Source organism: Chlorocebus sabaeus, chromosome 13, assembly GCF_047675955.1.
Source record: "Chlorocebus sabaeus isolate Y175 chromosome 13, mChlSab1.0.hap1, whole genome shotgun sequence".
Taxonomy (NCBI): Eukaryota; Metazoa; Chordata; class Mammalia; order Primates; family Cercopithecidae; genus Chlorocebus; species Chlorocebus sabaeus.
Window position 1 is genome coordinate 56,550,261 of NC_132916.1, and position 277,470 is coordinate 56,827,730.

General features: G+C 37.0%; 1 protein-coding gene across 3 annotated transcripts; it reads right to left on the reverse strand.

Moving 5' to 3' along the window:
- Positions 1-100,499: 100,499 nt before the first annotated feature.
- Positions 100,500-224,756, reverse strand: MOXD1 (monooxygenase DBH like 1). 3 transcript variants are annotated; one of them, XM_073022479.1, is made up of 12 exons: positions 224,380-224,756; positions 198,824-198,970; positions 197,027-197,194; positions 196,805-196,888; positions 153,812-153,991; positions 153,428-153,530; positions 149,369-149,535; positions 148,116-148,307; positions 146,072-146,131; positions 141,059-141,201; positions 102,392-102,527; positions 100,500-101,361 (listed from the first exon to the last, which is right to left on the reverse strand). In XM_073022479.1, the coding sequence occupies exons 1-12, from the start codon at positions 224,641-224,643 to the stop codon at positions 101,251-101,253; spliced, it is 1,755 nt and encodes a 584-aa protein (XP_072878580.1). In that variant the 5' UTR covers positions 224,644-224,756; the 3' UTR covers positions 100,500-101,250. The 3 variants fall into 3 exon arrangements, with proteins under 3 accessions (XP_072878580.1, XP_008005213.3, XP_008005210.2); XM_008007019.3 differs by lacking the exons at positions 100,500-101,361; positions 102,392-102,527 and adding exons at positions 121,609-122,867; positions 123,337-123,505 and having other exon boundaries at positions 224,380-224,749; XM_008007022.3 differs by lacking the exon at positions 102,392-102,527 and having other exon boundaries at positions 100,526-101,361; positions 224,380-224,752.
- Positions 224,757-277,470: the final 52,714 nt, after the last annotated feature.

Here is a 277,470-nt window from a genome sequence, read left to right on the forward strand (position 1 = left end):
ATTTCAGTCCTGTCTGTTATAGCTTATCCCCTACAGATTCATCATCAGGAAGGACTTACTATGCTCCCTTTCTCTTGCCCAGCATTTGATATCAGGTCCCAGAGAGTCTTGTCATGTTTCCAAACCTGGCCTGCAGGACTCTTGTCTTTTCTCTTCCTGAAAGCCACACCTAAGTCAGCATCCCAACTCTTAAGGACTGTGAAGGACCTGACATGTTCTCTAACTGCAAGATAACAAGTTAGTCTGCCACAGCTTTATGGATTTAAAAAATGGCATGAAACTCCTAAGTCAAAGACAAACGACTTTATTACAGCCTGGTAAGCAGCATGAACGTCAGCCTATTTTTGCGGGTTCTCTTTGCTCCCAAGCCCTGTGAAGGTGACGCAGATGGGCCAAGGTATAGCCCACATATATAGTGGTTTATACTCCAGGAGAGGAACCCCCTACATAGGGAATATTTTATAATGAGCAGTAGGTGTCTCTGTCCTTTGATCCAGAGGGAGACACGAAAATTTTTTATACCAAACAGCAAGCATTCCTGCTCTTTGTTCTAAGGAGAGACACTATTTCTATCACCCAAGGTTATTCATTACACAAACATCGTTTAAAAGACAATCCAGAAGAAATGACAGTCAGTGCATCTTTTCTCAACATGTGTCAAAATGTGAGAGACCTGTGAAGAACTGTTTCTGACATTCTGTGGTATGAATGTACTTACATTCCCCTACCAAATACTAAATCCCCTACCATTGGTGGGTATTCTTTTATTAAAAACCAGTACTAGCTGATGGAATAATCCAAATGTGGTATTTATTTCTATTGGATAATTTATCAGGCTGGATTATTAGGTAGAAGTAGACATGTTTAATTTTAACATAGTTTGCAAGTTTTCTCTACCAAGAACCTATTAAGAACATTTCAAAGAAGTATGTCCAAGAGTGACTTACTTCCTATTGTGGAAAAAAATAACTGATAAGTCTTGTATTTTTTATCCTAATCATTCCTAGGAAAGTAACTGAAGGTAGATACTATAGAACTTAATTAGAAGTTTAATAAAACACATTAAATATAATAGTGAGACAACTGATGCAGCTGCTTTGAAAAGACAATGTTCTTATATAGCCATTACATCTTATCAGATGGATAAGGCAAAGGTTGGAAAATAGTTTAATGCTTGTTTCCATAAAATTTAAGAAAAATCTGCATTTAGCCTGTATCTTCTCATCATGAAATTTAAGTTTTTGTCTAATTTAATTCAAAAAGGGCAGAGTTTTTTGTGTTAGTAGAAGACTCCAAGGACTTTTTGCTTGTAAATCCCAAATTTATGACTTTTAAAAATCAGAAACCACACTTGGTTTTTTTTTTTTTTTTTTTTTTTGTAAAACACTATATATACTCTTGTTTTTAATTATGTTTCAGGTATGAGATTGAGGTGACCCACCAGTCATGTAATAATTAACTTACTCTAGGACTTCACTGATTTGCTCTGCAGCTTCCCTGGTAATAGCTTGAATTTACTTAGAAGCATGAAAAACACACTAAGAACCTCTGTTAAACATTCTACTCCTATGTAATCTGGTTTATATTATATGCTGTTTTATACTATATAATCACAATAAACCTCATGATTTAACATATTCAGTTTTAACAATCAATAACTGTTCAAGTTTTTCTCCTTTAGCAAACCGTGTCAGCACTGGACATTACTGCTTGGAAATTTCTAGTCATTTCTACTGAATGAGAAAGAGTATTGTGGTACTAATACTCTCTGGAGGAAATTCAGGTCCTTGGTGTTTTTACTTATTTATGTCAGTCGAATATAAACTCTGATCAAAGATTACAGCAAAAGGAAATAGGCCATCATTGGTGAGATTCAATAAAATCAACAAGTAATAGATGTGAATCTCAAGGACTATAGATATTGAAATTATTAGATGTAGGACATATGTATCAAATATTTTAAAAACAGAAGATAAAAATATTTTAAACTACCAGACAGATTTAAATAAAATACAACTTTAAAAAATGAAAATATAATCTTTAAAATTAAAAATTTAGTGGGTGATCAGATTAACATGAAGTCAGGAAGTAAACTGAAAGTTTCATCAGAAGGAAAATTAGAAATGCAACACAAAGACAAAAAAATAAAATTACTAAAGAGTGGTTAATAGATAAGGAAGATAGAAAATGAGAATCTAAACTTTGTCTTATCAGAGTGTATTTGTCAATTCTCACACTGCTGTAAAGACATGCCTGAGACTAGGTAATTTACAGAGAAAAATGGTTTAATTGACTCACAGTTCTGCAGCCTATACAGGAGGCATGGCTGAGCAGGCCTTAGGAAACTTATCATCATGACAGAATGCAAAGGGGAAGCAAGCACATCTTGACATGGTGGAGCAGGAGAGAGATGGGGAAGGGGGAAGTGCTACACACTTTGAAACAACCGGATCTCATGATGAGAACTCACTCACTACCATGAGAACAGCAAGGATGAAATCTACCCCCATGATCTAATCAGCTCCCACCAGGTCCCTCCCCTCAAAATTGGGAATTACAATTCGATGTGAGATTTAGGTGAAGACACAGAGCCAAACCATATCAGTCCACCCCTGGCCATTTCCAAATCTCATGTCCTTCTCACATTTCAAAACATAATCATGCCTTCTCAACAGTTCCCTAAAGCCTTAACTCATCCCAGAATTAACTCACAACTACAAGTCCAAAGTCTCATCTGAGACAAGGCAAGTCCCTTCCACCTATGAGTCTGTAAAATCAAAAACAAGATAGTTACTTCCAAGATACAATGGAGTTACAGGCATTGAATAAATATCCCCATTCCAAGAGGGATAAATTTGCCAAAACAAAGGGGCTACAGGCCCCATGCAAGTGTGAAACCCAGTGGGGCAGTAATTAAAACTTAAAGCTCCAAAATAATCTGTAACTCCATGTCTCACATCCAGGCCACACTGATGCAAGGGGTGGACTCCTAAGGCCTTGGGCAACTCTGTCCTGTGGCTCTGCAGGGTAGAGCCCCTGCAGCTGTCTTCACAGGCTTGCATTGAGTCTCTGCAGCTTTTCCAGCTGCACATTGCAAGCTGTTGCTAGATCTACCATTCTGAGGTGTGGAGGATGGTAGCCCTCTTCTCACAGCTCCTCTATGCAGTGCCCCAGTGGGGGCATTTTTGGGGGCTCCAACTCCACCTTTCCCCTTTGCATTGTCCTAGCAGAAGTTCTCTATGAGGGCTCTGGAACTGCAGCAGACTTTTGCCTGGACATTCAGACATTTCCATACACCTTCTAAAATCTAGACTGAGGCTCCCAAACCTCAAGTCTTCCCCTCTGCGCACCCACAGGCCCAACACCATGTGGAAGCCACCAAAGTTTGGGACTTGCACCCTCCGAAGTAATGGCTCAAGCTGTACCTTGGCCCCATTTAGCCACAGCTAGAGCTGGAGTGGCTAGGATGCAGGGTGCCAGGTCCTAAGGCTTCACAGAGCAGCAGGGCCCTGGACCTGGCCCAGAAAACCATTTTTTACTCCTAGGCCTCCAGGCCTGTAAGGGAAGGGACTACCATGAAAGTCTCTGAAATGCCCTGGAGGCACTTTTCCCATTATCTGGGCTGTAAACATTCAGCTCTTTAATTATGCAAATTTCTGCAGTCTTGAATTCCTCTCCAGAAAATGGATTTTTCTTTAATACCACATGGTCAGGCTGCAAATTTTCCAAACTTTCATGCTCTGCTTCCCTTTTAAGCATAAGTTCCAATTTCAGGACATCTCTATGTGAACACATATGACTGTACTCTTTTAGAAACCACCAGGTCGTATCTTGAATACTGTACTACTTAGAAACTTCTTCCACCAGATACCCTAAATCATCTCTCTTAAGTTCAAAGTTCCACGGATCTCTAGGGCGGGGGCAAAATGCCACCATCTCTTTGCTAAAATGTAGCAAGAGTGACCTTTTCTCCAGTTTTCAATAAGTTATTCATCTTCATCTGAGACCACCTCAGTCAGGACTTCACTATTCACATCACTATCAGCATTTTGGTCAGAACCATTCAACAAATCTCTAGGAAGTTCCAAGCTTTGCCTCATCTTCCTATCTTCTTCTGATCTCTCCAAACTGTTTGAACCTCTGCCCATTACCCAGTTCCAAAGTCACTTCCACATTTTCAGGTATCTTTACAGCAATGCCCTACTTCTCTGGTATCAATTTTCTATACTAATTTGTTCTCACACACTATAAAGACACACCTGCGACTGGGTAATTTATGGAGAAAAGAGGTTTAACTGACTCACAGTTCTGCAGGCTGTACAAGAGGCGTAGCTGGGGAGGCATCAGGAAATTCACAATCACAGTAGAAAGCAAAGGGGAAGCGGGCATAATCATCACATGGAAGAGCAGAGAGAGACAGAGAGAGAGAGAAAGAGAGCAAAGGGGAAACTGCTACACACTTCTTTTTTCATTTCTTTTTTTTTTTTTTTTTTTTTTTAGACAGTCTCTCTCTGTTGCCAGGATGGAGTTCAGTAGCGTGATCTTGGCTTACTGTAACCTCTGACTCCCTGGTTGAAGCAATTCTTCTGCCTCAGCCTCCCGAGTACCTGGGATTACAGGCACGTGCCACCACATTCAGCTAATTTTTGTATTTTTAGCAGAAATGGGGTTTCACCATGTTGGCCAGGATGGTCTTGATCTCCTGACCTTATGATCCACTCACCTCGACCTCCCAAAGTGCTGGGATTACAGGCGTGAGCCCCCGCGCCCAGCCATGCTACACACTTTTAAACAACCAGATCTCATGAGAACTCACTCACTATCACAGGAACAGCAAGGGAGAAATTCACTTGCTGTGATCCAATCACCTCACATCAGATCTTTCTCCCAACATTAAGAATTATAATTCGACATGAGCTTTGGGTAGGGACACAGAGTCAAACCATATGACAGAGTTTGAGAGGAGAATAAAAACTATGGAGCACAGCCAACTTTTGAAAGGTAATGACAAAGAATTTTCCGGAAATTAAGAAAGATAATCTATATATAGAAGAAGCACAATGCACACCAAATTGAATAAATGAAAATGAATTTATAACCCTGTACCTTCCACTAAAGCTCTAGAACTCCAAAGCAAAACTCTTAAAAGTAGACTAAGAAAACAAACAAATCACCCAAAAAGAAGCAATTGAATTTAACAGCAGGTGTCTCAACAGCAGCAATCGAAGCCAGGACACAGTGAAATGATAAAATTGTTGACCTAGAGTTGTGTAACCAGTCAAATTCTCTTTCAATTATAAGGGCACAATAAAGATGTGAACATAAATAAGAACTTGGAGCTTTCATCACCAGCACAACTTCAGTAAAGTACCTTCTAAGGTATGTTCTTCAGCATAAAATAAAGTGACTCTAAAAAAACAAAGATACACAAAAGCAGAAAAATTGGAAAAAATTATGTTCAAAATAGACAAACTACTGGTTAACCAGTCAAAACAAATAAAAGGTAGATAGAGTCCAATAAATAGTATTAGGAATAGAAAAGAGAACATAACTAAAGATAAGGCAGAAATTAAAGAGGATCAGAATATGACAAAACTTTTCATTTGGATGTAGGAAAATTAGAAATTCCTGAACAAAAGTATCATAAGAAAAGAAGTGTCTTACAATAGTAAGATTAACTTTATAATATTAAGAATAATCTTATAGCAATTTAAAATTTAACCAGAGTTTTTGTTAAAAAATATTTTACACCCATCAATTCGTCATTTACATCAGGTATAACTCCCAATGCAATCCCTCCTCCCTGCCCCCTCCCCATGATAGGCCCCTGTGTGTGATGTTCCCCTTCCTGAGTCCAAGTGATCTCATTGTTCAGTACCAACATGGCACAAGTATACATATGTAACAAACCTGCACGCTATGCACATGTACCCTAGAACTTAAAGTATAATAATAATAATATATATATATATATATATTTTACAAAGCCAACAGCGGGCCAAATAATTCAAAGAAAAAGATTTACTAGTTTTTTAAATATATCATTCCAGCCTTGTACAGATTCTTCCAGAAAATGGAAGTAGAAGGTAAAGAACCCCATTTCATTTTATAAGCCAAGTATGATCTTAATAACAAAAACAAGTATATTAATCACCTATTGCTGCTGTAACAATTTACCACAAACTTAACTGCTTAAAACAATACACATTTATCATCTTATATATATACCTCTAGAAGCCAGAAGTCTCCTGATCTCACCAGACTAAGATTACGGTGTCAGCAGAGCTATCTTCCTTCCTGGAGCATAGGATAGAATTGTTTTTTAGAGGCTGCCCACATTCCTCAGCTCATAGCCTTCTTCTTTCATCTTCAAAGTTAGCAGCAGTGGGCTGAGTTTTCATATTCTCCGGTTCTCCACAGCTGGGAGACTGGTATGTCAATTAGGTGTGCTAATTCCCACCAGAGCCAGAAGAGTTATATATATACATGTTATAGTTGTATATAATTATATGTTATAATTATACTTATTGTAATAATATATATTAATTATATAATATATAATTTCATAATTTTAATTATAATACATAATTATATGTTGACATATAATTATACGTATTTTACATCTTTTAAAATATATATATGAATGCTTGAGTGCATAATTTATTGTGAGGCCTTACATGTCATCAGTCATGTAATTTATATACAACCTAAAGCTAGTAATAAAACATGGGAGGTAATGAACCACAGTGATGACTATGGAGCCTATTCTAGTGGGTCTGGAGTCCTTAGGAAACTGGTCAGTGGGGCGTCACTGCCTCTCTAAGGCAAAGCCTCAAGCGGCAGCCACCTAAAGTTGAGAGAAGTCCTCAGAGTTCTCACAGGCCTCCAAAGGCATCTCGAACAAGGCTTTGTCCTGGCTTCTTTTATGATCCTTCAGAGATGAGTCTATTTTCAACATCTTGCTATCTTCCTCTTTCTACTGGTTCATTTCAGGTCTCAAGTGATATCATGCAACAGCAGGATTTATCACCCCACTCCATTACATATATATTTATTACTTGGGAAGAGGGGGACAACTTTACTGTGGGCTCAATGCTACTTGATATGAGTGACTACATTTTGAGACATTAGGATCACACGTTATTATGATATATCAGAAATGTTCTCTGTTTTTAAGAACAGGTGTGATTAGAATGGATCAACCTGGATAATCCAGGATAAACTTCCAATCTCAAAATACGTAGCTCATTAATCACATCCACAGAGACCCCTCTTGCCAGTAATATGGCATGTTCCCAGTTTCCAAAGATTAGAATGTGGCCAACTTTTGTGGGGCCATTATTCTGCTGACTGCATTTAACAAGCAAATATGAGAAAGGAAAACAAAGGACATGAACATATATACAAATATTCTAAACAATATTCTGATAAAAGAATATTTTTAGAATCTTAATCTATGATCATATGATCAAGAAATTCAATATTGTTAAATATCTCAGAAAAATCTATAAATCTAATAACTGTTTAGAGAAAAAGACAATACACAATAATCTCAGCAGATACAGAAAATAATAGCTAAAATTCAAGAATTATTTGTAATCTTAAAATTACTTTTAGTAAACTAGAAATAAAAGAGCATTTCCATAATCTGATAAAAATCCTCAACAGAAAATCTACATCAAACATCAACCTTTGAGGCAAATAGTAAAAGTGCTCCATTTAAAATCGGAAACAAGGAGAGGAAAAAAAAATGGCGGATAGGAAGCAGGACTAACTTGCAGCTCCCGCATTGATTGACAGAGCAGCGTGTAGAGAATCACATAGTGAACTTTTGCTCCAACAACTACCACAAGAACATACCAGGAAAGCTGAGACAATTCACAGATTCTTTGAAGGAAGCGGAGTGTGCTGCAGGTCCTTGGAGACAGCTGAAAAACCGAGTGCCCGAAGTGTGAAAGTGGGATCACTGGCCCCCGAACACACACCCTCACTGGGCAGCCTGAAGGTCCAGATCATGGGAGAAGGATTTGACCTTACCTGAAGCTGAGACAAATTTAGAGAGATGAGCAAAACACAGGGTTATAAACAGCAGCAAGAAGAGCACTGTGAGCTCTCCCGGTCACTAGGAAGCCATTTCTGACTTTGCCTCACAGGGGTCCTTGGGGAGGGTTGCCAGAGGACTTAGAAAAAGACCATAGGAAGAATAAAACTTCCAACTGAACTTTGTAAACATTTTGACCGAAGGCAAATTTTCCTGGACAGAACCTGGGGGAGGGGGTGAATCGGAAGTGCAGACACAACACAGAGGCCATAGCAGGCAGAGAGGCAAGACTTGAAACCCTGCTTGCTTTCTCAGCTGGGGGGTAGCCTGGGGCAAGTTCTCAGTTTTGCTCACCTGCTGCCTGGAAATAAACTTGGTGCTGTTGACGGGGCAAGGTGGGAGGCAGACGAGCCTTTTGGGCTGTGTGGGAACTGGGTGAGGTCTGTGACTTCCTGCTTTTCCCCATTTGCCTGGCAACCTGCATGATGCAGCAGAGGCAGCCATAATCCCTGTAGAAACAACTCCATTGGCCTGGGAACCACACTCCCATCCTTCACAGCAGCCAGAGGAACCCTGCCCAAGGAGAGTCTGAACTCTTTGACACACCTAACCTTCCCCTCACCTGATGGTTTTTCTCTACCCACCCTGGTAGCACCGAAGACAAAGGACATAATCTCTTGGGAGTTCTGTGGTCTCAGCCACTGCCTGATCCTTTGTATACTACTGCAGCTGATGCTGTCCTGAAAGCACCACCTCCTGGCTGGAGGCCAATGAACACAAAACTAGTGAAATAAACAAAACTGCAACCAAGGACCCTCAGAGAGTCCACTTCACTCCCCCGCCACCTCCCCTGGAGTAGGTGCTTGTACCAATGGCTGAGAGACCTGAAGATGGTTCACATCACAGGACTCTGAGCAGGCACTCACTAGTTGTAGCCTGGAGCCCAGTAGCTTCTCTGGGTTGCTATGTCCAGAAGAGAAGTAGCAATCACTGCAGTTTGGCTCTCAGAAAGCCACATCCCTAGGGGAAGGAGGAGGGTACCACATCAAGGGAGCACCCTGTGGGACAAAAGAATCTGAAGAGCAGCCCTTGAGCCCCAGATTTGTCTACCCAAAAAAGAAGGAGCCAGAAAAACAATTCTGGTAGTATGACAAAACAAGTTCTTTAACACCCCCAAAAGATCACACTAGGTCACAGCAATGGATCAAAACCAAGAAGAAATCTCTGAATTGCCAGAAAAAGAATTCAGGAGGTTGATTATTAAGTTAATCAAACAGGCACCAGAGAAAGGTGAAGTCCAGCTTAATGAAATCAAAAAAATGATACAAGATAAATAGCATAAAGAAAAAACAGGCCAGTCACAGTGGCTCTTGCCCATAATCCCAGCACTTTGGGAGGCCAAGGCAGGTGGATCACCTGAGGTCAGGAGTTCGAGACCAGCCTGGCCAACATGGTCAAACCTCATATCTACTAAAAATACAAAATTAGCTGGGCATGGTGGCACATGCCTGTAATCCCAGCTGCTTGGGAGGCTGAGGCAGGAGAATTGCTTGAATCCTTGAGGCAGAGCGTGCAGTTAGTCAAGATCATGCCATTGCACTTTAGCCTGGGCAACAAGAGCAAAACACCATCTCCAAAAAAAAAAAAAAAAAAAAGCAAAGGAAAACAATCACAATTTCTGGAAATGAAGAACACGTTTAGAGAAATGCAAAATACACTGGAAACTCTCAGCAATAGAATTGAATAAGTAGAAGAAAGAACTTTAGAGTTCGAGGACAAAGCTTTCAAATTAATTCAATCTAACAAAGACAAATAAAAAAGGATTTAAAAAATGAACAAAGCCTCCAAGGAGTTTGGGATTATGTTAAATGACCAAAGCTAAGAATAATTGGTGTTTCTGAGGAAGAAGAGAAATATAAAAGTCTGGAAAACATATTTGAAAAATAATTGAAGAAAAACTTCCCCAGCCTTGCTAGAGACCTAGTCATTCAAATACAAGAAGTTCAAAGAACACTGATAAATTTATTGCAAAAAGATCATTACCTAGGCACATACTCATCAGGTTATCTAACGTCAAGATGAAGGAAAGAATCTTAGGATCTATGAGGGAAAAGCATCAGGTAACCTATAAAGGAAAACCTATCAGTTTAACAGAAGTTTTCTCAGCAGAAACCCTACAAGCTGGAAGGAACTGGGGCCATATCTTTAGCCTTCTTAAACAAAATAATGATCAGCCAAGAATTTTGCATCCAGTGAAACTAAGCTTCATAAATGAAAGAAAGATATCATCTTTTTCAAACAAACAAATGCTGAGAGTTTGCCACTACCAAGCCAGCACTACAAGAACTGCTAAAAGGAGCTCTAAATATTGAAACAAATCCTTGAAATACACAAAAATAGAACCTCCTTAAAGCATGAATTTCACAGGACCTATAAAACAAAAACATAATGGTGGAAAAAAGGGATCCAGGCAACAGATAGCATGATAAATAGTATAGTACCACCATCTCAATACTAACATTGAATACAAATGGCCTAAATGCTCCACTTAAAATAAACAGAATGGTAGAAAGAATAAGAGTTCACCAACCAAGTATCTGCTGTCTTCAGGAGACTCACCTAACACATAATGACTCACATAAACTTAAGGTAAAGGGGTGGAAAAAGATATTCCATGCAGATGGACTCCAAAAGTGAGCAGGAGTAGCTACTCTTATATCAGACAAAATGAACTTTAAAGCAACAGCAGTTAAAAAGGATAAAGAGGGACATTATATAATGATAAAAGGACTAGTCTAGTAGGAAAAATATCACATTCATAAATATATATGCATCTAACATTGGAGCTCCCAAATTTATAAGACAATTACTACTAAACCTAAGAAATGAGATAGACAGCAACACAATAATACTAGAACACTTTAATACTCCACTAACAGCATTAGACAGGTCATCAAGACAGAAAATCAACAAAGAATGGATTTAAACTAAACCTTAGAACAAACGGACTTAACAGATATTTACAAAACATTCTACCCAACAATTGCAGAATATACATTCTATTCATCTGCATATGTAACATTCTCTGAGACAGACCATATGATAGGCCACAAAACAAGTCTCAATAAATTTATGAAGATTGAAATTATATCAAGTACTCTCTCAGACCACAGTGAAATAAAATTGGAAATCAACTCCAAAAGGAACCTTCAAAACTATGCAAATACATGTAAATTAAATAGCCTGCTCCTGAATGTTCATCGGGTCAACCATGAAATCAGGATGGAAATTTAAAAATTCTTTGAACTGAACAATAGTAACACAACTTACCAAAACCTCTGGGCTACAGCAAAGGTGGTGCTAAGAGGAAAGTTCATAGCTTTAAATGCCTACATGAAAAAAATCTGAGAATACAAATAGATAACCTAAGCTCATACCTCAAGGAACTGGAGAAGCAAGAACAAAGCAAACCCCAACTCAGCATATGAAAAGAAATAACCAAGATCAGAGCAGAACTAAATGAAATAGAAACAAAACAAAAACAAACAAAAGATAAATGAAACAAAAAATTGGTTCTTTAAAAGGATAAATACAACTGATAGACAATTAGCGAGGTAACCAAGAAAAAAGAAGAGAAGATCCACCCAAGCTCAATAGAAACAAAACAGGAGACACTACAATCAATATCACAGAAATGCAAAAGATCACTCAAGGCTGCTGTGAACACCTTTATGCACATAAACTAGAAAACCTAGAGGAGATGGATAAATTCCTGGAAATATACAACTCTCTTAGATTCAACCAGGAAGAAATAGAAACTCTGAACAGAAAAACAAGCAGCAAGATTGATACAGTAATAAAAAAAAACTGTCAACAAAGAAAAGTTCAGGACCAGATGGATTCACAGATGAATTCTACCAGACATTCTAAGAAGAATTGGTACCAATCCTATTGACACTATTTCACAAGACAGAGAAAGACAGAAAGAGAGAATACCCCCCTAAGTCATGCTATGAAGGGAGTATCACCCTAATACAAAAACTAGGAAAGGTCATAACAAAAAAAGAAAAACAGATCAATATCCCTGTTGAACATACATGCAAAAATCCTTAACAAAACACTAGCTAACCGAATCCAACCACGCATCAAAAAGATAATCAGATAATCCACCATGATCAAGAGTGTTTCATACCAGGGATTCAGAGATGGTTTAACATATGTAATTCTATAAATATGATACACCACATAAACAGAATTTAAAACAAAAATCACATGATCGTCTCAATAGACTCAGAAAAAGCATTTGACAAAATCCGGCATCCCACTGTAATTGAAACCTTCAGCAAAATTGGCATAGAAGGGACATACCTTAACGTAATAAAAGCCATCTATGACAAACCCACAGCCAACACTACACTGAATGGTAAAAAGTTGAAAGCATTCTCCCTGAGAACTGGAACAAGACAAGGATGCCCATTTTCATCACTTCTGATCAACATAGTACTGGAAGTCCTAGTCAGAGCAATCAGATAAAAGAAAGAAAGATCCTTTCCTTACTCCTTATACGAAAATTAATTCAAGATGGATTAGAGACTTAAATGTTAGACCTAATACCATAAAAATCCTAGAGGAAAACCTAGGTAGTACCATTCAGGACATAGGCATGGGCAAAGACTTCATGTCTAAAACACCAAAAGCAACGGCAGCAAAAGCCAAAATTGACAAATGGGATCTCATCAAACTAAAGAGCTTCTGCACAGCAAAAGAAACTACCATCAGAGTGAACAGGCAACCTACAGAATGGGAGAAAATTTTTGCAATCTACTCATCTGACAAAGGGCTAATATCCAGAACCTACAAAGAACTCAAACAAATTTACAAGAAAAAAACAAACAACCCCATCCAAAAGTGGGCAAAGGATATGAACAGACATTTCTCAAAAGAAGACATTCATACAGCCAACAGACACATGAAAAAATGCTCATCATCACTGGTCATCAGAGAAATGCAAATCAAAACCACAATGAGATACCATCTCACACCAGTTAGAATGGCGATCATTAAAAAGTCAGGAAACAACAGGTGCTGGAGAGGATGTGGAGAAATAGGAACACTTTTACGCTGTTGGTGGGATTGTAAACTAGTTCAACCATTATGGAAAACAGTATGGCGATTCCTCAAGGATCTAGAACTAGATGTACCATATGACCCAGCCATCCCATTACTGGGTATATACCCAAAGGATTATAAATTATGCTGCTATAAGGACACATGCACACGTATGTTTATTGCAGCACTATTCACAATAGCAAAGACTTGGAATCAACCCAAATGTCCATCAGTGACAGATTGGATTAAGAAAATGTGGCACATATACACCATGGAATACTATGCAGCCATAAAAAAGGATGAGTTTGTGTCCTTTGTAGGGACATGGATGCAGCTGGAAACCATCATTCTTAGCAAACTATCACAAGAACAGAAAACCAAACACCACATGTTCTCACTCGTAGGTGGGAACTGAACAATGAGATCACTTGGACTCGGGAAGGGGAACATCACACACCGGGGCCTATCATGGGGAGGGGGGAGGGGGGAGGGATTGCATTGGGAGTTATACCTGATGTAAATGACGAGTTGATGGGTGCAGCACACCAACATGGCACAAGTATACATATGTAGCAAACCTGCACGTTGTGCACATGTACCCTACAACTTGAAGTTTAATAATAATAAATAAATTAAAAAAAAAAAAAAAAGAAAGAAATGCATCCAAATCAGTGAAAAGGAAGTCAAACAGTGGCTGTTTGCTGATGATATGATCATATAGCTAGAAAACCCTAAAGATGACTCCAAAAAGCTCCTAGAACTGATCAATGAATTCAGCAGTTTCAGGATACAAAATTAATATACACAAATCAGTAGCTCTGCTATACACCAACAGTGACCAAGCTGAGAAAAAAATCCAGAACTCAACTTTTTTATAATAGCTGCAAAACAAACAAACAAACAAACAAACTTAGGAATATACCTAACCAAGGAGTGAAAGACTGCTACAAGTAAAACTACAAAGAGAAATAGTTGGGACTTAATTAAACTAAAAAGCTTCTGCACAGCAATGGAAACAATCAGTAGAGTAAACAGACAACAGAGTGGGAGAAAATTTTCACAATCTATACATCTGACAAAAGATTAATACCCAGAACCTACAAGGAACTCAAACAAATCAGCAAGAGAAAACAAACAATCTCATGAAAAAGTGGGCTAAGGACATGAATAGACAATTCTCAAAAGAAGATATGCAAATGGCTAAAAAAGTATGAAAAAATGATCAACATTACTAATGATCAGAGAAATGCAAATCAAATCGACAGTGCAATACCACCTTACTCCTGCAAGACTGGCCATAATCAAAAAATTATAAAACAATAGATGTTGCCATGAATGTGGTAAAAAGGGAACATTTTTACACTGCTGGCAGAAATGTAAACTAGTACAACCACTGTGGAAAACAGTGTGGAGATTCTTTAAATAATTAAAAGTTGAACTCATTTGATCCAGCAATGCCATGACTGGATATCTACCTAGAGGAAAAGAAGCCATTACACCAAAAAGATACTTGCACATGCATGTTTACAGCAGAACAATTCACAACTGCAAAAATATGAAACCAGCCCAAATGCCCCATCAATCAGTGAGTGGATAAACAAATTGTGATATATATTTTATATATATATATATCTCATATATATACACACACACACACACACATATATATATATTCAGGGAGAGGGTGGGAGTGAGTGACAGATAAATACACCTTGGATACTGTGTACACTGCCTGGGTGATGGGTGCACCCAAATCTCAGAAATCACCACTAAATTACCTATTCATGTAACCAAACACCACCTATTCCCCAAAAACCTTTTGAAATAGACAAAAAATAGAACTGGGGAAAAAAAATCAGAAACAAGAAGACCACTCCCATTCAATATGGAATTCTAAGACAGTCAAGTAAGACAAAAGGAAATAAAAATTCTGAGGTTTGGGAAAATAACTAAAATCTTTTTAATTCACAGATAGAAAAACTCAAAGGAATCCATAGAATTAGTAAGACAATATAGCCAAGTGCTGAAAAAAAGTAATATACAGAAAGCTGTATACTTGGAATAAAGAGTTGGAAATAGAATTTTAAAATAAACACCATTTATTATATTAACACAAAATATAAGATGTGTAAAAACATATGTAACAAAAATATATAAAGAGTTCATGGAGGAAACTTTTCAATATTATTGAGACATTAAAAGAGACATAAATAAGTTTAAAACTTTGCCACTTTCAAGGAAGACTTGCTATTAAAAGGAAGTGAATATCCCCAAATTGCATACATGCAATTTTAATTTGAATATCATATAATTCTTTAAAGAAACTTGAGAATCTGATTCTGATATTGATGAAGGAAAAGAAAAGCCCAAGATTAGTTAAGAGATCCCTGAGTTAAAAATAGTGTGAGATTTCCCCAGGAGACAGCAAGACTTTTTTTTTTTTTTTAATTTTAAGTTCTAGGGTACATGTGCACAATGTGCAGGTTTGTTACATATGTATACATGTGCCATGTTGGCGTGCTGCATACATTAACTTATCATTTACATTACATGGTGGGTGGAGGGGGGAGGGATAGCATTAGGACAGTAAGACTTTTTAAAAAGCCATGGCAATACCAGTGTGGTATTGGTTTGCAAACAAAAAGGATACTGATGGTAGAAATGAGAAAGTAGAAATAGAGCCATGCATGTATGGAAATGCTGTGATTGAGAAGGCAGATCAATGAGAAAGTTGGGACTACTCAATATATGATGCTGGTTAAGTGGATCATTCATTTTAAAGAATATGAAACTAGAATCGTGTCATACACAATTTCGCAAATCAATTTCAGATTGATTAAATTCTTAAATTTGGAAAGGTATATTACCCAATTTTAGAAGAAAATAAGGAGAGTTTATTTATAGTCATGGGGCTAGGAAAAGATTTCTTCAACAAGGCACAAAAAGTACCAACTAAAAAATACAAATTTGGTAACTTTGACTCATTAAAATGAAGAATTACCATTAATTATAAGAAACTACAACAAGTAAAATACAAGCCATAAATTAGAAAAATACATCAGTCAAACATTAACAAAAGATAAAAAACCCAAATATCTCCTAATATATTCTAATAAAACTCTTAATGGCTATAAGAATAGACACACAACCTAACAGAAAAGTATCAAAAGGCATTTTTTTTTTTTCCCAGAGGAAAAAGACTAGATGACCAAAGGTATATGGAAGATGTTTTAATCATTAACAATGCAGTAATGCAATTTAGCAGTATAATGGGAGACTGTTTTATATCCACTAGATGGGCAAAACAAATATGACAATGACTGCCATTAACAAGGATGTGAGCTATAGAAATTCTTACCCACTGGTGTTAGGAGAGTAATTGGAAAACACTTTAACCTTGCAATATAAAAGTAATAAGCACACAATACATGCCCCAGCTGTTCCATGGCAAGTTGTCATCTAGAGAAATCTTTTCACATGTATCTTGTGTCTTGACACAGGCACGGTGATTTACATAATGGTATTCATAGCATAAAAAATACTTGAACGCAAATGACCATGAACAGAAAATATAACTAATTATTAGTTAATATTAATTATATATGTAATAGTTATATTTTCTGTTCATGGTCATTTGCGTTCAAGTATAGTCACATAATGTAGTATTATACAGGAGTGAAAGTGATGAAGCTTTGAAAAACATGCAGGGAAAAAAGTGACAAAAGGTTACACTGATATCATTCAATGTTACGAGGTTCCAAAACAAAAACAATTAAACTATACTGTTAAGGAATGTATTTTGGAAGACAAACAAAACAAAAGAAATATAAACTCAGATTTCTGGAGAGTGCTTACCTCTTGGGACAGGAAAATGAAATACAAAGAAGTAAAGAAGTATACACAAGTACTTCCAAAATTGTTGACAGTATTCCAGTTCATGAATCTGGAAATGGTTTGTTCTTATTTATTTCACTATTATGCTTCATAATTTATATATATGTTGCATATAGTTTATATGTGTTAACTATATACAAAGAAAACTTTAAGGCCAGGCACGTGGCTCATGCCTGTAATCCTAGCACTTTGGGAGGCCGAGGCAGTTGAATCACCTGAGGTCACGAGTTTGAGACCAGCCTGGCCAACATGGTGAAACCCCATCTCTACTAAAAATACAAAAAAAAAAAAAAAAAAAAAAAGTTAGCTGGGTGTGGTGGCAGGTGCCTATAATCCCAGCTACTCAGGAGGCTAAGACAGGAAAATCACTTGAACCCAGGAGGCGGAGGTGGCAGTGAGCTGAGATCACACCACTGCACTCCAGCCTGGGAGACAGAGCAAGACTCCATCTCAAAAAAAAAGAGAGGAAACTTTAAAAGTTATGTGTTACAAATAAGAGGAATTATATGACACTAAAACAAAACACAGAAACTATAATGTTCTCACTATCAGTGATAACAATGGTTAATATTTTGGCATGTTTCAGTTTAGGACACACACACACATTTCCTTTGTCTTATTTTTCTAAATAGAATCGCATTGTTTAAACTATTAGGCATTTTCTCTTTTTGCCAGTACTATCATGTGAACATTTCTTTCCATTTTAAAATAGTACCTTAAGACATAATGTCTAAGGGCTACATTATTTTCTAGTATCTGAATCACCATAACTTAAATTTTTCCAGCATATCTGTTTTGACGTTGCATTCTATTATTCTTGCATTGTTGTGACTGTGATGAACATTCAAACCTAATCCTTGGTACATATAACCTTGACTATTCCCTTAATATAGACTTCTAGAAATGGAATTGCTGAATCAAAGTATACACATTTAGGAGGTCAAATTGAGCCTCATTTTAGACTGCATCCATAAGTATGAGTCACAACTTCCTCTCTCCCACATACTGTGGTTTTCAATACCACAATGCAGATTTTGGGAGGAATAATGAATCTATTAAATGGAGAAATCAACATTGTTTCCTCATGTTTCTTCCTCCTTCTCTCATGTTCTTCTTTCATATGCACAAACTTATGTATACATATATCATCAAGTATTGGGAGAAAATCATCAAAAATAAAGAAGGAAACTGACTGGGCATGGTGGTTCACACCTGTAATCCCAACATTTTGGGAGGCCAAGGTGGGCGGATCACTTGTGGTCAGAAGTTCGAGACCAGCCTGGTCAACATGGCAAAACTTGGTCTCTACTAAAAATATATACAAAAATTAGCCCAGTGTGGTGGCACATGCCTGTAGTCTCAGCTACTCGGGATGCTGAAGCAGAAGAATCACTTGAACCTGGGAGGCAGAGGTTGCAGTAAGCCAAGATAACACCACTGCACTCCAGCCTCGGCAACAAAGTGAGAGTTTGTCTCAAAAAAAAAGAAAGAAAAAAAGGGAAACCAATACCATAGGGGAGGAAAGGATTATTTTGATGAAAGGAGAATTTAAAACAATCATCATCCTCAACATGATCCAGAGAATATTTTATCAATAAATCAAAAATATGCTGCTATGGAAAAAGAACAATCAGAAAGCCAAAAGATATCTTAGAATTTAAAACTATGCTTCTATAAATAAAATATTTTAAAACCACGACTATGAAAATAAAATTATTCATAAAGGGGCCGAGAATAAAATAGTCCTGGTATTATACCTGGTTAGTGATCTGGAAAATAAAGACACATCAAGGAAAATCTCCCAGAATGAGGAGCAAAAACACAAAGAAATGAAAACTAATGATGTACTGAAAATGTTTTGGATGTTAAACTACTCAGGTCTTATTAATAATAAATAAGCTGTAAGGTAGCGTGAGTAATAGGTAGTGGAATATAATATCTAAATATTTGAATAAAAAATAGAGCAAATATATTCATCTTACACATAAATATGTTAGTATATCCATGTGTACATGTCCAATTGAAGGGTTAAGTTGAGCAATATCACTAAATCTCTATCAAAAGACAGACTTCATTATAGAATTATTTCTCAGCATTGTGGAAATCATATTGGTTCCTAGAAGTCACCAGATGGAATTTTATGTAGGCTGGAAGTGTGGTGAACATGGAGTTCATGCATGCTCTAACACTTCTGCGATTATAGAAGAACAAGGCTGTTTTGGGTAGGTATATGCAAGAGATAGAAAGGTCATTTGGGGTGATGAGTCCGTTTTTCCAACTTCCTGCAGGGTTGACTTTAGATTTACAAGGATTCCACATAGTTTTCATCTCAGAACAACATTCCTTTTTAATGGCTTTAAAATCAAATAGCACAGAGAATTTCATTTGCATGTAAAATCCTTGTAATGCATTTTTTGTTAATATGCAATTACAGTGTCTGCACATGGATTTTTCTTAAGAACAAGTGCTCCATAAAATATTTAAATGTTCACTTTTTGGTCCCAAACTCCTAAAACAGAATCCCAAACGCCACTGAAACCTGACAGCAATGCCAAGAGGTCAACTAATATCTGTGCTTTTAAACCACAGAGACACGTGATTCAGTGGAAAATGCACCTTGGCCTCCTCTCACTCTTAGCAACAAGAAGTTAGGTTGGTAGCACACACCATTTCTGACAAAATGAGGATAACTAAACCACTGACTGAAGTTGTCAACTCCTGAAATGGGGATTAGGTTATGGAGAAAATACAAATATTAGATGAAGTGACCCTGATAAATATTGACTTTCTGGCAACTTTGGATCTCTTCATGCTAAATAAAAATATGAGGTTTCCTAAGTGACACTTGACCTATGAAGTCATCTTCAATAACGTTATAATACATTGGACAAGAAATGCAAAACAAATGAACCCTCTAACAGAGCCAAATTATTACAACAGCCTTTGACTAACTCTCTCCGTATTATGCTTTCCTTTTGCCAATTACCACCCACTTCCTCAGTGTGGTTTTCATGGTTTGTAGGAATTTCAAGCTGTCAATGTCATAAACCTACAGAATAATAATGACCACAAACAAAGTGTAAACAAAATACAAACATAATGCAACATCTTAATTTGGGGACTAGAGGTTTAAAATAGCATAAAATACAAACAATAGACAAATTTTCTTCGATTGGGTTAGGTGTATTGAATTATATACTGAGAATTCTGATTAGTATATTCCAACTCATTTCTGACTTATTGCAAGCAAAAGTCAAAGTCTAAGGCTCCTCTGCATGTTTTTTCTCCTGTTTTAAACTGGGCTTAGTTCACTTTATCATCACATTCTTCTACAGGAGATGTGAATACAATAATCCTAGGCTCTGCAGAAGTAGATCTCTAAGAAAATAATATAACAAACAATACAAATTTTGATTGTGTATATAGAGCACTATGGCTTAATACAACTGTGGTATATGGAAGAGAGAATGTGAATCAGAAAAACAACGCATAGTCCCTATACTCAAAGGAACTTACCATCCAGTAAAGGAAAAAGACGTGTTCAAAAAAAGTTCCGTGATCTTGGGTGTCAACACAGGTGAAAATAGAGAGAGGAGAGGGAAGGCTAGCTGTATACTGATCACAGAATATGTTTTAAAGTTCAAATGTGATTTTGGTATGAACTTTCTACTATCATGATAGAATATTCTTTCATGTCTGGAAGAACAGGTCTCTTTTAAATACTGAGCCATGGTACAGTTGACAGAGGATGCTATTCTGGGTTAGATTTCAGGAAAGGCAACTATGCAGGAAGTCATGATGTATTGATAATTTATAGTTCCAACCAACTGATGTAATACATAGCTCAAGAAAATGTCATCACTTCATTTACATCAAAAGTTCTGACTTTATCTAATATTCACAAACCAATTGTTAGAATTTATCAAAGAAAAATAATCCAGTACACTTTTCTTTTGATACCATGGAGACTGTGTGGTTAACTGATTGAACTCACCTTTCAATGAATTGCAGTTTTACAGAAACATGATGCTGACTTCATAGCCCTTCTTTCTTTTCCAATTCAATTTATGATTCATTTATGAGAAGGAGTAAACTAGTCCCATGTATCAATGGCTTAACAATCATTTCTTTTCTGATAATCAATGAATAAACTGAATAGACAGCTGATAGGACTGGAGGAAAGGATGCAAAAATGCAAAATAGAAACAGAATACGGCCTGTGTTCTTTTCTGTTGTATTACCCTGGGCAAGTCACTTCATATGCTAAGAGGGACACCTCTTGAATGTAAGATAGTCAACATTCCTCTGGCACCTCCATATATTAAAGATAAATTAGCACAGGATGGAAGAAAGAGCCTTTTTGTTTCTGTGCCTGTTTTTTAATCTGGAGGGCAGAAAAACCTGTGTCCTAGGTTTGGTTCTGTCTCTAGGTAACTGTATGCTACTAAATATGTCTCTCTCTCTATTTTAAATATGTACCTCTATATTATTTGTAAAATAGTTGTTGGACTAGATGATCTCTCTAGTACGTCCTAGCTCAAAATTTTATTACTGAAAAAAAAAAAAAAAAAAAGAGTGCCTCTAGGCTTCTAATTTAAATGCCAGGTTTCCACCTGATGTAAATTCAACTGTCTGGGTTATAAGCCAACTACAAAATAAGGTTTATAATGGAAACAGCTAGTGACCCTTGGCAGCATCAATGCTAACAGTTCCCGCTATAATATTCAGTTACCGCTCATATCCCTGGGCAGCGACTGACGCGTTATGTAACAGTGACTATTGCAGGATTACCCAATCCTTTCACATAACCCTAATTGCACAGTCTGCTTGTGGCTCCTGTAATACCTAGTTCTCTTCAATGACACCCTCCAGGGTAGATGTGGCTGCCACCACCAAACCCAGGTCTTGATGGTTTAAAATAACAGTTATGTGCAACTTGCAAATACCACCCTTTTTAGAGTTCATTATTTTTGCTTTTCCTTCTGCTTCTTTCTAACTGGCAATGACTTCCTGCCCAAAATGACCTAGCACTAGGAAAAATTCTAACAAATAATAAAATGCTCCAGTACAGGTACAGTACATACCGTACTCTGACTTACAGCACAGACCGAGTGAGAAGCTTCAACTGGAAAGATCCAGAGGAAAGGAAGAGGGAGATGATCCACGTCAAACACAACAAATTCGAAATTAAATAGTATCGGCCCTTTATTTTTGGCCTTTGCATTTAAACTGTACTTTCTTTATTAAATATAAATGTGTTAACTCTCAGCAAAAAAGGGCAAATTTAGAAAATAAAGCATTTTTATAAGAGAATTAATATGGAAAATAGGTAAATATCAGATCTGATACATAATAGACATTTCAAGATGTGCATATCATCTGAAAGGTTAGTGATTAGAAACAATCTAACCACATGTTCCTCAAAATATAACAATCCAAGAATGTATTTCTCATAATATAATTTAATTTTTACTGCTTCTAATATGTTTATATTTCCATATTATTAAGCACAGATAAGACCAGGTGCCATGGCTCACACCTGTAATCCCAGCACTTTGCGGGGCCAAGGCAGGCAGATCATGAGGTCGAGAGATTGAGACCATCCTGGCCAACATGGTGAAATCCAGTCTCTACCAAAAATAAAAAAAAGAAACATTAGCGGGGTGTGGTGGTAGGTGCTTATAGTCCTAGCTACTTGGGAGGCTGAGGCAGGAGGATCACTCGAACCTGGGAGGTGGAGGTTGCAGTGAGCCAAGATTGCACCACTGCACTCCAGCCTGGCAACAGAGCAAGACACTGTCTCAAAAAACAAACAAGCAAACAAAAACAAGCAAAAAAACAAAAAAAGAAAACAGTGATAAATGGAACAACAAAATACAAATCACAATAGTAACAATATATCAAATAATCTGTTTTTTCAATGTATGTTTACATTAACATAACAAAAGTCATATTGTATTTATAAATGTTACACTGTTTTTATCAATGATTGTCATAAATATTTGTTAAGACCATTGTGAATATTTTAAATTGTATGTATTTTATTAATCATAATACATTCATGCATTTTCTCCTTGTTTGAATTTTATTTTGTATCCAAATTTTGTCAGTGTGAAAAATGATGCAAACAAAAATATTATTTTGTAAATGTTTTGTCTGTATGTCTGGTTATCTTATTTCTTAAACTACTAATAAAGCTTAAGCTACATTCCTGAAGCTATTTATATAGATTACCAACTATATCTGAAAAATAGAGCTAAAGTTTAAAATTTAGAATGATTTTCTATACATTTGATCTTAGCCAAAAGGCCTATACATAAATGGAAATTCCAATGCCCAATTAATGGTTCACTGTGAAGCCAGAAACTATGCAAGTTAGGAATAAAAATGAAACTGTTGTTGTGATGCAAAATATTTGTATACCTGGCTACTTTATATTTCAAAGCAATGTTTTAAGTATGCTAAATTCTAAACAAAAAAAACTATGTAGAGAGAGAAAAATCATTTAGTTATATGAATTGTGTTGAATAAAAACAATAGCATATAGTAAGATCTATGAGTGACAATCGTTATATAAAACAAAAACTGTTACTGAAACAGGAGAGTTCCCTGACGCCCCTTTGCAGTGTGTGAGATGGAGGTGTGGCTTGTCTGTCTGGTGGCTGCCGCTGCTCCAACCTCTTGTGGAAGTGGGGAGCATGCAACTGGACAGGTGCAGGAGCCCAAGTGGACATGTGTTACAATGTGTCCATTTTGCCTTGCCTTAAGTATTAGCCAGCTCAGTGGACCCTCTGCCTTTCAGCAAGGGCAGATGGCAAGTGTGACAGCTTTCTGTATCCCAAGCTCTTGTCCAACATCCTGAAGAATCAGGTCTCACACAGACTTGGAGGATGAATGCAGGGCTTTTAGTGAGTAGTCAAAGAGGCTCTCAGTGGGATGGATGGGGAGCTAGAAGGGGGATGGAGTGGGAAGATGATCTTCCCCTGGAGTTTGACCAGTGGTCAGACTCCTCTAAGTGCTCAGATGCTCCTTCTCTTCTCTCTTTTTCTGCTATGCTATTCTGCCATTTGTCTGCTTGTCTCCTCATCTTCTGATTCTGAAGCCTGGGGTTCAGGGTTTATATGGTTACAGGATAGGGGGTGTGATGGGCCAAAAGGCAACGTTTTGGGCATGAAAACAGGAATGCCTGTTCTCAGTTAGGGCTATGGGTATCCATGCTTAAGGGTGGGGCCTTTACTGGGGAACCACCCCCTTCTACCCAGTATTTCCCTATCTCCTGTCCATATCATTAGAAAAATAGGAACTTCCCACTACCAAAATCACATATGCAGCTATTCACAAACCAGCCTATTGTCTTTTTAAACATTCTTTCAGCTTTACAACGAAAGAGATGCTTCTCACCCATCTGAAGCTAATTTCTCCATTTATTTTTTGAATTCCAGCTCCTCCTTGCCTTCAGGAATTTTGCTGTATTGATTGTTTGCCTGTGTGCTGTATCTAAAGTTCCTGTCACTCTGTACGGGAGCTTTTCCCATTAACATTTTAATTGTGTACAAGCCTCTTCCATTTTTAAGATTTTTCTCAATCTCTGGTTATTACCTTATCTCTTTCCTCCCTTTTGACAGACAAATAGGTTTTTAAAAATTAAATTCATACATTCTGACACTTGCTATTGTCTAATAAAATCTCAATTCACTATCATATGCCTTCTACTTCCATTGTTCAACTTCCCTTGTTATCTCCTTGGTTTTCCTATCCTTTCTTATCTCTGACCAATCTTTTTCTATCTTTTTGGGTTTCCCTTCCTCATTTTACCTGCGCATAATGATGTTTCTCAGGGTTTTGCCTTTTAAGTCTTTTCTGATTCTACTCACCATCCCTGGGTGTGCTGATTCACTCCCATAACTTCGAGTATATTTTATAGGCTGATGAATCCCACAGCTTTATCTCCAGCATAGATCTATCTCTTCAGATCCAGAACTGTATATCTCTCTATCTATTGTTCCAATCCACCTGAAGGTTTCTCAAATACTTCAAGGAACATCTTCAAAACTGAATGCATGACCTTCTTCTGTTTTTTAAATTTTTTGGAGAGATGGAGGTCTTGCTGTTTCCCAGGCTGTTCTTGAATTCCTGGCCTCAAGTGATCTTCTCACCTTGGTCCTCCAAAGTGTTGGGATTGTAGACATAAGCCACTGCACCTGGCCTGATCTTCCTCTCAATCTTACTTTTCCTCCTGGATTTATTTCCCCTCAGTGAATAGCACCATCATCCTTCTGGTCCCTCAAGGCAGAAAGAGAAACTTTGACATCATTCTGCACTTGTTTCTCCTTTATACTCAGTTCTAGGTGATTTTGGCCTGTATGTAATTATCTGCAGGTAGCCCCCACCCTGCAAGATCACACAGGTTGTCCTATAACCCCAAAATATTATTATCTTTCCCCTATCATAGCCTGTATAATACTGTTAAATTTGCCAGTGTGCATATCTTCTCCATACATCTTCTCCAAAACCATAAACTTTATGTCTGTAATTTTCTCTCTTGTATCCTCTGCAACTAGCAACGTTTATCATATAATAAGCATATAATAAATATTTATCAAATGAGTAAAAAAAATATTATGTTTTAGTTGTTGAGAAGAGCAGTAGTGATAATTTTTATTTTGAATAACAAATGTTTATTGCAAAATTTCTAAATGTAACAAAGAATAAAAGATTTTATTCTTAAGTACATGATGATGGCCTTTGTGGGTATCTACATAATAAAACATTTTTCTATTTTTCTTATGCCATATAGCCCATACGCCTACGTAGTTTGCAATTCACAATACATTCTTCTAAAAAGCTTTGGAAGTCTAGCCATAGCTCTGTACCTTCAAAGAGTGGTTTCTTAGTTATAATCTACTGGGTTTTGACCCATGTGACACTGTCTTACAGGGCCCAGTTGAATCAACTCAACATGGAGATCTCACCCAAAGTGGCTATCTGTAAACTTTCCAGAGGCTAAAGAGATGGCCAGATACTGAAACTCTGTCCATTGAAATACTCAAATCCATTTTTTTTGTGGGGGGAAGAGACATACAATCAGTTATCAGTGGAAGTATTAGCAGATCCAGACTGTCTACCCTGAGAGCCAGAGGGAACTGTTAGATTTTCAGTGGCCACAGATCACTAAAACATTCATATTATTCTTAATGAAAATGAATGAAAGTCCAGGCTATGGGGCTGCTGAGGTTATGTCCTTTCCTGTGTGTCAGCAGGACTGGTCAAAGACTGTCCTACATCAGCTAAGCTAATCTTAGTTTGAAACTTGCTAGTTTTTACTACAATGCTTCATTAGTGTCATAGTTTATTACTTTCTGTCTTTGAATTTTGAATACTGCATTTGTTAATTAGACATTATCAACTTTGTAAATATATACTAGTAAACTTTTTTATCATCCTTAAGTATACTTCAATTTTTGTTCACAATTTTATATTCCTGTATGTACCATAGTTTTACTTTTGTTTAAGCCTGCTGCTGGAGCTGGAAGATCTCCATTTACATCTGTCTCAAAAAATCTAGTAATTTATGAATAGCATCTTGAAAAAGTGAAATTTACTTTTATGTTAAAAGATCATGTCTATCAATTTGCTAGGGAAAAAAATATTGATCTTGAAAAGCAAATAAACGATCCTACAAAGGCATCAAAATATATTTCCATTATCAGTAGAAATGAAGGAAGACCCTGAGATGCTTAGATGCCCAAGCCATTCTTGTCAGAGGTACCCAGTACTGGCACTTAAGAAGATGGCCTTTTCTGCATGCCTCAGGTTTGACTCAGAAACTGACATTTGCTGGCCAGGCACTGGCACACCAAAGTGTTCACTGAAAAAAAGTTTCCAGACTGACAGCCTGTAGCTAGGATCCCCTTATCACAGCAGCTCTGGAGAAGAGCAGATGGTATTTATAGGGCCCATGCCCTGCCTGTTCTTTATATATCCTAAGATATTGCACTTTAGTTTCAGTGAAATTGTATTTTTATTAAGTTTAAAATAGATGTGGAAAGATATTGCCTGTTTCCTCCTAATGGGCTGGACTTGATCAATGAAATTGGCTGATCACAACACATTTGGGCTTTCTAATGGAATTTTTTATGGATATGGTTTTAAAAGAAGGTTTGTTGGCTTTAAAAGAAGGTTTGTTTTGTGTGTGTGTGTGTGTGTGTTTGTGTGTGTGTGTGTGTGTGTAGAACTCCTTGATTTTGATGAATTGTATGGGAATGAGGAGGAGAAGAACTGGTATCTGGTAGTGAATTGTTAAATAGCTAGGGTACCCGGTGACAGAACCAACTGGAACATCCCTATATCATGATTCTGAACATCTTTGTCTATTGTTTTATTATATGTGTTTTAATTTTTAATATATTAACTTTTGCAAATTCATGTAAAAATCTGCTCAAAAGTAACACTCAAAACCAGTAAAATATATAGAAAAAATTGTGCTGTTGACTAAAATGAAATTGTTACTTGGACTTGTAAAATAAAAAATAGACACACTCCAGTTAAGGATAAAATCCCCTGTGGGAAGCAGAGCCCAAACACTAACATTCACGCTAAAACAGCTAGAGTTGGTAAACTTTTGCCCTTTTTTGGCACTGATCACATGTTCCCAAAAGTTGTACAGCCTCACGGTGGAAATCAGAAGCAAACTAGCCTTAGACATTGGGTGATTTTCAATTATTTATCCAAGTGGAAAAGCACATTTTTAGGGCATGACAGACTGAAATGTAAGAGCATACAGTACAAACTGTACACTAATAAAACTTTGTGTTGAGTGTGGGTTGGAGTCATTAATTCTCATGGCTAGCCTAAGTTATAATCATATTCTTGGGGTTTTTATTTTTTCCCTTTTTAATAGTTAAAGGATAACCTTCTATTTTGTAGGTTCAATCTTAAAAACTTTAGATTCTAGGAAACAAAAGTTGAAATAGTAATCGTAATACAATAAAAACATCTGAATAAACCTTTGGCAAATGGAAGGCCATTTTCCAAATGATGACCCAGAAGTCTGTCATAATTTGGACTAGATTTCTGCCTTAGACAGTGGTCAAAACAAAATAAAAACCACCACCAACAAAAAGACACCAAAAAATGATAATGTATGCTCACTATCTAGCACTGTTTAGATTTATCTTTGCGTAGGATTAAGTATGTCTATCACTCAAAGTGAAATTTTAAAGAAAGCTCTACAACAAAAGCCAGGATGACATCAGTGATAAAAACTCTTCCTTCAATCATATCAGGGCTCATAGCTTAGAGTAATATCATGTGAGTGTAGCAGCTGACTCAAATAACCAATAACCCCACTGTAGTTCAGCTGCTCTGACTTTGTTTCAAGACAGTAAGATGAAGAAGGAAAAAAATGACTTCCCTCATATCTCATGAGCCAAGTAACCCCTAAACATGTTAGGGTCAATTTCTACACAGAGAGTAGGCTGCTAATCTCACCATAGAAGTTAGCTTCTCGAGGACTAACTATTTCCTTTGCTTTACCCCAATCAAAGGGCAGAATATCTTTCATACTGAATTTCTAAACAAAAGTTTATTCAATTAATGTATTAGTCTGTTCTCACACTCCTGTAAAGAACTACCTGAGACTGGGTAAGTTAGGAAGGAAAGTGGTTTAATTGGCTTAGTTCCACAGTCTCAACAGGAAGCATGACTGGGAGGCCTCAGGAAAGTTAACAATCATGGTGGAAGGTGAAAGGGAAGGAAGCACGTCTTACCATGGCAGAGCCGAAGAGAGAGAGTGAGGGGGCATGTGCCACACACTTTCAAACAACCAGATTTCATGAGAACTCACTAACATGAGATCAGCAAGTGGGGGTGTCGACTCCCATGATTCAATCACCTCCCACCAGGCTCCTCTGCCAACACGTGGGGATTGTGATTCGAGATGAGATTTGGGTGGGGACACAGAGCCAAAACATATCGATTAACTTGCTGAGAATTTTGGACGTTAGGATAAAGTAGACCTTAAAATAACTCTAGAAGAGATTTTAGAAGACCTCTGTAATAGGGTATATGATGGATTCAGAATGAAAGGATCACTTAAATCAAGAAATGGTGGGGACATAAATAATACATTACATAGGCTGAGTTTATTCTTTGAGCCCTGTTCTTCCTCTACTTCTTAAGGTATAGTGAATCCTACTTCTCAGAGGCCTAATGAAGGCAAATGAAACTCTTTAGATTCAAGTATAAAATGTCAAATATTGTTGGTTAATAAATTGTGACTTCATTGAGATGCTATTATATATATCTACTATACCATGTTCTAGGGATGAAAGGGTCAATAAGATAGACACAATTCCGGCCTTCATGGAAATTTTAGCTTAGTGTTCAGTAAATTTTTCTAATTTTTTATTATGGAAATTTTCAAATATAACACAAATGTTGAAAGACTAGTTTAAGGAAGCCAGTGAGCCTATTACTCACTCTCAATAATTATCAAAATGTTGACAGTTTTGTTTTATCTATACCCCATCCTCTCTATACCCCATGCCAGTCAGATTATTTTGAAGTAGATTTCAGCCATCTATCATTTTGTGTGTAAATATTATAGTTTGTATGTCTTAAAGATAAGAACTCCCTTAAAAAGCTATAATACCATTATTATACCAAAAAACTTTTAATATTACTATAGTTGAAAATTCCATATTGTATACTTGAAATCTGCTAAGCAAATAGATTTTCAGTGTTCTCACCACACACACACACACACACACACACACACACACACACAATGGTAACTAAGTGAGGTGATAGATGTGTTGATTGTGGTAATCATTTGACAATATATACATACATCAAATAATCATGTAGTATATCTTAAACTTATACAAATTTATTTGCCAGTTATACCTTGAAAAGCTGAAATAATTTTTTAAAAAACAATAATTTTTAACAATAGTTACTTAATACCATCAAAAATAAATTATTGCTTATATTTACCTGTTTGTTTCATACATACACACCCCTCTACACAGTTTTATAGTTAAGATTGACATTAGATTGGTAGGTCTGTTACATTTCTTTTCATTTAAATCTTCCCTCTTCATAACTATGTTTGTGTGTGGAAGAAACACAACTCCTTATCCAGTAGAGTTTCCACTGTCTGAATTTTGCTGATTGCAACCTAATGATGTGATCTGACATATTTTTCTTTCCCTTAAATTTATAATAAATTATTAATAAGATCTAGAGTCTTGGTCACATTCAAGTTTGATTTTTTTTCTTCTTTTTGTCAAAATCTGTTCATGAGTAGTGTTTATATACATATGTTTAAATATGCAAATATATACATTTATATATTATTTAAATATATACATTTATGTGTGTATATGTGTATGCTTATATTTAAATAATATTTTTAGATTTTTATAAAAATCAAGTAACTTTAGAACTCAAATATTAAAGGTAAAGATAAGGCTAAATGATACTTATACGATCATGACGTGTGGTCCTGCCTGGCCACAGTTCCTTATCAATATTAAAAACTCCTCCAAATCTAAAAGTTCAGGACTATAAGATCAGTGATCTCAGTCTGAGATGACCACATGCCAAAGCCATTTACTAAGATACTTTCATTGCCCAAAGTCAGTTAGAATGGAAGCCTGACTTTGATACACAATCAGGTCCATTCTCAGTAGGCTGGAAACATCTCAGATAGTTGAAGCACCTGCATTGTTCCCTTTGTCTTTGTATATTCTAGAACATTATCTTGCTCTAGCTCTTGTCCCATTTCCTAAAATCTCACTTGCTCAATTCTCCAAATAAGTCTTGCTAAGAAAATTCCTTTTTAATAAGGTGAGGTCCTTCAAATAACAAATTTGAAGTCAGACTAGTTATTTTAGTACATTAGAAAGAAAGTCAGCATCAGCTTCATTATTGCATTAATTTTAAACAATCTTAATCCAATTCTCAGTTTGTGAATAGGCCTTTGATAAAATGCACCCATTTAAGCCATTTAGTAATTTGGAACTTTAAAATATGTATTTATCCCTACTGAAAAATATTAGCTTTCCAAAATGCCTTAGTTTTAGAGTTTCTCATTTTCATGAAAATAGTAAAAATTAGCAAATATCTATAGATATAAAATACAATCCAATCTCCCACAACTTCCAGATATTGCAGCCATCACTTTCTAAGGGCTGCATAAGGAAGCAAATCCACTGAATTTACTTTAGACCAGTCTTTGCATACAGTGTCTTCAGGGCAACATTACTTCATAGGTCAGGGGTTTGCTGTCAGGGAACACACAGTGGACATCCCACAGGATAGAGTAGCCGGCAGGAATGCTTGCAAACATCTGTTCAATATGGGGGTAGCTTACAGGCTTGTTTATATTAAGAGCTCTTGCTTCTAGACAGCAGAAGTAACTCCTTTAGAATCTGTTCCCATAATAGTCCCTAAGGCAATGACGCACAGCTGTGGAGAGGAAATAGGCTCTTTAATTTGTTAACCATGCCCAGAAAAGAAGAAAACAAAATGCTCAAATGAGACTATAAAGAGGACTTTTAAGAATCTTCCAGAAACACTAAAAAAGCTATACAAACTTCCCCCCAAATCACATAAGATGTATATATGTGGCTTCTTTATTTCTTAACATATGTCTAAACTTACATTTGAATTCTGTGAAATTTTTCTCTTCTTCTGACTTTTCAGTTTAACCTTCTCTTAATGATCATACTGTCTAAAGATTCTGATCCCATAAAACCCCTGTATCCTTATTGCTGAAAAGCATACCGCTGAAAGATTCCATTTGGAAAAATTCATATGGTCAGGGAAAATGGGCCTAAACTAGCCAGAAGACTGATGTTAAGAAAAGGACATCATTTCCTTAAATAAGGGTCCCAGAGATTTGGAGCAGCAAATTGGATCTTTTAATCCAACTCCACCCTATATAAAACACTTTCCCAAACCCATTTTTAAAAAGATGGTTTCTGGTTTCTTGTGTTTTTAATGTCCTTACTTCGATTATCAAGAAATATTTTAGGCCAGGTGCAGTGCCTCATGCCTGTAATCCCAGCACTTCGGGAGGCCGAGATAGGCAGATTGCCTGAGGTTTGGAGTTTGAGACAAGCCTGGCCAACATGGTGACACCCCATCTCTACTAAAAATACAAAAATTAGCCCACCATGATGGTGCATGCCTGTAATGCCAGGTGCTCGGGAGGCTGAGGCAGGAGAATCACTTGAAGCTGGGAAGCGGAGATTGCAGTGAGCTGAAATCACACCGCAGCACTCTAGCCTGGGCAAGAGTGAAACTTGGTCTCAATTAAAAAAAAAGAAAAAGAAAAAGAAAAAAGAAAAGAAATATTTCAAATATGTGAAAATTCAGTATCTGGAACCGAGACCCAGCTACCCAGCTCTATCAAGTTCTACCAGTTTGCCATACTTGCTTCGACATTTAGGGTTTTCTTTAAAGCAATACTTACTACAAATATGATTGGGGTTCCCTCTCTACCTCTCTCATGTCTTATGTTTTCCTTCCTCCCTCTCTAACTTCCTCAAGATAATCACCAGCCTGAATCTGATAATTTATTTTTCTCTTGCATGTTTACATGATTATAAAATTATTAAAGCACAAACAAGGTCTAACACTGCTTGGCATGTTTTCATATTTTACATAAATGGTATCATATTAAATGTATATCTTGGTAATGTATTTTCTTAATATTGAGTTGAGATTTAATTAAATTTTCTTTTCAACTTTTATTTTAAATTCAGGGAGGATATGTGCAGATTAGCTACCTGATATATATTGTGTGATGATGAGGTTTGAGGTACAAATGACCCCATTACCCAGGTACTGAACATATTACCCAATAGTTAGTTTTTCACTGCTTGCCCCCACCTCAGTAGTCCCCAGTTTCTATTGTTGCCATCTTTATGTTCACAAGTACCCAATACTTAGGTCCCACTTATAACTGAGAAGAGGCAGTATTTGGTATTCTATTCCTGCATCAATTCACTTGGGATAATGACCTCCAGCTGCATCCACGTTGCCACAAAGGACATGATTTTATTCTTTTTTATGGCTGCATAGTATTCCGTGGTGTATATGTACCATATTTTCTTTACCCCACCCACCACTTACGGGCACTTAGGTTGATTCCAGGTCTTTGCTATTGTGAATAGTGTTGCAATCAACATACAAGTGCATCTGTCTTTTTGGTAGAATGATTTATTTTCTTGTGGACATATATATCCAGTAACGGGATTGCTGGGTCATATGGTAATTCTGTTTTAATTTATTTGAGAAATCTCTAAACTGCGTTACACAGTTGCTGGACTAATTTACGTTTCTGCCAACAGTGTATAAGTGTTCCTTTTCTCTGCAGCCTTGCCAGCATCTCTTGTTTTTTCAGGCTTTTTATTAACAGCCATTCTGACTGGTATCAGATAGTATCCACTGTGGTTTTCATTTGCATTTGTCTGATGATTAGTGATCTGAAACATTTTTTCATATGTTTGATGGTCACTGTATGTCTTCTTTTGAGAAATGTCTATGTCTTTTAATCATTTTTATGGGGTTATTTATTTCTTGCTTATTCAACTGTTTAAGTTTCTTACAGATTCTGGATGTTAGATCTTCACTGGAAGCATAGTTTGAGAATATTTTCTCCCATTCTGTAAGTTGTATATTTACTCTATTGATGATTACTTTCGCTGTGCAGAAGCTCTTTAGCCTAATTAGGTTTCACTTGTTAATTTTCGGTTTTGTGTAATTGCTCTGGAGGACTTAATCATACATTCTTTCCCAAGGTCAATGCCCAGACTGGTGTTTCTTAGATTTTCCTCTAGGATTCTTATAGTTTGAGGTCTTACAATGAAATGTTTAATTCGTTTTGAGCAGCTTTTTGTATATGGTAAAAGGTAGGAGTCCAGTTTCATTCTTCTGCATATGATTAGTCAGCTATCCCAGCACCATTGATTGAATAGGGAGTCCTTTGCAATTGTTTTTGTTTTCGTTTTTGTTTATTTTGCCAAAGATTGGATGGCTGCAGGTGTGTGGCGTTATTTCTAGGTTCTCTTTTCGGTTCCATTGATCTGTGTGTCTGTTACTGGAGCCTTATAGTATAGTTTGAAATCAGGTATTGTGATGCCTCTGGCTTTGTTCTTTTTGCTTAAGGTTGCTTTGGCTATTTGGGCTTTTTTTTTTTTTGGCTCCATATAAATTTTAGAATAGTTTTTTTTTCTAGTTCTATGAAAGATGACATTGGTAGTTTGATAGGAATAGCATTGAACCTATAGATTGCTTTGGGCAGAATAACCATTTACATTATGTTGATTCTTTCAATCCATGAACATGGAATATTTTTCCATTTATTTGTCATATGTTATTTCTTTTAGCAGTGCTTTGTTCTTCTTGGTGTAAAGATCTTTCATCTCCTTGGTGAGATGTACACCTAGGTTTTTGGGGTTTTTTTTTTGTTTTTTTTTTTGGCTACCGTAAATGGGATTTTATTTTTGATTTGGCTTTGAATTTCATACATTGATTTTGTATCCTGAAACTTTACTGAAGTTGTATATCAGTTCCAGAAACATTTTGGTGGAATCTCTAGGGCTTACTAGGTGTAGAATCAGGTCATCCATAAAGAGAGATTGCTTGACTTCTTTCCCTATTTGGGTGCCTTTTATTTGTTTCTCTTGCCTAATTGCTCTGGTTAGCATTACAGTATTACATTGAATGGGAGTAGTGAAAGTAGGCATCTTTGTCTCGTTCTATTTCCCAAAGGGAATGCTTCCACTTTTTGCCTGTTCAGCATGATGTCAGCTGTGGGTTTCTCATAAATGGCTCTTGTCATATTGAGGTATGTTCCTTTGATACCTAGTTTCTTAGGGGTTTTTATCATGAAAGGATGTTGCATTTTATTGAAAGCTTTTTCCACATCTATTGAAATGATCTTTTGATTTTTGTTTTTAATTCTGTTTATGTAGTGAACTGCATTTACTGATTTATGTATGTTGAATGAAACTTGCAGCCCAGGAATAAAGCCTACTTGATCATGGTGAACTAATTTTTTGATATGTTGTTGAATTCACTTTGCTAGTATTTTGTTGAGAATTTTTACATCTATGTTTATCAGGGATGTTGGCCTGTAGTTTCTTTATTCATTGTATCTTTGCCAGGTGTTGGTATCCGTTGATGCTGGCTTTATAAAATGAGTTGGAGAGGAGTCCTTCCTCCTCGATATTTTGGGGATAGTTTCAGTAGAGTGGGTACCACCAGCTCTTCTTTGTATGTCTGGTAGAATTTTGCTGTAAAAATCTCTCTGGTCTGGGTTTTTTTTTGCTGGTAGGTGTATTATTACTGATTCAACTTTGGAACTTGATATTCATCTTTTCAGTGTTTCAATTTCTTCCTGATTCAATCTTGGGAGAATGTGGGTTTTTAGGAACTTATCCATTTCCTGTAGATTTTCTAGTTTGTGTAATAGAGGTGCTCAAATAGGCTTTGAGGATCTTTGTATTTCTGTGGGGATCAACTGTAATGTCATCTTTGTAATTTCTGATTGTGCTTATTTGGGTTTTCTCTCTTTTTTTTTCTTTGTTTAATCTATTTAGTGGTCTATCAATCTTATTTACCCTTTGAAAGAACCAACTTTTGGATTCGTTGTTCTTTTTTGTATGGATTTTGGGGTCTCAAATTCATTTATTTCTGATTTAATTTTAGTTATTTCTTTTCATATGCTAGCTTTGGAGTTAGTTTGTTCTTATTTTCCTAGTTCCTGCAGGTGTGATGTTAGATCTTTATTTTGAGATCTTTCTAGCTTTTTAAGGTAGGCATTTAGCACTATAAACTTTCCTCTTTACACTGCTTTTGCTGCATCCAAGAGATTTTGGTATGTCATGTTTCTGTTTTCAATTACTTCAAATAATTTTTTTATTTCTGCCTTAATATCATTGGTTACCCAGAAGTCATTCAGAAGCAAATTGTTTAATTTCCATGTAATTGTGTGGTTTTTAGAGATCTTCTTAGTATTGATTTCTATTTTTATTCCATTGTGGTCTGAAAGTGTGATTGGTATGATTTCAAATTTCTTTTAATTTATTGAGATGTACCTTATAACTGAGCATGTAATCAATCTTGGAAAACGTTCTGTGTGCAGATGAGAAGAATATATATTCTGTGGTTGTTAGGTGGAGTATTCTGTAGATGTCTATTAGGTCCAATTGGTCAAGCATCAAGTTTAAGTCCAGAATCTCTCTGTTATTTTTCTGTTTTGATGATCTAATGCTGTCAGTGGGGTGTTAAATTTCTCCATTATTATTGTGTGGCTAAGTCTTTCCATAGGTCTATAAATACTTGTTTCATGAGTCTGGGTGCTCTGATGTTGGGTACACATATATTTAGTATAGTTAAGTTTTGTTGAATTGAATCCTTTATTATTATGTAATGCCCTTCTTTGGTTTTTGTTGTTGTTGTTGTTATTTTACTGTTGTTGGTTTAAAGTCTGTTTCATCAGATACAAAAATAGTGACCCCTGCTCTTTTTCATTTTCCATGTGCATGATAGCTCTCTCTCTAATCCTTTATTTTGAGCCTATGCATGTCATTACATGTGAGATGGGTCTCTTGAAGACAGCAAATGCGTGGGTCCTGTATTTTAACCCAAATTGCCACTGTGTACCTTTCAATTGGAGAGTTTAGACCAGTTAAATTCAAGGTTAATATTGTTTTGTAAGGTTTTCACGCTATCATAACATTGTTAGCTGGTTGCTTTGCAGTTTCTATTGTGTGGTTGCTTTACAAAGTCTAAGGGCTATGTACTTAAATGTGTTTTTGTTGTAGCAGGTATTGTTCTTTCATTTCCATGTTTAGAACTCCCTTCAGTATTTCTTGTAATGTTGGTCTAGTGGTAATGAGTTCTTAGCTCTTGATTTTCTGGAAAAACTTTTATTTCTCCTATGAAGCTTAGTCTGGTGAGATATGAAATTATTTATTGAAATTTATTTTCTTTTAGAATGCTGAAGATAGCCCCCCAATCTCTCCTGGCTTGTAAGGTTTCTGCTGAGAAGTCAGCTCTTAGCCTGATGGGGTTCCCTTCTTGTGTGATCTAATCTTTTTCTCTAGCACCCTTTAAGAGTTTTTTCTTTAGCATTGACCTTGGACAGTTTGGTGATTATATGCCTTGGTGATGTTCATTTTGTTTATTATCTCACAGGTATTTTCTGAATTTCTTGTGTCTGGATGTCTACCTCTCCAGCAAGATTAGGAAACTTTTCTTGAATTATTCCCTCAAATATGTTTTCCAGATTGTTTATTTTTTCTTCTCTCTCAGGTATGCCAATAATTCATGGATTTGGTCATTTGCATAATCCCATATTTCTTGGAAACTTTGCTCACTTAAAAAACTCTTTTAAAAAAATTTTTATCTGACTGTGTTAGTTTGAAAAACCAGTACTCAAGCTCTGAAATGATTTCTTCTGCTTATTCCAGTCTATTGATAAAAGTTTCCATTGTATTTTGAAATTTCTTAAGTGTTCAATTCTGGAAGCTTTGACTGATTTTTTTAAATAAAATATTTATCTCTCCCTTCACTTCCTGGATTGCTTTAGATGTTTCTTTGTATTCATTTTAAGCCCATCTTGGATGTCATTGAGCTTCCTTGCAATTGATACTTCAAATTCTTTTTCTGTCATTTCTGAGTTTCCATTTTCATTAGGGACCATTGCTGGAGAGCCAGTACGATCCCTTGGTGGTGTCACTACATTCAGATTTTTCATGGTGCCAGTATTCTTGTGCTGGTTCTTTCTCATTGAGAGACACAGGCACTTCTAATTTTTGTAATTATTTTCATGCGAGTAGGACTTTTTCTTTTTTCTTTGTCTTCCTGTAATATTATGTTTTTTCTTTCTCTTTCCCTTTCCCCCACTCCTTGGGGATGCAACTATAGAGAATGCAGGGTAGGACCTTTTGGCTTTGCTTCTATTGTGCTTCTTTTATTAGTTTTTATATTGGCCTGTGCAGTTTCACCTATAAGCCAGTTAATGGTCCTTATAGGTAAAAGCTAGCTACAGCCAACATAGTTAGGAATATACTTGATCCCTATTTACCATGAGAAGCTCTCTGTTGCCTCAGGCTATGGGATGATTCATAGGATGCACAGTGGTGTGATCTCCCTGCTCAGCCCCAGGGTATGGGAACCATAAAGCCTGGGCAGTTCCACTTACAGGTCCCCTGTGGCAGACACATGCACTGGCACCACAGGAGAGTCAAGTGCATGGTCACCAAATGCCTAGAGGTGTGCTGAGGCATGGAACTGGAAAACCTCCCTGTCTCCAAGTTATCCACACAGGAATGTGGAATGTCCTAAACTACTAATCCAGGAGAGTGTGTGCTCCAGATGCCTGGAGATCTGCCTGGGTGTGGAGCAGAGAGAGGGCACCCCCTTCATTAAAATCTCTGCATGGAGGGGTGGGACAACTCAGGATCATGGCCCAGGCAAGCAGGTGCTCTGCATGTCTAGAAATCTGCTTGAGTGTGTAGCAGAGACAGACCCCCTGCACCAGAATCTCCACACCAGTAGGGTGGGGTGGCACAAGCTGCTGATCCAGGCCATCTGGTGCTCCAAATGCCTGGAGATCTACCTGTGTGTAGAGCAGAAAGAGCCCCACTACACCATAATCTATACCCAGAAAGGGTGGGATGACTCAGGCTGGTGAAGCAGAAGAACAGTTGCCTCTAAATTCCTGAAGATTTCCCTGGTCCTGAAGCAGAAGGGCTTCCCCACACCAGAATCTCTGCACAGGAAGTGTGGGGCACCTCACCTAGACTGCTGATCTAGGTGAGTGCATGCTGCAAATCCCTGGAGATCTGCATGGACATGGAGTGGAGAGGTCCTCACTGCACCATAATCTATGGCCAGGAAAGATGGTGCAGCTAAATCTGCTGAACCAGGCAAATTAGTTCTTTGAATGCCTGGAAATCTGCCTGGGCATAGAATGGAGAGGGCCCTGCTTCACTATGATCTCAGGGGAGCAGCCTGGGACACCCAGAAATTGTACATACAGATCAGTTCCAGGTCCCCAAGCTGGCCTTGGCTGAAAGTCTTGCTGCCTGGGAGAAATTGCAGCTGTAGCAGCTCTCCTCCTGCCCCAGGTTTGTGATAGGAAAGAACACAATTCAAAAACCTACTGCTTGGGCATTTTCCACAGTTCTGGTTGTAGAAGCTCCTATGCTGCTCCATAGCAGGTGCTCCAATCTCTGGCCTGAGATTAAAATGCCTGCATGATCATGCCACTGAGTCAGCTAAGAGTGGCTGAATTTGTATGTTCCCAAATTAAAAATGGCATGCCCTCAGTCCCAGGTCTGGGAAAAGGCCATGTCTTTCCCTCACAGCATCTCCAAGCCTCTCCCCAAGGTAGCTGCAGGGCCTGGGAGAAACAAAGTGCTTTTTCTCGGCCTGGGTTGCTCAGATCTCTGGGGGAAGGGTGAGTCGCAGAGGGAGGCTCTCTTCCTCTCTCACATACTGGGGCTTCACTGACTTTTATCAGCCAGACACCATCACAGAGGCTGTTTGCTAGCATTCTCCTCCCCGTGATCTGGAGTGTCCTTCATGATTCTGATGGATCTCTGTTTTCCTTCTTGAATTAAAGCTCAATAAAGTTGATTTTTATCTACTATATTGCAATTTCCAAGGGGCTGAGGCATGCTGAAAGCCTCTAATCTGCCATCTTGGGAAAAAACCCAATCAAGTTGATATATGCAGCTGTAGTTCATTCATTTTCACTTCTGTGTCATATCTATTACAATACTTTTTCCGCAATTTATATGTGTAATGTTTTCCTCTTTTTTTTGCTATTACTCAATGATGCTATAAACATTTTCATAAATATCTCTTTGAATACATAAATAAGAGATTATTTAGTTTTCATCTCTGTTTAATATAACCGAACTACTCTTCAAAATGGATATGGCAATTTACATTTCCACTAGGCTTCAGATCTTATCCAACACTGGGTATTGTCAACAATAGATATACTTTTGTTAATCTGATGTGTATTTTTTAAATTTTAATTTTTTTACTAGCATCTTTTTTCATAGTACTCATTGGATTTTAGCTATTGGATTCTATTCCAATCCATCACTTGGTTCTGCTATATTTGTAGAACTTATTCCTTATTTCTGCAGAGTAATCCTTTGTTGGATATCACAGTTGTAAATGCATACTCCAAATTGTTGATATTTCAAAACTCTGTTCATAGTGTGTTTTTATTTCTGGCTGAATAGAGGTTCTTAAAATTTGTATACTCCAATTTATCTATGGTGAAATCCTCTTCAATCATGAGATCATGAGGATATTCTTTTAAATTTTCTTTCAACAATATTAAGTTCATTATACAACTGTCTTCTTTTAACTTATTAATATATCCTTAATAAATGTTATATTTAATTTCCTAATACTTTATGTAAATTTTCCTCTCTGGGTTCACAACAAGATTTGTCCATGTAGTTGACTTTTCTTGTACTATCTTTTTTAGCTTTGATAATAAGAATAAATTAATCTAATAGAACCAGTTGGATAATTTTCATTTCTTTCACAATCTATACATAGTAGAGGTTATTTGTTCCTTTAAAGTTTTATAAAGCTCACTTATTAAATTTTTTAGCCGTGATTTGGGGAAAGGGGTCGGAACACTCTAGAATACTGAAATAATTGCTTTAATTGTGCCAAGGTTTAACAGTTATTATTTTTTTAAGTTTTCTGTTCCTTTCCAACATAATTTTTGGTAATTCTTCTATAAATCATGCATTTTATCTAAATATCAAAATGTATTGGACAAAAGTTATTAATAACATTCATAAATGATTTCAAAAGTTGCCATTGGATCTATAATCATGTCCTATTATAATTTTATTTGTTATTTATTTATATCATCTTTCCACTTTATCAGTCTTGTAAAATGAACCAGATTTTAGTTTCTGATACTATTTTTCCTTTGTTTTCAATTTATGAATTTTTGCTTTTACACATGTAACATCCTTTCTTCTTTCCATTTATTCCACTCTTTTTCTATTTGCTTGAATTAAATCTATATTCATCTAATTTCCAATCACTTTTATTTTCCAATAAACTCATTTAGAAATCTATCTTTCCCTTTACATATTACTTATTAACAGTTTTATTTTCAGTCTCACTATAGAGGGAGGATCTTGTTTTCTTTCTCCCTTTACCACTCTGTCACCATCTCTTCTTATGTGATAGTTTGCCACTTCCTCCACTAAAGTCAGGACCTATCTTATTCAATGTCGGTCTGAGGCTCCTGCTCCAAGGTGCGATTAGGAATTGGCAGATACAGACATGAAGACAGAAGGTGGCTCTGTTCGTTACCTGGTCTCAAGAGACCACAGTTTTCTAAAGAGCCACAGTCCCTGGCAGGAGGCTAACAAGAGGGGACACATGTTTTTCTTTTCTTTTTCTTCTTATTTATTATTATTATTATTTTTTTTTTGGTGTGGTTTTCCAGAGAGTAAAGATAGTTCCATTCCAGGAACAAGCAAGAATACAGTAAAATCTGAAATCACTTATATTTACCTTTCTGATAAATTATTGGTAATAATACTCAAAAGGTTAAGAAAACTACTTATTCCTTCTTATGAAAAACTGATACACAAAACCCGTCACATAAAAGAGAAAAAACTTGAGGGGAAATAACCCGTATGAGATGGTAAAATGTTTGCCTTAATGATTCCTGTTATGCTTCTCCAATATTCTGTAGATATCTGTTGATCATTAACCACTTGAGCGCCATGGCAGAGCATAAAAAAGGAGAGCTAGAGCTCAAATCCACTGGCAATTGAAAATAACCACTGACTTTGAGTGCCTGTGATTGAAACATTTTTTTAAAGTGATTTCTCATAGTAAGGGACACATCATTTACTTGGTAAGCTAAAGTATCCTTTAAACCACAATGTACGTGAATGAGGAAATAAAATATTTTCTTTAAAAAAAAAAAAAGCATTGAAATATAACTCTTTAGGTTATGGCTATGCAAAGGATGCCTACAGAAATATAGAAAATAAGGACCAGTATAATTGTGAAAGCTGGGGTGTGAAAAGGACATCTGTGTTTAAAAAAAAAAAAAAAGACAATTACTGCATATTCTCACTTATATGAGGAATCTAGAACAACTAAATTCTTTTAAACAGAGAGTAGAATGGTGGTTCCTAAAGACTGAGTAGGAGGGGAAGAGGAGGATGTTGATTAAAAGATACCCAGTTTCATTTTAGGCAGTAAGAATAAGGTTTTTTGGTGATCTATTGTGCAACGTGGTGGCTATAGTTATTAATAATGTACTATGTATTTCAAAATCACTGAGTAAATTTCAAATATTCTCCCACAAAAATGATAAATATTTGAGGTGATGGATATGTTAATTACCTTAATTTAATCATTTTGCATTTTATACATGTACCATAATATCACATTGTACTCCATAGTACTTAGTATAGTAAAAATACAGTATTATAATCTTCTGGTACCACTGTCATATATGTCATTGGTTGTTGGTCAAAATGTTATTATAGGGTACATGACTGTATATTATGGCCCATCACTCAGGTAACTCCTACAAGATAATGTTACAACTGCAAGATCTGCCTTTCCTGTCATTTAATTTTTCTTCGATATGTTCATTCTCTTTATCTTTTGTGGTATGTTCAGTAAGAATCCCTTGGCTTAATTTTCTACCATATTGATTTTTCTATTTAGCTTTTTAAATATATGGTTTTAGTCTTTTATCTATGAAAATTTCAGAGATGTTAAAATATAAAGAAATATTATAGTAAAACCCATGTACTTATCATTACATTATCTTCAACAGTTATGAACAAGTGACCAATTTTGTTTCATCTACCAGCACTGACTTGATTTAGCTTTAATGTTTATGATCTTTGTTTAATTATTTTTTATGGGTTAGATATTCACTTGTAGCATTCTGAGTTTTTCAGATATGCATAATGTGTTTACTGTACTTAAATGTGTCTGCCCCCTTTTACTGTATTCTTAAATGTTTGATGATTCTTGATTGTGTTCTTCATTTTATGGCTGAAATTTCTGATTAGATTGTCTGCTGCATATTTGCATAACCTAGGTAAGGGTTAAGGATTGTAATGAACTGCTGAAATTTGTGCAGCAGTGTGTTTAAGAGATGTTCTTGGGGGTGCAGAATGTGCTACTGAACCAAGTGCATCAGCAGCAGGTCTCCTGGGTGTGAGTACACTGCACTTCTCTGGCCAACCACTTGGAATTCTGCCAACCACTTGGAATTCTGCCTTATTTCTCAGACCCAAACACCCACATGCTAGTGCCTCCAGGATGCAGATATCCTGGCTGTCCAGGAAGTAAATCTGTTTTCCTAGATGCTCTTGCTATGATACCCAATTAATCACCCTAAGGGTGACCACTGCCTCTGTCTCCTCTGCATCCACCTCCTCTCCAGTGTCTGCTCCCATTATCTGCTGAATGCTGCTCTGCTTCTATTTGCTTTCTATATTTCAGGCATTCCCTGTAGATTCTAGTCAGTGAGATGTCCCTTTCTGTTGTTCTAATGTAGTAATGAACTTTAACGATTGACTTTTGTAGATGCCATATCAAAGTGAATAAGAGTCTGGTCTCTGGCCCGGCATGGTGGCTCACACCTGTAATCCTTTGGGAGGCCGAGGCAGGTGGATCACTTGAGGTCAGGAGTTCAAGACCAGCCTGGCCACCATGGTGAAACCCTATCTCTACAAAAAATACAAAATTAATCGGGCGTGGTGGCGTACACCTGTAGTCCCAGCTACCCAGGAGGCTGAGGCACGAGAATAGCTTGAAACTCGGAGGTGGAGGTTGCAGTGAACCAAGATCACGCCATTGCATGATAGCATGGGTGACAGAGCGAGACCCTGTCTCAAAAAATAAAAAAGTCTGGTCTCTGGACTCAGGCTCCCTGAGTTGAATCTCGGCTCTGCTATTTCCTAATAAAGCTTCTTGGTGCTCCATCCTTCATGCTCATCAGCTGGAACACTGAGCTTGACAATAGTAAATGCTCAATAAAAGTTACTTTTTATTATTATTTGGAGTGGACACTGCAATATGTGCTCTTTATGTGACCACTGTGCTACTTACCATTACTTATCTGACCTTAGGCAAGTGACTCAACATCTTTTATCCTCATATTTTAATTAGCAGATGGAGATAACAATACTTGTCTTACTAGGTTAGATTACCGTGAAGACTAGAAATAACATGTTTAATTGAGCAAGCGTCTCCACAATTTTTCAGTAAATTATAATTCATATATTAAAAGAGATCCTATTCTGGCTCAGATGACTAATCTGTTGGAAAACACAACTGTCCCTGAATTGACCTATGACCAGTCATGATCATCAGATGGGAAGATTATTCTGTTAGATGAGCACATTATCATTTAATGCTCCATGTATCAGTTTATTTGCCCAACTGGAACAGCTTGCCTATCATTATTGTGGGGTATTTAAGACTGGCACAATTTCCACCACTGTCAGATAGGATATTACTCTGCTTTAGCTGTGTCAGCTCAAAGTAGTGGGACTCAGGCTGCTACAGTGAAATTAAATGGTAGCCTGGAACTATGGCCTATAAATTAATGTAATTTGGGCATAAACAAAAACTTAATGGTAGGAGGTACAGCTTTAAGGCAATAAATTTCTAGGTCTTTAATTTCATTTGTATGCTTCCTTCACGTAATTTGTGTGAGGACCCAAGAAACCCTGATGGAACTGAAGCCAATATCTTCCCTCCTTTTCTTCACTATTACCCCTCTCTTTGTGATTGTCCACTTTTCTTTTTCTTTTCTTTTTTTTTTTGTTTTAAACAAAAGTACGTCTAAGGGTATATACTTCTAAGAAGTTAAATGGACAGTTGGAAACAATGGTGCCTCTGGGCAACATCATCTTGCCAATAAGGTAGTTTAAATACTCAACTTTCAACAAAATTGAAGAAGAACCTAATCAACCCATTATCTAGTGAATCATTGCAATTCTATCAATGACAAATAACTATATGATATTTGCATCTAAGGAGCATTTGAAAGAGTCATGATTATTTATATGATTAACATGTTGTAGTGTTTACATCTATGAAAATAAAAAAAGTTGAAATAGAAATGATACTGAGCTCTATCCAGCAATAAACAATATTCACCCATAGATAGGTGACTTAATGAAAACATGAAAAGCTCCATTCATCTCATTAAAAACTGCATTTCTGACAACACTTTACTTTTGTCTTAACAATTATCAACATTTTAATATACTTTATACTATTTAAAAGGTTTGTGTTAATAATAATTGTCATGATAATGCAATCTAGGATGAAACATTTAAAACATAGAGCCTCTTCATCATACAAAAATTGAAAACTTTTAAATTTCATCTTCATTCATTAAAAAAATTTTTAGCCAGTGTCTGCTCTGAACTGAACCTTGTTTCAAATGATAAGAATCTAACAGCAACCAAACAGAAAAACAAATTTCTGTCTGTATGGAGTCTGTGTTCTGGTAGGTAAAGACAGGCAAAAGTCAAATAACAAATGCATATATAGCTTAATGGCAGAGATACATAATTTTGTACCAGAAAAATATTATAGAGTGTTTAATAAGACTTTCAAGCATAAACTATGTTACATTAGGATAATATTCTGTGAAGAAAAATAGAATGAAAAACATAAGTCCAAGGGATAAAATAGAAACACTAAAATGAAAATCTTGATCATGCATTTTAAAAATAGATGATGCTAAAGATCATATGGTTATATGATCATATATATATATCATATGGCTTTATATTTATATTATATGATATTTGCTTTATACTTATATTTATCATATTATATATAAATATATATATCATATGGCTTTAGATTTCATTGGAATATTAAAAACAGTGATAGAACTGTGTCCTAAAATTATTTTATTTCATTTTTTATATTACACAGGAAATCTTACTCTTAAAAAAACAGTGAAAAAACTGGCTATCTTCTTTAAGATACATAAAAGAGAACATGTGAGCAAATATGAGGACCACTGGACAGAATGCACAAATCCTTGTCTTGTTAAGATGTTAACATCTTACCTTAGGATGATGCTAAGGTATAAAGTAATGTGTAGACTCTAGATTTTATTAATCTCTCTTAGGTGATAAACATTACCTAAGCAATAGGGTATGAATTTACGTTAGTTTTTTCTAAATGTTTACTTTATACTTTATGTCAAAGCAAATAACTTGCATGAAAGTTGAACACCAAATGTCTCCTTAAGAACTCAGTAAAAGAGCAACTCTTTTTAATGTTTCAAAAAAAATTTAAAAAATGCAAGAAACAAAACCTGTGAATTTTGAATGTACTGATAATTTATTGAGAAAAAATCACTTTTATAATGTCATTATTATTTAGCTTGGAAATGACTCTCAGTGATAATAGAAAATGCTTTCTATGAACACAGGATACATTCCTCAGATTGAATAGCTTCTGAGACTTATGATGCTGACAGTAATAAAACCTTCTAATAATATAACTGTTATAATTCTGAACATCCAGTACTATAATAAGCTGACTCTTTTGTTGCAGGTTTCTACTCAACCATGAGAAAACTATCACGAGTGAAGCGAGGAGGACTTGTCTCCATCTAGTGGTCAGTATAATAATAGTAAATATTACTATTATTCTAAAACCAAAATATGTACATGTTTTTTCTTAATTGTAGTGAAAAATGATACTAACCATGATAGTACTGTTATTTTCTAATCACGTATATCGAACTTGACAAGCAAATAATCCGGTAGAAGATACATAATCTTGAAGTAGACATATTGAAATACATAGTTTGAGTACACTGTCAAAAGTCCGTGAAGCCACTTCTCTGCTACAATAAAAAAAAAAAAAAAAAAAAAAAAAAAAGAAAGAAAAAGAAAAAAGATGAGAACACAGAGAGTAAGGATGGCCTCAAAATTTTATATTCTGACATATTTAAACTTTTTAAAAAATCACCCAATATAAAAATGTTTGGCCTATCAGGTGAGAAGTTCTTCTATAAACTATGGACTTAATGTGCGAGCAACTCAGAACTGGGGTCCACCCAGAACAGGAAGAAAAAAAAAGTCTTTGTTTTTGATTAGGCCATTTATGGCACAATCAAAATTGTATAGTTTTTCAACTGAACTCGTGGAGATAGAATAGAAGGATGGTTACCAGAAGAAGGGTAGTCAGGGGCTGGGGAGGAAGTTTGAAAGGTTAACGGGTACAAAAAATAGTTAGAAAGAATGAATAAGACCTAGTATTTGCTAGCATAACTGGATGAATATAGTAATTTAATCGTACATTTTAAAATAACTAAAAGAGTATAATTGGATTGTTTGTACATAGAGGATAAATGCTAGAGATGGTGGATACCCCATTTACCCTGATGTGATTATGATGCATTGCATGCCTGTATAAAAATATCTCATGTAAATCATAAATATATACAACTACTATGTACCCACAAAAATTAAAAATTAAAATTTTATAAAACTGTATATAGATTTGTTTTACAGCCTAGAAGTTGTTTGTTTCAAGGGCCTAAAATGTATGGCAAAAGGGATTTTTTGTATCTACTTAAAAATTTCAAAATATTGAAAATGAAGGCAACACCATCCCTTTACTTTCATTAGCAATAAAAATAGGTTGATCTCATGTTAATTTTTCCAGATTAGGGTTTTTTTTAATATCATGGTATATGAAATGTCATTCTATTAGCCTCCTCAGATCTTTGGCCAGTTTTCCCTTAGCACCAATCACCAGGAGGAAAAGACAGGAGAATAGTCAACAGAATAAATTAATGAGATTAGAGGCTTGCCTTAAATTAAGAAAAGGACTTTATATTATGCAAAATGGTAACATGGTGTGGAGTGATGATAGAGACCATTTAACATTAGCTCATTACATTAGTAATGGTGTCATATACAGACTGTATGAGGCTTTTCATGTCATAAGAGTGTTTATTTTATAAGTTAAACTTGGCTTGAATAATTAAAATATTTCTCACAACTACGAAAAGGTTCCAATGCCAAGAGATCACGGCCAATGACTTCCATGATTTCTTCCTCTCTCTGGGAAACTGGAAGCTGTTGCAACTTTTTTAAGAGAAAAACGTCTAGGCATATTTGGGAAAACCTTACAAAGAGCAACTCCCGAAGACAAGTATAATTTATACTGATAAAGAGAAAAGGAGACAAATATCACGTATTTAACTGCCACAGAACATTCTATTGTGAACATTGTTCTAGTCACGTCCTTGTGTATCCATATCCTTGAATCTGGGCTTTCTCTATGACTCTCTTGAAACCACTGAAATACTGAGGAAGTCATGCTGTGTGATATCTGAGCCTTGGTCAGAGAAGGTCTGACAGATTCCATCTTCATCTCAGAGTGCTCTCTCTGAGCCTTGAGCCACTATGAAAGAAAGAATTCTCCAGTTGAGCATTAGGGCTTAGAACACAACCCACTGTATAAAAATCACGTGGAGCACCAGCATCTCCCAGTCAAGCCCTGTGCAAATTCCTAACCCATGAAACTGTAAAATATGGTAAAATGATTGCTCTGTGTCACTATGTTTGAGGGTTGTTATACTAAAGCAGTTAACCATAACACTTAGTTTCCATTTATTCACTTTCTAGATCTCAATACAGATTTCATACCTTATGAGAAGTCTTTTCTGATCCTGTAGTTTGGGTTAGATATCCCTCTGGGTACTGCCTTATCCTAGCAGTTTACATATGGTGCTATAATTGTCTGCTTATTTTTGTTTGGGCTTAGGGAAACAAAGATCTTGTCTGAATTGATTATCACTCTACTCTCACATGCAACAATGCCTGGTAAATACAGTAGGCAATAAATAGACATGAACCATTGAATTACAGAAAGTGTTTCTTATATAAGTAAACACTGATCTCTGTCTTCACTAGGAAGAAGCCCCTCGCCTGTTATACCATTTGACAATCACCTTCCAATACAGGCAGCCACACAAAATATATCTCACCAAATATATACCTCAGCAGGGTGCCCTGAATAAGCCACTTGGCCACCTACATTATTAAAATACATGAAGGATTGAGAAATAGATCTGGGCAGTGAGAAGTTCTTTTCCAAATATTTAATCCCATTGTTCTGGGTTTTGACTAATCAAAGTTTAAATAGATTTGGATCAGTGCTATGCTCATAGCTTTTATGGATAAGAAGAATATTAAGACTATGAAGACTCATGATCCATTTTCTAAATGAAGACAAATGCCCTCTCTTATCCTATAAATAAGACATCTGTGAACTGGCAAATGCTAGCACAAACAAGTTCATTTTGTAACAGTAAAACTGTCAAGAACACGTTTAAACTGAAAATATACAACTAGGAAAATTTTACAAGATGCAGATGTCGTGTAAGGCAATGAGTCAAGCCAAATGACCCAAAAGATGTAATGGGCAGAGATTTTTACAAAATGAATAAAAGATCAGAGCAAATGAAATACACACACATGCACACACACACACACAGAAAATAAAATGGCCCTCACTCTTATGTCACTTTAAGTTACCAGAATCACCTGAAAAGTGAAAGAAGCTTGGATAAGCATCTGCCCTGATTAAAGAGTCTCCAAGAAAAAGTCTAAAGGTACCCAGGTGCCGACTCTGTCCTTCTCAGGTAGGAGCTTCAGCTGGTCTTCTAAACTCTTGGCGATTCCTTATAATTTCTCATAAGTCCTACCTCAGTGGTCTTCTATCACTTGGAGTGTTAGTAGCCACTCTGGGATAAATGATATAGTTTCCGAGTTAAATGCATAAATGGTATCAGAGTAGCTCCCAAACATTGCTTTCTTTGTTGCATTCTTTAGGGAATGAAATTGCAATTTACTGTCAACCCATTTCAAGATTTATTTTTCCTACAACATATTCCTGTAGTCTCATGCATGTAGTCAAAACTGCTTAGTTTAAAGCCAAGGCCTAGAAAGTTTAACTGCATCACTCAAAAGCTAGTGTCAGCAGGAATTACTCGCTATTTTTTTTTTCTTTTTTTCTGAGACGGAGCTCGCTGTCACCCAGGCTGGAGTACAGTGGCATAATCTCGGCTCACTGCAACCCCCACCTTCCGGGTTCAAGAATTCTCCTGCCTCAGCCTCCTGAGTAGCTGGAATTACAGGCCCATGCCACTACACCCAGCTAACTTTTGTAGAGACAAGGCTTTGCCATGTTGACCAGGCTGGTCTCGAGCTCCTGACCTCAGGTGATCCATCTGCCTCAGCCTCCCAAAGTGTTGGGATTACAGGCATGAGCCATCTGCTATTGTTTCTTATGTATCTATTGGCATTTTACTTATTTCACAATGAGACCCAGATACTCAAACTCCTGAACCACATAGAAAGTAAAATTCCCTTGAAGAGGAGGCATAATGCTTTATAAATCCTGTGTCCCAAATCACTATATATATGTTCATAGAGATAGACAAACATTCCAAAAGATTTGATTTGTATTTTAAGTAACACAAAAAGAAATAGAAAGTATTCCGAAATAACCACAGCCAAGAATGGCCTTATTTTTCCCAATATACATATTTCTCCAAATCAAATACAGTGTTCTTACTTCCACAAAAGGGAAAAAAGTTAACCTGGAATAAAATGATTCAAAAGAAAACAGAGTTAGGAGGGAGTTGCTCATTTTCTTCTTCCACTTAAAAAAAATAGGAGAGAGAGGTCAATCTTTTGGATAAGAAGAAAAATATGGAGGGAAAGGGCCACAGTTGGAAGAGACAAGAAAAAGAATAAGGTGAAAACCTTTTAATGAAACCAGATACGTAATTATTTGAATACAGTTGTGCTGAAGAAGGGCTCCAGCATAGTTTCACTTAGTATATCTCTGAGCTTGCCTTTGCTTTCCCAAATTTGTCTCCAGCATAGTTACACATATGGAAATATAGCTACATGTATGAAGTATACCTACATATATGGAGATAAGCTTACAAATGTATTGCAAACATATCTACACAGAAGTTACATATATGTAAGTAATTTCATACATTTCTATCTTGAAGATAATTTTAGGGTGTCCCTAGACAACAGTAAGTAAAAGTGGTATGAGAAAGGATATATATTAAAGATACTTTGCCACCTACATGCCAGGAACTTTACTTCATGCTTTAGTCTTTATTTTTATTTAGTCTTTGCAACATCCTATAATACATGTATTTTATTTTCTCAATTTACAGATAAAGAGTTTGAGGCTCAGAGAACTAAAAAATGAACAGTTTTTTAAAGAGATTTGGAGGAGAGACTTTTGGTTTTTTAAATTTTCCTTGAGCAGAATTTTCACTGAATCACTCACAAATCTCTTCATAAGTTTTCCTTTCCTTTATGCAACAATTATACTATCACTTACTTTATTGATTTACTCAACAATTATTCATGCATTACTTTCTATGTGCCAAGTACTTTTTGAAGCACTGGAGAAATAGGAGTAAACTAAACATGGAGCTTAATTCCAGTAAAAAAAAGACAAATTAAGAAAAATAAATAAAATATATAGTGTGACAGATGGTATTGAATACTATGCAGAACAAAAATGGGAAAGGTAAATATGGAGCGTCAGAGTGCAAGGAAAATGCAATAGATTCGTCAAGGAAGGCCTCATCAATAGAGTGAATTTAAGAAAAGGTGACTGGGTTTTTTAAGGTTTTATTTTATTTTTACTTAAAAATAATGGTATATTTTTATGGGTTACAGTGTGATGTTTTGATACATGTGTACATTAGGGAGTGATCAAAGCAGACTAATGAGCATTTCCATAACCTAAATATTTATCATTTCTTTGTGGTGAGAGCACTTAAAATTCTTTTAGCAATTTTAAAATGTAAAATACGTTACTATTAAATATAGTCATCATGCTATGCAATAGAACACCAGAACTTATTCCTCTTACCTAATTGAAACTTTGCACCCATTAACCAACATCTTCCCTTTCCCCATCCCTCCCTGCCCAGCCTCTGGTAACCACTATTCTATTTTCTACTTCTATAAGTTAGACTCTTTTAGATTCCAAGATGACTTTGAAAAGGTGCCAGCATTACTGATATCTGCGAGAAGAGATTTTCAGTTAAAGAGAACAACTAGAATAAAAGGCCATACCAGGAAAATGCCTGGTGTGTTTGAGGAACAGCAAGAATACTAGGGTCACTCGAATGAGGGAAGTGTGGGGAGAGCTGCAGAGAGGCTATGATGATCTGATCATACAGGGTCTTGTAAACTTTTGTAAGACCTTTAGATTTGGATTCAGTGAGAAGGGAAGCCACTGGTGAATTCTGAATGGGGATATAACACTATCTGGATTGTTTTCAATGGATTCCTCTGGATGCTACATTAAGATTAGCCTATAGGGAAACAGGTGGATGTTGGGTGACCAGACTAATGGATTAGTTTACCTGCTATATTGAGATTACATTATTGGGCACTGATATGGCTTGGCTGTGTCCCCAACTGAATCTCATCTTGAATTATAGTTCCCATAATCCCTACATGTGGTAGAAGGGACCTGGTGGGAGGTAATTGAATCATGGGGTCAGTTACCCCCATGCTGCTGTTCTCATGATAGTGATTTCTCATGAGATCTGATGGTTTTGTAAGGGGTTTTACCTCCTTTTGCTCAGCACTTCTACTTCTTGTCATCATGTGAAGGATGTGGTTGCTTCCCCTTCTGCCATGATCGTAAGTTTCCTGAGGCCTTCCAGCCATGTGGAACTGTGAGTCAATTAAACCCCTTTCCTTTATAAACTTCCCAGTCTTAGGCAGTCCTCTAATACAGTAAATTGGTACCACAGACAGTGGGAGTGCTGCTATAAAAATACCCAAAACTGTGGGGAAGTGGCTTTGGAACTGGGTAATGGGCAGAGGTTAGAACAGTTTGGAGGACTCAGAAGAAGACAGGAAGATGTGGGAAAGTTTTGAACTTCCCAGAGATTTGTTGAATGGCTTTGACCAAATTGCTGATAGTGATATGGACAATGAAGTACAGGTTGAGGCAGTCTCAGATGGAGATGAGGAACTTGTTAGGAACTGGAATAAAGGTGACCCTTGCTATGTTTTAGCAAAGAGACTGGCGGCATTTTGCCCCTGCCCTAGAGATGTGTAGAACTTTAAACTTGAGAGAGATTATTTAGAGTATCTGACGGAGGAAATTTCTAAGCAGCAAAGAGTTAAGAGGCAACTTGGGTGCTGTTAAAAGCATTCAGTTTTATGTATTCACAAAGATATGGTTTGGAATTGGAACTTACATTTAAAAGGGAAGTAGAACATAAAGTTCAGAAAATTTACAGCCTGATGATGCGATAGAAAAGAAAATCCCATTTTTATGAGAAGAAATTCAAGGCAGCTGCAGAAATTTGCATAAGTAATAAGGAGTCAAATGTTAACCACCAAGACTATCAGGAAAATGTCTCCAGGGAATGTCAGGGGTCTTCATGGCAGCCCCTCCTGTCACAGGCCCTGCCTGGAGGCCTAGAAGGAAAAAAATGGTTTCATGGGCTGGGTCCAGGGCCTTGCATGCAGTCTTGGGACTTGATGCCCTGTGTCCCAGCGATGGCTAAAAGGGGCCAAGGTACAGCTTGGGCCACGGATTCAGAGGGTGCAAGCCCCAAGCCCTGGCAGTTTCTAGGTGGTGTTGAGCCTGTGGGTTCACAGAAGTCAATAATTGAGGTTTGGGAATCTCTGCCTAGATTTCAGAGGATGTAAGAAAATGCCTGGATGTCCAGGCGGAAGTGTGCCTTAGGGACAGAGCCCTCATGGAGAATCTCTGCTAGGGCAGTGTAGAAGGGAAATGTGGAGTGGGAGCCCCACACAGAGTCCCTACTAGGACACTGCCTAGTGGAGCTGTGAAAATAGGTCCACAATCCTCCAGACCCCAGAATGGTAGATCCACTGACAGCTTGCACTGTGTGCCTGGAAAAGCCACAGACACTCAATGCCAGTCTGTGAAAGCAGCCAGGAGGGAGGCTGTACCCTACAAAATCACAGGGGGCTGAGCTGCCCAAGGACATGAGAGCCCACCTCTTGCATCAGCATGACTTGGATGTGAGACATAGAGTCAAAGGAGATCATTTTAAGATTTGACTGCCCTGCTAGATATTGAACTGCATGGGGCCTGTAGCCCCTTCTTCTTGGCCAATTTCTCCTATTTGAAACAGGTATATTTACTCATTGCCTGCAACTCCATTGTATCTAGGAAGTAAGTAACTTGTTTTTGATTTTACAGGTTCATAGGAGGAAGGGACTTGCCTTGTCTCAGATGAGACTTTGGACATGGTCTTTTGGGTTAATGCTGGAATGAGTTAAGACTGTGGGGGACTTTGGGGAAGGCATGATTGTGTTTTGAAATGTGAGGACATGAGATTTGGGAGGGTCCAGGGGTGGAATGATAAGGTTTGGCTGTGTCCCTACCCAAATTTCAAATTGAATTGTAGTTCCCATAATTCTCATGTATCTTGGGAGTGACCCACTAGGAGGTAATTAAATCATGGGGGTGGTTACCCCCATGCTGCTGTTCTCATAATATCATGATAGCAAGTGAGTTCTTACAAGATCTGATGGTTTTATAAGGGGCTTTTCCATCTTTCACTCAGCACTTCTCCTTCCTGCCATCATGTGAGGAAGGAGATGTTTTCTTCCCCTTCTGCTATGGTTGCAAGCTTCCTAAGGATATGCTTCCCAGCCATGCTGAACTGTGAGTCAATTAAACCATTTTCCTTTATAAATTACCCAGCCTCTGGCAGTCATTTACAGCAGCATGAGAATGGACTAATACAGGCGCCAAGTTGGAAATAGAGAGCCAGTGTGACTTTTGTGATTCCTAGTCATCTCAGCCTTCCCAGCTCCTAAGACATAGTCTCAAATAGATTCCATCAAAGCTCCTTCCAGCAGTTCATGCAGCCCTTTCTCATAAGCAGGAGATTTTTATTTTAAAACTATCATGTGTACTACTTGCTATGGAAAAGCATGCTCTATCAGCTTTTGCTGAATTCTGCAATTACTCATTTCCTTATATCTTCACTTACTCTTATCTGACCTTCATTATTTTGATAGCCTTTTCTCCTTTTTTGTGCCTTGTAGTTTCAAGGTGTCTCAGAGCTACATTAAAGATGGAGAGTGGTTTCTGTTTACCATTTTTCTTATTAATTGTGAGTGATCTCCTTTCAGTGGCTCTTTATTTCTTTCTAACAATCTGGGCTTCCATAAGTGATCATTTTCCCTTCTATTTGAAAAACTTCTAGCATTTGTTGTAGTTCAGATTTGCTGAAAATAAATTCTCTCAGCTTTGATTTTTTTTGGTCTTAGTTTAATTTTCGTTCCTTTAAAGTTATTCTGTATTTTGGGCTCTATTTTTCTAATGTGAACTTGATCTTCATTCGTTTGATATTTTCTTGAGTGTTATACATTCAAACATGACTTTATCATTCATGTTCAGTAGTTTGACTATGGTGTACTTAGTTTGGGTTTCTACTATATTTTTCTTGCTTGGAGTTCACTAAATATGAATCTGCTGAGAAACACAAATATCATACACTGATCAGCTTTTTGGCTCATTTCTTCTTTTCTTTGTTTTTTCTTTTGCATTTCTTTCTTTGTGCTTCAGTGTGGATAAATTCTATTCACTTGTCTTTAAGTTCACTGACCCTTTGTTCAGCTGTGTTCAGTCTACTATTAAGCCCTTGAAATAAAATCTTTATTTCTGGTATTGTAGGTTTTAATCTTCTGATGAATTATCTCATTTGCTCATGCATCTTGTTTACTTTTTCCCACAAAACTCTTTAACGTTTTCGTCATAATTATCTTTTAAAGGCCTTCTCAGGTAATCCAACATCTATGATACCTGTGAGTCCACTTTTATCGATTGATTCTTTTTTTGATTTTGGATCACATTACCCAGTTTATTTGTATGCCTCATAATTTTTCTTGAGACATTCTGTGTTATCGTCTATTTAGGCTATACTTTCATTTGACCCACAGATTTAGTTTCTTTATTCACTCCCAGAGCCTTTCTGCTCTTGGTATTTTCATTTGTTAGCATGTCTTCCCTTGCTTTTTTATCACATGCATATTTCTTGAATGCCTCTTGGAAATAGTGAGCTAGTTCATTGTGAGATAACCAAGGCCCTGGCTCACAAAGCACTTACAATCTAATTGGAGTCTTAAGAAAAACAAATGATTCAATTCTTCTATGTTTAAGAAATCTGGCTCACAACAGGGAAAGTTGAGATTAGATGTGTAACAGTAGTCAGAGAAGTTATTATAAAGGACACAGGACTTGAAAAATGAGTTAGATATTAACCAATAGAGAGGCAAGTGAAAGCACTTCTGGCAGAAAGGACAAAAAACAGAATAGATAAATATAAATTAATATGATATCTGCAGGTGTGTAAGGAGATGAATAGGATAAGAACAGAGGTCATATGAGGCCAGAGAAAATTATGATGAAAGAAATTTATTTTTAAAATTATCTTTTCCTTCCTTTTAATCTTTTCCCTTTATAATTAAATATAGGAATAATATTGTCTTCTCTATACTATTCCAGTACTCCTATGCAAAAAGCTGTCAATGATATTTCCTGCCCTACTATCTTTATATTTGAGCTCTATGCTCAATACCTAATCAAAATATAATCAGGACACTTTCCATTTAGGTTTGACTTTTCCTCATGACCAAAGATTAAATCTTACCTCCATTTTGTTAAAAAATGACAGAAGAGTGGGGGAAAAGTCTACCAAATGACTGTTTCATCTCTGAGGAATTAAATACCAGTAGGAATAAATTTTCAGAGAATTGATTTATTTACCAGATCTACCAGTCAATACAGCTGAAATGATTGAAGTAGCTATGCAAATAGCTGTAAACCATGAGACCTAAACTCATGATTCTTTTTTCATTTTGTCAACTGTCAAGATAAAAATTATTTTCTCTTCCGTAAGTATGACCTTTAAATTCTCAGCACTGTTGGGCTTCTAACACATCAAAAACTTCATCAGTATTCTACAAAGAACAAATAATAATCACGAAAAGTGTCTGTTCTGTGGTAAGAGAAATTCCTGACAGGTTCCTCCCTAAATAAAAATAAATGGATGGACTCCCATAAAATTTATGTGGTTAACACAGAAATAGTTGGACTACATTAATACCTCAAAAATGTCTGGTTAAAAACCCAAGAACCACACTGGGATAAACTTCTTATTGATGAGATTTCTCAGATCATGGAATCCCCATCGAAGAAAGTAATGGGAGGCTTATCACTGGAAGCTTTGAAGAACAAATGAGACAAAACAGTATACAGTAAAAATAACAGTTACATATAACATGGAGGCCCAGAGAAAAACTCAATTCATCTCCCAATACTGAAAGTCTCAGAAATTCATGTGATACTTATATTTTTGCTTGCGATCTGAAGCTTTCTTCAGTTCTACATTACCTAGGCATATATGGCATCTGTGGTTTTGGTTCAATATTTCTGACCCATTTGATGAGTGATAATTATTGAAATGAAAACAAAATGCTCTTTTGTAGAACTCACTGATTCTAAGTCCTAGAGCATTCCAGTGGTGTGCAGCATTAGAAATGGAACTCTGCCCCATTTCCTATCTGTCCAATCTACTGCAGGGAGAAGGGCCTAGACTTATGGAGGGCTGCCTCAGACAAGGCTGCTTTCTGTGACCTTGCAAAGGTAACTAGATTGCCCAAGGATTGAACTCATAACCTATTCTTCATTAACTTCATGCTATTCATGCAATAATACATAGAACTAAATTGCTAGTTCAAGTATAAAATAGTAGTGGTTAAGACATCTAGGTTGTATTTAAAATAATTGTCATAACTAAGTTTAATCATCAAATGAATGAAATAAAAATATATGGTGGAAGTAAAAAATGACTTTGAAGATGCAAATAATAGTAATAATGTGCTATAAAAGTTCTATATTTGACTAGTGATCTCATACTTAAAAGTAGAAGGTAATGTTTTATGCTCTTGGAGTTATTTAACCTATGGACTTCTACTCTGCCTGGATGCTTCCACTAAATAGACTATAGATACTACTTTCATAAGAAATATAACTTAGACATACCTCTAATATAAGCATTTAAAAATGTTATTTGTGTCATCTTCAATCTCTTCTTCTAGACTTTGGAAAAGTACCATTTCTTTATATATCCATCCCAGATTCCCACTCAATTCTTTTGTATCCTTTAAGGACCATTTAAATTTGCAATGCCTAAGTAACTGAGAATTCAGTGTCTGATTTGTTTGCTTTCTCTTTTTGCCATATATTTAAAAAATAGCATATGGAAATGAAGCTAAAGTAAATAGGATGAAAGAAATGCATTATCATACAGATATGCTAATGAATATGAAATAACTTGGTTATTTCATATAGAACTAGCTAGTTAAGCCTATCTAGTACCTTCCCCAAGCCACTAACACTTCATTGGCCACAATTTGCATAATCAGGAATCTCTAAATATATAAATGCTATAAAAGATTTCTGCAAAATAGTATGATAGATCCGATTTAATTGATCATAAGGTTTCATGGCTTCATTCCTATGAACGGAATGATTGGCAGAATTTTACTCCTTATCAATTGCATTAGTCAACCTACATCGTGTGGTTCTAGTGTTTTGCATGTCTTTTCTATGGTTGGCATATGATTCTCTCAACAGCTGTTCACCATAGCTATGGGTCACTGATGTGGTTCTCGTGTTGTTCACAAGACATTTATAAAATTGGGCTGTGATTCATGTATCACTGATGTGGTCTACACATGTCTTAAAGAATTTTTTTTCTTTTCTTTTTTTTTCAAGAAGGGACTCATTTGGAATTCCTTACTCTACAAAGTTTGGGGTTTTCTGAAGGTTTGCAACATTGAAGAGAATAACCCTGTCATATTAGCAGAGGAGAAACTACAGTCTTTGATGGCAGGTTGACAAGGGTACTCTGTGCCTGGAGTGATTTTATTATCTGACTACTGTATTCTGCCAAAGACACTGAGACCACCTACCTGCACATTGAAAAACACAGCTGAGATCTGTCTTTGTGACCCAGACAGATGCCCTCTCAACTTCTCTCTGTTCTGAGGGAAAACATTGCAGCCCAGGCCAGATGAAAACAAGCACTTTTCCCCCTATTTTTTCTGTGGGAAAGATGAGTTGAAACCAAAGTTAATATATTTGAAAAATCTGGGGGAAAAACAGAACAGATTTTTTAAAAGCTGTTTCTTTACCCATCGGTATGCTATTTGCAGGAGTCTTACAAAGGAAACTTCTGTTGGAGTGGAAAACACTGAGAGAAACCCATGTTATGTGAGACTTTAATTCCCTGGAGCTGGGAAAATGAAAGAATCAGGTCCCTATATTCTTGGACTGTTGTCATTAGTTACCAAGAATGTTTATTCAATTGGTTTTAACCATTTCATTAGGAATTCCTTTCATCTGCTAGATATAGTTAACACAAGACAGGTGAAGCTAATTTTATAAAGCAGTATTGTTACATTATACACAACAGATTTCTGAGTACAGATAGGAAGAAGAATTGATTTTTATCTGCTCATTTTTTAAAAAGATTTTTTTTTTCACCAACCGTGCATCTGTACTATTATTACAACAATGCTATCTGGCTACTATCTCAGTGAATCAATGTGCTTTATGTCATAATGCCTTCCTCTTGGAAGGGTACATTTGGCACAAGATAACTGATTTTAAGCAATAAACTTACAGACTCTGGGCCAATCTTGTGAAACCATTGGCTAGTACAAAGCTAAATCACTTAATATAATTCCCACCTAGAGCTTCATTCATTTTTTTAAATCACTAAACTACTGGTAAATTCATTTTAACAAGATCAAAATAAAAACTGCTAGGATATTCGGTATTTTGCATGATGGACCTCTCCTTTCCACCAAGAGAACAGGTTAGTTTCTATCAGATTAAACAAAATGGTTTAAAAGAGTAAACTTTTAATCAGTGTTTTTCTAGCTTGTGGCATATGACTCACGTTAAGAAACATATTTTACATCAGATTCCACATATGTAATCTGAAACAAATTTTTTCAGGAAATAATACATATGTTTATAATTATGTTGTACTCTTGAATATGTTCTAGTCTATTCTACTGTATTAATGTAAATTATTTCATAATTATTACTACCTATTTTTGTATCATGACTAGTTTGAAATATACGGCTTTAGATAACATTCACTCTGGAGATGAAAGCCTGGCACAAAATAAAATTGTGCCTAAACTGATTAGTAATAAGTCAATTCCTATTGAGTACAAAGCCAAACACTTTTTAAATGTATTCATTAGCCTACAAATCTCCATAACAACCATACAAGTATTTTATAAATGAAGGGCATAGTAGAGCAAATATCATGGCAAAGCTTTCATAAATAGTGGCAGAGCTTGATAGGCACCCAGAACTACTCGTGCTTGAACCACAAAATTAACACCTAGGCAGAAGCCTGAGTCTTGGGTCATCTTCTAGACCTGGGAATATTTAATTGACCTTAGACTCTCCAGGTTACAGAGGATATTTAGAAACTCTTACTTGGTTCTGAGAAAATTTCCATATCTCTAGAATATTTGTGGCCTCCTGAATCCTCCTTCAAATTGCTTATGTCCTTCAATGGGCAAAGAGCTAGACCCCCAGTCCACCGGGTGGAGTCTGCACATCAAGGGAGGGCGTGGGAGAATTCTTTCCCTGAGACTGGCCTTTGCATAAAAGTTAGCTCGTTTTAAGGTCTAGGGGACTAAGTCTAGAATTATTAGAAGGGAAAATCCGAATGTGATAGAGACATATGACCAAACCTGGGGTCAAGGATGTGTGTGATATCACAGCTTGGAGTCTTTTTTTTTCAGTGACTGGAGTGATCCTGGCACCAAACTAGCTCCAGATACATAAAGAGAGATTCACAGATGCAGTTATCCTATGTAAAGGGGCTCAAGTTTGTTCAACCACTGGCCTCTGTAATGGATTTGGAACTGTTAATACCAATTCTTCAACAATAGTCTTTTTACACCTATTAACAGATGAGGCAGCAATAAATAACTCAAATTTGTTAAGGAGCAACGTTATTATGATGTCCCAGAGTTCAGTAAAGCAAGACCGTATTCTCATAGACTGCCTGACTAATGTGTTCTGAACACGACAAACTAATTGATGAGCAAGAAATTCATTGGTTCACGCAGTGGTCAAAATGATTAGGTAATTTAACAGAAATAACTAATAAATTGCTTGATTATTTGACATGATTCTGAGTTGTCAACCAAAACAGCAAAGCCTTTTTTGTTGTTTGTTTTAGGGACTGAATCTTGCCCTGTCATCCAGGCTGGAGTGCAGTGGCATAGTCATAGCTCACTGCAGCCTTCAACTCCTGGGCTCAAGTAATCCTCCCACCTCGGCCTCCTGAGTAGGTATGACTACAGGTATGCACACGACCACATCCGATTAATTTTTAAATTTTTCATAGAGATGGAGTCTCACTATGTTTCCCAGGCTGGTCCCAAACTTCTGATCTAAAGCAATCCTCCCACATCCATCTCCTGAAGCACTAAAAGCAGCAAATCTAAATAAAGACCATAGACACTGATAAAAGGACAAATAAGAGCACAGTGCAGGCCTAGCTGTGGGGCCAGAAACTGAGATGTGGAGCTCTGATAGGCAGGCAGTTACTACAGTTTCTTTCATTCATTTCTTATTTGGAACTGGGAAAATAAAACAAAATAATAAAACTTTGATCTTAAGATTTTTTTTCAAAATCGTGTTCTTTGGAGTGCCTAAAAAGAATTTTAAATAATTTAATATCATGACTGTTCTGTGTTTGTCTTTGGAAAAAAGTAAGTATTCAAACTGCTAAATTTCAGGACCATGGTTTTGTGATAGAACTATGCTCACATATGGTCTGTGCTCTCGCCTTCCTAGAATGCAAAGTCTATGAGGAAAGGACTTTTGTCTGTCTTTTCTTGATGCCATATCCTCAGCGACAGGGCAGTTTCCTAGGAGGATTTACCAGCTACTTGTAAATTCCAAATGGCTACTGTTTTCGTAAAGTTTTTAAAATCATTGAAAAGTTTTACAAGTCTGTTAAAGTTTTTGAATCATACCTTTTAAAAAACACATAATTCTCTTAGGTGATATTTATTTTCTTTGCTTGCTTAACAAATACCTGAGCTAATATCTACAAATGAGCTGAATACATATGCTGCATTATACTCTTTTAAATATTTAAAGAAGTTAAGATAATCAAACTCTGTACTTAAAGATGCTTAAATATTCTTTGCAACTTTAGAAACTAGGGGTCTGTTTTTTGAGAAAGTCTTATAATGAATTTGTATTTTTGGGGTAATTAGCAAAAGTTATTATTGAACAGTAATTCTTGCAGTGGTTGTAAATCATTTTAAAAATAGCTAGTGATGAATTAATATAAGGTACCCAATCCAAGTGACTAAACTATTCCCTGAAGGAAAAATGCTCATCTCTGAGAGATATTTTCCTAAATTGGACCTTGGTAACAGCGCTGGTCTTATACACAGGATTTTTAATTACTGAAGTCATTGATCAAGTAGAAACAAGTCTGTGTATTTATTGTGGAGATGGAATATTTTTTACCTACCCAGGAAAACAACATCCTATACCAGAATTATTCTTAGAGATGTAAACTGACCATGTCATTTGTTTGCATTTAAAGTTGTAAAGCAGATCCCTAGAAAAATCCTAACAAAAGCCTGTTTATACTAACCACATAACTACAATAAAAGATTCTTATGAAGGCCTATGAAACAATTTCTCTTCTAATTGATATATATCTGCATATCCTACATACACTTGATCTGGAGGTCTTATAGATCTTAATAGATGCACACAGACTTTTAGATTCTGTTCAACTCATTTGCAAAATAAGTTAGAGATTTCTTCTGACCCCTGAAACCATTGCTAACTTATGAAAACATTTGCTTTAATAGCAAATTCTCTAACAAAAATGTCTTTAAGGTGTGTTTAAGTCAACACTGACTTACATTTCAAAAAGTGTGTATGTGTGCTATAAATAGATTTATAGGCTATTTATGTGTGTATATATGAATGTGTAAGCTACAGTTTTATGTTAATTTATATATGTATGTGCATATAGGTACATATGCTATAAATAAATATATGCTATTTATATGTATGTATGTGTATTTGTGTGCATACTGTAAAATTAGCTCTGGCTTTAGTAAATTATATATCTTTTCATTTCAGCAAAAGTGATGAATACAATCTTTGAGTGAACTAATGGAATACATCAGAGATGAGTTGAAAATCTGTCGGGTCAGGTGGTTAATATGCTGATTTGTATATATAATTATGTGTGTGTGGCATAATTTTATAAATACATTTACATGACAGGGCAATCATTGCTTTTCCTTATACACTATGCTATGCTGTTGAACAAACTTTAGCCAAGACATTTTGTTCTGTAAATTTGGTTTTGCTGTTCCTATTGTGATATCACCAGTAAGTTGCAAAACACTTTTCTCCTATCTCCTAACTACCGCTAAGGGACTTAATATAGGAAAATCTGAAAAACACACTTAGGATATTGGGGGCTAAATGCTACAAAATACTGCAATTGAAAAAGTCATATCATGTGTATTCCCTGTTGTGTCAGTGTTTCTAAACCTACATTTCTTTCTACCAGGCACTGTATTTTAACTTAGAAAACAGATCTGATAATTGACACAGTACCGCTTAGAGACCAGAAGATCCAATTATTTACTAAAGGGTGTGTGGTCTGGAAAATCCGCAGATTCCTTTCCCTGTTATGTCATTCAGTAAAATGGTCAGTAATAGCTCTTTAATGTCAACTCATAAGAGGTTCTTTGTGCTGATGACCACACTAAATAGAGCAAAACCAAAAGATTTCTCTTTATAATCATAATCAAACTCCAATCTCATCTTTTTTGTGAGGTTTTCCCTCAATTGCCCTTGATCTACCTCTTCACCCAGATCTGCTGTTGATATGTGCTATGCAGTTTTGGTACTCTGCTATGCAATTATGTTCCCCAGTTCACAAAAGGCATGCACTATCTTCATGTCTGCCAGTTCTCAGTGAGCAATAACTGCCTTTCATTTTTCTCATGTCCTTCAAGATACCAAGTTTAAGTCTTAGAACACACCAGGCCATAAAAGAAATATTTGCTTTTGGCTTTTAGCTTGAAAACATGACCTCAAAAGATAGGATCATATGGTTATAATAATGGCACTTATATTGCTGATACTTAATAATGTACTTTTCTTTCTCTCAATTTAAAGTATCTTCTCATTGGTCTCACAATAAGCATCCATCAATAATGAATTTCTCACTGTAAGTTTTGACAGGTCACTTGGACCTATTGCGCTTTCAAAGAACTGTTTTTAAAAGGATTCAGGAATGGCAAGCAAATTTATGGAAATATTCAAGAAATTTCACATAGTTAGCATTTTTTGAGCGGTTACGAATCATTGGGTCACAAGCAAGGTATGTTTTGTATATACAAAGAGGAGTTGGGTTGATTAAACTCTAAGATCTTTCCCAGCTTGTAACATTATGCCACCTTCTCTTATTGAACAGCAAGGACAAATCTCAGACGCCACTAATGAGTAACTTTTGGTTAAATATATTTGTATGTATATGTAGGTCTATAAAAGTCGTGCTTAACAGCAAGGTGACATTTTAAATGCCAACTTTCCATTTTTTTCCTGAGCCAGTCAACAACAGCACAGGCAGAGGAAGGGTCCAGGCTGTCCTCATTTTTTCATTGATGAAGGACTGTCTGAAAAACAGTGTTTACAAAAACATTCCTATGCTGATTGTCTGCATCCCCCGCAGGGTTCAAGTGAGGGGTCTAAGAATTTGGGGAGGGCAAAGGCAGTGATAGGTGAATAAATCCTTTCTCACCATTCTAGAGCTCATCCTCAGTAAGGCCACTCTTCCGTGGGAGGTAGAAAGGAATCTGATGGTGCCTGTTTGTTTTGGCAGCCTGTTTCCTGAAGATGCACACATCCAGAGAATGACAGAGAGCCGTTTTTCCAGGCCAATGCTAACTTCTGTTTCCATAACACTGTGGGAAGCTGAAAATGCAAGCCACACAGGCTTGTCCCCAATCTGTGAATAAACAGCATCCTGCTTCCAGAGATATCGTCCCTAAATCACCTTTCATTCATTGAAGATTCATTTTAAAAATTAGGAAAATAAAATGCCAAAGAAATCAGTCTTGAAAAAAACTCCCAATGATCCAGGTTATCAAGGAGATAAGGATTTTCTTAGTCTTTGTTATCATCAACATTCACAAAAGCAGAGGCAGCAGATGACAACAGAGCATGCAGACAACTTCAGTCTCTCTATTAGACAGTTTGCAACCTTCAGAGTATTGATTATCTCTATCCCTGATATTTATGAACTTGCTGCTCTGAAAGCCCAAGTTCAAATGCCCCCCCAAATTAGTTATCTACCCATCAATGAGCATAGTTATGTTTTAGTGACAAAATCTCATGGTTTAAAATTCTTTACAAATTACTTGCGCAAATCCCTCGTTTCTCAGAGCATAAGGGATAACAATAGTCTAAATTCAGAAAAGGCATGAAGCAAAGAAGTTAAGGATGTCTACATCACAGTGTATATGAGTATTAGCAAAGTCCTTTATATGAAATGTACAGCTGCCTACAAATCATAAGCACAATAGCTCATGAAACAACAGTTCTAGAAAACAATATTAACAATCCAGCATTAATTGCTTCCACCTATTTCTTTATTTCATTTTTTCTTGGAATACTCTGATTTTTTTTCTTTTATCATTGCTATTGCTACTTGATTAGGAATACACATTACTTGTGTTCACTGTCTTCTTACTTAAACCATTGATAGAAATTTCTGGCATTTTATTAGCAAAGTCTCTTTCAAACTTTTTGCAGACTGCTGTTAGTTTCAGATTAGTAAGCAGGTACAGGTCTTTGAGTAGGGCTTTCTAACCTTTCACAGAGAGTGTATTAGCCACAGAAGTCTTTTTGTTCTCAATAGAGTATAGAAATAAAAATGATAATAGCCAGGCTTTTGTCAGCATTAAATGCCATGCCAAGCACTATACTATTTTATGTACATTTGATAATTTAACCTGCAAAACATACTTATAAAACAGGTACCAGAATTATTCTCAGTTTAAATTAGGTATAAGGGTTAAGTGACTTACCCCTGCATAAAAGGAATACATATAAGAGATGAGATATATTGATATATAGGTATAGAAAGATTAGTGAAAAATTATACTTATTCGTGATGTCACATTTAACATTTTCCATTAAAAAAAAATGAAACACAAGTATTGATTATGGCAGTATGGTGGACCAGACTTTCTGATCAACTTCCTGCTGTAAAAAATTATTAACAAAATGTTGGGTAAGATAAATGTATCAGTAATTTGGTTATAAATTAAAGGATAATTAGAGGTCAAAACATAGATAAAATATAAACTAGAGGAGTAAGCTGAATGCTGCTTTTATCTTGAAGGTATTCACTAAAAATCTGGTGGTTTTGAACTTAAATTTATGGCTTCATGTGGGCAGAGGAGAGGAGATAAAACCCAGGTCTTATTCAAATTAAAGACCAGAATATACTCTCCCACTCTACATAAAAATAGAATCCCAAAGCTTATGTCGTCAGTGGAAGGCTGAACTAGAAATAAGACCATTTAAATTTACTCTGGGGACTGCACAGAAAAACACCTGCCCAAACTTTCGTGCTAGGTAGGGAGACAGAACATTTTCCCTGAAAGTTTGTTGTCACAAGTTGCAGTTTACACAGTTTTGCAAACCACTTTTATACCAACTAGGCAGTTTGGGGAATCCTCAAGTTAAAGCTATAAAATGGGACCAGGTTGGCAATGTCACTAGGCACCCAGCAAAAGAAAATCCAAACTTTCTCTGGATGAACTCTTGAAACTCAGACTCCAATTAATTCCTTCACCTAATACTCCAAGAAATATGAATAAAAAATAATAAAATACAGAAAGACACAAACCGTAATGTGTGTGAACCAGCCACAGTGATAGACAGCAGACCCATGCTGGTAAAAATTACAGACTATAATACAAAATAATGTGCTTCATGTTCCAAAAGTGATTTTTAAAAAAAGTAATGCAAAATATGATCCAAGACCCAAGATAGTATAAAATAACTGTGAGGCACAATTTCCAAAAATAAAAATTAAACTTCTAGAAAAACACCAAAAATGGACATTAAACACTCAATATACAGTTTTAACATTGGTTTAGTGGATTTTAAGAGAGACTTGAAAAAAATTCTGGAAACAAAGTACAGAAGGAAGAAGCAGAATATTAGAAAGAAAGTTTAAGACTCATGGAAGATAAAGTGAGAAGGTCTAACACATACTAAATTCGAGTAATAGAATTAGTGGTGGAGGAGAAATATTTGATGGAATAATGGCTGATAATTTTTCAGAAATAAAGAATAACTCTGACCTGCAGTTAAAGAATTCAATTAGTCAAATGAATTCCAACAGGATAAACAAAAAGAAAACCTCATCTAAATATATCAGAGTAAAATTATGAAAAAAACAAAAGCAATGAAAAGATTTTGATTCTAGTTAGAGACAATTGTGTGCATACACTTGCTGAATTGTAAGGTATGTAAATTATACCTCAATGAAACTTATTTTAAAAATCTAGCTAGAGATAAAAGAAACTATATAAATGAATGTCGGTTAGATTGGAGCCAGCTTTAAAAATAGCAAAATTAAAAGTCAGAGTGTAACAAAATCCCCAATGTGCTGAGAAAAAAATAAATATTAGCAGAAAGTTACAAAAACTTCACAAATAATTCAAGGATAAAGACGAAAAAGATAAATTTTTAGACAAGCAAAATCTAAGACAACTTCCCACTAACAGAATATCTCCTTCACATTCAAAAGTCATAAGATGTAATTAAGGAAGAAAGACAATGATCCCAGATGTAAATATATAAGGAAAAATAGTGATTAAAATGCAAGCAAATATATATGTAAATCTAAAAATACTGATTTACCATAGAAAATGATAATAATAAATCTTTCTGGAGTTTAGAAAACATGATAAAAAACAGAAATATAATAAATTCAGGGCAAATATAAAATACAAAATAAGAAAGTGGAAATGAATCCAAACATATAAATAATAATAAAAACTACATGTTAAGTAAATGCTCCAATATAAATATTTTCAGATTGCATTAGAAACTAAATCCAGCTATATATAATAACCACAATGATAATATAAAGATAAAATATTAAAATTTATAAATATGGAAAACATATACTAGGAAAAACTAATTACAATAAAGCTGATAAAGCTGCATCAACATCAAGCAATATGGACCTTGTGAATATTTACTGAATAAGGATAAAAGAATTCATTAATAAAGAAGAGATATTAATGCTAAACTTAATTTCACCTAATAATATAAACCAAAAAATGACAGAAGTACGAGGAGAAATAGATAAGATTTCCAAAATACCAGATTTTAATACACTCCTGTCAGCAATTGATAGTAAGAAATAAATCAGAAAGGATATATTTGAAGAACTCTATTAACATAAATGGTGTCATGAAATAATACAAAATACTTCACAGAACAAATAGAGGATACTTATACTTTCAAAGTAAAATTTCTGAAAATTGACCCATATTGGGCTTTAAATCAAATTTTATAAACATCATAGGATTGAGCTCAAAGTTATAGATAATATCTATACCCTAGACAACTCTTGTATTTGTGCATCACCACCATGAAACACATACAAGAATGCGCTGTTTTTAATACCAAAGACACTGAAAATAATCTTCAGTATTAACCAATCAATAACTTTGGTTTCATGAAATGAGCGATTACTGTGTAGCTGTGAAAATAAATAAATTTAGTTACATATCAATATACATATCTCAAGAATATAACTGTGAATGAAAAAACATTTCAGATGAATAGCTCAAGTATGATGCTATTCATATAAAATTCAAAAGCATGCAAAACTTAGCCATATATTAGAAAAGGAGAAAATCCATACAGTAAGGTAGAACATTCGTTATCTGTTGTTGCATGACAAATTACCCCAAAACAGAGGAGTTAAGACAGAAATTACCACTCATTATCTCTCACAATTTCTGTGGGTCATGAATTTGCAGGAGGAAAGGAAGGACACTGTTCTATGATGTCAGGGGCCTCAACTGGAAGATGGGCTGTGATGTGGAGTCATATGGAGGCTCCTTCACTCCCAGGTCTGGTGCTTCCTACTGGTCTCAGCCAGTAGGTTAGCAGAAGATTTCAGCCTGCACATGGCCTCTGCCTGTGGCCTGGCTTTTTCACAAATGAAGCCTGGGTTCCCAAGGCAAGCATCCTGAGAGAAAGAGTCAAGCAGAAGCTACCTCCTTTTCATGACCTAGCCTCAGTAGCCACATAGCGTCATTTCCCCATACTACACTGATTGGGGCTACCACAAACCCCTGCCCAGATTTAAGTAACAGCAGTCATAAATGCAGCTCAGTAGTGAACTTCTGCTTGAAGAGGAAAGGACATAGCATTCTGGAAGGGCTCTCAAAAGTCTTCTTAGGTAATGGATAATGTTCTATTTATTAACTGGGAGACAGAAATCCTGTGAGTGTCCTCCCTGCATTTCTTCTCAAACCTTTCAAAACTCATCTTACCATCTCCATTCCCTGCCCAAACTCTCCAAGGAAGCACCATTGCTGTACAATTAAAGCTCATCAATCTTATCTTTCACTTTCTATCTTACATCTGAGTCCTATTACTGTATATGAAAATTGCAAATTGTAAAAAAAAAAAGTAAGCTCATATCAATTATGATTAGATGTTGATGACCCCAGAGTTGTTCCATTTCATATTGATTTACATAAATCCTTGGCCTTTTGTGCCTGCAACCTATATTTGTGTATTGGCTTTGTTCTTGTCATTGTGGCTGCTCTGCTTCATGGTGCTTCTCTGTCTATTCCTTGAGAGTGGGGCCATAAGAATAGTCCCTGCAATGATGTTGATTTTTCAGGCCTTTTCTGCTTTGCACATTTGAAAAGCTGTAAACAACTGTTCAGGCTCTGGGTTTATTCAAAACACTAACCTTTTTTTTTTTTTTTTTTTTTTTTTTGAGACGGAGTCTCGCTCTGTTGCCAGGCCAGAGTGCGATGGTGTGATCTCCACTCACTGCAATCTCTGCCTCCTGGGTTCAAGTGATTCTCCTGCCTCAGCCTCCCAAGTAGCTGGGACTACGGGCACTCACCACTGCGCCCAACTAACTTCTGTATTTTTAGTAGAGACAGGGTTGCACCATGTTGGCCAGGACGATCTTAATCTCTTGACCTCGTGATCTGCCCACCTTGACCTCCCAAAGTGCTGGGATTACAGGCATGAGCCTGTACCTGACCAACATTGACTTCTAATTTGTAAAATTCTTCAAATGGTGTTGGACATAGAAGCTTCTACTAACATTTTTTAAGGTGTTTACTTCTCTGAATTATGTATGTGTTTTTCATCATTTCCCTGAAGAGCACTTTTTCTGGTTAGCACTGCTTGTGCTTGGCATTCCCCTTGGCTAAGAATATATTTCTGAACTGATTTTTCTGCCAAAACATATTCCTTATGTTCCAGTCTATCAACAAGTGTATGTTGTGCAATTTCTACATGCCAGGCACTGTGCTAGGCCCTTGGTATTCTGCAGTAAACAAGATTTCCATTCTTTCTACCACTATGAAGTGTATAGTCTAGTGATTATATAGGAAGCTTTGGTTCTGTCATATTAAAAGTTTTGAAGATTGTTTGGTTATTGTCTTGAAAATGTGTAAGAGGATTAATTCCCTTTACAACTTTCTACTTACATTTTTTAATGATAGTTTGGTTATCTGATCCATTTACAAATATGGAACAGAGCTTAATGAAAAAAGCACAGAAAGTAAAAGAAAAGTAACAAATAATAACACTAAGAAGTTAATAAATAGGTCAACATGGTTATGGATTACCAGTTAGGCAACCATTTCTCCCCTGGCTGAACATTGCAGTCCCTGAGATGACTAAGTCAAACGGCAGTCATGCACTTCATGATTCTTGAATGTTGTCCATTTCAAATTGGAAGTTTTGGCTTTCTTTGTTTTTTAGAAAATTTTATTTTCTACCAACAAAGAGTAAATATGATATTTGATAAGAATTTGTCACAGTTGATAACGTATTGATTGATACCTTTTGATGCCAAAAAGCTATAAGGTGAGCTGGCCATGAAATGTCTGGAGATATTCACTGCCACAAAGATGATAGAGTCCATGTTGCAATTTTTTGCAGGAAGCACACAACATATGCACATCATTTGTACAAACAAGTAAAATAACTTAAATAATTCTCACTTACTTGTGAATCTTCACTTCTCAGCTTCAAATAATGCTTGTCCTCTTACTTCTAAATACTTTTCCAAACAATGGAGAGAAACAATGATATTCAATAAGACTGATTTGTTGCAACAATCACATATATTACCTCTTTATTTCTTTTCTGGGATTGCTGCACAACAAGTGAAGTCTAGTAAATTTTGTCAAGAGAGAATGTCAGGCAAAAATAACAGTAAAACAAAATATGAAAATCTTATAAATCATTACTTGACTGGTTTTTCTCTCCTAGAAAAACTAAACTCACAGAAAATTGATCTGAATTCAATATTTAAGCCATTTTTCTTATATAGATACTTTCCAAGTAACCTTGAAGCAATTTGGAAGATAATTCTCCCTCAGTTTTCCAAAGAGTTTTGTAGAAATGTTAGCCTTCTTAAACTGAGGTACATGCCAGGTTTTTCTAATTATCTATTTATTTTTACATGCTATGTGTGTTTTGTGTGTGTGTGAATGTACAATATTTATTTATACATTCACAAGGCAGATCTGAGAGAGGAACATGGAGAGTTGATTTTGCTTTTTCTACTCCTAAATCCTACCAAAACATCCTCCCTGTGCCCTATTCAAACACTGACAAATTACTTAATAACAAGAGCATATATTTGGGGTGTGGTTTTATAGTTACCACATCAGTGTCAGGAATAAGAAATATTATCAGGCGTGTGCCTTCCAAAAATACCACATTATCAAAAAAACATTGTACCAAGTAGGTCAACCATTCATTAAAATCTGGGGTAACAGCAGTCACGAACTAATGTCAAGAAGAAGTGAGTCTGGCATAGCATGGAGAAAAACACAGTCTATAATAGGTCAAACACTGAAGTTTGGAGGAAGACGAAATGACTTCCTCTTCACATTTTTGTTTTTTTTAGACAGAGTCTAACTCTGTCACCAGGCTGGAGTGCCGTGGCACAATCTCGGCTCACTGCAAACTTCACCTCCTGTGTTCAAGTGATTCTCCTGCCTCAGCCTCCCGAGTAGCTGGGATTGCAGATGCCCACCACCAAGCCCAGCTAATTTTTGTATTTTTAGTAGAGACGGGGTTTCACCATGTTGGCCAGGATGTTCTCCATCTCCTGACCTCATGATCCACCCCTCTTGGCCTCCCAAAAGTGCTGGGATTACAGGCATGAGCCACCGCGCCCAACCCAAGTTTTGTTTGTTTGTTTGTTTTGTTTTGTTTTGTTTTAATCTTTAAGCATTCTTTCATTTAACAAATGTTTATTAAGTGTCTACTACATTAAAGACACTGTTCTGGGCATTAGGAATGTAAGAGTAACAAACAAGCCACTGTCTACATGGATCTTCCTTCCTAGTAAGAGAGACAGAAAATAGAGAGACAACAGAACATCAGTTAGTGTTATGCTGCAATTACACATGACCCATCTGAAGTTTAAAGTCTATCCACATCATTGTCACACACATCAACATTAGCATTGGCATGACCACCTTCAAATGGTGTTTACTCAACACTCATAGGAATAACTACTAGGCCACATGACATATAAAACAAGTTAAAAGATAGTATCTCTGTATTCTTGAGGCTACCTCATGCAGAGGTCATTGGCTTAAGTCAACAAAGGAACATCTCATTTTTACATAAAGTTAATTTACAGTCAACAATAGGTCTTATAGAATATGGGGCTATAATTATTAAAGAGTTAGAAAGTGATACATAGATTTCTTGTTGCAGTCCATGAGTCATAAGCTGACTTATTTGAATTTTCATTAACAAAGGAACAGACTTATTCAACTCAGGAAGTTGTCATAGATGTTTCTCCCTTATTCAATTACTCTGAGAACTCTTAGTTAATCCAGTGGTTGACATGAACAAGACAGATTCCTTGCTGGAATTAACACATAATCCCCAGCAGACACTTGTTCTCATCTATGCTGTCTTGCTTGAGAGGAAAGTTCCAGGACAGGGGCAGGGTACGATGATAGCCTACAGCAGAAAACAGCATAGTTGGGTCTCATGTGCCCTGAACCTGGGAACTGGAACCTAAACCTTCTACTCTTAGTGTTTCACATTATGACCTCTCAATTCAGATGATAACAATTGATAGACTTCTTATTTAAGATCCCTGAGAAATAATAAAATTAGCACACAATATGTCTCCATTTGGGCAGAGTCTTTTGCATCAGATGATTTTATAGGGTGATGGTCAGACTATAGATTACTCTTCTTTTGGTCAGGCATCAATGTATGAGCCAATCAAATTTAGCAGTGTGTCTTGCAGTTCAGGCTGCTTCCACTAAATGCTCTGAGTTGGGGAGATTCTCAGGATGAGGTAGTGAGCAGGAGAGGAAATGAAAATCATGAGTATCCCTATTAAATGGAATATGTTACTTGGAATCAATCACAGAATAATCTGCTGCATTATCAGATTAATTAAATATATTACATTGGAACACAGGATCCCAAGGCTTTGGGAAGGAGAGCAGGTGAGATTAGTTGAAGGGAAAGAGAGTAGAGGAGACAGGGGTATCCAGACAGTGCATGTTTGGGTGCCATGGAAATGAGTGAAAGAGAGTAAAAGAGACAGGGGTACCCAGGCAACGCATGTTTGGGTGCTACGGAAATGAGTGACTCTGGGCATATGAAGATAACAGTAAGAAGACTCAGGCTCCTGTAAGAGGAGGGAGGGGCCTGATGTGGTGGAGTATAGTTATCAAAGTGGGATGACATTTCAAAATGACATTTTCCTCTTAATTTTGCTAGAGGCCAGCCCTCTTTTTCTAACACAGAATGGCAAATTTTGTTTTCATCTGAATGCTTAACAGTATAGATGCAGTCTTAATGTTCATGAATAATCTAGAAAGAAAAAGATGAAAGCACAAAATGCAGCCAGCAGAATCCTGAGGCTGAAGGAGTAAACAAACGCTAATAGGAATGAACGAGCACATTTCCCCAAGCCACACAGTCCTTCCTGGTATACTCAAACTTGTCTTGAGTATGTCTACTGCTTGCCTCCCACAGGAAAGGGGTACAATGCCTGCCAGCAAAACTACTTACCCTGCACTCTGCAAGACCCCTCTTCCTTCCCCGAGGGTCCAGCTCAGTGCTCAAAAGCACAAGGAAAACCAAATGGTTTGGAAAGAAAAGTTGTTGATGTCTCTTTCCCCCAAAGGTCCTTCAAGCAGTACATGAACACACACAATCTGAGTTTATTTTCTTTTAAATATATTTTCGAAAATATTCTGTGATCCAAAATATGTGTTTTCAATCTTACTTGCCTTTCCCTGGCCATGAGTGATGTATTTTATCCATATTCATAAGCATGCACAAATTTTCTATTCATAGCTCACTCTGCAGTATCAATTGAGGCGGCAGGGGGGATTTCCTTGTGCGGCCCGCATACGGTGATGCCTTACCAGAGGCCTGGCTCTACATCAATGTTTGCATTCCTTCAATGGTTCAGGTTAAATGTAAAGGAATGAGGTGCTTGGGTCTTCCTGCAAAAAATTAACTGCATTTACATGTCAGGGGAGGATAGGACAGTGTGTTCTTAAACTCTTGCTAGCTTCAGGAATGTCTAACCTGATTTCCTGTCATAAATATTTCATTACAAAAAAGACTTTAGAAATATGCCAGTTCAAACTCGGCACAGACCCTTCCCACCAGCTCTCTGCGGCAGCGGGAAACCAGCTCCACGGTGCCCGGTGCCGGGAGGTCACGGGCATCCCTACTGCCTTCCTCTTCGTTCTCAGTGTGAGGAAAAGCCATGCCACCTGGGGGTTTCTTCTGGGTGGTAGAGGTGGAATTGTGGGTGGCAGCCCAGTGTGTGTGCAGAGCTTGGAGAAGAGGCATGTTTTCTAAAGGGCGACTTCAAAGCTGCCTCACGGAGGAAGTCTCTGTCCCCATGTCCACCCCTGCTCCATAGAACAGGCCTTTGATTTCAGGTAGGAATCTTGGTTGGATTTCCCTCCTTTGAATGACTGCTGCCAGCCCCTTTTCTTTGCACTTTGATGAGGTGAAACTGGCTAATCACAGGTTCCTCCTGGAGCCCAAGTTTGAGGGATACCAGGCAGTGTGTGCCTGCGGGCTGATATCTGAGATGATATGGCCTTCGAAAGTGAGTGAAGCTACCTCCTAGGTTGAAGTAGCGAGGCCAAGCCTTGTCACATTTCAGAGTTCTTCACTGAGTCACATCTTCCCACTTGGCATGGGTTCCCAGGACTGCTAAGTGAATTGAAACTGAGAAGCTATGAAAATATACACAGGAGAGAGAGAGTGTGAGGAAGGGCATGTGCTGTTTCTCTGGGGTCCAAAGTCGTAACTCTCCCTGGTCTCTTGTTTGTGCTTTTCCTCATTCGGTCATCCTGCCTCACATAAGATATGCTCCTGCTTCCTTTGATTTGCTGTTCCTGGGAAAGCAGTGTAAACTTTGGGGGAGGAAGCAAAGAGATGTGTTTAAATCCACTGGGAAGCAGCTACAGAGCACTCCTTCTTTCTGACAGTTGATATTCTTCTGACAGGAAATAGCAAAATGTGGGTGTTTTTATCGTATACTTCTCAGATGCAGTTCTCAGATTTCCCACAAGAGGAACTCAGGAAGATCCTGTTTTTACTATTAAACTTGGGTTCATTCATGTAGAGGTGTTGCAATGGCTGTTTTGAGTACTTTTAAGCTGACTGGCATAAAATTAATAACATTGACCAAGGCCAGCTGTGTCAACAGAGCTCAAGAAATTATTGAATGGCTAATTCCTTGATGATATTTTATACTTCTTGTGTAATGATGGGTCAGTAATGATCATAATCAACAGGTAAGTGAAATGCTGATCTACATTTTGTATATACTGAAGACAACTTCATCAAAAGCCCTTATATTACTAACTTGAGTATGTGTCTCTTTCCAGAACAGGCTTATATTTTGCAACAGTCATCAGTGTGTACTCAATCATGCATCTATGAAAGGATCAATGTGCAGCTACATTTTTCTGGGAACTGTGTGATACACAGAGGATACAAGGAGGGAAGGCATGACTTTCTCCCTTAGCAGATAGTATGGATGCGGAAACCAACAGCTATGACACAATTCTATAAATCTAATTCTGGAAATGTGTTTACGGTGCAATAAGAGTAAGAGGTATATATCTAAGTAAGATTGGGAAGTGGATGTCAGGAGTAATTTCTTTTTAGAATAGAATGGTAGTAGAGTCCTGAATGATGAAAAAGATTTATCAGGCCTGGATGGAGTAGAGAATGTGGTGGGCTGTTCACACTCACCACCATGGGATATGCAAAAGCATGAATGTAGGAGTGGGAATTTGAAGAATCCATAGTTTGCTAAGATTGGAATATTGTACATACTTTGGGGATACCAGGAGGTAAGTGGAAGAATTAGGTTAGGGGAGTTGTTCATGAAATTTTGATGCCACTCTGTAGAATTTGTGATCCATGAATTTGTGTCACCTTCTTGGGGAAGCCAACCCAACATTTTATCAAGAGAATGATGCACAGTTTTTATTTTAGAAAGATCATTTGGGCAGCAACATTGAGGACCATTAAGAAGAGAAGAATATGAGCGAGAGGACCTCAGGGATGCTATTAAGTAGCTACAGAAATTGGGTTTCAAAAAAAAGAGGAACTCTAAAGCTCTGATGTGAAAATAAAAAGTTCTGTGTCTAGTTTGAGAAAGGCATAGGTACATGAGTGAGGGAAATGTTAAGAACTATAGTTAGTCTATACTCTACCTGCAGATTAACAATTCAGCCTTCTACAGTTTTATGGATGCTGACAGCAGACACAAGTCTCCTGGATCAGAGACAAAATATAATTTATTACTCATAGCAATAGCAGCAGCCTGAGTATCTGCATTTTTGTGCCAGTTTCTTAAGGCTCCATGTCCACAGGGCATTACAAAAAAAGAAAGAAAGAAAAAAAAAAGCTGGACGACACTTACTCACACAGTAGATTTTATTACAGAAAAAGAACCCTGAGTTTAGGAGACTCAAAACTTTCATCATGAACATTAAATATGCCTGCCCTCTTTCTCTAGAGGGATTTACTCTCTCTATCTTCCAAGACTGTAAGGAAATTTCCACTTTGCTACAGAGAAAGATACCACCTCCATCATCAAGGCTCTTCATTCTACAGATATCCTTGTAAAGATAATTTAAAACAATGTGTCTTGCTTGCAAGACTTGCAGAAATTGGAGATACCCATGAAAAACTGTCTCCCAGCAAGAAACTAGAATGACTCCCAGTTCTGTAGCATAAACAATTGTGGCAGTACAGTAGGAACAAGAGGAGAGGGTTTGGTTTCATGTACGTATCAAAGCTGAAATGGTAAAGAACTGACATAATTCTTGTGATACTGAAGATTCAGGTAGAAATACTGAATTATATATGACAATGATTAACCTCTATGTTTATACAGAGTTTAGGGTTTTGTTCTCTATACTTCAGTAATGAAACTCCCTAACCTGTACAGCCTTTTCTGGAAGAAATTCAGAACTGTTGCCAGTTTTGAACTGATGTCCAGGATGAATAGCCTGATATGATACTGGTCGGTGAGACTAGGAGAAATCATTGCAAGAGCAGAATTAGCAGGTAGCAGGAAATGCATAATCAATCTTGAAACACATTATGGAAGATGTTTCTCAAATTTTCCCAGACCAAGGATCATAACAGTTAACAGTCTAAAGATTTTCTTAACCACTTGATATCCTCTACGCTAAAAGAAAGAATACTGATTTATAATAGATTGGACTATGTTTTGGGAAACCGTAATATACCCATTCTCAGTCCTACTGTAGCACTGATTTCTCTGAATTATAACTCTGAATACAATAGTTCATCGCTTCCAATAAACCAAACATTTCTTAAAGCTAGGGAATATCTTATTCATTTTTAATTTTTTTCCCATGCTTATCATTGTTGTGATTATGTTATACGGATTATAGAGAAGTCAATTTATTTTAAATGCAACTTTTGGAGTTTAACTTTTGCATTTTTAAAGCTCTTCTGTCCTGCATAGCATGCATCTTGAATACCATCCAATGAATCAAATTATCTTCAAAAAATTAAGTTAAATGGCTCAAGTTGTTTCCACTAGCAAGATTTAGAAAATCTTATTTATGTGCCATTAATATTTTATTCTCAGATGAACAGAATTTTCCCATATGAAAATACTGAATCACTCTAATCCGTATGTTCCTTCTTAAAGTCATTAACGGATTTGGCTACTTTGATGGAATAATAGGTTGTTTTGTAAAGAAAACAGTGACATCATTATTATAATCTGCAGATTAAGTACAAAATTTTAGTTGCTCTGAAATTTAACAACCCAATTAGCATTTGTTTTGCTGTTAGCCTTTTTAAAGATACAATCTGTTTACATGTGTTAATGTTTTGCAGTTGCTATAGTTTGCCTAGGTTCCAAGGCTTATGTCACTAAGACCAGTACAGCTAAGTAAAGTGATTTTGGTAGTACACAGAGAACAATCAGTGGCTTTGTATACCACTAGGACTTATATCTGAAAATCCAAGGCCTAGAGTTTTGCCATAGGGTGGGATGGTAACCACAAAATTTGACAGCAAAACAGGACACAGTTTTTAAATGCTGGATTAGAATGATTTGGAACAGGGTTATGGAGACTTATTAGGATTTTCTTAAATAAGTAGTTCCTTTCTAGATCATTCACCTATTATATTGGTTTGATAAGGCTATTGTAACCAAGTACTGCACATGGTACTCTGAATGGCTTAAACAAAAGAAATGTCTTGTCTCACAGTTCTGGAGTCTAAAAGTCCAACCCCAAGGTCCCAGTTGGACTACCTCCTTCTCTGGCTGTAAGGAAGAATCTGTTCCATGCCTGTGTCTGCTTCTGGTGGTTTTGCCGAAACCTTTGTAATTCTTTGTCTTGCAGACACATCACGCCTCTCTCTGCCTTGATGTTCACGTGGCATTCTCCCTGTGTTTGTGTCAGAATTTTCTCTTCTAATAAGGGCACTAGTCCCATTGGATTAGGGCCCACCATAATGACCTCATTTTGAATTAATTGCTTCTATAAAGACCCTCTCTCCAAATAAGGTCACAATCTAATACTGAGGATTAGAAATTTAACATCAGAATTTGGGGGGACACGATTCAACTCATAACAGACATTAATACCAAAATCCCCACTTCACAGCTAAACCTCTTTGAGCACATTGATTCTCTTCTCTAAAACCCTCCATCTCTTTTGATGACATACATTAGCTAATGAGGAACAAATAATACTCCAATGAACTTGGCTAATTGAAAAATAATTTGCTCCTCAAGTTTTATATCTCAGACATTCAGGCATGAGGGTTTTTGGGTTTTGAGTTTTTTTGTTTACTTGTTTTTAACACAAGCAAGTACAATTCCAATTAAAGTGAAATCACAGTTTTGATAGCAGCAGGAGGCAGACAAATGCCTAGGCAGGTAGGGGCAGGTCCCCAGTGAAACCCCACCTCTAAGCCAAAGACAGTTTAAAGCCTGAAAGCCAAGTTACAAGTCAAACTTCCTGTTTGGCACGCTTTCCTGTGATTGATCCCCAACCTTCACCTATTTCACATATACCTACCCTTCCCTAATTGGTTTTTAAACTGTCATACTCACTTTTGAGTGGTGCCTTATCTTTTTTTGCATACTCACAAGCCAATCAGCATATATTCCCCTATTCTGAATCCATTAAGGCCCTGGACCCAGTCACACTGTGGGAGAGACCATCCCCACACCCCCTCTCTGCTGAGAACTGTGCCATCACTCAAAAATTCTTCTCTGCCCTCCTCTATCTTCAATTGTCATCATATCCTCATTCTTCTTGGATGTGGGACAAGAGCTTAGGAACCACTGAACATGAGTACATGCTATAACACAGCAGGCTGGGGCATGCCCAGTCAGCCCCGAGCTGAGCCAGTGTGTAAGCCAGACTTGGCCCTGGCAGACGGTGTACATGGGGCACTTCTTGTGGCAAGTAGTGTGACTGAGGGAGGCCCAGGCAGGGGTGTCCCTGGCTGGAGTCCCCTGGCTAGCAAAGTGACCAAGAAAAATCCTGCATCCTTTCAGTGCATTACCATGTCAACTTCCATCTAGAATATCAAACATCAAGTAAAAGATAATAAATTATTTGCTTAGTTTGTGTCAGAGTGCCCAGGACTTTTCTGAGCACATACCACCTCCTTGGTCAATATCAGTTAACTATTTAAATGTAGCAGTTATAAGTCCTAGGCTCTAGAAATAATCTGTTTCTTTACTATGTACAAATCATGCTAATTCCCTTACAAAGTCTCCATCCATTGGGTCAGAAGAAAATTCCATCTCAATGAGATTCTAATGTTCTTGTACAGAGACATCTTGCTGAACCACCCCACTGGATCTGTCCAGGGAGATCTCTTTCTAGTTCAGAAAGAAATTCTTCCTTACTTCATTATTCTCCAAATCACTCCTTATGACTAAAGTCTTATTTTGAACAGTAGAACTTATACCACAATATACTCGGGGCCTGACTCATGAGCAATTACAAAACTTTTTTCCTTTCTTTTAGGACAAAATGATTTTAACATTCAAATGTTCCAAAAAAGTGAAAGATATATTTATATTTTAGATTTCTAGTAAATTAAAGAAAGGGAAGAAGACAAGAGAATTAACTTCTATGAGGACAGACGGCAAATCTGGGGAATCTACCTCTCAATGAACAGTGAGTTGCTGAATGAATGAAAACAAGTAGTACTTTATGAAGACTGACATAGGAAAAGCCCTCATGTATCTTGAGGAAAAATGGGAGTGGGGGAAATAGGCAATATATTTTAGTTCAAAGGGCCTACGATTTGAAGTGACAAGATCCGTATTCAAATTCCTGCCCTGCAGTTAATTGCTTCTTTACCCATTATGAGCCTTATTTTATGCAATAGTAAAATTAGAGAATATCTTGGCATTCCTTCTATTCCACTGTGCCAGCAGACAGCTGCTCTTAATTAGCTAATGTATGTCATCAAAAGAGATGGAGGGTTTAAGAGAAGACAGCCAAATATGCTCAAAGAGGTTTAGCTGTGAAGTGGGGATGTTGGTATTAACGTCTGTTATGGATTGAGTTATTTTGCACAAAATTCTTATGTTAGATTCCTAATCCTCAGTATTGTGACCTTATTTGGTGAGAGGGTCTTTATAGAAGTAATTAATTCAAAATGAGGTCAGAAACCTTTTAGCATTCTTGTGAAATGTAGAGATAATTTATCTCAACATATCTTGGCACCTACAAGTACTTCCCACATTGGTAGTTGTGTTATTGTTTTGTTATTGCAATTATTGTTTTATATTCTCAACAAGTAATATAAAGCTTGGCACAGAGTTGCTGCTCAATGAAAGTTTAACTATGGGAAGCTTCTACTTTCTTATGGTTTCTATCAGGTAGTATTGGTCTGCTGAACACTATATTTTAATATTTCATTATAAGACACTGACATAGACAAAACAATGCCTCCCCCCAAAGATTTCCATGTCATAATCCCCAGAACTTGTGAATACGCTACTTTATATGGCAAAAAAAAAAAAAAAAACTTTATAAATATGATTAAGTTAAGGATCTTGAGCAGGAGATTATCCTGGTGGATCCATTGTAATCACAAGAATTAACATAAGAGGGAGATGTGAGAGTCAAAGTCAGAGAGAGGAGAATGGCAGAGGCAGAGGTTGGAGTAATGTGCTTGAAAGTGGAGCAAGGAGGCATGAGGCAAGGAATGCAGGAGGCTTCTGGAAGGTGGAAAAGGCAAGGAAATAGAGTGTCCTCTAGAGCTTCCAGAAGGAACCAAGCTCTGCCAACACCTTAGTTTTAGCCCAGAAGACTTATTTCAGGCTTTTGAGCTCCAGAACTTTAAGATAGGAAACCTGTATTGTTTTAGGCCATGAAAGTTGGTGGTAATTTGTTACAGCAACAATAGGAAACTAGTCCAACCCCTTAACTGACTTCAAAGATGTCTGTCTAAAAGCAATTAACTAGAAGCTGTCTGGGTGCCAAGAAATGTTTTTCCATGAAACTCTGCATCTTAACCTCCAAATCCAGAGACCACTGGGAGTGCTAAGTTACATAATGCAGCAAATAAAAAAGAGATTTGCTGCCTGGTATATAATAGATGTCTAAAAGTAGTCCTTTTAGTTATCATCATAAATCTGCTAATATCCCAGTAAGTGACTTCATTGTGGAAGATATAAATCAGCCAAAATTGTGGCTAATTTTTGAGATGGTCTAGCTACAGTCCACCGCTAGTTTCTCAGGCCTATTGGTCCAGTTTGAAAAGCCTACCCCATGGGAAATTAATGGTTCTGCATCTGCACTCCATGCACATCTTCATCCTCTAATCATTCTGCTTTTTGTAATTCCACCTGATATGGCTTGGTTTGGCATGAGGGAAGACCACAGGTAACGTTGAAAGAAGAGAGATGCTGTTCCAGAGCACAGAGGACAACAGACAAGACAATTCATGGATGGTACCAGTGATGGCAGAGTAGCCAATGAGAGGGAAGAAAGCCATACGTAGGCAGTTCCGTAGGGAAATTCTGAAGGGACCAGGAGAATCTGTTCAAAATCCATAGTGATTATTTTGGTAGACCCTTATAAAATCAGCTATCAGTAACGTTTTGTCACCAGCTTGTTGAATAAAGAGACTCAGACCCAGCTAACAAACAGTGGAGTGGGAAGAATACCAAGAAAGTGTGGCGTCCTGGAACGCACGTGAAGTAGGTGTGAAAGAGACGCTCCGCCATGTCAGATGCCGGTGATAGGTCGCATGAGCAGCCCACGTGGCAGCCGGAGATTTATAGCTGCTACACTGGAGTAAACCCAATTCTTATTTCACGTTAAGTACCGATTTCATATCCAGACAGTGCTAGGTATTTGGGTATTATTCTAGCACGTAAGTTATTCTCTTTTTCATCATATTTTCTCTCTCCTAATTGTGAGGGGGGTGGCAATGTACCAAACTTTTTCTTTCACCTGTAGTATTAATTCATCCCCACTCTATTACTCCTCACATCCATGATACACTCTATACCCAAGTTCCTATGTACACTTTGCTTTTTCCAAGTAATACCCCTACGTACTTTTCAACGTCGTGACCCCTTTCTGCCTAGCCAGTATTTAACCAACCTCAGGTGTCTCTCCCCTGCCAGATTAGCCCTCTTTCTTCTTCATTTTTGGCTAGCATTTATCAAGGACAACTGTCTGCTGGCACTGGACTACTATTTTCCACACATGACCTCATGTAATCCTCAAAACAGCCCAAGTAGGAAAGTCCTGCTATTATTCCCATTTTACAGAAAAGGCACAAAGAAGATAAATAATTTGCTCAAGGCTCACTAATAAGTAGTAGAGCTTGGCTTGCAGTGCAGGTCTGTTGAATGATTCCAGAGCTAGGAATCTTAACACTATACTACCCTTCCCAACCATTGCTCCATCCTTTCCCCTCTTTCCCTCTCCACTGCCTGCCCAGAGGGTAACAGGCTTCCCTCTGTGCGCCTGCACCCCTTCCTTCCTGGCACTATTGTGCCTCTATAGCACTTTCCATGTTGTTTGTTAAACAGTTTTATGTCTGCCTCCTTGTTAGAATCGGAGTTGCTTGAGATCCATTTCTTCTCTTTTCCTCAATAGTATATTCTCTATGCATGGTATAGGGATGGATACATACTAGGTTCTTAGTGTTTGTTGACATGGATCTCGTCTCCAGAGCAAAAAGGCTTACTATGTATTCTAGGCATAATATTCAGCTTAATAGTAAGGTGGTCTCATCATACATAAACGAATATAGTAATAAGCAGTTCCTGCTCATTCTCGTTTTACCATGGAAGCTCCCTGGGGTGACATCATTTAACTGTTGTTTTTAAAGCTGGATAAAGTTATTATGAAAAAAAGCAGGATAAAACTGATTTTAGCTGTTTTGATGCAATTGATGCTATCAGTAAAGAAGTGCTAATTTTACAAAACTGAGAGTACAGCCTAATTATGTGAGATAAGGCAGGATGCTTAGAGGATGTCTTCCACATTTTGATTCCTATGCAACAGCAGATAAACTACTAAAATCAACAGTTCTATTGAATAGAGGGCTGTTTTTAAAGTAAAAAAAAAAGAGGGCTGTTTTTAAGATAAAGAAGGAAAAGGTGCCCATTTATTTTTTTTTGTCTCAGGCAAGGACTTCTGGTCCATTATTTAAAGAGTCAACATTTTAGTTAAAACTTTATCAGGTGTTAGTGAGATACCTCTGGACCCCTAGCCCTTAACTGAAAAATAATTTGTGCACCTTTATTTGCTAATATGTGAACCATATTCAATTTTTTACATCTATTATGGTAAAATAGGCTACGTGAAAGTTCTGTAGACAGAGAAAACAATTTCCATTGGTCCTGTTTCCAGACTGGGTGTTGTAAGCCACACTCCCACTGAAGGGCCCCTTCCTGCTCACCGCCCCACTCTGTGTGATGGTACTGTGTGCCCAACAGGCATCGACTCTACCCATGCGAGGCCAGCGCACTCAGCGTTTTTGTTTCAGGAGTCACAATATCTTACAAAACAACTTCAACTGTTTGGACACTTCAAAGAATGTTGCTATGGATAGATGAGTTTTGGTTCTAAGAGGGTGTTTTCTCCCCAAAGTACTACTTATTGGTTTCAAAATGATTAGCTAATTTGAACAGAGATCTTTCCATACAACATTTTATGCTTTCTTTTTCTTGAACCAATAATCAAATGTGGTTTGATATTTTTTTCATGACTTATTGTCACCAGCATGAACATTTCTTAATGAACTCTGGTCCAAGGCTATGTTTTTCCTAGGTTTCATTAACATTGATAAGGATTTGCATTAAGTGACCCAATGTAAACTCATTCCCTGCTGTATAGATGTCCCTGAATACAGATGTCAATGAAAGCAGATCTGAATTTCCTTGGATTTGGAAACCACTTTTGTCTACAGTAACAACAGATAAATTGTGTGATACAATAATAACAGGTACATGCAGTGTACATGCTAATTAATGGCAAATACAGTTGAGCTAAGGGCCAGCTATACCCTCCCAAGAATACTGTACCTGTTCTTTGGTGCTTTGATTTGGTGTGTATTTTATCCGCTCACATGCTGTTTTTCCCCCACCTGGTTTATAACTGTATTTCAAATACATAAGATTGCCAAACAGATGAGTTCCTTAGTAGATTAGGTGCTGATGCAATGAGTTTGTTTATATTATACCTTACAATTATATTTATCTACAGCATTCAAATGAGAGCTTGTATCATGCAGTGGATAAGAGACCAGGCCTAGCTGTTTGCAAATCCTGACTCAGTCACTTAGCAGCTGTGTGCCTTTTAGGCAAGTCGTTTAACCCTTGTATGCCATGGTAGTCTTATCTGTAAAATAAAGATAATAGTAGCACCTAACTCATGGGGTTTCTGTGAAGATTAAATATGTAGAGTCCATACAATGATGCCTAGCACATACTAAAGACTCAGCTAATGTTGGTTTTCATTAACATTGCTTATTGCAAACAGGATTGTGAATCTCAGTATTAAACTGAGTCACGACAGGTGCTCAATATTCATGTCCCATCTATAATTCTGCTTCCTGCAAAGACCTTTCCTAAACGTAATGAACCCTCTCTTTAAAATACCAAGGGAACTTTGATTTACTTTTCTTTTGGTGCTTATGTTGCTGTACCTACCACATAAGCAGTCATGAGGATACTGGCTCATTTTTCCAGTAGGAAAAAAAACTCAGGAGGGGGCTATAGTATCCATTACCAGCTCCTAAAGCACTGGCATTTAAGATCAATCAGAAACTAGTATCGAACTGAGAATAAATGAATATTTATATATTAGGCAGCTCTTTCACTCAAAAGTGATATACAAATTGCTTCTTGAGGAATGCCCCTGTAATGACAATCTTACAGAGGAGAACTTGCCCTGGGCATGAATAATGTTTACCATGAAAATAAAGTTTTCTAAGTGCCTTTTTGGACTGGCTTACTCTCAGATCTGCAAACCAGTAGAAAAACCAACCATTCCAAAGAATGTGACTTTCAGTAAGAACAGCAGGGCTTTCCTTTCATGCCCAAACTTTTCTCTGGGAAAAGCAAAATCAGTACCCTGCAGGGGATTTTCCAGGTTTGTTTTCTCCAATTTTGCCCTGCTTGGGCAACACATGTTGACAGCCCAGATGGAAAATGTTGAAACACTCAACAAGGATGCTCTTCCAACTACATCAAGCTAAAGCCTGTGGGATATCCTTTTGATATAACTATACTTTTTCATACTTTTCCAATTCTCTCAAGTTAAGGAGAGAGAAATGTGAATTAAAGTTATAATACTTATCAGTGATAGGCAGTCTGTATGAATCATTGCTTATAGATTTTAGTCCTCGAACAGTTCACATTCTGTAAAAATATTCATGAATTCTTAATTCAAAAATGTTTTATGGCTAAAGAAGAAAAGTTGCACGCTGTAGGGTGTATGTATTGTGTGGTTACTTCTAAAAACAAAAGTCATCTTTCAGGACACTTTAGAAAAACAAAAAAGGGATTCATATCAGTTAAAGAGGAAGAGATGCCACAAGGAGCATTGTTGTCTTGAAGAAAGGGAGGAACTCAGCCTCTGAAGAACATACTACAGGTCCATCCCAATTCCTTAACTTACAAACACCTCCTACTCCCAGCTCCCACTTCCACTGTGCCACTTCTCTGCTTTACTTCCTTTGAGGCTGCACTTTACCCTTCTAATCTCCATTATTCCCTCCTTGCTACGAAAAAACCAGGCTAAACTAGACTCTTCACACCACCTTGTGGCAACATCTAAAAACTTGGGATTTTTGTTTGTTTCTTTTACTCAGAAGTACTTCCAAAAGTCTTCGTGATACAGTTTGGCTATATCCCCACCCAAAATCTCATTTTGAATTGTAATCCCCATTGGTAGTTCCTGTTGAGTTCATTCTCTTTCCTGTTACCTTGTGAAGAAGTGGCCTTGCTTCTCCTTTGCCTTCCACCGTGATTGTAAGTTTCCTGAGGCCTCCCTAGCCATGCTGAATTGCGAGTCAATTAAACCTCTTTCCTTTATAAATTACCCAGTCTCAGGCAGTTCTTTATATTAGTGTGAAAGTGGACTAATATACTTCCTTTTGTAATTAAACAAGTTTTTTTAAAAAAATGATAAATAACTAAAATTTTCCTCAACCCATTAAATGGTTGAATATATATTATTTTGTACTTCAGTAGTATGGGTTCTTGTTAAGGATGCCTTATCATCATTGATATTTATGTTCTTAGTTTTGTCCTGCCAATTAACAATGAACTTTTATAACACAAACTTCTTTTTCACTTCAAAAAACTTAAAACAGATTTACCATTGAATCAATGAAACAATGATAGTTTAAAATATAGAAAATAATAATAATAGGAAGCACAAGGAAATTAGCTGCGCTTCTGCTTTTGTACACAAAGACCTCTTCAAATAGTCTGTAACAATCACAGGTCTGCTCTTATTCCTCTCCCTTCCAATAAAAATCCTACACACATTTGATATCTCCTAGACCCTGCTTTGTTTCCAAAGATTCAGTAACTTGAAAAATATATGGTGTGTCCTAGTTGAACACTAAAGTCTTTGTACAAGAGCATGGGTGTTTGAAGACTTATTACAGCATTTGAATCAGGTTCAAGATAAAAGGGACGTGAACAAATAGCTAAAGGCATGAAGGTGTCCATGGATGAAAAGAAATGTAAGCTTCAGAGAAAATAATTTCTAGATTTATAGATTTGGAAGAAAATTTCCAAACTCTCATTTATTAGTGGAGGAGATGAAGAAACATAACAGATTATACATGGCTTATTGGTAGCGGTGTGGGATGAGTCAAGATCCTCTGATCTCCAGTTTATTGGACCTTCTTCCAACATGGAAAGAGATTCTTGGCATGAAACCATACCAATGACAGGAAATAAGACAGTGACAGTAATGGTCCCCTCCTAAATCTAGACTTACCTTTCTGCATTGTTCTAGGTTGTAATACACATATCTCTGTATAGAAGAAGATCTTGGAGACACAGCAGTTCTAATTACAATGGTAAATACACCAAATCACTTTGTCCAGCACTTCTAGATGACTCAACGCATGAAACAACAAGGGCTACTTTTGGCTTTCTTGCAAGTCACATGAGCATATTTCAGCAGATCATCAGACTACACATTAGTTATGAATGAGTCTTCCGAACCTATTTTATTCTTGTGCTTGTAAAAACTTCAGGGTCAGTCCTTCAATCTGTATCAGAAACAACTGGAGCAGGCTCAGAATGAGGGTCTTGATGGATAACATCCTCTCAGCACATCTCAGTTCCAGTTCCAGCAAAGTCATCTTCCCTGTGACTCTTACCTGTTCTACTCTCTCTTGGTCATGGATGTCAATGAAAACTCTACTTAATGTAAAGTAAAACATCACATCTGATTTTTATAATATTCAGCTAAGAAGAATTTCCCTCTTATAAGTAAAAATTCTCTCTCATTTGAAGTATGACACATTGACCTTTTCTTTTTGTCTTTCTCTCTCTCTCTTTTTTTTTTTTTACAGTCCTACATTTCTGTCCTCTCCTGCTGTCTCTTGTTCATCTATTCTTTTTTTTTTTTTTTTTTTTTTTTTTGAGATGGAGTCTCTCTCTGTCCCCCAGACTGGAGTGAAGTGGTGTGATCTCGGCTCACTGCAGCCTCTGCCCCCTGGGTTCAAGCAATTCTCCTGCCTCAGCCTCCCCAGTAGCTGGGATTACAGGCATATGCTACCACGCCCAGCTAATTTTTGTATTTTTAGTAGAGATGGGGTTTCAGCATGTTGGCCAAGCTGGTCTAGAACTCGCGACCTCAAGTGATCCACCCACCTCAGCCACACTGACCATTTCTTATATGACTATTGTATCTGTACGTGAGGGGTAAATGTTGGGAAAGACGCAGGTTCCTTTGGAATCCGGCATGCCTCCGAAGCATGTGGTGTTACATGATCCACATCACTGTTGAGCACAACAGAGACAGACATGTTGGGACAGCTGTCATTGTGTGATGTCAAAGAAGGGGTTTGCTGCAGGCTTTGGCTTGACATGCTTTGAAATATTTCTCAGCTTTTTGGAAGCATTACTATATTTTCCATGTCTAACAGATCCATTTTTTTTATTCTGAGAAAATATGTTATATGAGAGAGACAACGTGGAAAGCTGCCTATGCCTACAGGATTCTAGCTTTTATGAATTTCTACGATCAAGTTAGGACCCGAGCTCCATCCAGAGAACAATCACCACTAACACATTATATCATTGAGCTACTAATCTTTATGTAATATAATGTGTCTAGGCATTCAGACAACAAAAGCTGAGGTAGTACCAAATAGTGGCCAAGAGACTGGCCTCAGGGTCACATCATAAAAGTTTTCCAATGTGTAAAATTGAAAGATATGCCTTTAGGTTTGTTGCAAATATTAAATTGTATAATGCAAGTAAAGTACTCACATTTACTGACGCAGATGGAGTGTTCTCAAAATATTACCTACAGGCAGCATTACATGACGCCAACACCCAGGATTAAAAGTGGGAACAAGACAATAATCCAGATTTTGTTAAAACGATAAGGGATATTAAAGTATTTGAAATAATTTGATTAATTGATTTTTTTTTTTAACTTGGAAGAACACAGACTTATCCTTAAGTTACCCTCTCGAAACACTTTATTTCACATAAGGTGCCTAGCAAAGAGCTTTGCATATAGTTTGGAACAATTAATGTTTGTAAAATGAATGAATGAATGCATGATGTGTTGCTATCCATCACACAGCATATGATTTCTTCTCTCAAACCCCATGCAAAAATTACAAAGACATGTATATTTAGCTTCCATTTTCCTGAGGACATATGAGAACCATAGGAAGATGTATTTGTATATAACTGAATAAATTTTCTTATTTTCTTGGCCCTCATTTACATGAATGTGGTCATTCCTGGTGATAATTATGTTAGTCATAATGCTAATACTTTTGTAGAGAATCTCACAGTTTTCAAAGAACTTTTTTCTCAAAGCATTTTCTTCCACACATATAAATGAATATTTCATTTAGACTTCAAGGGTGAAGTACAGATAGGAATCATTGTCATTACTTTATAGGAAACAAAAAGTATTCAAGCAGATTTTGACTTGTCTAAGGTCATACGATCAGTAAATAAAAGGAAGAGAAGGGTGTCCACATATGACTGGTGCTTAAGACATGCTGAATGTTTGCATGGATGGATGGATAGATGGATGGATTGGTGGATGGATAGATTAATGAACCTGCTATAAATATTCTAAGTCTACTGCTTTTTCTACTGCACCAAAACAAAGAGATTAAAGTATTGTCTTAGTACTTGTGTCTATTTCTAGTTTTTACATCTTTTCTATGTGTTTATGGTAAAATTTATTTACCATATTTGATTAGCAAGTTAATCTGTACACATATAATTATTGACACCCTACTATTCACTAGGCACTGGTGAGTAAACAGCTGTGAGTGAGAAAGAGCCTCTTCAAGGTATTCATATTCTGTTTGGTGACTGGAGAGCACAGACAAGAAATACTATAAGAGACAGTGACCCATGGCCTAATGTCTGCTGTGGATTTTAGACAGAGGAACAAGCTGCAGACAAGGGACCCTTGTCTATCCAGTCCATTAATTTAGTGGTCAACTGTAAGAATGGTATTTGTGATTTCCAATGACACACACAAAATCATACTTACATTGAGGAGAGGAGAATTAAACTATGTTATTTCTATGTTCAGTAGTAAACAAGGTAAATAAAGGTATGTAGAAAATATACAAATTTATATACAAAAAATATACAAAATGATAATAAAGTGATCAAAACAGAGCATGTCAATGAAGCGGCTAGGGCTATGAAGATACAGGCATTTATTTACTATATAGCTTAAGAATTTTTAAGGCACCAGACTGAAGCTTCTCAAAGGCATTTAATACAATTCCACTCAGTTCAGCATACATTGACTGCTTATTACTGACAAGACATTGAATCTAGGTTAATTTCATCAGTATCTTTACAAACCCAAGGCCTAACATGCAGTGTGTGCACCATAAATGCTTCCTGAGTGAACAAAAGAATAAATGCATGAAGCTTGATGGCCCATCCAAGGAGCTGAATCAGAAACTAAATACAATCATATTTTTCATTCTGATTCCATTTCTTATATTAACTATTTTACTTATAGATACTTGCATGTTTCTAGTGACCCAAGTTGACCTTAGCTATTTCCTTGCTTGAATTTTTTTTTATTACTTTTGTAATAAATTACTATAACCTTAGTGGCCTAGAGCAACACCTATCTATTACCTCAGTTCTCCAGCTCAGAAGCCCAGGTGAGCTCAACTGGGTTCCCTGCTTAGAGTTTCTCAAGGCTGAAAGTGAGGTACTAGCTGGGCTGGGCTCTTATTTGGAGGCTGTGGGGGAAGAATCACCATCAAACCTTATTCAGGTTGTTGGCTGAATTCAGTTTCTTGCCGTTGCAGGATTAAGTTTGGCTTTTTCTTGCTGACTGGTAGCTGGGAGTCTTTTCCAGCTTCTGGAAGTAATCCTCAGCTTACCCTCTCCATCTTCAACCAGCAATGTGAAGTCCTTCCCATGGGGGTTGAATACTTCTCAAGTTTCAAATCTCTCATTCTCACATTCTCTCCTTTGCGTTAGTATTATATACAAGTGAACAAAGTGGGTTGGTGCACTTACCATGAAGTGGGAATGACTAAAAAATGCATGTCTACCAAGGCAACAACCCAATGTCAGATTTTCAAGAAAATTCTAAATATCCAGAATTGGAGAGAAAGTATCTCTATTTCGACATATATATATATTTAAACTCTGCAGATCAAAACAAACATTTCTGCCACCTACTTCTAACCCTGGGTTACCAGTTTATCTATTCTCTGCACTAGATTCTGCACAGATTTTTTTTAGCTCTTCTTAAAACAAGGGTTCTATCTCTGTACCTCCAACATCTGGAATTTCTCTGACATCTGTTAAGCCTTCAATTAATGTGTATTCAATGAACTAATGGTTATATTAACTTTCTGGTTAAAATGGGTTTATGCTGTATATTATCTGCCTTTCACAGGAATGTAATGAGAGTCTGATATTTTTCATCTCCTTAATTAATGCTCATTGCACCTGATTGAGGACCACAAGAGTGGGTGTATTTTTTGAGGTTTACTTTTAATTGGCAAATAATAATTGTATAGATTATGAGGTACAATTACCTCATATACCTATTTCTTTGTAGTGAGAACATTTACCATCTACTCTTTTAGCACTTTTGAAAGATGTAATACATCATTACTAACTATAGTCACCATACTGTACAATAGATCACTAGAACTTACTCCTTCTGAAACTTTGTACCCTTTGACTAACACTTCCCTTATCCCCGTTCATCCACCCTACCTCCAGCCTCTGGTAACCATCACTCTCTACTTCTAGGAGCTAGACTTTTTAAGATTCCACATATAACTGTTATCATGCAATATTAGTGTCTGGTTTATTTCATGTAGCATAATGTTCTCTAGATTTATCCGTGTTGTCATAAATGACAGAATTTCCTTCTTTTTAAGGCTGAACAGTATTTCTTTTTCCACTCATCCACTGATGGACACTTACGTCGTTTCCACATCTTGGCTATTGTGAATAATGTTGCCATGACCATGGCAGTCCAGATGTCTCTTCAACAGACTGACCCCCTTTCCTTTGCATACACATCCAGAACCAGGATTGCTGGATCACATGGCAGTTTATTTTTAGTTTTTTGAAGAAGAACCCGCATACTATTTTTCAAAATGGCTGTGTTAATTTACTACCAACAGTGTACAAGTCTTTCTTTTTCTCTAGATCCTCCCAATGCTTGTTGTCTTTCTCTTTTTTTATGATAACCATTCCAACAGATGTGAGATTATATCTCATTGTGGTTTTAACTTGCATTTCCCTAATGATTAGAGGCACTGAGCAGTTATTATGTACCTGTTAGCCATTTGTATGTCTTCTTTGGATAAATGTCTATTCAGGTCATTTGCCCATGTTTAATTGGATTATGTATTTTCTTGTTATTGAGTAGTTTGAGGTCCTTACCTATTTAGGATATTAGCCCCTTATCAGATATATGATTTGAAAATATTCTTCCTAGTCTGTGGATTGTCTCTTCACTCCATTGTTTCTGTTGCTGTGCAGAAGCTTTTTAGTTTGATGCAATCTCATTTGTCTATTTTTGCTTTGGTTGCCAGTGCTTTGGGGCTTTGGGGTTATATCTAAGAAATCATTGCCCAGCCAATGTTGTGGAAGTTTCTCCGTATGTTTTCTCCTGATACTTTTACAGTTTCAGGTCTTATGTTTACATCTTTAATGTATTTTGAGTTGATTCTTGAATATGGTGTGAGATAAGAGATGGTACATCTTAATGCGTGAGGAATAGTATATGTTCTAGGAGCAAAAGCATTCGCAATACATAAAATATTTTCACCACTGAAACTGAGATTGCTCAGGGAACAAATCAGCCTTTGACAATATTTATATCCACATCATTTAGAGATTGCCTGAAAGCATTTATTCTGTGTGTGAAGCCACATTTTGAACTTCCATAATCCCCTGAGGTATCCCTTTGGATACTTTACAAATGGCTTCTTCACTCTATCTGAAGCCCAGGTTTTAAAGTACATTATCAATCTCTTATACCCCAAGCATTTCTCACATGGCTCTTTACTAGTGTGACAGTCTTGTCTGATACTATTTTTAGCACTAACTTTGAAGCCTCCAAAATTTAAGCATTGTATGTTCTCAAAAAATAAGGTGACCCCAAAATCATGGTCAGGTGTTGGCACGGGTGCAGGATTAAGAGCATGAATAATAACTTTGTGGAATTACTGAAAAGTCTCTCGGTCAATTATATAAATGAAAGGTCAATCCATAAAAAACCATGCAACATATTTTGAATTTCTGAGCCAAATATCATGCCTCATTTATATGGACTCTCAGAATCTATTTCTTACCATAGCAAAGAAAATTCATTTCTGAGTTCAGAAGCTATCAACAAAGAAAGCTAGGAGAACTGCCAATTCTACTACTACTGTACAAAGATGAATGACCTCCAGTGAATTAGCCCTGAAGACTAATTTAGACACTCAAAGCTAGAGTGTTGGGCAGGGCACAGCGGCTCATACCTGTAAGCCCAGCACTTCTGGAGGCCAAGGCAGGTGGATCACTTGAAGTCAGGAGTTTGAAACCACCCTGGCCAACATGGTGAAACCCTATCTCTACTAAAAATAAAAAATAAAAAAAATTAGCCAGGCGTGGTGGTGTGCACCTGTAATCCAAGCTGCTAGAGCAGCTGAGGCAGGATAATCGCTTGGACCTTGGAGGCAGAGGTTGCAGTGAGCTGAGATGGTGCCACTGCACTCCAGTCTGGGCAACAGAATAGACTCTGCCTCAAAAAAAAAAAAAAAGAAAAGCTAGGGTGTTTTTAGTGTCATTTACTACAAAAATTAAAGGATATGGGGGTGAAATGAAGAATTTTTAAAAAATAATATCTCTCCAGGCTCACCATTAAAACATACGGTTGTAGAGATGTTGTTTCCCAACAGATATATAAAAATGTTATTCTCTCTCTAATACAGAAATAGTATGTTCCAAAGGGCATTGCACTGGGTTTACATGGATCACTAGCCATTTTCAGTTGCCAATTCTCACTTCCTCTTTGAAACCTCAATGCTTTACATTTATCAACTAAAAAGAAACCACACATTTTTAAAAATCATGAAGGAAGCTAATCTGTACTTTGTAGTAGAATGTTATGATTTCTATTTTATGACTACAAAACTAAATTTAGTTATCCAGCGAATAATGTCTAATATCTTAAGCCAATTGAATCATATTGAGTTCTCAGAAAAATAAATGAAACAAAATGGATTGTTTTAAAGGGAGTAAATCTTACCCCATAAAAGACAGCTGCTTTTCAAATAACATCAATTGGATTTTTAATATAACCTATTAGGATTTTGTTTTCTTCCTTTTTTGGAGACTTTCTTAGTCAGATATAACAACCAGAATCTACACTTTGGCTCTTTTCTCTGTGAGCATTCTTATGGTCAATTCCCACTATTTTTAGCTTTATGCGGTTGTTCCAAGAACATACCTTTTCTCAGAAGGCAATATTTTCTCTACCTTCAAAGAGAAAATTTAGGAAAAGGTCAGAAAACACAGAGTCCCTACGGTTGGACTTGACTTGCTTCTTAGAACTTAAAAACAATTGGGTATTTTTAGTCCAGTCACGCTAAAGAACAAAGGCAACGGCAGAATTTGTTGCTCTAAATATATAACTTGACCGGTTGCAAACCGTCAAACATAGACCCCAATCCCATCTAAATGTTTATGTCCCTACTTAATTAACTTACTTTGTTTTGTAATTAGTTCCACATTTTCCGTCTCTTGCAGTTGAGACTGGACTTGATCACCTAAAAAATGGTAGCTCAGGCCGGGCGCAGTGGCTCACACCTGTAATCCCAACACTTTGGGAGGCCGAGGTGGGCAGATCACTTGAGGTCAGGAATTCGAGACCAGCCTGGCTAACATGGTGAAACCCTGTCTCTACCAAAAATACAAAAATTCGTCAAGCATGGTGGTGTGCACCTGTAATCCCAGGTGCTCTGGAGGCTGAGGCATGAGAATCGCTTAAACTTGGGAGGTGGAGGTTGCAGTGAGCTGAGATTGCACCATTGCTCTCCAGCCTAGGTGACGGAGTGCGATTCTGTTTCAAAAGAAAAAGAAAAGAAAATGGTAGCTCAAAACACTCAATTATTATTTTAAAAGCTTTTTCATTAAAAAAATATTGGGATACTCAGCAGCATTTATAACTGACTGGTATCTAATACTAAGAGAAATTGGCATGAGATAATCTGGCCAATTAACAGTATGCAGTCACTGCATTTATGTTTTATTGTAGGGATGTGATGAGTTGTAAATAAGTAAGAACAAGTAATGCTAGTATAAAATACCTTTTAATGTTTTGTTTTGTAGGTTGTCAATCTCGACACATGGTACCTTGTATGTGAGTCTCTTAGTGGATCGTGTTGCTATTACTTGTTTTCAAAACTGCACTAGATTTGTAAACACCCTGATGCAAAACTGTTTGGTATTCCTACATACATACCCAGCAGCTGCATAGGACGTGACATGCACAGTAAGGCTCTAGAAAATATTTAGGGAAGGATACAGGAAAGGGAAGGAAAAAAAAGGAAAAGTTTTAGAAGAGTGAAAAAAATTCAAAGGGTAAAATGTTGAGTCTACGGCATAAAAATATTACAGAGGTTTTTTTTTTTTTCCCCCATCACCTTGGGGGTGTCTAGGCCAAAATAAGGCACTCAGACATGCAAGAGTTTCCAGCTTGACAGTGATGGAGCCAAAAGGGAACCTGATCCTTCCCGGTCTCCTCCTTGTTCCTCAGGTGCCACATATGCATCTGACTAACGTCAAAACAGAAGGCTGGACTCCTCATATAAAAATGTGCTGGCGAGCACACCCATGACCTTTAAAATCAATCATTGCACATGGGTATTCAAGCAAGAGGAAATGATCTTCAGCTGGGCGGTTTCTCTTCTACATCAGCTGGCAAAGAGGCAGGAATACAATTACAAGCAGCACGATTTTTGTTTGCAGACTGCCTGCCCAAACCTTCCAGTATTTTCCATAGCTTTACTGCAAAAAATAACACTACCCTCAAGTTTAACAGGATGTGAAAACTCCTTCCATGTCTTGAGACAATTTCCCTCCTATGCTGTTGCTCAGCTAGTTGGTCTCTTCTTACTCAGCCCAGTGTGATTTGCGTAAATTGCTTTAACAGCCAGATATTAAGAGCAAACATTGGTCTTTCTTATTCCTGTGTTTCTGACTTTTCTCTTTATCCAAGTGCACCTGGCAATTCACCCAAATCACGAGGCATTACCTAGGTTGTATTTATGAAGTCAGTGCGGGTAAACACAGCTGATCACTGGCTACCAGTTTTCCTTCCTCGCTGGGTCCTTTCGTTTCCCTTTTCAAGATTAGCTTCCAACTTCCTACCTTTAGTGGCTCCTTCTGGAAGACCATGTGGAGTGGGATGTCAGGCAGCAAATGCAGGACCTCTCCAGATCTTGAAAAACAAACAGGAAAGATGGTTTCTAGAATAATATTGTTCCTTGTTTCTCCAAGCTCCTGCTTGTGAAGCTTAATCCTTTTTTGTTTGTTTCTGAATAGTTTATGGAAATGGACGGTTTCTGTTTTTCCTCTAATGAGGACACACACATGCATGCAGTCTCACACACACACACACACACACACACACACACACACACACACTTTCCTGCAGAAAACATATTTTGTTTGTTTGTTTCTTCTTAGAATAGAAAAGAGGAGGTGGCAAGAGGAAGTTGTTTTGTTTTATAGCACACGTTCTTTTAAGGTTAAAAAAAAATCTGATGTATTAGCTTTCAAAAATCATGTATAACTTTACATACTGAAAGTACTGTATTGCACATTTAATTGGTGAATTATATCTCAATAAAGCTATTTTAAAATCATATGGTATCAGAATATTAGGTGTAAATCATTTTTTTTCTAAAAGATAAATATCAAGTACAAGTACAAGAGGTCAGAAAAGAAGTTAAGCTGCTTTCCAAAGCAGTGTTTAGCTTTTCCTCAGCTACAGGAACACAGGTGTTGCTGCCAGAACACAGGTGTTGTGAAATCCACCCCTAAAAGCCAAAATGGGAAAGGAAAAGACTCACATCAACATTGTCATCATTGGGCTTGTAGATTTGGTCAAGTCCACCCCTACTGATCTAAACATGTGGTGGGACTGACAAGAGACCTTCTGCAAAATGTGAGCAGGAGGCTGCTGAGATGGGAAAGGGTTCCTGGGTCTTGTATAAACAGAAAGTATGCCTGGGTCTTGTATAAACAGAAAGCTGAGTGTGAACAAGGTATCACAAGTGATATCTCTCTGTGGAAATTTGAGGCCAGTAAGTGTTATGTGACCATCACGAGACTTTATCAAAAACTTGATTATAGGCACATCCCAGGTAGAATGCGCTGTCTTGATTGTTGCTGCTGATACTGGTGAATTTGAAGTTGCCATCTCTAAGAATGGTCAGACCCCTGAGCACACCCTTCTGGCTTGCATGCCAGATGTGTAACAAGTAATTGTTGTCATTTACAAAATATATTTCACTGAGCCACCCTATAGCAGAAGAGACACGAGGGAATTGCTAAGGAAGTCGGCACTTACATTAAGAAAATGGGGGCCGGGCGCAGAGGCTCACGCCTGTAATCCCAGCACTTTGGGAGGCCGAGGTGGGTGGATCATGAGGTCAGGAGATCAAGACCATCCTGGCTAACATGGTGAAAACCCGTCTCTACTAAAAATACAAAAACTGAGCCGGGCGTGGTGGTGGGCGCCTGTGGTCCCAGCTACTAGGTTGGCTGAGGCAGGAGAATGGCGTGAACCTGGGAGGCGGCGCTTGCAGTGAGCCCAGATCGCGCCACTGCACTCCAGCCTGGGCCACAGAGCGAGACTCCACCTCAAAAAAAGAAAAAAGAAAATGAGCTACAACCCTGACACTGCAGCATTTGTGCCAACTTCTGGTTGGGATGGTGGCAACATGCTGGAGCCATGTGATCACAGGCCTTGGTTTAAGGGATAGAAAGTTTAGGATAAAGATGGCAATGCTGCTTGAAGCTCTGGACTCCATCCTACCACCAACTCATGTAATTGACAAGCCCTTGCGTCTGCCCCTCCAGGATGTCTACGAAATTTGGGATATTGGCACTATCCCTGTGGGCCAAGTGGACACTGGGGTTCTCAAACCTGTATCATGCACACTCTGCTCCAGTCAACATTACAACTGAAGTAATGTCTGTTAAAATGCACCATGAAGCTTTGAGTGAGCTCCTCCTGGAGACAATGTGGGCTTTAATGTCAAGAACGTATCTGTCAAAGCTGTTCATTGTGGCAACATCACTGATGAAAGCAAAACCACCTACCTGTAGAAGCAGCAGGGTTCACTGCTTGGGTGATTATCCTGCATCCTCCAGAGCGAATCACACTGGCTGTGTATGCCCCATACTGGATTGTCACATGGCTCACACTGCTTGCAAGTTTGCTGAGCTGAGGAAAAGGTTGACCAATGTTCTTGTAAGAAGCTGGAAGATGGTCCTTAAATTCTCGAAAATGGGTGATGATAACTATCGTTGATATAGTTCCTGTCAGGCCCAGGTGTGCTGAGAGATTCTCTGACTATGCTCCTCCAGGTCATTTTGCTGTTCATGATATGAGATAGACAGTTGCTGAAGGTGTCTTTAGAGCAGTGGCTGCTGGAGCTGGCAAAGTCACTGAATCTGCCGGGGAAGTTCAAAAGGCTAAATGAACAGTATCTTTAATACTTTTCACTCAATTTTTTTTTTTTTTTTTTTTTTTTTTTGAGATGGGGTCTTGCTCTGTCACCCAGGCTGGAGTACAGTGGCACCATCATGGCTCACTGCAGCCTCAACCTCCTGGGCTCAGGTGATCCTCCCATCTCAGCCTCCCAAACAGCTGGGACCACAAACCTGTGCCATCACACCAATCTATTTTTTTTTTTTTTTTTTTTTGGAGATGAGGTCTTGTTATGTTGCCCAGGATAGTCTCGAACTCCTGAGCTCAAGTGATCCTCTCACGTCGGCACCCTAGTCTTAATCAATGGTGGAAGAACAATCTCAGAAGTGTTTGTTTCAATCAGCCATTTAAGTTTAACAGTAAAAGACTGGTTAATAATGCATCATAAAACTTCAGAAGGAAAGAATGTTTTGCAGACCATTTTGTTTTTGTTTTCGTGTGGCAGTTTTATTAGTTCTTAAAATCGTTACTTTTTAATGGAAACACCTTGATCAAAAATCTATCACAGAATTTTGAGACCTATTAAAACAAAGTTTAATGAGAAAAAAAGTTATAGCAGAATAATCAACTTAGAATGGAACATTTTGTCACCAGCTGATGATAAGTAACTACATCGCTGAAGAAGTTTACATCATATTCAGTAGTGAATCTAATATTATAGATGGAATACTACCAATAAAAATATTTTACTATTTTGAAAAATCTGTCAACTGTAATACATATAACGGGCATTGTACATCCATCTGCAATTAAAATATGTTCATGTAAATTCTTTTGAATAAAGTTTATATGGCATCACTTCCTAAAAAGCTTTTTCAGCATTCTATTTTCCTTTTAATACATCATATGGGAGTAAATTTCAAAATCTCTTAATCTTTGTCCTGTTCTGTTTATTTCTCCTTACAAATTTGCGGTGACCTCAAAGTCTTCCTAAGCATTGAGAAAGGCTTCTTTTCAACAGGATGGTTTAAAACTAAGTTTGCTAAATAACATGATTGCCATCACACCATTGGCACCAACACCCATAGCAGACATCACTAATTAAAGAAGTAATTTCTCCTGCAGAGTATAGATTACACTCAGCTGTGGAGCTCCAGACAGCTAGGAAAACCTATCTCTTGAACTGGTTATAGAGTTGAAGGAAGTCAATTCAGTTCTCCAAAGTCCCTCTCATTGTCTTATAATGGTGGTCTCTATTCTATCACAATCACTGTGAAGGTTTGTAATGCCCAGTTTGAGAAACGTGGTCATGACGTGATTCGCAGATGCTCTTCCATAGTTCTGTAAGAAGAAGGAAAAAGTTTTTACCTCTCCAATTTTATGAGCCAGAGAATTTTCCAGAATATTAATAGTACTGGAAGAGACCCTGAACAGTTAGTGCCGTGGCAGGAGGGTCCAAACGGCTGTAGAAGCAGCACATTCTGTTCCTTTTCATCACCAGCCAGCCAGACCAAATAAGAGTGGGTCTCCTCTCCTCTCCGGAGCCACATTCCAGCCTGGACAGGGGAGGTGCCCCCGACACACAGAGTTTCCTACTAGGAAATGAGCTAAAATTAACCGAAGTTCCTCAAGTCCTGGCTGGGGAGGTAGCACAGTCAGCAGAGCTCCCTGTTCCTTCCTCAGCACACTGCTTTCCTTACTATCTCTGGGGCAAGTTGTCTTTGGCTTCTTGAAGGATTTATACTTGTCGTGTCTTAAATGTGTAACTCGCTAGTAATGAGCCAATAGTGGAAATTTCAGTGAACAGAGCTTTTTACTCCAGTAATTCCAAGTGTGAACTACAAATAGAAAGGTTCTTTTTGTGAAATTTTCCTCTACAGGCCCTATCTGGTGTTTGCACCCTGAGTCCTAAGAAAGCTAACATGGAAATAAAGCCTCCCAGTGTTTGTGTCTGTTATCTATATGGCCTCCTAACTAATATTGCCCTTCTAAGACAAAAGTGCCTTCCTTTCCAATAAGCTTTCTGCAGGGAGAATGCAGTGAAGGAGCCGGATCCTCTGAGACCAGTTCAGAGGTACCTCCTCTCCCACACAGCCTGGTGCAGCTGGGGCCGGAAGGCAGGAAGCATGCCCCATGGGATAGCAGTTGCGGTCCTGCAGGCTCCCTAAGAATGGCATTTGGTCTCCTCAGAGAGGTTGTTAAAGTCATGTTAGACCTCTAATGAATTTCCTCACCTACCCCAGGCTGACTCCAAGCCCCAGCACAAACTTTTCACTTTGGATCTCCTCCCCTCACCCACAATCCCTTTGGCCTGAGATGACTTCCTGCCCTCTGGTCAAGACTGGCCCTGGTGCCCTCGCCTCTCCATTACCAGGCTCTCTCCGGTGTCCCATGCAGACCCACAGACAGTCTTGCCTTCTGCTGACAAAACATGCCAGTGCTCTGTGATCCTTCCTCTCCTTGGCTCTAGTCTCTTTCTGGATGTCTTCAAATCAAGATTCCGCTTCCTAGAAAGCAGGAAGGTGGGCCAAAGTATAACAATATGGCTGCCGGTCGAGCTACGTGGCAGGAGAGAAGGGTACGTGGGGTCAGAGGCACAGCCTGGGGAGCGCTATTCCTCACTTGCCTCCTAATCTTGGGCAAATCTGTCACCTGCTCTGAGGCTTTGTTTTTTCATCTTAAAAAAGATTATACTCATACCCCAGGAGTAATTAAATATTCTATTCAAGGCATTCAGTACTGGGCTGGCAACAGGGTGCTTCTCGGTATTAGCATTACTTGTTAACAGTGGCATTTATCGAAGTGTCTCCTGAAGAATCTAATCTCATGATTCACTGTAGTAAATAGGGTTTATATTCAAATATGCTTGGGAAATGTGAACTGTGAACTGAAGCTTACCCCAGGCCATATGGAGATTTATAATGATCACAAGTAGTTCTTCCCCTGGGCAAGTTACTTAACTGCTCTCCCTCAATTTTCCCATTCATAACATGAACAGTTTCTTCCTCTTATTATTTTTGTGAGCACTAAATTAGGTGCCATACATTAAACATTTTGCAAAATACCAGCTGTATCACATATGTGCAACAAATGTTAACAAGTAGTATTAGAATTAAGTAGTAGTATTACAATTAAGTAGTATTACAGTTTATACTACTATCGCTGTTTAATGATACTGAAAATTCCTAAAATTAAAAACAACAAATAACACCGTCTTTTTAATGTTGCTGAACTGTTGCAATGTTGCAAACTTCATTTGACCAGGGATGTCTTTTCTGGTGACCAGTGGGAAACACTAGCTAAAGAATTAAACCTTTGAGAGATATTTGGTTTGGAACAAAATGCACTTGAAGATATTGTGTCTTGATCCAAATAAGTTTTCAGCCTCTAGGATTTCCCCCTGAACTCTCCTTGGCATAATGGTTCATGCTGTGGGAGAAGAAATGCTGAAGATGGTGCAGCAGTGTCTGGCTTGTGGGCTTCAGTGTCCAGATAAGAGAGCATCCTAGCAGAGCCCCAAGAACATGGATCTAATGCTCCGACAGAACAGAGTCTAAATCCTCACTGAATATTCTTTATTATTTTGGAGGAGGAAATAAAGTGAAATTATTTAATCTCACGAAACTTCAGTGTTCTCATCTACAACATTAAAAATAATTGTACCTACCTCATAGGATGATTATGTAGTATAGTAAATGGCATGTAAATTAACCTCAATACAGTCTGTCTCCTGTTATTATCATACTGTATTAGTCGTTCTCATGCTGCTAATAAAGACATACCCAAGACTGGGTAATTTATAAAGGAAAGGGGTTTCGTGGACTCACAGTTCCACATGGTTGGGGAAACCTCACAATCATGGCAGAAGGCAAGGAGGAGCAAAGTCACGTCTTACGTGGCAGTAGGCAAGAGCTTGTGCAGGGGAACTCCCATTTATAAAACCATCAGATCTCATGAGACTTATTCATCACCATGAGAACAGTATGGGGAAACTGCCCCCATGATTCAGTTATCTCCACCTGGCCCTGCCCTTGACACATGGGGATTATTACAACTCAAGGTGAGATTTGGGTGGGGACACAGCCAACCCTTATTGTATTATCATTAGGATATTTGTTATTATTATTGCAGATTCTCTGCCTGACTGGTATGTAACCTTTCACGTGGTACGTTTGTATGTCTGGAAATTCCTTACAGCTTTTCAGGGTTGAATGAGAAAACGGATGTGAAAAGTGTGGCCTTGGAAAGCACTCACTGGGTAGAACTCCATTCTTTCCCCTGGCTTGCAGGACAGCCAGTATATTTCATTTTTTTTACTGTGCCTCATTGCTTCTTATATGGAGACATTGTTTTGACCAGACTATAAATCCTGAAAAACAGATTGAAAATTTCCTCCCCTTGCTCTACCGTTCTGTAAGTACCTGGAATATGCTGAGCTTATAGGAGAGTATCAGATTCACTGCATGCGAGGAATAATGGAAAGTCAGGTATTAAAGCTGACCAGTGTGGGAGAAAGTTTCAAACTACCATCTTTCTAGAATCCTTCAAATTAAAACCAAAGAGAAAAGCACATAAAGAGACTCTTGTCTGGCTTTGTGTCCCAGAAACAGGCACCACCTCTTCTGTGGAAAAGGGCAAATTTAACTCTTGGCATGCTTTATTCTTTCTGAATTATTCCTTTTTTGGGGGGGTTGGCCTGTGGGGGGACTTTGTCACCCAGACTGGAGTGCAGTGGCACAATCTCAGCTCACTGCAACTGCTGTCTCCTGGAAAGCAAGGACTTCAACTTCTAGTATAATAAACTTTCTTTAAGAATACTTAAAATATAGAAATTAATGTGCGCAGCTTTGCCTAACCCATCTATTTCATGAGAAGGACCATATCTGAACTCTAGCAGATGGATAATATAATGTGAAGTTTCTTATTTATTTAAAAAATCAACGGTACCAATGTGTTTCCATTATGCCACACACTGGCTAAGCATTCAGTTTCTTGAGACTGAAATATTTAATTTAGCAGCATTTCTTACAAGTGGACATGAATAATGAATTTGGGCCCATTTTATTATTTGTTTAATTGTTTCAGTTTGAGGTGAATAGAAATATGTGGCTATGTCACTTTTTTCAATATACTCCATGAATGTACGCAAGACACTGTGAAGGAAACACTGGGTCCAAAAGCAATACTTCCTAACAAATTTATTTTAAAAAGCTGTAGTAAGATAACATTTCGTGTCTTTATTATGTAATAATAATAGTAAATCCTATTAGTATTGCATTTGAGATTCCTATGCAGATCCTCAAATGTCCACCCAAGCATATGGCAATATTGAAGTCCTCCTTTAAGTCTTTGGGTTGTTTTAGGAAAGAATTTACCACTCTCTTTGCAAAGTGCCAGATCTACCAGAAGAGGGCACTGTGCTCCTAATTCACTCCAAAAGAAGCAAACATTCTCACTTTGCGAAACAGCACCGTGTCCTGTCTTATCCCAGAAGATCCCAAGGGTGCAAAAGGAATGTTTACACCACGCGTCTATTGCATTTGGATGGAGATGAAACAGGGAAGCCGCAATGAGTTCAATACTTCCAAAGGCAAGAAAACAAAGGTGACAACTATTTACTAGTTTGTCACCACTTCAAGTCATTTTTCGTCCATGCCACACGATGGCGCCTCTTCATCAATTATAGCTGCGCTCCCGCAGGGAGCCCGCAGCACCTTAAGTCCTAAAACTTGGCGTTGACAATCAGCACTGTCATTTTGAAAATAGAAATTGTTGTTTACATAAGTAGAAGCTTTATGGAGAAACTTTGTAACAGCTTAGTTTTCTTTTTTTCCTCTACTTATAAAAATTTTCTTCTTTTAGAGAATGCTTTCCTGTTAGAGATGATCAAGTGTTGGTTCAATGAAACAGAGAGCTATTTTCACCGTATCTGGGGGATTTTCACTAGTCCCTGAACAGAGTCTCCATTCAGTGTAGAGAATTCTCAGCTGCACATTGTCACTTGTTTCCGCTACTAGGTTAAAATTCTCTCAGCGGAACTAAAGGAAAGCTTTATTTTAAGCAATCCATCCATAACAATCCACCTGTCCAAGCCATGAAAAAGATAAAATTTTAAGGAATATAATTGTATTACTCATGTTGCAGTTAGGTTTTCAATTATGAAGAGCTTAGCTGGATAATTTTCTAACTCATAATACTGGCTCTCAATTTTGACTTGTACAGTCTTGTGAGCTTGAGACATTTCTGGGCTGTACTGCAGAACCTGGAGCTGCGGTCTCTCTTTGTCACATTAGAGTGGTGCACTTTCTAGAAAGACAAAAGAAGAGAGCAGCCTGGGTGTCAGTGGGTTTATGTAAGGAATGCAGGCTGATACAATGTCACAATAAGACTACTGATGAGGGCTGGGTGCGGTGGCTCACGCCTGTAATCTCAGCACTTTGGGAGGCCCAGGTGAGTGGATCACCATGAGGTCAGGAGTTCAAGACCAACCTGGGCAACATGGCAAATCCCCGTCTCTACTAAAAAATGGGAAAATTAGCCAGGCGTGGTGGCATGCCCTTGTAATCTCAGCTACTTGGGAGGCTGAGGCAGGAGAATCACTTGAACCCGGGAGGCGGAGATTGCAGGGAGCCGAGATTGTGCCACTGCACTCCAGCCTGGGCAACAACAGTGAAACTCTGTCTCAAAAGCAAAAACAAAAACAAACAAACAAACAAAACCAGACTACTGATGAGTATCTTTAAAAACCCACCACGTTGGTTAGTTAATCAATTGTGAATGCTCTAGGCTCATCCTCTACTATCATGCTTCAGTGGGTATGAGGTGGGGACTGGGAATATTTATTTTTACAAAATGTGCCAGGTGATTCTCCCTCACTTCCAGGTTTGGGGATCACTGAAATAGAAACTATGGTAAAAGAACAGATGAGAGATAAGAAGAACTTGAGTTAAACCTCTAATAGTGAGGATAGCAGGAAGCATTTAAGACACAGGGACAGATAGATTGTGAGGACTGGGTAAATGAATGAAATCTATGAAAATTCCAAGTTTCTGACTATGTGAATGAGAAGACTGTGGTGCCAATTCACTAAAGCAGGAAATAGATAAGAACACAGAATTGTAGAGTAAGATGAGTTCTATTGGGGATGTAATACGTTTGAAATGAGTGCATAACTCCAAATTACTGTGTCTAGTCCAGTTTGGAGGTCGGGAATTATCAATAGACAAATAATGTTGAACCCTCGGGAGAAAACAAAATGCTGAATAGCACTGACATTTAAGCCTGGAAGCTGCTGAATCACAAAAAACATATTTATGGCCAGCTCAGAATTTTTTAAGTTAAAAAATATATTGAAGCCTCTACTTGAGACTTGTATTCTCCAATTTGGCCAGGGATTCCTTTATTTCAAATTTTCTTTTTTTTTTTTTTTTTTTTTTTTTTGAGACGGAGTCTGGCTCTGTCGCCCAGGCTGGAGTGCAGTGGCCGGATCTCAGCTCACTGCAAGCTCCGCCTCCCGGGTTCACGCCATTCTCCTGCCTCAGCCTCCGGAGTAGCTGGGACTACAGGCGCCCGCCACCTCGCCCGGCTAGTTTTTTGTATTTTTAGTAGAGACGGGGTTTCACCGTGTTCGCCAGGATGGTCTCGATCTCCTGACGTCGTGATCCGCCCGTCTCGGCCTCCCAAAGTGCTGGGATTACAGGCTTGAGCCACCGCGCCCGGCCAAATTTTCTTACAATCAACAACAATGCTGGCTCACATCACCTTCTAGACCACCACAGTTACTGAGTTTGCCAGCCCAGATATAAGGAGTGGACAGGGTTTGAGAAAAACTGAAAGATTGGGAAACAATGAGGAGAGAGAACATAACCAGGGGAGAAAAGTATGAAGCAGAAAGAAGGTTGCAGCAATCGCTCTGTTGAATGCAACAGAGAAGTTCAATGAGACTGGTCTCAGAAGCAATTTGACTTTTCATCTAATAATTCATGAAAGAGATGCATTTATTCAACAAATGTCTGTTGAGCACCTTCTCTGAACCTGGTAGTATGTTAGGACCAAGTGAGACGACAATAAACAAGATAGATGTAATTGATGTCTTTGTAAAATTTATAGGCCAGAGACCATAGAAAATATAGAGGGGATATACAGAGATGAAACCTATGAAAAATGTGAGTGCCTGATGCTATCAGGGAATAGACGAAGAGTGCCCGGAACAGTCTCCTGGAGGAAAGGACTTCTGCTGGCCCCTTCTGCTTGGGTATCCGGCTTCCTATGGCTAGGACCAATCTGGCTTAGCCTTTGGCTTTCTGCTCTTCTTTGGCTCTGCACTCTCCTGGTCTTAGTGTTGCTTTTAAACCAGGCCCCATCAAATGGGTGGAATCTTTGTATTCCTGCCCTGGACCCAAGGAACCCCATTAACCAGGTAGATAAACTTTCCCCTTCTTTTATGAAAAGAGGAAGAATTCCAGTGGAAATCAAGTCATTTCAGATATTAAGCCATATGAGCTTTTTGACATGCAAGCTTATCAGTTTCATGAATATTAATTTAGGATGCTACACATTGGCACCTAGAAGTCTGAAATGAGGAGACAGAGCTGAGATTATAGGAAAGCCAAGGCTGATAGGATTCACAGGAAGAGTATGAGAGAGGAGATAGATGCACGGAGAGAAAATTCCAGGAGTTTTCCTCATTAGGTATTCAGTTGACTACGAATCATTTCATGTGGAAGCCAGGGAGAAAACCACCTGAAAGGACTAGAGGAAACAGTGCCTTGAAGTCACATAAGCTGAGAATAATGCTAGCGCCTGTTCACAACAGCCAGAGTGGAAATATCGCGATTTATCAGGTAGAATACTGAGATGAGTTTTGCTTCAGTGGTGGGAAACAATTAACCCTAGACTAAATGCTGCAATTTTCACCAACAAAGCATAAAAGTAGATTTGAGGATTAAACTGTTTCCAAGTAACTTGAGTGTTCCAGAATAAAGTTCAAGAATATTTATTGTAATATAAAAACATCTGGCAACCAACATGGTAAATCTTTAAATGTCTGGCATTCAGTTAAAAATTACTGCAAAGAAGCAGGAAAATAGAGTCCATAATGAGAGAAAAAAAGTCAGTCAGTTGAAACTGATGTAAAGATGTCAAAGTGATCGAATTAGTAGACAAGGGCATTATAATAGTTATTATAATATTTATAATATAATATAACATATTTCATATGTTAAAGACACTAGCAGAAAGACACTAGCAGAAAGATTGGGCATGGTAAAGAGAAACATAGACAATATTTTAAAATTCAGTTAAAATTTGTAAAAATAAAAATTACAATGTCTTTGATGAAAAGCACATTGGATGGGTACACTTCCTGATGATATTGCTGGAGAAAAGATTGAATTTAAAGACAGCTATAAAGACTTTGCAAAATGAAACACAGTGAGAAAAAAGACAAAACAAATAAATAAAACACCACTTAAGTATGAAACAATGTCAAGGTGCCAAATGTATTAATTGGAATCTCTGAAGGAGGAGGATAGCATTAGAAAAAAAACTTGAAAAAAATCATAGCCAAAATTTTCCGAATATAATGAAAAATATAAAACCTTGATCTGGGAACCTCGAGCACAAGAAACATGAAAAAAGTTACAACCAGCATATCATAATCCAATTGTTTCATACTAATGGTCAATAGAAAGCAGAGAAAATACCCATTACATGCAAAAGAATAAAGATAATGATGACAAAATATTTTTATCAGAAACAATACAAAAGAGTAATATCTTTAAAACACTGAAAGAAAAAACTGTGTCTAGAATTTGCTACCTGGCAAATATATTTTTCAAAAATAAGGTGAAGTAAAGATTTTTTAGAATACAAAAGCCAAAAGAATTTATTACTAGTGGACTTTCACTACAAGAAATGTTAAAGGAAGTCTGACAAGCAGAAGGAAAATGATACCAGATAGAAACTTGGATCCTGCACAAAGGAATGAAGATCATCACATAGTTGCTAATTGCATGAATTAAAATAAAGGCTTTTGCATATTATTTACATTTATTTACAGATAATACACCTTAAAGCAAAAATATGTGTCATGGGGTTTATAACACATGAAGAAGTAAAATATATGACAAAAGTATCAAGAAGGTCTGAAGAGAAGAAATGGGATTTACTGTTGCAAGTTTTTGTGTGTAAAATAGTAAAATATGACTTGTAGGTAGACTGTGATAAGTTAAAGTTACACATTCTAAACCCTTCAACAACCACTAAAATAAACACAACTAAGAATCACAGTCAGCCAACAAAGGAAATAAAATGGAACTATACATAACACTCAATCCAAAATAAAGCAGAAAAGAGAACAAAGGACGAACATACCAAACAGAAAACAAGATGATAAATTTTAACCCAACCATATCAATAATTGTATTAAATATAAATGGCCTAAATACCCCCAATTAAGGAACAAGTTACCAGATTATCTTTTTAAGAAAATCAAGACCCAACTATGTACTGCCCCAAAGAAAGTCACTTTAAATACGAAGATAGAAATCAGTTAAAAGGATTGAAAAATATATAGCACTATTCAATATCAACTTACTACATGATAGTTATTTTGTTATGAACAGGTGGCAGCCTGTTCATAACTGTAAGACAGATGAAAAGAAAACTTTATTTTGTTAGCATATAATCACATTTTATAGCATCTACTAAAAGAAATGAAGCTCCTAAATTGGAGAGCAGCAGTTTGCATTGTTGATTCCAGACACCAAGAGAAAACACTGTTACTCCTTTGTCCCAATATATACTGATAGAATTCTTCAAATGATGCTTAAGTTGGTAAGAAAGACAATTTCTATAGAAACTGAGAAGATCTGGTCTTTCTTTGGAAAACTGTTCTTTAGAAGTTCCATCGACCCTAGCAGTGACACTGGGATGCAGGAGCAGCCTTAGGGAATCCGGAGTGACCCTCGAAGTTCCAGCCAAGGTGGGTCAAAGGCAGGAAAAGCAGTTCAAAGGGCTCCACTGATAAAAAGACACCTGCAGCTTCTGTCCTCAGTGTGAGTGCAGTTAACCCTGAGCTGGAGCCGAGCTAACTAACGTTCTAGATTGTTTCCTAACTCTCACCCTGAAATGAAACACCCTCCTAACACCTTGTGCTTTTCCACTGAGAACAGATCATAATTCTAATAAATTATTTGTGTGATTTTTTTCCAACATATACATAGTGAATTATTTTTACTTTCATTATTTAAAAAATATGCATGTATACTTTTTATTTTGGAATAGTTTCTCACAAGAAGTTGAAAAATTAATACAGATAACTCTTGAGTATCCTTCTCTAGCTTCCCCTCATGATAACATATTAAAAGCAATTAAAATGACATTGGTACAATAAAATTAAACTATTGTGGTGGGGGCAGGAGGCAGTGTAGGTTACATAATTCTATGAAATGTTATCACCTAAAACACAGTCATGTAACTAGCACTACAGTCAAGATATAGAACTCTTCCACTATGTAGGGTCCTCCAGTTCCCCTGATTTCTTTCTGTGTCCTGATCAAAAATCACAGAATGAGTCAGGCACTGTGGCTCATGTCTGTAATCCCAGCACTTTGGGAGGCCGAGGCAGGAGGATTACTTGAGGCTGGGAGTTCTAGACCAGCCTGAACAACATAGTAAGACCCTATCTCTACAAATTTTTTTTTTTTTTTTTTTTTTTTTTTTTTTTTTTTTTTTTTAGTTGATGGGCATGGTGACATTCACCTGTAGTCCCAGGTACTCAGGAGGCTGAGGTAGGAGGATCACATGAACTCAGGAGGTTGAGTCAAGGCTGCAGCGAGCTATGATTGTGCCACTTCACTCCAGCCTTGGTGATAGAGCGAGACCCTGTCTCTATTTAAAACAATAAAAAAAACACAGAGTGCCTTGACCTCTCTGTGGCACAGACAGCTGCAGGTTTTTCCCAGCAGGTTTGAACCTGAATCGGAGCCGTAAACATTTTCAGGTACTGACTTCAGGCACTGAAAGGTATCTAGGCTGTTGCCCAAAGAAACTGGTCCTGGCTCTGAGCCAAATTCCTTTAATTTAATTAAACTCCCTACCCTGATCCCCTTGCTACAGACATACCCAGGCAGAACACTCCCTTTTTCTCACCGTATGTAAGCAGGTTCCCTTAATAAATGCTTTGCACTGATCACTGAGCGTTTAGTGCTTCTCTCTTTGGAACCCCAACCAGCCCCCTCTCTGGACAGTTTGGGGCTCTCCCTTGTGGGAACTCCCCAGCACTGCTTCTGGGAAGATGCCAGCTGTGGGTTCAATAGGGCAAAAGACACTACCACAAAGAGACTTCCTCATTTTATTTCTTTATAATCAAACCCTAGCCCAACCTAGTCCCTGGCAACTACTCGTATGTTCTCCATGGCTATATTTTGTCACTGTGATAATATTATACAAATGGAATCATATCTTATGTAACCTATTGAGATTGTCTTTTTCATTTAGTGTAATGCCTTTGAGAACTATCCAAGTTGTTTTGTGTGTCAATGGTTCATTCATTTTTTATTGCTGAGTAATATTTCATTGGTTGCATGTACTCCAGTTTGTTTATCCATTCATCCATTGAAGAACATCTGGTTGGTTACCAGCTTTCAGCTATTATTTTAAAAGCTGCTATGAGGATTCATAAAGGTTTATATATGAACATAAGGTTTCACTTCTCTAGTGTAAATACTCAGGGGTATGATGGTTGTGTTGTACAGTAAATATATGCTTAATTTTATAAGGTACTGTAAACCTTATTTCAAAGTGGCTGTACTATTTTATATTCCCACCTGCAACGTGTGAGAAATCTACAAATTACTACTTCATGTCTCATCAGCATTTTCCAGTATTTTGTTTGTTTGTTTTAGTCATTCTGGTATATGAATAGTAGTAGTTGTGTGATTATTGTTCATTATTTTTCTCTCCAATGGTGCTGTCAGTTCTAGAAGGTCAGAAAATGTGTATTATTTATGGCCTGGCAAACACTGACATTCAATAAATATGTACTGTCTAGCTGAGGGAGTGCAAATAAAAGACAGGGAAATGAATGGAGAAATGGAGCAGTAGAAAGGAAGGGTGGGGAGGAAACAAGGAAGAAGGAAAGACTGGTGAGGAATCTGTGGGTGTGGGGCCACAGTGTTTGCTCACATTCTAGGCTGCTGCTCTGTCTGTGAGACCAGACTGCTGGGCCCTACAGGAATGATGTGTTTCTGTAGCTGCCTGGGCATCTGCCCACACAATGGGACTTACATTCTTTAAAACCAAATAAGGATCTCAATGATATGTCACCTCTTCTGTTCTTTGGTAAAGTCACACCTACCACCAAAAGGGAGAAGGAGCATCTCTTATGTCTTATCCCATAATCTTGCTGCTTAATCAAGTCCATCTCTAGTTGCAGAAGACTGAAAGAAAATGTTTCTCTTGTGTATGGGGGTAGGGGAGAAGGGCATTTTAAAATCTGAATTCTGTTTTCCCTCTTGTTAATCCATGGACTCTCATTTTACACTGGAATAAATATTTTGCTGCTTTTATGGATACCAAGAGAGAATCATTGAATGCAAATCATCTTAAAAATCTTGGATGTGCAGCTTATGCACGAATATAGTGCTAGCATAACAAAAGGGAGAGGAAATTGTCGTAAACTCCTTTTCAGCACCCATTGCCTTTGCAAGCAGTCTTGTTCATTTTTCCCCCCAGAGTATGCCAACCAGTTCATTGCCTCCAGCCTTCCTATCTTCACCACATTCCCACTGTATTTCTTCTCTCTCAGGAAGAAATAACACTAAGATGTAATGTGTTACCTTTCCCATTACCAAATAATGATGATCTACTTTTGGAATTTCAAGTAGCAGCCTGAAATGAGCACGGGTTTATCATCTATCCTGTAGGCTTCTGAGTTCATGAAGCTAAATCACATGAATGGTTATCAATTTTAACAAAGTGAACCCTGCCTGTAAGACATAGCCTCGAGCTAGTCTTATAGTTCTGTTTACTGTGTTTTTCTACCAGCAATAAGATGGTCCATGAAAGGGGTTTATATGGGAAAGCTTGATTTATTTAATCTTACATTACATGCTCTATATCACATTGATACAAAACACTCTAAATTCATATTTTTAAGAGCTATAAAAAGCATATTTATGCTAAGCCCCACTTAGCCTATTGGGCTTTTGGCAATGTACTGTTTAAAAGAAATTTTAAAAACATCCTTGGAGATTATCCAAAACTACACAATTTCATAGCGATTCAACTAATATTTATAATAAAATCACTCTATGCAATTGACTGTGCTAAAAACATTACAGAGGTTGCAAAGAGAAACGTGAAAGCTTTTTGGTTAAATCACATTAGATAGTCTAATATGCATACATTTTAAAATAACTATTTTTAAATGATTTTTTTAAATTAATATTTTATTCTAGCTTCATTGTACTCAGCTCAACTTTAAATCAATCCTTTGTTCATTGTAATGAAGTAAGACAAAGATTTAATGTCAGTTCTTCACATGAGAGTAAGTACTAAAGGTACTATTACCTGGAGACTAAGCATTGTATAACAATTCCAAGTGTTTTTCTGTAGATACGCAGAATTAGCTACGGTACAGAATCAAGATTCTGCTTTTTCACAGACCCTATGCTCACTAATCCCACCTTTCCCTTTCACTCCTGCAGGTCGAGTGCTCAGAATAATAATTTATAAATTAGGTAGAGTCGAATCAATCCAAATAATATAAAATAATATTCTTATTAGAGATGCAAACATATCTTACCTAAAGAAAGATCTTCTAAATTATTGGATGTAAATAAATTCTTCTATATTTAGAAGAATTCTTCCACTTAAACAATTTTTTTAATTACTCCGTTTTTTTTTCTACGAAGTGCATTCTCACCACTGCTCACAATCAGCTTAAGCACTTCTCAAGTTGTTATTAAAGAGTATAGCTTTTTAAAATAACTAATATTTCTAATACAGAAGAATTCATATCTTTTCTATGTTTTCTATTATATAGAAAATATGATAGTTCTAAAAATACCACTAACATTGAGGACAAATACAATGCTTAATTGAACACAATATATATGTCAAAGATTATGACAAGTAAATATGTATACTATATGTGAAAAGAAATTATGCCCCATGGCCCTCAGAACTGATGCTATATCAGCTAAGTAAAGAGGACTCATAAATGAGACTTAAAAATAATGTATAACTATAGTCTGTGTTTTCTTCACTAGATTTTATCATTAGCTTTCTTGTTCACTCATGTATTTCAAGTATGTAGCAGACTGGTTCAAGGGTGAATGATTGATGAAAAGTTAAAAGTATTTAAATGCTGCATATGGATTTCCTGCAGAACCCATATGTACAACCACATGTCAATTAAGCAAAGAACAGACTGTAGGAAATCTCTGTTAACGATAAAAAAATGGAAGATTTTAAAAGAAGGAAAGGGAAAGGTTCTCTATCTAATTAGAAATCACCAAATAAGAGGAGAAAGCTGGCAACTTCCAGAGAGGACTTTGGAGAAATGCATTGCTCATTTCTCCAAGTGCACTGCACATAGACAGCTCCTGACTGGAAAAAGGAAATTGTCATAGTCTACTCCAAACCCTATGATTTTGTCATTTGGAGACAATGGAATATTAAAGAACACAGTTCTTCATACGAGGACTAAATGGTCTATGAAAAGCAATTCCATTCCTGCAAGTCCAGTATCCCATCTGAGTGGTATCCCATGGTGCTTCTGACTCTAGCAAGATTAGCAAATGACTAGGCAAGTTTATTGCAGAATCCTCATTTGACCTGGGAAATTCATTACAGGGAGCCAGTGATGTAAATGCAGAAAATGCAGGGAGTACTAAGGGAAAAAAATTCCTTCACTTTTTCTGTCTATAAAGTACATTCTCACCACTGCTCACAATAGGCAGTTCCTCAAGCTGTTATTAAAATAAAGAAGTATATCTTCTTAAAATAATTAATGGGCTACATAATTAAAAGATTAGCAAAAAAAACCCCGCTTAAAATGATTAGATTAGAATTAATACTGGAAATTAAATTTAAAAACAAAAAATTGAAGATAAAAGAACAAGAAGTTAAAAATCTAAGCACAGTAATCTCAAAATAGAAGGTGAAGTATAAAATGCAAGCTACAACAAACTAACAATTTGGAAAATTTCAAAAGAGGCTTAGAATCATTACAGTAAAAGGTTAGGAGACTTAAGGTTGATCTTAGAGCTCAACCCTCAAGCAGAATTATTTTAAAATTATTTAAAGATTGCATATGGATTTCCTGCAGAACCCATCTGTACAACCACATGTCACTTAAGCAAAGAACAGACGTTAGGAAATCTCTGTTAACCATAAAAATGGGAGATTTAAAAATCTTTAAGAAGCTTAAGGTAATATGAATTTAGAATTAGCAAAAAAATAAAGGCAATAGGCAAAGAAGTAGGTAGGCTGGGAAGGGCCGGGGCGGGTTCTTTGAGAAGTCTAACACCTCCAAGCCAGCGCTGGCAGGATTGATACCAGATATGCAGTAAGCCATCTAATGGCTGTAAGGGAGAATCTCATCCCTTGTTGAATACACAAGGTGCCCCTCTCCCCTTTATTTCTCATATGTTCTTTGTGATGACATTATTTTGATTAGCAATATTTAATGGATTATTAAAAAATAAGAGGGAAACTTGTGTAATTCACGCTTTCATTTTACATTTGTATATTATTCCCCCCAAATTCCTTTTTGTCACATTATATCAATTCCGCAACAAATCTTAAAGAAACGGGAAAAGAAATGCCATTATTAAATAAACCTTAGATTGAGGCCATAGAGTCCTCATGCTATTGTTAATCAAAGGACCATGAAGGGAACCCTACAAAACAGCTTTCATTAAAAGTTGCTTTTTTGCCGGGCGCGGTGGCTCACGCCTGTAATCCCAGCACTTTGGGAGGCCGAGGCAGGCGGATCACGAGGTCAGGAGATCGAGACCATCCTGGCTAACACGGTGAAACCCCGTCTCTACTAAAAAAATGCAAAAAAATTAGCCAGGCGTGGTAGTGGGCGCCGTAGTCCCAGCTACTCGGGAGGCTGAGGCAGGAGAATGGCGTGAACCCAAGAGGCGGAGTTTGCAGTGAGCCGAGATCGAGCCACGGCACTCCAGCCAATACTCTGTCTCAAAAAAAAAAAAAAGTTGCCTTTTTAACATAAGGTCTTCCTTATGGTAAAGCAATTTAGCAACATCAAGGTGACCAAACACGTCACTGCAAATATTTTGTTCTTTGTGATGGACCACCTTTAGAAAGTGAAAAGGCTGTGACTGGTCAGAGAGTCACTTAGAACTCATCTGATGAATTTTGTTTTTTAATTCGTCTGCTTTCATTGTTGGGAAATAAGGCAGGATTTTGAAATTTAGGATTATCTTAAAGAATAAAATTACTTGTGAAATAAAGGTAGTCTGTATCTATAGGTCTGAAATGTTCCAAAGACATGCAGCCTTGTCAACATTTCTTAGATACCTTATTGATGTCAAATAATTCATTTTAGCATTTTCCTTTAGAAAATGGTAAATTGTTTTTTCATTTTTTTCTGTAAGTTGTACCACTCTAGATTAATAAAAAGCAGAGGGCCAGGCACAATGGCTCAAGTCTATAATCCCAGCACTTTGGGAGGCCGAGGAGGATAGATTGCTTGAGCTCAGGAGTTTGAGATGATCCTGGGCAACATAGGGAGACCCTGTCTTTACCAAAAACAGAGAGAAAAAAAAATAGCCAGACATGGTGGTGCACACCTGTGGTCCCAGCTACTCAGGTGGCTGTGGTGGGAGGATTGCTTGAGTCCTCTCTCTTAGTAATAATAATAGTAATAGAGGATGTGTTTGTTTATTGGCAAAATAGCACAGCAAATAAGGAATAGACCATGAACCTAAGTGACAGGCTTATGTCTGTTGGGCTATGTTTTATAGTTGCCCATGAATAGTTTGGAAGTTTCCAAGAACTTGTTAAAGAAACCTGGACATGCTCTGCTCAAAAAGTTGTGTGCCCCAGAGTGTGTTCCTTTGGGAACATTGCTCACCCACAACAGGGGTTTGGTGAAATGAGTTTGAGAAATGTTCCATACTATATAACTCTTCTTGGACTTTCAAATGCACATTATTATATTTAAGACAGAGACGTTATGCAGTAAGCCTGTTTAAGTTTGTAACAGTGTTCCATGACTCTTCATATTTTCCATGGCTCACAGCTCCGGCCTGGGGAGTAATGGATGCTGCCATGAGCCTGTTCAATTGACCATTTTCTACTCATGAAATACCGGTTTGACTATGTTGGATTTAGATACAACTGTCAGTTAAAGTCTTGTAGGGCTAAGATGATCAAAATGATATAAACTAAGTTCATAGTCCAAATAATCGACGGAGAAAGGATGGTCCATGATGATGATGTAAGCTTTCCGTAAAGCTAAATTTATTCAGTTTGAATAACTGATATTTATTTTGAATCCTTCCAATTTGTAAAATGAAATGTTGATGATAGGAGGTTTAGTGTACTCAGCTATGGGGCTTCATCACAGTTGTAAGCCCAACACTGTAGTACAGAGCATGGTTCAACATAAACTCCATACAATTTGTTGATTTATTAAATAAATAATAACTATTCTGTTTAGTATCCTATTTTGCCAAACATATAGTTGACAACCCTATGTTGGTTTGATCATTGTTTTTAAAACTCAAAAACCTTGGAATCATGTGAGTACATGAAAGTCAATTTTACTGAAAATACATATTGCAGCAGAGATGGCTTCCTTTCTGTAGTGTTGTCATTCTACAGGTACCCAGAGAGAGATGACATTCTTAGCCCCTCTTGCATTTCAATGAGACCATGTGATTTATTTTAACCAACATGGTGAAAGTGGAATTGATTTTTGCCCTTTCCAGATCAGGTCCTTCTCTATTAGCAGGCTGAATGCAGATGACCCTGAGGCCCTAGGAATGATAAGGCCACAGGATTCTGGGTCCTGGAACCACCACAAGAAGGAAAGCCAGTGACCAAATGAATCACACACTTTGAGCAATTAATTGAATACAAAATAAACTTCATTGTGTTAAAGCATTGATATTTTGGAATTTGTTTCAGAAACTAGTGTTACCTAACATCTGTATCTTCATCTATATATGAATACACACAGATACACACCTTCACGGACATACACTAGAAGCATATGCACACAAAAGTTAGAAGTGGGGAATAGAATTAACGTATTTTATTTACTAACAGGTTTTATTTATTCTCTGGGCAATAGGATTAACAGATTTTATTATTTAAAAATTATCATACTTGTCTAAATTTCCTTTAGCAAATGGGCATTATTACACATTAGGTTTATAATCAGGGGTCTCCTGATTTATTTTTAAATGATTTCCAACCTGTAACACCTCTTCCTTTTCTCTTCTTTTTTTTTTCTTTTAGTTTTTGGGATTTTTCCTCATTCCCTGGGTCCCTCAAGTCCTCTGTTTTTGGTTTCTTTCTTTCTCTTTCTTTCTTTCTTTCTTTCTTTCTTTCTTTCTTTCTTTCTTTCTTTCTTTCTTTCTTTCTTTCTTTCTTTCTCTCTCTTTCCTTCCTTTCTTTCTTTCCTTCCTTCCTTCCTTTTCCCTTCCTTCCTTCCTTCCTTCCTTCCTTCCTTCCTTCCTTCCTTCCTTCCTTTCTCTCTCTCTCTCTCTCTCTCCAAACTGGAAGCACATCCTATCTTTAGTCTGAACTGACAAACTTGCAGTCATCTTTGCCCTCTCTCAGGGGCATCTGAGGAGTAAGCACCATCCAGTTTCTCTCTTTACCACCTCAAAATGGAGGAATACTGCATAGGGAAGAAAACCTACCTGGATCACTGTGCTGTAGCTGGATCCTTCATGATGTGTTTTGCATTTCTAGCTTTTTATTCTGAAATAATTTCAAACTTAAAAAACTGTGACAATAGTACAAAGAAATCTTATGTTCTCCAACCAGACTCACCCATTCTTATCATTTCACATGTCTCTCTCTGTAGATAGACAAATGCCAGATAGATAGATAGATGATAGATAGATAGATGATAGATAGATAGATAGATAGATAGACAGACAGACAGATAGATAGATAGATAGATAGATAGATAGATAGATAGATAGATAGATATTTTTCCAAACCATTTGAGAATAAGTTAATCTGGCAATATTTCTTTGAAATTCTTGAAATATGCAATGATTATTTCTGTAATTCCACTTATTATGACCTAAATGTAAGAAAATACTTAGGGATATAAAAAAGTTTTAATTTCAAAGCTGTTAAATCAGCAATATTTATATTAAAAATTGAAATGACTTTTATACCCAATAGTGAGTTTAGCTGAGCGAATTATACATAGCCATTACATACTGCTTCCAAATGTCCTTCTGTTTGCCAACCATCATTGGCCTCTGGAGCCATTAGGACAAAGTCCAAAGCTATTAATATGTCTACCTTTATTGACTACATCACTCTTATCACTGCTACGACTCCTTTGATTCTGCCTGAGCCCCCTTCAGAAAGAAAAAAAAGAAAAAAGATCACCTAGTATACCTTCAATTTCACATGGCACTGATGAATATTGGTTTCACCAGATATGTCTTCTCCACACTATCTGAACCTAAGGATCCAACCAGGGACCATCGTACATGGAGACCCCATTCTCCCCGAAGTCTCAGGGACTTGTGCCTGACAGCCTAGGCGTCAGGAGATGCTATTTAATCCAGGAAAGCAATTAAAAGCCTCCCTGAAAAAGGTGTAATAAAAAACCTGGCTATTCAGGAAGGTGTGCTCAACATAAGATCAAACAACTTAGAATATAATCAGGATTCTGTAGGACTTACAACAGATAACCTATCCTAATTTGAAACAGAGTCTATTCCTTGAAATCACATGTATTCATGAGAATTTCCAGAAGAATAATGTCAACTTTCTTCTTAGTAACATCAGTGGAACAGATTCCCTGGCCTGGCTCCATAAATGTAAGATTCCAAAGCTATTTACCTTCCTCTAGCTGGTATGTTCACCTTCCTTACCAAGAACAAATATAATATTACAGAATATTTGTTCTTGGTAATAACAAATATTACAGAATCTCAAGAGGAAATCATTTGACTTTGATACATCAAATTCAGAAATTCTGAAGTAAAAATCAACATAAAATTTCAAATAGGGAGTATTTGGAATTATATTTCTCATATAAATATTTGAATGGAAAATCATAGAATGTGAAATAGCACTTATAAAATAAAACAAAAAGAAATAAAGTAAATTCAAAAATATACCTCATAAATATTAAAAACATTTTATCAAATGTACAAGTTCTAAGAATCAAGAAGGAAATACTCTGAAACGTATTTATTTAAAAGGCAATATGGTTTGTGTTGAAGACATTGTGGGGCAAAAAGGGCTTCAAAATGGAATGGAAAATGCAACATTCTTAATCAACTTTTACTGTCAATGCTAGGACTGAATCACTTATTTTTCTTAAGGTGTGTATAAAATACCACACAAAACTATAATTTCATTTAGTTTATTAATATGATCCAAACAGATTTAGCTTAAGAGATGAGGACAGGACATAAAAAAAGATTTGACTGAGTTATATAAAGAAAACCAAAAGAGTGACAAGATTTTCAATTGCTGACGATTTTAAGTCATTTATTAACTAATATAAAAATAAATCTACAGTAGAACCATGACTTAAATGGAGCCAGTATGTGGTACATGTGTCACCCAACAATCAGCAAGGAATATTCAGAGAACTTACACCCTTCTGGACTGGCTCACACGGTTTGTCTTTGACCTGGAACTTCATACAAGTCCCCTCACAGCACTGGGTTTGCAGTCAGCTACATTTTTTTCTCTTCAGCCTATAATCAGTTATTAATGCATACCATTTCTGTGTTTCCCACAGCCTCTTTCTTTTCAGAATGTGACAGGGTGCTAGAAAACACTCATCTGGCCAGTATTAAACAGGGAAGGTGAAAAAAAGTACTTTAAGATGGGTGTGGGGTCATTTGGGGTACCAACAGACTCAGATAAACAAGGGAACCAGAGTTGGCATCAACAAAAAGCATTGAGGTAAGGGGCCCAGTGGTAGTTCACAGAAAAGACCAGAACTGGACAATGTTAAAGACAGGAAGAACGGTGTTACACTTGAAAAGTCATACTAGAACAACAAGAAAGAAGAAGAAAACTGGAATGAACAGTAGTCCCTTTTATATTTTTTAAAAGGAAGGAATTTTTTAAAGAAATACAAAAGTCAAGTCAAAAAGTGAAATAGCAACAATAAGTATTTAAATAAAACAGAATGTAGTAGGAAATAAAGAACATTCCCACATGATGGCCCAATTTTAAAAAATGGTTATCTTAAGTCAGGCCAGTTTTATTTTACTGACCATGTATATGTAACATCAGATATTTCTACGAAAGAGAAGAGAACCTGATTGATGCCTTTCGTGTAACATGGAAAGGAAAAAGGAAGCAGGGAAAAGGGGGAAGAAAAGTCTCCACACTCTTCATGCCCAAAGTGGGCACAGTCTTTAACCTGTACTTCAAATGACAGGTTCAGATCATAGAAAATATTGTCAAGTTCAGCAGAATTTTGATCACAAGCGCTTGGTGCTCAGCGTGCAGCTGAGTAGCAGAAGGCACACAAGCAAGTTGACGGAGAAATCTCTGTGCAGGGAAGAGGAAGAAGACGTGCCACACACCAAAGGCTCTGCTTTATAGGGTCTTTCTATATCTGGAGGTAATGCTGTCATTCCTTGAATCTGAAAACGGAAGCACAAAGAATGCAAATGAACATCTGATTTAAAGCAGGGCAGTGACCAAGCACGCTCAGCTGCCCACACTTCTTCAGGGGATAAAGGAGGCACAAGGGTTACCAAAGGAGTCACACACTGGGGGAGTCAGAAACCTAGGATTTAGGAGGCAACAGAAAAGAGGACCAGGCATGCCTTTGGAAAAGAATACAAAGCAGGCTCTATTGCTTTTTGCAGCACTCATTCCAGCCTGTTCCTGCTCTATCCCAACCTTAGTTTTAGAACTAATGTATCTCTTGAAAGGGGGTAGAATGAGGAGTTTTCAGTCAACCCAAGTAATCACTGAACAAAAATTATCAGACATTAAAAGGCAACTGGACCCCTGCATTTATGGATATTTGTCTTCTCCTTAGGTTTTCCTGTAATAGATTCAGGTAAAATGTGTCATCTGGGTTGTCAGAGGTTAAAAAGAGCTTACCGACCACTCGGCATTGTCTGTCTTGGAACATCTCACGTTCACTGGCAGGCTGAGGACCAGCTTGTTGAAGGAGAGACCTTCCTTTTTAGTCCATTTAAACTTATTCATAGCATCCATGAAAGAAAGGTTTTTATATTGCTTGGGGCTTTTAATAATGAAAGGCCAGGTCCTGAATTTAAAAGACACAATTAGTCATATTCAGAACAAATGCATTACATGTTTCCTTTACTTTTCAGCATCCTAAAATAGATCTCACACTTACTCATTTTCATACACATAGATAACCTAATGCAAAACGTTAATGAGCTCATCAGCGATTACTAGAAGAAATGTACCAAATAAAATCTTTTTAAAGAATGATTTCTTTTTAGTAGCAGATTGGCAATAATTTTATTTTTAATTTTATATTTTTAAATACAGATGGGGTCTCGCTACATTGCCCAGGTTGGTCTGGAACTCCCGGGAGCAAACAACCCTCCCACCTCCATCACTCAGAGTGCTGGGATTATAGGTGTGAGCCACCATGCCCGGTCAAAGTTTAAACAAATAATTTTGTCTCAGAAAGCTTCTACGGAGCCTCACAATTCTACACTAATTTGGTTTGGTTCTAGTTAACAAATTAACTGGGAAGTATTCATTTCTAAAGAGTACAATGCTAATGGTGTAATCAAGAAACCTGCACGTTCCTAAAAGACAGTGTGAGAGATGGAAAATTCAAATCCATACACTATAAAAGCCTGACCCCTGCTGGTTACTCTGTTTTGGTTTCGCTAAGTGAGAAGATAAATACAACAAAAAACGTGATGCAATCAATGTTTTGAAAATTTTACTCATTTCTCAAAAGAAGACATAAGGCCAAAAACATGAAAAAATGTTCCACTTCACTAATAATCATCAGAAAAATGCAAATAGAAGCCAGAGTGAGATACCATCTCACCAGTCAGAAGGGCTATTATTAAAACGCAAAAAAAATAATAATAATAATTGATAGTGGCAAGGTTGCAGAGAAAAGACAATGCCTATACATTGTTGGTGGGGATATAAATTAGTTCAGTCAACTGTGGAAGTAGTTTGTAGATTTCTCAAAGAACTTAGAACAGAACTACCATTCAACCCAGCAATCCTATTACTAGCTATATATCCAAAGGAAAATAAATAGTTCTACCAAAAAGACCACATGCATTCATTCATATGTTCATCATAGCACTATTCAGAATAGCAAAGACACGGAATCAACCAAGGTGTCCATCAAAGGTGGACTGGATAAAGAAAATGTGGTATATATACACCATGGAATACTATGTAGCCACAAAAAAAGAGAGAAATCATGTCCTTTGCAGCAGCATGGATGCATCTGGAGGCCACCAACCTAAGTGAATTACACAGGAACAGAAAACCAAAAACCACTTGTTCTCACATAGAAGTGGGATCTAATCATTGAGTACACATAGACATAAAGATGGCAAAAACACACATTGGGAACTACTAGAGAGAGAGGGGGAGAGGGAGACAAGAATTAAAAAACTACCTGTTAGGTGCTAGGCTCACTACCTGGGTGATGAAATCATTCATACCCCAAACCTCAGTTTCACACAGTATACCACTGTAACAAACCTGAACATGCATCCCTTGAACCTAAAATAAAAGTTGAAATTTTTAAAAGTACTGAGAAAAAAAAAAAAATACTGTATATAGAATTACACTCAGCCTTCATCTGCCACTCAAAAAATCACATGCTAAATATCCAAGAAAGGAGAAAGAAATCACAACAATGACATGAACAGACAGAAACAGTGACAGAAAAAGTGAAGTGAAAAAGTGAAAGACGTGACTTGCTTGAAAAGATACTTTTCAGGTATTGTCTTTCATTAAATATAATATTATTGATTCCTGAAAAACAGAAAAGTGTAAGCGTTGGCATATCACAAAATTTTACATTAAGCCATGGACCTTGCAGGAAATTATCATGGTGACTAGGAAGTATTTGGCACCCATAACATCCCAAGATGTTCCAGTAATTTCTATAATTACCAAATAATCTCAGCTGAAAAACATACATTAATCTTCACAATTTTTAAGTTTATTTATGTTATTTCTCTCTCTGTTTCTCTCTGACATACATAACCCACTCAGGCACGTTGAATATGATCTTCTTAAGTAAATTAAACATTCTTTACTAATTTTTTGGAGTTACAAAGATAATTTTTAAGTCTAAATTTGAAATGTTTCTTCCATATCTAATAAGTGAGACAATGAGAAAAATAGGTAATATATGCAGATCTTTACATTTTTCGTAACTTCCTTTAATTAGAATGAATATGTATCTTTGTTGAGTTTTTAAATGCATTATTTTATACAAAGACCTTAAAGTGAAGCCCCATAAAGTAAGAACAATCAGCATCACATTACATAAACATACCTAGCAGTGACCTGAAGTCTCAGCATTTGAAAATTAAACATATTGTGACAATTTTATAGAGATACAATCCAGAATTAGTATAAAGCAAAAACTTGACTTGAAAGAAGATTTTATATTTGCATGCAATGTCCTTTTAAACGCTTTAAAAGCTACAGCTATTGATCATTTTAAGTCAATTATTAAAAATAAAATTCACTTTTCAAAAGATAAAATGCCTAATTTGAAAAAGAGAACATCAATTTTATAACCAGAGAAATGCTAGGGGAAAATCATCAGTCTGTAACCATCTGAAACACCACAAGGTGGCACTACAGTCTTTACTATGGTGCTTAGGCGGCCTAAAGCCTCTGGCGCCTGGCTGGTTAGTGACTAGTGTGACCATTATACACAGATGAAATCTTAAAAAGCTTTGTTGCTATAATAATTTAGCAAATTGCCTATTACTGAGATTTCCCAACATAAAGTGACACAAGAGGTGTAACCCTATTTGCCAGTTTTTAGAACAGATACGTAGAAAGGCCAAGCCCAATGGCTCGTATGTTGGAGACACAATGACAGAGGCTGGGTGATCTGGGGATGTGGTCATCAACCTTTCTGAGATGGAATCTTTGTCTCATAGTTATCATCTTCTTTCCACTCCTACTAACTTGGTTTAGGCCCGTGTTCTATAATAACCTTATACCAATAAACATCCTACTTGTCATCTCTAATCTTCTTAGCCTATCCTACACACTTCCAAATTATCTTCTAGAGAAAAGAGCAGACAGAAAAAGTGAATATTTATCCTGAATACTTTTTTTTCAAAAAGACTAAGCTTTAAACCGGAAACAAGTAACCTTAAAGTAGCAAGTATTTCTGCTTTTACTGGGTTTGGAGATTAGTTAGAAATAATTGGGAATGTTACAGAAATAAAAACAGTTACATTTCTGCATATCTTGTCAGTGTGTAAATGTCTATCCATACATACATGTAAATGAATGGTATTTTATATATATATTACTGTAGTTGATAAAAAACAGTGTTACTATTATGCTTTAATATTGATGGGTAATTTTCCTTTGTAAATTCCATCTAAACTCTGAGACATGTTTTTCTAAGAAGATAGCAAAGTTTACTGCAATACAACATAGTAGAGTAATTTTTTTAATTTTTAAGTGAAACATAAAGCTATTTATTCTTATAAATTCAAACTGATCAATGGAAATTTTAAAAGTTTAATGATTTTTATACTTGGTCCCCCTGTTCTACATAAACTGAAAAGCAGATGGAGAAAGATAATCTGTGGTTACATTTCTTATCTGAGCTTCTCTGGACTCCTGTTTTAAAAGTTTTATTGCTAGTGTCTTTCTTAGGGTAGCGAAGGAGGAGGAAGGAAGAGAGATGGAAGATCTAACCAAGAAACAGTGTCCATGTACTTATAGCTAAATGAACTATATCAGACTCTCCATCCATCAAGCAAGTAAACATGTGATCAAAAACTAGCAAAAGGAACAAAAATTCAATAACAGACTTCCACTTTTGACCATGTTGAAGTAACTGACACTAACTTCCTGTAAAAAACTCAAAATTCAACAAACCATATGAAACAGCTGGTTTGGACATTGGAAAATGGCATAGAACTATGATTCCCCCAAAGGAAGGAAACAAATAAGGTGTTTGAATATTACGTTCATCCCAGCTTTCTGCCTAGAAGCATTCTCTGGATCAGAATGCAGGAAAGGCGATTTTGAAACAGAAAATGACAATCTCAATAAGTTAAGGAGATGAAAACCAGAGTTAAGGGAGACTGAAGAAGCTTATGTATTCAAGGTAGACTATTGCAGAGGAAAAATCTGTATAAGGATCCTCTGAATCGGTAACTAAGCAATAAGTCAACTATATTTAGGGTCAAATCTAGACTGGGCAATGAACAACTAGAAGATTGTAACGTAAACAATTCCCAGAGCCTGTATAGAGTTAGCAGACATTTGAGCTCAAACTAGCCAGAGTGGAATGTCTCTATTGACTACACGGAGTAAACATCTGTTCTAGACTCACACTAACAAGGCTCTTTAAAGAAATAAAAACAACCTAGTACTAATTAACACAACATGCATACTGCCCTATTGTCTATGTCTAGTCAAAAATTATTAAACACATCAACAAGTATGTAAATGTGAATCTAAACCAGAAGAAAAAATCAGTCAATACTCCAAGATCTTGAAATGACAGAGATTAAAGAATTAACAGACAAGGATAACTAAAACTTAAAAAAAAACATATTAACAAAACATGTGCAAAACTTCTATATTAAAAACCACAAAAAAGTGCTTACAGAAATGAAAGAACAGTAAATAAGTGAAGAGGCATACCATGTTCATAGATTAGAAGACTCAATATTGTTAAGATATTGATTCTCTCAAATTGTCTAGAAATTCAGTATAATCCCAATCAAATACCAGCAGGTCCTTTTCTAAAAATGAAATTGACAAGTTGATTTAAATATATGTATGAAAATAGAATAAACCTAGGCTACCAAAATAATTTTGGGAAAAAATGACAAAGTTTTGGAGGCCTACATTTAAGACTTCCTATAAAACTATAATAATTAAATTTGGTTTTAGAGTAAGACTAAACATATACAGCAATGAAACAGAATAGAAAATCCAGAAAGAACCAATTTATGGACAAATGATTTTCCAGCTAATATTCCAAAGTAATTCAATAGTAAAAAGGTAGTTTTCCTTCATCAAATGGTTCTTGCACAACTTGATATCTATATGAAAAACAATGAACATTGGATTTACCTCACACTACACACAAAAATGTGTTCAAAATGGATCCACCTAAATGTAAAAGCTAAAACTGTGAACTTTTCAGGGGGAAAAACAAGAGAAAGTCTTCCCTTGGGTAGGCAAAGATTTTTTAAGCAGGATATGAAAAGCACAAAACAAACCAAAAAATGATGAAACAAACTGCAAAAAATACAGCTATAAAATGAAAGTCAAACCACAGACTGGGAGAAATGGTCTGTAAACATGCATCCAACAGAGAACTTACATCCAAAGTATAAAGAACTCTTACAACTCAATAATAAAACAAGTAATTAAATTAACAATGAACAAAAATTCTAATAAACAATTAAGAAGATATACAAAGTTGTCCCTTGGTATCCATGGGGGACTGAGGATAGCAAAATCTGTGATGTTCAAGACATTATATAAAATGGTGTAGTAGTTACATATAACCTATGCACATGCTCCCATCTACTTTAAATTATCTCCGGGTTACTTATAATACCTAACACAATGTAAATGCTATGTAGTTATGCTGTGTTGTTAAGGAATGATGACAATAAAAATATTCTGTACATGTTCAATATAGATGGAATATTTTCAAACTTTGTTTTATCTGAAGTTGGTTGAATCCATGGATGCAGAATCCATGTTCTGCATCTGAGAAAGCAGAGGACTGACTGTAAACACACACACACACATTTATTTATACACACACACACATATATATACACATATATACATATATACACATATATAGGTGTGTGTGTATATATATAAAACTTTAGGACAATTCTCTGAGTGGCCCTGGACCAATCCAATCCATTCTCATTTTTGCCTGTAGTTTTCAAGAATAACTATAGAATGTGCTGGACATGCAAAAATCTTGAAATAGGAAGGTACTGACTGGAATAGCCCAGGTTCTGTTCCAGTACCCCCTATAGGGTTTGAATGTTCATGTCCCTCCAAAGCTCATGTTGAAATCTGATCTCCACTGCAGTGTATTAAGAGGTGGGGCCTTGAGGAGGTGATCAGGTCAAGAGGGTTCCATGCTCATGAATGGAATTAGTACCCTTACAAAAGAGGCTTGAGGGAACCTTCCAATTGTACCTTCTACCTGTGAGAACACAGCAAAAAGATGCCATCTTGGAGTGGACAGCAAGCCCTCAGAAGACACTGAAACTGCTGGTGCCTTGATTTTGGACTTCCCCATCTCCACAACAATAAGCAAGAATTTCTGTAGTTTATAAATTACTCAGTTTATAAACTACCCAGTCAATTTATAAATTACCCAGTCTAAGCTATTTTGTTATCACACCCCAAGGTGACTAAGAGACTCCCCTGGAAACAGTGTTTCAATTGTTAATTGAATTACTTCAATGCTTTAGCCTTGAATCTCACATTGCCCAGGGATATAAAACCAAGAATGGGCTGCTTTTCAAGCTGCAATGCAACTGGGACATGTACAGTAGAGGTTCCATCTATTCCAGACAGATTTCCTGAGCTTTGGAGAACTGGCTTACAATAAATTCTAGGATTCTGTTGTTTTCGCGGCCTATGTGTAAGCAATAAACCCATTTAATGTAACTTGTTGTGTATAAGTACGATCTTTCTTACTGGACTCAGACAACCTGCACAGTGAACCTGCTTTACAATAACCAATAAACATGTGAAAGAGGCTCAATATCATTAGTCACAAGGAAAATGGAAAATAAAGCCGTAAGAAAATACCACCAATACACATTAAAATGGATAAAATGCAAAATACTGAAAATACAAAATGCTGCCAAGAATATTGAGTAACAGGAGTTCTTACACTTTACTGGTAAGAACGAAAAATAAATCATTTTAAGAACATTTTAAGAGTCTATAGAGTAAACATAAACTTAGCCAACAGTCTCTCAACTGGAATCTGCTTAAGCCTACCGAACTCCCGAGGGCAGGGTCAACCAGCACCACAGCTGCCTGCTGTCTAAGTTGTTTGAGCTCCTTGGGAGAGGAGCAGCAGCCAGCGCTGGGACTTGCAACTGCCTAACATACTAAGCTCTCTGGGTGGGGGTAGGGCGACATCCATCTCTATAGCTCCAGGCTGTACTTTTCCCCTGCTGGAGCCTGAGAGGCTGGATGGCTTGGTCACAAGATTTGTCACCTACAGTCCCACACACTCTGTGGCAGTCTTCCGCCAGAATGCCTCTTCAGACTTGACCCTGACCCGTCCTTCCTCACTGGGTGGGGCTTCCCTGGGGGAACTCCAGTGACTCCAACTGGAGGCTCAGGGACAGAAGCTGGGTCTCCCTAGCCCTGAGCCCCTAGCAGGAGGGGTGGCTGCAGTCCCTGTGGACCAGCAGACTTAGCCTTTCCTCCTGGTAGTTCTGAGGAATCCGGGCAGCCCAGATGGGTGGGTTTTCTCCCAACAAGGCACACCCCCTCCACCCAGGGACAAAGTGCTTTGTTAAATGAGTCCTGTTCCCTGTGCCACCCAAATGGGTGAGAACCTCCAACAGGGGTTGTCAGACACCCTGTATAGGGGTAATCCTACTGGCATCAGGTTGGTGTTCCTTAAGGTCAGAGGTCCCAGAAAAAGGAGAAGGCACTCATCTTTGCTGTTCTCTAGCCTCCTTGAATGATATCTCCAGGTGTGGGAGTAAATCAGATGAATAGGGCCTGAAGTGAACCCCCAGCAAACTGCAGCAGCCCTATAGAAGAGGGACCTGACCGTTGAAAGAAAAACAAGCAGGAAGCAACAACAACAGCATCAATGACAACAAAAAAAGCACCCACAAAAATCCCATCCAAGGGTCTACAACCTCGAAGACCAGAACTAGACAAACTCATGAAGATGAGAAAGATTCAATGAAAAAATGCTGAAAATCCAAAAGGCCAGAGTGCCTCTTCTCCTCTAAATGATTGCAACATCTCTCCATCAAGGGTGCAGAAATGGATAGAGGATCAGGTGGATGAATTGACAGAAGTAGGCTTCAGAAGATGGGTAATACAAACTATGCTGAACTAAAGGAGTATATTCTAACTCAATGCAAAGAAGCTAAGAACCTTAGTAAAAGGCTGAGGAACTGCTAACAAGAATAATCAGTTTAGAGAGGAACATAAATGACCTGATGAAGCTGAAAAACACAGCACGAGAATTTCGTGAAGCACACACAAGTATCAACAGTCAAATCAACCAAGCAGAAGAAAAGATATCAGAATTTGAAGACCACTTTGCTGAAATAAGGCATGCAGAGAAGACTAAAGTAAAAAGAATGAAAAGGAATGAACAAAGCATCCAAGAAATATAAGACTTCATAAAAAGACCTAACCTATGAGTCATTGGAGTTCCAGAAGGAGATGGGGAAAATGGAAACAAGCTGGAAAACATGCTTCGGGATATTATCCAGGAGAACTTCCCCAACCTAAAAGACAGGTCAACATGCAAATCAGGAAATACAGAGAACACCATTAAGATACTCCACGAGAAGATCAACCCCAAGACACATAATCATCAGATCCTCCAAGGTCAAAATGGAGGACAAACTGTTAAGGGCAGCCAGAGAGAAAGGCCAGGTCACCTACAAAGGGAAGCCCATCTGACTAACAGTGGACCTCTCAGCAGAAACTCTAAAGCCAGAAGAGATTGGGGGCCAATATTCAACATTCTTAAAGAAAAGAATTTTCAACCAAGAATTTCATATCCACCAAACTAAGCTTCATAAGTGAAGGAGAAATAAAATCTTTTTTAGATAAGCAAATGCTGAGGGATTTTGACACCACCAGGCCTGCCCTGGAAAAGCTCCTGAAAGAAGCACTAAACATGGAAAGGAAAAACTGGTACCAGCTACAGCGAAAACATACCAAATTGTAAAGACCAATGACACTATGAAGAAACTGCATCAACTAGTGTGTGGAATCACCAAATGGCAGCATGATGACAGGATCAAATTCACACATAACAACACTAACCTTGAATGTAAATGGGCTAAAGGCCCCAATTAAAAGACACTGATTGGCAAATTGGATAGAGTCAAGACCCTTTATTAGCATGCTGTATTCAGGAGATGCATCTCACATGCAAAGACACACATAGGCTCAAAATAAAGCGATGGAAGAAAATTTACCAAGCAAATTGAAAGAAAAAAAAAGCAGGGGTTGCAATCCTAGTCTCTGACAAAATAGAGTTTAGACCAACAAATATCAAAAAAGACAAAGAAGGGCATTACATAATGGTAAGGGGAACAATTCAACAAGAAGAGTTAACTATTCTAAATATATATGCACGCAATACAGGAGCACACAGATTCATAAAACAAGTTCTTAGAGCCCTACAAAGAGACATAGACTCCCACACAACAATAATGGCAGACTTTAACATCCCACTGTCAGTATTAGACAGAACAACAAGACAGAAAATTAACAAGGATATTCAGGACTTGAAATCAGCACTGGATCAAGTGGATCTAGTAGACGTCTACTGAACTGTCTACCTGAAATCAACAGAATATACATCCTTCTCAGTGCCACATGGCACTTATTCTAAAATCGACCACATAATTGGAAGTAAAACACTTTTCGGCAAATGCAAAAGAACTGAAATCATTAAACAAACAGTCTCTCAGATCATAGTGCAATCAAATTAGAACTCAGGATTAAGAAACTCATTCAAAACCATACAATTAATGGAAATTGAACAACCTGGTCCTGAATGACTCCTGGGTAAATAATGAAATTAACACAGAAATCAAGAAGTTCTTTGAAACTAATGAGAACCAAGAGACAACATATCAGAATTTCTGGGACACAGCTAAAGCAGTGTTAAGAGGGAAATTTATAGCACTAAATGCCCACATCAGAAAGCTAGAAAGATCTCAGATCAACACCTTAACATCACAGTTAAAAGAGATAGAGAGGCAAGAGAAAACTAATCCAAAAGCTAGCAGAAGACAAGAAATAACTAAAATCAGAAAAGAACTGGTGGAGATAGAGACAAGAAAAACTCTCCAAAAAAATCAATGAATCCAGGAAGTGGTTTTTTGGAAAAAAAAAAAATAACAAAATAGATAGACCACTAGCTAGATAATAAAGAAGAAAAGAGAGAAGAATCAAATAGACACAATACAAAATGACGAAGAGGATGTCACCACTGACCCCACAGAAATACAAACTACCATCAGAGAATATAAACACCTCTATGCAAAAAAACTAGAACATCTAGAATAAATGGGTAAGTTCCTGGACACATACACCTTCCCAAGACTAAACCAGGAAGAAGTAGAATACCTGAATAGACCAATAACAAGTTCTGAAATTGAGGCAGTAATTAATAGCCTACTAACCAAAAAAATCCCATGACCAGATGGATCCACAGCTGAATTCTACCAGAAATACAGAGAGGAACTGTTACCATTCCTTCTGAAACTATTCCAAACAATTGAAAAAGAGGGACTCCTCCCTAACTCATTTTATGAAGCCAGCATCATCTTGATACCAAAACTGGGAAGAGATGCAACAAAAAAGAAAACTTCAGGACAATATTCCTTATGAATATCAATGTGAAAATCCTCAATAAAATACTGGCAAACCAAATCCAACCGCACATCAAAAAGCTTATCCACCACAGTCAAGTCAGCTTCATCCCTGGGATACAAGGCAGGTTAAACCCATGCAAATCAATAAACATAATCCATCACATAAACAGAATAAAAGTCAAAAACCACATCTCAATAGATGTACAAAAGGCCTTTGATAAAATTCAACATCCCTTCATGTTGAAAATTCTCAGTAAACAAGGTATTGATGGAAATATCTCAAAATAATAAGAGCTATTTATGTCAATGCCACAGCCAATACCATATTGAATGGGCAAAAGCCGGAAGTACTCCCTTTGAAAACTGGTACAAGACAAGCATGCCCTCTCTCACCACTCCTATTCAACAGAGTATTCGATATTTTGGCCAGGGCAATCAGGCAATAGAAAGAAACAAAGGATATTTGAATAGGAAGGGAAAAAGTCAAATTATCTCTGTTTGCAGATGACATAATTTCATATTTAGAAAACCCCATCATCTCAGCCCCAAGACTTCTTAAACTGATAAGCAACTTCAGCAAAGTCTCAGGATACAAAATCAATGTGCAAAAATCACAAGTATTCCTTTACAGCAACAATAGACAAGCAGAGAGTCAAATCATGAATGAACTTCCATTCACAATCGCTACAAAGAGAATAAAATACCTACGAATACAGCTAACAAGGGATGTGAAGGACCTCTTTAAGGAGAACTACAAACCACTGCTCAAGGAAATAAAAGAGGACAAAAATAAATGGAAAATCACTCCATTTTCATGGATAGGAAGAATCAATATCATGAAAATGGTCATACTGCCCAACATAATTTATAGATTCAATGCTATTCCCATCAAACTACCACTGACATTCTTCACAGAATTAGCAGCAACTATTGTAAATATCTATGGAATCAAAGAGGACCCTGTATAGCTAAGACAATCCTAAGCAAAAAGAACAAAGCTGGAGGCATCACACTACCTGACTTCAAACTATACTACAAGGCTACAGTGACCAAAACAGCATGGTACTGGTGCAAAAACAGATATACAGACCAATGGAGCAGAACAGAGACCTCAGAAATAACACGAAACATCTACAACCATTAACAAACTTGGCAAAAACAAGCAATAGGGAAAGGATCTCCTATTCACTAAATGGTGCTGGGAAAGCTGCTTAGCCATATGCTGAAAACTGAAACTGAACTCCTTCCTTACATCTTATACAAAAAAACTCAAGATGGTTTAAAGACTTAAGTGTAAAACTGCAAACCATAGAAACCCTAGAAGAAAACCTAGGCAATACCATTCAGGACACAGACATGGGCAAAGACTTCATGACAAAAATGCCAAAAGCAATTGCAACAAAAGCCAAAATTGACAAATGGGATCTCATTCAACTAAAGAGCTTCTGCACAGCAAAAGAAACTATCATCAGAGCAAAGAGACAACCCACAGAATAGGAGAAAATTTTTGCAATCTACCCATCCAACAAAGGTCTAATATCCAGAACTTACAGGAAACTTAAACAAATTTACAAGAAAAAAAAATCCCATCGAGAAGTCAGCAAAGGATATGAACAGACACTTCTCAAAAGAAGACATTTATGTGGCCAAAAAACATGAAAAAAACTCAACATCACTAATCATCAGAGAAATGCAAATCAAAACCACAATGAGATACCATCTCATTCCAGTCAGAATGGCATTTATTAAAAAGTCAGGAAACAACAGATGCTGGTGAGTCTGTGGAGAAATAGGAACATTTTTACACTGTTGGTGGGAATGTAAATTATTTCCACCACTGTGGAAGACAGTATGACAATTCTTCAAGGATCTAGAACCAGAAATACCATTTGACCCAGCAATATCCCATTCTTGGTATATACCCAAAAGAATATAAATCACTCTACTATAAAGACACATGCACTTGTATGTTTATTGCAACACTATTTACAATAGCAAAGCCATGGAACCAACCCAAATGCCCATCAATAATAGACTGGACACAGACAATGTGGTACATATACACTATGGAATACTATGCTGCCACAAAAAGGAATGAGATCATGTCCTTTGAAGGGACATGGATGAAGATGGAAGCCAATGTCCTCAGCAAACTGACACAGGAACAGAAAACCAAATACCACATACTCTCACTCTTAAGTGGGAGTTGAACAATGAGAACACATGGACACAGAGAGAGGAACAACATACACCGGGGCCTGTTGGGGGATGGGGGGTGACGGGAGGGAATTTAGAGGATGGGTCAATAGGTGCAGCAAACCACCATGGCACTCACATTCCTATGTAACAAAACTGCACATTCTGCACATGTATCCCGTTTTTTGTTTGTCTGTTTTTAGAATAAATAGATAAATAAATAAATAAGAACACTTTGTGTTCCAGGAAAACTTAATTCAGATGCTCAACACTAAAGTGTATTCAGTTTGACTTATGAATCCTACAGGTAAAGGAAAAATTATTCCATTGGTCCAGAGAGATCTCCCAAGGGAAAGAAATATGACCCCAAAATATTATATCCAGCCAAACTGCTGTCCAAATAAAAGCGTAGAAATTCCCACATGTGGAAGAACTTGAGGCATAAGGCACTCAGAAGCCCCTATTGATTAAACAACTTGAAGATAAAATTCTAATGACTCAAATTTAAAAACTCGTTAATGTAGAAATCATAAAAATTAGGGTTATCATTGAATCGATTTATACATACAAGTCATGTTAAATATTCTAGGAATTACAGTTTCATAATTAAGTGTAAACATTAAAAATCTTGACAATATAGTAATTATAATATAAATAATAAATATTTGGTGGTATAGAAAGCAGAAGTGGGAAAAATGTGAAAGTATAAACATCTTCATCTTTCATGACCTAAAATTGAGACATATAGTGAATCTAACAACTTGACAAAACGTATTTTGTCAACATTTGCAATCCTCTTTATAAAATATTATTTCTTGTGGTTAAAACACCACCGACAACATTTATTTGAACTTCAGCAAATGTTCAGTTTTACTTTAGTTTCTTTCTTATAAGTTAAAACAAAAATAAAATTCAATGGTTTTTAAAAATTACTGCACAAATTATAATCTTGTAACAGTATTTAATCAATTCATTTTATATAAATATATGCATATTAAGATGTCTAGCATAACATTCAATCAACATGTTAGCAATGTTTATTTTGAGTAGAATTTGAGGTGGTTGCTTTTGCCTTCTTTGTAACAACTTGTTCTGCATTACCTGAACTCTTTATAACAAGCATGTGTGAGTTTTAAATAGTAAAAACACAAAGTGATTTTTCCTGCACAGAGGAAGAGAAACAGCTATGGATGCTTTTTTAGGAACAGAACCAATAACACAGGAAATTTCCATTACTTATATCTCACCAGACCTGCATATTCAGTCTTGATTTATGGTATGACAGGGAATACACAATTTATCTAAACTAATTATCTATTTTGTTATTTGATCTTTGTGAGTTTTTTGTTTTTCCCTAAGACTTGCCAGATCTGTAGGAGGCAGACAGAAATAGCACCCCCGAGAACAGACAATAAAATTGAGACAAGACGTAGTTGTCTCATGTTTTCTATCAATCCTTCCTAGGATTGCTATAGAATGTTTAAAATAAATTATAGAACCTGATTAATCATTATATGAAAAGCACAGAATAGAAGATTTTTGTTCATGTTATATGATATTCCTTTTTAGTACTGTATGCTGAATACCAATTGGTAATATTCTTTTATGCAAAACAGAAAAAAAAAGCACCTAAGTCATTTTTCATTCTGATTTTTGAGCCAGCACCTTGTTAGTTTGGCCTTCACTATCATTTATGTCACTGCGGTGATGAACTAGATTTGAGTGTCTAATCTAAAGTCGAAACATGTATTTTTAAATAGAGACTCTTTTTTGCTCATAATTTTGAGGAATAAATTTAACCATGAAGTTAAATGGGTTTTGTCCTTTTTTTTTTTTTTGGCACTGGAGAATGACATCTCAAAACTAGCCTTATTCTGTAAAGCAATTCTTCCTGTCTTTCCAAATGATGAAAACCCAACTTGAGTATTTCCTGAGGGAGACCAAAGTTACGGACACTGGCAGAGCTCATTGGGAAAGGCTTCATACCATTTAAACTTAAGAAAAAATAAAATAGGCCATAGAATGCATTTCAATCATCTTGCAAACATACAGCTTTTAATATCCTTTTGTTTTTAACATTCTCTCAAATTAACCATCGATTAGAAAATTTCCATTCAATATGTAAAACATATTCTAAATGAGAAAAAGACTACTCAAAGCTAAGTAAGGAACAATATAACATCAATATTTGAAAACCAAGATTATATCCTAGTGTTTTTAAAATGATATTTTATGTGATGCTTGGATTTTTGTTGTTTTAATTTGCTTACATATGTAATTATTTATTTGTTATATATTTATGTATATTTATACATTGACCTATATGTTCATATTGTATGGAGAGAAAGAGATCAGAGACTACATACAAACCCCACTCTCCCTTTTATTATGTACTATATAATGTTGAATAATTTCTTAATCTCTTGGTTTCTATTTCCTCCCCTATAAAGCTGGGATTGCATGTCTTGCTCTACTTGTTGGAATTGTGTAAAAATGAATTACATAAAATCATGCATACGAAAATACTTTAGTAAACTATAAACCAATTTATATAAGCATTTCGTTATTTGTATATCTAATAGGCATTTCTTCCAGTGGTTATTTTGTTGTTTGCATAAAAATCCAATAAAACCTATCTATGAATGATAAATTTAATTCAAAAAGAGAGGTGAGTCTCAGTTCATAATTTATAATCCTGTAATATGTAGGCACAAAAACTTGATCATATTTCTATTCTCTTTCATCATCTGCATTTTACCATATCCTCACTGAATGTTTTTTCACTCTCTCCTTAAATACATGTCTCAAAACTCTATGTATGGCCAGGCACAGTGGCTCAGGCCTGTAATCCCAGCACTCTGGGAGGCCGAAGCGGGCGGATCACCTGAGGTCAGGAGTTCGAGACCAGCCTGCCCAAAATGGCAAAACCCTGTCTCTACTAAAACTACAAAATATTAGCTGGGCATGGTGACAAGCACCTGTAATCCCAGCTACTCAGAAGGCTGAGGCAGGAGAATCACTTGAACCCAGGAGGTGGAGGTTGCAGTAAGCTGAGATCACATCACTGCACTCCAGCCTGGGTGACAAGAGTGAAACTCTGTCTCAATAAAAACAAAAACAAAACCAAAAAAACCTCTATGTGTATATTTTCTCTAATTACGTAATTACATCAGTACCTTTCATTTTGAAAAGTAATGATCATTAGAAAATTCTTCTTTATATTAAAACAAATTCAGCCATCTCCAAATTTCCACCAGTCATTCTAATTCTTCTCACTGACATCAGTAAGAATAGATACATCAACCTTAATATATCCGAAACAGAATTCTCAATATCATCCTCAGGCTTGTTCCCCTAACGCCATTCACACTCTACTCTGTCCTTCACTACCTCCCTGAGATGCCATTGATCAGCAAGCCTGTGGGTGCTCCTTTCAAAAGGTAACCAGAATGGAACGTGTCTCATCAGCTCAGTGTCACCACCTTGGCACAAGTGACCTTCATCCCTCAACTAGACAATCACAATAGTTTCCTGATTGATATTCCTTCCAGTCTAGCCCTCTTAGAGTCCTTTTTCAACATAGTAGCCAAATTGACTTTATTTATATCCTTTAATTGCTTCCCTTTGCACTTAAAGCCCCAAGGCCTTATGTTGCCCATAAAGTCCTAAATATCCTGGTCCCACCTGTTCTCATGTGTCCTCACTTATTCTTTACCATACTTCACTCTTCTCCAGACAAATGCACTCTCTTGCTGCTCCACAAACGTGGTAGTTTCAGACTAACCACAGGGTCATGGGTCATTACACTGGCTCTTTCCTTTGCAGTATTTGCATATCTCTATAGCTGGCTCCTTATCATGGAGGTCACTGCTCAGATATCATCAACCCAGAGAGGCTTTCTTTATCCTATTGACAACAACTACATACTTCCTTCACTGTTTTGTCTTCATAACATCTATTACTATTTAAAATATCATATTTATTTTTTTTTGTTTATTACCTCTCCCTCACTCTAGAATATAATCTCAAGAGGGCAGGGATAATATGAGTCTTGTTTATTATATCTTAAATAGCTCCTATAATTGTACCTAAAGAGTACAATTGTACCTAAAGAGTTAACACAATAGGCCCACCTCAGAAAGGCGTGCTTGCAAGGATAATCCTTGGCAGGTGCCTGGAAACTTAAATAGTAGATGATTTCCTATATGGACATAAACTTTCTTTAATGATAAGAGTGACTCATTGTGCCTAGACTGTACAACAATGCAGTTTATGCTGAACACCTGCTTTCCATCTGGAAGTATGGAATTTTAATAAGTGGTAGGCACAGCGCACCTGTATGACGAGTTACCCCCAAAATCTTTGGGCACTGAATCTGTGATGAGCTTCCCCGATAGACAACGTTCCATACATGTTGTCAAATTTGATGATGGTGGAATTTGGTGCATTCTGTGTGACTCCACTGGAAGAGGGCTCTTGGAAGCTTGCACCTGCTTTCCTCTGGACTTTGCTTCATGTAGCTTTTCCTTTTGTTCTTTCTGCTTTGTATGCTTTCACCATAATAAATGTTTTCCATGAATACAACTATTTGCTGAGTCCTGTAGGTACTCCTAGCAAATCACAGAACCTGAGGGTGGTCTTGGGGACTCTGGACATAGTAATCAAAAAGGTTACTTGGTCTCCCCAGTTAAAAGTAATCAAATAGAACAGAGTGCATAAAAATTTCTATAATGTGGTAATGGATCCAGTATGACAATAAAGCCCATCTTCCTCTGAAATACATTACCCCGTCATGAAATACATTTACTACTTACGTGACTGGTCTGTAGATCTCCTTAACACCAATGAACTGAAGTTGTTCCATAATGTCTGGAATACTTGCACATCGAGTAAGATTGATTCTTGGGTAATAAAGAAGGTATGAGAGACACATTTCACTCCTGGTGCTTAGTCCTCCCTGAAAACAGAGAGTTTATTTAGCAAAGTATATGGTCTACCAACTTTGACATTTAAAGTACACAAGTCATCAATGTCATACAGTTCCTTCCAGTATTAAAATTTAACAAACCTTAAAGCTGAAAAGTAAAAAAACTGGCTTTTTAAAAAGGTAGTAATACAATTAAAAATTAATAGAATTATTTCCACTTTTAAAATTTGCCTTTCTTAAATAACCTAAAAAATTCTGCTGATGGGATGTAAACTTTTCAACACAGTAACATTTCAGAGAATCATAAGGATGTTTCATTAGCCTAATACCAATCAATCAGGAATTTTTTCAGGACATTTTTCTGATTTAATTGAATTTTCTAGAATCTTGTCTTCATGTGTATAAACAGCAGCTGCATACCACAGGGGAGAAAGATTTCATGTTTTGAATCCAGGTAGTTAATTATTTATTAAAATTTGGAAAAAGATTAAAGACCCTCAAAAGAACAGAATCCAGAGTTACTACAACATATTATCTAATATGTCTAATTTCAACCAAAAATTATTAAGTGGGAAAAGAAACAGTAAATTATTGTCTATATTCAATGGAGAAAAGTCAGTACAAATGGATTGTAAGATTGAGACGCTGGATTTATCACACGATGACTTGAAAACAGATAAAAAAATATGTTCAATAAAGCTGTTTTAAAAAGTGTTCAAAGAGTTAAAGAAAAACATGCTCAAGTAATTAAAGGCAAATATCTTAAAAATGAGTGAGCAGAGAAGGAATGAAATCAGGAAAGAAAAACATTTTTAAAAATAGAAATTCTATAGCTGAGAGGTACCAAAACAAAATAAAAACTTCACAGGATGAGCTCAACAGCAGGTTTCAGATAAGCAAGGAAAATATCACTGAACTTGAAGATTAATCAATAAAAATTGTCCTAATCAAATAATAGAGAGATAAAAGACTAAGGAAAAGTGAAAATACTTCAGAGATCTATGGGACAATATTAAATGTTCCAGCATTTATGTCTAACATATACATATGTTTTCATTTATGTTAAATACATATAATTGGACTTCTAGAATGAGAGGAAGAAGACAAAAAGGTAGAAAAAATATTCAAAGGAATAATGCCTGAAATAATCTCCAATTTAATGAAAAACATTAACTTACAGACCCAAGACGCTCAACAAAAGCCAAAGGTAAATACAAAAAGAGTCATACCTAGACACATCACAGTCATACTGCTGAAAACCAAAGATAAGAGAAAATCTTGAAAGCAGCAAGAGAAAAATGACACATCACATATAGGTGAACAAGAATACAACTGACAGCTGATATTTCATCATAAATGATGGAAGTAATGGATATTATAATTATATATTCACAAGTGTTGCAAAGGAAAAAGCAACTGCCAACCAAGAATTCTGTATCCAACAAAATCCAACTTTCAAAAACAAAGGTGAAAAACTTAATACTGTTTATATTCTAAATTAATGTAGGGGCTAATATACAATGATTTTACAAATTGCAAAAACAGGACATTTTGCACTTGATGGGCAAGGTAGGATTAGGCAAAGGGAGATGCTGATCTGCAAATGAAGTTGCATCTGATGCCTCAGTAAATGCTGTATTTAATATATCCTTAAGTTAGGATGGCTGTTCAGAGTTGTACCAAATTGTAGAAAGAAAGCTGGGCCTTTGCAGCCTCTTACCAACTAGTCATTGACTGCTGGCTCTCCTACTGTAGGAAGTATAATTTTAAGGAGTTATTCTCTAATACCAAGGGGAATTTCCATTGAGGTACACTGCTGTTAATATCATATTGTCATCTGATATTCCCAGTGGCTGAGGTTTGGTTGTGTTGGCCCTGAAGAGGGTATCAAGACAGAGCACCAAAATACCCACTACAATGATAACTTATTTATTATATCTTTAGTAAAATATTTCAACAACAAAAATTATAAATAAGGCATGGGAAAAAAATAAAACCAACACCAGTATCTTGACTACTCTGTGTGTGTCCAGCTTCTAACCCTCTTCTTCCCATTTCAACCAAAGCTGATTACTATGTTAATATTTTTTCTTTCTGTTACTTTTCACTACACTTTACATTCAGTATATTGAAGTTTGTATCCCCAAATAATATATTGCTTAATTTTCTTGAACTACATACATAATATCACACTATATATATTCTGCTACAAGCTCACTCTTTTCAATCAACATTATTTGTTCTTCAGATACATTCATGTTAATATAGGCAGCTTTCCTTCATTAATTTTCATGACTTTACACTGTTTCATTATATAATACCATATTTATTTGTTCTCCTTTTGATGGGTATTTGAGATATTTCCAGAATTTTTTCATTCCTATATTATTACATGTAACTATGAATAGCTTATATATTTCTCTCCTGAAACACATTCTGCAAAAGTAATTCCAAGGTTAAGTCTACATAGGAATGGAATTGAGTAGAGTATATATGAATCTCTAATTTTACTAGATAATGCCATGTTTTTACCCAAGATGGTTTTACAAATTCAAATCACTACTAGCAACATATAAGTGTTCCAGTTTCAGCACAATGGAAATGCTATTTTAAATTTTGCCAAACCGGTGAGTTCAAAATATCTTACTCTGGTTTACATTTGCATGATTTTGGTTTTAAACAAAATTGAGCATCTTTTCATATATTTATATTACCTATATGGGTTGTTATTTCTTTGAAATGCTTTTGTCTTATCCTATTTTATTGTATACTTCTCTTCTGTTACTGATTTGTGGACTTTGTTTTATAAGCTGGATACTAATGCCCTGTTAATCTATGTATTGCAAATATTTTTTCCCAGCTTAAAACTCTTTTTAATTTCTTAATAGTGTTTTATTTTAGTAAGCAAAAGCTTTGATGTAGTCAAATTCATTAATCTTTTATTCATAGTTTGTGCTTTTTATGTTTTGCTTAAAAAATTCTTAAGTACTCCAAAGTCATGAAGACATGTTCAAGTACTTTTTCTTCCAGTGGTTTTAAATTTTCACTGTTCACATTTAAATATTTAATACATCTGGCATTGATTGTTATGCATTTTGTAAAATTAAGACTCAGTTTTACTTATGTCAGGGATATCCAATAGTGCCAGCATCATCCTTTAATAAAAAGTTTATCCTTTTCCATTTATCTAAGTGCTATGTCTGTCATAAACTAAGTTTCCATCTGCAGAATTTGTAGGTCTGTTTCTGAGATGCCTCTTCTGTTCCAAGTCTTCTAACTTGGGACTCAAAGCATACTGTATTAATCACCAGTTTTAAAATAAGCCTTCTTATCTAGTAGATTGTTTTCTATTTTGTTCTTTTTAGTTTTGTCTTGCCGATTTTTAACATTTTGCTCTTCTGTGTAAATTTTAGAATCAACTTGCTCCATGTAAAAGCTAAAACAGCAAAATATTTATCTAAATAAAAAATAGATGAAAATATTTGCAGCCTTGGTCCAGTAAAGATTTCTTAGGTAGGATACCAAAATCTCAAATTGTAAAATTTCTCTGAATTTTTTTTACTAGAATAATATCAAATTTATGGGCCAATTTGAATAGAAGTATTTTCTTTATTTTACTGAGCCTTTCTATCCATGAACACAGTATGTCTTACTGTCTTTAGGAATTCTTTAATGTTTCCCAATAAAGATTTATACTTTTTTTTTTTACAGAGATCAAACACATCTAGTGTTAGATTTTATTTCTGTTTAATTTTTATTTTAAATTGTATTTTCTTGAGATAATTTCTTATACACTGAAATGCAATTAATTTGATACTATCAATTTGGAGGAGGGTTTGATGCAGAAAACTACAATATCTGTGAATAACGTGTTTTGCTTGTTCACTTCCTCCTTTCTGAACCTTATATCTCGTTTTCGTTCCTTTTCCAGTACAATGTTGAATACAAGTAGTGATAACAAATACTCTTATATTCTTCCTAACTTGACAAAAACACTTATGGTATTTCATTTAATTTAATTTGCTATAGCTTTTTCATAGCTAACTTCTACCTAGTTAAGATAATTCCTTTCTATTTCAGGCTTGCTAAATGTCTCCCCTGTCAACAATAAACTTGAATTTTATGACTGCTTTCTCTACCTCTGTTGAGGTGATTATATGTCTTTTTCCTTCCATATTTTCATGTAGACGGCTTTAATATATTTTCTAATTTAAATCGATTTTATATTCCTTAGCTAAACTCAAGTTGGTCTTATCATTAGATTTGTATATAAAAAAGGATTTGGTTTTTCAAGCTCTTGTCCAAGTTATTTCCAACGGTGCATACTACTGGCCCCTTCTATACTATCCTTGTGAAGTTTTAGTTTTAAGGTTATGTTAACTACATTTTATGACTTGGCGGGAGGTGTTCCCTCTTTTTGTGTTCCTGAAAGAGATTGAGTAAGACATAAATTATCTATTTCTTGAACGCTTGGTGGAATTCCCCCAATAAATCTGTTGGGACCAGATTTCTCTTTGAGTCAGAGGCCTCAAGGTCATGAAATTCATTCTTCCTTTGGAGGTCTGGATTTATTTAAGCCAGACACAAGCATACAGTCAATTAATGACCACAGTTCTTTTAAAAATATTAGATGAGAAAAATTAAAAGACTAAGGATAGTTTTTAATGAAAGAGTCAATAAATTACACTCCAAATATTATTTAATACTATATTATCATTAGTTAATTTGAAGTCTTAGAAAATGCTGAAACATCTCTGATGTCACTTTTATGATACTTGATGCTCAAGATTTTTAGAAATTTTCTTTCCAAATGGAAATGGTTTTTACTTGTTTCTTCTAAAATCAAGTTTATTTCTTTGTCTCCATAAATGAACTTTAGTAATAATAAAAGTTTTCTTACCCAAGTCATCTCAGCTCTATCTTTTGTGTTGTAGCGACATTCAGTAATTAGGTTATCTCCCTGAAACATAAAAGTAAAGCTTTCAGATTGAAGTTTTATGCTGGCTTATTTATCAAATACATTTGTACTTCAACAGTTAATATCTGCTGTATGAATGGATGCACCAAGTAATTTGATTCAGCAGAAGACCTCTGATCTGTTTAATTCTAGATTTGCTAATATAACGAGCAAGCAAATAAATAATACTCTCCGTGTTTCAGCCAAACTCCACAACATTCTAACTGGATGACCTACATATAACCCAGGCATAATTTGTTCATCTAAAACCTAAAGATAAAAATTGTTCTTATTTTTGGCCCCAGCGCGGTGGCTCACACCTGTAATCCCAGCACTTTGGGAGACCAAGGCAGGTGGATCATGAGGTTAGGAGTTCAAGAACAGCCTGGCCAAGATAGTGAAACCCCATCTCTACTAAAAATATAAAAATTAGCCAGGCATGGTAGTGGGCACCTATAATCCCAGCTCCTCAGGAGGCTGAGGCAGAGAATTGCTTGAACCCTGGAGGCAGAGGTTGCAGTGAGCCGAGATCGCACCACTGCACTCCAGCCTGGGCAATAGAGTGAGACTCCATTTCAAAAAAAAGAAAAAAAAAGTACTTATTTTTTTCACAGCTGTTACAAGGAGATTAAATGACATAACACATAGTCATTAGCAGCAAATGAACACTTAATAAACCTTAGATATAGATAGTAGTTATTGTGATCACCTCTTCATTTACATTATTTTCTTTAAAGCTCTCTAATCAAGCTTTTATTTCCTTACAATTGAATTGTGAGGCAAATTAATAGAAATTTATTGTTCTAGTGTTTTCCACCCTTTTGTACATAACAATACACATGGAAAATGATAACATTTTTATGTCTCCCCTTTAAGGTAAGCAGATGAAGCTATTCATGGACCTGAGGCTGCCATCTTTGGGCTTTCGCCCTTAAATTTGATCTCCCTGCAACACCACTCAGAGGGCCCAGAGATTAGTATCTTATCGCACTTAAGCCATAATCATGGTGCAGCAGTTAGGAAGCTCTGAGATAACACTGTTTGGAAAGCCCCGGAGACATCATAATAAAATAGAGTGTAGTCCTTCAGAACCTTGACAAGATCACTGTTTCTTAAACTTCTTCTTTCTACTCTCAGGGTGTATCAAAGAATTTCTAAGATCCAAAGCTATGGATTTGTACAAAGAAGATCCCTTTCCTCTTTATCACTTTCTTACGTTTTTTCCAACTTTCCTTTTATATCCTATTGTGCCGTCTTCTCCTTGACAGTTCATCCCATCTAAAAACCCTATCTCCAGCATCACGTAGAAAAGATATTGCCATTACTCTCATTTAATAAATGGTATAGGGATCTAACTTTTAAAAGTAAAATAAGGGGAGAAAATTATACTACAATTGAACTTGATGGTCATGGAATAAAAATTTGAGAAAACAAAGCATTATAACGTTTTTAAAGCCTTAATTCTCTTCTCTCCTTCACCATAACCTCAAGTATGTGTCAAGCTTGATCACACAGCATAGTTTAATTAGCTACATCCAAATAGCTTTATCAGATAAAAGAATTATCCTTACATTCCTTCTTCCTGAAATGAAACTTCTAAAAATTTCCTATCTTGTCAACGTAGCATAAATACACCTCTGATTTTACCGATGCAGGAATTGCAACCCAAAGAATCACTAACTGGAATGTCAAATATAAAAAAAGAGTAATGTTTAGTCCTCAGAACCTGAGATTTTTGTTTGGGGTTGTTTTTATTTTTCAGTCAGCAACTTGAATTACTCCTGGGAATCATAAGAAAAATGAATTTCAATTTTGGAAAACAGATCAAACACATTCCATCTGGGTTGTACAACACCCACAGTGGGTGGTGTTAAGAATACAGATACAAGGAAAAATTCATTTCACTAGTAGAAACCTTGCCACATCTCAGCAGATACGTCTCGTGACTTTTATAACAGTCAATGAAAAAGAACAAAAACACGCATACTGGTAAGATTGTTTGCTCTTCCTTTAGATACTGAAACTCCTGGAAATTGAAGTCAAAATCATCATCATAGGCAAGTAATTTCATTTCCTTCCCTTTTCGAAAATGACGCAGCCTGATGCCTCTGCCAGCCAGGTGAGCATGGAGAAGAACAGCAAACACATGAATTCCACTTGGCTTTTCGGCTTCCAGAGCCTGCAGGGGACACCGAGGAAGACCCGATTAGCCCAAAGAAATGCATGTTCAGACAGCTCACATTCAAACACACTTGGAGGGACAACTGAGATGAAAAGCTAAAGCAATTTAAATGAATGCTTGAACTGCCAAACATTTTGAACTCGGATTGTTCAGTGTTCTCCTTGTGAAGCAACATATGCCGGGAGAAAAGGAGGGGAGCTGATGCCTATGAGGGGCCTCCCAGGCAATCTATACATGTTATCCTCCTTTTTCCTTCTTTTAGGAAGATAAGAGGCAGTAAACACTCTTAGCAAAAAGATTCCAATATGTTAGTAACCTGAAAACCCAAATTCTTAAAAGGAATATTATTCCCACTTTTCCAGATAAGAAAGTGAAAGTGGGTCAATGGAATTAAGTGAATCGCTCATGGTCCTACAGCTTGTAAAAGAGGTCATGGCAATTTGAATTATGAACTGTGGCCTAAATAACTCGGAAGAGCATAATCTTTCCACTTCGCCAGTCTGCCATACTGTCCTCAACCACAATATCATATAATTCATAAACAGTCTGATCCATGTTGAAATATTTTCATTAAAAACTTTAAGTGAAAACTGTCATTACTAAACACTTATACTTTTCTCCTATTCAATGTCTTTTTTTATATTAGTTATTTTTGCTCTCTGGTGAAGGAAGGGAAGGAAACTATAAGGCAGAGAAAAATGAAAATAAATGATGGAAAAAATCAATATGGATAAAAGATAAACTAGAGAAAGGAAAAAGAGACTACACAAAAGTCAAAATTGTAAAAGATGATATAAAGCATGCAACATGCAACAAACAAAAAAGGTAGGAGTAAGAAGAAAAACACCCTGCCAACTATTTCTATCTTTAGAGTTCTACTCCTGTAGCTTCAAGACTTAAAAAAGCAGTCAAAAGTCCTACTAAAATTGCAATAATGGTTTCACAGTGTGTCAACAAAAAAGGAATCAATAATAAACATGCACAGAATGTTTCACACCATAGTTTCTAAGAGCATTGATGAATCTGCAGAGAGCAGCTCAGACTCAGATGCTGCATACCTCTTCTAGGCACTCCAGAGTACAGTGACCCTCAGACTGGAACTCAGGCATCCCTGGAGGGATGGTATGGAAGAGGCTCACCCAGAGGCCAGCCTCAATTACCCCAGCATCATATTTCCTTATATCCATGGTATAAAACAACCTCAGTCCAGAATTATCTATTAAGCCTAGAACAAAAGCACATAATTAAAGTGAGTTTCAGTTCTTAAAATGTTTTCGTTCCCAAGAAAATTCTTGGTTTGAATTTTTTAAAGTTTTCATATTCTGTTGAAATAGGTTTATTTATTTTCCATAAATTGTCATGAGACAAAGAGATACAAGCAGAGATTAGTGGCAGACAACATTCAGTTGCATAAACAAGAATTAAAAGATGAGTAGCCATATTGCCTGCAACCTTTGTGGACTCACACAGCATACCACAAGAGAAATGTTTCAGTTATGTGGCTGTTATATTCCACAATTATCTAACATGAAGACAGAATGAAGATTCTAAAGTCATTCATTAGAATATAGAATAAATAACTCAATAAAAGTTTTACATTGTTTCAAGATGAAGTTCGATAATATTTACTTTGAAATAAAAATTCCTTAGTTTAGAAACCATCTGCTGATGAAGAAAACTGCTAAAGATTCACTTTATTTCTTTAAAGTTTGTCACCATTTTCTTCTTCATTCAACAGCCATTCAATCAACACACAGTCATTAAGAATCCATTATGTAAATGGCACTCCATTAGGCATTGTGGGGATGAGAGATGAAGAAGACACACTTGTTGTTATGACATATTCATTACAGGGAGGGAGAGTATGAGCCCCAAACATTTCATAAATTCATTTCACTAACTTGGAAATTAATTGACTTCCTGTTGCAGTAACTAACAGATTGATTCCTTCCCCTCAGTTCCTTTTTTGTCTCATTAAATCAATCAGCTTAATCTATTTCTAGTCGATCATTTTCAAACACAAGGTCTTTATATCAAATATTCCTCATTGTATGTTATACACCCCTCGGTCACGAACACACACACACACACACACACACACACACACATTTAGAAGATATCCATTACTTTGAATGTTTTAGGATATAATAAGTTGTTAAAATTAAGTATTCCAACAATTATCCCAGGAAATTCTTACCTCTTAACCTCCCTAACAGCCTTGGAAAAAATCCAAGCTTCCTTTCCTGCTTCGTGAGTGTGTTATCGTGAACATAAAATAATTTACTATGTGTTTGTTGACTCCAGCTTGTTCAGATATTCAGGGTCATCACAAGGAAGCACTGTGATGAGACAATTAAGGACACTGACTCTGGAGCTGACCAACCTGGATGCAAATCCCAGCTCTGCTGCCTATGAGTTATGTGACCTTGGGCAAGTGCTATGGTTAAATGTTTATCCCCTCCAAAAAGTACGTTTGAATGTTGTCGAAATTTAATGGCCATTGTGATGGTATTGAATGGTGAGACCCTTGAGAGGTGTCTAGGCCATGAGGGCTCTGCCCCTGCGATTCGATGAATGCCATTACTTCAGAAGTGGCTTTGTACTATCTTGCTCTCTTTACCCTTCCACCATGTGAAGCCTACTGCCATGTTATGACACAGCCCTCATCAGATGCCAGTACCTTGTACTTGTATTTCTGAGCTTCCAAAACTGTGACGAATAAGTTTCTCTTCATTATAAACCACCTAATCTGTGTTATTCTGTTACAGCAGCACAGAACAGATGAAGACAGGAAGTTACCTAAACTGTTTGTGCTTCAGTTTTCCAGTATGGAAAATGGCCATAATAGTAGCACTACTACCTCATAACGGTGATGTGTGGCTTGAACATGAAGTTCTAAGAACAGTGTTTGGCACAAATGAGGTGCTCAGTAAATGGCAGCTAGTCACACATATAGTGGTCACACATCTACCAGGGTTTCAATCAATTGTTAAACAAATAAATCATAAAAATCAATTCTCCTTTTGTGCTATTATCAGTGCAGATACAAATGAGCATGATAACGTAGAACATCTATAGTGACCTTAGAATTTTCTCTGGACATATCTTGCAAAATTTTGTTTTGTATTTTATATTTTTGGGATCTACCTCCTTATAGGGAAAAAATATAAGTAGAAATTTCGTTGTATTTAGTATAGTTAGGTTCATTAGTTGCATTAGCTGTTTGGACCATTAATAGATAATCTAGTAAATAAAGTAATAATTTCTTAAGCAAATATAAAATAATTATTAAAAAACTTTTCTGGAAACATAAATTCGTATTATGCTATGTTTATAAAAATAAAATTATTATAATCTAAAATTTGGTCTAATTATGTATATGAATAAAAATAGAAAGTACTAAAAATCCTGAGTTCTCTATTAACCGGTTAGGAAAATAAGCTTATGTTTCATTTTTACATTGAAACTATGAGAAAGTCAACTTAATTGACAACAGAGAAGGCAAATAAATTAAGCCTTCTACTTTTGTAATAAACACTAAAAGGAGGAAGTAGTTCACATGGAATTTCCAACTGGAGAAGTATTATACATTATATAACATATTTATTCTATTAATAATTTAAAATCAAAAATGTAAAAATTTTTTAAAAGAAAAGTTGCAATGTAAGACATATTCAATAATTAATCCCACTGTTATTGTGATGACAATTTTTATGTTTTATAGTCACATATGATTTCATGGAAAATCTAACTTTTAGAACTTATTAAAAGGTTATTTTGCTTGGTTTATGAAAGTTTTATCATAGATTCATGGTTCAGAGTATGGGATATAATTAGTGGGTGGAAATTAAAGTGATTCAGAGAGAAACTATTTCCTATTAATTACTTTAGGGTATAAAAAAGATACTTTATTGAGTTGCTCACAAATAGAATAGCTTAACACCTACTTTTATAGAAACATCACTCTTCAAATATCATACCACGTGTGCTCTCTTCAAAATCTATTATTCATGCTGCAGCAGCCAGAGTGTTCTTTTCAAAATACAAATCTCAATATTTGACTCCACTGTATCAAACTCTTCAATTGCTTCTCATTGTCTTCAGGGTAAAAATCCTTAACAGGCCCTACAAGATCTTAGATGGTCTGCTTCAGCCTTCCTCTGCAGGTTCATCGGCATCTTTCTTCACTGCACCCTAACCCTTCAGCATCTCCAGTCACCCAGATGAACAGTTTGATTCTTTAACGAAGACTTTCTAGCCCATCCTCACCACCACACACTCCTGGCTGGATTAGGTCACTAATTAAATACTCTCATAGTGTCAGGTATCTCCTTTGGATCAATTGGCATATATATAATTTCATATGATTGCTGTGATCATTTGATTGTTTCTCTTTCCCACTGGGCTATAATCCCATGAGGGTGGGAGCAGCATCTGTTTTTCACTCACATTATATCCTCAAGCACAGATCTGGCACATAGGTGGAGCTCAGTATTTGCTAAAAAATTGCATGAGTCAATACAAAATAACAACTTGGAGTTACTTCTGTTGATAATTTCATGTTAAATCTATCAATGTTGGGATTTGGAATATCATACAAATGATTTCAGAAATCAAATGCACATCCTTACATTTCTTTACTTCAATATCATATTACACAGTGTCACTGCATAAGTACTTTTTGAGTATATCTATGATTTGCTTACCACACAACAAAATGCTTACACTTTTTAGTATAATAAATGGTAACTTTTTCTTATGTGCAGTTAGAAAGAAAATGTTCCATAAACACCATGTACTGGGACTAATCCACATCACAAAGGAAAAGTCTATTACTCTACTTCCTTGTAGGTAGTAGGCAAGTGTTTTTGTTAAGATTAGTGACTGCATGTGCTCATTTACCTGGTTTGGTGCTGGTTAATGCCTGCTATTGCAGTATAATTATAAACAGTACCCATTTTCACTTCTAAAAGTCTCCTAATTTGAATGACAAATGTATAGGTTAATTCTTTCTAGCATTGGCTTCCATTTTGTTTCAACTCTGTTAAAGAAAAGACTTATGAGATACAAAACTTTTTATAAAAACCATAGGTAAAATATATGAACAATAAACTCACCTTCCTCATAAGTGGGATTGTCATAATGGACTTCTAGGAGCACATAATGCGGATCTAATGGAGTGCCGAGGGATAATCCAACATGAGGTGGATAAGAAAAACCCTAAGTATGGAAAATGCCATGAGACAGTGTCCTGTGAAAGTCCCTGTGAGTTCTATTCCACTCAAAAATCCTCCATCTTCAAGGATATTTCAACCCTCTGGAACCCCATTCATCTACAACTGATGAAATAAAATAAAAATAACTTAAAGAAAGGATCCCTTCCTATGAAAATGGATTTAAGCCACCTTCATATCAAAAGTAGCGTAAGAGCTTTACTTCTAAGTATTAATTTACTTCTAAGTATTTACTTCTAAGTCATAATTATTAATCATTAGCCCCACCTCTCCACCAATAGCCCAGGCAAAAATCACGGTTTCACAGGTGAGGAATGCATCGGGCATGTTGGGGTGGTAGCACTCGTGGCCGGACTCCAGAACGCTGTCGTTAAAGTTGCTGCTGCACTGATAGAGCAGGATGTGGTGCACCAGACTCTCGTGGCCTCTCTGTATCACTGGCTCAACCTACACGAACATAAATGAGAGGGAGGACACAATAAATAAAACCACCCTACAACATCCCACAACAAGCATGAAACTAGCATAAATTATTATCAGTTTCTCAAAGGGATAATCTTCTCAATTATGTCAAGGTTGTGTAGTTCAAGTCTAATTTGTTCTGGAGATAGTGACAATAGTAAAGATAATGATGATGACAATGGCGACAACAAAGATGAGATAACCATTTACTCCAAGAAACAGGACTTTACTAATTGGCTTTTTTGGTTGTTAATTCACTGTCATGTCCCTTGCCCATTCTGCGGAGCAATTGTTTTGGAACTTGCTTGCTTTCTCCCAGGCTTGCTCTTCCTCTTCCTCCATCTTACTTTTTTTTTTTTTTTTTAATTATACTTTAAGTTCTAGGGTACATGTGCACAACGTGCAGGTTTGTTACATATGTATACATGTGCCATGTTGGTTTGCTGCACCCATTAACTCATCATTTACATTAGGTATATCTCCTAATGCTATCCCTCTCCCCTCCCCCGACCCCACGACAGGCCCCAGTGTGTGATGTTCCCCTTCCTGTGTCCAAGTGATCTCGTTGTTCAATTCCCACCTATGAGTGAGAACATGCGGTGTTTGGTTTTCTGTCCTTGCAATAGTTTGCTGAGAATGACGGTTTCCAGCTTCATCCATGTCCCTACAAAGGACATGAACTCATCCTTTTTTATGGCAGGATAGTATTCCATGGTGTATATGTGCCACATTTTCTTAATCTAGTGTATCATTGATGGGCATTTGGGTTGGTTCCAAGTCTTTGCTATTGTGAATAGTGCTGCAGTAAACATACGTGTGCATGTGTCCTTATAGCATTTTCTTTTTTCCACATAGAAAAAAAAAAAAGTCAAGGCTGTGGGCACAAACGCTCTTAGTCTCCCTCTCTTCCAACTCAAAATGTTATCTTTACCCATCTCTACCAGAGGTAAGAGGTGAGATCTCATTCATCTCTATAAATGCATGGTGCTGAGAAGAAAGCTAGGGCTCAATCATTTTTATTGATGATATTATCATCAATAAAATTCAAGAAGAATTAAATTGTAAACTGACCTCCAGATTACAAATTGAGGGTATAGCCTAAAACACGAGGATTTCCTAAGAAAATAAATCCACCAATGGAACAACAAGGAAACTTGCTGCAAGTTTCCATGCACATTTTATTTTTATTTTAATGATTAATATCAAAAGCCAATAACAATTTTATTATTGGAATTTGGAAGAGAAAAAAAAATTGTTAGCTATGTGCTCTTGTGACACTGCTCAAGTTAAAAAAGGAAAATTAGAAACAAGGAGAATGGGAGGTGAAATTGGTCCTAATGTGAAAAGCGTGATCTACATGAACATGCTCCTTCCACTGTTTGCTCTGTTAGTTCCCTTCATAACAATACCTGCTTTAGTCCAAGAACCTAGGAATCAACTCAGAATGAGCGAAGCACACCCTAGCATCCCAGAGATTCTATATGCAGACCAAATGGAGCCTTGTACTTGGTGTAGGTGGGCTGTAGGTGTTGGGATCAGTTAGAGCAGGGGTCCCCAATCCAGTACCGGTCCGTGGCCTGTTAGGAACTAGGCCGCCCAGCGGGAGGTGAGCAGTGGGCAAGTGAGCAAAGCTTCATCTGTATTTATGGCTGTTCCCCAACACTCACATTACTGCCTGAGCTCCACCTCCTGTCAGATCAGCAGTGGCATTAGATTCTCATAGGAGTGCATATCTTATTGTGAACTAACTGTGCATGTGAGGGATCTAGGTGGTGTGCTCTTTATGAGATTCTAACAAATGCCTGATGATCTGAGGTGGAACAGTTTCATCCCCAAACCACCTCCCCCATCCTCCAGTCCATGGAAAAACTGTCTTCCATGAAACCAGTTCCCTGTTGCCAAAAAGGCTGGGGACCACTGAGTTCCAGGATTCCTTTTTTCCCCCCCCTTGGAGTTCTTTGAATCTTTGTTCAGCTGGTAAAGAAGCTCTGGTGTGCTCCTAAATATCCGAGAGTTTAGCCTTAGAGTTCATCAACACTTCTGTGTTTAGTCCTAACTACTCAAATTCAGGCACTGCATTTTGAAATCTTTGCTTGCTCTCTACTTTCAGCATGCACATTTACACGAAGCGTTTTCAGCTGTTTTCTCCTATGGCTTTGTTTTCCATTTTCTCCATAGTTTTTCTCTTTTCTGTAGGAAAATATAAGCAAGTAGGGAAACGGTATGTAGTGGGTCGAGTCTGAATGGGCAGCCAAGGAATTCAAGTTTTTAAATCCAGTTTTCTTTTGTGTTACATAGTGAGTCATGGCACACCTAAGCCTCAGGTACATTTTCAACCTCACATTCATGGAAAAAACATTGCACACGGTTTTGTTTGCACTTGTTTTGTCTCTAAAAGGTCGTGAGCCCTGAAGGCAGAAACTTTTCTGTTTTGCTTGAAGAGGGTAGTTATTGTTCAAGCATGATTGCATAATAACAATGATTGCACAGAAGTATAACCCAGCATTTCTATAAGAATTTCATTTCTATGTCTAGTTTGAGCTTCTGTCTGAGACTTGACGTTTTTGGTTCCTCAGTCCTCCAAGGGGGACAGGGCACTGCTAAGATGTCAACAGTAAACTATTCAGGCACCGGTGAGATTTTTGCTAAGTACCTCATAAGTTCAGGCAGAACCTTAAGGTTATACTGAGCTCTACAAGGTAGGTCTTGGAAAGAAGCCGTTAGGGCAAAGGAGAGTTGGTTATGTCACGACAGTTTCAGAAACTAGTGGCTTTCACTGAAGAGTAGGAAGAGGGAGTTAAGGGTGTGTGACGCTGGGTGGTGCTTGACTTTGGGGAGCTTCAAATAAACAGTTTGAAAAAAACTTTTAAGAGCAAGGGTTTTTTTTTTTTTTTTTTTTTTTTTTGTCTTCATAGGAAGTGCTAAAACTAACACCGAACTGCAAAGCTACCAATTTATCCCTGGAATAATAATAACATCTGTCTTTTATTTAGACTTACTATCTACTAGCCACATATGAATCATTCTATGTATTTCATTTAATATTTACAACAAATCTATAAGAAAGATGTTATAACCTCATCTTACAGATTTACTGAAACTCAGAGATTAGACAACAAGCTCAAAGTACCACAGCTGGGAAATGGTAGATAGGATTTTAAACCAGGCTGATCTGACCCCAACATCTGTACTTTTCTACTGGCTACACATTATCGCAGGAAGCATGTTGGAGATGCATCAAGGACCCTGGAAGTTACTGCCAGTGGGAGGGAGGATGAAAGGCTTCAGTAAGGCAAGTTGCTGACAGCTGATAGCTGTCATCAACAAGGGTGACGACCTCAGGAGCCAATGCCAGAAGGTGCTTCTAGAAGTCATTAGCAGGGACCACCACATGCTGATGCCCTCAGAGGTGCAGTGCCAGACTGGGAGTCTTACACCTGGGGGAAGGGTCTCCTGGCCTCCCTGCCACTCTGGTCCCAGTGCCCCTGGGTCTCTAGGATGAGAAGAGAGACCCATGGCCTTTCAAGGTGTTCCTTCCTAAAAAGGACAAATATCAAGGCTTCTCTCTGAAACCTGATGAGGGCTTCGAGAAGAATTAAACTGTAATCTGACTTTCCGATTACAGATTGAGAGCGCAGTCTAAAACATGAGGATTTCCTAAGCAAAAACATCAACCCATAAAACAACAAGGAAACTTGCTGCAAACTTGGGTACTGATCACGGGAGGAGAGGATAAAAAGGCTTAGAAGAAGCAAGCCCTTGGCAAAATAGAAACGATGTGAGCAAAGAGAGGGAAAAAAAAGAAAGAAAAAGAAGTGCTTGGAAATGATATGTAAGGATAAATATAAATTATGAGGCTGATAATATGGGAGAAAAAATTACCTGATTATCAAACTCTGAAAAATAGAGGAATAATTTCTAGAGAGGAAATGTTCAGACCACCATGGGGATATTAAGTGAGACACCAAGAATGTTCCTTAAGGATGGACATAACCTGTTTAGTGGAGGGTACAACTCGAGGAAATGGGAGTACTTTTGATCAGTGCAGGGCAGGGCCATTGGCTCAAATATTTAGCACAGGATAGGATTTCCCACAACGCTTCACGCCATGCTTAGAGAGCCTGATGAAGCCAGGGCACTGCTACCAGTTCCCTAATGGAGGCTGCTCATTATTTCTCACTCCTGCAACAAGTTCTACAAACATTTTAAGCAGTCAACAAACTTGTGTTGTAAACTCTGTTATGATCTTCTTCTTTAGCCAAGGCACCGTCTGAGGAAGCAGAGTGAGGCACACACAGAGCTCCATGCCCCCTCCTGCTTGTTGGCTGAATGCGGCATTAACCCGACTTTCTGATGTGCTGGGTAACCGTCCACAGAAAAGACAAGACTTTTGCTTTTGCGTTACTACATTATTTGTAATGACGATAGAGTTATACATTTTTAAATTAAAAATACTAAGACTGTAAAGTATCAGTATATTACAGAGTTACACTTAAAAAGTGTTCCTTATTCTGGTTACTTCACACATTCGCATTATTATCACAATCACAGGGGGAATGCCAAGAATTGCCTCTATTCAAAAGTATTAAAATTGTAGGAATTACTAAAGAAAGTCATGGCCATAGAAAGTATACAAATATAGATATATTGGTATTCCTGACACTGGAATGAACATTTAATTTAATCTTGCTTGTAGCCTGGCTATATGATGGCAGAAGAAATAAAAAGAAATATAAAGCAGTGCATACGGAAGTGGAGGCAAGACACAAACGTGGAAATTCCCCTGATGACATCAAATTGTGTTATTGATCCCACATTCTTCTACAAAGGTGGGGTGTACAGACCCAGAACGGTGACAGGCCTGTGAGCTTACCTTCCTATGGCAAAACAGACCAAGCAAGGAGGGCCTGGCAGCTGTTACAATCTGTAACTGCTGTACGTATTATAGGAACAGCTCAGAAACCAGAACACAGATAGAAAGGGAAAGATTTCAACCTGAAAGAATCTTTTAAAGAGGAAAACAGTCTCCTCCGTTAGATCAAGTAACTGGAGCTTTCAGATACACTTGAGGTACCTTAGCAAGAAAAGAAGAGAACAACAATAAACAGTTGCTCAAGAGTAGCCAAAACCAAGGTGGAAATTAACATTGACCATAAAGTTGACCTTGGCAATGACCGTTTTTCCTAACCTCATCATCTCTTCTTACGCACTTTATCCAGGTCAAGTATGCCTAACATAGCCCCTGCAGCACAAAGAGTGCTTAGTAACTATTTATTGAATTGAAATAAAATGAATACAACCCTTTCCATGAAGCCAACATCAATGAGGCTGAATCACTAAATTCATTTGCCTCTTAGTTTCTTGGTTATCTCCACTATACTGCATCCCACTTCAGCTACAGAACCCCATTGTCACACCCTGCCCTTGTAATTGTCCATGAGTACACTACCTCTGAAATTCTCTTTCTGTGCCTCTTCCCTTCCCTGTTAGCTCTTTCGCACTTGTCCACTTGCTCAGCCTGCCATTTTCTCCTGGGAGGTCACTTGAACTCATCACTCACCAGCACTCACAACTGACCCAAATGCTCAAATGGTGAATCACTCCTGTAATCTGCTCCTTCTCACCCTCCACTTAGGACACTGGAGATATACTTTAAGCAAGCATTCGCATAAGACTTCAAAGATCATAACTCACACTTTTGCCTCAGAACATCAATCTTTCTTTGGTTTTGCTCTGCATTCTGTTCATCTCTCTGAAGTGGCTATCCTAAAACCTTTCCCAATCTATGCACACCTCCTAATCAGTTCTCAGCAAATGTCTTCATTATTTTGGTGGGAGAGGAAAGCATTTCTATCCACTCTGTAGTTGCCTGAGGGCAGAGCTGGGGGGATGGAATTTGATGCAAAGGACACAATATGATTGAAAAAATCTTAAATGTCAGCAACTCATTCTATATATTCATTTTTTTACAATGTAGAAAGTAATGAAATGATTCAAAGAATCTACACTTGGTGACATCTTATTCTACTTAACTTGAGCTATACAGGGTGGGATGAGACATAGAGAACCTAAAACCAAGTGACTGAGTATAGTGATAAGACCAAAAGAATTCCCTAGAACTTAGAACAAAGAAAATGTTTCAGAATTTGAGGCAAGAAAATCTTAGGGGAAATGTATATTTCCCTTCAGTGACTGAAAGAATGAGATCTTTGACAAAACTGTGCCTACATGCTGATCTCTCTTCACCAGCACCTACCCTGAAAACAGATTCAGTTCAGAAAGGGCTTTTTGTGAAAGACACCGAGTATTGGCAAACAAAAATCCGTATGGTTTTGGAGGCTTCAAATAGCCAATTACCTAAACAATAACTCTGGCTGAAAGAAACTTTTTTTTTTTTTTTTTGGCTTGATTCCCCTGTGCTGGGTCGAACAGTGTCTCCTGAAAATTCATGTTTATCTTGAACCTCAGAAGGGGACCTTATTCGAGAATAGGGTTTTTGCGGATGTAATTGGTTGAGAGGAGATCATACTGGATTAGGGTGGGATCTAAATCCAATGATTTGTGTCTTTATGAGAGAAAGGAGAGGGAGATTCAAACACAGATACGCACAGAGACAGGATGGAGGCATGAAGATGGAGGCGAAGGTTGGAGTGTTGCTGCCACAAGCCAAGGAATGCCAGAAGTTACCAGAAGCTGGAAGAGGCAAGGAAGGGGAGCTTTTGGAAGGAAGTTGGCCCTGCCTATATCTTGATTTCAGACTCCTGATCTCCAGAGCTGTGAGAGAACACATTTCTGCTGTTTCAAGCTATCCAGCTTGCAGTCATTTATTATAGCAGCCCTAGGAAATTCATACATTCTCAATTTTCTACCACAAACTAACAATTTGGAGATTTGTACATTTATACCTAGGTCATGGTTGTCCCTGTCATTGTTTGTGACACGAACTCATCACAAATACACATTTCTCATACATGACTGAAGTTAAATAGGTTTTTTTAAATTTATAGCTCAATATATGTGTGTCATGCTTTAGTTATTAATTTTGGGGGTAAAGCTGGAGAAAGTATCTTTCTTGTCTTGTCTGATTATACTCAGCAAAATGTGAGAAACACAGAGGTTACTAGCGCCCCTTTGAACAATTTTCCTGTACTCATTCTTCCAACTCTACCCATTTAACCTGTGGCTCCTTGCCTGTTAAAACATGACTGGACAAGTGGAACACAGCTCTTCAAAAACAACTTGCAACTCAATAAATTCAAAACTAAAACAAAAGGAGAGAGGTGATGGGTGTAATCTGTAATGAGCTGGAAATTTTGTAAATTCCCATCACTTTTCTTCCTGCCTGTTCTTGTTCCTGGCACCCAGCTTTATATACCCACCTGAGGCACAAGTTGCTGCCCACATAAAAGCCCGTAATCCATCTCTGAAAAAAGTTATCCAAAGGTCAGCTAGCTCCTAAAGTGATGCTGCCTATGGGAACATTTCAGCCAGAACTAACTGTGTAGATGGGTGAGCATATGATCATGCCGACATGCTCATGTGACAATGGGAGCACAGAGGTATCTGCCCCTCTCTCTCCGTGTCTCCTGCCATATCCTCATCCCTAACAGGAAGGGCTCTTTTAGCATGACAATATATCCGAGGTATGAGAGGCAACCAAAATTAACAAGGGAATGGCATCTTTGCACCACAGACACTCCACTCTGAAGAAGGTAAGTGTGCAACGCAAATCTTGACTTGCTGATGTGGTGTCAGGGGGCCACAGTCAAAGGGCCACAGCATGAATGGACCTGTTAGCTAAAGCACACGAGGTGATGTCAAGAAGAGATGAAGTGGGAAAGAGATGAAGAAAAAGAAGGAAAAAGAGAAGAAATGAGGGTGAGGAGGCTTCTGGGAAATAACTCACCCCTTCAATCCCGAATTCTCATGTGTCTACCATCTTCAAACACGACCTTGCCCTACCAGCCACAATTGATCAGTTCAGGGAAGGGTGCCCAGCCTATCTTGGAACTTTTCTAACGATGAAAAAGAATTCAACCCCCTCCAAAAACTGAATATGTGTTGTGAGGCTCAGCAACCTCCAGGGATGATGTTTCTGAGCACATGAAAGAAGCCAGCATTCAGTGAGATACCATCAAGCAAGCACACAGAGAGGTACCAGAGACAAGATAAGACAGGTTTGGCAGAGTTCGAACACTTCACTGAAGCCGTTCCTGAAACCAGTTGCATCTCTGCCAACTGTGGTTTATTCACTCAAGTTTTCCTCTTAATAAATGAGTCGATATATTCCTTTCTGTTTCTGAAACTAGTTCAGCTTGGGTTTCTATTACTTGCAAATAAAAGTCCTGATTAACAATCTAACACAAATAAGTATAAATCATCAGTTCATCAATATGTATGTGCGATCATGCATGGCTACCTGACATATTTTTCTTCACATTGGAACACTGCCACATAAAATACTTTGCTTTTGTTTTACTCTTCCAGTTTATTTGCTATTCTTAATTGGACTGGTGTAAGTTAAAAATAAAGTTACTTCAGTAAATGCCCTTGAAGAGTGATATGTTGGGAGAGAATCACTTCCTCTACCCTACATACTAATGTCTTTCTCCCTTGCTTACTGATTTCTGAATTTCCACCTAGACACTTAGGATTAAAGCTGTTTGACTTGATGAATATGCAAGTACCCTTGGAAAGAGGTAACATGTTATGATTTACAGTCATTATTTTTAAATATGAGCGAATTAGGTCCTCTGGCCAAACACTTCAATAATATAAAAACAAACAAAACAGAACATTACTTTTAAGACAGTTTATAACACAGCACGCTTAGTGTATATATTGTTGTTTGAATTTTTAATAGATTACTCATGAACTCTAAGGTACCTTCTGACCCTATATTAGCATATATATTAATTTTCAATTACTTGAGATATTCAGTACATCAAAGATCACCTAGAACTTTATGAAATTTTGAAATTAACATATCTATGGCCAGCAAGAAGTAGTCAATTTTAAATTAATACATATATGGCCAGTAAGAAGTAGTAGTGTCCTGGAGGTCCCGTCTTGGCTGTGCGACTAATCAGCTGTGGGACATGCCATAAGTAAGTCACGTGATAATAGCTCTGCTTCCCATCCAGCTCTAGTCTACGTATAGACTAGATAAATATATACATTCATGTAATCGTCAAAACAACCTTACGTGTTTAGGTAAAAGAATTACTCCACATTTCACAGATACAGAAAACAAAGCACATATAAGTTAAGAAACTTGCCCAAGTGTCACAGCCCAGATTTGATTTCAGCAGTCTGGATCGAGAATGTGCTCCTAACCACCACATGATATACTCGTATCTTTATTACCAGGATCACAGATGGGACAGCATCAGTGATCTACCAAGAACACTTCAGACCCCTGGAGCCTTTTCCGTGAACCCACTACCCAGGTTCTGTTGTAAGTTTCTCATTTCTAATCACTTGCATCTGCAACTTTCCTCGAAGGACTATCTTGCAGAGAGCTAGTGCCACAAAATATACATTCCGCTGGGGTAGGTGAAAGGTATGGGGATGGGGATGTCCCGCAACCTTGCCCATATGGGACATGTTCTCCATGGGTTTGGGTTGAGGCTGGAACTGCAACAGAATCACACTCTTGCTCAGCTTCTTCTTCCCTAGCCTTACTCTCCCTACCAGCCAACCCCCGACCCAGTGTTTTCTCCTGGCACTTCCTTAGTAAATCAATTGTACACAAATCCATGTCTCAAGGGGCTACATTTCAAATAAGACAAGCAGCATAATGGTGGAATATTTTTCTGGAACACATTTTATTGGGTTTGATTCATGATTTATTATTTTCTGTCTCCATTCCTTTGTTGTTTAACTTCTCAGTTCCTTTAGTAGTAAATTAGTGATAACGAGGCTTACTTGTAAGACTATTTAAGCATTCAATGGCTGGTCCATGTGAAGCAACAGATACCTTGTAGGTTCTCAAACAATAGTACTAGTATTACTATCTTAAGTTGGATCCTGAGTTTTTAAATGCAATTTTAACATTTTACCCTCACAGACAACAAGTAAATCTATATGAGTAATCCATTCTCAAGTTCCAATATTTCAAAATCTAATTTTAAGGCTTGTATGTCACAAATATTCAGGCAAAAATATTTCCATAAAGATTAATGTTATTGCAAACTATGTAATCATGAAATATATATTGGTGTGTGCTATCTCAATATATTAAGGATTTGATTTTCTAATTTTTATGCATAAGACTTAGCTATATTTTCTCTACAGAGATCTTTTTCTGAAATACGGCATCCCTCTTTTCTCAAAGGAAACTTATCTACGTTCGCTCATGTATGTTTATAGTTTTAAGTATAAATTTTCCTTATCACTTTGATTTAAAAGTGTTCTCTTTCAAGAGATCTTTCTATGAATGAATGAATACTCATTCATGGATTCAACTGACAACTCCCCACCCGCCAACAAAAGCCCCACCTATATCTACATACTATGTGCTCTTTGTTAGGTGCTGAGGGAGGAAATAATGATGCATCACACATGAATCTGACAGTCTTATGGGTCAAATTCTAGAACAGTAGAGAAGCTAAGGCTAGAGAATAATCATTTTCTGTTGCCTTTCAGCATTAGTTCCTCAATATTTTCCTATCAGGAATCCTGAACTTCCGAGCTACAGCTTTTGGCTAAGAATGATCACCAACTTCCTTGGGTGGCCTAAACCCACTTATGTAATCCCATCCTTGATATGAGCTGAAATTGATCCAATCACAAGGAATCTGTAGACTTCTACACGGTAGCTAAAAGCTATCCTCTCCTTTCCCCTGGATGTGAAAGAGAAACTGTGCTACATCAGAAGTCTGTGCTGCCATTTCTCTACCATGAGGCAAAATAGCCTAAGGATGAAGACAGTACAATAATACAATATTAAGGGCAAGCTCAAAATGAAGTTACAGCTCTTTTTTTTTTTTTTTTTCCTGTGATGGAGTCTTACTGTGTCGCCCAGGCTACAGTGTAGTGGCATGATCTCGGCTCACTGCAACCTCCGCCTCCCAGGTTCAAGTAATTCTCCTGGCTCAGCCTGCCGAGTAGCTGGGATTACAGGCACGCACCACCACACCTGGCTAATTTTTGTATTCACCGTGTTGGCCAGGCTGGTCTCAAACTGGCTGGTCTCGAACTCCTGACCTTGTGACCTGCCCGCCTCAGCTTCTCAAAGTGCTAGGATTACAGGTGTGAGCCACTGAACCTGGCCAAAGCTACAGCTCTTGAAATATCATGAACCTCTAGGCTAAGGGATTTGCTTCAAATAAATCCAAGCAACACTCAGTTGAAATAAAAATGGGTTTGATGATGTTAATAACTGTCAATGACAATTATTTTCTTCAATCACCCTTTATTTGTTTCTTCCCCTTTTCAGACAAGCAATGAAGGCTGAGGTGACTACTCAAATCTGGATTAACCCATTTCTTGTTTGCCCTGAGAAATGAGTACTGGCAGCAAGCTACATTTTTTTTTTTTTCTAAACGAGAAATGGGTTGAGGTAGAAATTTTGTTAATTCAGCTATCTGGAAAAATATACATATAAAACAAAGCATTCCCAAAATAGCTAATAGCTAAGCCTGGTTCTATAATGTGCTTGAAAAACAATGTTTTTAAGAGAACAATGAGTATTTAGAACATACTAAAACAACCAGACTCATCTTGTTTCCCATTTCTCATCTTCAAAATGTCCTTTAAGTTGCTTTATAGTCACAGCTATTATCCTAATCCACATCTCTCATTAATCCTATAGGAATTATATCAGTAGTCATCTACTTATCTTCTTGGATGTTGCTATTGGTATGTGTCCCCCAAAAATTCTTATGTTGAAATTTAATCATCAATGTGATAGTATTAAGAGATAGGGTCTTTAAGAGGTGATTACATGGATGGGATTAGGGCTGTTATGAAAGGGTTTGAGAGACTGAGTTCATTCTTGTGCCCGTCTACTTTCTACCATGTGAGGACACAGCAACAAGGTGCCATCTTGGAATCAGACAATAGCCTTCACCAGACAGCAGACACCAATGACAGTGCTTTGACTTTGAACTTCCCAGCCTCCAGAACTGTAAGAAATACATTTCTGTTCTTTATACATTACCCAGTGTAAAGTATTTTGTTATAACAACACAGACTAAGACAGACATTTAGTAACTTGCCTTTTGGAGAACACTCTATATCCCAAGCAGATGATCTTCCCAAATCATCACTTTTCACCTTGTTAATCTGACCAATCATATTCAATGGCTCCACACTGCCCATCCTATAGCTGATAAAGGCAACACTTCTTTTTCTGAAATTCAGGGCCCACTGTCATTAGCTGCATGTTACCCCATGGTCCCATATGCATGAATTCCAGTCATAGAAATCCCTTCCTTTTATGCACTATGTTCATTCTTACACTCATGATTTCATTCATGCTGTTCTCCTTATTCAATAAGTCCCCCTTATGCAACTTTGCTTATTTAAATTCTATTCATTTTTGAAAGCTCAAGTTTTGTTTTCCCTGGATGCTTATTTGATTATTTTGACTCACATTTGTCCTGTCTCTCTGAACTTCTTTCAGGAGGCAGTACTATGTGGTAGCTTAAAGTCAAAGACTTCGTTTGGAATCCAAGGTCTGTCCCTTACCAGCTGTGTGACCTGAGGCAAATTACTTAACCTTACTGAAACTCAGTTTCTTTAGTTATAATATAGAAATACAAATCAACTTTTTTTAAATTTGAGATGGCATCTCGCTCTGTTGCCCAAGCTAGAGTGCAGTGGTGTGATCTCGGCTCACTGCAACCTCTGCCTCCAAGATTCAAGCGATTCTCCTGCCTCAACCTCTCAAGTAGCTGGGATTACAGGCATGTGCCACAACACCAAGCTAATTTTGTATTTTTAGTAGAGACGGAGTTTCACCATGTTGACCAGGCTGGTCTCAAACTCCTGACCTTGTGATCTGCCTCATCCTCCCAAAGTGTCAGGATTACAGGCGTGAGCCACCATGCCTGGCCCAAATCAACTTTTAATCTATTATAAAAATGAAAGCAGAAATGTGTCTAGCACATAATTTGTTGTAAACATTAGTTTAAAACTATACTAAGTTCTGTACAATTTATCACATACATAACTTTTTTACTGAATGCAATTATTTCATACGCGAATATTTTTCTCCTTAGTTGGAGTAACAACTCATTGTTTTACTACTTGCTGCCAATTCATTACATGGGGCTGCCCTTTTCAAAGCCTTTGTTATTTGTGTATGAGTGTCTGTGTGTGTGTAATTAAGAAAACATAACATGAACATTAGATCTTGCCATTCTTTGACATGCTATTGCTTACATCTCTATAACTATGAGCTGTTTTTAAATGATACATGAATTTTTAGTTTAACCTGTATTTCAAATTCCAGCATTTCATAGAGTCAAATGCACATGCAGTTCATATAGAGTAGATATATATGATTTTGCTTTTTCATGCTGCAGAAAAAATGATTCAGCGAACTTTTCCAATAGTTTTTTGGGGGGTTTGTTTGTTTGTTTTGGTCAATACATGTGCTTCAACTCAGCAATACATCAAAGGGGTGAGTATATCTGAATTTCTTCCAGACCTATGCAGGATAGATAGATGCACATGGACCAACATGTTTTATGGAGGAGGAAAAACTGCAGAAATGGGCAATATACAGGAACATAACTCCACATCACAGAACGACAAGGGAGACAGAACTATGCAGTAAACAAATGCATGAATACTACAACTTTATTTTATGTGACCCATCCTCCTATCCTGGGGAAGTAAAGATTAACAGAAGAAATATAAAGCAACATTAAACTAAGGAAAGATAAGTAAACATTAAAGTACGAAAACAATGGAGAAATTATTTGCAACACTTACATCAAACAAAAGGTTTAATTCCCTTCATATAAAAAAAATTCTCATGAAACAAGTCAAAAAACAAAATTGTGAAAATGGGCAAAGTACATGAATCAAAAGTTCATGGAAGGCTGGGCACGGTGGCGGCTCATGCCTGTAATCCCAGCACTTTGGGAGGCTTAGGCGGGCGGATCACCTGAGGTCGGGAGTTCAAGACCAGCCTGGCTAACATGGTAAAACCCCATTTCTACTAAAAATACAAGAATTAGCTGGGCATGGTGGTGCACACCTGTAATGCCAGCTACTCAGGAGGCTGAGGCAGGAGAATCACTTGAACCCAGGAGGCGGAAGTTGCAGTGAGCCGAGATCACACCACTGCACTCCAACCTGGTCAACAGAGTGAGACTCTGTATTAAAAGAAAAAGAAAAAGAAATAGAAAAGGAAAAACAAAAGTTCATGGAAAAGAGATCTACATGGTTACAGAGAAAAAGGTGTTAAATAAATATATTGAATTAAATATACTGAAATGAAACAACAATGACATACCTATCAGTTTGGCAATATTCTTCCATCAGATTGGCAACATTTAAGAAGTCTGTTAATAGGCAATTTGAATAGAAAGAATATAATAGCATAGAACAGGAAAAAATTTAATATTGCTAATTAAATTATATTAAATTCAGATATTCATACAAGAATAAAATGGATCTATACATACTGAAGAGGAACATTTTCCAAAAGGTACTGTCAAATGTTAAAAGCAAGTGTCAAAATACATAGCTTAATCCTATCAGGATCCAAAAGTTAAAACAAGAAAGTTATACATACATACAAGATATATGAAGTTTTTTCTATATCTATAAAGAGAAAGGAATGAAAATATAAACAGAAATAGACATAAAGGTAGTGATTTCATATGTATAGATAATTTCAGAAAAAATACAAGAAAATATTAATGATGGCTTTATAAGCAGTGACACTTGAGCTGTATTAATAGAAGTTAGGGAATTTTACTTTTCACTTTACAATCTTCTATATTTGAATTTTTACAGTGGGCAAATATTACTTTTATAGTGTATTTCTAAAAATTCTGGTTTCATCACTTACTAACTGAATGGTCCATAACAACTTGACAACTTAATTAACTGTATGAGTCTCTGTTTCCTGCCACACAAGGTGATCATGAGGATTGCATGAGATAGAAAATTCCATACAGGACAAGAAAGTCTTCTTAGTAAATGACCTGAGGTCAGTTGGTTATTCATATGGTGGAAAAAATCAGTCTTGACTCTGATAGCAGCAGGAGGCAGACAAATTCCTAGGCAGATAGGGGCAGGTCCTTGATGACACCTGACCTTCAAACTAAAGACAATTTAAAGCTGGAAAACCAAGCCACAAGTCTTGGATAAATCCACGGACTGGATTGGGAACCTCTGTTCCCATTTGACGCACTTTCCTCTGATTGATCCCCACCCATCACCTATTTTACACATATCTACTGTTCCCTAATTGGTGTTTTACACTGTTGTACCACCTTTGAGTGGTGTCTTTATTTAAGCCTTTTTTGCATACTCACAAACCAATCTGCACACATTCTCTTATTCTGAACCCACAAAAGTCCCAGACTCAGCCACATTGGGGAACTGTCCACCTTTGAGTCATGAGCACTACCCAACTTTGGTTAAGTGGGCTGCCCAACTCGTATCTTCCTCTCTGCTGAAAGCTGTCTCATCACTCAGTAAAACTCTCCACCCTGTTGACTCTTCAGTTGTCCAAGTAATCTCATTCTTCTTGGACACGGGACAAGAACCTGGGACCTGCCAAATGGCAGGTGCAAAAGGAGCTGTAACACAGCTGCCCCATGTGACAGGAAGCAGCAGCAGGGTCAGGCCAGCCCAGGGGCTATGGTCCAGAGTGGGGCAATGGTAACAAATGATCAGAGGTCCCACCAGCCACAGAATTTTCTGGCTTGCGAAGTGGCATCAAAAAACATCTTGTGTCATTTCCTACCCCACACTATAAACTATAAAATATCAATTCCAGGTAAATGTTAGATTTAAATGTAAAAGCCTAAAATAGTATTTGTAGTAGATGACATAGAAAAATACTATCATGTTGTTGGATTCAATGTTATAGTGTTTTTGAGAATTTCTGTGTCTACATTTATGAGGAATAATGGTCTGTAGAGTTCTTTTTTGTGATGATTTTGTCTGGCTATATTATCTGCTTAATACTGGCCTCATAAAATAAATTGGTAAGTTTTTCTTCCTCTTCTAAAAAAAAAGAATAGAAAAGAAAAGAATTCAATACAGTGCAGGGTACATATAAAGCATTTATCCTATTAATTCTCAAAATGTTAGTTCTCATAATCCCCATCCCTTATCTGTCTATAATATTTCCTTGAAAATTACACTCATATTGTATTCGTGGTAAGCTATCATACTTAATTAGATAATAGTCTCCAAAGACCTTTGAAAATATTTACTTCCCTATTACTGAGTCAATGCAACATAATTTATCTCCTCTTTTTTAATGTAAAATTTGTATTAAGAGTAATAATTGACTAGGAAGGATTTCAAGCTGGGTTTCTAGAATAATAGATATTTCTTCTGTAAACCCAATTATATCCTCTGAGTTTTTAGGCCTTTAAAATAACTAAAAGAGTCTCTTTTTTTTTTTAATCTAAATCTGCTGTCAAGATTGACAGACCAAATAACAGATGTCAGTACACGTGGCTTTACCTCTGACCAGTCACATCTCCTGATGGGGGGATCCCAGCAAAGATACCAAGACCCTTCCTTGGTTCTGTATCAAACTGTTTCTCTGGATTATATTTTACTTTTTTGGTCTCCTTTGAAGTTAGCTGTGGGTCTGTTTTTTTGTTGTTGTGTTGTTGTTGGGGGGGATTTTTTTTAAATGATTTCAAGGCCTAATAATTCCATCCAAGAAAGGGCAGAACTTAATTACTAACACATGATTCTCATGATAAAATGCCAGAGCCCAAATTAGAAGAAAGAAAAAAACTTAGTGTTTTACTTAGTCAAATATAACTTAAATATAAAAATAACCAATTTAAATATGCATGTCCTTAAACTAAATTCCTTTAAAAAAAGCTTTCGTATCCTGAAACTTCTAGTACCTGTGTTTATATGTAATTTGTCATAATTTTGGCAATTTTAAATAAAGTATATTATTTTAGCACTTATTCATCATAATTTAAGGATTTTATTTAATGAAGAAATGTAATAAATTGCCCATCTTTTTTTTTCTAGGAGTAGGGAAATAACATCAACGACATTTTTTTATTTCTCTGAGCATAGTCTAAAGGCTAAATCTAATTGTGGGCAATACAAATTAATAATATTGCTTCATGCAGAATTCTATGTTGCTTTTTATCCAAAGGTCTAGAATTCACTGGTCTTTTAAATGTCTGCAAAGTAAGTTCTGTTCTATCTGGCAATGAAAGTAGGAGAAATTGATGATAAGTGGTCTCTAAGATACAAAATAAATTTTCTTTAGAACTGATAATAAGTCCAGGTCTTTAAATCATATTTTTTTGCCCTTTCCATGAACTATCTACAAGTAGCACAGCAGAGCTGTTTTTCGATTAACCAGATGCATAATCCACAGTGCCACTCATTCAAAATGCATTTGTCCCAGGAACAAAATAAATTTTTTGAACATCATTTACAACTCCCCATTATTAGCTTGTGTCTAGATTTGAGTCACTCATCCAACAAGCATTTACTAAACACTATAATAAACTGTACCCAAGGCTGCAGATCTAAGGCACGATTGAATCAGTTGTCAAGGAGCTAAAGTTTTATGGTCAGGTAAAAGATAAATTCCACTAAAAAAGATGCTAATATATCAATAATAGCAATCATTTGTGAGTATTTACATGTACCAAGGATATTACACAAGTTATCACATTTAGTCTTTATACAACACTGAGACTGGTATTACTGTCTTCATTTTGCAACCAAGAAAATTGAGGCACAATTAAGTAAACGGAAGACATTAACACATATTCTTAGTGGCAGGCTTGGATTTGTACCCTGGTCCCACTGGTTTAAGTCTCATTCTCGAGGTGACTGATTGTCTACCTTTATTATCTGTACAGGATACAGTGGAGATACAAGAGAAGGAGCTATGGTCAGAAAAGGAATTAAAACAAGGTTCAAAATAATTTTGTACTTTAATTTTGTAGGACTGTTTCAAAATGTCATTTGGGCTGGGTGTAGTGGCTCACACCTGTAATCCCAGCACTTTGGGAGGCCAAGGCAGGCCCATCACCTGAGGTCAGGAGTTAGAGACCAGCCTGACCAACATAGTGAAACCCTGTCTCTACTAAAAATACAAAAATTAGCCAGGTGTGTTGGCAGGTGCCTGTAATCCCAGCTACCTGAGAGGCTGAGGCAGGAGAATCGCTTGAACTCGGCAGGTGGAGGTTGTAGTCAGCCAGGATCATACCACTGCGCTCCAGCCTATGCGACAGAGCTGTTGCTTTCCAGATACTGTATAAAAAAGTCTTCTCTTATAAATGTAGGTTTCTTGAGAGGAAGGCAACTGTCTTATTAATCTTTGGGTTTATTTGATTGTTTGCATTTTGTTTAATTTGCAAAGATAATAGAAAAAAATAGTGCAACACCATTCATATAACAACCACCCAGGATTCTGTCATTTTTACTTTACTATTTATCTTCCCCCCTACTGAATCCAGTACATTTCAGTGTTCCCACTGGGTACGCAAATGTTGTAGTGACCTGCCAAACTCAAAGATCAAGGACAAACTCAGGGGTCATTAGTCTTAACAAGTCTGATATGTTTTTTCCCTAAACTTGTCAACATCTCTCTTAAGTTAAGCCTAAAATAACTTTTGCAATTAATACTTTTTATCAGAGTTTAAATATTGTCAGCTATGCAGCCATAAAAACTACATTAAAATGGATGTATGTATGAAGAAAACATAAAAAACATGGGTGATTTATTCCATATTGGATTAAAACCACACTTAATCTAAATGTCAAAATTCACAACCTGCATAAGTTTTCAAAGAAAAATTTACAGTTTCAGGAATGTGGCCAATCTCTTTTCTTGGCAAACAGAGGAAGAAATCTAACAAAAGATCATAAAAATCAAGTTATGATAATGGTTCCAAAAAAGACTGCATCGTCTTCACTCCCCGCTAAACCAGCATTTCTTTTTGGATTTTTACTAAAGTCCTAACCCCTAACATCAAAGAAGCTGCCAAGTCTTTCATCTTCTACCTCCACAGTAACCCTTGTGTGTATTCTCTCCTTATTTATTTTTATTTTATTTTATTTTTTATGTTTCCAAGGCTTACAGGGGCGCAGGTAGCATTTGGTTACATGAGTAAGTTCTTTAGTGGTGACTAGTGAGATTTTGGTGCACCCATCACCTGAGCAGTATACGCAGCAACCTATTTGTAGTCTTTTATCCCTTGCCCACCTCCCACCCTTTCCCCCAAGTCCCCAAAGTCTATTGTATCATTCTCATGCCTTTGCGTCCTCATAACTTAGCTCCCACTTATCAGTGAGAACATACAATATTTGGTCTTCAATTCCTGAGTTACTTCACTTAGAATAATAGTCTCCAGTCTCTTCCAAGTCGCTACAAATACTGATAATTCGTTCCTGTTTATGGCTTAGTAGTATAACATCATATATATAGGTATATTCCATCATATATACATTCCATCATATATATATATTCCATCATACACACACACACACACACACACACACACACACTCACACACACACCAAGTTTCTTTATCTACTCCTTGATTGATGGGCATTTGTGTTGGATCCATGATTTTGCAATGGTGAAATGTGCTGCTATAAACATGCGTGGGCAAGTATCTTTTTCATATAATGACTTACTTTCCTCTGGGTAGATACCCAGTAGTGAAATTGCCAGATCAAATGGTAGTCTACTTTTAGTTCTTTAAGGAATCTCCACACTGTTTTCCATAGTGGCTTTACTAGTTTACATTCCCACCAGCAGTGTAGAAGTGTTCCCTGATCACCACAACCTCCTGTTTTTTTTTATTTTTTGATTATGGCCATTCTTGCAGGAGTAAGGCAGTATCACATTGTGGTTTTGATTTGTATTTCTTGATCATTAGTGATGCTGAACATTTTTTTTCAAATGCTTGTTGGCTATTTGTATATCTTCTTTTGAGAATTGTCTATTCACGTCCTTAGCCCACTTTTTGATGGGATTGTTTGTTTGTTTTCTTACTGATTTGTTTCAGTTTGTTGTAGATTCTGGATATTAGTCCTTTGTCAGACATACAGATTGTGAAAATTTTCCTCCACTCTGTGTGTTGTCTGTTTACTCTGCTGACTGTTCCTTTTGAGGTGCAAAAGCTCTTTAGTTTAATTAGGTCCCAACTATTTATCTTTATTTTTATTGCATTTGCTTTTGGGTTCTTGGTCATGAAATCCTTGCCTAAGCCAATGTCTAGAAAAGTTTTTCCAATGTTATCTTTTAGAATTTTTATAGTTTCAGGTCTTAGATTTAAGTACTTAATCCATCTTGAATTAATTTTTGTATAAGGTGAGAGATGAGGATCCAGTTTCATTCTCCTACAGTGGCTAGCCTATTATCTCAGCACCATTTGTTGAAAAGGGTGTACTTTCTCCACTTTATGTTTTTGTTTGCTTTGTCAAAGATCAGTTGGCTGTAAGTATTTAGGTTTATTTCCGGGTTCTCTATTCTGTTCCATTGGTCTATGTGCCTATTTTTATACCAGTACCATGGTGTTTTGGTGACTATGGCCTTATAGTTTGAAATCAAGTAGTGTGATGCCTCCAGATTTGTTCTTTTTGCTTAGTCGTGTTTTGGCTATGCAGGCTCTTTTTTGGCTCCATACGAATTTTAGAACTGTTTTTTCTAATTCTGTGAAGAATGAATGATGGTGGTATTTTGATGGGGACTGAATTGAATTTGTAGATTGCTTTTGACAGTACAGTCGTTTTCACAATATTGATTCTACCCATCCACGAGCATGGGATGTGTTTCCATTTGTTTGTGTCATCTATGACTTCTTTCAGCAGTGTTTTGTTGTTTTCCTTGTAGAGGTCTTTGGCCTCTTTGGTTGGTATATTTCTAAGTTTTTGTTTGTTTGTTTGTTTGTTTTGCAGTTATCGTAAAAGGGGTTGAATTCTTGATTTCATTCTCTGCTTGGTCACTGTTGATGTATAGAAGAGCTACTGATTTGTGTACATTAATCTTGTATCCAGAAACATTGTTGAATTCTTTCATCAGTTCTAAGAGCTTTCTGGAGGAGTTTTGGGGTTTTCAAGGTAAATGATATCATCAGCAAACAGTGACAGTTTGACTTTACTGGTTTGGATGCCCTTTATTTCTTTCTCTTGTCTGATTGTTCTGGCTCATACTTCCAGTACTGTGTTGAAGAGGAGTGGTGAGATTGGGCATCCTTGTCTTGTTCCAGTTCTCAGAGGGAATGCTTGCCACTTTTCCCCATTCATTATTACGCTAGTTGTAGGTTTGTCATAGATGGCTTTTATTATATTGAGGTATGCTCCTTGCATGCCGATTTTGCTAAGAGTTTTAATCATAAAAATATGCCAGATTTTGTCAGATGCCTTTTCTGCATCTATTGAGATAATCATGTAATTTTTGTTTTTAATTCTGTTTATTTGCTGTATCGCATTTATTGACTTGCCTATGTTTAACCATTCTTGCATCCCTGGTATGAAACCCACTTGATCATGGTGGATTATGTTTTTGATATGTTGTTGGATTTGGTTAGCTAGCATTTTGTTAGGGATTTTAGCATCTAAGTTCATCAGGGACATCAGTCAGTAGTTTTCTCTTTTGGTTATGCCCTTTCCTGATTTTGGTATTAGGGTGATGCTGGTTTCGGTATTAGGGTGATGCTGGTTTCATAGAATGAATTAGGGAGGGTTCCCTCTTTATCTTGTGGAATAGTGTCAAAAAGATTGGTACCAATTCTTCTTTGAACGTCTGGTAGATTTCTGCTGTGAATCTATCTGGCCCCAGACTTTTTTATTGTTGGTAATTTTTAAATTACCATTTCAGTCTCGCTGCTTGCAATTGGTCTGTTCAAGGTATCTAATTTTTCCTGATTTAAGCTAGGAGGGTTGTATTTTTCCAGAAATTTATCCATCTCTTCTAGGTTTTCTAGTTTATGTGTATAAAGGTGTTCATAGTAGCCCCAAATGATCTTTTGTGTTTCAGTTATCAGTTGTAATATCTCCCACTTTGTTTCTTAATGAGGTTATTTGGATTTTCTCTTTTCTTTTCTAGGTTAATCTTGATAATGGTCTATCAACTTAATTTATCTTTTCAAAGAATCAGCTTTTTGTTTCATTTATCTTTTGTATTTTGTTTGTTTGTTTGTTTCAATTTCTTTTAGTTCAGCTCTGATCCAGGTTATTTCCTTTCTTCTGCTAGGTTTGGGTTTGGTTTGTTCTTATTTCTCTAGTTCCTTGAAGTGTGATCCTAGAATGTCAGTTTGTGCTCTTTCAGTCCTTTTGATGTAGGTATTTAGGGCTATGAACTTTCCTCTTAACAGCACCTTTGCCGTATCCCATAGATTTTGATAGGCTGTGCCATTATTGTCGTGCAGTTCAAATAATTTTTTAATTTCTATTTTGATTTCATTTTTGACTCAACGCTCATTCAGGAGCAGGTTATTTAATTTCTATGTATTTGCATAGTTTGGAAGGGTCCGTTGAAAGTTGATTTCTAGTTTTATTCCACCGTGGTCTGAGAAAGTGCTTGATATAAATTCAATTTTCTTAAATTTATTGAGACCTGTTTTAAGGCCTATCACACGTCCTATCTTGGAGAAGGTTCCATGCACTGTTGAAAAGAATGTGCATTCTGCAGTTGTTGGATGAAATGTTGTGTATATATTTGTTAAGTCCATTTGTTCCATGGTATAGTTTTAATCCATTGTTTCTTTGTTGACTTTCTGTCTTGATGACCTGTCTAGTGCTGTCAGTGGAGTATTGAAGCCCCTCATTATTATTGTGTTGCTGTCTATCTCATTTCTTAGTTCTATTAGTAATTGTTTTATAATTTTGAGAGCTCCAATGTTAGGTGCATATATGTTTAGGATTGTGATATTTTCCTGTTGGACAAGGCCTTTTACCATTATTTAATATCCCTCTTTTTCTCTTTTAACTGCTGTTGCTTTAAAGTCTGTTTTGTCTGATGTAAGAATAGCTACCCCTGCTTGGTTTTGATGTCCATTTGCATGAAATGCCTTTTTCCACCCCTTTACTTTAACTTTATGTGAGTTCTTATGTGTTAGGTGAGTCTCCTGAAGGCAGCAGATAGTTGATTGGTAAGTTCTTATCCATTCTGCAGTTCTAAATCTTTTAAGTGGAGCACTTAGGTGATTTACATTCAATGTAGTATTGAGATGTAAGGTGTCATTGCATTCATTGTGCTATTTTTGCCTATGTACCTTGGATTTTCTGGGTTTTGTTTTTGCTTTTTAAATTGTATTTTTGTTTTACAGGTCCTATGTGATTTATGCTTTAAAGAGGTTCTGTTTTGATGTGTTTCTGCATTTGTTTCCAGATTTAGAGTTCCTTTTAGCAGCTCTTGTGGTGCTTCCTTGATAGTGGTGAATTCTCTCAGCATTTGTTTGTCTAAAAAAGACTATATCTTTCCTTCATATATGATGCTTAGTTTTGCTGGATACAAAATTCTTGGCTGATAATTGCTTTGTTTGAGGATTCTGAAGATAAAGCCCCAATCCCATCTAGCTTGTAGGGTTTCTGCTGAGAAATGTGCTGTTAATCTCATAGGTTTTCCTTTATAAGTTAACTGGTGCTTTTGTCTCACAGGTCTGAAGCTTCTTTTCTTCATCTTAACTTTAGATAACCTGATGATGATGTGCCTAGGTGATTATCTTTCTGTGATGAAAGATAATCTTTGCGCTTCTTGTATTTGGATGTTGATGTCCCTAGCTAGGTCAAGGAAGTTTTCCTTGATTATCTCCCCAAATATGTCTTCCAAACTTTTAGATTCATTTTCTTCCTCAGGAACACCTCTTCCTTATTATTAGGTTTGGTCATTTACCATAATTCCAGACTTTTTGGAGGTCTTGTTCATGTTTTCATATTCTTTTCTCTTTGTCTTTGTTGGATTGGGTTAATTTGAAGACCTTGTCTTCGAGCTCTAAATTTCTTTCTTCTACTTGTTCAATTCTATAGCTGAGACTTTCCAGAGCATTTTGCATTTCTGTAAGAGTGTCCAGTGTTTCCTGAAGCTTTTATGGTTTTTTCTTTAAGCAATCTATTTCCTTAAATATTTCTCCCTTCACTTCTTGTATTGTTTTTTGGATTTCCTTGCCTTGCTCTGGTGCCTCCCTGATTAGCTTAATAAGTAACCTCCTGAATTCTTCTTCAGGTTAACCAGGGATTTCTTCTTGGTTTGGATCGATTGCTGGTGAGCTAGTGTGATTTCTGGGGGGTGTTAAAGAGCCTTGTTTTGTCATATTACCAGAGTTGGTTTTCTGGTTCCTTCTCATTTGGGTAGGCTCTGGCAGAGGAAAAGTCTAGGGGTGAAGCCTATTGTTCAGATTATTTTGTCCCAGGGGATGTTCCCTTAATATAATACCCTCCCCTTTTTTCTATGGATGTGGCTTCCTGTGAGATAAGCTGCAGTGATTGTTATCTCTCTCCTGGGTGTAGCCACCCAGCAAGTCTACCAGGCTCCAGGTTGGTACTGGGTGGAGTTTGTCTGCACAGAGTCCTGTGATGTGAACTGTCTGTGGGTCTCTCAGCCATTGATACCAGTACCTGTTCCAGTGGAGGTGGCAGGGGGGTGAAATGGGCTCTGTGAGGGTTCTTACCATTGGCGATTTAATGTTCTATTTTTGTGCTGGTTGGCCTCCTGCCAGGAGGTGGCACTTCCCAGGGAGCATCAGCTGTGGTAGTATGAAGAGGAACCAGTGGTGGGTGGGGCCCTAGAACTCCCAAGAGAATATAGCCTTTGTCTTTAGTTACCAGGGTAGATAGGGAAGGTCCATGAGGTGGGGGCAGGGCTAGGTGTGTTTCAGCTCAGACTCTCCTTGGAAGGGTCTTGCTGCAGCTGCTGTGGGGAATGGGGGTGAGGTTCCCAGGTCAATGGAGTCAGGTACCTAGGAGGATCATGGCTCCCTCTGCTGAGTCATGAAGGTTGCCAGGGAAGTGGGGGAAGCAGTCACAGGCCTCACTCATCTCCCACACAATCCGAAGGGCCAGTCTCCCTCCCGCCATGCCCCTCCCCCAACATCCTGTTTCCAGGCAGTAGGTGAGCAGGGCTTGAGAATTTGCCCTAGACTAGCCACTTCCCAGGTGTAAACGAAAAGAGATTTGGTTCTTCCCCCACCTGTGGAGTCTGAGCACCAGATTCGTGCCCTTCCCCGGGTTCTGGCCAGGAGGCTTCTCACTGGGTTCAAACTGTTATAAAGTTCAGCTGGGGCCTTCCTTCTCCCTGTGGCATTTTACCCTGTGCCTCTGGTCACCCTCCCAAAGGATCCCTGTGGTACCAAGCAGGGATGGCATGCTTAGGGACCCAGGGAGCTCCCAGGTCCTTTCCTGCTGCTTCCTCTACCCCTGGATTTTGTTCGGCTCTCTAAATTGACTCAACTCTAGGTAAGGTTGGAAACTTCTCCCACAAACTAGAACTTCAGGGGTTGGAGACTATCACCATTCTCTGGTGTGTAGGCTGGGCCTGCTTCTTATGGCAGGAGTAATGGCATGCTAATCCCAAACTAAGCCTCAAATGGCCTTATAGTTTCTACTGTCTCTTTTGGAACTTTGCCATCACCATTTGAACAAGCCCAGTCTAGACTTCTAGAGAACAAGATACTATAAAGGAGAGCCCACTTGTTCAGCTGAGGCCTCCTAGACCTGCTTACAAAGAGCTGACTCCCAACCAGATGAGAGAGCCCAGGCACCATTAGAGAGTTGCATACCCAACCCAAGCTGGTTGCATACCTGTTTGTAGCCCAGTTACAAACACGAGAACCACCAGCTGACTTGTAAACTATAACATGGGCTTCTTCATTTAAAGCTTATTTAAAGTTGTTGAAGTTTGGGTTGATTTGGTTCATAGAAATAGCTAACCAATACAAATAAATAAAAAATTCTGATATGTTCAGAAAATGAAATTCAAAGATGAAAATGAACACATTATTTTCTACAAGCAACATGGCCAACTTGCACATCCTGTTAAGCAAAAAAAGCCTGACGCAGAAGAACACTAGCGTTTCTATCTACAAAAAGTTCACAACAGGCAAAATTAGTAAAGACTGATTTAATCAGCAAACTGGTGACCTCTGGGGACAGACAGTACCTGGGAGGGGATTCAAAGGACACTTCTTAGTTGATACTCTATTCTTGATCTTGATCCTGGTTTCATGAGTCAGTTCACCTTATGAAAATTCAATGAGTTGTATACTGTTTATGCACTTTTATGTAGGCAATTCAATAAAAGAATGTTTTAAAAAGAAATAGGTAAATGGTTGAACAGCAAATTGACAGAAGAGAGCATAAAAAGAGCATCACCCTCACTAGTAGTCTAAGGAAAGCAAGTCAAAGCAATCAGAAATATTAGTTTTCACCCATTAATAGGCAATAAATTTAAAAGACTAAAATATCCAGTGCTCGAGAGGGGATGAGAAAATATTCACATATGGCTAGCATGTGAATTTTATAAAGTAATCTTACAAATATATTAAAGTTTGAAGTACATGTAATCTTGATTCAATCCATTTATCAATCTAGCCTATAGAAATGAAACCACCGATACATAAGGATATACTTACAAGAACATTTACTGAAGCAATGTTTATGGTAGCAAAAAGCTTAACATCTTGAATGTGCATCAAAAGTGGATGACTGCAAAAATTGTAGTTTATACATGATAGGAGATTAAACTATGTAAACATTAAAAATAAAGTGTTACAATATTGTCCAGTAATGATAAGGGCATTAATTTGAAAAGCAAAATTCAAAGTAATAGATATAGAGTGATTCTAATTTGTTTAAAAATAAAAGTGATTAACCCAAAAAAATCCTATGTAAGTGTTGTAAATGTTTTCTTCAGCATAAAACTTTAGGAAAATACAAATAAATCTGTTAGCATTAGTCACCTCAAGAAAGTGGAATTTGGAGAAAGAGGACACTACTAATTTTTATTTTATATATTTTTTACTTTTTTACTTGTTATAACAAGTATATATTACATTGGAAATGAAACAAATACACATTAGAAAATATTCTCGTATTACAAAATAAAGTGTTCTCTAGAGAAACGAACTCCTTAATCTTTCAAATGAGGAGAGATAAAAACTCAACAGTTGTGATCTCTTTGCAAGATTGTTAAAAGTCAGTCCAGAAGCACATCATATCACATATGAATTTTATCTGATTATTCATTCAAGCTGAAGAAGAAATAAATTATCCCATAAAATATCTCTTAGCACTTGGAGTAAATACAGTTTGAAAAAAATGTGACTGAACCAACAATCTGTTGGAAAATTCTATATGCTATATGAGTGGAAAATATTACTCAGAGTACTGACATTTCCTGTTTATCATTGAAAAAAGAACTTAGTTGTCTAACCTTGTAAATGTAATTCAACTGTGAATCTTTCAAATGTTTACAATAAGAGTTTGCCTTACTAAACAAATAAGGTGCATTTGGCGGTCTAGTTCTTAAAGGAACTAAACTTTATCTTAAAAGTAAGTATAGAAATAAGAAGGAAAGATAGTAAAAGTAATGAATTCCAAGTTATAAAGGAACTAATATACCATATTAAATCTAGTTAAATATAAATATTTCAATTTTTCCCTTTTAAATGTCTCAGAAAAGTCAATGAAATCAAAGTGAGTGTCCAGCTGTTCTGAATTACTGGATAACAATATCCAAGTAATTTAGAGCTTTTTGAAAAGCTTAAAACTGATTTAATTATAGATTGTTAAGAGATGATAAAATAAAGATCTAAATCTTAGGTGTATTTTTTACTTTGAAATTGTTTTATATTTCATATTTTGAAGGAGAGATAGAGATAAATAACAAAAATTTATGACCTAAATTTCGATCTCAATTTCAATTAATTAACTGGATGAGAAAGGCAGTTTTTTCCTCTGGACTTCATTTTCTGCAACCATGAAATAAAATGTTGACAAAAGCAAACAGAAGGTTTAGACTGTTAGAGGAAAGAAGGGTTACTATAAAATGACAATATTTCACATCTATTGTGCCTCAAATGTTCTATAAACATTTTTCAAATAATTTTAGAGTAGTTGTACGCATAAGTCATATCTCCATTCTACCAATGGGAAAACAGATTCAGAAAAGTTCTGTAAGTTACTCAAGGTCATATAAGTGGTAAATGGTAGAGCCCGGATTTGAAATCAGGTCTATGTGACAAGAAAGACAGGAAGGGCCCTTCAAACTTAGGTTCATACTGGTAAAATAAAGTGTTAAAGCTCCCCCTACTAGACTAAATAAATGGTGTTCATAATACACGTACTAATAACACCTATGTGTGTAGCACATTTGCACTGAAAAGAGTTCAACACAGTAATTCAGATCTCGGGCATTAGAATTAAACAAGGCTAGGTTCCCACCCCATGTTTACCACATCTGGCCCCATGACATTAGAGATGACATTACATTTTTCGGAGCCTGTTTTCTCATCTAGAAAATGGCATATAAAGTAAAGCACAGTGTTTGGTACATGATGAGCAATTCATAAATACTTGTTTTCTAAAATTCAGTATTTTAAAAGCATTTTCAAAGTAATCTTGAGAAGATAGAAATTGTTATTTTTATGTTACATATGGGTATATACTAACACCAAAATCATAAAAGTTAAGGGAAAAGTAAAGGGACATATTCAAAACCAGGGCATGATACTGATTATTATGATAAAAACCCTGTGTTTAGTTTCCATCCAAAAGGACCATTTTTACCTTGAAGGTATGAGTCTAAAATCAGCTATTATGGAGAAAATACCCAATTTTATTAATAAAGGTAATTTTATAAAGATTATGGAAGATTTTGATAACTAAGAGAAACAAACAAACATCTTTGGAGGATTAATTTAAAGCAGTATTCTTTCAAAGCTTGGGCAACAAATAAATAATTCCTCGAGACCTTTTTTTAGGCCCATGTTTCAATAAAATAGAAAGCAAAATGAGACAAGCCTTTTCTATAAAGAAACCCACATATATCACATACCTTTAAATTATTAAGAAAACACAGCTGACGTTAGCAATGGAAATGGACATGGCTCTAACAAACTCCACTGTCAAGTCACTGGCTCTAGGGAAGACCTTGTCATTTCCACAAGAACTGAAAGGTCATCAGCCTCTTAGGAAATGTCTGCAGCTTTCCTTTTGTTTTGTTGTTGTTGTTGTTGTTTGTTTGATTGTTTGTTTTTCTGAGACAGGATCTTGCTCTGTCTCCCAGACTGGAGTGCAGTGGTGAGAAAATGGCTCACTGCAGCCCCAAACTCCTGGGCTCAAGTGATCCTCTCACTTCGGCCTCCCAACTAGCTGGTACCAACTAAATGTTTTAAATTTTTCTGTAGAGACAAGAACTCCCTCTATTGCCCAGGGTGGTCTCGAATTCCCCTCCCAAGATGCTGGGATGACAGGTGAGAGCCACTGCACCCGCCTAGCTTCACTTTAAAGAACTAAATGGTTACTTGCATATGTGTGGAATTAAGAGTTTGGCTTTATTTCTGTTTTAGAGAATATGATACAAATTGCCAGAGTTTTAACAATAAATAAATTTTTTAAAGCCACACAAAAGTAACATTCAAGATAAAATCAGTGACCCTATTTAGGTATTAAAGGCCTCGGACTTCAGTTCCCCCGTCAGTGTTACACACTGGAGACTTTGGTATGGTTAAGGCATTCTCTGATCAAAAAATCCATTTATCCTGACAACAAGTAACTGCTGGGATTCTGCATTCTAATTTGATGTATTAGACTATGGGTTTAAAATTTAGCCAGCAGCTGTTAACTGGTTTTAGTATAGGCAGATGTTGGTTGTATCAAGTATTCTTTGCCACATGTGGGACCAAGTGGAACTTCCTCAGAGACCAATGTGTAATACTTCAGAATGTTAATGTTGAAGTCAGGGTTCTTTTTTTTTTAGTCAATGAATGCTGTTTTCTGTAGACCTAACAGTCATGTTGGAGGCTAAACCAGCCAAAGTGTTTATATCTCTTTTCTTTTTAGATAGATCATATTCCCCGGGGAAAGGAATACTAAAGGAGAACATTTGCAACGGGCAAATTACTTAACCTCTCTGGGCTTCAATTTCCTCATCTGTAAAATGAGGATAGTGACACTGCCTGTATCATAGGTTGTTTGTGAGGACTGACAATCCACAAAATGTACAGTGCTCTCAATAAATGTTGGTTCTTAACATCCAATTTTATTTTGATGCTTAAGCACATAAAACAGAGGCTGCCTCTGTTTATGCCTCTGCACTCATCCTCACCACATCACTACTTCCCCCTACCTAAAATTTATCTCCTCTGTGCTTTCCCCAAATTATTCTTTCCATATGGCATGGGACTGTGCTCAGACAATCACGGCTTTCTCCTTTCTTCTTGCCCTTTACTGCCACTAACACACAGCTTGACACGAACGGTCATTCGGCAGCCTTGGGGGCTCTCTATTATTTATGTGTACATCTCTTCTTGCCATCCAGACTGTGAGGTCTTTTGGGTGAAAAACTATGTGTTATATTGCTCTATATACAAGACATAGCACTGAATGCTGTCCAAAGCAGACACTCACTAGATACTCTTTGATTCTTCTTCATGATTTGCAGATGTAGTGTGAAGGGATGTTTCCAGCTGATTAAGATATATAGTGGGCATATCGAGTACACATCTGAGTTCTGAAACATACCATAAACCAAAGTGTCTCTCCTATATGTTCAACATTTCCTCAGGACAAGCTAAAGACGGAGAGGCTATGGGAGCATTATTAACAGTTATTTACATGGTCTTGCCTTCACTTAATTTTTAAAATTCCACACAGAGCAATTCAGTGAGATTTCAGTGGTGCAAAGATCTCTCTTTATTGGTAATAGGATGCATTTTAAAGTCAGTGAGGTGGTTTTCAGTGTATGGTTCCTAAAATGGACCAATTACATTATAAACATGAATGTATAGCATTAACTTCCATGTATATATTTCACTAGAACATAAATCTTTTTTCTTTCACAGAAGAAATTATCCCTTCTATCTGAATTATTTCAAATTTTATCATAAAATTCAGCTGTGGTTCCAGGAAACAGCTGGGGTTTTTGCCTCTCCATTTTCACCAAAAAATAGCAAGCAATGCATCAAGGAATAAACTATCTCAAAACCATAAACTGCTTAACTCTTCCTCATGTGCCTGCAACTAACATAGTATATTTTGGTAGACATTGAATGTGTGTTCACTTTTTACCATATTTGTCTAATAAAATAGTTTATTACTATAATAAGATGTATTAGTGCTACTTAATATGAAGGGCATTTTACTAGGTGCTATAAAATGTAACTTAACAAATGCAATCTCCTGGGAAATTTTAATATACATAAAACAGTTATTTTCAAACAAAGGGTTTATATCAGAGTCACTTGGGGAACTTTTCCCAAAAAACAGCAACAACCACTATCATCACAAAAGCCTGGACTCCATCCCTAAAGATTATGATTCTAACATGCACCCTAGGTTGTGAATCAAGAAAAATACAATATTGGCTCAATGAAGCAAACCTCAACCATAACATTTTTGATGTGTTAGTGTAGTGTTTTTCTTCATAAAATAGATATACTATTAAGCTGATATATAATCTGAATTTTTGATGCACAAACACATTCATGTTAAATGACCCAAAGACAGTCTTGATACCTTAAAGAAGGTATTGATACCTCAGTAAAGGTATGAAAAAGTATCCTCTGATTTATGAGTTTTATAAACTTGAATACAAAATATCTCACTTATCAAAAGTGAGTTTCTATATATAATTTTTCCTGCTAATCACTAAAAGCTCCGTTTATAAAAACTATTTAAAAATTAGCCGGGCGCAGTGGCGGGCGCCTATAGTCCCAGCTACTGGGGAGGCTGAGGTAGGAGAATGGCGTGAACCCGGGAGGCGGAGCTTGCAGTGAGCCGAGATTGCGCCACTGCACTCCAGCCGGGGCGACAGAGCAAGACTCCGTCTCAAAAAATAAAAAAATAAAATAATAATAAAAATAAAAATTTCACTCTTGTATCATGGGGCAATAGACATCTTCCTGTTTTGATAAGTATACAATTGTTTACCTTGAAAATAGAAAACATAAAAATAAAATTGACCTGTTATATCCTATGGCAACACACAAAAATGATCTGAATTCCTTTCACCATTTTAAGAAAATCTTTTATTATAATTTTATTCATATATATTTATACATTTATTCTATAAATTTCCAACTTTGTCAATTCCAATAATACAATGAAAGAAGTCATAGAATTTTAAGGGTTAAAGATCACTTAGAACAACTTCTCAGTTATACAGATTTATAGTCTTTGAGTTGTGTTATTAACATTAATTCGGTCTCTTGAGAGGCACTGTGGTGCAGTCACATTAATTTTCAGCTGACCAAAGGTTAAGGTAAGATTAGAACCCAGACTGTCAGCCTGGTTCTTAGGTCTTTTCTGAGATGCCAACACTTCTAGTTTTCTCCCCAACAACATATATCTCTTCGTGTTTTAGAGCACTTTCGGCATTTTGTCATAAATTTAACTGCCAAGTGAAAAATGTTAGTATTTCTTCTCACGAGTAGCTTTTTACAGATCGTTATAGCAAAGGGGAATCAAACAGTCCATTACCATTATTTTCACTTAACTCCAAAAAGATCTTAGCTTGGCTTAAACAGAAAGCTTCTGGCTTACTTCCAGCAATCTTTATGCTATAAGACGTGCCCAATAAGATTAGCAGGCTCATTAACTTCTTTCCACTGAAATTATTTCCAATTCCTTTCTCCCTAATATCATCTCCAAGATTTAACATGAAGCCTTTTTGCAGCCATATGCATAATCTTTAGCCTAATCATCTTAACTCTAATCTTACTTAAACGACTTCCTAAATCACAAATGAAACTTCGTATGTGTCATCCATTCTTAATGAGCATTTGTAACCCCCAAGGGTGAAATCACCCAGCCTCTGTGTACTCATAGGTGACTAGATCTAGGTCAGTTTCCAGGATCTCTGGACTGATGTCTCTGGAAGATTCTGGTGAGGTCTGCTCACACAGTCCTGTGTCTATGCATTAATTCTGTAGGACTCAAAAGTAGTCCAGCACAATATAGTATTGTGCACTTCCAAATTTGTCGAGCGTAGATCTCATCTCATGTCAAATGTTCTTACCACAAAAAAAAAAAAGAGAGAGAGAGAGAGAGACAAGGAAACAAGGGAGGTGATGAATACGTCTATTACCTTGGGTGGTGATGTCACTATAAGTGTTTGCATATGTCCAAGCTCATCAAATTGTACAAACTAAAACTGTGCAGTTCTTTGTATATCTGTTATACCTCAATAGAGCTGTCAAAAAATAAAAAGTAGCTCAGGTTCTGACAAGTGCACTTAAAGAACTCATGGCTGGATATAAGCTATCAGACATCTTCCACACAAATTATTTTTCATTGTAACGTATGGATCTTGAAAAAAATCATAAGGCCTGAATAGATATTTAGAAGTAGAAGGCTAGCAAAATTGTATGGAGAAAGTCCCATTAGTATTGCTCAGAAGATCTGCGTTCAAATCTTGGCTGTACTTCACCTAATTTGTGTAATGTTGAGCAAGCTACATAAGCTTGCTATATCTCAGTGTGTTCATATGGCAAGTGGTGGTTATTCAACGTACTTTGTGGGAGGCTGTGAAAACCTAGTGAGATAATGTATTTAAAGTATCAAAAAAACCAAGAAAGTATTTTACCTACATAGTTCCTTGTATGTAAGTAAAAGTCATTCATAATTTAATGTTACCACACCTCTTAATCCCGTTGTGTTATCGACATCTAGAATTCAACATAAATATCTTAGTATCATTTCAATAAAGTGCTGTTAAATTATTTACTAATTTTTATAATGAATGATTACCAAGAAATGTGCTAGTGCTTTTCAATTTTGTCATCTAAACTTTTGTACTACCTGAAAAAGATATACAAGGTTGGAGTAGACTTGGGTGGTAGAAGAAAAACTAAAAAATAAAAAAAAATGGTTTCATGTCGGTTGAAATGGCATTATTTTAAGGCCATGGAATGGAAGACTAATGGGTGACTTAAGAATGTGAAAGATTATTTCCCAGAGGATAGTCACCAGTTGGTTTTTATCCTTACTTAGACAAGAACAGGAGGAAATTAGCTTAAATTTCATTTGGGTTAGAGTAATGGAAGCAAGCTATGAAATCTAATTCCCAGAGAATCTTTTCTTCAAAATAAAATAGAGACTTACTGCCTACCATTGTTTCAGTGCAGCCCTGACTCCAAGAATGAGTAAACACTAGATGAAGTTTTCGTTGTTCGTCTCTATAATCCCCTGCAAGGGAATAAAACAAGCAATGACGAGCCTATTATGCAACAGGTGTTTTCACTTGTTTTCATTTCATTTTTGCTGAAAATTATTTTCCTTACTTTGCAAGTCAAGATGCAAGCTATCAGCATTTAGTCTTCCCAAGGTTATCGAGTGAATGAGAAAGAGAGTTTGAACACAACTGCTACCTACCTCCAGAACCAATTCTTGTATATTGCACTAACTTATCTCAGTAAAGTCTTGCTCACCCTGGCGCTCCCAATTTTTATCTTTATTTTAAAATGACATTATCTCTGTGGCTTAAGAGGTATCTGAAAACTGAAGCAAATTGGGAATACAGCCAGTACTTATTGAGCTATCTAATACATTGCTAAACATATAAGCACTCTACAGATACTGCCTTCATTTGATGACAGCTAACATATAAGGCAAATACTGTTATTAGCCCTATGTACAGATGGAACCTAAGGCTCAAGGAAGTTAAATTGATTGCCATGGATTCCACACTAGTAGGCTGAGGAGCCAAGATTCAAACCAGTTGGTCTGACCCTGTAGGCCACAGTACAACCACTAGATAATATGGATATTATAAAGATTTGTGGTTTCAGAATTTGATTTGTTGTGAATACTTTACATTTGCAGCCTTTCTGTGTTTAGAACCAGCTGTTACTAAAACTTAATAGCCATTAAATAGTATCAGTAACAAGTTTAGTTAAGTGCGTGGGAATTTAGAGACCAAAAAGTGAGTGTTGTATAGCCCAGAAATAAGAAAGTCTATGAGTCTCTTTTCAAAAAATCAAGTATTTCCGTCAACAGACCAAGCAGCCACACATGTCTCTAGACATTCTGGATTCTCCTGGGGATTCTGGGGCACTTTGGCATGCTCTAGAAAGGACTAAGATGCCTCAAAACTTATGCTCCAAGTCCATGCTCAAGGTGCTAAAGAAAGGGGCCTTTTTAACTTCAAGGGAGGCAGTGGCATACTCAGTATTTTCACCTCAGCATGCCCCATGACTGAAAAGCATGCATGTCAGGAACTCAGACCACAGGGCAGCAGCCAAACCCCAGCGCAGACTTCTCTTTTTGTTTTCATCAAATCACAGATATTTAGCAGTAGAAAGAGCCTATTGAGGTCATCTGGTCCAATCCCTTTATCTTACAGACAAGGAATTTGAGGACCAGGCAAGGTTAAGTACTTTCTCTAGGGTCAGAAAGCTAATTAGTGACAGAGTTAGCAATAAATCACTTCCATGAAAAGACATGCTTTCAAAGCACATTTAATTACCTTGTACTCTCAAGTGACTAATAAGAACACCCATGTAGCTAGACGGTCTCCAGTGTTTCCGTGAAGTAGATGTAACTCAAGAGGATCTTGAATGAACTTTCTACAACATTGAGTCAGCAGTCTTTCAAATGCACTAATTTGAGTCAAATCATTACTTTTAGGGGAAGTGTTCCTACCAACTTTTTTTCTGTACAAAGTTACAGTTTCAGCCACAGTAAATGCTCCAGTATTTTTGTCTCTTGTCTAGTAGATAAAAAATAGTAAAACTTAAGATACATTTAGAAATGAGGAACGATTTTTGGCATCCATAAACACTGTACCACAAATTCTTAAAGGAAAATATTCTTTTGATTTTATGGCATAACTTTTTCTCTAGAAGATCAAGAATTATCTATTTTGTCAATTGATGACAAAACCCGGAGATGTAGGGGTAATCCATTGGTGTTAATAATTTCATAACCAAATAAAGTGTTGCAAAATATTTAAAAGAAATGGAAAGTATTTTCATGTAAGATAGATTATGAAAGTTAATTTCTTTCAACATGAATCTAGTTAAAAATCCCAAAATTTGCCTTTAGAAAATAAATAGAGTTAAATAAGAAAGGATAAAAAGGAAACATCACTAAGTAAAAAGAAAAAATTCTAGAGTTGGAATGGATATGGGTTAAAAACACAAATAACCATTAAGTCAGTAGTCAACAGCAAACACCTAGCCTCCCATATGAAACAGTGAAACAGAAGGTGAACACATGAAAAAACAGTGAGAACTAGACGGGGCAGTCTGTGCAAATGCAGGCTGATAACAAACCAAAATGCTGCTTCCATCAGCGGGATAAACTGCATCAATTAAAATATGTCTTGAAACATTATTTCAGGAAAGAAGGAAAGAGATATACTGTCAGAGAAGAGCTAATTCTGACAGCCATAAAAGCATGTAGTTTGACATTGAGAATGCTCAAATTCCCACAGTTTACTAAATTTAACCCCAAAGACGTACACATTCTCAGAAAATAGAAACACCTTATCGCATTTAACATTTCAGAAATGTGTTAATGATAAGGTTTTCCATTTGACTGTGTCTTTTTAAGTGAACTCAGTAGAAAAACGGGCAGCAACGTCCATTTGACATGTTGTATTAAGCCTAATGTTCATGTTATGTGCCTACTATAGGAAAATCAATTTTCGAGGGGCTATTTCATGGCTCTACAGTAATCTGGCTTCAAGGACATTCCATGGCTGTTCAATGTCAATTATTCTTAAATTTTCATGTTCTAGGAAACACTCCCAAATGAAATCATTGAGATTTATGAATGCTACCAATCAAAGAGAACAGAAGCATGGATGTTTCATGGAAAAAAAGAGATGTTCTGATCAGTATCAAGTAATAAAGCATAGCATTTCTCTTCCTGTAGCAATTGATAATGAAGAGGATGATAACAGCGTTTTACCTCAACTTCACATTTCTCCAAAGCTGAAGATTTTCTAGGTGACCTCCCTAAATGAAGTGATGGACAAGCTAGGTTTTCTTTGAAACTCTGACTGCCTAGAAAGGATTGACTTGTTTGGGATTCCTTTGTGATCCAGAAACCTAACAAGATGATCAACAGATTAGCAATTGTGTGTTGCTAGTGATCTACAAAATTTTACTGAATTTGTTTACTGAATTTACTTACTTTGTTTAATAGAAACTATGTTCCCAGCACTGTTATAAATACTTTACAAATATTAAACTCATTTGATTCACTTAATACTCATAGCAATCTTGTTAGGTAAGAACTATTATTATCGCCGATTTCCAGAGGAGGAAGCTGAGGCAGAGAGAGGTAAATTAATTTACCTGAGGTCACACAACTAGTAAGTATAATCCTCTCTTAAAACTCAGCAATGGTCAACCTTTTAGCTTGATGCTGCATCCTTTTCTGGGCCTTCTCACTAAATGGTAGTTTTCAATGAAAAGTCATTCAGGGAGCCACATTGAAAATGAATAGTTGCCTGATCATAATAGTTGAGTTTATTAATAGTTTTCTAAGTGTCAGATACTGTGCTAAGTGCTTAAAAAACAACAACTCCTGTTTGATCCTTAATGTAAGCAATTCCATTAGGAGGTACCACTTGCATTTAAGTGAAAATACCGAGCTGTGGGTGGCTAACAACTTTTCTGTAAATTACATGGCTAATAAATGGAAAACAGGAATTCAAACCTGAATTATCCATCCAGTCACAGAACCCACCTACTGTAGCATGAGGTGTACTGCCTCCCTATTAAGGAGCTAGTCGTTTAAGGAGAGTGGACTAAGGAATGATGATTTTGGCTGACTGTTTTTCTTTTTTCTCCTCTTTGCCATAATAGGCCATCAGCAAGTTTTCTATTAAATGGAATGAGCCACATCACATTTAAACAGATATATTAGGAGTGTAGTTCATCTCTGAGAATTCCCTGACAATAAAAGCCCCTCAAAAAAAGCAGTGTGTTAAACCAATTCAATAACCCCCATTTCTAGCAAACTGTATCCGACCATGACTAACAGCCATGACAATGCCATTACTGTTGACTAAAGAGAGCGGTAGAGTCAACCTTCTTTAAAAAATTTTAAATTTACGGTAAAGTCACATCTAAAATAAAGCTTAAGAAGATTCATGCTGAAATACGGAGAGGTGGGCTGCAGAGTGGTCTCATGTACCTGACACAGAGATGATCTCACATAAGAAGTACAGTTTAAATATAAATTACCAAGAATATTCTTTTCTACAATTTCCATATTCATTTGCAATGTGATATGCCGTCATCTGATAATACCCGCATTTTCAAGCCACGATTTTAAACATTTTTTTCAAGACTCAAAATACAAATCAATAAATTGAGATCACAAATGAGTTGCAACAGCCAATAATTTTATTATAATCCTATCTTTTCTAGAGATAAAATCATTTATGTTTATTTTATATTTTAGTAATTTTAGAGATTATTTACCTTATTTTATAATTTTGGAAGCAAATAATTTTTACATGGTTAAAATTTAAATTTTAAATATAACAAACATTTTTAAATTTAGTGATTCTTATCAAACTACTGATATATTTTCTTTGCTTAGTCTTATAGTTACCATAAGTACAAAGTATGCAGTAGTCTTCCTTCATCTGAGGGGAAAACATTGCAGAACCCCCAGTGAATGGCAGAAACTACAAACTCTATACATACTATGCTTCTTCCTAAACCTGCATTAAAGCTTAATTTATAAATTAGGAGATTTCTAATACTTTATTGTAAGAGCTTGACAACAATAACTAATAATAAAGCAGAACAATTATAACAATATAATGTAATTAAAGTTATGTGAATGTGGTGTCTCTCTCTCAAAATATCTTCTCATACTGTACTCACTCGGAAGGTGAGTACACCTTCTCTGTGATGCGAGATGATACAATACCTACATAATAAGATGAAGTGTGATGAATAACATAGGCATTGTGACATAGTATTAGGCTACTACTGACCAGAATTTATATTCCTGAATCTCTGCAACTATTCCTCACTTGCAGTAAATGACTTGGTGTCACTCATTTCAGGTGATCCCTTGTTGAAGTCTGTATAGGCTCGATGCTTTCTAGCGCAGCATGCTGTCGTCAATCGGGACACGTTTCTGTTCATGTCTTCTACCCATAAATTTAATGCCTTTTCCATTTCAACAAACACTTATCATGCACTGTAGCCATAGTTTTTGCAGTCTGAAGTGAGACAGCAAAACTGGCATGAGTCTCTTTTTCCTTCTTCACAATTTCACAGAGAAAAGATTCATTCTTAGCATAGGTCTTAGCAATCTTATCATTTTTTTCTTTATTAAGTTGAAAGCTTTCTCCTTTTCACTTAAAGAAGCACTTAATGGCTTCTCTTGGGCATATCTGAATTGCCAGCTAGCATCACTACTCTTGTGCTTTGGGGTCCATTGTTAAGGAAAATCAGGGTGACTTCAACACAAGAACTCCGATACCATGACAATCTGATAACTGCAACAGTAAGTCTAATAACTGAGATGGCTACTAAGTGACTAAAGGATGGGCAGCGTTTCCAGTGTGAACATACTGGACAAAGGAATGATTCACGTCCCAGCTGGAATGAAGCAGGATAGTGCAAGATTTCATCAAGCTACTCAAAATGGCATGCAACTTAAAATTTATGAATTGTTTATTTCTGGAATCTTCCATTTAATATTTTCAGATCACAGTTGATCATGGGCAACTTAACCCCTGGAAGCGCAGATAAGTTGGTCTAGGCACGATCAACATTTAAACTGCAAATGCAAATGAATTCTTTGTGTGAATTAGACACAAGAAAATGAAACTGATTTCTCACAATTCAACTGTAATCGATATTCTTACAACTCACTGCAAATGACACACCACATAATACGATATAAAATCATTCTTCTCATTTCTGTGAAAGTACCTTTTGTTTGCAGCAGAAAAGGACTGAGGCTTTTTGATACAGTGATTTATGGAACTTAAAATAAAGAATAAGGAGAAGTCCTTAACTGATGGCTTTTCAAAACATAGGAGTCTTTGATTTTATGAAAACAATATATACTTTTCTTAAATTATTAGAAATTATCTCTACTAGAAAAAAGAGCATGGAAATCAGACAACTTAAGGCAAGTCCTAGATTTATGAGTTCTACATCATTAGAATTTTGTTGAAACCTTGAATAAGTTGCAAATGAAAACTGGTTTTGAAAGGCTGACTTAAAACCACTTACATATTACTAAATATTTTGAATTTATTTTTTCGGTAGAGCTCTCTTTGTTTTTTGAATAATATCCTATTTGAGTTCATTTTCAAGGAAAATGTTTCATAATACTTAATAAACTTTAAAATATTTTAAGGTTTAGCAAGATAAGGAATCTATCCCATAAGTACTATTCTCACATAATAATAGGATTTTAAATTCTAGCCACCAAACCTCTGTCCCCTGTAACAACAAAAGTTTGTAAGGGGACTCCCTTGTGACCTAGTGTCCTTCCCTCAAATCCCCTCTTGTTCAAGGTAAAGAACTTTTGTTGTCTAGAAGACCTCCAAACATTGCAAAAAATGCTCCAATGCCTTTCATGTTGATACAAATGTCTACTAAAGGCAGCTATGTATTCCCAAAAGTACTTAATTATAAGTTCGTGTACCTGAGAATTACTTGATATGCTTCTTATAGGAAAGTTTATCTGAATATTATTTGATATGCTTCATATAGGAAAGTTAGCAAAGAAAGATGAGGTACCAAGCAAATATCCTACATAGAGGGTTGAAACATACACTGACCTCTCTGAAACATGCATAATTAATTTATATCATTCAACTCAACTATTAGCATTAACAACGGCAAGAATAAAAATGCATTAACAGTAAGTGATTATGAAATTTACAATTAATGTTTGCCAGAAAGTGGATAAAGGACTGATTGTTTGAAATACTTGTTTTTATTTCTGAATCTACAGTTTTACATTTGTCTCTTAAGCCAGGTGCCAATTAAATTTACTGCAAATGACATACAGTACATACAAATGAAATATTCTCTTTCCTGAAAAAGACTTTTCATTGGTACAAGGGAAGGACTTAGGCATGGTATTAATTACACAAAATCAGAATTTGCATTCCCCTTTTCCATACACAAGGTAGAAAATAACTTATTGCACAGAGGTAAATGATTCACCTGCAGTCACACTGTTGGTAAGTCTCCTGTTTGCAAAAATATCCTATAAATATTTAGGACTACCTATTAACTCAATAACATTCCCTAAAGCCAGCCCCTTTGCCTCTGTATGTAGTTATGAGTCATTTTGTAAACCAAAGGCAGAACTGTAAACAAAAATATTTGTAAACAAAAGGAAACTAGGGAAATATATTAGAAATTAACATATTTAAGCCACAAATACACTTATCAAATGTGCTCAGTGTTTCTATCTCTGCTAAAATGTCTTGAGGTTGATAGGAAAAGTGTTATGACTGTCCACCTTTTACAGATGAGAAAACCTAAGGCTACAGCATTACCCCAGAGTGACTTATGTGATAGCACATAGTTTAATTAAAGGGTGGACTTACGATTTTCAAACCCATGTGTTTCCCTCTAGATTCCAGAGTCTGGCAATTCATTCCTTATCCACACCGCTTCATTACATAGTCTGGGGACTGACAGAAAGGGAGCAATGTCTGGCCTTCTGAATGTTTACAGTGTTCCATATGCACTATTTAATTCTATCTTATTCTTTCTTGTGTCTTGGCCATGTCTCCCCAATCTCACTGTAAGTTCTTTGAGAGCATGCGTCATACCTTTGGCCTCTGTGGAACTGTCAACAATTACTAGCACAAAGCCAGGGACTTGTAACTTTTAAAAAATATTTGTTCATTCATGAAGTAGATGCAAAAGTTCTGGGAGGCCTGTTCCAGAAGGGTGGAAAATAATTGTATGGCACAGGCAAATTGGGTTTATCTACTACCCAATTCTGTATTTTTTTATTTCTGTAGAAATTCACTAATTTTCTTTCTTCTATTTTCAAAAAAATATTATAACTGTTCTTTTATGACAGTATCCAGTGTTTTCAATGAAGCAGATGTTCTCAAACATTATTGGTGAGGAACGTAAGCTTTATGGGTATAATTGATCAATATGTAAACATGCTACTTTAAATTGCAATTCCAGTAATTCCAATTGTAGAAATGTTGCCTAAAATAATAATTAGCAGTGTTCACGTGCATACCAATACTTGTACCTTTGACATGTAAAAGTAGGAAATAACCAAAATATTAGCTATAATCCAAGCTTTCAGACTCTTGAAACAGTATGTAGGTGAGTCAAGCCAGCTCTTTTTTCTCTAAAAAACTTTCAAATAATTGAAAAACATTTCTATATTTTTTACTGTTTTCATTATATTAACAACATCAGTTTCTTCTTCCATTCATGCAAATTAGTTTTAGCCTATGAATGAGTCACATACCTTTATTACATGATGCTTTTCTTGGAACACAGGAATCTTAAACATTTGGCACCAATATGTTGTATCTTTGTTTGGGATGGGGACCTGTCTTAATAAAAAGGGGAGGAAGACACAAAGTCACCTTCTCTTAACATGCGCCTGAATACAATAATGTAAGCAAAAATGTTCATATACACTTTGAATAAGCCCATTCCTATAATCATAAAACCTGAAAACACTTACGTCCTGATTTACCAGATCAAAGTACTCTAAGGCTGTAGACAGCACACTCGTTTTCTCAGGATTCAATAACCGCAAACTCTTGGTGCCCCTATTGGAGTCATGGTACTTGGGACCAGCTTCTCCTGCATCTTCATGGTGGTAGGCCCAGATCACTCTCACAGTGCTATCCTGAGGATCAGACATGGGCATGGTTAGGTCTCATGAGAGCACTTTCCTTACCACTGAGTTGAGTTTAAAGAACTCTATTGTAAACAAGATATAGAAGTGAAGAAAAGACAACAATGACATTTGGAGTTCTCAACATGGTCTCTAATATTAATTGCACAAATTTGATTAGTTCATTAAGGATCCAAATATATGAGTCACTTTTTGGAAGGAATCATCTCTCAGCATGCAAGATTATGTGTTCCAAAACATACTGAAGGACAATTGACTCAGTAATTATACTTTTAAGTATATGACAACAATAAATCATTGTCATGCCAAAACTTTAAACTTGCAACTGGTAGCTTCTAAACAAATATTCTTGTTCAGCAGCAGAGACTTTGGAAAATTAAATGCCATGGAATATTTTAGGGAAAAATAAATTAATACAATAAAAATTAAAATTACCTAAGACTTTTCCTTTTACAGTACATGTTTTCCTAAGCACTAGCCTAGTCATACATATAAATTTACAGAAAGTATAAATATAGAAGGATTTCTAATTCTGGATTTTTTAATTACACTACCATTAATCTATAGTCATTTTATGAATCCGGGGAATTTCCTAGGGACTGGTTTACCGCAACTACGGAAAGTACTGTCAGATGAAATTGGTTTCCTTTGAGCAACCAAGAGAGACTGCCCAAAGGGTTATGGGGTGGGGAGGGTTTGAGGGGTGTAAAGAAATTGTTCAATCTTCCCACAGATAAAGGTGTTTTTGCCAGATCTTTGTAATAAGAACTTTGAAAATAAATAATAAAGCAAAAGCTATTTATTTTAAACGTTCTCTTTGCTATATTCTTTCTTAATAAGTCAAATGACTATAATTATTATTCCAATTAAAGTATAATTGCACTGTATATTGCATAAAAAGTAATCCCTCTCTTTGCATGCATTTTTTCTGCCTCGTTTACTCTTTATGCTGAATGTTAATCAGAACTGCTTCATACTTTTTACATTCCCATTTTTGAAGCTTTAATCTACAAAAAAAGGTAATTGTATTGGTCTATACAAAACAAAATTAATCCAAGCAATTCATGGAAATTTCTGAAGTATTACATATCTTCTAAATATTCAATTTGAATGTGCATAAAGATATAAATTTTTGCATGAAGTCTGAAAAGAAGAAATCTCATTTAATGTGCCAGTGGGCAATTATAATCAGCCACCCATTCATCTTGATTTTAGAAATTTACAAAGATGAGTCCATTACAAATCAGATTAATTATATCCTAATATTCAGATTCATAATTCTTTCTTGTGTAATGCATTTCTTCAAACATTTATCTCTTGTATATTTTCAAACTTTATGGAGAAGAAACCAAAATGTATTTATGGCTAAATCATACAAATTTTAAAGGGATCTTCAGAATGTCAAACTCACACAAAAAATGGATTTTATTGAAATTTAGAGTCATACATTTTTGGCTTCTAAGAAAAAGTAAAAAAGAAAAAACTAAAACAAACAAAAAAAAAAGATTTCAAAAATATTACAAAAAAGACTATATGACTTGTTTCTCTTATTCTTTAAAGTGTTTCACAAGTGTAAATATACAATTTTTTCATGCATGCATTCACTCATAGATGCCTTACCGTTATACTCTTGTCATTTATGTCACATGTATGCAGCTCTCTGGTAAATTCAATTATTGTGTGTGTGCTATTTTCCATGGCATATTCTAGACGGTAATCTTGCTGAGTATCTTTTTTCAACTCTCTGTTTGCATTTGTAAAATAATCCTGTGGAAAATATGGAAAAGAAAAATCAGGATACCTAAATACAGACAGAAAAGAATTTATAGGACCTTTATAAACAAAGTCTTGTTATCTAGAGTTATTTTATAAATCCCGGGAATTTCCAAGGGGCTGGAGTACTCCAACTGGGGAATCAGGTCCCTGGGACACTAGTTCATCTTTGAACTTCTGACCTTTCAGGAAAGCATAGTGTAGATTGATAATATCATAGAGCATCAAGAGATGGAATGAATGAACATTTGATACTATCATGTGTCTTTCCTTCCTTGTAAAAATTAAAAGAGGGACTATAGCACTATGAAATGTCTTACCGCAAAGTTAGCATGGATACAAAAAAAGTTTAACAGCTAGTTAGCAGCAAAGCCAGAATCAGCCCTAAGGTCATCACTCTTTCATTACAACTCCTGGTGGAGCCCCACTTCACCGTTCACAAGAGCAAAGAGATGTGGGCAAGTGCGGATTATAGGTTGTTTCAATATGACTGTTAATGGCATATTCTTAATAAAATGCAATGGGAAATATGCAAAGATACAAAACTAGTTGAATTACACGATATCGAAAAACTAGGGAAACTTTGTTTTGGGGGAGTAGCCATAATTTGCGTACTAAACTTCTTCAACGGTGTACCTATCACTTCTTTTTGAGACGGAGTCTGGCTCTGTCACCCAGGCTGGAGTGCCTGGGTGGCGCGACCTCTGCTCACTACAACCTCCACCTCCCGGGTTCACGTCATTCTCCCGAGTAGCTGGGGCCACAGGCGCCCGCCACCACGCCCAGCTAATTTTTAAATATTTTTAATAGAGACAGGGTTTCACCGTGTTAGCCAGGATGGTCTCAATCTCCTGACCTCGTGATCCGCCCATCTCAGCCTCCCAAAGTGCTGGGATTACAGGTGTGAGCCACCGTGCCCGGCCAGTGTACTTATCACTTTTGAGAGGCAGACCAGTGCAGCGGAGAGAACATGGGATTCGGAAGAAAATGACTAGGATGTGACTCCCAGCTGTACTCTTAAACAGCCTTGAAGAACTGTTGAAGTAAAACTCTGAAAGCTTTAGTTTTAACATTACTAAAATGGGGATAATATATACCTATTTTATAGATTTTGAAAAATAAACAAATGAGATAGCATGGGCAGGGGCATAACTGCCTACATGGTTAGCGCCCATTCGATACATATTTTCTCCTTTGCACCATAGTTTGGTTTTATCCCCAAAATATCTTCTTATGCCTTTTACCATTCGCCTACTCTGTTGAGTCATCAAAATCACAGTATTAATTTTTGTCACTTATAAAAGACACAAAATTTGCCTTAATGACAGCCTTTCTGGTTTTTCAGTACCTAATGATATTTTATTTTTGAGAAGTTGTACAGTTGATTTAGAATATACATGCTGAAACATAATTATAATTACTTTTACTAACAGTAAAATTGTATTGGAAGAACTGATTGCTATGTTTGAGAAAATGCAATATACAAGACAAAACCTCACATTGTCTATAAAAGTCATACTCAAATAGATGGCATTTGGCATTTTTATTCCTAGCACCTTTGTACAGTAATTATCAAGTGTGCATGTATTTCCCATCCAGGGTACCACATCTAGATTTTCTTTAGTATGTTAAAATCCCAAATTATTGGCAATGCAGAGTCTAACTCACCTTTCTTCACAATGTTAACAATAACTACAGTTTCTTATATGCACCCGGCCCTGTTTACACCTGTTACATGTATTAACTAAACTAATCTTCAAATCAAATCTATTAGATAAAACTATTTTTCTGTTTTACAGATGAAGACATCAAAGAACAAAGAGGCTAAGTGACTTGCCCATGATTTACAGCTAGTAAATGGAAAGGCAGGATTCAAACCCTGGCACTCTGGCCCCAGAGTCTGGATCCTTTTTCACTCATCTACAGTGCTGGCATAGGATGGGTACATTTATTTTTGTTTATTTTTTCTGTCTCCAGAAATTAGCTATGTCAGTTTTTCACATAAAATGTTACTTTTCTTCTGCCAAAGTTGAGGTTTGTCAAAATTCTTATTTTGAGAACTGGGTTGCAATTGTGAAAGCAATTTAAATGAAATACTCCTGTGAGTCTGTGATTTTCCCATTTTTCATCACATAGATTTTCAATATGTAAAGGAAATAACAATGTCTGTAGACAATGAGAAATTTCGATTAGTTAACTGTGCCTTTTCACTGAACTCATACTTCATTACATGATCCAAGCAATCAGTTTTTGCAATACAATACAAACTGTAATCAGTTCAAAGAGTAGAATAATTATCCGACTCTTGCAAATATGTTTCCAAAACCATTATTTCCACAAAATATCCAGTTGGTTTGCCAATTTTCCACTCATTCTATTTCCACTCAACAATAGCAACTCCTTCCAGCTATTCCACCTTTCTCTGGCTTTTCAGATAACTCAGTTATTAGAAAATGAGAGAAACTTTGCTCAACTTATATTGATGACCCCTTGCGCCATCTGCCCTGTGTAATCAAGTGAGTGCTTAATATTTAGAAAAGACAGCTGTCAATTATTTCAAAGTTCTGAACTCCTGGAAAAATGCAGTTGTCTAAAAGAAGCTCATATCTTCAACCTTCCTGAAGGAAAATATGGTTGGATCTTATTTTAAATAAAATTTAAATATGAACTAACCTAACCACCATGGTAATTCCACTATAATTTTTCTCACAGGCTGGACGCGGTGCCTCATGCCTGTAATCCCAGCAATTTGGGAGACCGAGGGGGTTGGATCACCTGAGGTTAGGAGTTTGAGACCAGCCTGGCCAACATGGTGAAACCCCGTCTCTGCTAAAAATACAAAAACTAGCTGGACGTGGTGGCAGGTGCCTGTAATCACAACTACACAGGAGATTGAGCTGAGGCAGGAGAATTGCTTGAACGTGGAAGGCAGAGGTTGCAGTGAGCCAAGTCTGCGTCATTGCACTCCAGCCTGGGTGACAAAAGCAAAACTTCATCCCCAAAAAAAAAAAAAAAAAAAAAAAAAAATTTCACATTTTCTAACTTTGAGGTCCTATTTTGGAGGCAGATCTTCAGATTTGTTTACAATACACCTTAGTTATCCAGATAATATTATTATTTAACATGTTTACTTCAGCTGGGCCCTTCTAATGGCTGGCAATCCACGTTAATCTCTTGCTATTTTCTGAAGACACCTCCCAAAACAAATATTCTAAACCTTCTCTATGCAAGATTCTGACATTTCCCCACCCTCAGCTTGTGATTACACATCTCGGTTTATTGAGAGAATTTCAGTTATGAGATATGAGAGCTCCCATTTTCATTCTTTTTATCCTAAAAAATATCTACGTCATGGAATAAAAAGAACAATAATGATTTTAAAAGAAAGCAGAAAAAGAGAAAAAAAATAAAAAGAAGATGGAATAAATAGAAAAGAGATGTCAATGAAACATCACAATAGATTCTACAGACACTAAAAGGTTAATAATATTATACTTATCTTGAAGCCAAATAATTGGATACTTTAGATGAGAAACAAAGTCTTGAGAAGACAAAAACCAGCCAAAGTCATTCAGAATAACAGAGGTACTCTGAATAGCCCTATAATCTACTCATGGGTAAAGACCTTCCTAAGAAAATTCTAGGCCAAGATGCTTTCACTGGGAATTTTACCAAATATTTAAGGAAGAGGTAATACCAACTGTTCACAAATTCTTCTAGAAAATGAAAGAGGACAGAACACTTCCTAACTTTCTTTCTTTCTTTCTTTCTTTTTTTTTTTTGAGACAGAGTTTCACTCTTGTTGCCCACTCTGGAGTGCTGGAGTGCAATGGCATGATCTCAGCTTGGCACGATCTCAGTTTACCGCAACCTCCACCTGCCGGGTTCCTAATTCTTTTTTTTATACCAGCATTACTTTATCACCAAAATTAAAGACACTACCAAAAAAATTACACACCATATTACTCATGGACCTAGATGTGTATTTCCTTAAAAATAGAAATAAAAATACTTCTTAGCAAATAGAAGCCAGCAACATAAAAAAAGAATAATACAGCATGATTGTGCAGAATTGTCTTAACATTAGAAAATCAATCAATACGACTTAGCACATCAAAAGTCTAAAAAAGAAAAACCATATGATGAACCCAATAAATGCAGGAAAAAACCAGTTGATAACATTCATTCACTGCAGAATGTCTCAGTAAACTAGCAATAGAAGGGCACTTCTTCAGCCCTTTAAAGGGCACCTATAAAAAACCTACAGCTAACATATTTGGTGATAAAAGACTGAATTCTTCCCCTTAAGTTTAGGAAGAAGTCCGAGAAACAAAGCAAGGCGCATTCTCCACATGGAAAGCCCTACAGTGATTGTCCACCTTGAACAGTTTATTTCTGTTATTCCCTGGCTCTATTTTCACCTCCCATCTCCTAACTAAGGACTTCAAAGTTCTGTCCTTAAAATTATATTTCTGTCTTCATATTTCACCATTTGGGAATCTCATCTGCTCCAACAGTAACAAATCATTACCTTTATTCAGTATCACATATTCAAAACTCTTTTTCACTTGGAAGTCTTATTGTCATTTCAAATGCAATAGATCCAAAATTGTATTCATATTTTACTTGTGTTTCTGAATTTCTTTAATTATACTGCCATTCTCCTAGCTATCTAAATTCAAAACTATAGTCTTTATTTTTTTTTTCTTTTTTGAGACAGGGTCTCACTCTGCCATCCAGACTGGAGTACAGTGGTGGAAACACAGCTCACTGCAGCCTCATCCTCCTGGTTTCAATTTTATTTCTTGTAGAGACGAGTTTTCACCATGTTGCCCAGGCTGGTCTCAAACTCTTGAGCTCAAATGATCTGCCTGCCTGAGCCTCCCAAAATTCTGGGATCACAAGTGTAAGCCACCATGCCCAACCTGTAGTTTTCTATAACTTCTTTCCTGTGACTCACATCTCCACACATAGCCCCTGCTTCTATCAAGTCTTCCTTTGAAAATGAACCTACCTTTTATTTATATTTCATTTTGACTTCTCCTATCTTCCACAGTCTACATTTACATACTCTGTCATAGTCTTCCTTGAAAAATCACTCTCAGCATGTCACTGCATTGTATTCAACTGTATATAGTACAAAGTCTGTAATTTAGAGTCCAGGTTTCCTCACATTGAGCCTAACCTGGCTTTCCAGGTTACCTATTATCAATCTCACCACAGGACCTGTACTAATTGCTCCCTTCAATTACTCTGCCTTTTCCCAGCTCTTTGCTTTTGTTCACATTCTTCTTCCCTATCCCCCCCACCCCACTCTCTTCATTCAACTAAGATATACTCTTCACTAACTCCACCTACTGAATCTCTTTTTTCTGCTAAGGCTCATGCTTCTATTTCCCCTATGAAGTTTTCCTTGATCATTCCAACCAGAAGTGATGATTCCCTCTCTGAATCCCTATTCTTCTATATACAATCCCATGTAGCATGCAATCTATTCTAGGCATTGCCTTATCTTCTCAACCATGTGATAATTGCCTAGAATTAAAAAGTTAATCTGAGTGTTTCAGTTATAAATTTGTGCCTTTAGAATACTTATTTACACTGTCAATGGAACAAAAAAAAGAGGGGGAAGAAAATTATTTTCCCATTTGCTCTTAATTATATTTACACATGGTTAAGACCGGATATGGAATGTGTTTAACCAGATGCTAGAATGAGTTTGGGTCTGCATGATCTGCCATACAGACACATCTGGCACTGAAATCTGGGAATGTTATTGTGACCTTTTAGCCGCTACATGCACATGAATCTTAGGAGGCTGACATTAGTATTCAGAAAAAAGAGTTTATACCTGCAACAACTATTTTAAATCCTTTTACACAAGGAGATAATCCCCTACCTATTTTAAGTAAATAAGAAAAAAGAATAGATCTAAGAGGAAGAAGTCATGTTTCAGAAGGAATTCTGATGTTAATTTACATCCTCAGTACCCAACACAGTGACTGGCATGTTGAAGATGCTCAAGAAATACATGCACATACTTTGAAAAGGAGCATCTTGCTTTTCTTTCTGTTAAATCTAAATAAGGAGATAATTTTGAAAGTAAAAGATAAAACACAAGAACCTATCATCTGATATTCACGGCTTTGTGGTACAGAAATAGTTTAACTTAATGGGACCAAAGTATTCCCCAGTAGTACCTTATTTCTTCTGTCCGTATTAAGAAAATACATGGACTGTAATCAAACACAGCCTTAATGCTGTCAATATTATACAAAAGAAGTGGCATATTGGCCAAACTTAAAAGCACAATTAAATGAAGTAAAAGAAGAGAAAAAGGCAAAAACAACAACAACAACAACAACAAAACAAAACTGGGATCCTAAACTTCATAGCATTCAACTATTCTTGCCTGGAGGATGAAAAGTAGAAAAGAAAAGAGGGAAATAGAAGGAGAAAAAGAAAGCAAGCCACTGAAAGAACAGTCAGCAATAAAACCATCAGTCTTGAACCAGATTTAGATTGGTTAAAGCTGACAACAAGTGTTAAACGAATTTAAGTTTCCTGACAGTCTGACAAAAGAATAAATGTTATTCAAGTGGATAATCAATGGATATGTTATTGTGTTACTATCATCCTCTAGGAAAAATACTAGAGAATGAAACGGACACCGTAAAACATTGACCAATTAAGAGTTCGAATACGGGTAAAGTCACTTAAAAGTTGATATTCACAAAACCATACTGTATAGTAATTAGGAGATATTTAAGAAAACTTCCTAGATTATTTTCACTACATCTGATTTCACCTTTAGAATTAGAACCAAATGGCATTCTCACCCACTCCTCATTTTATTTAGCGAATAGAATCAAATGCAGCGCCATTATGCACTCATGGTAAAGGCCATTCCTCAGCTATCTTCCTACGGTGCTTTATATTCCAGGATTTTAGAAATAAAAATAGAAATGTTGATCACTGTGCACTCTTATTATCGTGGCCTGATATCACAGTCATTATAAAAATGTAATTGTATAATATATGTATTTAACATATCATATATATGTATCATAAATATACAATATTGACAAAAGTCACTCCAATTAAGAATCATTAAAATTAGGCTTTATGTGGGTAAGAAGGATGGAGAGGATTCAGAGAATCATGATTCTGTATACATTTTGTAAGAATTTAAGAAAAAAACATGTAGATTTTTTTTAAATGTAAATATAAAAGCTGATACACACAAGTCATTCTCACATTTATGCAGTATTAATTATCTGCAAAGTGAAATATACTTGAGGTAATGTTATTCTATACAAATGGCTTTATGTGGCTCTCAATCATATTCTAATTCAAATACTTTGATTTAGATCAGTTTCAATATGAATCATCACTGAGGTATGATCTTTGTTTTTGTGATTATGTTGATTATGTATTTAGCTTGTTTATACATTTTTAGATAAAAAATTACTCGTTACACCTGAAAATATGAGTTAATAATTAAATTCCAATAATAAAGCTAATTTCAGTTGTTCCATAGACTATTACTCCTGAAACACGTTGTCACAAGATATTTTTTCTTTTGAACACTTCGTGCTTTGAAAAACGTATGAAATATATACTTGAGGTTTTGAAATGCTGTGTAGCAACAGTAACATAAATTGCCATCAGAAGCTGGTAGTAAGTTGACATCTATTATTTAGCATGATAGCATGAGTACTTGCTGTCACTTTCAAACTGAGATAACATATACCAAAAACCTTTGCTATGACCTCTTGTTTAAAAGCATGATGACACAGATGTTAAATTGATTCTCACTCATTGTTAGTCTATTTTTCTCTCAAATAAAATCTGTGACTGGTGCTGTGTTACACAGGAGGAAGTAAAAACTCTTACGGGTGTAATGAAAGATATGAATAGACCTTGGTTGAGCTTGGAAAACTGAATGTAAGCACAGCTGCAGGGAGATTCTTGAGAAAAATGTTACCATCTATCATCATTTTCTTCAACAGGTGCTTGTAGTTTTTCTTTTTCTAAATCTCAAAAGCCTCGTTACTTCAAATATTTGTTTATAATATTAATTTCTATAATAAGTATTATGGTGGTTTAATAATATTGATAGTATACTAATACATATTTTGTATTAAATGGAATCTTTGATCCTAAAATATCATCGAGCTGTATAAACAAATTATATAAACACAGTCTTCAGAGTTCAATATAAGCTGATCTTAATAAGTTATTTCTTCACTAATCTTAGAAATTTAAGTGGAATGTCAAAATAGAAGGTGCTTACCTTTTAGAAACCACTTCAGATAAAGCTGAAACTGTCTGTGTCTAATAAGGGATCTGTTAAATACCTACCAAAATGCCAAAATATGAACGCTGTAGCTAGTGTTCCAATGAGAAAGAGGCCCACCTGAGCAACCTGTTTGTTCTTTAAGTTGTTGTTCACCTAACAACAAACATCCTGAATTTTCTTCCATGCCAACTGTCTCATTTCAGTTGTCACGTAGGATAATGTAATACCTTGCTGTAATTATAGAATCATCAAAGATACAGAATAAAATCAAAATTTTGACTCTTCATTTGGAATAATATATTTCAGTGGAAAAAACAATTTCAGACTACACCATCCGAATAAGATGCTATTTTGCCTTCATCCTATCCCATCACCTTAATTTTTAAAACATTTGGATGACGGCCGGGCACAGTGGTTCACACCTGTAATCCCAGCACTTTGGGAGGCCAAGGTGGGCAGATCACCTGAGGTCAGGAGTTTGAGGCCAGCCTGGCCAACGTAGTGAAACCCCGTCTCTACTAAAAATACAAAAATTAGCTGGTCGTGGTGGTGTGCGCCTGTAATCCCAGCTCCTCGGTGGGGTGAGGCAGGAGAATTACTTGAACCCAGGAGGTGGAGGTTGCAGTAAGCTGAGATCATGCCACTGCAGTCCAACCCAGGGGACAGAGCGAGATTCTGTTTAAAAAAAAAAAAAAAAGAATTATCTTAACTGGTTATGTCTATTTTTTGCAAGGAATAAATTTTGAAGTTAAAACTAGTTCTTTCCTTTATCCTTCCCTCCCTTTCTTCCTTTCTCCCTTCCTTCCTTCCTTGCTTCCTTCCTTCCTTCCTCCTTCCTTCCTTCCTCCCTCCCTCCTTTCCTTTCTTCTGTCTTTCTTCCTTCAACCCTCCCTCCCTCCCTTTCATTCTCCCTTTCTTCCTCCTTCTCCCCTCTCCTTTCTTTCCCCAACATATACTTTATTGAGTGACTATTCTTCAGACCTTGTGTAGGCTTGAGGATACATGACTATACAGGACAGTAGACAATGGAACTTATATAGTTTAGTTGTGGGTGGGGGGGCAGACAATTTCTGAAGAAATTTAAATAATAAAATATCCAACAATGTTTAGAGAAATACTTACAGAAAAATAAAACAGAGATAACAGGCGGATCAGAAGGCTATTTCAGGGTGAGTGATCAGAAAAGTCACCACTGAGGCGATGATACTTAGGCTGAGACCACAATTAGGAACTGTCCATGCAATGTGTGGAGAAAGTAGTTTCCAGGAAGAGAGAGTAGCTATTGAAAAGGGCCTGGACAGGAGGTTGGGTTATCCAATGTGATGAAGCAAAAAGCTAATGGGACTGAATTACAGTGCCCAAAGGGGTCCCTGAGGTTAGCAGAGATCAGATGAGGACCCAGACATTGTGATAACTTACATGCCATGATGGGGAACTAAAAGCAGCAAGTGGCATAATGTATATCTATATCTGTATCTCTATATTTCTGTGGCTTCCATGTGAAGAATGAGGAGAAGAAGGAATAGGAGTGGTGGTTGGAAGACACTTAGGAGCCTGGCAGTGGTCCTGTAGGTTCAAGCTTGAGTGGTAGTATCACTGGAGAGAGGTAGGCAGGTGTTAGATTTAGTTTCGAGGAAGAGTCAGTAGAACTTGAAGATCGGTTTTACACATTGGGTGAAGGAAGGAGCAGAAAGAAGGATGGCTCCTAATTTTTGACTGGAGCTAAAGCTAACAAGAAGTGCCATTTGTGAGATGGGGAAGCCTGGGAAGGAAACAGGTTGGAGTTAAGTCAGGTCAAGTTTCAGATGCCTACCTAGAGGGAAGGCCAGGAGGCAGAGAACATGTAGACCGTTCTTAGGTCAAAGTAATGCACCATTGGGGAGGGGCTCAAGACCTCGGAAACTTCACATTCAGCTTTGCTTTTGAAGCCCTCCACCTTCTTTTGAGTATATACCAGTCAGAAAACATTCTTTTCCCTCTTTTAATTATTTTTTCAGATTCCAAAACTTATATATAACAACTATAGAGAACTCAAAATATACTGAAATTATTATTATTAATTATTATTTGAGACACAGTTTCACTCTATCGCCCAGGCTGAAGTTCAGTGGCACGATCATGGCTCCCTGCCATCTCCGCCTCCTGGGTTCTAGCGATTCTCGTACCTCAGCCTCCCAAGTAACTGGGATTACTGGTGCCCGCCAAGCCTGGCTAATTTTTGTATTATTAGTAGAGGCAGGGTTTCACCATGTTGGCCAGGCTGGTCTCAAACTCTCGAACTCCTGACCTCAAGTGATCTGCCTGCCTTGGCCTCCCAAAGTGCTGGGATTACAGGCATGAGCCAGTGCGCCCAACAATATACTGAAATTAAAAACAGGAAAAGAGATGAAATACTCTCATAACCTTTGTAATGATTCAATGTATGTCTATCCAGAGACCAGGCAAACTTCTTGAGGCAGGTGAAAAAACAATATAGACAGTTTTATAGTTGTTAATGGCTTCCCCTCCATTCATTTCTTGAATAACCTGAAAGTGTAAAGGCAAAGTAATTTCAGCATCACACATAAGTTGGAAGATAGGCTGAAGGAAACTTAATTCCAGCTCCCACCAAAGGAGAATTTGTCTCAAAAATGTTTTAAGAAATGATCACATAGTATTTAATACTTCCAGTGACAATGCTCATGATCTCACAATCTTGCAAGGCAACCCACTCAATTTTAATATCTCTGGTTGTCAGAAATGTATTCCCTATAGTAAGCTAAATTCTTCTAGTCTTTAATTATATTTATTGAGTCTTCTTTCTTCTGGGGCCTAATAAGTAGGAACTAATCCACCTTTCCTGAGCAAGACTGTTGACTACTACTCCAAAGACAATGACCATGTCTTTCTCATTGTTCTTTCTCCAGGCAAAATATTGCCAGCTGTTTTTCATTCCTCAGGTACTCAGATTTCCCAAGGTTTCAACCATCCTTGTAATTCTTTAGTATGCAGTTTATCCACATGTCCATTAAAAGCTATTTCCAGAAGGAGTCCTCTGGTGTGGTCAGCCTAAGATAGGGTGCTATGTCAATATTACTTCCCTTGATATGAACATTAGGATTTTAGGCTAGAATTTTAGGCTAATATTGCATTTATCAGTTTGGCAGCCACATTGTATTGAGCTAATACAATATGAGCTAATACTTAGAGCTTTTTCATATGAATTCCAGTTAAGTACAATTTTATACTGTGTACATGCATGGATCATTTTTTAACAGAGTTGTTGAACTTTACTTGTATTCCCAATGAATTTTTAACTTTTAATTTCCCTTAATTATTTTAGAATATCACTATCTTTTAAGTCCTCATTATGTAATCTAATGTAGCCAGTCTATTAATAATGAGTTTGGGGCAGGGCATAGTAGCTTACGCCTGTAATTCCACCACTTGGAGAGGACGAGGCGAGTGGATCACTTGAGGTCAGAAGTTTGAGACCAGCCTGGCCAACATGGTGAAACTCTATCTCTACTAAAAATACAAAAATTAGCCAGGTTTGGTGGTGCACGCCTGTAATCCTAGATACTCTGGAGGCTGAAGCAGGAGAATCATTTTAACCTGGGAAGTGGAGGTTGCAGTGAGCCGAGATCGTGCCACTGCACTCCAGCCTGGCAAAAAAGTGAAACTCCATCTAAAAAAAAAAAAGTTTGGGGTATGGGTTTAAAATATTAATGATTACAATTAATTCAACTTTATTAGTGCATCCTCTATAAGCTTATAGTGAGAAACCCTGCAAAATACCTTACTGTCACTCAGATGCCCCTATATTTAATACCCTAATCTACAGGTCCAGCAAATCAAATGCAAAATAAAATGCAGTCTTGTATAATCTGTGTGTACTGAAACCATGCCGGTCTCTAGTCATTAATGATTACAAGGTGTTCACAAACCAATTACTTCAAGTTTCACTTCGAAGTTTTTTCAAAAATTACTATAATCTCTCCTACCTATACATTTAATGCAGACCTTTTCCCTAAGTTCAAAAGCTGGAATTTTTGCCTTCATCTGGTCTTCTGACCATCCTCTCATTACACTAAGCAATTGATTCATTATAATATCTTGTATTTATTAAATATTTTCAGTGTGTCACACACTCTAGTAAGAGTTTTACATGCCTATTTCATTTAATCCTCATGAAAGCCCATGCATTAAATATGATCTCCCTTCTTCACAGAAAGAAACTGTCACTTAGGTTAAGGAGTTTGCCAAGGGCCATACAATGAATAAGTAGCAAGCAGTGCAGGGATTCATACGCAGTCTAGAAGATTTCCTGCTCTTCACTTCTCAGCAGATATTTCTTGAATACCTGCCAACCACATGGAATTATTCCTGGTACTTCTAGAAGATTTGGCAGCATTGACACAGTCATCAACTTGCAAATGTTCCTTCCATACTCTAATAAGATACTAATTATCCACCACTGCTGTTACTCTTCCTCCTCCTCCCTCTGCAACTATAGCTTGAGGGCATTTCACTGCTTATTAGTAACCTTGGAGAATGGAGACAAAAGGGAAGGGGTATCTATTTACATAACTGGAAAGATGCTGGAGAATTTTTCAGAATAAAAAGGGAGTCCATTTTGTTACTGTTAATTCTAATAAAAGATTTTGGAGAATACTTCTTCTCTTGGCTTAAATACAAGCCTAGAATTACCTAGGACTTTCATTTACTAATGAAATGAAATAACATTGCTTTGATGCCCTGTGACCACACACAACTGTTAAATTTTAAACTCTGTGTGTGCAGTTATTCGTGTTGCTTAGAAATAGAGCAGCTGGTACCGGTTGACAAAAGGTGTGTAGGAATGGGAGAGGGTTATGAGGATGAAAGAAAGGCTCCTAGTTCAGAAAATTTTGAAACACACCTCTACCCTCAGTTCAACAATTATTGTCTCAGTCCATAAATTAGTATTATTATTATTATTTGGGGGACAGAGTCTTGCTCTGTTGCCCAGACTGGAGTGCAGTGGTGCAATCACAGCTCACTACAGCCTCAAACTCCTGGCTTCAAGTGATCCTCCTGCCTCAACCTCCCGAGTAGCTGGGATTGTAAGTGTGAGTCACTGTGCCCAGCCTTCACTATATAAATTAGTGAAAATACTTACCCATTAAGCTTATCCTAGAAGAGTTTCCATGTCAGGAAAACCCAGCTTATTTTCCTATCTTAAAAAATAATCTTAAATGTGCAAGCACATGCTAGCCCTTGCATAAAACATCAGATGGTCACTCTGAATGGCTGTGTATGGGAATCTTGCTTTGTATCCCCATGTCCTATGCCTGGAATTTTCCAGGCTTCTGCAGGTTGAATTGCCTGATTCCCACCAAAGAACCTAACCACATAAGGTCAGTAGTTACTGTACTTGCCCCACATCGGAATCAAAGGAGAAACTTGAAAAATATATTAATGCCAGTGTCCACCTCCCAAGGATTGTGCTTTGACTGGTGGGGGCGGGGTTGCCTGGGCACTAGAATTATTAAAACATCTCCAAGTGATTCTAATGTGCAGATGAGCTTGAAATTTTGACATAGGAATAAAAAGTATCTTTCCCAGTTCTCACTTCTCTATTAACTCTGACTGCTCGTGACTGGAATGCAGTCTGCCATAGCATGAACTCATCTTGGCCCTATCCAAAAGGATCTGGGTCTCCCAAGTACCAGGAGGCCTAGTGGCTACCTGGTTACATCTATCATGAGTTTCCTTTTATAAGTGAGATTTCAATGTATAAACTTCATAGGGAAAAAAAGGCAGAAATTTAGTTTTTCCTAAGAAACTTGAGATTTCAAAGTTTTAGTTTAAAAATTGCATGAAAGATGGAAATCTTCCCCAGATATAAATTTTTTGTTGATCTGTCTTCTCAAAGGTCTTTAGCTCTTTAATATTATTGAAGATGAGAAAGAATACAGAACATAAGAGAAATACATCCATGCCTAGTACTAAGAAAGAAACTTCTATAAAATCACCAAGTCTCTAGATCAAAGCTTGAGCTTACTCTAGCTGAGCTTACTAAACATCTGTGTAACAATCCCACAGAAATAGAAAAGAGAGCTCATGCGGTTCAGACACATTTGAAAAAACATTAATTATATTTTCCTCAGGTAGGTAGTTTCCTGTATTCAAGGTCTACTGAGTTCTTTGATGCCCATGCCAGATAATCTTCTTCATAGTACATAATGCTTTGAATTGTACACACTATGGTTAACATCGAAAGACAATCTTCAAAACTTGGGACACTTGTTTTCTTTCATGTTTTGAGTATCAGCACCCTAATCTCAAATAGCCACACAGACACACTGCTTATCACGTCACTCCGTTTTAATTATCTGCACAGCACTTAGCACTTTCTGATGTTTCTCTTGCTTATTTATTTGTTTACTGCTGCCACCGCCCCCCCACCCACCCACCACAATACGGGCTCCTTGATACCAATGGTTTTATCTTATTCAATATCATGTCCCCAGCATCTAGAAGCGTTCAATAAATATTCAGTAAATATTCAGTAAATGAACATTCCAACATTTTGAGTATCTTCCTGAAACAGTCATATGACAGCCACAGACGATTTCCATGCTGTGTGACGTGAAGCCCCTGGTTTATACACCTACGAAATGAGAGTAATAAGATATTGACCTCACAGGACTATCATGAGAATTGCATGAGGACATACTGTAAGGACTTATCACAAGGTATAGCATATGATGAATGAAAAATCATAAACATCACGTTATGGAAATGTGTAAGTGTGCCATTTATAGTGGAATAAAAGCAGTAAGAGAAATGCCATGATTTCATTTTATGAATTTGTTTAAAATGTATCTGATTATACATGTTCTTTCACTATTTAGGAGGAAAATTAACATATGTTTTTATGTAAGTTACAGTTTGATTTCAGGAGACGAAGACCACCAAATTGGGCCTCAGAGGAATAAATCCAGGCTGCTGATCTGTATGGCCCTAGTAAGCCATTTAACAGTTACCTAACGTTTGGTTTTCTCACCTGAAACATTGAGGGGAGAGGCAAGGAACAGAAGGAGGTTTGAGGGTAATCAACCAAAGTATGAGCTCTTAAGAGGCAGCGAGTAAATACACAAAACATCAATATTTAGCTCATAAAAGCAGGAATGGTGTCAAGATTTTCTCACAATGTTTGGCTAAATTAGATGAATAAGACAGACCTTCATAATAAATTAAATCTGATCCATACATTACTCGTATGATATTCAGATATATAATCCCTAGCTTACAGTTAATAAAAATTTTCCATTTGAAATTATTTTTACAGACATTTTTGCATATATGCTATATGGTGTCCTTATGAACAGCTTTTTTCCCTACTGAAATTTAACAAGTTAAAAAGAAATCGATTTAGAAGAAGCTTCCTGGAGAAATGTTTTTCCTGTTTAAAAGTTATTTACCAGTTTTTTTTTTAAGTTACAATAAAAAGCATTGTGAGTCATCCATATGCAGTTTTTTAAATTACATATGGATCAAATACTTCCAGAAACATGACAATGTGTAATAAATTCATCCCTTTCACTAGTAACTTTATTTTAACAGGGCTCTATTACAAATGAAAAATCAATAAACCACCATTCAGTTTCTTTGAAGTAGACTCTTGCCTCTCCTTCCAGCACTCCAGAAATATGCCATCGGTTGCCTAAAGCCTTGAACTTGTTTGTCAATTCAGGTGCATTGTTTCCTTGGCGGTTAGGTCTGCCTGTTTCCTCGAGCTAATTATGAAATCATCTGCTCTGCCAGTGAGAAGCATACAGCTGAAGAGCATCATCCTGTGTTCCAGCATTACTCTGGAGCATGTGTCCTTATTACTAATGCACAAAGCATGACATTTGGAGAGGTCCCTTCGTTGTCTGGAAATCGGGGGGCATAATCCGAAGACTTATAAATATCTCTTAACAAAGCACCAGCTGAGTTGTGTCAGGGTTGCACACTCTCTTCATCTGTCCCTTACAGCCTTTCAATTTGCTTTCCAAACATTTCTTTGTTGCCGTTGGCTGGGGTGTGCTTAAAAGAAGCACATCGTTAACCACAAAGAATGCTGGCTGTTTTCTGTGATTTCAAATCAGTTCCAAGCACTTCCTCAGCAAGTGGCCCAGCAGCAATTACCCTGCTGCTGAAGACACTTCGCATCACAGAAGGCCTCAGTTTTTGAGACAAGCAAGCAAGGCTGTGAGAAGTGATAACATATGTTTCAGTCTCCATTCACCGGCAATTTATACCCCCATAAGAAGGGTGAATCAATTTTTGTGCAAATTCAACAGGCATATTCAACAACGTAGCTCTCTTCTCTAATTCACACAAACTCAGCATTCATCAGCTGCATTACTTGCCTCAAATGGGCACTCACAGTTGCTAAATGATTCGGGTGGGGGTAGAGTTGCTCTGTGTCAAAAAGGGGCAAACAACAAGGAAAGGACATGAATCCTTCAGGGCAATGAGAGTTGAGCTGATTCACTAAGACAAAATAGTGAGGTTTTGAAAAGCCAGTGCAAAAGGAGATGGCTTCCCACCTCACCCCGGCACTTCTGTGAAAGACGGCGTAGAAACTGACCTTGGCAGCATTCAAGGAAAATGTTTCCACAAGCATGAGCTGCTCCAGAACAACTTATCCAATAGATTATGCTGAGATAGGCTTCACTTTACAACCACACTTCTCTCTTTCTTTCCCATTTTGATCATACCTGTTAATATCCTCTTTGCAGAAATATCTCCAGAAGCAGTCAGAAAGATTAAAATGGGCAGTGCAAATTTCCATATGCCAGGTCCCTGGATATAGTTTTAAAGGGCCTATGGCCTTAAGTAAAATCTGATTTCTTAACTCCACAAGTCCGCAGGTAAATGCCACACTGCCCTCTGGAGGTAGTCTCATTGGATCTAACCCCGAATTAGTGATTGCCAACTACTGAAAAATATATGGTTGCTGAATTTCGAAAGTCTTCTTCTAGGGTGGAGAGGTTATGGAATAGTAGGACAGTTGAAAAATTACCAACTGCTTCCAACTCCTTGCGAGCGGAGTGTATGTTTGTGTGTGTGTGTGTGTGTGTGTGTTTGTGTGTGTGTGTGTCAGAGAGAGAAGGGGGTGGGAAAGGAAAGGAGAATAAGTAAAGATTGCTCCCAATTTCAGTAGTGCCAAGATAGAATGGATGCCTGTAGACAGGTACTCAAAAGTGGTAGTAGGGAAGCTTCAAGATGGCTGACTAAATGCATCTGGTACTCACCTTTTCCAGGGAGATGAGCTAAAATAGCAATTAGATAATCACATTTTGAATAGATCATCTGAGACGGAATACTGGAATTCAACAGAGAAGTGATGGGAAGCACTGAAAGCAAGGAATAAGAAGGAAGCAAGGAAGCCAGCTTGGCTGGGATCAGCTGGGAACCTGGAGAGGCTCCTTAATGTGAGGAAAGGGTAAGTGAGAGACACCAAGTGGTCCACATTCCTGACACAGAATTCTACAGTGCTAGCCATAGGAGAGCCCCTGGACTCTCATGGGCCCTAAGACTCACTGAGAACTGCCTGGAGATCACACGACAGCATTGCTCTAGAGAGGGAGCTCATGCTGAGTCCTACAAACCCCCAAGTCCTAAGTAGCTGCAGCACAGTGCCATTATGAAAGCCCTGCCCCAGACACAATGTGTCCTGCCTGGGGGCCCAAGAGACCCTGCACCTCCATATCCCTGGTGCCCAACTGATACTCATCACTCACAGACACCACTGTTGGGCTGAGGCAGGAACCACTGGAAGTGACCTTGCCACCCCAACAAAAAGGCAGCTGTACATTTTCATATGCCATCTGCAGGACTGAGGACCAGCTCGCCCAGTTCATCATGGACATCACCAAACCAGCACTGACCACGTGGGTTCCAGAAAGTTGTCCCACCACAGCTACTGCCATTGCCACAGCATACCTGCTACCCAGGAGTATGATAACCTGCCCACCCTCCTGACCCACCCTGATATTCCCAACACCTAGGGAGGCTAATGCTCAACCCACTGCTGCCACCACTGAGGCCCAAAGACTGGCCCACCTAATGTCCTAGTTCCCAGCAAAACTTCACCACAACCTCCACTAATAATCACACCCTAAACCACTGAGGAAATCACAGACACCACTGACACTGTTTATAGCTGGAAAAATTACACAGAGACTATACAACCACCCACACGTAGAGTCAAGGCCAAAGTGCCCTACCCAGCCAACGCCACAGATAAATCTTCAAAAAATGTCATCCCCTATGAAAGCAAATTCAAAAAATTGGAGCGACCGTTACATCAGATGCACAAATGATAAATGTAAGGACACAAGAAACATGAAAAAATAAGGAAATACGATATCTCCAAAGGCACACTATAATTATCCAGCAACAGATTCTCATCAAAAACAAATTTAAGAAATACCCCCCAAAAAAGAATTCAAAATATGGATTTTAAAGAAGCTCAGTGAGATACAACAGGATACTGAAAAATAATGCAAACAAACCAGAAAAACAATTCAGTAAATAAATAAGAAATGTACCAAAGAGGTAGATATCATAAAAAAAAGAGCCAACAAATTCTACAATGGAAGAATTCATTGAATTAAATACAAAATACATTCTAAAGCTTCAACAATAGATTAGATGAAGCAAAAGAAAGAATCTCAGAACTTGAAGTCACGTATTTTGAAATAACTCAGACAAAAATAAATAAAAAAGATAAAAAAAGAATGAGCAAAGCCAATATGACATCATAAAGTGACCAAGTATTTGAATTTAGGATCTGAGAAGGTGAAGAGAAAATGCAGGAGTTAGAAAACCTATTTAACAAAACAATAGATAAAAACTTTCCAAGTCTTGCAAAAAACTTTAGACATCCAGACACAAGAGGCTCAAAGGTCTCCAAACACATACAGTTCAAAAAGTTCCTCTTCTCAGCACATTATAGTCAAAATATCAGAAGTCAAAAACACAGAGAAAACTCAAAAAAGCAAGAGAAAAGCATCAAGTCACTTATAAAGCTACCCCTATCAGACTAGACTAATAGCAGAAACCTTATAGACTAGAAAAGAAAGGGCTGATATATTCAAGATGTTGAAAAGAAAAAAAAAAAAACTGCCAACCAAGTATACCATACCCAGAAAAGTTATTCTTCATAAAATGAAAGAGAAATGAAGTCTTTCCCAGACAAGCAAAAGCTGAGGGAGTTTATTACCACTAGACCAGATCTACAAGAAATGCCAAGGGAGTCCTACATCCAAAAGTGAAAGAACAATATCTAATATCATTAAAACACATGAAATATAAAAACTACTAGAGAAAACATACAAAGAAGGAAAAGACTAGAATGTTACCACTACAGAAAAGCCACAAAACCACAATAATGAAAAATAAGAGAGTAAGAAAGGAACAGAAGATACACAAAACAACTAGAAATCAATTAATAAAATATGAGGAATAAGCTCTCACATATCAATAATAACGCAGAATGTAAACAAATTAAAACTTTCACTTAAAAATACAGACTGGCTGAATGCATTAAAAAACATGACCTGACTATATACTGCTTTCCATACTCATCTCACCTGTAAAGCCACATACTAACTGAAATTAAAGGATGGAAAAAGAACTTCCATGCAAACAAAAATCAAAAGTGAGCAAGAGTGGCTATGCTCATATCAGGTAAAACACACCTTAAGTAAAAAACACTAAAAAGTGACAAACAAAGTCATCATGTAATGATAAAGGGATCAACTCAGCAAGAGCTGCATGTATATTTAGAAATACAACAATTCTAAATATATATGCACTCAACACCAAAACATCCAGATCTATAAAGCAATTATTATTAGATCTAAAGGCAGTGATAGACTCCAATACAGTAATACTTAGGAACTTTAACAGCCCACTCTCAGCATTAGACAGGTCATCTAAACAGAAAATTAACAAAGAAACATTGGATTTACATTGCACATTAGACGAAATGGACCTAACAGACATTTACAGAACATTTGATCCAACAGCTACAGAATATACATTCCTCTCATCAGCACATGCAACATTCCTTAGGACAGCCCATATGTTAGGACACAAAACAAGTCTCAATAAATTTTAAAAAATCAAAATCATACCAAGTATCTTCTCAGACCACAATGAAATAAAACTGGAAACCAATAACAAGAGGAACTTTGGAAACTGTGCAAATACATGAAAATTAAACAACATACTACTGAATGACCATTGGGTCAAGAAAGAAATTAAAGAGGAAATCAAAAAAATTCTTAAAATAAATAAAATGGAAACATAATATATCAAAACCTATACGGTGCAGTAAAAGCAGTGTTAAGAGGAAAGTTTATAGTAACGAACACCCACATCAAAAAGTAGAAAGATTTCAAATAAACAATCTAATAATTCACCTAAAAAAACTAGAAGAACAAGAAAAACCACAACCAAAATTAGTAGGAGAAAATAAATAATAAAGATCTGAGCAAAACCAAACAAAACAGAGACAAAAAAATACAAAGGATCAATAAAATGATGAAAATTAGTTTTTTGAAAAGATTAACAAACTTGATAACTTGCTAGAATAACCAAGAAAAAAAGAAAGAATACCCAAATAAAATTAAAAATGAAAAAATAGACAGGTATAAGTGATACCAAAGAAATGCAACAGATTATCAGGGACTATTATGAACAACTATACACTCACAAACTAGAAAACCTAGAGGAAACAGATAAATTCCTTGACTCATACAATCTACCAAGACTGAATCAAGAAGAACTAAAAAACCTGAATAGACCAATGATGAGTAATGAGATTGAATCAGTAATAAAAAGTCTCTCCCAACATAGAAAGTACAAGACTTGGGGCTTCACTGCTGATTTCCCATGTAACTGTCTTCCAACGTGATGTTCAGATAGAGTCTACATTCCCTCTTCAATCTAGTGGGCTTGTGACCACAGCGAAAGACTAAGTCATAAAAGACTATACAGTTTCCACCTGGCCTCTTGGTTCCCTCTTGGGACCTGCCACTATGCTGTGACGAAGTCAAGCAGCCACACAGAGAGGCTATGATCCTACCACAGCACCAGGCAAGGTCCCTGCCCAGAGCCAACATCAACTGCCAGCCATAACTTAAAGGAAACAAGGCTTCATATTCTTCCAACCACCCACCTTGGAGTTGTCCCCACCAAATTTCGGACTTGTGAGCAAAAGAAATTTGTCATTGTGTTAAGCTACTTTGTATGGAGATGGTTTGTTACACAAGAATAGACAGCCAAAACAATGGGCAAGGCCCCCAATACTGTACCGATTTCCTGCCTAAAAAGAAATGGGACTTGCCTCTCTGCCTTTCATGAATTTTCATTACTTGGGTTGATTCTTTATTAACACTAGACTTTCTCTCCGAGTCCCAGATTAGGCTGTCTATGAGATATAACCCAGCTGAAATTGCGTGTGAGTGTGTGTGCACGCACACTATATGATGGTTGAATTGCTGCCAGTATTTAGTAAATAGAAGATTTTTATATACACACACACACAGAGAGAGAGAGAGAGAGAGAGAGAGAGAGAGTAGAGAGAATCTAAATTTTTGTCTTCTCTCAAAAAAAAAAGAACAAACAGAAGATCTGGCAATACTGGATTTACATTCCCTTTTAACAGTAATTCGCTCACAAAACCCCCGGTTCCCTCGGTGCCATCTCCTCTCAGTTGCATTACATCCTGCCTGTTCCATTCAAGCTCTCATCACTCTTTTTTTTCTCACATTTTTTAATTTGTATCAATGTATGGGTTACAAGTACAGATTCTTCACACACGGAGATTGCATAGTGGTGAAGTCAGGGCTTTTAGTGTATCCATAACCCAAATAACATACATTGTACCAAATAGTAATTTCTATTCCTCCACACCTTCCCACTCCTTCACACTTTTGAGTATTGTCTATCATTCCACACTCCACATCCTTGTGTACACATTATTTATCTCCCACTTATAAGCAAGAACATGCATCTAGTTTGTTTCACTTAAGATAATGGCTCCCAGTCACTTTTAGATTTATTTCCTTACATCTATAGACATTTGGGCTTGTGACCTCTATTAAGACAATGATTCTCTACCTGATCGATAAAAATTTACACTTACATAGTTCTCAAGGAGTTAACACCCTTTTGAAAAGAAGAGTTTAATATACTTAGAAAATAAAAGTCAGAATAATTTTTAAAAACTAAAGTTTTAGTTTAAAATTAAATTTAAAAGGATAAAATAAAATATATGCAAAAAAGCCACATGATGAGGTGACTAGGATAGCAACTTATGTTATTGTCATACACCCTGGTGTAATTGTCCAACTCTTAGTGGCTGCTGTGCATATATTGATGCCCCAGAAGCCAGTGTTTTTTGTGTCATTTTTCTATATAAATGTTGTTCTCACCGCGAGCAAAATTGCATAAAACATAAAGTCTACAGTAGAATCAAATATTGTACATTTAAGAATCCTATTTATGGCCAGGCACGGTGGCTCACGCCTGTAATCCCAGCACTTTGCAAGGCCGAGGTGGGTGGATCACTTGAGGTCAAGAGCTTGAGACCAGCCTGGCCAACATGGTGAAACCCCGTCTCTACTAAAATACAAAAATTAGCCTGGCGTGGTGGCGGGCGCCTGTAATCCCAGCTATTTGGGTGGCTGAGGCACGAGAATTGCTTGAACCTGGGAGGTGGAGGTTGCAGTGAGCCGAGATCGCACCACTACACTCCAGATGGGGTGTGCGACAGAGCGAGACTCCGTCTCAAAAAAAAAAAAAAAAAAAAGAGAATCCTATTTACTTTTTTGTATAGTTGCTGAAAATACCCTTCTCACACTGGTGTATGAAGAATCTTAAATAGTTTCTAGAGAGGAGATTGAATTTCGAGCATTGGAGAATGGAATCATTCTGCCTGAATAATAAAACTGAAATTGATACATTTATTTCATTTATAGTATTTGGTGTATTTCATCTTATTAAACAGATTTTAAGTAAACTGTCTTTCCATTCAATCGAATAGCATAATTTTAATGCATTTTATATGTCCTAAAATGAGTAGAATGTTTAGGGAAATGGAATGGTAAAATATGTCAGCCAAATAAGAAAATGATCATCCTTTACATGTAAAAATATTGTTATTTCCTTAGTAATAAAAATGGAGGTGAAATCCTATTTATTGCTCATTAAATGTATTGAGAATGCAGCCAGTCATAATTTATCTCATAGTGATGTGTATTCACTAATTACTTTAAGAAAACGTCTATGTTTGAAAATCAATCTAAATAGTACTTAACTAAGTCCTATGCAATCTTTATGAAGAACCACCAACAGGGTGAAAACACTGAGTTTAACCAAGTTTATCTTTGTGGTGGGCCTAGTATGGCACGTTGAATCAGAATTCTACTCGCGACCTTTCATTTGACATACAGTTGGGTGGGCTTTCTAGAAATGCTACTCTTTGGGGGAAAATAATACGGAGTTAACATTCAAAGTGTGTCCCATTTTATAATGTTAGTATAGTAAGAGTTATGCTCCCTTTTGTAGAATATGCAAGGAGAGTTAAGGGGCATACTATACTCCTCGCCCTAAACAAACAGTCAAAATTTCTTTTTTAAGAAAACGTTAAATAGGTATTTATATAAGGTATTGTCTACTTTATATCACAGGAGAGTAAGTCATTCCCCTAGTGAGGCCTGTGTTTGTGGTCAAATACTTGGTTCATAAAGTTAATGTCTGAGATGCTGCAGGAGGAGAATATTTATACATCAGTGACTTCAGCAGAATGCAATCCTCATAAAACTTTATTTTATTGGAGTTGTAAAGTTACTTATTTGGGGGAAGAAACGATTAATTTATGAAAAAATAGACAATAGAGTGGTTTTTAACTTTTTATTTTTGTCACTTTATTTCCTGCCAGAGTTAACAGCTCAGTGCCAGAATCAGGGTTCAAATTTGATGGCATATTCTCAGTCGAAAAGGTGTGGAAATCTAACTGAGAACTTGGGGATAAAATTACTAAGAAGTGCACTCTAAATCCACGGAGAACACTGATTTAAATATTGTCACAAAGCCTTAATGCAATGCCAGAACAATTCGGAGTTTTCATCTGGATCAAGAGACTTTTAGCAAAGGCCAATATGTTCGCATGAATTTTTACGAGTAAAAAAGCGTGTACATTCACCGTCATCCAAACATTGGTCACGATCAAACAAGGATGTCCAGGAAACCTAACCACCTAATCATTCTGGTCATCTCACAATCTCCTTCTTACTTTTTTTTTTTTTTTTTTTTTTTTTTTTTTTTTCTATTTAGTAAGGCACCCAAGAACAGGCAAGGTGGTTACTTAGACTCCTTCAAAGCAATCAGCAGCGGTCAAATTGACTTTGTTGGTTATTAAAGTAAGCCAAAGTTTTGCCACTTCATAGGATATTTTGCCTGGGGACCTTCGATTTCGGTCTCTAAATGTGGCTTCCTGAACGCTCTCAGAATAGCAAAGTCCCTAAGCGATTCTTAGGGACCCTTCATTCTTCTGGAGAATGGTGTAGCTGACATAGCTGACATCAGCCCCGCGCCTGGGGGCTCCAAAATAGCCACGATTTGTAAAGTTCTGAGATTTCTACTCCTAGACAGCAAGTCCGAGAAGTGCTAAAGCGCTCTGTCCCCTCCCTCCTCTGAGAGCTGTCCCGTTAGGTCCCCAAAGCCAAAGCCTAGGTCCTTCTCCCTTTCCATCAGGGATGTAGGGGGGTGTGTTGCAGGTGTGTCGGCTGGGGGGGGGGCTCTATTAAGTGGGGCGCTGGGGACAGGAAAGTGTTCAAAGAAGGAAACCTGCCTGGGGTCACCCGGGCTCGGCTTCCCTACTGCGCGCCTTTTTGGGGTCCGGGAGCTCAGGCGCTGCCCGCGGAGGTGAGAGTGAGCCTGTCTGGGGGCGCGGGGCTGCGCCGGGTGAGAGGGAGCTGCGGGTCCCGGGGACGCCCCGCACCTGCGCCCTCGCTGGGGTCCGGACGGGACCGGGCTCGGCCAGGGGAGCTCCGGGAGGAGACGCGCTTACCTGGAGGTAGGGCCGCCCGTGGGCCACTCCGCCCACGACGATGTCGGCGGACGCCATGGCCCCGGTGGGCGAGAAACCGAAGCCCACGTAGCCTGCAGTGCGCACCTGGAGGCGGAAGGCGATCTGGCTGCCCCTCTGGCTCCAGTCCAGCCAGTACTTGCCCTCCGAGTCCAGGAGGGTCCGGTGCGGGTAGGTCCGGCCCGAGACCCCCGCCGCCACCCGGGGGAGCAACCCCCACAGCAGGAGCAGCGGCCAGCAACACATCCTCGGGCGCCTCCTGCCCGCCGGTACCGGCCTCCAGCCGCTGGGGAGTGAGGAGCAGAACGAGGAGCGGCGGCGGCGAGCGGGAGCCCAGGGACCGCCCCTCGGGCCGGCCGCGCGCCCGCCCGGGAGGGGCAGGACCCGCTCTCCCCGCCCCGGGCGGCCTGCAGGGCGCGCCCCGTCCCGTCCCGTTCCGTCCCGTCGGGTGCCCGCCCTGCCAACTCTCACCCTGCCCGGCCGCCCGGCCCTTCCAGGGGATCCACCTGCCGCCCCCAACCTCTGACTTGGTCCCCGAAGTCGGGGTTCGGTGGGAAGGAAAGCGAGGGGCTTACCGGAAAGAAAGGGAGGAGGAGGCAGACGCCGACAGAGGAGAAAAGGGGGCCAGAGGCAGAAGGAAAAGGAGGAGGGCAAGAGAATCCTAGAGCGGGAAGAGCGTGGGCTCTGCGGGACGTGGGCGAGAGGTTCCCGGGGAAAGAATGGACATTGACGACAGAGAGCAAGTTTAGCCTGGAGGGGAGGAATGGAGTGAGCAAAGTGGGTAGTCCGGGGTGCGATGGACACAAAGCCCCGTCCAGGGTAACCTTCACGTTTCTGTATCCGTTGCTGTCGACTTTCCAGAGCCTTTGTTCCCAGTGACGTCCCTACTTCCATGGAGGGACACAGTTCACCTTCCCCCACCCCGCTTCCAGCATTTCTTTCACCCTCCCATGCTGCGGGGCCCCAGAGCTTGCTCCTCACAGCAGGAGTTGGAGCCCTGATGCTTGCCTTCACCTAGATTTTGTTTGGTTTGGTTTGGTGTTGATGGGACAAAGTCAGCCAAACTACTTTGCCATCAGCAGAGAAGGTAAGGGGTGAATCGTCATTTGAGAGTTATATTTTAATTTAACATTCTCTTTTCTTGCTATTCCAAGTTCTGACCATAACCATGTTTATCAAAATTTGTTTTGTTTTGGTTTGCCTCTACCTTTGACCACTCCTGTCTTCAGAATGCTAAATACAATATAGCCACTAAACTTTACCTTGCTTATTTATTCCTTTATTTATAATCTGCCAAGTTTCCAAAAAAGTTCGAAAGTTTGTATCTATAAAAATACAAACAATGCAAAACAGAAAAACAAATAAGAGAGAATATCAGATGAGAAATATGGGTAAGAAGAGCAGGCGCCACGCTAGCCACCTCCACTTCTCATTCACTCTCCTCACCTCGTATTTCAGCCTATTTTTCCCCCTACCTATCTTTTCCCAAAACTTTTCCAAAGTTACCGTCTTGCGTCTAATCTATATTCTTCTAAAGATACAGGAATATTTAACCATGTCTGGAAGGTGACCTGTAGGTGGATCTGCTTACCAAAGTGCTCAGGGACTTGCCTGGGAAGGGACTTTTCCCAAGGAGAGATTGGATCAAGGTCCGCAGGGCTGGCCAATGGCCATAGGCCAGCATCAGAGAAGAGTGATGTTGGAACCTCAAAATAAAATGAGAAATAAAAGAGCCTGCAAAGCCTTACAAGAACTGGGCATGGAGACTGTGAAATATAAGTAGCTGGTGCCTCACCTCCACCAGGACCCACTGGGCAACTGTCAAGGGCAGTAACAGCCATACAGCAATGTAAGGGTGGCAACCTTAGAATTGGGTTTCTACAAGCACCGCACCAGGGACTTGGCTTCAGCCATGAAGAAAGGAAGGAGGATATGGAGAGAAAGAGGAACAAAACAGGGGGAATGCAGTCCCAGAGGAGTGGCTCATGGCACCAAGTGGGACACACTCACTATCCTCTCACTATCCTGGGCAGGGATTTCAGGGAAGTTAAATTACTGCAGAGTGATTAAAGGCAAACTTTCTGTTTTGTGACCCTACTTTTATTCCTAGCTTAGAGGAACCTGGAACAAGCACATTGCTACATCTGCTTCCTAGGGTTCATTATATAAACCCCAAATTCACATCTATTAGGACATTTTGTCTCCTTATTAAAACAAAAAGAGATCATGCCTTCCATAATTCTTCCTGCATGAACTGTTTTAGCTTTGCCTTCCATCACTTCCATCTCGCTCACCCATTAGCCTCTAGACCACATGAAAACTCCCTCTGGAATCCTCAATGGACAGCCGTGCTATTTTGCATCACTGTGCCTATTAGGATTGCTTGCTCTGCAGGGTTTGTCGCTTCTCCCCTCCTTCCTTTGAAGTATGTTCTTGTCCTCCTCCTCACACTTCACTGTAAGATAGCATCCTATCTGTGGATACTATCCACGGTAGTCCCTATGGAATGTTCTGTCAGACCTCTTATGGCACCCCTGACACTTCAATGTATTTTTTGTCTATAAAACAATGTACTTGTTTTCCTTCGGTAGCCTTTTTAGGTCAGGAACCACATCTGGTTTCTCATTGCCTAGAATGTGGACATCATGCAACAGGTGCTTAATGAGTACTTGTAGGAAGAGTGAACAGATGCATGGCCAGATCCTCCTGTAAGCATCCTCGTAACAAAGTTGTTCTGTGGGGGAAAGCTTGGCCCCAGATGTAATTGAGTGTTCTGCTCTGCATTGGTATTGAGGGAAAAAGAGAAAAGACCACACATGAATATACAAAAGAGAAAGTTTTAAATTGTTTTCATTTATTATTTTCATTGAGTGTGAAGTTATTGTCTTTTGTTGTAACTGGCATTACATCCGAAACACCCTGAGCACTCAAGAAACATTAAGACTAATATAACCATTTTGAGATCAAGTCAACAAACAACATTAGCATAATTCATACTCAAAACATTCACTCTGCTTTGGCTTGAATCACCCCAGTAATTTGAGACAGAATAGAAAATTGTATCTATGTGTTCTTTGTACACTGCTTGAGTTCTCTGGATTAAAACCAACTCTACACTTCAATTGCATAGAGGACTCAGTTTTCTGACTCTGGAAATCAATTACTGCATTGCTGCTTGTCTTAAATTTGTAAAGAAGGCAGGAAGAAAGCATAGGTCTGTTAAAAACTTAGGGAATATGGCAAAGAGGAGAATGAAATTAATGGTAAGTGTTTCAAAATTAGTTTTTAAAACTATTGTTTTTGTGAAAACTGAAACTTGCTGGTTATTTAAAGAAAAAAGCCAGGAAATGCCGAAAAGTGTGAATAACAAACTTAAAAATTCACCTGAAATTCCACCATCCAAAAATAACCCTTGTATGCATTCCAGGAACATCATTCCAGAACCCAGTTCCGTTAAAAGATTGGAGGAGCAGTCTGTTGGGCAAGCATTTGCAGAGAAACAGGTGAATTAGTTTTGTAAGACTCTGCTTGAAATAAACAGAGCGACATTAAGCATATTATTTACAAGCACATTTTTTAGACTTCTTCTCTCAACATATAGCCTTTGGATACATGAATAGACAAAAGAAATCAAACAGACAAAACTAGCTATTCAGTGAGGTCTTACTTAACTTCAGAACATTCAACCAAATTAGTCATTCCTAAAATGAATCATTTTCTCACACTTTTCAATCAAGGATTTGAAATGTTATATTTATTTTAACTCCTCACTTTGATACCTAGCTTAATATCTGCCAGTGTGACTGCCTCCCTGCTGAGTTTCCTTACCTCCAAACCCTCTGTTGCTAAGGTTTATTTATGTTTCTACATTAGTCAACTGCAAGGGGTTGGGGGAAGGAGTGAGGAAAAAAAGAAAACCCAAGGGACAATTATAAGCCAATGCAGTGTCCCTATATGAGCTAGGATGGTCTAAAATAAGTATTTCTTCTAGAGAGTATCATAATTTTCCTGTCTACTTGCACCTAAGGTTCAACAATAATACTAAATATTTATAAAGTTCCTGTCTTCTAGGGAGCTCAAAGAAAAATATTTATGTAAGTGATCTCAGCAGTTCTCCAAAATAGGGAAGCTGAAGCATTTTCTCACATTAGTCTATAAACTAAGTCACTTGTGTGGATAGGTGACTGGTTCAAGTTCATACTATGAGTCAGTGGCAGAAAAGTCAAAAATAGAACAACGGTGTTTTGAGTTTTTTTTAACTACATACTTTCTCCAGCTCTCACCTCATCTCCAATAAAAAAAAAAAAAATTAAAGCTATTAGGTAATCATCATGAAACATTCTTTCAGCAGGGATGATATTTTTTACATGAGCAAGATGCTATGATCTACTATTAGCTCAATGTTATATATTCATTTTAATAACAGATGATACTGATGATAGGCATGTGGATGGAGAAGGTGAGGATATAGTGCATTTACTCATATTATAAGGAAATTGTGACTTGCTTAACTGAATTCTTGAGGTTTCTTTGAAATTAAGTGCCAGTTGGCACTGAAAATCGCTCTTAGGTTCTTCCTTATGAAAATCACAGCAAGCAAACCACTTTCTCTGTACAAATCCTACACTTTAGTATTATCTATAAACTATGCTCTCAAATAAAACTTTAACTAAAAATAGTCTGTGAAAAAAAAGGAATGTTCTTTTTTTTTTTATCACTAGTGATCATCTGTTATAATTTCCCTTTATAGGAAACCATAATGTGTATAAAAAATGTGGTAGGGAAGAAATAGATTTATTAAATAGTCTATATTAATGTAAAGCCATGTTTAAAACGTTGTTTAGGGGATGTATGAGAGTAATGGATGCTGAAATTGTACTCATCAGAGTGGTCTGTGGCACAAAACAAATATCAGTGCCCTCACACTTGGGCAAATCTCACTTACAAAAGGGCAAGCCAACCGAAGCTGCCAGTGATTATAGTAACAGAAACTAGGAGTAGTAAAATGTGCTGAATTAGTTATAAGGATGTCAGTCTTGCAAAGATCCTTAGAGACTCTCTAGTCCATTACCTCATCTTGCAAATAAAGAAAGTGAGTCCTAGAGAGGAGTGAATTGTTTAAGGCTACAGTATTTTTAATAGATAAAAGCAGGAAGGTTGGTGGCCTGACATAATTAACAACAATGCCTGGCTCCCCTACATCCTCTTCTTAACAGCTATTCTTTTGGGTGTCTCAGGTCACCACTGGAATTACTTTTATCAAGCTTTAGCTTCTATATACATGTTGAGAGAAAAAGTAGAAAGGAAGAGGGCATTGTGAAAATAGTGATATTCTCTCTGAGTAGAACTCCCTAGAAACCACCCTTTTGATTATTCCATAGACTTGGCCCTTAAATACCTGTGCTTCTGTATGCTTATAATTCTATGGCCATTAATTTGACGAAAAGTCTAGACTTCGTCAAATTGGCCAACCAGCATCAATTCAAAACTAAAAACAAATTTAACTCCAAACAGAATAAGAGGATTTAGTCACTTGATTTCAAAATCCCACATGTGGTTTTGGGGAGCTTTAAAGAAATTTCTGCTATGATAAAGAAAACATAAGGACTAGATATATAAATATAAAAATTTAATTTTCCAAAAACCTAATTGAAGTCATTACAACCATTACTAAGAATAATAAACAATGACTAGAGGTTTCCTTAATTGAAGAGCTGAAATAATTAGCAATTATTTTTCATATAGAAACTGGCAAATATGACATATTCTGGGAATGGGTGTTAAGCCTTTGAAGCTTCTAATCAATACATGAATAAAGAAGAAAATGTGTATGTTTATTTTCCATGCTGCAAGATTTTATTTTCTTTTATTTCTAAATCTAAGCTCTCATCTCAATAATTTGAAAATTTCCACATTTAAAGATCCAAATTAGATAATTAACTCAGCTTTACAGAAATACTATTTGATCTTCAAAGGCATCTTTTCCCTTACTTAAATACTTAAATAAAAGACTGTACATGTTAAACCAAATAATCAGATTGACTGTCACTGCTATAATTGATCAGATAACTTGTGTTACTTCCCTTAAAATAGTATTGACCAGACAGGGTCTATCAAAACCCCAGACCATTAGAAAATTAACCTTAGAAGTTAAACTGTCACTAATAATGATAACACAGGAACATAACCAGAATGATAATTTTGAAGGAGTCCAGACTTGGAAGAACATCATCATATTTACAATGCCCTCTTCCTCTCTACTCTTTCTCCTTCTCAAATGTTTATGGAAATTAGTACTTGGCAAAACCAATCCCCACAGTGAAACTGAGATACCAAAAGAATAAAGAATAACTTTTAAGAGGGGGATATGGAAGGAGTCAGGCATTGCTATCATTAGGAATAAAACCATGACCATAATTATAATATGCTTAATGAGAGGTACAGGTGTGTTACATAGATTGTCTCATTTAATCTTTACAACAACCTTATGAGGTCAGTGTTGTTCTTTCCATTTGGAGGAAACTAAGGGAGAAAATTGTTTTTCAGTTATTATAAAAGCAAAGACAACAAGATATTTTCTCAATTGTGAAGGAATTCGTTTTTAATATTACATGTTGCAGGACATGGTGGCTCATGCCTGTAATCCCAGCACTTTGGAAGGTTGAGGCAGGAGGATCACTTGAGGCCAGGGTTTGAGACCAGGGATCACTTGAGGCCAGGGTCTCAACATGGTGAGACCCTTCCCTAAAAAAGAAAAAACAAATTAAATGTTTCACAAGTTATTCCATATCTTATTAAACAATTCTATTGGTAGTATTTTTGTTAGACACAAATAAACTACAGTGAGTCAATTTGCTACACGTCTTTGGAGAATTTTTTTTGACACAAGTTTCTAAAATTGTATGTGCTTACTGAGTTCCCAGAGGAGTGGCTATATACTGAAATTGGTTATATAGCAATGGGACATACAAAAATTTAGTGTTAAAAAGGGCATCGTGGGGGATGTGATGTGGAGAGGGAAAATGATTTTGAGTGAAATCAAAGAAAGAGAGTCATCTTTTTTCTTTTTCCCTCTTATCCTGTCACTCTCCATACACACACACACAGACACACACAGACACACACACACACACATTAAAGTAAGTTCAACTATTCTTGTTAGATGAAATGGTAATAATTATTTTTCTCCTCTTTTCAAATGTTAGGAAAAGGAGAACTAATCATGTAGAAAATTTAAACTTTATGTAACATAAAATGAGAATGGATATTTTTTAAGGAGCAACTTAGAAAAAAGTGATCTAGCTATCTTTTTCAAGTATATCATCAGTGCTTAGAATATACGGCAACAGAAAGTTATGGAGAAAATTGCCATGATTACATTTGTTTTTAATTGTGAGTTTATCTTGTGACCCCTTGTGTTATTAGAGAGTACAGGCACTTAGATAATTCAGATCATGACTACAAACATAACATTAACCAATTAGTGGGCACAAAATATTTTGAAAATCTAATTTTAAAAAGAAAATTTTCCAGGCCTGGTGGCTCATGTCTGTAATCCCAACACTTTGAGACGCCAAGGAAGAAGGATCACTTAAGCCCAGGAGTTCAAGACCAGTCTGGACAACATAGTTAGACTCCCATCTCCACAGATTTTTTTTTTTTTTTTAATTAGCCATGTGTGGTGGTGCATGCTAGTGGTCCCAGCTACTCAGGAGGCTGAAATAGGAGGATCAATTGAGCCGGGGAAGTCAAGGCTGCAGGGAACCATGATCACCCCACTGCATTCCAACCTGGATGACAGAAAAAGACCATGTCTCAAAAAAGAAAAGAAGAAAAAGAAAAGGAAAACGGAAAGGAAACTTCTTTTCCTTTTAAAAACTGACAAATAATATTTATTTTTGCTAGTTACACTGTAGGACTGTTAAATCAGAAAAATAATCGAACCTAAGAGAGTCAAAAGATATCATGATTTAGTATCTAAACTGGAGAAATCCAGTATTATTTGTATATTTAATATATTGTTAAAAAACCCTTTTGACTAGCAGAACCAAGGTTTTGATTTGAAAATATTTCAAAAATATCTACTCTTGTGATTTATCTTGTGTAGGTTCATCTATGTAAAGAATATTTAGGAGGCCTAAATATTCCAGGAAAGGAACTTTGACTTGACCTCTAGGAATCACTTTCATCTGCCTCTCAGAAAGAGGAAGCCAAATGACCAGCCAACACAGACCATGTCCAGCTCTGAGAACTTCCTCTTTAAAAGTGATCTCTTACTTCAGTGTTGGAGAAATTCCTGGATCGATCTGTTTCCCTAGGGAATAATAAGTAATAGTGAGGAAAGCACATTCATTCTTAATTCTTTAATTCACAGTGAACAAGAGCAAATGCCATGTGGTAAACTGCATGTTATTTAATAAGAGTGGTAAAGTTAGACAAACTGATTGATCATGTGAGAGTCATTCTTAAAGCACATTTATTGTCCATTCTGCATTACCTAATGGAGCAAATGACTCCTTTAATATAAAGAAATTACCTGAAAAGCGTGTATTTAAGGTAATGTCAATTCTGCATGTTTCTTTTGGCTGAAAAGAGAAAAAAGAACTGGAAAAAACAGCAGATTGAATTCCTCTGAATGAGTCAGAAGAGTGGGAGATGTGTAAAAATCAGAACGAGGGTGACCGTGAGATACCAGAGTCCTACCTACATCAGTCCCATGGCCTCCGCCCATGTGATCCCTACTTCCCTCAGATATCACATTTCAAGGTAAATTTCCATCAATTACGGCCACTGCATTAGTTTGGTTAGTTTGTAGCATTTCACAAGAGAGCTTCTAAACCTGGAGAACAAGGGCTTGGGTCATTCCAACAGACAACAGAATTTAACCTAAATAGATTATCCAGGAAAGCTCTGCCCAACTGAAATAGACATTGACGAGAGGGAAGAGAAGCTACTGCAAAGAGATGATAGTAGCAGTAGAGCTGATCTAACACTCCGGCCTGAAAAGGAAGGTTAAAGATTAAAAAACAGTTTAAATATATATGAGATATTATGTCAGATTTGTGAGCAGTTTTCTATGTGGTTGTGATTAGAAGAATGATATTCATCTATAGAACAAATTTTAGTTGGGGGAGCACCACAGCTTTAAAACCAGAAAGTCTAAGAATATTGTGATTTTATGGAAAGAACACTTTAAGAAATAGTACTCAAATATTTAATAGAAGGAAGTGTTCACAGGATTCATTCTATAATGGAAAAATGTTGTTTTCTAAAAAATCTGCCTTTCGTAGTTACCATGAGTTACAAATCTCTTTACTTTTATAAACGATTAAAATTATTAAAGTAGTTGATTTTCATGTAACTAGAGAAAGTCTAAGCAAGAAAACATTTAAAAATTTCAAGTGTATTGTGAAGCAAAACCTTTCTAAGAAACCATCCACTTCCTTAATTCATTGGGATTCATCTGTGTGTATATTTTGTTTGCTTGAAATTTGTGAAATGTTCACTTAGAGATTGCAATGCAGGATTTTACTTTATTCATTTATTTGCAAATGCATTTGAGAATCTGTTGTGTACCTATAGGTTGTAGGCACTGGAGATGTGCTAACAATACTCATTTGTTCCCCTCGTGGAGCTTGCATTCTAGCAATTTAAGTAACTCAGGAAATATTAGAGGTAGAATCAATATAGAGGTAGTCACAAACCTGACAGATCTTTTCCCCTTTTGAATTGGACATGAAACATTTTTCTTTAATATAAAACCATTTTTGAAATATTATCACTTTGTTATTTTGAGCCCCTTCAAAAGAAAGAACAAAATAAGGGCCTCCATTCCCCTAAATAAATAAAGTATGGTGTGTTTTCTCCATGTGGCAAGAATTATTGGAACAAAGTAAATAAAACAAAGCAAAAATTTGGGGGAAGAGTATTTATATAAAAGAGAACAGTATCAAGATACTCTTATGGAGCCAAGACACAAAATTTAAACCACCATAAAGAAATAATGCATCCACACACTAAAGAAATGAAGAGAGATATGTCATTCTGAGCAAAGCTTGAGTACGGTGTTCACCAAGGTCTGAAATGTCAGTGCATTCCATTATGTGATATCCCAAATACCTAAAGCATAGATGTTTAAACCTATCAACTTAATTTATTGGGAAGCAAATTCAGTCAACAAAATCAATGTTTGGGTATGTATGGAAGTTTTTTTTGTTTGTTTGTTTGTTTTTTTTTTTTTGGTTTTTTGCTCCCCTGTGGGATCCAAGTATGGAACATTTTGAATCTTTGGCTTTCTTGCATAAATATTCTCAGCCTCCTCCTTTCTTGCATTCACTCAATGGAATCTACACATTCACAATCATTCTTTGAGTCTCACTATTTCAGCTTCATTTCCCAGCTTTATTTCCTCTGTAGCGTGACATCACTGTCCAGGACCCAGGCTCCACAACACACACAAGCACAGAATTAAAATACATCTCCAATTGTGTAGTATATTTCATAATCACATGTTATGGAAAAGCTGTATTTGCTTAGAAAACATACATTCTCACAGAGCATCTCTCTAATATCTATTTAACCCATTTTTTGCAAAAGTTAAGACTCAGTTACTGAGTCAGCATATTGAAACAGAATATAATTTTTAGGAACATAGTAGAAATTTTCTTCTACTATATAGATTTTTTCCTTAGATATTGAGAAGCTTTTGAATATCCTGAAAAATATGATGAAACAACTTCTTTATTCCCCCACACTCCTAGTCTACCAAGCAAATTAAAATGTCTGATTTAAAGCAGATGCACATTTTAATCAATCATTTCTCTGTTTTCAAGTGCAGGCACACTTTATTTTGCAGCATATATAAGATTACATTGGAAGCATTTTTTTTTCAACTGGCACATACTTTATTTTGAATTAAATAAACCCAGCTTGTGATGATAGTGGTGAAAGTGACTGATCATTGAAATTTATGAATCTCTTTTCTCCTCCCTCTCTCTCTCTTCCCTCTCTCCCTCTCTTCCTCCATCCCTTGCTCTCCCTGTGTCCTTCCTTCTTTTTCTCCTTCCCCATCTCCCTCTCCCTTCTTCTCTTTCTTCCCTTTGTAATTTCTATAGGCAGAGCATGCCTATAAATAACATGTCATTTTGGGAGAAAAGAAGGAACATGGACTTTGGCAAAGGGGATTGCCTGCAATTGAATCTTGGCCCTGCCACTTACCAGCTATGCCATCTTAGGAAAGTTAGTTAACTTTTCTGTGCCTCATTTTCATCATTTATTAAATGTGGATAAATTAGTAACTATCTCATAGGATTGTCAGACTTAAAGGAGCTTGTATTGGTAAAGTCCTTAGAGCCTGGAACAAAGAAGTGCTGTATGAGTGTGCAGTAATAAAATAAATCAATCAGCCTAAAGACAAAGCTCTTCTTCATTTCAAGAAATAATTTCTCCAGAACCAAGCAATAGAAAGTGAGTTAAGCACCTAATTTTTGTTTACCTCCCACATTGCATCTGTTGTTGTGTAACAAACACATTCTATTTCAAGAAGTTGAAATGCCTTGCTTTTTGTCCATCTAAGTTTTCTATTATTTCTATGCCATGGGTCATTAATGAAAGGCAGGATTCCCTCTGAAATTACACAGTGGGGAAGTCAACTGGAAAGAGAGAAAAGTGCAGCAGAAGTGACTAAAAGTGAAATACAAGAAGCAGAAGAAAACATTTAAAAACCCCGTAATTAAAAGCATGCACAGAGTCCTGTTAACCTCGGTTGACTCCAATAACATGGTTACAAGAGAAATGGTCTACTCCAGCATGTCGTTAGCCATAAATACAGAGGTAAAGTGGTCCAGGGCAAATAACATCAAAGGCAAAGGGAAAGTGGGATGGGCGAAGGAGACCCACCCAACCTCCCTGGATGAGCTTAGCTTAACATAGTTTTCCAGCAGACTAACCAAACCAGCAGCGTTGACCTTAAATATGAATTTTTCACCATCGCTGGCAGATGAGTCTGTAAGTGGCGTCAGAGGCGGTTACTCCCGGGACCAAGGGGCCCACTGAAATTAGAGACAGACTCTGTATTCCCCTGTCTCTTGAGTGTTGACTGCTTGGGATCCTTGAATTTGACTTGGATGAATAAAGGCCCTCTCAGACTTGCAGATTCCCCCTAAGGGTTTTGACATCACTTCCAAAGCACTCGCCTCTATCAGCTGCATCATGCTGACCTCTGACCAATTGGAAAGACCTAGTTCCTGAGAGAATTCTGAGATGGCTATTCATTTGTAAGAAAGTTCAAACACAAGTCTGTGGGATTAGGAAATCGTTTTGAACTACTTATTAATTCTGAGAATTTAAAATGTGAATACATCTTGTTATTTTGTATTGCTCTATAATTACGTTTACTAAATTGCTTTTCAATATCTACTCTCCTTAAAAAACAAACAAATGAATAAAATTAAAGGAGTGGTAAAATGTAAAAATGTGTAGCAAAGGCCAAGAAGTATTTTTATTTTTATTTCTATTTGTATTTTAAAAAGATAGTCATTTGCTTGAGTTCAGGACAAATGTGATTTCTCTGTGTGATGGAGACAGGTGGTTCCATACGGCTATGCTAACTATGCAGTGTCGTTATTCCCTTTACCAACAGCCAACCACTGGCCTTGCCCTGGTTGTCCCTATTATTTAGCATAAAATTTTCTAAGTAATTAATTTAAATTATGAAAACTTTCTGCCACATAAAAACATATAAGGAATACTATAACCTACTTCTGAATAAAGGTGTTCAGCTGAACACCTGATTTGCATGGACTCCCTCCTGAAACCCACCAACGTAAGTTTTTGGAGCTCTAAACCCACAAAGAAAAAGAGAATACAAGGAGGAAAAGAGCAGCAAACTTTTGGGGAACTATAAAGCCTATGGATCAATGGCAACCTACTTGGCAAGTTGAGAAAACTAAATATTAACTTGGTAGTAGAAACGTTTCAGGAGAAAGGTGATTTAAGTCATAAGATCTTCAGATGATGAAACACTGGGGACTCAAGAGGGCCCTGCAAGTGAAGGTGAGGGAGTGGGGAAGTGTCTGAAAACTTCAGAAGAAGTCAGGGAATCAAACTCCCCCCTCTGAAATGGCCTTTTCAAACATTATAACAGTGAGAAAATTATAACAGTAAAAGGAATCTGACCTAACCAACTCCATCTTGTCTTTACCCTCCAAACTGCCCTCGTTTATTCCTGGGCATAGACAAGGCTACCTTTGGGAAGAATTTAGTTTATAATTTACCTTTGAAACAAAGATAATAGGCCTTCTCCAAAACAAACCCCCTTCTTGCTTAGCGACCAGACCGCCTTTGTAAAACCAACAAATTAGCCATAAGATTAGAACTTATGGCTTAGGAGTCATGCAGCCAGAGATCACAGGATTCCTAACTTCCCCAGCTGCTCCAAAACATAATATTACTATTGTAAAATCTAAGATGGGTGTTTGAGTTATTTTTCAGACCTTGCATTCTGATGGATCAGCTGGTGTCACCCAGACAGGTAAACTGGCTCATCTAGTCTTACGGTCCCCACTCAGGAACTGATTCAGCGCAAGAGGATGAGGATGGTTTCAACTTCCTGTGATTCCCTCCCCGACCCAACCAATCAGCATTCACCATTCCTTAGCCCCTTCCCCACCAAACTATCTAAAAAATAAAATAAAATAAAATAATTTCACAGAGACTGATTTAGATAATAATAAAACTCTGGTCTCCCATTCTTTCTCCACTGCAATTCCCCTGTCTTAATTAACAGGCTCTATCTGGGCAGTGGTCAAGAAGAACCACTGGGTGGTTACACCTCTATTCCACTCAGCTGCTCTAATGGTTCTCTTCTATTCCAGGCCAAAATGAAGGTTTATTCTGCAGAAAAGATAACAGAGAAATTTTAATTGGGAGAGACAGGGACCATGCAACACTGAAGACCAAAGTCCTTTAAAGGAAAAAGGGAGAAGAAATGAAGTGCTGAATGTCAAATGACTGCCCCTTCTTCTCCACTAGCTCCTAGAACCCTAAGAGCTGACTTAAACCCTCCAGACAGGAGATAGATTACTCACTGGAGGATCTACTCAGCCTAAAGATATTAATGTTGGAGGCTCCTCAATAAAAGTGCCAAGTCCGAGCCCATGATGAAGCCCACAGTGTACAAATCCCACTAGGCCCTAGAACTTCCTATTTTGCTGTCCAGCTTTCAGTATGAGTGAAGTTCAAAGAATCTTTAGGTATTTGAGGAAATCTTCTACTGTTTTAAAATGAAAGTCAGAGACCAAAACAGCAATGAAAAACTAACAAAGGAAAGTAGATCATCCAAAAAAAAAAAAAAAAGCCAGCTGAGAAGGAAAGTATGAGGGAGGAATGAAGAGAAGTTTGTTAATAGGTACAAATATACATTTAGATGAAAGGAATAAATTCTGGTATTTGGGAGTGCAGTAGGAAAATTATAATTAACAATTTATTGTATATTTCAAAATATCTAAAAGAGAAGAATTGTAATGTTCCCAACACTAAGAAAAGATAAATGTTTGAGGTGATGGATATCCCAGTTATCCTGACTTGATCATTACATGCTATATACATGTATCAAAATATCACATGTGCCCCAAAAATATGTACAACTATGATATATCAATTTAATAAAAACAAAAATTTCAACTTGAAAAAGTAGATACTATCCTGAGAAAACAAAACATAACAAAACTCGTTCATTGATATACTCAGAGAGCTAAGAAATAATATAGCATCAATTAAATAATAGCAGGATACTAGAAGAAAGAACAATTTTATAATAAAAGGAGTCTGAGAAATTAACAATAAAATATCAGCAATGAAAAACTCAAAAGAAGATTAGGAACATAATGTTGAAAAAAGAAATGCTCAAGAAAGTAAAGCAAAAAATAAGAGAATAGGATTTTAACTACTTGATCAAATTAGTCAAGTAATTCCTATCCAAATAACAGAAGTTCCAGAAGACAAAGCAAAGAGATTTGGGAAGAGGGAGAGAGAGATCAAATAATTTACAAAAATCTCATGGAAGTGAAGAAACGAGTCCACTGGGCCAAGAATGAAAATGAAATTATAGAAGATCATGAAATCACTGCACCTGGATGATTGCCAGAGAAGGAAAAATTCATTAACAAAGAATCAGATTGACTGGAACCTCTCAAAAGCTAATTGGAAGCCCGCATTCATTAGAATAAAGCCATCACAATTCTTAAGGAAAGTGATTTCCAACCAAAAAATAAACATCCAGCTGAGTTACTGTGTTAGTCCATTTTCACGCTACTAATAAAGACATACCCAAGGCTGGGTAATTTATACAGGAAAAAGGTTTAATGGACTCAGTTCCACGTGGCTGGGGAGGCCTCACAATCATGATGGAAGGCAAAGAGGAGTAAGTCACATCTTACCTCAATGGCAGCAGGCAAAGAGAGAGTTTGTGCAGGGAAACCCCCCCTTATAAAACCATCAGTTCTCGTGAGACTTATCCACTATCACAAGAACCGCTCAGGAAAGACGTGCCCACATGATTCAATTACCTCCCACAAGGTCCAACCCACAATACATGGGAATTGTAGGAGCTACAATTCGAGACGAGATTTGGGTGAGAACACATCCAAACCATATCAGTTACCTATTGTGCATGAGAGTAAAATGAAGAATTTTTGAATTTGCAAAATCTTAAAACTTATCCCCAAGCATCCATTCTCTGGTATGCCAGAGCAAGGAGGAGGATTATTATGGAGCCATGAATCAGAGTTCCAGACACAAAAGAAACAGAGAGCTTCCCAAAAGTTTGATGAAGAGAGATTCAAATGTGTTGACTTAGTCATAGAAATAAACTGATACACATTTGCACAGCACAGGAAACTCCAGGAGAACTTTCAAAACACTGAAATTAACGGAATACAGAGTGTGTTTGAGATATTTCATACATCTGGGAGAATTTAAGGATAGATAAATGCAAATACAAAGAAAACTAAGAAAACAACACACACAGGGCAAAAAATAAGACATTTAGCTCTTACATTTAGCTCTATCATCTATTTTAATTGTTTTTTGTGTATGGTATGAGGTAAGGGTCTAAATTCCTCTTTTTGCAAGTAAATATTCATTCGTACCAGATTATTTTTTGAAAGGACTATCTTTTCTCCCAAGGAATTGCCTTGGCATCTTTGTTGAAAATAAATTGACCATAAACTTAAGAGTTTGTTTTAGAACTTAAATTCTATTTCAGTGATCTACGGGCCTATTCTTATGCCAATACAACATCATATTGCTTATTGTAGTTTTGTACTATCTTTTGAAATCAGGAATTGTAAAGTCTGCAAGTTTTTCTTTTTTTTCTGAAACTGTTTTAATATTCTGGGTTTTTTGCATTTCCATATATATTTTTTAGAATGAGTTTGGTAATTATTGCAGTTCTTCTGCTAGGGGGAATTTGAAGAGAATATGCCATCTTGATATTGAGTCTTCCAATCCATGAACATGAAATATTCCTCCATATATTTAGATCTTCTATATATTCTCTCAGCAATGTTTATATATTACAGTTTTCAGTGTATCTGTCTTTCACTTTTTTTTGTTAAATTTGCTCCTAGGCATTTAATTGTTTTAATGCTATTGTGAATTGTTTTCTCTTCTTTTCCTTTTTATTTTATTTTAAGTTCTGGGTTTCATGTGCAGGATGTGCAGGTTTGTTACATAGGTAAACGTGTGCCATGGTGGTTTGCTGCACCTATCAACCCATCACTTAAGTATTAAGCCCATCATGCATTAGCTAGTTTTCCTGAGGCTTTCCCTCCCTCTGCCCCACTTCTGACAAGTCCAAGTGTGTGTTGCTCCCCTCCCGGTATCCATGTGTTCTCATTTTTCAGCTCCCACTTACAAGTGAGAACATGCAGTGTTTCGTTTTCTGTTCCTGCATTCGTTTTTGAGGACAATGGCTTCCAGCGCCATCCATGTCCCTGCAAAGGGCATGATCTAATTCCTTTCTACAGCTGCATAGTATTCCATGGTGTATATCTACTACATTTTCTTTATCAAGTCTATCATTGATGGGCATTTGGGTTGATTCCATGTCTTTGCTATTGTGAATAGTGCTGCAATCAACATATATGTGAATGTATCTTTATAATAGAATGATTTATATTCCTTTGGGTATATACCCAACAATGAGATTGCTGAGTCAAATGGTATTTCTAACTCTAAGTCTTTGAGGAATCACCACACTGTCTTCCACAATGGCTGAACTAATTTACATTCCCATTGTGTGAAAGCATTCCTATCGCTTCACATCCTCACCAGCATCTGTTATTTCTTGACTTTTTAATAATCACCATTCTGACTGCCATGGGATGCTATCTTATTGTGGTTTTGTTTTGTATTTCTCTGATGATCTGTGATGTTGAGCTTTTTTTCATATGCTTTTGACTGCATAAATGTCTTCTTTTGAGAAGTGTCTATTCATGTCCTTTACCCACTTTATAATGGGGTTGGGTGTTTTTTTTTTTTTTTTTCTTGTAAATTTGTTTAAGTTCCTTGTAGACTCTGGATATTAGACTTTTGTCAGATGGATAGATTGCAAAATTTTTCTCCCATTCTGTAGGTTTTCTGTTTGCTATGATGATAGTTTCTTTTGCTGTGCAGAAGCTCTTTAGTTTAATTAGATCCCATTTGTCAATTTTGGCTTTTGTTGCAATTGCTTTTGGAGATTTCACAATGAAATCTTTGCCCATGTCTATGTCCTGGATGGTATTGCCTAGATATTCTTCCAGCATTTTTATAGTTTTGGGGTTTACATTTAAATCTTTTATCTATCTTGAATTAGTTTTTGTAGAAGGTATAAGGAAGGGGTCCATTTTCAGTTTTCTGCATGTGGCTAGCCAGTTCTCCTGGCACCATTTATTATATAGGGAATCATTTCCCCATTGCTTATTTTTGTCAGGTTGGTCAAAAATCAAATGGTTGTAGATGCACAGTCTTATGTCTGAGATATCTATTCTCTTCTGTTGGTCTATGTATCTGTTTTGGTACCAGTACCATGCTGTTTTGGTTACTGTAGCCCTATAGTATAGTTTGAAGTCAGGTAGCATGATTCCCCCAGCTTTTTTCTTTTTGCTTAGGATTGTCTTGGCTATATGGGCTCTTTTTTGGTTCCATATGAATTTTAAAATAGTTTTTTCTAATTCTGTGAAGAATGTGAGTGGTAGTTTCATGGGATAGCATTGAATATATAAATTGCTTTGGGCAGTATGGCCATTTTCATGATATTGATTCTTCCTATCCATGGGCATGGAATGTTTTCACATTTGTTTGTGTCCTCTCTTATGTCCTGAGCAGTAGCTCTTCTTGAAGAGGTCCTTCACTTCCCTTGTTAGCTGTATTTTTAGGTATTTTATTCTCTTTGTAGCAATTGTGAATGGGAGTTCAGTCATGATTTGGCTCTCTGCTTGTCTGTTGTTGGTGTTTAGGAATGTTTGTGATTTTTGCACATTGATTTTGTATCCTGAGACTTTACTGAAATTGCTTATCAGCTTAAGAGGCTTTTGGGCTTAGATGATGCAGTTTTCTAGATATAGGATCATGTCATCACAAACAAAGACTATTTGACTTCCTCTCTTTCTATTTGAATACACTTTATTTATTTCTCTTGCCTGATTGCCCTGGCCAGGCTTTCCGATACTATGTTAAATAGGAATGGTGAACGAGACCATCCTTGTCTTGTGCTGATTTTCAAAAAAAAAAAAAAAAAAAAAAAAAGCGTCCAGCTTTTGCCCATTCAATATTCAGTATGACACTGGCTATGGGTTTGTCATATAATGCTCTTATTATTTGGAGGTATGTTTATTCAATATCTAGTTTATTGAGAGTTTTTAACATGAAGGAATATTAAGTTTTATCAAAGGCCTTTTCTGCATCTATTGAGATAATCATGTGGTTTTTGTCTTTAGTTCTGTTTATGTGATGAATTACTTTTATTGATTTGCATATGTTGAACCATTGTTGCATCCCAGGGATGAAGTCAACTTGATGGTGGTGGATAAGCTTTTTGATGTGCTGCTGGATTCGGTTTGCCAGTATTTTATTGAGGATTTTGGCATCAATGTTCATCGGGCCTATTGGCCTGAAGTTTTCTTTTTTGTCATACCTCCTCCAGGTTTTGTTATCAGGATAATGCTGGAATCACAAAATGGGTTGGGGGGAGTACCGGAGTACCTTCTTTTCAATTGTTTGGAATAGTTTTGGAAGAAATGGTACCAGCTCCTCTTTGTGCCTCTGATAGAATTCAGGTGTAAATCTGTCTGGTCCTGGGCTCTTTTTTTTTTTTTTTTTTTTTTTTTTTTTTTTTTTTTTTTGGTTGGTAGGCTATTTGTTACTGCCTCAATATTGGTTTATTCAGGAATTTGACTTCTTCCTGGTTCAGTCTTTGGAGGGTGTATGTGTCCAGGAATTTATCATTTTCTTCCAGGTTTTCTAGTTTATTTGCATAGAGGTGTTTATAGTATTCTCTGATGGTTGGTTGTATTTCTGTGGGATCAGTGGTGATATCCCCTTTATCATTTTTTATTGTGTTTATTTCATTCTTCTATCTTTTTTTCTTTATTAGTCTATCTAGCAGTCATCTATTTTATTAATTTTTTTCCAAAAAACCAGCTCCTGGATTCATTTATTTTTTGAAGGATTTTTCATGTCTCTATCTCCTTCGGTTCCACTCTGATTTTGGTTTTATTTCTTGTCTTCTGCTACCTTTGGGATATGTTTGCTCTTGGTTTTCTAGTTCTTTTAGTTGTGATGTTAGGATGTTGATTTGAGATCTTTTAAGCTTTTTGATATGGGCACTTAGTGCTATAAATTTCCCTCTTAACACTGTTTTAGTTGCATCCCTGAGATTCTGGTATGTTGTCTCTTAGTTCTCATTGATTTCAAAGAATGTCCTGATTTCTGCCTTAATTTCATTATTTACCCAGGATCAGGTTGTTCAATTTTCATTGTTTTTCAGCTCATGTAGTTGTGTGGTTTTGAGTGAGTTTCTTAATCTTGAGTTCTAATTTGATTGAGCTGTGATGTGAGAGACTATTACAATTACAGTTCTTTTGTGTTTGCCAAGGAGTGTTTTACTTCCAATTATGTGATCAATTTTGGAGTAAGTGCTATGTGGCACTGAGATGATTGTATATTCTGTTGTTTTGGAGTGGAAAGTTCTATAGATGTGTATCAGGTCCACTTGATCCACAGCTGAATTCAAGTCCTGAATATCTTTGTTAATTTTTTGTCTCAATTATCTGTCTAATATTGGCAGTGGAATATTAAAATTTCCTGCTATTATCCCGTGGGAATCTACGAGACCTCTTTGTAGATCTCTAAGAACTTGTTTTATGAATCTGAGTGCTCCTGTATTAGGCGTGTGTATATTTAGGACAGTTAGCTCTTCTTGTTTAATTGAAACCTTTACCATTATGTAATGCCCTACTTTGTCTTTTTTTGATCTTTGTTGGCTTAAAGTATTTTTGTCAGAAACTAGGATTGCAATCTCTGCTTTTTTTCTGCTTTCCATTTGCTTGGTAAATTTTCCTTCATCCCTTTATTTTGAGCCTATGTGTGTCTTTGCAGATGAGATGGGTCTCTTGGACTACAGCACGCCAATAGGTCTTAACTTTTGATCCGGCTTGCCATTCTGTGTCTTTTAATTGGGGCATTTAGCCCATTTACATTTAAGGTTAATATTGTTATGTGTGAATTTGATCCCATCATCCTGATGCTGGCTGGTTATTTTGCAGACCTTTTAATGTAATTGCTTTATAGCAACTGGTCTGTGTACTTCAGTGTGTTTTTGTAGTGGCTGTTCCTTCAGGAGTTCTTGCAAGGCAGGCCTGGTGGTGACAAATTCCTTCAGCATTGGCTTGTCTGAATAGGATGCTATTTTTGCTTTGCTTATGAAGCTTAGTTTGGCTGGATATGAAATTCTGGGTAGGAAATAATTTTCTTTAAGAATGTTGAATATTGGCCCCCAATCTCTTCTGGCTTGTAGGGTTTCTACTGAAAGGTCTGCTGTTAGTCTGATGGGCCTCCCTTTGTAGGTGACCTGGCCTTTCTTTCTGGCTGCTTCTAATATTTTTTTCTTTATTTTGACGTTGGAGAATGTGATGATTATGTATCTTGTGGTTGATCTTCTTGTGGAGCATCTTATTGGGGTTCTCTGGATTTCCTGAATTTAAATGTTGGCCTGCCTTGCTAGGTTGGGGAAGTTCTCCTGTATGATATCCTGAAGTGTATTTTCCAGTTTGGTTCTATTCTCCCTGTCTCTTTCAGGTACCCCAATTAGTCATAGGCTCAGTCTTTTTACATAATCCCATAGTTCTTGGAGGTTTTGTTTGTTCCTTTTTATTCTTTTTTCTCTAACCTTGTCTGCTTGTCTTATTTCAGCAAGACAGTCTTCAAGCTCTGAGATTCTCTCCTTCACTTGGTCTATTTGGCTACTGATGCTTGTGGTTGCATTGTGAAGTTCTTGCGTTGTGTTTTCAGCTCCATCAGGTCATTTATGTTCCTCTCTAAACTTGTTATTCTGGGTAACAACTCCTGTAATGTTTTATCGTGGTTCTTAACTTCTTTGCTTTGGGTTAGAACATACTCCTTTAGTCAGCAAATTTGCTTATTACTATTACCCACCTTCTGAAGCCTACTTGAGTCAATTCATCCATCTCAGCCTCAGCCCAATTCTGTGCCCTTGCTGGGGAGGTGCTGCAATCATTTGGAAGAGGCACTCCTACTTTTTGAATTTCCAGCATTTTTGCATTGATTCTTTCTCATCTTTGTGGGTTCTCTGAGGCTGCTGACCTTTGGACAGTGTTTTTATGTGGTATTTTGTTGTTGTTGTTGTTGTTGTTGCATTCTGTTTGTTTTTCTTTTAACAGTCAGGGCCCTCTTCCGATGGGCTGCTGTGGTTTGCAGGGGGTCCACTCCAGAGCCTGTTTGCCTGGGTGTCTCCTGAACTTGGAAGTGTCACCAGTGGAGGCTGCAGAACAACAAAGATGGCTGCCTGCTCCTTCCTCTGGGAGTTCCGTCCTTGAGGGGCACCTGGCTGATTCTGGCAGGAACGCTCTTGTATGAGGTGTCTGATGATCCCTGTTGGGAGATGTCATCCAGTTGGGAAGTACGGGATCAGGGGCCTGCTTAATGAAGCAGTCTGGCTGCCCCTTGGTGGAGCAGGTTCACTGTGCTAGGGAGAATGCCCCTCATCTGTACTGCCAATAAGCAGGACATACTATGTCCCCTGAACTGTGGAGGCTACAGCCTCTCCTCCTGCCAGGGGCTTTTTCCCAAGGAAATCAGAGTTCTGTCTGTAAACCCCCGGTTAGAGTTACTGGAATTTCTACAGGGAGAAATAAGCACATCAGGTATTCTCCTGATGTGCTTTTTCACTAGCTAGTATCTTCTCTTTTTCACTAGTTAGTACATTCTCTGGCCACCCTATCTAAAATTTCAAGGTTTTTTTTTTTCATACTTTCTATTCTCTTTCCCTTCTGTTTTTCGTCTGCCTTACTACTTATCACTATTTGAACATACTAATCACTTCATTTATGTTAATTGTCTATATTCCAACTACAACATATACTCTATAAGGGCAAGGATTTTGGTCTGATTACTTCACTGCGTCATCCCATGACACAAGAACAATACCTGGCAAATAGTTAAGTGTCCAATAAATATTTGTGGCATTAGCAAAGGAGTAGATGAAATTTTAGCCTGAGCCTCAGTGAGATTATCCTGATAAAACCTTCCCCTATTATACTCTGCTATGCCCCCAAAGCTTTCATGTTCATTGGTTATTCTTCACTAGAATGAAAGGTGTGTTTGTTATTATAAATATGAAAGTGGAGAAGAATGCTAGTTTCCAAATAACAATAATGTGATCTTATTAGAACTATTATTTTCTCTTCTCTTACAGATTTTTGTTGTGCCAACACAATACCAACCAAAGCATGGCCATTTATTGTATTAAAGGAATACAAAGGAATAGTTAATTTAAACAATATTGCCCTTAGAAATACTATAAAGAAAGTTTACTTGGACAGAGCATGGAGGGGGAGATTATTTCTGGTTCCTAGAACATATGGATGTTTTAAATATGCCATGAGACCATCATTTGGCTGACTAAAGTCAGATCTGCACACGGCAACTGAACCCTGCCAGTTGCACAGAGAATGCTTGGTGCTTTGAGATGAATTCAGCTATCAGGGTGGCAGAGCAATGAAACATTCAAAAATCACTTGAAATCCATGGTCTACCTACCAAAACTGAATACATTTGTAGTTTTCCAGGATGTTTTTCATAATATAGAAAATTTAAGAAGAAAACACATACCAACTTTTATAGTGTATTCTAATGATGCGGCCACTATTGTTATTTTCAAGTTAAATAGAACAGTTAATAGTTTTTACAATTCACAATTACATATGAAAATCCTAAATTCTCCTTTCTTTGAGATAGACATATCTTGCTTTATTGAGACCAACTCTGAAATGAGTTTATAGTCTGCAAGTCACTAGGGAGAACGTTTTTCAGGGTGTGTACAGGGGCAAAGAGCAACATGTATGTGAACCTGCTTGGAGGTAGGGAAGGAGCGCAGTTGAGCCTGCCTTTCATCCATCCATCTAACCTGCAGCCCTCAGATGGAGCTGGCAAGCTTGTATCTTCTCAGCACATGGAACCCATTTTGTTGAGTTTGTAAAAACCTAAGTACATGTAATTTTCCTGGAGAAATGTTTCCCAGGACACCTGTGCCTGCATATGCTATTCCAGTAGGTATTCAATTCCAGACTATTTTCTTCTGGGAAATCTAAACTACATTAATTTAATAGTATTTAATGCAAGAATGTATATACAGATAATAGAGTAATAAGCAGTTGTTTTGAGGTCACAGGGACAACTGCCACTGGGAAGACAAAGACACTCAGGTCTCAGTGGAATATGAGGAGGAAAAGACTATGCTAACCTTTAGAGAATCCCTAAACTTGAGTGAGGAACATGAATTTGGACTGATTCTCTTTATTTATATACCATTGGAGATAGCAAAATTGTGGAAGGGATAGAGTATTGCAAGTGAAAAGGGAAAGTCTACAAGACAAGACCAGAGACAAGTAAGACCCCATGCCCTTACAGGCAAATAACTGATTATTTAGCTCTCTGGGCCCCTACTTCCTCTACACATAAGCCTGAGAGGAGCTCAATATGTTAATTTCTTAGGATATCTTTCTAAATGTAGGATAAAAGAGTTAATTTCCTACTCCAAGGGATAGTAACTCCATATACCTACTCATATTGCATCCAACATATTTTCACTCCTAGCTGTATCTCCTAAACTGTGGGTTCTGGAATATGAGTGCCTGAGACACTTTATGCATCATACACACTCTGCTGCCATCTTCAAATGGAAAAAATAAATACATATCGCCTGCCTACATATTACTCACTCAATAAATATGTTTTGAATGTAAAGAGTGAAGGGTAAAAATATAAACATGGAACTCAGTCCCTAACTGAACAATCTCATTCTGCTATGAATTTTTTAAATTTATTTTTATTGACATATAGTAATTGCACATATTTATGGGGTACAATATGAGGTTTCAATATATGCATGCATTGTATAATGATCATGGTAATTAGCATATCCATCACCAATTTATTGCTTCTTTGTTGCAAGAACATTAAAAAAATCCTCTCTTCTAGCTATTTGAGATATACAATACTTTACTGTTAGCCATGGTACCCCTACTGTGCAATAGGGTATCAGAACTTATTCCTCCTATCTAACTGTAACATTGCACTCATTGACCAACCTCTCCTCATCTCCCCTCTCCCCCTCCTCCCAGTCTCTGCTTACCACTATTCTACTCAACTTCTACGAGATCAAGGTTTTTTTAGGTTCTACATACAAGTGAGATCATACAATATTTGTCTGTCTGTGCCTGGCTTATTTCACTTAACAATTCCTCCAGGCTCATCCATGTTGTCACAAATGACAGGATTCCATTGTTTTATGGCTGAATAGTATTCCATTGTGTATATATACCACATTTCCTTTATCCATTCATTTGGTGATGGGCATTTAGGTTGATTCCATATCTTGGCTTGTTTTGAATTTTTTAAAATTCTGAAGTCACACATCTATATCCATAATGTGTCTTGTTGTACACAAGATTTAATACCCTATTTTACATAAGAAATTCAATAGATTAACTGGGTAAAATATTTTTATGTGTTTCCTTTCTTTGTGTATTCTGGCTATAAATTCATGATTTGTTACTCTATTCATAGCTTATTTCCCAATTAAGAACCTGTCAAGTGTTCACCTTTTTGTTTTAAAATCATTTTTAAGTGGGGAAATGTTTTGAACTTAAGTGTAATGCAAATGAGAGTTAAGACTGTTGTCTGCTTTGGACATATGGCTTTATTTAGCATGTTTATAGTTATTGAACTTTTGGAAAAATATAATTGAAGAGAAGTAATATGAACATAGAATACAGTTTACTTAAGTCTTTATAGACCTCTTTAAACTCATTAAAAACAATCTAGAGTGAACTTTCTTAATTGTAAACAATGTTGATTTTCAAATGTCAAAAGTTGCTCACTCTTTTTGCTTATATTCTTTCTTCAAATGCAGCCAAATGGTGTAGTCATCACCATTGTACAATATAATTTTAAACAAATTCTGAGGCTGCAAACAGAAAATGTCTTTTTATTTCTATTCTTTAAAAGTTAAGTGTTAAGAGGTTTAGAAAGCAAATTTGGTGTTTCCTAGTATTTTCTTCTTTGTGATCCTTATTCTAAATATTCAATGTCTCTTAGTTCTGTCATTTACTGGTTTAAAATATGCTTTTCAATATTTAGATATGCTATTTGCTGGACTAGTTGATTGTATTGTTTTTTCTGTGAAATCATTTATATATATCATATATATCATATATAATATCATATATATGATATATATATATCCATTTTTTTCCTGTATTCAATTGAATAAAATTAGATATCAAGTAATGTGAGATAGAAAAAATTTTAAGACATTTGATTTAAGTATTTTGCTTAGGAATAAACAAATAAGCATGCCATTCAACGTTTCAAGTTCTGCTTTAGAGAAAAATCATGGCATTATAGTTGAAACTAAAATGTGTGTTAATTGTGTGCTTGGTTTACTCCATTCATCCTGTATGAGGCTGATTCGTTGAACATAAATATGAACATAAGTATGTTTAAAAATAATACCACAAATACCCTCAAAATTATAAACCAGTTAAAACAAGTTTTCTGATACACCAATGCTAAGATTATAAATGAATTTCTATAAGCATGGCTAGATATACCCACAGTCTGGTACCTCCACAGGAGCCAGAAAGCATACCTCAAAGGGGTTAATATAAAAATGGGCCCACCTGACACACAACAGGCTGGTGAACTGCATCACCAGTCAGGTGTCTGGATTGAAGAATCAATTTACTCATTGAAGCTTTCTATTGAACCAATAACCTGTTAAATTCCTGGGAGACTCCCTATTGAAGCTGAGAAGAGAAAGCATCTTTAACTCTGCTAAACACACTGCAATCTTCTCTCAAGTGGGACAGCATATACCACAGAAGAAATTTCCATTTTGAAGTAAAGGGAGCCAAAGGCTACTTTCAGGTTAATGTGCTTGATTCACTTTTTAAAGCTGTTGTCTTATTATTACCATTATTATTTGAGAGATGATAAACTCATTTAACCCATAATGCCAATTGATATGGTTTGGCTGTGTCCCCACCCAAATCTCGTCTTGAATCGTAGCTCCCATAATTGCCACGTGTGTGGGAGGGACCCAAGGGATGTAATTGAATCATGGTGGCAGTTTCCCCCATACTATTCTCATCGTAGTGAATGAGTCTCATGAGATCTGATGGTTTTACAAGGCGTTTCCCCTTTCACTTGGCTCATTCTCTCTTGCCTGCCACCATGTAAGACTTGACTTTGCTCCTCCTTTGCCTTCCACCATGATTGTGAGGCCTCCCCAGCCATGTGGAACTGTGAGTCCATTAAACTTCTTTTTCTTTATAAGTTACCCAGTCTCAGGTATGTCTTTATTAGCAGCATGAGAACAGACTAACACACCAGCCAAGCACCAATACATAAGGAGGATGTCATAAGAGAGCACATGTTCACACTAGAATGTTCACAAGATGTGTAGACGGGAGAGCACAAGTCATGGGACCCAGGTGAGTCCCCTTCGTCCCTGGGGCAGGGGAGTATTGGAGCTGCTTACCTCAGTCACAGAGACTAGTGTGCCCACAAATATTTTGGGAGGAGGGGAAAAATCACAATTCATCTAATCTTCTGTTGTCAAGTAAAGTGCTTTTCTAAATATATTAATAGATGGAGATGCGAAAATCAAATCTCTAATCATATAGTTTCTGGAGTTCTCGGCCAACTTTTGGTGAAAGTGCAAACAAATTGTGCCTATAATGTGCACCAGTCTGCATTTGAATTTGAAAGTGATGTATATTAGAGCATCCCCACTATATACATATGGACTTCCATGCCCAGATATATGGTGTTGATCTTGATTCTTCACGCTGATTTTTATCTTCCCAGAACATGGTAGATACATGCAGAAAATCAGTGCCAATTTTTTTCTTATTTTTTGTTTGTTTTAATAAAAAAGTTAACTGATGATGATTTTTCATAAGGAGACTTCAAGAAGCAGGCCAATTTGGAATTTGTAAAACATAATTGACAGTCTCTTTCAAATAAATACTATTGTTGGATGAATGATTCAATCAAGAAATGGGAAACATGCTGTTTTCTGGAGGTTATGCAAATCTTTTTAGTGTTTTGGTAAATTAAAAGGGAACTTTAACATATAATTTATTTGCTTGTTTTTGTTTTTCTATATTGAATTGGGGCAAGGTGCCACAAACACAGGTCAAGAGGAAGAGACTATAACCATATGTCATGAGAGGATTGTGACATAGAGAATGGTGATATTTTGGCAGGGAAGTCATTAGTGAATGTTATTGATCCTCCCCAATTCCTCATGCCTCTTCCAAAGGTAAGTGAGCAGAGGACAAATGTGGGGAATGTTTGAGAGATATACGGTATGGGGTCTAGTTGCTGAACTGCGGAGCTGCAGAGCTACAGCTGCTTCTTAATAGTATTTTTTTAAGTCAAGCAGTACTGTAAAGCACATGGAAAAGCAGAAGTACAAAATTCAGAAATCCTAGGTTCCTAATGATAATGGGCCTTAGATGACAAACCTGAGGTGCAAAACCAGGGAGGGATGCAGAGCCAGGGAGGCAAGAGCCAGCCAAAGCACTAGTAATGCAGGAGGAAGGGAGGGGGTGAAGCCTGGCAAGGAGACAATGTGATAGGGTATCATAGTTCTGTGAAATTTTCTGGGAAGGTTAGCAAAATAAGATTCCTGGACCATAAAAACAGGGATTTCTGATGCTGTGGGTTTCCTACAATCTCAGGAACATGCTGTTTTTTTTTTTTTTTTTTCCCCCTGCAACTCCACCTCCTGGGTTCAAGGGATTCTGCTACCTCAGTCTCCTGAGTAGTAGCTGGGACTACAGGTGTGCATCACCACGCCCAGCTAATTTTTGTATTTTTAGTAGAGACGGGGTTTCACCATGTAGCCCAGGCTGATCTTGAATTCCTGACCTCAAGTGATCCGTCCCCCTCAGCCTCCCAAAGTGCTGGGACTACAGGCCTGAGCCACCACGCCCGGCCAGAAACCTGCATTTTAACAAGCACAAGAGGTTATTTCGACTGAGGGTCTACCAACTATACTCAAGAAACCCTAGCTTAAGGGATCAGAGGCAATATGGCCTTGGTCTTCTGGCAACAAGGTATGCACTTAAATATTTGTTCAAGGAGTGGGAAAAGTTTCTGTCCTAGTCCTTATGCATGATCAATTTCTATCTTTTGAGAGGTGTGTGGGTCCAGACTCTGGGAGTTATGAAGCTGACACCATTTGCACTTAATTGTAGCTCTGACCATTTTTCACCATCTGAGGTAATAACCCAGGGAGAAGAAACTCCAGGCAGCATGGCAAGCAAGGAAGAAGACCAGGAGTCAGACAGCAGTCTTCTCAGGAAGCTTTATTCCTTCTTTCAGAACATACAACTACATAATTGACATTGTTGTAAGCAAAAGGAGCACATCATTTCGCATATACTTTATTTATACCGTATCTTTAACATTATTTCATACTTTTATGAAATCTTTATATTTGCATAATATGCAATTAAGTACATTCAATAATTTGAACAACTATACCACAATGTTGAGCATAACTTCTGATTTTTTTCTATGACATATGTTTGCAATTAAGATATTTAATGATATAGCATCTTTTCTTTTTTCCTGGAGTAAATACCCATAAGTCCCAGGACACAGGTTGGGACACTGGTCAAATGCCATATACGTTTTTAGTTGCATTCCTAAATTGTGATAGTTGTTTCAGAAAAATGCAGCATAACCTTTTTTTCAAGATGATTCCATTTGTAGTCAAAAAGGAGTGTCACAAAATCATCTTTAGAAAACAGTGGTTCATAAGTCTAGGAATTCATTTTCAAAGCTTCTGTGACATTACACCAGATTTCTCAAGATATTTTTTAAGCATCTGGGATAGGGTGGAGGAAACTAATATTCCATCTGGACCTGCACATTTTATTAATTCACTTGGATGTTAGAATTTTTTTTTTTTTTTTTAATGGCTGAATGCAGTGGCACATGCCTGTACTCCCAGCACTTTGGGAGGTTGACGTGGGCAAATCCCTTGAGCCCAGGAGTTTGAGATCAGACTTGGCAACATGGTAAAACCCCATCTCCACAAAAAATACAAAAATTAGCTGAGTGTGGTGGTGCACGCCTGTAGTCCTAGCTACTCAGGAGGATGAGATGGGAGGATCAAATGGGAGGATTAGTTGAGTCCTGGAGGTTGAGACTGCAGTAAGCCATGATTCAATCACTGTAGTCCAGCTTGGGTGACAGAAGGAGACCCTATCTCAAAAAAAAAAAAAAAAAAAAAAAATATATATATATATATATATGTTTTTTATGGCTTATGGAAGGGATAGAAATAGATAAGATTGGTCAGATCAGATATGGGTGTCCTTCATACTTTATTTCAATTATTTATTTATTTATTTTTGAGATTAGGTTTTGCTTTGTTGCCCAGACTGGAGTACAGTGGTGCAATCATGGTTTACCGTAGCCTCAACCTCCTGGGCTTAGGTGATCCTCCCATCTTGGCCTCCCAAGTCGCTGGGACTACAGGTGTGCACCACCACATTTGGATAATTTTTTGCATTTTTTGTGGAGACAGGGTTTCATCATGTTGTCCAGTCTGGTCTCAAACTCCTGGGCTCAAGCAATCTGTCCGTCTTAGCCTCCCAAAGTGTTAGGATGACAGGTGTGAGCCACTGCACCTGTCCCATTTCACTAGATAACTGCATCTTTGCTAAAACTTTTTGTGTGTTTTGTGAAGACAAATACCTTTGTGACAAAGCTCTATAGAATCTGCATTCATGTTCAGGGACTACACTCAGCTAGCTCCTTGCTAATGCACAGTTTGACCAAAGTTGCCTAGCATATCATATATAAAATCGCCCATTTGACATTTCTGTGGCCTCTCAGATTTTCCCATGTTTCGTGGAGACTGATTTCTAGAGTTCTCCAACAAGATGCCCTTATAGGAGAAGAAATGTTTTTGGCCTAGGGAAACATGTTTAAAAAGGTAACAGAAAAGTAATAGAGCTTAATATAGACATTGATTTATCTTAATGCCAAGGTGAGTCTTAAAGGGAAATTAAGGGGATCAGGCTCATTTAAGATTATTAAGGTTAGAATGGCCAATGGGGGGGTGGGGGGAGAAGAAAATCGATTTGGAAGGAGATTTTAAGAATAAAACAAAATAAATGTTTTGAAAGATGAATGTCTCCGTCCATTTATGCTGCTATAAAAAATACCTAAGACGGATAATTTATGAAGAACAGAAACTTATTTCTCACCAGCTGGAGGCTAGAAACTCCATGATTAAGGTGCCGGCAGGTTTGGTGTCTGGAAAGGGTCTGCTCTTTGTTTCCAAGATGGCGCCTTGTTTCTGGATCCTTCAGAAGGGAGGAGCACTGTGTCCTTACATGTTGGAAGGGTTGCAAAGTCAAGACAGCCTCCCTTCAATCTAAGTCCTTTTATAAAGGTGCTCATCCCATGTATGAATGACCAAGCTCCCAAAGGCCACCTCCTAAAGACCACACCTTTTAATATTTGTGCACTGGGGATTACGCTTCAACATGAATTTTGGAGGGGAGATCATCATTCACAGCAATGGAAATGTATACCACAGTAAAGGCTGTAGCTGCTACGTAGGATGTGATCCAAATGGGACTAATTTTTGTGAAACACATTAACGATCACTAGGATGAGCAGCATTTATATCCTTATGAAGGCATGAGGGCAGAACAGCATAGTGATTGAAAACATGAACCTTCAGAGCCAGACTGCCTGAGTTTAAAACTTAACCATACTTTAGTTAGCTGTGTGACCATGGATAAATTAGTCTTTCTTAGCTTTGGTTTGCAATATGTAAAATAATGATTATAATAATAACTACTTCCCATGGGTTATTATGAAAATTAAATAAGGCAATGCATAAAAAGTCCTTAGCATGAAGACTGGCCTCTAGTAAGCATGGTGTGAATGTTAGTCATTAAAGATGATATGTATCATAATGGTAATTGGTAATAATTGCCATAAATAGCACAAGACCAATTACTATAACCAAGAAAAAGTTAAATGTAAAGCAAAATACGAACAAGAGTTAATTTCCATACCTTCTCCCTAAACCTCAAACCTTCAGTAAAATTTAATTTCACACAATAGCTGGGCACTGAAAAATAACGTGAAGAGGCTGGCAAACCTTCAGTAAAATTTAATTTCACACAATAGCTGGGCACTGAAAAATAACGTGAAGAGGCTGTGTTCAGATTTTGAAGAAAAGTAAACCAGAGAGAACCTGGGGCGGTCATCAGGGGTAAGGAAAAGGCAACAAAACCAATAAGCAATTAAGCGTGGAACAAGAATCCAGAGTAAGAGGTAATAACCACTCTACCAGCGTCCTCCTGGGGAACTGCTGGGACAATTGGAGGAAATGCTAGATTCTCAAAACTACCTAGGATAGGGACTCAAGCTATTTCATTCAGATGGCTATAGTAAAAGGTGGTTCCAATGTCCTGGGGAACTTAGGAAGATTTGAGTTATGCATATATAGATATAGATGTGTATGTCTATATGGAAAAAAATTATTGAATGATGTAAACCAAACTGTTAAACAATATTTATTGGAGAGCAGGATAACTGAAAGCTTTCAGTTTTCTACTTTCTATCTTTAAAATAAGCATGGACTATCTTTATAAACATGAAAACATGAAACATGAAAATCAATGAAGACATTTTTACGATCATGAGGTTTATGAATGTAAAAATCATAACCCAGTGATAATTTAGCTGATGGTGTTGTTTATAAGGTATAAACTTTGTCATTCTCACTCCCTCTGCCAGCTGGTCAATAGGAGCATGGAAGCATCCATCATCCCTGCCACATGTTCTAGAAGACTCCTGTGAGAAACAGAGTAATAGCATCTCCTCATTAGCCACTAGAGTTTGACAACTGCAGAATGAGGAACATAGAGTTGGGCATTTCTTGGTTTGGAGGGAACCAGGTGATTCTCAGTAGAAGTGTCTCTTTCCTGAAGAATTCTTACTGTGACGGCAATTCAGAATGTGCCATCTGATGATCTTCAAAGTTCCACCAACAGCAGTTTCTAGTGTAATTACTTTTACCTTAAATTTGAAAGATTAATAGCCCCAGTTTGTCAAGTCACAAAATGTCAGGCCCTTCCTTCTTATACCTGTCTGGAATTCCCAGGAAACGGAATGTGTGTTGCCTTCAATGAGCCAGCTCATTGGTCCCTTTGCAACAGCAGGTGCCCTGCCCTCAGAAAAGCCATCTGCACCTGCATCTCTAGCACGTTAAGCAAATGCCCATAGGCATGATAGGGGACCCACAGGGTCTTAGTGACTTCAGTGTCATTTCCTGGGTGTCTACTTTCTCACTACAACTGCCTTCAAGTGCCTGGACTTTAGAAGGTGCTGTTTAACTAAACTAAGAAACACCCATGACCATGCTGTTGGGGCCTGGCCCATGCTGCCCTAGGGCACCTTTCATGCACTCACTGCAGCTCTTTTCTGAGATCCCATCTGCAATATGCCTCCTGATCTCTAGTGTTGACTGTTCTTTCTGCCAGTTGGAAAAGTTATCTCCTCTCTGTGTCTAGTCCTTTCAAAGGGAAGTTACCACAGCAGAGAAGCAGACCCAGTGGCAATTCTTTCTGCTCTTCTCTTTCCATCCCAGGGCAGCCTCATGTTATAAAACAAACCACCAAACCACTGTTATCTCCTTATGCTCAATCACTATTGATGAGTCTAATTGCAGTTCAATTATGACTAGGGATTTTTCTCAAAGAGCACTGTTGTCCCTCCCTGCTATCTGTTTTCCTTCACTTCTACACTCTCCATCCCTCTCACCCTACTCAATCTGGCCATTGGCATATCTCCTTTTAACTAAATCCAAACTCTGAATTGACTGCAAGGATTTTTGTAGGGATGGCATGCTAATGAGTACACGTGGCTAATTGCCTTCTAACATTCTGAGACAGGGAAGCTTTGAGGCTCTGCTTGGCAATGTATACAAGACACCCTCCAGAGGGATGGCAGCTGTGGTAATGTTATAGGAAAGGGGTCCTGATCCAGACCCCAAGAGAATGTTCTTGGATCTCATGCAGGAAAGAATTCAGGGCAAATCTGCAGTGCAAAGCAAAGTAAGTTTATTAAGAAAGTGGTGAAAGAACAGCTACTCCATAGACAGAGTAGGAGGTTCCCGAAAGTAAGAGGAGGAACATGTCCACCCTAGGTATAATGTTTGTGGGTATATGTGTGTGTGTGTGTGTATATATATATATATATATTTATATGATAAAACAAGATGATGGTGAGATGTGCTCTGCTACAAGGGTTTGTGATAAAGGATTAATTTTCTTAATTACTACATTTCCAAGAATAAATATATCTTTAAAGAAAAATTAGGAATGCTTTTGTTCTCAAGATATCAGGATATTAGGACACTCCCAAGTCTGGGTCTGTTTAATAAACACCATCAATCTGTTCCCTTAACTGTAAACATCTAGAGGCTAGAAATACCTTTCTCTCTGGGATGCAGCCCAGCAAGTCCCAGCCTCATTTTTCCTGCCGTCACTCAAGATGGAGTCGCTCTGGTTTGAACGCCTCTGACAGTAAGAGGTGGATTTATAGATTTACCAGGTTGTTAATGAAGCTTAATCTTCAGGGCTTGTCACTTGCACTAGCCCATTCTAACGCTTGTTGTGTTCTTGGGGGTAATCACGGAAGAAGCACTCGCCCCAGCATGCACAGGCAGCATGAAGTACAAAGTATTGCCCAGGCTGGGAGTTACCCTCTGTAATCTGGGCAGTGGTACAGGGACTGCAGTAGGACTAGTAGGCTGTTAACAATACCTCCATTATCAGCTGAGCTCCAAGACACAACCTGAGCTTCAGGACCCAATCTTTGACCTTAAGAGAAAGGAACAAGGACATGCCTCCCTGCTTGTAGGCCACTATGACCAAGGATTAAAGACAATTTTTTGTTCCTCTCACTCCTCTTCTAAGGTACTTCCCAGTAGGAACAGGAGGCAGAAAAGACCTAACAAAAGCAGACCATATGCAATTTTGCAGCTATCAGTGTCCATAAGCCATGATATCAAAGAGCTGGAGTTTTCCCATTTCTTTTCTGAGCACTGCCTGAACCAGAAACTCAGATGTGACATTACCAGTAATGAGTGGTGAAGCTTCAAGAAAGTTTCTGAAGTTTCCCTTTCTATCCATTGTGCTAGAAAGAAAATTGAATTGTATTTTCAATCTCTGGAGAAAATGTTAAAAAATTTTTCATATGAGGAGATAATCAAAGTGTGCAACCCAAAAATGTAGAAAACAATTGTTACAGAGGTGACAGGCAGTTAATTAATAACTTATTTTTGTGGATTTTGTGATGTTTGTGCTATTTGTGTGCTTTTTGAAAAACGCTGTATTTTGTGATTTCCTCATTTTAAATACTCATTTTCATAGCTAATTTTATATTCATAATTTCGTGTTCTTTTTCTTAAACAAGGCCCACCCATCTGGCTCTGGTCTGTCCAACACAAGCTGATGTCTGGCTCCCATTTGGGCTGTTATGTATTAAAGGCTAACCTTTCTGGGATAGACGCAGAAGGTACATCTCATCTTTATGAGGTCCAAGTTAATTAAATCAAATGATCATAAATGTAAAGATTTATATCTGAACTCTCAAGTCTCTTTCATTGATCTGTGCCAGTTCCTGTGCCAATACCACACTTTCTCAATTGCTCTGGCTTTATAGTAAATTGTGAAATCAAATGTATAAGTCCATCAGTGTCAGTCTTTTTATTCAGAATTATTTTGGCTACTCTATGTCTTCGGCATTTCTCCATAAATTCTACAATCAGCAAGTCAATTTCTACAAAAAATTTCTATTGGGATTTTGATAGAGATTGCATGGAATCTGCAGATCCATTTGGAGATATTTGCCATCTTGACCACATTTAGCTATCAATAAATACCAAATACATCTCCAGGTATTTAGATATCTTTTGATATCTCTCAGCAATATTTTATAGTTTTCAGTGTACAGGCCTTGCCCTTCTTTTGTAAAATTTATTTCTAAAAGTATTATATTTTTTTGATGTTATGAATCAGTATTTTTCTTAATTTTCTTAATTTTATTTGTAGAATATTAATAAGAATAAAATTTTAATTTTATTTGTAGAATGTTCATTGCTGGTATACAGAAATATAACAGATTTTGTATACTGACCTTGTATCCTACAACTTTGTAAAACTCAGTTAATCTATTTGCTTTTTTGTAGACTTCTTATTCTCTACATAAACAGTCATGTCATCTGCAAGTAATGAGTTTTACTTCTTCATTTCCCATCCAGATACCTTTTGTTTTCTTACCTTATTGCAATGGCTATAATCTCAATGACAATGTTAAATAAAAGTAGTAAGAATGAATGTCCTTTTCCTATTCTCAATCTCAGAAGCAAAGCACTTTGTTTTTCACCATTACAGATGATGCTAACTTTGAGTTTTTTGAAGATACCCTTTATCAATCAAGCTGAAGAAATTTCTTTTCTTTCTAGTTTGCTGAGAGTTTTTTTTTTTTAAATCATGAATGAGTATTGGATTTTGTCAAAAACATTTCTAAATCATGTGGGTTTTTGTTTTATTGCATTAACATAATGTATTAATCACTTTCAGATATTAAATCAACCTTGCATTCTAACATGTGTTTGCTTTCTTCTTTTTTTTTTTTTTGGAGGCAGAGTCTCACTCTGTCACCCATGCTGGAGTACAGTGGTGCAATTTCAGCTCACTGTAATCTCTGCCTCCTGGCTTCAAGCAATTATCCTGCCTCAGCCTCCTGAGTAGCTGAGATTACAGGCGTGCTCCATCATGCTTGGCTAATTTTTGTATTTTTTGTAGGGACAAGGTTTCACCATTTTGGCCCGGCTGGTCTCGAACTCCTGACCTCAAGTGATCCACCCACTTCAGCATCCCAAAGTGCTAGGATTACAGGCGTGAGTCACCACTTCCAGCTCCTAACATGTGTTTTTAATGTCTACACCTAGTCTTTCCTCAGTTTTTTCCTAGTATAACTAATTTTTATGAGCAAATACAGAGCTACATCAACTGGGGATCCTCCAAAATTGACAGTAAGAGACATGCTGTTGCATTTGCAGGCATGCCTATGGTCCAGATAAGTATGCATAAATATTGTGTTGCCATAGTAATTAAGGGCATTCTTCCCAAGATGATTTGACAACAGCAAATCTGTTATAAGTACCTTCTCTAGAAGTATTTGGCAATGATCCTACCACTTCTCTGAATATTCAGTAGAAATACAGATGAAGTAGGATGGTCTAGTAATTAAAAGTATGATCTCTGCAGACAGGCAGGCTCCCTAGTTCAAATTCTGGCTCTAGCATCTACTTGCTGTGTGACTATGGGTAAGTTAAACTCTTTGAGCCTTAGATTTCTCATCTGTAAAATCCCTCTTTGGTAAAATGGGACAATAAAAGCTACTCCAAAGGATTGATGGTAAGATTGCCAGTAAATGTAAGTAGAACATACAGCTCAGTACCTGGCATGCAGAGCTCAACAACAAACAGTAGCAATTACAACAAAGACAGCTTCAACATTCCCCTCAGCTTGATTAAACTTTAGAAAGGTTTCTTCGTGAGCACAGGCCCCTTTTCTTAGATCATTTACTTTAGAAAACTTGCAATTATAATTTCTTTCTCTATCTCTTTGTAAAATAAATCTTCTACAACCGAGGAGCATCTTTCTCCAAAGCCTAAGAACCATGCCTTTGAAATGTAATCATCAAGAAAAATTGCACCTCTATTTCTTTGTATCTGTGGGAAAGGAGAAGCCTAACTTCAGTAGGTGCCAATTAGCAAGCACAGATAGCCTGACCCCATTTACCAACCTCACCCCTAGTGTCTTTCGGTACTAACTCACCTCAGTTCTTAAAATTCTCCTATCTTTTGTGTCAGTGTGGTTGAGTTCAATTTCTCCCCCATTGCAATAGTCTTGAATAAAGTCTTCCATCCCTGTCTGACTCATTCCGTGTAACTTTTCTTATATTATAATGGTTATTACATGGAGAAAGAAGCATGGGTTCTCCTTCTGGTTGTTTCATCTGTGTAACTTTAGTCAATATCCACTGGAGAGAATTTCAATAAAAGAAAGCTATCTCTTTGTGGGTTAAAAGGGAAGGGCATAGGGGGCCAAAATAAGAAGCACTGTGGTTCAATTACAGTGTTCTCATTTCTTCTGAAATCCTCTAGTTGAGTATTGTAATTTAAATGGAAAAACTTATCTCCCTAAAAGACCGATTTTGAAAGACGATTTTCCTTTCCCTGTTAACTGCTCCTAACCCAACAACCATCGTCATTTTTAAAAGAATTCTAAGGGCAAAGAAACTAAGAAGCTAAGAGAATGTAATACAATTGATGACCCAAAGAAAAGCAGCACATATTAAATTGTGACTTAAATGCTATTCAAAACATAAAATTGTGCCATTGTAGTACGTGTATGCCTGCGTGTCTGTGAGTGCCTTTATTTCTCAATGATGAATTATGTTTCGATGAAAAAGAACAACGACTTCCAAGTAATAGTATCATTATATAAGAGACGATTATGCCACTAAATTTAGATAATTTAGAAATAGTCTTAAGGAGAGAAACAAAACTTAGAGAAAAAGTACGGAAATATAAAGTAAGGAACTGAGATGTATTGTTTTTCTCAATGAAGATAATATTTACTTTTGCTTTCAGATCTAGATATGACAAATGTTTTCTGGTTAACAATTTATCCAAAAAGAAAAAAGAATGTCAACTTTTTTTCTCTCTATTCCAGAGAGCTCCAGAAGGTTTTTAGGTTTAAAAAAGAAAACAAAAAACAATACTACTACTCAAATGTCATATCGGAATTCTTAGGCAAGAGCTGTTGGTCTTTTAATTTGTTCTTAATACCATGATCAAAGAAAAAAAGGGAAAATTTTACAAATCATTAACAGCTTTGAGGATGAGGGAAGAGCAGATTTTCAAGCATTCTTCTTTATTTAGTCAGAAATGACAGGCTCAACCTCAGCCTACTTCTCTGAGGCACATTCCTACCAACTCTTGCATATTAAATTTTGCCTGAGCAATGGGCCTGACATGGCCTTTAGAATCACAGTGAATCACAGTGACCCTTACCCAACTGAATGTCTCCTCCAATCATGTTTAATGTACAAACATTCTACAGTGCCAAGATTCAGACCTGCATTGCTTTTTTAAAATCCACATTACCTTGTCATTGTGTAAGACAAAGATATATTTAGGATTGAAAGGTGCTTCTTATTAGACCTATTCAGGAACAAAATAAGTCTAGAGGAGCCAAACTCAAAACATACTCTTCACCATACATAATCAAATTCCTCTCAGAAATAATATTATTCTTCTCCATCTATACTTTGGAAAATTACATGAAAATCAGTAGGTCCTTGTAATGCAATCAGTGCTGAATTAATACCCAACAAACTGAGTCTTTGAGGGCACCAGCAAAACAGAGGAATCAGGAATGACCAAGAAAAGTTTAACTTTCATGAATTTATGTAGCGTCTTGAAATAAAATGTAAAAATGAAGCCATTTTCATTTTAGTATTCATGAGTTTTATAACATTTTTAAAAAGTAAATTTTCTTTTGAAGATTTTATAAATTACACATGGGGTTATTACAATCTCTTCAGTGTTCAAGGTTGCTAAAATTCTCAATTCAGCCCTGGATACAAAAACTCTAAACACAGAGGGTTAAGGTATTAAAGATGAAAGCTAGTACCCTTACAACTATTTATATTGCAAAAGCTTTGCCCTCCTGCAAGAACATGCAGTTTCCCAAACAGTAACCTCTCTTTACAAGGTTATGCTTATTAGCTGGGATTTGAAGCTCAATAGAAACACTGTTCATCCATGGTTCAATTCAGATTGTAATTTCTTTTTAAACTACCTGACCCTTATAATCATATGGTGAGTTGGTCTGATCATTCATCTTCTCGAGGCCAAGTACTTGGTCTGAACACAGAGTCACTTGTGTTTCTGAAGCCTCTCTGCATCAAGATGATTGGGGTGAAAAACTGTCAATTGAAAAAAGTTTGAAAGAAACCTTTTATACAATGTTTTCATTGTCTTGTTCTTTTTCTGGAACTACAATTTCTGATTGGGAAAACAAAAGTCTTCCTAGATACAAGAATGAGGTTTTAAGAGATAATCTTTGTTTCTAATTAAGTGTGGAAGCTATCAACTATTCCATTGTCCCCAGTGTCAGAATATGCTGAATAAGATTTTGCTTTTTCTCAGGGTCTGGCATTTATTAAGCACTCAGCAAATGCTTACTGAATGAATGAATGACTCTGCCCAAGCTCGTGTCTTTGTCTCGAAGCTGTATCTTCCGTCACAGTATTAAATGTTTTTTATGAACATGAGCATCTGGCTTCATATACAGAGCAGCACATTCCACACGTTGCCCTAACTGGATCACCAATTGGAGGAAAGTAAGTCACAAGCTGATTGCTTAGACTGGGTTTTTCCCCATCTCTGAACCAATCTCTGAGGCAAAAGGAATGCTATTAGGCTGACCGATTTATAGAAAGCAGTGCCTATGGTTTCTGCATTAGGATGGAGTCAATTCCATCCAAAGCCAGTAGAAGAGACAATACTCTAAAGGAAGGCCTAGGAGCCATGAGTAACTGCCGAGGGTACCACAGATGCTGGGTTAGACAAGCAAGAAATAGTGACGATGTGACTTCTGTTTTTATGATGGCTCAGTGGAAAACTAATACATATAACCAGTGTGTTAGAAATAATTCCACATCTCCTAAGATTTAAACAAAATCTTTACATTGGTTAAAAAGATACTAATAAGTTTTTGGGTTTAACATTTGATGCCAGGCTTTTGTTTTTAAGTAAAAAACCCTAAGATGCAACTTACTGTGCAGTGGAAAGAGTGTTAGGACTCACTAGGCATTGATTAGCTGACTGACCTAGAGTGTTTATCAGTCAACAAAACTATTTCCGGAGAGGTTTTAAATAAAACAGTTGACTTTATGTAGATTATGGTTAATATCTTTTGCAGATTTTCTAAGAAATATTTCCCTATCAGAAGTCCCCAAAACATTCCTTTATCATTTTCCTTCTAAATCTTTTATACATGCTTAAGGAAAATGTGCATGCTCTAATTTGGGGGAACATGATCCTTTAGGTATTAATTGAATCAACTTTGGTTACCATGTTGTTCTATTTATTTTTTGCTGCTTGAGCTAAAAATTGAGTGACTTCAAATACAATATAATAGTTCCATTTTGCTCTATACATTTTTTACTTTAATAACTTTGTTTAGAACTGTTATACCTACTTCAATTGAAATTTCTATTATTTTTGAGAGTCTCCTTATCCCTATTAATGCTTTTCACTTTGATATTTGTAAGGCTAATATTGATATAGCTATCCTAACTAGGTATATTTGCTTGTTTTATTTTCCCTAATTCTACTTTTTGTCTTTCTCTGTCCTTGCACTGGCTTTTGTAAACTGTATATATTGAACAAGGTAGACTTTTTTTTATTAATCTGGTGAGATAGGCAATTTATATTTATTGTAACCATTTATTATATACTATGCCATTTCTTTGCTTTTTCTATGGTTTTTCTTCCTTTCTTGCATTTTTGTGGTCTATCAGAGTTGGGATTTCTAAAATGTTTTTCCCTTATTTCGAAATGTTTTCTCTCTACTGGCTTGAAAGTTATATTGTATTGCTATTCTTTAATGGTTATCTGAAAATTTCCTGTTAAGTACTTAGATTAACAAAGTCGAAAGTCATTCATTATCTTAACTTCCACCCTAAAGAGTATCCAGATCTTGGAGCACTCACACTAACTTCTAAGCGCTCCCGGACACTTTCCCCACATATACATTTTCTGAGTTATGTAAAATGTTGCTAGTATTTTAATTATGCTCTTTCTTACTCCACAGAGTAACTACTTCTTAATATAGACAGTATTTATTTACATTTCCCACGATTATTGATTTTTTAGCTCACCATACCTTCTTGCATCTCAGATTTTCCTCCTAGTCATTTTGCTGTACTCTAAAATTCATCCTTATTCTTAAGTGAAAGTCCATTGTTTGTAAATGCTCATTTTGAGAAAAAAGTGTTTTAAATATACCCTTGATTTTGATTTAATATACCCTTGATTTCACTGGCCACTCATTCTATTGAGTTATTCTCTCAGTACCTTAAAGATGTTATTCCACTGTCTTTTGCCTTCCAGTTTTGTCTCTGAAAAGTCCCCTGTCGGCCAGGCGCAGTGGCTCACACCTCTAATCCCAGCACTTTGGGAGGCCGAGGCAGGTAGATCACCTGAAGTCAGGAGTTCAAGAACAGCCCGGCCAACATGGCAAAACACAGTCTTTACTAAAATACAAAATAATTAGCCGGGGGGGGGGGGGGGTGGTGCACACCTGTACTCCCAGCTACTTGGGAGGCTGAGGCAGGAGAATCAATTGAACCCGAGAAATGGAGGTTGCAGTGAGCAGAGATCACACCACTACACTCCATCATGGGCAACAGAGCAAGACTCTGTCTCAAAAAATAAATAAATAAAATAAAAAGAAAAGTTTCCTGTCAATTTGTCATTCCTTTAGAAGTGGATAGTTATTCTGGCTGCTTTTAAGATCCTTTGCCTTTATAAGTTTGACTATAATGAATATACATTGGCTTCCTTTTCCTAGTTGATATACTTTTTGTTTCTTGTGTATGTGGATCCACTTTTTTTTTTTTTTTTTGAGACAAGGTTCAGTGGCACCATCATAGCTCACTGCAGCCTTGAACTCCTGGGCTCATGTGATCCTCCCTCCTCAGTCTCCTGAGTAGCTGGGACCACAGGTGTGTGCCACCATGCCTGGCTAATTTTTGTATTTTTTGTACAGATGGAGTTTCACCATGTTGCTCAGGCTGGTCTTGGACTCTTGGGCTCAAGTGATCTTTCCACCTCAGCCTCTCAAGTAGCTGGGACTACAGGTTCATGTCACCACATCTGGTTAATTCTTAATTTTTTTAATTTTTTTATTTTTGTAGAGATGGAGATGGAGTGGCGGCTCTTGCTTCATTTCCCAGCTTGATCTCAAACTCCTGGTTTCAAGTGATCCTTCTGCTTTGGCCTCCCCAAATGCTGTGATTACAGGCATGAGCCACCACACCAGGTCCCAAGCTTTTCTTAGCTCTGGAAATTTGTCAGCAATTACCTCAATTTTTTTCTGTTTTCTACTTCTTAGACTCCAATTAGCACAAACTAAACCTTCCCATTTTATCCTTCAGGTCTCATAATCTCTAATTCATATTTTCTATCCCTGTATCTGTTTTTGCTGCAATATGTTGTTTCCTCAGTTAAAACTTGATAGTCAACAATTCCTTTAGTTGTGATGAATCTGCTCTTAAACCATTCATTATGTTATATATTTCAATAATTAAATTTCATAACTAAGTTGTCTTTGGCTCTTTTTAATATCTGCCTTTTAACATATCTCTTATTTCATGTTCATTTTAATTCATACATTATTTATTTAAACATATAACTGTTATTCTACTTCTGCTAATTGCAATACTTGAATTCCCTGAATATCTAAATCTACTGTTTCTCAACGCAAATGGTGTGTTTCCTTGCATGTGTGATTAATCTAGAAGCATTAATTAGGGAGGCTTTCCTTCAGAGGGGATTTTCATCCACTTCTTAGAGTAACCACCAGAGTCCACTGACTTAGGACTACTTTAATGCTTTAAAGCATTCCTGGTTTTATGAAGGAGTCTTAGGTTCACTTTCTTTACTTTGCCTGGAGTCCATGGCGTAGTCTCAGAGGCACAGTTTTCCTGTTTCTCAGCTACTTTAATTTTAGCCCACTTTCATTGGTAATAGCCTTTAGTGATTATCTTTCTTTCTAATGAGCCAGGAAATGAACTAATATTATGTGTGTTGTATTTTATCCAAGAATTAGTTGTATTTTAGCAGAAGGATCCTTGAGTATACCTAGTCAACCATACGGCAGGAAGCAGAAATCATCTACATCTTAGTTGATTTTGGTAATTTGCATTTTTCATATAAATTATTCATTTTCTGTTTTGTGATATATTGGCATAAAGTTGTTCATAGTGTTTTATTATTATTTTAAAACCTATGTTTGGTTATTTGTCTGTATTTTCATTCCTAAATTTTTTATGTCTTCTATTTTTTTCCAGATTAGTTTCACCAAGTTATGTGTACTTTATATATTTATTTAAAGAGACCAACTTTTGTTTAAATTGATCTTCTCTTCTATAGTATGGGTTTATACTCCAGGGGGTCAGCCAACATTTTCCGTAAAGGGCCAGAAATTTTAAAACTGAAAAATGCAGGAATCAATATGAAACACTTAATTGATAGGCTCAATAGCAGAATGGAAGCTACCGCAGAAAGAATGAATAAATTTGAAGATAAAACGATAGCAATTACACAGTCTGAACAACAGAAAACAGGCAGAACAAAGATGAACAGATCCTCAGGGACTTATGGAACTACAATAAATCTAACATTTGTGTCATCAGAGTCTCAAAAGAAATAACAAAGAAGGCAAGACTGAAAAAATTCTTGAAAAAAATGATAGCTGAAAACTCCCCAAATTTGGCAAAAGACATAAACATACAGATGGTGAGAAGACCTCAAATATAATAAAACCCCAAATCTACAAGATACATCATAGTTAAAAACTAAACACAAAGAAAAAAAGAAAAAGAAAAAAGACAAATGACACCTATCTACAGGGATCAAAACAATGTAAAAAACTGGATTTTACATGGGGAACTATGAAATTTTCTTTCCTTTTTTTTTTTTTTGAGAAGGAGTCTCATTCTGTTGCTCAGACTGGAGTACAGTGGTGCGATCTCGGCTCACTGTAATCTCTGCCTATAGGTTCAAGTGATTCTCCTGCCTCAGCTTCCCAAATGACTGGGATTACAGACGTGCACCACCATGCTGGCTAATTTTTGTATTTTTAGTAGAGGCGGGGTTTTGCCATGTTAGCCAGGCTGGTCTCTTAACTCCTGACCTCAAGTGATCTGCCCGCTTCAGTTTCCCAAAGTGCTGGGATTACAGGCGTGAGCCACCCCTCTCGGCTGGAAGTGGCAGAACAATTTTCAAGTGCTGAAAGAAAAGAACTATCAACCTACAAGTCTGTATCTAGTGTAAATATTCTTCAGATATGAAGGGAAAATCAAGACATTTTCAGATGAAAGAAAACTAAGAGAATTTGTTGCCAGTGGAACTACAATAATAATAATAAGGCTAAAGGAGTGCTCTAAATAGAAAGGAAATGATAAATGAAGGAGTTTTGGAATATCAGACATCAAAAGTCTAACAGAAAGTACAACCAAAAACTCTACATACAAATCTGACAGCTTAGATGAAACAGACTAATTCCTCTAAAAATACAAACTATCACAACTCAATATGAAACAGATATATTAAATAGCCATATAACTATTGTAAAAGTTGAAATTATAATAAAAAGAACTCCCTCCCCAAAAATCTCCAGGCCCAGATGATTTCATTGGAAAGTTCTATCAAATGTTTTAAAAAGCACTGACACCAATTCTATACAATCTCCATTAGAAAACAGAAGAGAAAGGAATACTTCCCAGTTCATTTTGAAGCTAGTATTACCCTGATACCACCAACCAGTATGTCTCATTAAAACAGATGCAAAAATCCTTAACAAAACATTAGCCAAAAGAATGACACTATATATACAAATATAACCCATGACCAAGTGGAGTTTATCTCAAGGATGTAATAGTGGTTCAACATTCAAAAATCAATCAATGTATCTACCACATTAATGGGCTAAAGAAGAAAAATGACATGATTATATAAATTAATGCAGAAAAACCATTTGACAATTCAACACAAATTCATAATAAAAACTTGCAGAAAAAAAAAAAGGAATAAAGGATAACTTCCTTAACTTTAGCAAGAGCATCTGCTTTAAAAACCTACAGCTAACATTATACTTCATGATGAAACACTGAATCCTTTCCTCCTAAGACCAGAAACAAGTCCAAGGATCTCTACTCTCGCTGCTCTTATTTCTGCTGGAATTTCGACCCACTGCTTTAAGGCAATGAAAGGAAAAAAAGGAATACAGGTCAGAAATGAAGAAATAAAACTATTCATTATTTGCAGATGACACGACTGTCTATGTAAAAAAAAAAAAAAAAGGTCCCAAGAATCAATCAAAATCCCCTAAAATGAGTAAGTGGGCTCAGTAAAGTCTCAGTACACAAAATAGAAAAATTCACTTTATTTCTATATACTTAGAAATAAAGAAAAAAATATTCCATGTGAACATGGATATTCAAAATACAATGCCATTTGCAATCTCTCTCAAAAATTAAATTGCTTAGGTATAAATCTAACAAAAATGTACAGAACTTGTATGCTGAAAATCACACAATACTGATTAAGGAAAACAAAATTAAAAAGAAGTGAAGTGAAGTAATCCTGTGATCTGAACGGGAAGGCTTAACATGGTAAAGATGTCAAATCTCCCCAAATTGATGTATAGGTATAACATAGTTCCTATCAAAATCCCAGTAAGATATTTGAATAGATACAGACAAGATTATTCTAGAATTTATATGGAAAGACAAAGGAACTAAGTGGCTAAAACAATTTTGAAAAAGAATAAAGTGGAATAAATCAGCCTGTTTGATTTCAAGACTTACTACAGTAATCAATATTCTGGTCTTAGTAGAGGTATAGACACACAGTCTAATGGAAAAGAATAGAAAACCCAGATATAGACCTACACAAATATGCCCAATTGATTTCTCGTTAACTCATTTTTGCTCAACTGATTTTTGACAGAGGTGCAAAAACAATTCAATGGAGAAAAGAGAGCCTTTTCAACAAATACCTTGTTGGAGTAATTGAATATCCATAAGCAACAACAACAAAAATGAACCTAGACCTAAGTCTCACATTTTATACAAAATTAACTCAAAATGGAAAAGTAAAATGTAAACTACAATACATTTAGAAAAGAACATAAAAGAGAACATTTTAGGGATCTAAAGAGAGAGGCAAAGTTCTTTATACCAGAAGCATGATCCATTAAAAGAAAAATGGACAGAGTGGACTTCATCAAAATTAAACACTTCTGCTCTGTGAAAGGCCCAGAAAAGAGAAATGAAAAGACATGCTACTGACTGGGAGGAAATATTTGCAAATCACACATCCAACAAAGGACTAGTATCTAGAAAAAAAAATACACACACAGACACACGGACACACACACACATTATTTAAAAGCCCTCAAAACTCAACAGAAAAAAATCCAATTAGAAAGAAAAGACATGAAGAAAAATGTCACTAAAGAAGAGATAGAGGTGACAAATAAGCATATGAAACAAAGATGCTCAACATCATTGCCATTAGCGCTGGGTAAATGGCAAATCAAAACTGCAATGAGCTGTATACCTATCAGAATGACTAAAATAAAAACGTAGAGATACCACCAAATGCTGAAAAGGACAGGAAGCAACTGGATCACTCATACACCACTGGTGTGTATATAAAATAGTACAGCTACACTATATAAGTTTGGCAATTTCTTAAAAACTAAACATTCAACTACTATATGCCCCAACTACTATATAACTGCTGGGCATTTGACCCTGAAAACTAGATTATGTTCACACAAAAACTTGTACACACATGTTTATAGCAACTTTATTTATAGCAGCCAAAAACTGGCCCAATGTCTCTCAGCAGGTGAACAGTTAAACAAACGGTGGTACATCTAAGCTATGGGATTCTATTCACACTAAAAAGTATCTGTCAATAGACTTGATACACACAATAAGCTGGATTAATCTCCAGAATATCATGCTAAATGAAAAAAAGCCAATCCCAAAAGGTTACATATTATTATGATTCCAGTTATATAGTTTTATTGAAATGAAAAAAAAAAAAAAACTATAAAAATGGAGAACAGAGTAAGGTTGCCAAGGGTTAAGAAGGGAGTAGGGATGGGAGTGAAGTAGGTATGGTCATCAAAGGCAAGATGAGGGATCTCTGTGCTAGAAGAAGTTCTGTGTGGAAACGTTCTGTATCTTAGCTATACCAGTGTCAATATCCTGGGTATGATATTGTACGACAGTTTTGAAAGATGTTCACTGTGTGGGAAAAGGTACACGAAAGAAGTCTCTGTATTCTTTATTTCTTTTCTTTTTTTTTTTTTTTTTTTTTTGAGATAGAGTCTCGCTCTGTCGCTCAGGCTGGAGTGCAGTGGCGCGATCTCTGCTCACTGCAACCCACGCCTCCTGGGTTCAAGTGATTCTTCTGCCTCAGCCTCCTAAGTAGCTGGGATTACAGACATGTGCCACTGCGCCCAGCTAATATTTTGTATTTTTAGTAGAGATGGGGTTTCACAGTGTTAGCCAGGATGGTCTCGATCTCCTGACATCATGATCCACCCGCCTCAGCCTCCCAAAGTGCTGGGATTACAAGCGCGAGCCACAGCACCCGGCAGGTCTATTATTTCTTACAACAGCATGTGAATCCAGTTTTCAAAAGTTTAGTTAAAAATACTAGCATTATACATATTTTACACTTTATAAAGAATGGGATCTTTATTTCAAATGTCCATCATTCCTTAGGGAGAATCAATATCATGAAAATGGCCATACTGCCCAAGGTTATTTATAGATTCAATGCCATCCCCATCAAGCTACCAATGAGCTTCTTCACAGAATTGGAAAAAACTGCTTTAAAGTTCATATGGAACCAAAAAAGAGCCCGCATCTCCAAGACAATCCTAAGTCAAAAGAGCAAAGCTGGAGGCATCACGCTACCTGATTTCAAACTATACTACAAGGCTACAGTAACCAAAACAGCATGGTACTGGTACCAAAACAGAGATATAGACCAATGGAACAGAATAGAGTCCTCAGAAATAATACCACACATCTACAGCCGTCTGATCTTTGACAAACCTGAGAGAAACAAGAAATGGGGAAAAGATTCCCTATTTAATAAATGGTGCTGGAAAAATTGGCTAGCCATAAGTAGAAAGCTGAAACCGGATCCTTTTCTTACTCCTTATACGAAAATTAATTCAAGATGGATTAGAGACTTAAATGTTAGACCTAATACCATAAAAACCCTAGAGGAAAACCTAGGTAGTACCATTCAGGACATAGGCATGGGCAAAGACTTCATGTCTAAAACACCAAAAGCAACGGCAGCAAAAGCCAAAATTGACAAATGGGATCTCATTAAACTAAAGAGCTTCTGCACAGCAAAATAAACTACCATCAGAGTGAACAGGCAACCTACAGAATGGGAGAAAATTTTTGCAATCTACTCATCTGACAAAGGGCTAATATCCAGAACCTACAAAGAACTCAAACAAAGTTACAAGAAAAAAACAAACAACCCCATCAAAAAGTGGGCAAAGGATATGAACAGACATTTCTCAAAAGAAGACATTCATACAGCCAACAGACACATGAAAAAATGCTCATCATCACTGGCCATCAGAGAAATGCAAATCAAAACCACAATGAGATACCATCTCACACCAGTTAGAATGGCAATCATTAAAAAGTCAGGAAACAACAGGTGCTGGAGAGGATGTGGAGAAATAGGAACTCTTTTACACTGTTGGTGGGATTGTAAACTAGTTCAACCATTATGGAAAACAGTATGGCGATTCCTCAAGGATCTAGAACTAGATGTACCATATGACCCAGCCATCCCATTACTGGGTATATACCCAAAGGATTATAAATCATGCTGCTATAAAGACACATGCACACGTATGTTTATTGCGGCACTATTCACAATAGCAAAGACTTGGAATCAACCCAAATGTCCATCAGTGACAGATTGGATTAAGAAAATGTGGCACATATACACCATGGAATACTATGCAGCCATAAAAAAGGATGAGTTTGTGTCCTTTGTAGGGACACGGATGCAGCTGGAAACCATCATTCTTAGCAAACTATCACAAGAACAGAAAACCAAGCACCGCATGTTCTCACTCATAGGTGGGAACTGAACAATGAGATCGCTTGGACTCGGGAAGGGGAACATCACACACCGGGGCCTATCATGGGGAGGGGGAAGGGGGGAGGAATTGCATTGGGAGTTATACCTGATGTAAATGACGAATTGATGGGTGCTGACGAGTTGATGGGTGCAGCACACCAACATGGCACAAGTATACATATGTAACAAACCTGCACGCTATGTACATGTACCCTAGAACTTAAAGTATAATAAAAAAAACAAAACAAAACAACAACAACAACAAAAAACAAATGTCCATTATTCCAAAGGAAAGTATTGGTCACATACTCCATTCTAGATTTAAAGAAAATTTAAAACAACATAAAAAATTTCTGAACGACTAAGAAAAATGTTTGACCGCCGATCAGGAAAAGACATAAAGACAATAGGGTAGCCCTAATTTTGAGCAAAAAATGTTTATTGCCTCCAAGATAGAACTAACATGAATTTCTTGAACAAGAAATGTTTATTTATTGCCTCCAAGATAGAGGTAATGTGAATGTTATATAACTAAGGTTATGTTACTATTAGCAAATTTTGGTATATACCCCACTATAAAATAATACTTAAATGTTAAAACTATGATAACCTTTATGAGGCTGAACATTAAATGTGGCCCTGGAAAGAGGTTGGATGTGGTGAGGCACATTGAAAATGCCTCAAAATGAACTCAAAACGACCACAGCACCTAGGTTTGAAATAATAAAATAAAATAAAATATTCCCCATTAAAATCTTGTTTTATTTTTAAAATCATTACTGACAGAAGAATCAGCTTTGATCTGAGAGCTTTTCACCATCTAGTTTTTAGCTATACAAGTTATTAAAAAAGCAAAAGCTTATATCTTGGATTAAAAACCTAATTTCTAGAAAATAGGTTTTCTTTCTGTTCTGAGTTTAATATTTCAGATCTCCCATTAAACAACTGATTAAAAAACTTTCAGAGGGCATTAGAAAGTGAAATTAGGTATCAGAAAAATCTTAGTCTAGGCTAAATAACTGTATTTATAAGTTTTCTACCAATGCTATTAGGTGTTGGAGTTAGTAACTACTGTCTAACGATGCTTACAGTAAACACTTAAAAATCTGTACTTTGGGTTGGCCAAAGTGGGAATTAATGCCCTTTCAAGTTTATTTAAAGATTCAGTTCAGTTCTAGAAAAATCCCTCTCCAACAAGTAGAGGTGTTGTGCATGTAACGACTGCACAGGAAATCTGGTTTTGCCTTCCACCACTTACATTTTAAGCATAAATGCCATCACTGCACAAAACCTACAGGAATCCCACTCTGAGTAATTAAGTGACCAACCTCTTAAAAACCTGCCAGAAGCAACAGTGTCTATAAAAAACTATTTAGTGTGTTATTTAGCTCTATTTCTGCATTTAAAATTAGGATTTGGAGAAAAATATTATGTAATATTCATATTAGCCAAATGATTACCAAAACAAAGAAATAAAATTGGTGTATTGATATGATATTTAAATTATGAGAAAATGTGCCAATAGGAAGATTTTATCTTTATTCCTATTTGATTTAGAAGAAAAAGATTTGTCAAGGGATGGGGTAGGGTTAAATTAAAAACATTTTAAGATACGTTTCTTATATGGAGCATACTTACTGTTTTTGCTTTGAGTGTATTCTGATGAAATACAGATTCCAAATTCCCTTTGGTTCTCACCCTTCTGTCTAGTGCTTTGCCCTCTATTTGGGGCAGTAATTCTATACATATCCTGTAAATGTCTGTCCTGATGATCAGGATGCCCAAGCTCTGAATCCAACTGCTGCCACCAAGAGAACGGCTCCTTTTTGGAGCCATTACACACAGATCATCACTCAAATCAGTAGTTTCTCTTTAGAAAACTAGTAATTTTCTGGTAGTCTGTCAATTAAGAAAAGAAAATGAAATTTGGTTACTTAGTAAGGAAAACTGGATAAACAGGAGGCTGGTCCAAAGGGAGATTTATACTTAGACATTTCCTTTCTTCCTTGCCTCCTTCGTTTCACACAGGTATTTCCCTTCTTTTAACACACCAAGTGCTTTTCATATGCCAAATAACAAAACGTAAACTCCCTGAGGGCAGGAAGCTTATTCTTTTAGTTCACTCTTGGAACACCCTGTGCCCAGGCATTTGGTAGCCCGGCAACACACTGGCCCCAAATAAGTGCCAAATTAAGTATTTATTAAGGAACTACTATGGGAGGGAAGGAAGAAGGGAAGGAAGGAAACTGTGTTAAGTCTTGGGGCCCCAGAAGCTTAGTATACGTATTTTTTATTTTGGTTGGAAAAAAATGACTTGCTTACCATCTAGAGCCAATGCTTCTACATTTTTCCATCAAATAATCTTTGATGAAAGTGAAGAAAATTCTGAGGTTTCCACTTCATGTGGTTTGAACTGTACATCTCAGTGCTCGTTTCACAATTATGCTAGACTGACAACTCATTGCTCTTTCTAGAATGTCCTCTGCAGTGCAGGTAGACCAGAAACCGCACTTCCCACAGACTCCTTCTGTCTCTGGTTCTAAGTTAGAGTTGACCCGTGACAGGCATTTCCAGGAGAAAAGGAGAGACCATCTTTCCTCAGAGGCCACTGCAGGCAGAAGTGTAGGCAGGCAGCGGACATGAGTTTCACAGCAGTTTCAAAATCTCTTGCAAGGCACTGGCTTAACAGCAGACAGCTGGGGACAGCTCCCTGAGACACACTGTCAGTGCTGCATGCCATGACAGCACAGCCTTCTGGATGTTCTCAAGAGTCACAGCAGTGCCTGGGCCAGCTCCTGAGATCCACCCACTTTGCAGCTGCAGACACTTCCCTCACCCACCATTTTGATGTCTAGTTCCCTATGTTAAAACACTTTATACTTATAATCCATCAAGTGGTTTCCTTTTTTCTAACTGAATTGTTAAAATACGCAAAATTCACATTAAAGAAAAAGGTTTCCTACCTATCTTGTGATCTCAGTGAATGAGATGCTAGTTCATCCAATCTACTGACTTTGGAAAACCCAGCTGAAATGAGGAAAGATAATCGTGCATATCTTGCAACTAAGCAACTTCTTGTCCTATCTCTCATGTCACAGTATTTTGATGACACAAATTCCTAAATACTCAGAAAAAATGGTTTTTCTCTTAATTGATTTATAAATTATGTTAGGGTA

Bases quoted from the DNA above. Each gene is read 5' to 3' on its own strand.
- MOXD1 (XM_008007019.3), bottom strand. From the start codon at position 224,643: ATGTGTTGCTGGCCGCTGCTCCTGCTGTGGGGGTTGCTCCCCCGGGTG. The intron at 146,132-148,115 runs GTATGCGTGTTT...TTTATGTTTCAG, and splicing joins AAGAGCAAACAATCTTACCA to GGAGATAACCTAATTACTGA. The intron at 123,506-141,058 runs GTAAGTAGTAAA...TTTTAAATTCAG, and splicing joins GAGATCTACAGACCAGTCAC to GACCTGGCCTTTCATTATTA.